This window comes from Macaca thibetana, chromosome 7 (assembly GCF_024542745.1).
Source record: "Macaca thibetana thibetana isolate TM-01 chromosome 7, ASM2454274v1, whole genome shotgun sequence".
Taxonomy (NCBI): Eukaryota; Metazoa; Chordata; class Mammalia; order Primates; family Cercopithecidae; genus Macaca; species Macaca thibetana.
The window spans coordinates 49,326,370-49,587,067 of NC_065584.1; the positions used below are offsets into that span (position 1 = coordinate 49,326,370).

The following is a 260,698-nucleotide window of genomic DNA, read 5'->3' on the forward strand; positions in this document are numbered from 1 at the left end:
AAATGGAATTTCAAGTCCGAGCGCGGTAGCTCACGCCTGTAATCCCAGTACTTTGGGAGGCCAAGGCGGGCGGATCACCTGAGGTCAGGGGTTCGAGATCAGCCTGGCCAGCATGGTGAAACTCCGTTTCTAATGAAAATACAAAAAATTAACTGGGCATGGTGGCGCGCGCCTGTAGTCCCAGCTACTCAGGAGGCTGAGGCAGGAGAATTGCTTGAACCCGGCAGGTGGAGGTTGCAGTGAGCCGAGATCGCGCCATTGCGCTCCAGCCTGAGTGAGAGAGCAAGGCTGTCTCAAAAAAAAAAAAAAAAAAAAAAAAAAAAAACTGTAAGGGCTCAGTGTTAAAGAACCTTTTAATTATTTGTACCTTGCTGAGTTTCTCTAATTAATGAGGGGTTTTTTTTTTTGAGACAAAGTCTTGCTCTGTCGCACAGGCTGGATTGCAGTGGCGCGATCTTGGCCCACTGCAACCTCCGCCTCTCAGGTTCAAGAGATTCTTCTGCCTCAGACCTCCTGAGTAGCTGGGATTACAGGCGCCCGCCACCATGCCCAGCTAATTTTTTTTGTATTTTTATTAGAGACGGGGTTTCACCATGGTGGCCAGGCTGGTCTCAAACTCTTGACTTGGTGATCCACCAGCCTCGGCCTCCCAAAGTGCTGGTAATTACAGACGTGAGCCACCGCGCCCAGCCATTACTTTTTATTTTAGTTACATTTTCCCTTCTTAATTGGGCTCATAGCTGGTACCTGTTTGTTCACAATTTATTGCATATTATGAGTGTACTGAAAGAACTACAATGTCACAGCTGCCAGAGACCTTGGAGATAGTTTAACTCTTACTTTCTAGGTGATACTTATTTGAAAGAAACAGTGACCTAAGATCTGAGTGTAGGCATTCTGAATTATTAAAATGACAACTTAATTTGGATCTTACAGCTCTTTGTCATGACTCTTTAGTTCCTCTTCCCCCAACCCCTGCGCCCCCACCCCCCCCCCCACCCCCCGCCCAGAGACTGGGTCTTGCTCTGTCATGATCATAGCTCACTGCAGCCTTGAACTCCTGAGCTCAGGCAATCCTCCTGTCTCAGCCTCCTGAGTACCTAGGACTACAAGCACTTGCTACCACACTGGCTAATTTTTTACTTTTTGGTAGAGACTAGGTCTTGCCTTATTGCCCAGGCTTATTTTCTTTCCTTTGTGTGTTTGTTTTTTTTGTTGTTTTTTTTAAGATGGATCTTTGTTGCAAAGGCTGGAGGGCGGTGGCACAATCTCAGCTCACTGCAACCTCTGCCTCCCGGGTTCAAGCGATTCTTCTGCCTCAGCCTCCCAAATAGCTGGGATTACAGGCACCCGCCACTCCGCCCAGCTAATTTTTGTGTTTTTATTAAGATGGGGTTTCACCATGTTGGCCAGGCTCGTCTGGAACTCCTGACCGCATGTGATCTGCCTACCTCGGCCTCCCAAGGTGCTGGGATTACATGCATGAACCATCATGCCTGGCTTTATTTTCTTACCCTAAATCAGCCCTCTCAACCCCTTTTCTTTATGACTGATACTTTTCAAAAGACCAGTCAGGTTGTCTTACAAATTGTTCCATGTTGTAGATTTTCCTAATTATTCCCTCATGATTAGAGCGTATCAAACTTTTGGCCAGAATACCACATAGGTGATGCTATCTTACTGCATCTCACCAGGAAACACCTAATGTTGGCACCCATGTTTGTGATGCTAGGTTTTATGACTTAGCTTATACTTTTTTTCTTTGAGACAGGGTCTCTTGATCTGTCACCCAGGCAAGAGAGCAGTGGCTTGATCATGGCTCACTGCAGCCTCGAGCTCCTGGGCTCAAGTGATCCTCTTGCCTCAGCCTCCTGAGTAGCTGGGACTACAGGCACACACCACCATGCTGGCTCATTTTTGTATTTTTGGTAGAGATAGGGTTTTGCCATGTTGCCCAGGCTGGTGTAGAACTTATGGGCTCAAGCTGTCCACCCAACTCAGCCTCCCAAAATGCTGGGATTGAGCCACTGCACCTGGTCAGTCACTTAGCTTATAACATATATTTGGCTATTTGGAAAATATTTTTAGATAGATGATATATGCCATAATAGCTTATAAGACATTTCATAGGTCTTAAATAGGTCATTTTATAGGTGCAATGGGGAAAATACTGGATTTTGAAGTCCAAACACCTTAGTTAGGCTGCAGCTGCCCAGTTACTATCTGTATAAGTGACCTCATGTAAGTTTCTTAAGATTTCTGAACCATCCCTCCCAGAATTAGTAGGAAAATCATAAGGGAAGTGTAATGTATACTTATACCTGGACAAATAAGGATAGCATGACATTAAGTATTTTTTTTAATAGTAACACATATGCCAAAGAATTGTAACCTCAGACTAGAGGAAACTAATTTCACTTACTAAAAAGGAAGAAACTTAAAAAAAAAAAGATTAGCCAATAGAAGTTTACATTTCATTGAAAAGACTATTAGAACTTGAAGGAGCCGGGCGCGGTGGCTCATGCCTGTAATCCCAGTTCTCAGGGAGGCAGAGGCGGGAGGATAGCTTGAGCCCAGGAGTTCGAGACCTGCCTGGGTAATATAGCGAGACCCGTTCTCCACAAAAAGGAAAAAAAAAAAAAAAAGGACAAAAAAAAAAAGAACTTGAAGGGGACTTAGTAATCATATTACCTCATTTTTCAGGTAAGAATCAGGCCTTACTGGAGACATTCAAGCAAAGGTTGGACAACTACTTTTCCAGAACAGAAACGAAACTCATGCATCAGAAAAGGTTTGAGCTTGATGACTGAAAAGATCTCCCATTATTCTTAAGTTCTCTGGTTCTATGATATATTTTGTTTGTCACAAGAATAACAGCATCACTGTAGTCATTCCCGAGATCTAAGCCAGTGATTCTTGAATTCGCTTCTTTCTTCTCTCCTCCAGGTTTCAGGGATATAATCAGAAGGTAACCCCTGATGGGTCTTTGCTGCTATAACAGCAAACATTTGCTGTAATATCTGGAAACTAGGATCAAATAAAAGGACAACCACATTACTGCTATCTGTTCTTACCATCAGGTGGTTTATGTGGCTGGTGGAATTTGTCAGTCTAAGCTTACTATTAAATAACTGCAAAGTGAATAGTGAAAGATTTAGAAGACCTCAAATTAGCAAGTAACTCTGAAAATCATTTATTTACTCAGTCATCTCCAGTATTTTCTCTGAACCAGTTGCCTACAATTATGTATACCATGATCTTTTTTTTTTTTTTTTTTTTGAGACAGAGTCTCGCTCTGTCACCCAGGCTGGAGTGCAATGGCACAATCTTGGCTCACTGCAGCCTCTGCCTCCCAGGTTCAAGCAATTCTGCCTCAGCCTCCCGAGTAGCTGGGACTACAGGCGCCCACCACTATGCCCAGCTAACTTTTGTATTTTTAGTAGAGACGGGGTTTCACCATGTTGACCAGGCTGGTCTCGAACTCCTGACCTCAAATGATCCACCCGCCTCAGCCTCCCAATGTGCTGGGATTACAGGTGTGAGCCACTGTGCCTGGCCTATACCGTAATCTTGATAGATACTGGTGACTACAGAGGATAGCTTTAGCGATTTAAGCAGACATAAGAAAACTGCTGATTATTAGCTCTTGAGTTCAACTGTAGGTCTGGAAAAAACAAAACAACAACAATAACAAAAATGAAATTGGTCTGGGCGCGGTGGCTCATGCCTGTAATCCCAGCACTTTGGGAGGCTGAGGTGGGCGGATGACCTAAGGTCGAGAGTTCAAGACCAACCTGGCCAACATGGTGAAACCCTGTCTCTACTAAACAAAAATTAGCCAGGTGTGGTAGTGCATGCCTGTAATCCCAGCTACTCAGGAGGCAGAAGATATAGTGAGCTGAGATTGCGCCACTGCACTCCAGCCTGGGTCACAGAGTGAGACTCTTGTCTCAAAAATAAATAAATAAATAAATAAATCTCAAAAATAAATAAAATACACAATTGAGTGATTCTAAAGAAAATAAATCATAATGTTAACATAGTGGTCTGTGAACGGTAGAACTATTTATCTTTTGTTTTTCAAATTCTCAATAAATATATTACTTTTATAGTATGATAAACTTTATTTCACTGAAAAGAGGAAACATACACTGTTTAAGTAATATATATTAATACATTATCTAATGAATAAAGAAGATCCATACCAAAAGCACTTGGGCATTCCTCATACATGTCTTTTCAGATTTTTTAGTAACAACCATCATTTGTCACCATGAGGTGTATAATAAGGACAAGATGTGTGTAGAGGCAACACAGGGTTCCAGTCTGAAACTTAGAGAACATTTAAAGATTTCACACTTTCGGCCAGGCATGGTGGCTCATGCCTGTAATCCCAGCACTTTGGGAAGCCAAGGCAGGAGGATCACCTGAGGTCGGGAGTTCGAGACAAGCCTGATCAACATGGAGAAACCCCCGTCTCTACTAAAAATACAAAATTAGCCAGGTGTGGTGGTGCATGCCTGTGATCCCAACTGCTTGGGAGGCTGAGGCAGGAGAATCGCTTGAACCTGGGAGGTGGAGGTTGCAGTGAGCTGAGATTGTGCCATTGCACTCCAGCCTGAGCAACAAGAGTGAAAACTCCATCTCAAAAAAAAAAAAAAAAAAAAAAAAAAAAAAAAAAATTCATACTTTGTCTCTCTGACCTCTGGTTGATAACCCAAAGAAATACAAGGATGGAATTTTTTTAAAAAAGAACAACAAATTTTGGCATTCCAGGAAGGAAATCAAATCTGTGTTCTTTTTTTGATGTGAACTATAGAAGGGAAAGGGAAGGGAAGGGAAAGGGAAAGGGAAGGGAAGGGAAAGGGAAGGGAAGGGAAGGGAAAAGGGAAGGGAAAGGGAAAGGGAAGGAAAGGGAAAGGGAAGGGAAGGGAAAGGGAAGGGAAGGGAAAGGGAAAGGGAAGGAAAGGGAAAGGGAAGGGAAGGGAAAGGAAGGGAAGGGAAAGGGAAAGGGAAAGGGAAGGGAAGGGAAGGGAAAGGGAAGGGAAGGGGAAGGGAAGGGAAAGGGAAAGGGAAAAGGGAAGGGAAGGGAAAAGGGAAAGGGAAAGGGAAGGGGGAAGGGAAGGGAAAGGGAAAGGGAAGGGAAAGGGAAAGGGAAGGAAAGGGAAAGGGAAGGGAAGGGAAAGGGAAGGGAAGGGAAAGGGAAGGAAAGGGAAGGGAAGGGAAAGGGAAGGGAAGGGAAAGGAAAAGGGAAGGAAAGGGAAAGGGAAGGAAAAGGAAGAAGGGTCTTAAATCAGTAATCCAAGCTCCTCCTACCTCAAGCACCTAAAAAAGAAGAGCAAAATGAAACCAATGAAGGAAATAAAGAGCAAAAATCAATTTAAATGAAAAGAGAAAAAAAGAGCTGGTTCTTTGAAAAGATTAATAAAACTGACAAACTTACTAGCAAGAGAGAAGTTACAAATTACACTATCAGGAATGAAATGGTGTACATTATTACAGGTTTTACAGATATCAAAAGGATACAGGAATATTACAAACAACCCCTCCTGGGTTCAAGCAATTCTGCTTTCGCCTCCTGAGTAGCTGGGATTACAGGCACACGCCACCACGCCCAGCTAATTTTTTTGAATTTTTAGTAGAGATGGGGTTTCACCGTGTTGGCCAGGCTGGTCTTGAACTCCTGACCTCAGATTATCCACCCACCTCAGCCTCCCAAAGTGCTGGGATTACAGGCGTGAGCCACAGCACCCGGCGGGATTGAAGAATTCTATTTTCTGGCTTCCAATTCTCTGATTCCTCTGTCCCCTCCATTCTCCTATTGATTTTATTCATTTAGTTTATTTTGGTTATTGTATTTTTCACTTCTTAAACTTTCCATTTGGGTCTTGATATTTCTATTTCTTTGCTGAGACCTTCTATTTTTTCATTTGTTTCAAGCGTGTTCATAATTGCTCACTGAAGTATTGACAAGGTCCTGTTTAAAAATCTTTGTCAGATAATCCTAACACATGTTCCTCAATGTTGAGCATCTGCGGATTGTCTTTTTTTAATTCAGTTTGAGATCTTCCTAGTTCTTGGTATGATGAGTGATTTTTTAATATATTGCAGCCTGGACATCTTGCATATCATGTTATGAGGCTCTAGATTTTATTTAATCCTTTTATCTGGCTCCTTTTGACAATGCTCTATGAGGGGAAGTGGTGGGAGGTACCACTTCATTACTGCCAGATGGAAGTAGAAATTCATATTCCTCACTCTGACACTTGAGGGGAGGGGCAGGGAGTTTCTTGTTACTGCTGGGTAGAGTGGGCATTCTGGCTCCTCACCAGGCTTCCATTTTCATTACTCTCCCCATGTGGCCTCCACTGACATTAGTAGGGCATGTGGCCTAATTGTCATGAGGCAGTAATGCAAGTCCTGAATGTCAAGTAGGCCTCCTTTGATACCACTCCAGAGTAGATGGAGATGGGCACCTCATTACTGCCAACTTGGGCGGAAACCAGGCTCCCTGTGTGGTTTCCACTGACACTCACTGGGGAGTGGGGAGGCTTTTCAGTGCGTATGAAGGAAATCACATTTTTTTAAATGTCAGTAGTTATCGTGATTTTTTTTTTTTTTTTGAGACAGAGTCTCACTATGTGGCGCAGGCTGGAGTGCAGTGCTGCAATCTCAGCTCACTGCAACCTCCACCCAAGGGCTCAAGCAGTTCTCCTGCCTCAGCCTCCTGAGTAGCTGGGATTACAGGCATGAGCCACCACGCCCGGCTAATTTTTGTATTTTTAGTAGAGATGGGGTTTCACTATGCTGTCTAGGCTTGTCTCCAACTCTTGACCTCAGGTGATCCACCTGCCCCAGCCTCCCAAAGTGCTGGGATTACAAGCGTGAGCCTAGTTACTGTGATTTTATAGGACAAGGAAAAAAAAGGAGGGAAGAATAAATGCAAAAAGGAGGCTAGTATAGGTATGATTGAGACTGGTGGAATGGAATTACTGTTGATTGTATGTGTTAATCAAAAGCTGAATGTTAATTTTTTTCATGATGGTGGCATACACTTTGTCCTAAACTTGAATTTACTACTAGTTTCAACAAAGCTTCATAAAAATTTTATGTGTTTCACAGACTTTAATAATTGATAAGCTAATAAAGATTTGCACATCCAGTTTATCATTTTTGTCTTGGTTATCAGAAAACTCTGAACTAAATAAAATGTGTAGCATTTATGTTAGTCTATAGTGTACATGATTCGTGTTTTCCTTTTACATGCTGTTTAATTTCTATTTTAAACAGCTTTATTTTATACAAATCTTTTTTTTTTTTTTTTTTTTTTAAGACGGAGTCTAGTTCTGTTGCCCAGGCTGGAGTGCAGTGGTGCGGTCTCAGCTCACTGCAAGCTCTGCCTCCCGGGTTCATGCCATTCTCCTGCCTCAGCCTCCCAAGTAGCTGGGACTACAGGCGCCCGCCACCACTCCCAGCTAATTTTTTGTATTTTTAGTAAAGATGGGGTTTCACTGTGTTAGCCAGGATGGTCTCAATCTCCTGACCTTGATCTGCCTGCCTCAGCCTCCCAAAGTGCTGGGATTATAGGCGTGAGCCACCACGTCCAGCCTGTACAAATCTTTTATATGAAACGCTCAACCTTTTTAGAACTAGCCAGGATATAGTAAATAAATAATGTGATACACATTCTTACATCTAGATTAACTGAACCTAAGTCCTACATTTAGGATATGTGAAAATCTCAGTAATTCAGAAAGGCTTTTTTACTTACTTGTCTTCTCTTCCCTGTTGCCGCTAGGTTAGATTATAATTAGAAGTTTCTGATTAGTCTCTGTGATTGCCCTTTCTGAACTATAGAATGTGTAGTAGAATGTATAATTCCTATAACTTTCTTTTAAAACTCTGAATATCTTTCATGAGGGTTGTCTATTTCTAAGCAAATGGTATTTGTTAACTGGTGTTTGTTAACTATTAATAGAACGTTTGTATTTATATTGTAAAAGGATCATTAGTAGTAAGGGTCAGAGTTAAATTAGCAACTAATTTTAAGTGTATTTGGAGTGGCTCAGATATGTGAATCCACTTTTTCAACTATAGATTTTATTAAACCTAAATATAGGCCAAGTATTTGTGATGAAAATTTAGCATTCAAATTGAGATGTGGTATAAGTGTAAAATGCTCACCAAAATCAAAGACTTACTGCAAGGAAAGGAATGTAAAATGTCTTATTAATACTTTTTATGTTGATTGCATGTTGAAATGTGAAAATTTTTGATATTTTTGATATATTCGATTAAGTATGATAGTAAAAATTTAAAATAAGCAAATTGGTGACTAGTGGAATAGTTAAGTAATTTTATGAAAACAGCAAAAATCTCGATTTGCTTTATTTTTCTTCATTATTATTATTATTATTATTACTTTTTGAGATGGAGTCCTACTTTGTCACCCAGGCTCTATTGCAGTGGCATGATCTCGGCTCACTGTAACCTCAACATTCTGAGTTCAAGTGATTCTCCTGCCTCAGCTTCCTGAGTAGCTGGGACCACAGGCATATGCCATCACGTCTGGCCAATTTTTGTATTTTTAGTAGAGCTAGGGTTTCACTGTGTTGGCCAGGCTGGTTTTGAACTCCTGATCTCAAGTGATCCACTCGCCTCGGCCTCCCAAAGTGCTGGGATTACAGGCGTGAGCCACCACTCCCAGCTTTTTTTATTGTTTTTTTTAAGCCCAAACCTCACCATCTTGGTTTCCTTTATAATCCTCCTAGGAATGGGGCTTTAAACAAGTAGCTTAGCAAGGTAGCAGAGCAAACTATCTTAAAATTGGAGATTTCGAGAGACAGGGCCTTTGAGTCCCAAACTAGCATTAGAAAATATAATTCTCTGGCCGGGCGCAGTGGCTCACGCCTGTAATCCCAGCACTTTGGGAAGCCGAGGCGGGCGGATCACGAGGTTAAGAGATCGAGACCATCCTGGCCAACATGGGTGAAACCCCATCTCTACTAAAAATACAAAAATTAGCTGGGTGTGGTGGTGTGCACCTGTAGTCCCAGCTACTTGGGAGGCTGAGGCAGGAGAATTGCTTGAACCCGGAGGTGGAGGTTGCAGTGAGCCGAGATCATGCCACTGTGCTCCAGCCTGGTGACAGAGTGAGACTCTGTCTCAAAAAAAAAAAATCTAATTCTCAACTGTAAGGTTCTATGGTCATTAATGATCTGAGAAATTGGGGGTGCCATACAGTTACATACACAGATTTATAAAATATGAGCAGTGATTCCCTAACTTCAGTTAGACTAAAAACATCTGTTTATAGATTGACAAACTTTTTTTTGAATTTTTAAATTAGGTGACTAATAAAGGTACCAGAAGAATATGGCTGCACAAATACCAGAATCTGATCAGATAAAACAGGTAAGGTATTCTTAATAAGGGGAAAATATTTTGCAAAAAAATGTAAGATGCTATTAATGCCACTGTGTCAGGTTGGGTGCAGTGGCTCACATCTGTAATCCCAGCACGTTGGGAGGCCCCAATGGGTGGATCACTTGAAGTCAGGCAAGACCAGCCTGGCCAACGTGGTGTAACTCCCGTCTCCTAAAAATACAAAAATTAGCTGGGCGTGCTGGCGCACACCTCTAGTCGCAGCATACTTGGGAGGCTGAGGCACGGGAATTGCTTGACCCAGGAGGCAGACGCTGCAGTGAGCCGAGATTGCGCCATTGCACTCCAGCCTGGGCAACAGAGCAAGACTCCATCTCAAAAAAACAAAAACAAAAACATGTCAGTCAGTGATTTCACAAAACAATTGTTTCTATTTCATTTCCAGAATGGATATTAAATGTTATAAAGTGTGTGTATTTTTCTTCTTCTTTTCTTTCTTTTTTTTTTTTTTTTTTTTTTTTTGAGACAGTCTTGCTCTGTTGGCCAGGCTGGAGTGCAGTGGCACAATCTTGGCTCGTGGCAACCTCCATCTCCTGAGCCCAAGCAATTCTCCTGCCTTAGCCTCCCGAGTAGCTGGGATTACAGGCATATGCCACCACGCCCAGCTAATTTTTGTATTTTTATTAGAGACGGGGTTTCACCATGTTGGCCAGGCTGGTCTCAAACTCCTGACCTCAGGTAATCCGCCCACCTCAGCCTCCCAAAGTGCTGAGATTACAGGCATGAGCCACCGCGCCCAGGCAAGCATATGTATTTTTCATTTGACTGATAATCAAGAAAAAATTAAATATTCAACTAGAAAATAAAACTGTTCTGTAGATCATATTGTACCCATTTAAGTAGCATAACTATGATTTCAAGTGTTATAGTATATTTTGTCTAAATATAAAATACTAGTAATTGAAGCTTCAAAGCCTCTTTGTTTTAAAAACCAAATAGTAAAGAACATTCTGGTTTGTTTGTAGTTTAAGGAATTTCTGGGGACCTACAATAAACTTACAGAGACCTGCTTTTTGGACTGTGTTAAAGACTTCACAACAAGAGAAGTAAAACCTGAAGAGGTATGAAAAGTGTTACTCACTGAAATTCTCCAGGCCTGTCATAAACACTCTAAGTAGCATTTCACTTGTTCCTACTTATTACAGGAATTTAGACTACCTTTTATGTTCCATTGCTTAGAAGAACTGAAGCAGCCACTGAACCACGGCATTGAGTTTAACAGTGCCAAATTTAATATGATAGTTACATTGTACCAAGTCAGACCATTTTAGAGAAGATGGCTGCAGCTGTTACTGTTTCACAACAAAGATTCTTACTAATTAGCTTTCAGTCAAGATGGCCTACCTAGAGAAACTTGGCACAGCCTTTCTGTATGGCCCTGGGAATTCTGGTTGGCTTTGGAAAAAGCAAAGCTTGACTTTCATGGCTCATATTGAAAACCTAATCCTATTAGAAGTCTTAACTTTTTTTTTCTAAGACAGGGTCTTGCTCTGTCACCCAGGCTGGAGTGCAATGGCATAATCATAGCTCCCTGTAACTTTGAACTCCCAGCACTTTGGGAGGCCAAGGCAGGTGGATCACTTGAACCCAGGAGTTCGAAACCAGCCTCAGCAACATGGTGAAACGCTGTCTTTACAAAAAATACAAAAAAAAAAAAAAAATTAGCTGGACATGTTGGCACATGCCTGTGGTCCCAGCTACTCGGGAGCTGAGGTGAGAGGGTCACCTGAGCCTGGGAGGCAGAGGCTGCAGTGAGCTGTGATTGCACCACTGCACTCTAGCCTGGGCGACAGAGCAAGACCCTGTCAACAAAAACAAAAACAAAACAACCAGTCCTCGTCTCTACTAAAAAATAAAATGAAATACTAGCCAGGCATGGTGGTGTGTGCCTGTGGTCTCAGCTACTCCAGGGACTAAGGTAGGAGGATAACTTAAGCCCAGGAGGTTGAGGCCGCAGTAAGCCACAGCACTCCACCCTGGGCAACAGAGAGAGAACCTGTCTCAAAAAAATAAATAGGCCAGGCACAGTGGCTCATGCCTGTAATCCCAGCACTTTGGGAGGCCGAGGTGGGCGGATCACGAGGTCAAGAGATCGAGACCATCCTGGCTAACACAGTGAAACCCCGTCCCTACTAAAAATACAAAAAATTAGCCAGGCATGGTGGCAGGCACCTGTAGTCCCAGCTACTCGGGAGGCTGAAGCAGGAGAATGGTCTGAACCCAGGATGCAGAGCTTGCAGTGAGCCGAGATCACGCTGCTGCACTCCAGCCTGGGTGACAGAGCGAGACTCCATCTCAAAAAATAAATTAATTAAATAAATAAAAAGTAAAAGGTTGAGAATTAAGAATGTTGTTTCTCATTAAAAAGGAACAAACTTACTACTGGGTCTACATTTTAACAATCGAAACAAGAGGATAGGAATGTGGGCTTTCACTTAATACACTTGCAGAAAATCTAGTCCAGAAGCTTCTTGAAAGCAGAGATTTACCATTGCTCTTAGTGACTACAAACTGGCAGGCATTCGGTATATATTAATGCTTGTAAGTGGATGAAAGTATCAATTAAAAGCTATGGTCAGTTGCTGCCAATTAATACTATTTAATTCTCAGATATAGAAAAGCAAACTACACACTGTTCTTTTGGAATACATGCATTTTTAAAAATTCATATTTTTGTGTTGCCTCTTGGATCTTCCCTTTTCATTCCTAGACCACCTGTTCAGAACATTGCTTACAGAAATATTTAAAAATGACACAAAGAATATCCATGAGATTTCAGGAATATCATATTCAGCAGAATGAAGCCCTGGCAGCCAAAGCAGGACTCCTTGGCCAACCACGATAGAGAAGTCCTGATGGATGAACTTTTGATGAAAGATTGCCAACAGCTGCTTTATTGGAAATGAGGACTCATCTGATAGAATCCCCTGAAAGCAGTAGCCACAATGTTAAACCATCTGTCATGACTTTGGCAAATGGAAACCACTGGAGAAACAAAATTGCTATTTACCAGGAATAATCAAACTAGAAGGTCTTATTGTTCAATGAAATAATAAGATGCAACATTTGTTGAGGCCTTATGATTCAGCAACTTGGTCACTTGATTAGAAAAATAAACCATTGTTTCTTCAATTGTGACTGTTAATTTTAAAGCAACTTATGTGTTCAATCATGTATGAGATAGACAAATTTTTATTACTAAAAGTAAAATAAATGGAAATATCACTGAGCAGTTGTTTATACTGTATGGTACCATAGTATTCTCACTGGACTGTGGATACGTTGAAATGTTTTTCAATCAGGATCATCCTCCAAGCATTCCTGTTCATTCACGTCTGCCTCAAATTGCTGGTGAATACATAAAACAGTTACTTGCTAATCATTTCAATGCACGGTCCTTTTCTTGCCTCCCTTGTGTCAGGGTGGGCATTATTCCTTTTTTTTTTTTTTTTGAGATGGAGTTTTGCTTTCGTCACCCAGGATGGAGTGCAATGGTGCGATCTTGGCTTACTGCAACCTCCACCTCCCAGGTTCAAGCAATTCTCCTGCCTCAGCCTCCCAAGTAACTGGGATTACAGGTGTGTGCCACCATGCCTGGCTAATTTTTGTATTTTTAGTAGAGATGGGGTTTCACCATGTTGGTCAGGCTGGTGTCAAACTCCTGACCTCCAGTGATCCGCCCACCTCAGCCTCCCAAAGTGCTAGGATTACAGGCATGAGCCACTGTGCCCGGCCACATATTCTTATCTTACCTACATTTTCATATATCTTCAGGAAACCATCCCATCTGCCCTAGTTTGGGAATGTTTAAGAGTTGAATGTTACACTGTAATGGAGTTCATGTTTGTGTTTTTTTCAAAAGCTGACAGTTAAATATGATAGATTCCAAGGCTTGCCAATGATAAAAAGTGAACCAAAGTAATGTCTTATGGCTAATGAATCCTGAAATGAATCCAAGCATTTGCAGGAAATCCTAGTTGATGCATATGTATACCAAGTAGTTTAGTAAAATGCAAGTGGACTAAAACTTACTAATCAACTGGCTTATGAATGGATTTCATTCGATACCATTTTAAACCTATATTTAAGAGAATGCTAATTAGCCTGTATGTTTAAATTTACCAAAGCGATTTTTATGTTTTGTATGTTAATGGAAGTAGAAGTATTGTTCTGCTTTAAAACTGAAGTGTTGAAATACAGATAATACTCAAGTAATATACAATTTATTATAATCAAAGGAACCTGAAAGAAGAGGCTTGCTTCATGTTAAAGCAGCCAAAAAGTCAGAGATTTCACTTATTTAAGATTCTGGGCAATTCACACACATACTTTGATATTTCTGTGTAGTCAAGCATAACATAGCTATTTACTGTGTACATTTCACAAAGATAATTAAATATGTGCTCACCTGGCAAATAAGGGGAATTTTGTGCAACAGCATCTCAAATACCTTGGGAGGGAGTGTGTGTTTGAAAACCTTCAGAAGTTCCTGTGGTTGCCCACACACTAAAAGGGCATTGCTGAGGTGTCGAACCCCCATTCTATGCTCTCCTGAAACAGAATGACAAGTTTTGAGCAAAATTTTAAAGTTCTTTAAAACAGACATTCTACAAATCCAAGAAAGCAACAAGCATTAAAAATTAAAAGCATATCCAACTAAAGACTACTTAGACAAGTCTTGTGAAGAGTACAGTACAAATATGAGGGAAGACGTTGAGTTTCTTAGTGGTGAAGCTGCAATATTAATAATTTTGAGCCAAATTACAGCAAGTATACTCTTACTGTTTAGAAGTGTACTTTTGCATTGGAAATGCTCGTGTTCTATAATTTGGGTATGGAGGGAAGAGGATACTGAGGTTTTTTGTAAGCAGTTGCCTGCTTTTATTAATATCTGAAGGTTATCTTTACGTGTGTGATTGATAAAATAGGATAGATTAAACATGTTCCAGCTAAATAGAACTTAAAAAAAAAAAAGATTTCACTATCAAAGAGTTGAAACAAGATTTAGCGTAACATGAATTACATACCCCAAGGAAAAAAATGAGAGATTTATGAACTCTGATTTTTTTTTTTTTTTTTTGAGACTGAGTCTGGCTCTGTTGCCCAGGCTGGAGTGCAGTGGCCGGATCTCAGCTCACTGCAAGCTCCGCCTCCCAGGTTTACGCCATTCTCCTGCCTCAGCCTCCGGAGTAGCTGGGACCACAGGCGCCCGCCACCTCGCCCGGCTAGTTTTTTGTATTTTTTAGTAGAGACGGGGTTTCACCGTGTTAGCCAGGATGGTCTCGATCTCCTGACCTTGTGATCGGCCCGTCTCAGCCTCCCAAAGTGCTGGGATTACAGGCTTGAGCCACCGCGCCCGGCTATGAACTCTGATTTTTAAGCACAGTTTTAAAATGAGTTTTAGGATAACTGGCTTTGAAGTAACAAAGAATGAAAATATGTGAAGAGTGAAAATCATAGCATTTCTGTTTAAGTTAGAACATGGAATGACTTTAGTCTCCCTTGTTTTACTTTAAGGAAACTGAGGCAAAGATCAGTGAAATGATGTATAGTTTCAATGCTGATTAATGTCAGCATTAGGAATATAATCTAATTTTTTGACCCTTGAGACTAGAGTACTGCCTCTCTTCAGGTATTCGGTAATCACAGGAGTTGAAATCTTGACATACTTAATATAACTAGGTAGAAAATAAAATATGGCCCTAAAAGTAAGTATAATAATAGATTTTTATTAGCTGAAACTAGTTTTCCATTTATTGGTTGAAATACATGGTCATATGAAGAGAAGAGTGCATGACAGAAAAAAATGCTTTCCAAAGATTCATATTAAGCTTAAACTAAAAAATAGGGATATGTCCTGACTTAAATACATTAATTTTACATTTTCAACATAAGATATAATAGTGCCTGTTCTCAAGATTGGTGGTGCTAACAATACAAAACAATCAATTTGGTCAAATAATTTAACCAACCAATAAATTAAATCATACCAGCTCCTCAGAAATTTCAATCAAAATTATTGGCCCTATGGTCTCATACAGACATAGCCACCATTGAGATGGCTACAGAACTATATTTTACCTGACAGCAAAATGATGAAAATTGTGGGTGATGGCAAATAAGAGTGGAGAAAGTTAAGAAGACTGCAGAAAACTGGGTGAAAAATTGCCACATTGGATAGAATACTGTACTGGTTGGTTCTCAATGTTTTAGAAACCTAGGGAGATTTTTTTAAAATGTTGACATCTGGGTTCCAGCCCCATAGATTCTGATTTAATTGGTTTGGGGTTTGATGAAGAATTAAAGAATAAGCAGCCAAGACCGAGAACTGCAGTGTATGTAAAATATGGAAGTATAAAACTTCTGTAAAGAGCTATTAGGGGGCTGGGCGCGACGGCTCACGCCTGTAATCCCAACACTTTGGGAGGCTGAGGAGGGCGGATCACTTGCCGCCAGTTCGAGACCGGCCTGGCCAACATGGCAAAACCCAGTCTCTACCAAAAATGGAAAAATTAGCCAGGCATGGTGGCACACACTTATATAATCCCAGCTACTTGGGAGGCTGAGACATGAGAATTGCTTGAACCCAGAAGGCTGAGCCAAGATCACACCACTGCACTCCAGCTTGGGTGACAGAGTGAGACACTGTCCCCCCAAAATAAAAAAGCTATTAAATAGCAGTTAAAAATTTAAAAACCCAAGTTTGCAACATGTGTTCAGATCACTTCTAAATCTAATTGAACACTACATCATAGCTCTTAAGCATAAAGTGAATAGGAATAAAATGTGATAAAATATGTTATCTTTTTTCTTTTGACTTGTAATTCAGAACTTTCTTTCCCACAATTTGAGGGCCCTTGTTTACAAAAAAGAATATAAAATTATGAGTACAAAATTACTAGGGGTGGCTGGGCACGGTGGCTCATGCTTGTAATCCCAGCACTTTGGGAGGCCAAGGCAGTTAGATCACTTGAGGTCAGGAGTTTGAGACCAGCCTGACCCACATGGTGAAACCCTGTGTCTACTAAGAATACAAAATTAGCTGGGTGTGGTGGTGCATTCCTGTAATCCCAGCGACTTGGGAGGCTGAGGCAGGAGAATCGCTTGAACCTGAAAGGCAGAGGTTGCAATGGGCTGAGATTGCGCCATTGCATTCCAGCTTGGGCAACAAGAGTGAAACTCCATCTCAAAAGAAAAAAAAAAAATTGCTAGGGGGCCTTAGAGGCCTATGCATATAAAGGTCTTTAGACATAAGCTTCACTGGTTTATGTAAAGTCACTTCTGTTTATATCATTTAAGTCAGTTCTAACTGTACATTTTGTCATCAATATTTAGCAGGTATTTTTAGTCCATTTCAAAAATTACTCCATCTAAAAGCAAAAATCATTAATATTTAGCAGGTATTTTTAATCTATTTTAAAAATTACTCCATCTGAAAGCAAAGATCAATACTAAATAAAATACTAAAATACAAATTATAGTGATTAATGTGCAATGATTTTGAATGCCTGCAACTTTTTCATTTCTCAAAACCTTTATAATGGTTTTAAGACACTGAATAAAAATCTTGGCTATTGCTGTGAGTTGCCTAGGATTTTGACTTCCTCTTTGTTTTTATAAATCCTGGAGGAGGCTGCTTACAGATTGAAAAACAAAACCTTTTGGAAAAAAAAAAAAAAACAGAGGCAAAAACAGGTACAGGCACTGTGATATGCAAGGGAGTTTGCAACACTTAAAAAATATATATACATTGTACTGATGGGTTTTGTAATGCTGATTTATCCAGCAACATCAGTTACTTCTTAAATTAAGAAGCCTCAAGACAAATTTTCCTTTCCAGGGTTTAACACCAGAATAAGGACATTATGATTATAGTATTTATACAATAATAATATTATCTACCATCATTTTGCCTAACAATATTATGAAGTTTTCTCAAATCCATCTGGAATTAGGTAGGAATAAATTATAACTCAAAATATGACCATTAAGTGTAAGACAGCCCCGACAGGGATCACTCCATTAAACACAGTAAAAGAATGGACATTCATAGGGAATTTATTTATCAACAAAGTAAATAAGTATTAAGAATATTCTAAGAAAGCAGGAACATTTTTATAAAGCAGTTAGAATTTTTAAAAGTTGTTTTGTTTGTTTTCTTGAGACAGAGTCTCTGTCTCCCAGGCTGGAGTATAGTGGCAAGATGATGGCTCACTGCAACCTCAAACTCCTGGGCTCAAGTGATCCTCTCACCTCAGCCTCCTGAGTAGCTGGGACTACAGGCACATGCCATGGTACCCAACCAATTTTTGAAGTTTTTTGTAGAGACAGGGTCTTGCTTTGTTGCCCAGGCTGTTCTCAAACTGTTGGCCTTAAGCAATCCTCTTGCCTTGGCCTCCCAAAGTGTTGGGATTACCGGTATGAGCCACCACACCTGGCAAAAAGTTTTTATTCTTAACATTTAGTCACTTGGAAAACTCACTGACTTAGAATTTTATATAACCATAAATGAGGTATTTTTGTATTTGGCTTTGCTACTCTGTTTGCCCACTTCCAAGTCTGCAACTTGAACACTAAACTCTAACATAATGCAAGAGTACAGTGTGATGAAGTGAACATGCTGGGATAGTTTTTCTTTAGTGAGGGAAGTTGGCTAACACATCCAGCTAGTTATTGGACATACAAATACTAATCAATAAATATTTCTTAAGAATAAACTGTCATAAGTAACTCACAAAAGAACATTTACATTCTTACCTCTAGATAACCAAAGTTCTCCCATCCGTACCTCTTGCAAGAAAAGTTCTTGCAATTTTTTATTCTTCGCTGGATCCCACAACTAAAATATTCATAAAATATTTAACAATGAGTAATGAATGAAAGGTATATGGTTACTGATCAAATTATTTTTTATTTAGAAAGGACATCTTGGGCTGGATGCGGTGGCTCACGCCTATAATCCCAGCACTATGGGAGGCCAAGGCGGGCGGATCACCTGGGGTCGGGAGTTCGAGAACAGCCTGACCAACATGGAGAAACCCCGTCTCTACTGAAAATACAAAATTAGCAGTCGTAGTGGCGCAGGCAGGAGAATCGCTTGAACCTGGGAGGCGGAGGTTGCAATTGGCTGAGATCACACCGTTGCACTCTAGCCTGGACAACAAGAGTGAAACTCTGTCACAAAAAAAAAGGAAGAAAAAAAAAATGACATCTTGAACCTAGTCTCTAAATCTAAAGTTATGACAAATGTAGTTGTTCTTTATAATATTTAAACCAATTTTCTAAAATGGGATTATTTTAAGTGATTTAAAAAAACATGACATATTTGTTAAGTTGAGATGCTTATAATAAGTAACTCTCATCCCATATTTTACCCACCCACATATAGCAGAAATCCTACTGTAATTAATATAACAAAGGTAGTTTTGTATGTTGCAAAACTATTTTCTTGCCCGGGATATTAACAGTGCCTGTTGATTTGGTTGCAATGATTTCTCTGGCTTACAAGGTCATTTTGGTCTTTTTAGTAGTGAAACCTGTTCATGCAACAGTAATTCTCTATTAGGGGAAACAAGAAACTATGCTAAGCCTTCTGTACTCACACCCTCAAAAGGAAAGGGACAAAGGACCTGGTGGGGGGTTGGCAGGGGAGTGAGTGTTCAGAAGGATGCTTTGGTTTACTGCGGTTGGTTCATGAAGGCTACCATGGCCACAAGATGGCATCATCATTGGTACTACATCTAGGGCTAGTCTTTCAAGGTACACTGAGCAAACCCTAGCCCAAAATATCAACTCCACTGCCATTTACTTCAGCTCCAGTGTTTCAAATCTGTAAGGTTTTTGTTTTTGTTTTCCCCCAAGAATTTTCTTTTTAAAATGCAATGTGCCTGGAAAGGGGTCACCTTTTTTTTTTTTGAGACAGAGTCTTACTCTCTTGCCCAGGCTGGAGTGTAGTGGCGCAATCTCGGCTCACCGCAAGCTCCGCCTCCCGGGGTCAGGCCATTCTCCTCCCACAGCCTCCCAAGTAGCTGGGACTATAGGCACCCACCACCACGCCCAGCTAATTTTTGTATTTTTAGTAGAGACAGGGTTTCACCTTGTTAGCCAGGATGGTCTTGATCTCCTGACCTTGTAATCTGCCCGCCTCAACCTCCCAAAGTCCTGGGATTACAGGCATGAGCCACCGCGCCCAGCCAGGGGTCATCTTTTAAGCTTGTATCATCAAATATACTAATAATCAGTAACATCAGAGGTTTTACTCAATAGATGTTTAGTGAGGACTGGCAAGGGCAGGACACTCCAGGAAAAGCTGGAAGGAATTGGAGACCAAGAACCCTGTGCCCATCCCCAAGGACTCACAGTCTAATAAAGGGAAAGGGATCATGTAGGTACAACAAGAAGTCCAATGTCCTCTGGGGCTCAAAGTACAGAGACATTACATCTAGTTGGAGAATTGTCAAAGGCTTCTCAGAAAAGATAGTGTTTGAGATGTGGAGAGGTTCAGTGAAAGTTTGATGAGGAAAGTATAAGCAACGCAAAATTGCAGGGAACATACCAAGTGAACTTAATTAGCTGGATTATGGTAGGGTAAATGTTTGTTTGCTGGAGTACAGTGGCACAATCTCGGCTCACTACCACCTCTGCCTCCCGGGTTCAAGTGATTCTCCTGCCTCAGCCTCCTGAGTAGTTGGGATTATAGGTACACACCACCACGCCCAGCTAATTTTTGTATTTTTAGTAGAGATGGGGTTTTACCATGTTGGCAGGCTGGTCTCGAACTCCTGACCTCGTGATCCACCCGCCTTGGCCTCTCAAACTGCTGGAATTACCTGCGTGAGCCACTGTGCTGGCCATGATAGGGTAAATGTAGCAACAGTATAACCATTATTGAAGGCCAGCTATAAACTAGGAACTTTACATATATTATTTCCAATCCCTAGGAAAATAAGGCAGTCAATTGGAATAGGCACCCATCGAAGGCATAGCACCAAGCTGAGGCTGGTTTTGTTTTTTGTTTTTGTTGTTTTTGAGATGGAGTTTCACTCTGTTGCCCAGGCTGGAGTACAGTGGCATGATCCTGGCTCACTGCAACTTTTGGCTTACTGCAACCTCTGCCTCCCAGGTTCAGGCGATTCCCTTGTCTCAGCCTCCCGGGTAGCTGGGACTATAGGCATGTGCCACCATGCCCGACTAATTTTGTATTTTTAGTAGAGATGGGGTTTCACCATGTTGGCCAGACTGGTCTTGAACTTCTGACCTCAGGTGATCAGACCACCTCGGCCTTGCAAAGTGCTGGGATTACAGGTGTGAGCCACTGCGCCCAGCAAAGCTGGTCTTTAATCTGCGGAGTAGGGAGCTACTGCAAGGAATTACATATTCAGAGCTGCCATTTAGAAGAAATTTACTCTAACAGCATAAGAATAGAGGCAGGGCGACAAGTTAGGAAACTATTCAATAACCTGGGTAAAAGGTAATAAAAGCCTTTAGTCGCAGGGAAGCAATAGAAATAGACAAGTGGGATGGATATATATATATATATATATATATATATATATATATATATATGAAATAGAGCATTTGAAAATAAGAATTGGTCATTGTTTATGATGGATGAAGCTGACAGTTAAACAAGATGAATCAGGGTCATAGCAGGGAGGCTAGTGACACCAGGAGCATCATAAGGAAACAGGAGTAGGTGCAGTGGCAAGGGGGGAGATGAACTTACTTCTGGACACACTAAGGTGAGGTGCCAATAGAACGTCCAGATGACAGAGTCTGGTAGACAGATGAAACTTGGGACACCAGGTCTAGAGTAGCACATTTGAAATCACTTTTGGAGAAGGCAAGGATCTTCTAGGGAGAGGGGGAAGGGTACAGAACCCAAGGCCCATGTTTCACAAAGCATCACCTGAAGGAGCTGTTAAAACTGCAGTTTCTTGGGCTCCACCCAGACCTACTGAATCAATCTCTGGGAGTAGGGCCCAGGAATTTGCATTTTTAAACAAGCTCTTCAGGTGATTCTTATGGATCCTAAAGTCTGACAGTCACTGTGCCAGTAAGAATTCCCCGGGCTACTGGATCAGAATTGCTGGGATCAGGGTCAAATAATCCATATTTTAACAAATGCTCCAGGTAAATCTAATGCAGCAATGGACCATACTTTGGGAAAGTCCTGGGAAGAAGAGGAAGAAAGACCCTAGAAAAGGTGAGAAGAGACGACTTTCTCTGCTTTGGTTTATTCATCTGTAAAATGAGAATAGAGGCCAGGCACAGTGGCTCCCTCCTGTAATCCCAACACTTCAGGATGCCAAGGTGGGCAGACTGCCTGAGCTCAGGAGTTCAAGACCGGCTTGGGCAATGTTGCAAAACCCGTCACTGTACAAGTACAAAAACTAGCTGGACATGGTGTGCACCTGTAGTCCCAGCTATTTAGGAGACTGAGGTAGGAGAATCACCTAAACCCAAAAGGGTTGAGGCTGCAGTGAGCTGTGATCATGCCACTGTACTCCAGCCTGGGCAACAGAGTGAGACTCCGTGTCAAAAAAAAAAAAAAATTAGAATAGAGTTGTGACAATTACATGAAAGAACATTTGAAAAATCCTGCTTGTGCTGCTTCCTCACTTGAAATAATTTATTTCCTATATGGGAAATAATATAATATTAACAATTTATTATTAATAATTATTGATTTATATCAATAAATTATAGTATGACTTAGTTATGGCTTAATATGAATATAATTAAATTATATTATAATTAAAATATGATATTAATATAAATCATTCATTATTTCCCATATGAACTGTCATTAACTGATTTTCCTGTCTTCAACTTCCTTTCTCCACACTAGAACCAGAATTGTCTTATTTAAAAAATAAAACCAAAATAATTGTGTCTTTTCTCTGAAATAAAGTCACCATCATTAGTTATCCACCACAACAGAAAAATGTCCTGACTTTTCAGTTTGGCAGGCAAAGTCCTCCACAATAAGACACTAAACTGACCCTCAGCTATCTCTCTGGCCATAACACTCCTTGAATACTACAATTTCATGTTCTTTGCCTCTGCACAAGGTATTTCCCTCTGCCTACAATGAATAACAATATTCAACAAACATTTGCTGGGCACCTACCGCACTAGACTCTGTTCTAGGCACTGGAAACAATAGAGAGTAAAAACAAAGTCTGCCCTCACAGAGTTTAGTGTAATAAACAGAAAGCATTAATTAAATAATTACATAAATGTGCAAGTGAAACCATGGACAATGAAGAGGGACATGCAGCTGTAACAGGCTCTGTCCCAATCAAGTCAGGGAAGGCATCTCCACTCCCATGTCCAGCTCTTTGGACACTCCCTACCCAGCTAACTATGTCAAATGGGCTTTTATTCTCTACTGTGATTCCATTTTGAAACCCCAGAAGTATCTTTGACTCTGCCTCTCCATCACCCTTTACTCAGTCGGCATGAACTGTATTCTTCCCAGTTACCACTAACACCACCATAGTTTAGGATTTTTATTACCTCTCATCTAAATCGCTGCAATAGCTTGTTTTCTCTTCTTGTCCATTAAGTACACTCCTGCCTGATCAATCTAAGAATGGTTATCTTCTGCCTTTCTTTCCTTCTTTTTAAAAAATTCCTGCTTAGAAATCTTCAGTAATTCCTCCATTGAATCTCAATTCCTTAACCTGGCCTTCAAAGCAAGCCTTCCTTAATTCAATCCCTACTTTCGCTTTCCAACCTTACCACCCACTATTCCTCAGTATGACTCCTTTGCCAAACTGGTTTACTGAATGTGCTTGGCAGATGCTCCACTTTGCATCTTTATGCACATGCTGTTCCCTCCATCCTGTGTCCTCTCCCCTGAAACCAAGCTACAAATTCATCATCCTTCCAGGCTCAGTTCAATGTCACTTCCGCTACAAAGTCTTCTCCGGAAAAACTGCATGTTTCAAAAATGGCTACCGCAATATTCCCGGTCACACAAGTGCTTTCAGAACCTTGCCATCCCTGTTGAGAGGCAGAATCTATTTCTTCTCCCTTTAAATTGAGGAGGCTTCAATGTTGCCAGAAGTGGTACCATCTGCTCTCCCACATGAGCACATGTTCTAGTTCACATGCATGTGCGTGCTCTCTATACACACACACAGACATATATGTGTTTGCTTGCCCCTTGGGACACAGCCCACCACACAAATGAATCTCAGATCACACAGACACGTGTAGGTGCTCTGGCTAACAATCTCAGCGAAGTAAACATCCAGAATCCACTGCGGATTGCTTGTGGCCAGGAGTTCGAGATCAGCCTGGGCAACACAGGAACACCCTTGTGTCTTTTTTTATAGGTAGTGTCTTGCTCTGTCGCCCAGGCTGCAACTGTCGCCTCCTGGACTCAAGCAATTCTCCTGCCTCAGTCTCCCGAGTAGGTGAGATACAGGCACACACCACCACTCCCGGTTAATTTTTGTATTTTTAGTAGAGACAGGCTTTCACCATGTTGGCCAGGCTGGTCTCGCACTCCTGACCTCATGTGATATGCCCGCCTCGCCTCCCAAAGTGCTGGGACTACAGGCGTGCACCACCGCGCCCGGCCCGTCTCTTAAAAACAAAAAAGGGACTAATCAAATTCTGCCGCAGACTTAGAAAACATGAAGATGCCTTCTGCTTCCGAGCTACAAGAAAGGCCCTGCGGGAGAACAATCTAGAAGTTACTGCCAGGTGACCGTGGCCAGTCTGGGTTTCTAAGTGTCCTGCGCGGCTCTGAAAGGGCAAAAGCCTCCTCTTCCTTCTTCCAATTAAAAGAAGTGCCTGTTGTACAATGTTTTGCTGTACAGCTGCCCTTTTACAACTCCAACTTCTCCCTCCTTCCTTCCCTCCCTTTTGTGAGAGGAGAGTGACTGAGCCTGAGGCGGTGCTTGGGGCGCGAGAGCAGGCCTGTTCCCTGGCGCGGGCGGCGGGCGGCGGGCGGCGGGCGGCGGAGGGAACTACTTGCTGCCGAGCCCGCCAGGAGCCAAGAAACCCGCCAGGAGCCTAGAAACCCAGCGAGCCCGGACCTGCGTCTACTGAGCTACCTGCGTGGATCGAAAGCACTGCACCTGCGTGCCCCGCTCCTCAGGCTTTTGAGGCTCGGCTCTTCTTTCTGCGAACACAACACAGCACGTGCTGGCTGGGAGGCGTGGGCCCAGTGGTCCTGCCCGCCCGGGAGCCGCGGGCCCCTCGGCAGAAGCTGCGGCACTCAACGGCCCGGCCTCTCACAGGGGGGCCCTCCCGGCCGGCAGCCCGCCCGCGCTGCCCGACCCGGCCGCGCCTCCGCCTCGGTCCCACTCACTATCCCGCAGGCGGCGCTTGAACGCGGGGTCCCCGCGCCGCTTCCGGTCGAGGTAAACACAGTAGCCTAGGAAGGCGAAGGCGCCACAGACCGCCGCGGCCGCCAAGAGGCCGAGGAGGGAGCGGACGGAGGGCATCCGGCCGCGGGCGTCCCACAAGCGGAGCGTTGGGCGCGGGCCGGCCGGCAGGGGGCGTCGGCGCGGCGGCCCATCCGGCCTCGCGGCCTCCTGCGCACTCAGCGGCGCGTTGACGCCTCGCACCCAGGCTTGTGGACTGGTGAGGAAGCCGAGCGTTCGGGAGGATGTGTGCGGGAGCCTGCGCAGCCACCGAGTAGCAGAGCTCTGTTCCAACCTACGTCTGTCGCACTCCAAATTCTGAACCCTTTCTCCAAACATGCCTCTGCCCCTGTGTCTACAACACCGATTTGGGCAAAGCACAGTATGCCGCGAATCTGCTTTACTGGGAGCCGGTGGTCGTTTAGGCCTCTGTTCCCTCACCTGCAAAATTAAGTTGACTCCAAGGTCAACTTTGGTCACCTCCTAGTTCACATTGTTTAATACCAGCCCGTACTCCCCAACCTATGTTTAGTTTTATAAGAAACTGAAGGCCGGGCGCGGTGGCTCACGCCTGTAAACCCAGCACTTTGGGAGGCTGAGGTGGGCGGATGACGAGGTCAGGAGGTCACGAGGTTGACCATCGTGGCTAACGCGCGGTGAAACCCCGTCTCCACTAAAAATACGAAAAACTAGCCGGGCGTGGTGGTGGGCACCTGCAGTCCCAGCTACTCGGGAGGCTGAGGCAGGAGAATCGCGTGAACCCGGGAGGCAGAGCTTGTAGTGAGCAGAGATCCCACCAGTGCACTCCAGCCTGGGCGACACAGCGAGACTCCATCTCAAAAAAAAAAAGAAAGAAAAGAAGAGAGAAAAGAAAAGAAAGACTGAAGACAGTAACACTGTCTTCCAAAGTGGCTGTAGCATTTTTGCATTCCTACCAGCAATGAGAGTTCCCGTTGCTCCACATCTTCCCCAGCATTTGGTATTGTCAGTGTTTTAGTTTTTTGCATTCTAATAGGTGTGTAGTAGTATCTCAGGGTTTTCATTTGCAGTTCTCAAATGACATATACATATGATATTGAACATTGTTTCCTATGCTTTTTTGCCATTTGTATATCTTCTTGGGTGAGATGCCTGTTGAGATCTTTTGCCAATTTTTAAATCAGGTTTGTTTTCTTAGTGTTGTGTTTTAAGCTTTGTATATTTTGGATAACAATCCTTTATCAGGTATGTCTTTTACGAATATTTCTTCCCAGTTTGTGGTTTGTCTTCTCATTCTCTTGATGAACATCTTTTTTTAATGTGCATAATTGCCATCCATATATCTTCTTAGTTGAAGTATATGTTCACATCCTTGGTCTATTTTTTAGAAATTGCATTTTTTCCCTGTTTTGATAGTTCTTTATATATTCTGAAGTCCTTATGTGATGTGTAATATGCAAATAGTTTCTCCCAGTCTGTTTCTTGTGTTTTTATTGTTTTATTTTTTTTATTTTTTTATTTTTTTTTTTTTGAGACGGAGTCTTGCTCTGTCGCCCAGGCCGGAGTGCAGTGGCCGGATCTCAGCTCACTGCAAGCTCCGCCTCCCGGGTTTACGCCATTCTCCTGCCTCAGCCTCTCGAGTAGCTGGGACTACAGGCGCCCGCCACCTCGCCCGGCTAGTTTTTTGTATTTTTAGTAGAGACGGGGTTTCACCATGTTAGCCAGGATGGTCTCGATCTCCTGACCTTGTGATCCGCCCGTCTCGGCCTCCCAAAGTGCTGGGATTACAGGCTTGAGCCACCGCGCCCGGCCGTGTTTTTATTGTTTTAACAGTGTCTTTTAAAGTACCAAAGTTTTACATTTTGGTAAAGTCCAGTTTATCAATTTGTTACTTTATGCTTTTGATGTTGTATCCAGTAATCTTTGCCTAACCCAGTTAGGCAAAAGGTCACAAATATTTTCTCCTATTTTCTTTTAGACACGTTATAGTTTTAGGTTTTCTGATCCATGTTGTGATCTATTTAAGTTTGTGATCCACTTTGTTTTCATATATCTTGCAAGGTAGGGATCCAAATTAATTTTTTTGCATATGAATGTCCAACTGTTTCCCCTCCCTCCCTCAATTTTTTTTGCATATGTATGTACAACTGTTTCCCTCCCTCCCTCCCTCCCTCCTTCCCTCCCTCCTTCCCTCTCTCCCTTCCTTCCTTCCTTCCCTCCCTCCCTCCCTCCCTCCTTCCTTTCTTCCCTCCCTCCCTCCCTCCCTCTTTCTCTCTTTTTCTTTTTGAGGCGGAGTCTCGCTCTGTTGCACATGCTGGAGTGCAATGGCCTGATCTCAGCTTGCTGCAACCTCAGCCTCCCAGGTTCAAGCGATTCTCCTGCCTCAGCCTCCTGAGTAGCTGGGGTAACAGGTGCCCACTACAATGCCCGGCTAATATTTGTGTTTTTTTTAGTAGAGACAGGGTTTCACCATGTCGGCCAGGCTGGTTTCTAACTCCTGACCTCAAGTGATCCACCTGCCTTGGGCTCCCAAAGTGTTAGGATTACAGGCGTGAGCCACTGCGCCCGCCCTGTACCATTTCCTTAAAAGGCTGACTTATCTTTACCATATTGCCTGGGCACCTTTGTCAAAAATCACTTATCCATATATATGAGAGCTTATTTTTGGCTATTCGGTTCTATTGCTCTATTTGTCCATCTTATTCCAGTACCACCCTGTTGTTGATTACTATAGCTTGATGATAATTATTGAAATTAGGTAATGCTAGGCTTTCAACTTAGTTCTTATTCAAAGTTCTTTTCGGCTCCTCTAGGTCCTTTGTATTTCCAAAATATAAAAAGAATTTTATAATTAGCTTGTCAATTTCTACAAGATGCCTGCTGGTATTTTTATTGGCATTGCACTGAATTTGAGGAGCAAAGAATCTCAACAATACTAAGTTTTATGATCCATGAACAAGGTATAGTCCCTCATAAAGACTGTCTTTGTCTCAGCAATATCTTGCAGTTTTCAATATAGAGGTCTTTCCCATCCTGTCAGATTTATCCCAATATATTTCATATTTTTATAGTACTGTAAATGGTATTTTAAAATTTCCAATTATTCACTCTTTATTGCTAGTGCATAGAAATCCAATTGATTTCTGTATATTAAACTTGCATCCCACAATCTTGCTAAACTCGCCAGATACCTATATGGTTTCTTTTTCTTACCTGAATGCTCTGGCTAGAACTCCTAGTACAATGTTGAATGGAAGTGGTGAGAGGCCAGGCGTAGTGGCTCATGCCTGTCATCTCAGCACTTTGGGAGGTCAAGATGGGAGGATTACTTGGGCATAGGAGTTCAAACCCAGCCTGGGCAACATAGTGGGACCCTATAACTATAAAAACTACAAAAATTAGCCAGGCATGGTGGCGCGGGCCTGTACTCACAGGTACTTGGGAGGCTGAGGCGGGTGGATGGCATCAGCTCAGGAGATGGAGGCTGCAGTGAGCTGTGATCCAACAGCTGCACTACAGCCTGGGTAACAGAGTCAGACCCTGTCTCAGGGAAAGAAAAAAAGCAAAAAAAAAAAAAAAAGGCAGCAGCCAGTTAGAGTAGGTATCTGTCTCATTCCTAATCTTGAGGAAGGCCTGCATGGTGGCTCATGCCTGTAATCCCAACTCTTTGGGAGGCCAAGACAGGCAGATCACTTGACGTTAGGAGTTCGAGACCAGTCTGACCAACATGGTGAAGCCCCGTCTCTTCTAAAAAAAAAAATACAAAAATTAGCCGTAGTGCTAAAAAATAGGGCGTAGTGGCAGGTACCTGTAATCCCAGCTACTTGGGAGGCCAAGGCAGGAGAATCACTTGAACCAGGGAGGCAGAGGTTGCAGTAAGCCAAGATTGTACCACTGCCCTCCAGCCTGGGCAGCAGAGTGAGACTCCATCTCAATCAATCAATCAATAACTTGAGGAAAAACATTCAGTCTTTCATCATTAAATATGATGTTAACTATAGGTTTTTCATAGGTGTCCTTTATCAGTTGAAGAAGTTCCATTCTATGCTTGCTTACTTTGTTGAGAGTATTTATTGAGAACAGATAGATTTTGTCAAATGTTTTTTCTGCCTCATAAGGTTTTTCTTTTTTAACTTATTAATATGGTAAATTACATTGATTTTTATTTTGTTTTTGAGACAGGGTCTCACTCTGTTGCCCTGGTTGGAATGCAGTGGCATGACCATAGCTCACTGCAGCCTTGAACTCCTGAGCTCAAGCAATCCTCCCACCTCAGGCTCCCAGGTAGCTGGGACCACAGACATGCACCACCACACCTGGCTAATTAAAAAATTTTTTTGTAGAGACTCATTCTCATTATGCTGCCCAGGCTGGCCCTGAACTCCTGGGCTCAAGTGATCCTCCTTCCTCAGCCTCCCAGAATGCTGGAATGCCGGGCGTGAACCACTATGCCTCACTGATTTTTAAAAAATATTAAACCAATCCTGTATTCCTGGAATAAATCCCACTTGGCCCATGTTGTATTATCCTTTTAATATGTTGTTGACTTTTATTTACTGAAATTTTGTTTAAAATGTTTGCATGTATTTTCGTGAAAGATATTGGTCTTTAGTTTTCTTCTCTTGAAATGCCTTTGTCTGGTTTTAGTGTCATAGTAATGCTGGTCTTGTAGAGTGACTTAGAAGCAATCTTCTTCAGTTTGAATCACATTATGCCTTCATTAAGTGTTTGGTAGACTTCACTACTGAAGCCAGCTGGATCTGGAGTTATTTTGTGGGAAGTTTTTATTAACATCAATTCCATTTCTTTATAGATATAGGGCCATTCAGGTTATCAACTCCTCAAGTGAGCTTTGGTAATCTGTGTCTTTCAAGGAATTTTTCTATTTCAGCTAAGTTGGCAAATATATTGGCATAAAGATGTTCATGACATGATATTCCCCCTTTTTTTTTTAGACAGAGTCTCACTCTGTTGCCCAGGCTGGAGTGCAGTGGGGCCATCTCAGCTTATTGCAACCTCCACCTCTTGGGTTCAAGTGATTCTTGTGCCTCAGCCTCCCAAGTAGCTGGGACTACAGGCACATGCCACCATGCACAGCTAATTTTTGTAATTTTAGTAGAGATGGGGTTTTGCCAGGTTGGCCAGGCTGGTCTCAAACTCTGCTCACCTCAGGTGATCTGCCTGCCTCAGCCTCCCAAAGTGGTGGGATTACAGGCATGAGCCATCACGCCTGGCCGCCCTATCTTTATAATAGCTATAGATACAGTATGTAGTGATCACGACCCTCATTCCTGATACTGGTAGTTTATGTCTTCTTCTTTATTTCCTTTTTAAATTTTTTTTTTTTTTTTTTTTTTTTTTTTTTTTTTTTTTTTTTGAGACGGAGTCTCGCTGTGTCTCCCAGGCTGGAGTGCAGTGGCCTGATCTCGGCTCACTGCAAGCTCCGCCTCCCGGGTTCACGCCATTCTCCCGCCTCAGCCTCCCAAGTAGCTGAGACTACAGGCGCCCGCCACCACGCCCGGCTAGTTTTTTGTATTTTTAGTAGAGACGGGGTTTCACCATGTTAGCCAGGATAGTCTGGATCTCCTGACCTCGTGATCCACCCGCCTCGGCCTCCCAAAGTGCTGGGATTACAGGCTTGAGCCACCGCGCCCGGCCTCTTCTTTATTTCCTGATCAGCCTGGATATAGGTTTATCAATTTTATTGATCTCCTCAAAGAACTATGGTTTATTTTTGAAGTCTATTGTTACTGTTACATTGAGTCCATTGTGCTAAAATGCTACTATGCCAGAGCAGTGTATGTATATAGAAAGCACTCTATCAGTATTCATTGAAGGAGCCAGTGAATGAAAAAAAAGGAACCACCGATTTCTCCATGTAAAGTCCTTTCTAGGATTGTCTTAGACAACAGCAATTAGTCTTTAGACATGAGACCAATCGGTTTTGAAATCAGCAATTTCCTTATCTCTTATTTATGTCTTTATTACTAGTAAGATAGAGCTCAGTAGAACCTTCAGAGGCCAAGTGAAATGAAAGGTTTGAGGAAGTGCCCCAAGAGAAGACTAAAAGGAGATGAAACTTGCTACGGGCAATGAGGGAGGGAGGGAACCTTGAGAAGAAAACAGATGGGGAGGCTGGAGACACAGTGGATCAGAGAAAGCGTAATAAAACTATGGGATATTAAAGGTATATGAAAGAGTTTAATAACAAATGAAGGTCATACCCAAGAGTGATGACTACCTCAGTCATTACAGTAAAAATTTCAACTTAATAGCATTGGTGTTTCAAAAAGTTACGTGAGAAGTGCTCAGATATTAAAGGAGAAGGGGTACATAAATTGACTTAGGTAAATTGTTAAAAGTAGGATTTCCATTTATATTTAACACTGAAAAGAAATATACTGGGCCTATCTACTTCCTGACCGATTTTCTTTTTTTTTTTTTTTTTTTTTTTTTTTGAGACGGAATCTCGCTCTGTCACCCAGGCTAGAGTCCAGTGGCCGGATCTCAGCTCACTGCAAGCTCCGCCTCCCGGGTTTATACCATTCTCCTGCCTCAGCCTCCTGAGTAGCTGGGACTACAGGCGCCCGCCACTTCGCCCGGCTAGTTTTTTGTATTTTTTAGTAGAGAGGGGGTTTCACCGTGTTAGCCAGGATGGTCTCCATCTCCTGACCTTGTGATTCGCCCGTCTCGGCCTCCCAAAGTGCTGGGATTACAGGCTTGAGCCACCGCGCCTGGCCAAAGGGAAGATTTTAAGATTTCTAGTGAAATGAAGGAAGTGCAAAAGGGCCCTGACATACCTAGGTGGCGAAAAGTGGAAATCTCTCATTGTATTCACCAGGCTAAAAAATCACCAACTTGATTAAACTTGAGTTCTAGTCTCAGTACCAGCCAACCACAGTGGCCTTAGGTTTGCATGTCTCCTATGCTGTTTGTATTTTGGAAGGTTTTTTTCCTTTAATGTTCAAACTGCACACATTTAGAAGTATATACTTTTTTGCCCCCTATCTTCAGGTATTTCTTTATAGAAGTACATACTTTTATTAATTTTCCTATATGTATTCACCTGTGAAACCACATGAATCACCCCCAAGGTTTCCTCAGGCCCCTTTGTAATCTTTCCCTTTCATTCCACCTCCTCCACATACCCCACTCCAAGTTTCCAGGGAACCACTGATTTATTTTTTTACTATACATTAGTTTGTATTTTCTATTTTTGTATACATGGAATCAGAGTGTATACTTTTTGTCTGACTTCTTTCACTCAACATAAGTATTTTGAGATTCATCTATTTTGTTGCTTATGTTATCAATTTGTTCCTTTTGTTGGTGAGTTGTATTCCATTGTATGGCTATGCAACAATTTACTTATCCATTCACTTGTTGATGGAAATTTGGGTTGTTTCAAATTTTTGCCGTGATTTATAAAGCTGCTATATGTAGACATATGCTTTCATTTCTTGGGTAAGTACCCAGAAGTGGAATGACTGGGTCACATGTTTAACTTTTTAAGAAATTGTCAAAAATTTTCCAAAGCGTTAACTCTTCCCTGAATTGAATCAAAAGGAAAACAACACAACATTTTCCAAAGTAGTTGTACAATTTTGCATTCTCACCAGCAGGCTATGACAGTTCTAGTTCCTCCACATCATCCTCAACCCTTGGTATGGGCAAAGAGAACCTTTGGGATCTGGGATTCTTCTTATTGGAATTTATAAATACAGTCATTTATAACTTAACTATTTATACATGGACAAATCACTTTACCGCTGTGTCAGTTTTTTTATGTAAAGTGAAAGGTTTAGATTCTAAAATTGTGTTTTTATTGTTTTCATTTCAGTGACATTTAAGAAGTTTCAAATCTATTTTTGAGTGGATAATACCTTCTTTTGGTTCAAAACATAAAGGACACAAATGACTACAGTGAAAATTCTCCCACCTCTGTTCCCCAGTTACAGTTTCCCCTTCCCAAAGGCAACCAGTGTTATCAGTTACCTTTCTACAGATACGGTATGCTTTCTCATTCTTTTTTCAGATACATAGCAATCTGTTTTATCAGTGTGCCACAATTTATTTAGGTATCCTGTAGAGATGCCATTTTGGTTAATTCTAATTTTTATGACAAACAGTCCTGCCACTAATAGCCTTGAACATATATTATTATACACATGGCTGAGAATACCTATAGGATAAATTCCTGGAGGTGGAATTCCTGGATCAGATATATGTGCATTCTTAATCTCAGTAAATACTGCCAGAATATCCCCCACAAAGGTATTCTAAATTTACACTCACATCAGTACTCAAAAAGTTTCAGAAAATACCATTAGAAGTTTGCATACTTTTTGACTTGGTAGTAATTCCACTCTTACGGATTTATTCTACAGAATGCTGAAGAATGGAAGGTTCAAAGAAACACCTAAAAGTTGGTAACCTAGAATTGATTTTCAGGGAAATGCAAATCAAAACACAATATGATACCACCTCACTCCTGCAAGAATGGTCATAATCAAAAAATTAAAAAAATTAATAGATGTTGGCAAGGATGTGGTGAACAGGGAACACTTTTACACAGCTGATGGGAATGTAAACTAGTACAACCACCATGGAAAACAGTGTGGAGATTCCTTAAAGAACTAAAAGTAGAACTACCATTTGATCCAGTAATCCCAGTACTGGGTATCTACTCAGAGTAAAAGAAGTCATTATATGAAAGATACTTGTACACGCATGTTTATAGCAGCACAATGCACAATTGCAAAAAATATGGAACCAGCCCAAATGTCTATCAGTCAACTAGTGGATAAAGAAACTGTAGTACATACATACTATGGAATACTACTCAGCCATAAAAATGAATGAAATAATGGCATTCGCAGCAACCTGGACGGAATTGGAGACCATTCTTTTTTTTTTTTTTTTCCTTTTTGGAGACACAGTCTTGCTCTATTGCCCACGTTTGAGTGTGGTGGTGTGATCTTGGCTTGGTGGAACCTCCGCCTTCCAGGTTCAAGTGATTCTCTCACCTGGGCCTCCCAGGTAGCTGGGATTATAGGTATGCATCGCCAAACCTGGCTAATTTTTATTTTAGTATAGACAGGGTTTCACCATGTTGGCCAGGCTGGTCTCGAACTCCTGACCTCAGGTGATCCACCTGCCTCGGCCTCCCAAAGTGCTGGGATTACAGGCGTACACCACTGCAGCAGTCCTGGAGACTTATTCTAAGTGAAGTAATTCAGGAATGGAAAACCAAACATTGTATGTTCTCACTCGTAAGGGGGAGCTAAGCTATGAGGATGCAAAGGCGTAAGAATGATACATTGGACTTTGGGGACTTGGGGGAAGGGGTGGGAGGGGGATGAAGGAAAAAAGACTATACAATGGGTACAGTGTACACTGCTCAGGTGATGAGTGCACCAGAATCTCAGAAATCACCACCAAAGAACTTATTCATGTAACCAACCACCACCTGTTCCCCAAAAACTTATTGGATAAAAAGAAATCCGTGATGGGCTGCCCATGCACATTCATTCCTGGAAACCAAGAGAAAACCTGAGCAATTTGTTACCCTCCAACTGGGACCAAAAAAGTTCTTTAAGGATAATAAATGTATGTTTTGTGTTACAGCAGAAGGGCAACTAGTATAGGGTTTACAAATAAAATACAGGATACCCAGTTAAGTCTGAGGTTTTTGTGTTTGTTTTTTGAGACGGAGTCTTGCTCTCTTGCCAGGCTGGGGTGCAGTGGCACGATCTCAGCTCACTGCAACCTCCTAGTTAAAGCGATTCTCCTGCCTCAGCCTCTCAAGTAGCTGGGATTATAGACACGTGCCACCATACCCAACTAATTTTTGTATTTTTAGTAGAGATGGAGTTTCACCATGTTGGCCAGGATGGTCTCAATCTCCTGACCTTGTGATCTGCCCACCTCGGCCTCCCAAAGTGCTGGGATTACCAGCGTGAGCTACTGTGCCCGGCCTTTTGTTTTTTGGAGATGGAGTCTTGCTCTATTGCCCAGGCTGGAATGCAGTGGCACTATCTTGGCTCACTGCAATCTCCGCATCCCAGGTTCACGTGATTCTCCTGCCTTAGCCTCCCAAGTAACTGGGAATACAGGCATGCACCACCACATTCCACTAATTTTTGTATTTTTTGTAGAGATGAGGTTTTGCCGTGTTGGCCAGGCTGGTCTTGAACTGCTAACCTTAGGTGATCCACCCACCTCAGCCTCCCAAAGTGTTGGGATTACAGGCATGAGCCACCATGCACAGCCTAAGTGTGTTTTAATAAATAACCATTTTTACATGGGACATCTTTATATGAGGAAAGTATCTGTTTTCTGAAATTCACATTTAACTGGGTATCCTGTATTTTTATTTGCTCACTCTGGCAACCCTAAAATGATGGGATTCTTGAATCAGATTGTCTTGCTTAATGTAATTTAGCCTCGAGAAGAAATCCAATTACTTGTACAGAGTAATCATTTATTGTATCTATGTGGAAGTTCCTTAAGCTTTTTACAAAAGAACTTTTCAACATGAATTCTGCATGACACAGATTACAAAATGAAGATAGCTTCATAATTATGTTAAGTACAAATACCAAAATTATAAGCACTGCCCTTGTTCTGTTTGAAGAGATACATAATGGAGCTATATGAATAAAAGAAGTTTTTTGTGCTTGTCAACATGGAAAACATTTGATTTTATAATAAAATTTAAAGAACTAAAAAAATTTCTACTCTTAAGCATGTATTTGTTACAAATTCCTCATTAGGGCGAACTCCATTCTAAGAGTCAACCAACCTTCACTAATGATGGATGTCATCACTTATTGTACTCTTCCTTTTTTTTTTTTTTTTTGAGACGGAGTCTTGCTCTGTCACCCTGGCTGGAGTGCAGTGGCCGGATCTCAGCTCACTGCAAGCTCCTCCTCTCGGGTTCACGCCATTCTCCTGCCTCAGCCTCCCGAGTAGCTGGGACTACAGACACCCGCCACTTCGCCCGGCTAGTTTTTTGTATTTTTTTAGTAGAGACGGGGTTTCACCGTGTTAGCCAGGATGGTCTCGATCTCCTGACCTCGTGATCCGCCCGTCTCGGCCTCCCAAAGTGCTGGGATTACAGGCTTGAGCCACCGCGCCCGGCCGTACTCTTCCTTTAATGTGATAAAAATCTGTGTGTAACCACATGAAAGTAATGGGAAAAGGAGGAACAAGGAGAGAAGGAAAAAAAAGCTCATCAATTTAGGAATATTTTCAGATCAGACTGTTAAACAAATCTACTTTAACACTTTTGAAATGATTTTTTTAAATTACTTTGTGAAAAGAACATTGGCTGGCACGATGGCTCACGCCTATAATCCCAGCACTTTGGAAGGCCGAGGCAGGTGGACCGCTTGAGCCCAGGAATTCGAAGACTAGCCTGGGGAACATGGCGAAACCCCGTCTCTACTAAAAATATAAAAAAATTAACCAGGCAAAGTGGTGAACGCATGTAGTTCCAGCTGAGGTGGGAGAATCACCTGAGCCAGGGAAATAGAGGCTGCAATGAGCCATGATCACACCCCTTCACTCCAGGCTGGGTGACAGTAGTCAAACGTAAGACCCTGTCTCAAACAAAAAAATTACCCTAAACACCTCTTTTAAAATGTCTGGCTTTAGGCAGGGCGTGGTGGCTCACACCTGTAATCCCAGCACTTTGGGTGGCCAAGGCGGGTGGATCATTTGAGGTCAAGAGTTTGAAACCAGCCTGGCCAACGTGGTGAAACCCTGTCTCTACTAAAAAACAAACGTCTGGCTTTAAGAACTCAATCATCTAGTAGGGTAGAAACACACATGCACAAGTAAACATCAGGTAAATTGTCACGTAAAATAACACAGACTGAAGAGGGCACTATTCTGGTGGTAGTGAGAAGTCAGCAAAAGCTTCATGGAAAAGTGGCTCTTGAGACAGCTCCGGACAAGCAGGGCTGAGAGTGGTAGGGAACTGCTCAAACCTTGACCACCTGTCCCTTTGCTCCTGTTCCCCTACCACTCTCAGTCCTACTTGACTGGGATCCTGTATCAGGTCTACTCTTGCCTTGGCTCATTACCTGGACCATTTCTACCAATCTCTCCTCCCCCATGTCCTTGGAACACTATACTCTCCATAGCTCTCCTTCTACTTCCCCAGCCAATTCATAATCTTCACTGGAGTTCAGTAATACTGTTGCTTTCTCTGCAAAGCCTTCCCATACCACCCCTGCCTTCAAACTAGTGGGCTCTGTATCATTATCTCACGGCACACCATAACTTCATATGCTTATTATACCTGCACTTACAATTACATGAGTTTGGATAAGCAGAGACTGTAATAAAAAAAATAATAATTACATGAGTTAACTGTTTACATCTATCATATTATTATACCACGATTATACATTCCATGAAGAGAAGGACTTTATTCTGTCTTGTTCACCGTTGTGGCTCCTGGGCCTTAAGCTTATGCCTGGCACATAGAAGATAATAAATCATCAATGAATGAATTCTGTTAATAGGTTTTATATACGGTTGAATATAGCTTTGAATGCTTTCACAATCTTGATAGCTATGTTAAATTACAGGGCTTAAGGCCGGGTGCGGTGGCTCACTTTGGGAGGCTGAGGCGGGCGGATCACGAGGTCAGGAGATTGAGAACATCCTGGCTAACACGGTGAAACCCCATCTCTACTAAAAGTACAAAAAATTAGCCAGGCGTGGTGGTAGGTGCCTGTAGTCCCAGCTACTTGGGAGGCTGAGGCAGGAAAATGGCATGAACCCGGGAGGCGGAGCTTGCAGTGAGTGGAAATCGCACCACTGCACTCCAGCCTGGGCAACAGAGCAAGACTCTGTCTCAAAAAAAAAAAAAAAATTACAGGGCTTATAAGAAAAGAAAGGTATATAAGCAAATTAACTGGGCAATCCACATAGATTTTCATAACTTAAAGCAATTTCATAGAAGGCATAGTATGTAGTAGTCTTTTAATATGCTAAGTGCAACCATCTTTCTTACTGAAAGAGAAGAAAACTAGAAATTTAACACAAAATAACAAACAATAAAAGCACACAATGGCCAGCTGGGCACAATGACTCACGCCTATAATCCTTGCACTTTGGGAGGCCGAGGCAGAAGGATCGCTTAAGCCCAGGAGTTCAACACCAGCCTGGGCAACATAGCAAGACCCTGTCTCTACAAAACATTTAAAAATTAGCCAGGTGTCATGGTGCATGCCTGCAGTCCCAGCTACTCAGGAGGCTGAGGTGGGAGGATCGCTTCAGCCCAGGAGGTCAAGGCTGAAGTGAGCCGTGTTCACACCACTGCACTCCAACCTAGGTGACAGAGCAAGACCCTGTTTCAAAAATTGAAATAAATAAAAGCATGCAATGCAATATTAAAACAGAAAGCTCCATCATCTTTTAAATAACAATTTTATAGATGGCAACTTCCATTATATTAGAGTGTCTTTATAATTTTACTTTTTTTTTTTTAGACAAAGTCTTGCTTTGTCATCAGGTTGGAGTGCAGTGGCACGATCTGGGCTCACTGCAACCTTCATCTCCCGGATTCAAGTGATTCTTCTGCCTCAGCCTCCTGGGTAGCTGGGATTACAAGCGCATGCCACCACGCCCAGCTAATTTTTGTATTTTTAGCAGAGTCGGGGTTTAACCATGTTGATCAGGATGGTCTCGATCTCTTGACCTTGTGATCCACCTGCCTCGGCCTCCCAAGGTGCTGGGATTACAGGTGTGAGCCACCGCGCCCGGCCTATATTTTTTACCTTCTTAGTCACATGTAAGAGGTATCTATTCAAAGTTTACCTAAACTCAAAATATGCTCAATATTTGAAATGTCATACTTAGTCAATATTCACTTAATTTCATAATCCTTTCCAGCTTCCAGATAAAAGGATTTTAACAGTGTGTATCTATTCAATGAATACACAGTTTTGTTCTCTGTAGCAACATCCCAATACTTCATGACCAAATTTGTATCAATTAGAAGGGACAGTACTCAAGCTGATAACTTATTTATCTCACATTTATTGAATTGCTACAGAAGGAAATCATTAAAATATTTAATGTATAAATCTAAGGTTGCCTCCTAGGTCCAGCTGGATTTAAATGACACTTTTTTTTTTTCATTTTTATAATTAGTAGAAATATTTTATTGTAAAGGCTGAAGAATATACTAAAATGCTTGGTTTTGTGACATCTGATTTTCCAACTGTAAGTTATTAGCACTTAGGAAAAAAGCAATCACTTAAAATAAAACTAAAAGTATAAAGCCTATGTTTAAAACATGGCCTTTATTAATACTGCCCACTGAGCTCCATTTTTATTTTACATTGAAATACTTCTGCTTTGCAAAGAAAAGACAGAAAAGTGCATTTTACAAGAGTACTTTTTTTGTTTTTAATTCTCTGAGAAAATGGAATCTGAATCACAAGTTCACAATGTGGTAAAATGAAATTAAGAAACAATGATTTCAGTAATGCTATGCCATCACTAGTGTTTAGCTCTGACTTCTTCTTGTAAATCAGATCCTGATATACAGTCTAGAGCATCTAGGTTATTATTCTACAGCATATTAAACACAGAAAAGGAGGTTTTAAAAAAAAACCCCTTTCAATGTACAAACATGAATTTAAAAATTGCTTTTAAAAAATCACCTTTTTACATAATGTATATGCAAAACTGCTTTAAATACATGATTTTGGAAGAATTATTTACAAAACGTATCAGTCTGTGGAACAATTCACAGACAAAGCATACATAGTTGCTTTACTTAGTTGTTGCATCTCAACTTTGGGAGATATAAATTCATTCGGCAGTATAGCAAACATAAAAACTGTGACAAAGTATCTTAAGGGCAACCAAAAATTTGATCCTCAAAACAGTTTAAATACTAGGACTGCCAAAGTTTCTAAACAAGGACATACTTTAATGATCCAGATGCCCATTTATAGTTCTATACTGTTTGACAGACTGAGACAGACTCCCTTTAACACAGGCAAGGCTGCAGGATGCAACCTCCTGTAAAAAGGACAGCTGAGAGCTATTGTCATCCAAAGAGTGAATTAACCTAGAATTTTCTTTTTTTCAATTTTATTAATATTTTAAAAAATACATAAAAATACAACATCCAATGTCTGAATAAATATATTTAACAAGTTGCAAGATAATACCTTATTTTACACAAAATTTTCAGCTTTAGAAATCTTGTTAAATAACTTCATTGTTGTTATATATTTCATTTTTGTCTTTTTGTAACAAAATAAAAACTCTGAAATTACATAGAAAAAAGACAAAATATTTTTGTCAAGGGATAAGATAGTCCACTGAAAACTTATTCACAATTCCACTGTAAACATTAATAAACATTAAAATATTTGCATAATTGTGTGCTCAAAAATCCTATAAAAAGTGGAAGACTTATTACAACTGTAGTTTTCAGTCAACTACACTTCCTTTCACAATTTATTTTGTCCCATTTACACCTTTAATCCTGGGCACACTGCTGAACATATACTTTGGCAGTTCTAAATAGCAAGTGCTTCCACAAAAATAAAAAAAACAACAATAATGAAAAAAACACAACATAAACCCCCTACTCACCAAGTGTTCAAATACATCTTAGTGAAAGTGCAGCAGTAACTATTCAGCTGGGTAATATTTTGATGTTTATCATGTGCACTTGCTTGTCTATGATTTCTATAACACCTGAAAGCTTTATTATACAAATTCAAATTTGCTAAGTGCCCTTTGTTCTATATCACAACAAATGAAAAAAAAAGTAAAGAGGAAAAATTATGACAAATATGGCAGGCTGCTTAACCTTCACTTATTAATCAGCTTATTTTTTGCAACAAGAAAAAAGAAGAGAGAGGGGAATAGATACAATCCGGCCTGGAAAAGTATACAGGATATACTTAGCAATGTCAAACCAGTTGAGTGCTTTCTGTGGTTGTAATTCAGGGTCTGGGGATTTATGTCCATGGCAGCAAACTGCTGGGAAGGTAGAGAAAATGTTTATCACCTGCATTCTACAGCAAGTACATTTTGTGGGGGAGATGATGATGAGGGACTCATTCCAGTGTCTGATGAAGCAGATGACATGGAGGCTCCCGCATGAGACACTGTGGAATCAAAACAACTATGTTAGATCCAAAAACTGTTACACAAAGATACCTAGCTAACAGCAAATTAGAAATAAAATTCTTCTTAACATTATTCACCTTAATCACAGGCCTCTTATATGTCACATGAAGGAGTAACAAATTGTCAGCAAAAATTTTGTTTGGCTCAATTAAGTAGAGTTAGTCTTTGGTCAGTTAAGTACTACTCAACACTTTAAAAGACATCATAAAATATAAGGATTAAAGAGACAAAAACTCTTAAACCTCTAGTTGGGGGATCCCCTGAAGGAACTTAGCTCAATCAGAAACAAGGTCAACCTGAGATAAACACAGAACCATAGGGAATTTCTGCTTTATCTATGGGTCATAGGACCATAAAAGAATTAACTTAACTCAGAGGATTTCCTCTGACAGGTATCAGAATCATGGAGATCAGGACGGAAGTAATGTGTGATAAGCAAAAAGTCCTCAAATGGTTTTAATGTAATTTTCTCCAGGAGGACATAACACAGATTAGGGATCAGTACTTTGAGCATTAGATGTTTTGCCACTTTTTAAGTTCTTTGCTTTTATCTTCTCTTTCCTTGCAAAACTCTTGTCTTCTGCCAATCTTTCCCTGATTGTTCCTATTTTATTTGAAGTTTTAATTTTTGTTTATTTAAGTGTCATTACAACTTCTGGGGCTCAAGCGACACTCCCGCATCAGCCTTCCAAGTAGCTGAGACTATGGGTGCACGCCACTGCAACAGCTAAATTTTTAATTTTTTGTAGAGACGGGATTTTGCTATGTTGCCCAGGCTGGTCTCCAATTCCTGGGCTCAAGCCATCCTCCTGCTCCAGCCTTCTAAGTGCTGGAATTATAAGCGTGAGCCCCATGCCCAGGCAACAAATTCTTATATATATGCCAGAAATCACTCAAATCTCAGTTTAATAACTCATTATGAAAACCTAAGCAAATAAAAATGGGGAAAAGACTATAATAAGCTGGGCATGTTGGCTCATGCCTATAATCTCAGTACTTTAGGAGGCCAAAGCAAGAGGACTGCTTTAGAACAGGGGTTCGAGACCAGCCTGAACCACATAGTGAGAATGTGTCTCTACAAAAAAAACTAAAAAGTTAGCTGGGTGTGGTGGCAGGCAACAGTGGTCCAGGCACCTGTGATACCAGTAACTTGGGAGGCTGAGGTGGTAGGGTCGCTTGAGCCCAGGAGTCTGATGCTGCAGTAAGCAGTGATCATGCCACTGCACTCCAGTCTGGGTGACAGACTGTCCCCCTGCCCCCCAAAAAAAGATGGTAATAAAAAAATATTTTTGGCCGGGCGCTGTGGCTCACGCCTGTAATCCCAACACTTTGGGAGGTCGAGGTGGGTGGATTACTAGGGGTCAGGAGTTGGAGACCAGCCTGGTCAACATGGTGAAACCCCATCTCTACTAAAAATACAAAAATTAGCCAGGCATGGTAGCAGGCACCTGTAATCCCAGCTACTCAGGAGGCTGAGGCAGGAGAATGGCTTGAACCCAGGAGGTGGAGGTTGCAGTGAGCCAAGATCGTGCCATTGCACTCCAGCCTGGGCGACAAGAGTGAAACTCTGTCTCAAAAAAAAAAAAAAAAAAATTCTAATTGTCTGAAATGTATGTCACCTTTAGGAAACTGACCCCAGAGCAGTGGTGGGTTCTCTGAAGAAATTTTAATTTGCTAATTTGTTCTTTTCTTCTTTTGATATTCAAAAGTTCTGTAAATACATCTTGGTATTTACAGCTTTTAAAAGAAAAGGATGAACATGAGAGTCTGATCTCTTTCCATTTGCTCCACCCTGTTCCTATTTGTAGGAATTAAAAACTGCTGGACTTGGAGCACAATGGTCAAGACCACACATGACAGGTCACTCTACCACAAAGTCATCCTCTAAATCTCTACTAGAGGCAGAAAACTTCTCTCAACATGATGAACTCTATCAGGTAATTTACCTTTTATTTGTTTTTTAAGAGATATCCCTTCTGGAGCTTTCCCCTCCTGTTCCATCCTACTCCTGGAATAGTTGCTTTCTAGGTCTGCTATGCAGTGGTCATCCTACAGCTTCCATTCACCATCACCTTCAGATATTCCTTCTCTATTTTCCTACGTAGGATTCCTTGTTTGCCAGATCCCATGTCTTCTTAGCTTGGCTTCTAGTGTCTAGTACTACCACTGAGAAATCAGACTTAAGACTCTTGATGCTGTTCTGAGATCCATTTCTTTTTATATATGTATCTTTATATGGTAAATTTTTTGAATCTACTTTTTGGTTTTTTTTGAGGCAGAGTCTCACTCTGTCACCCAGGCTGGAGTGCACTGGCGCGATCTCGGCGCTCACAGCAGCCTCTGCTTCCGGGTTCAAGTGATTCTCAAACCTCAGCCTCCTGAGTGGCTGGGATTACAGGCATCTGCCACCACGCCCGGCTGACTTTGGTAGTTTTAGTAGAGATGGGGTTTTGTCATGTTGGCCAGGTTCGTCTTAAACTCCCGGCCTCCAGTGATCTACCTGCCTCTGCCTCCCAAAATGCTGGGATTACAGGCATGAGCCACCATGCCAGGCCTAGAATCTACTCTTTATCCACAGGATTCTGAAATTTCATATGCTTTGGTGATTTTCACCCCCATTATTTATAGAGGGCACAGTGAGTCCTTTCAGTTTTCTAACTCACATCCTTCAGTTCTAGAATTTTAAAACTATTTCTCTGATGACAACTTCCTCTTGTTTATTCAACTCTCCTTCTAGAAATCCTATGATTCAGAAGTTGGAGCTCCTCACCAATTTCCATATTTCTATTATTTCTTCTCTCCTATTGTCTTTTTGACCCTCTAGTGGAATTTCTTCGGCTTTACTGCCTTATTAATTTTTCTAAATTCCTGCTATCATATTTTAAAGATATCCTTCTTGTTCTCTCAATTTTTAAAATAGTTACTATGCTTTTGTTTCAAGGTAGCAGTATCTTTCCCTTTACCTCTGGATACAAATCGAACATCCCTAATCCCAAAATCCAAAATCTGAAACTTTTGAGCATCAATGTGATGCCACCAGTGGAAAATTCCACACATAAGCACTTACCACAAACTTTGTTTCATGCACAAAATTATTTAAAGTATTATATAAAATTACCTTCAGGCTATGTGTATCAAGTGTCTATGAAACATAAATGAATTTTGTGTTTAGACCTGGGTCCCATTACCAAGATATTTCATTATGTACAAATATTCCAAAATCTGAAAAAATAAAAAACCCAAACACTTCTAGACCCAAGCATTTCAAATAAAGGATACTCAACTTGGATTAACTATTAAGAATAGTTGTGTGTGTGTTTTTTTTAAATATGGTATATTATCTGTTTTTTTCCAGTTCCTTTTTTTTAACTTTGGCTTCTGCCTTTATGTAGGGGTTTTCCTCAAATGTCTGGTCATGTGGCTTCCATATTTAACATTAAAAAGCTGACTGAAAGCTGTGTATGAGCATCAGGGCTTTTAAATATGGACAGTACACATGTAGTGATTGGCAAGGATCTTGATTTTTGTTTCAGGAATATCCAAATAGTAGGTAATTTTTCTTGGGCTGGTCATTTTCTTTAGAAGAATCTTCCAGTCTCCTCCCAGGAATAAGCATAAGCTTGGCTGCCAGCTTTCAGGAAGCCAAGAGGACTAGGCCTCTTCTAACGAAGAGGCACAGCAATCTAACTATTCAGTATGCAAACTTTCACTCCATCCACTATTTTGGCTTAGCACTTAATCGTTACCCTCAGCTGTGGCTGGTGCCCCCAAGTCTACAAGCCTACTGATTTCCTCATTCTCTGTTAAGTTAATCTATTTTCTGCTTGAGTTGGGGGTGAGGTAGACTTGCTTCACTGATGGGAAGAGGAGATCCAATTTCTCCTTTCATTTTCAACCAATCCCATTTCTCAGCATTGTCCCATATCCCTTCTGAGGGCTTTTCTGGGGTTACATGGTATGAATTGTCTTCCTTCTTGTTGTTTTGTCTCACTATGAGGACAAGCAAGCTTAGTTTCAGCAGTATCTCATCTGCTAGGAGAGTTACAGTAGTCCATCAGTTATGCAGCTTCCAAAAGATATACTGTTGACATTGTCTTGTCTGCTGTGGTCATTCTCTCGTCCTTTTGAGTTTAGGGCTCTTAATTTCCTTTACTGTTATTTTAACAGGGCTTGGGGATGGATTGTATATGGATATGTTCATGTTTAACTAGAAGTTAATCCTATAACCCCCGAAGGGCTAGCTCAGACACTACTCCCTCTCTGTGATTGCTCCAAAGTAACCTCTCCTTCCACTAACTCCTATACTTGCTAATATCATTCTTAGGGCACACATTGTTCCACTAGATGTTAAGATCTCTGAGATGAAAATCTGTGTCTAACTCATTTCTGCACTTCCACCACCTGGCAGTGCCTGGCGCACAGCACATGCTCATTAAAGTTGCTGGGTGGCACTATCTTATCTTTTAGTTGTTTAGGGAATGATTTCTAATCCCAACAAGATAATTTCCTTGAGAATAAGCCTTATGATTCATTCATTTTGGTGAACCCCATAATAAATACAGTGCCTATTAATAGGTGCCAATAAATGTTTGAGCAAAGAGTGAATTTCAGAAGGAGTATGCTCTACCTGAGAATCCATCACATTTAGTACAACCACACATTTTGAAAGACAGTTCATACTCCCTTTTAAGGGTGTCATTCTGATTAACTCAGTTGCTGACCTACTCCTTTCAACAAAAGAAAACACTAGGAATTTAAAAACAGCAATTAATGAATGTGTGCTATATTCAATGAGTATCAAATTTAAATCTTCTAAAATGATAGGATATAGTTTTGAAATATAAGAGGAGAAAAATTATAATAAAATTACCTTCCCTGTCTTTCTTTTTTAATCTTTTTCTCCTCCTGTCTATGGTTGCAACTTCAGACTTCAAAGACATATAGTATTTTCTGATTTCCTGTAGTTTTTCTTGGAGAAATGAGATTCTCTCCGTACTGTTCATATTATCTAATTCATCTAAAAGGGGGGGAAAAAGTTAATTTGCATTTTAAAATAATTCTTTGAGAAAAATGATGGCAGTTCTATCAAACAGAATCTAACTCATAAATCAACAAAAGCTTTAGTTTATTAAAACCTAGTACAGTAAGCTAAATAAGATTGTAAACAGGGAAGATGTGAATTAAATTCATGATTAAGAATTATTTTTAGATCCCAAATGTTCTATACTAAACATTTATTACTTAAATGATCAGAAAAACATAAGAAAACATCAACACAAACCAACCCTGACCTATCTATAATTATAGTTATCAGAATAGTTTCCCTATATTGGCATTTTCTTCACTACTACTAGTTATACAGTAGTTAGTGCTACAAAGGGCACTTCAGTTTCACTGATTTATATAAATCATACATGTCTTCTTAATGGAGACCTTCCTGTAAGTCAATATTTATCAAGTTAATTTTATGAAAAGACACAGATTTATACTTAAGACAACATGTAGTGATTATTGCTAAGGCAATATTTGGAATATCTAAATAGTTAATCATTATTCCTTATTAACATTAATCCAAGTTGATATTTTAAGATATATTCCACTTTACGGTATTCATTTATCAAGTTTTCAATAAGCTTCTTACTGAGTTGAAAGCTCCATTTATATGTCCTAGGGGATGAATTTGGATGTTTTTCTCTGTGTTTATCTTTCTCTCCATCTTTGATGTGTGGGGATATTCTTGCAGGAGATCGTGCAAGTTTCTGTGGCTTAGATACATTAAGATGCTTTACTGGGGTACATTTACTTGAATTGTCTAGGACAGGAAGATCTTCACTATCACTGCTTTGTCCTATAAATAATGAAAAAGGTTAACTCAGATTATAAATGATAAAATTCTTAAATATCAAAATGCAACAGACCTAACAATTACATTTCTTGGTATCCTACCTACAGAAATATGTGCACAAATGCACAAAGTTTATAACAGTATAAAAAAACAAAACCTAAATGCTCACCAACAGAGAAATGGTTAAAAATGATAAACTTTTTAATACTTTCCTAAAGTTGTTAAAAAGAATGAGCTAGAGTTCATAAGAATAAAAATGGCAAAATATCTAGTATAATACTGTTAAATGAAAATGCAAAGTTATAAAACAATATAGTATTGCTCCATTTATGTTTAAAACAAGCCAACAAACTGCTAAAAATACTAACACTATAAGACTAAAGCTAGCATTGAATAACACCAACCTGTTCCATTCTTTTCATTTTTGGCTGCAGCATTTGTTCGCTTTGGGGTACGCTTTTGCTTTTTTGCCATTAATCCACTATTGCCATCACTTGGTCTTTTCTGACCTGAAATAAGGTGAAAAAGGGAACGTGAAAAAAAAAAAAAAAACCCAAGAGGAAGTATATTTATTCAACAGACTACACTGACATTTCTTTTTTTAAGAAGAGAGAAAAGAAAAAGAAACTACTTTACAGATCAACAGTACCTAAAACTCAACAGTTTTAATTTTTGGTTTTCATATAAACACTACCTTTTCCCTAGAAAGTCCTTACCCTTCTCTCTGCTCTCTCTCTCTTGTACAATTATACTACAGGTACCAGAGGCAACATTAGTTTCAAATCCATTTGCCGATTCCCTCTCACAGAGACCTTCTTGAGATTCTTCAGCAATACTATCAACTTCAATCGTTATATCACTCTCACTTTTTACGCTTCGAGACTCATCTTGACTAAGAGTAAGTGGTGAAGCTACTGAAAAGTTATGTTGGACTACAGGAGGTAGGGCAGGTGGAATAGAAACAAGAGAATTAGACTCAGAGCTTTCAACTGCTACATCCTCAATGCTGGTCTTATCCTTTTCATCCAAATCATCCAAATCTACTTCATGGCAAACCAAGGTTTCAGGCCCAATCAGAGGCATTGCATCCTCATCTTCTTTTAGTGGAATATTTACAGTTTCTTCAGCTGGACTATCAAATCTTTCATTAGTCAGTTGTTGGATGCATTGGTTTGACTCTGCTATCAATGATGGCATTCCTTCATTTTCTCTTTCAAAGTGCTGTTCAAAATTTAACTTTTTCATTCCCTCAGATCCAATACAATCACTGGTCCTTTCTTGAGATACAGTAGTTGTCATTTCCATTCCATTCTCAATTCTTATTTTTTTCTCTGGTGATGATTGTCCTAGTATTTTCCGTTTCAACTTCTTTTCTTTCACACATTGGTCAATTTCATCTTCTGTAGCAGAAGAGAAGTTTTTATTGTCTAATGAAGACAATTCAAGACTACGAGCCTCTATATGAGGTTCACTTCCTGCTTCATTCTGGCCAAATGATGAAATCTTTATAATTTCTAAAGAAAGATCTTTTGTCTTGCTTCTTCTTCCCTTTCCTTTTGGAGATTTTTCGGCTTCTTTCTTAACTTCTTCTGCTTGTTCCATTTTGTTTCCAAAAATCTGTACTATTTGTTCATTCTCTCCAACTTCTAACTTCAGGGTTTCTAAAGGCTGCAGCTGAGTCCTATCATTTTCTTTTAATACGTGTGCAGAAATCTTTGGATTTTCTTCATCTAGCTTATCATCATTCAAATTTTCATTTTTTTCTAGTTCATCTTTAAGAGAAAGTTCTTCATTTATTAGATTCTTTTCTAAAGCATCTTCTGTTTCACTATCAGATGAACAAGAGTCTGTAAGAGGAAATATTATTATATTATGCAGGTTTTTATATTACCAATGTAATTTTATAATAAAAATCTTACCAAAAATAACAATAAAAATATTAATCATGTACCTCTGAATACCTCCCTGTAGAAAGTTCTGATATAAAACAAATCATAACATTTGTGCCAAGAATTTGAGGGGGAGGGGAAACTACATTAAGCGCCAAGTAAAAATATATTATATTGCGTATTACTAACTCAAATCTACATGAAAAGCTATTTTGCAATATTCCCCAGTATCATATTTAGGTACAAGAGTCCTTAAAAAAACATCAAAGGATCAGTACCTAGACATCCTAGACATGAAGTTAATTTGTTAAGTGGTTTGAGATAGTATCTAGGAGGGACATGTGATGGGCATTTTGTATCCTAAGAAAGGAATATGACATTCTACTTAAAATAATTGTGGAAAGAAAAGTTTTTTTTCTTTCCTTTCCTTTCCTTTTCTTTCTTTTTTCTTTTTAAGACACAGTCTCACTCGGTCGCCCAGGCTGGAGTGCAGTGGCGTGATCTTGGCTCACTGCAAGCTCTGCCTCCCAGGTTCAAGCCATTCTCCTGCCTCAGCCTCCTGAGGAGCTGGGATAGGCGCGGGCCACCACGCCCGGCTAATTTTTGTATTTTTAGTAGAGACGGGGTTTTGTCATGTTGGCCAGGCTGGTCTCAAACTCCTGACCTCAAGTGATCCGCCTGTGTCAGCCTCCCAAAGTGCTGGGATTACAGGCATGAGCCATGGCGCCCAGCAAGAAAAGTTTTTAAAATGGGCAACTGGACTCAAAACTTTAAATATTCTTAACAAACAAGAAAGTACAGGAAACAAAAATTATTCCCTGTAAGTAAGGGAACTTGTAAAATAATAAAGTAGGGTTCTAAGACTGTATAGGATCTAAAAAATATAAAAATCTTGTCCACATGGTGCTCATATCCTCAAGAAGTTCAAAACTGCAAAAATGAATTTTTAAGTGAAAAGGTGTATACAATTTTATTTTGTGGTTTTATCATAAACAGAATGTAGAATTCATTTTCATGTTTTAAAAAATCCCTTTCAGTGGTAGTTTAATAAGGCTGGTATGTAGTTTTGTAGACTGGACACTAAACACAGTTATGCCGTCTAGGTACCTTTCACTTTGTGGACATCTTTCGTTTGTCAGCAGATGGCAGTAAAGAGGAAGGATGTCCTTTTATAATTTGCACACAAGCACCACAGGTACTAATAGCAAACATGTAGTTCAGTATAGCTTTTTTCTTGAAAGAAGAGAAATTTTTATGTAAGACAACCATTTAAAATTTCTTTTTTCGGGTCTGGGCACAGTGGCTCATGCCTGTAATTCCAGCACTTTAGGAGGCTGAGGCGGGTAGATCACTTGAAGTCAAGAGTGCGAGACCAGCCTGGTTAACATAGTAAAACCCTGTTGCTACTAAAAATACAAAAATCAGCCAGGTATGGTGGTGCACACCTGTGGTCCCAGCTACTTGGGAGGCTGAGGCGGGAAAACTGCTTGAACCCAGGAGGTGGAGGTTGCAGGGAGCTGAGATTGCGCCACTACACTCCAGCCTGGGTGACAGAGTGAGGCAGGGTCTCGCTCTGCTACCCAGGGTGGAGTGCAATGCTATGATTACACTTGCTGTAGCCTTGACCTCCCAGAGTCAAGCAATCCTCCCACCTCAGCCTTCTGAGTAGCTGGGACCACAGGTGCACACCACCACGCCGGGCTAAATTTTTAAATTTTTTTCGTAAAGATGGAGTCTCACTATATTGTCCTGGCTGGTCTGGAACTCCTGGGCTCAAGTGATCCTTCTGCCTCAGCCTCCCAAGGTGCTGGATTACAGGCATGAACCACTGCGCTCAGCCTATAATTTCTTAATTACATTTAAAAGTATACAGAGGTAGAAAAGTGGGGAAAATGAGTACAAGCAGAATAAAATATGTTCACCTATACTCATTATAAAACATGCCTGTACCACAATAGTCTGTGTTCTCTTAGAACCACATGGTTTCAGCTTTGCTGAAAGATCCCAGGTGAACAGCACTGAATTTATAGGAGACACTGGTACAGGCTTTGAGGGAAACTGTAGCACACATTAGGATGCATGGATTGTCAATTCACCTTCTATTAAAATATATTATTTTTAAGATATTTATGAGAAAAAGTATTCCTAAATGAAAACATCACTAAATTTCAAATAAAAATGATACAGCAAAATATTTTCTTCAAATCAAATTTTATAGTTTCAATCATATAAGATTAAAAACCTAGGTGATTTACAGGTTGAACACCCCTAGTCCAAAAACCTGAAATCCAAAATGCTCCAAATTCCAAACTTTTTGGGCACCAACATGATGCCCCAAGTAGAAAATCCCACACCTGACCTCATGGGACAGATTGCATCCAAACACAGGTGCACAACTGTCTTCGGCAGCCCCAGGCTAGTGTACAGGTAACCTTTTAATGAAAACACAGCATCGTAGGTGGAGATTGAAAGCCTGCTGTTTGTTGTCATTGTTGTTTAGCAGCCAATACAGATATTCTGATGATGCTACCTCGCTGCTTAGTTTCCTCACACACACTATTTTTCCACTGTATTAATTGTAAGTCATATATTTTACTGTTATGTAATTATGTGTAAGAAAATTACTTATCAGTAGGTGGCATATAAATTCAGAGTCAAGAATAACAGTGATGCCAAACAATCACAGACTGTTCACATGAGTGGCTGAGACAGTTATACCTTTGATTTCTGATGGTTCAAAGTACACAATCTTTATTTCATGAACAAAACTATTAAAAATATGGTATAAAATTACTTTCAGGCTATGTGTATAAGGTGTGTATGAAGCACTAATTTTCATGTTTAGACTTGGGTCCTATCCCCAGGATAGCTCATTATGTATATGCAATATTCAAAAATAATAAAAAAAAAAAATCCAAAAATCCAAAACACTTCTAGTCCCAAGCATTTTGGGCAAGGGATACTCAACCTGTACTGTGAATATTTCACACAATGGAAGTTTTATTATTTATGTTATTTTTTTTTTAAAGTCAGCCATCCTCAAAATCGAGCACCTTCCATTCCATTTGACAGAGGTGAGCTGTCTGGTATATTGCTGCGAGCACTTCTGGTACCTGATTTTCCTTCACTGTTTGCTGTCTTAGATAAGCCATACGGCATGTTTGATGAAAGGGTTGATTTTAAAGGAGGTCGTCCCCGTTTTGACTTCTGCCTCTCCTCATCTCTCTTTTCGTCCTTTTCACTATCTTCTTTATTCTGGGCAACAACAACAAAATGTATGAGAAGGGCCAATGCTTTATGAAAAATGAACATTCTACTTATCCAAAGAAAACTACATCTCAAAAAAGGTTTGATATTTTATATGTCACTTCCTAGTCTGTGCTTATAGAAGGATCAAGAGTTTTCTGGCTGGTCTGAGAGGTTATCGGCACTTATTAACATTAGTGTCACTGAAATTGGTATATAATCCTCCACTTCTGAATTTCTAACGTATTTTGTATTTACATAAATACAATATTGTACAATTTGTAATACTGGAATTATATTGTGATGGTCAGCATTAGAAGGCTATACAACCATTCAGCACTCCCCACTGTTCCCTACTATCCCCTGCAGAAAGGAAAGATACCTATCATCCAGTAGACAAAACCATGGGCAAATCTCTACAGCAAAGCTTGACAACTGAGGGTGTGGGTGAGGGTACAACTGGCCAGTATATATGTGTTTTAAAATTTTAGTATTGGCTTCTAGCATTTAAAAGTCAAATTTCACATTTTAAGAAATATAGTGGTCTTGAAAAATCCTAAAATCTGGCAACCCTGGGTCTGCATTCCCACAGCAGAGTGGTTAGTTCCATTCTGTCTAAATGAGGAATGTGTCCTCTCATTTGTCACGGTTAGTCCTACTTTATCCTTCTCCTATAAAGCCTCTACGGGAATATGAGTTTGAAAGTCATGTCCTAAGGGTTGCTGGTTTTCACCTTTGCCGAAACAATGTGGTAATGTGTTACTTTTAAGCTCCTGGGTTATGAAGAAAAAATCACAATTAACTTTCATGAATCAAGATTTTTTTTTTTTTTTTTTGAGACAGAGTCTTGCTCTGTTGCCCAGGCTGGAGTGCAGTGGCGCGATATCGGCTCACTGCAAGCTCCGCCTCCCAGGTTCACACCATTCTCCTGCCTCAGCCTTCTGAGTAGCTGGGACTACAGGTGCCTACCACCACGCCTGGCTAATTTTTTGTATTTTTAGTAGAGACGGAGTTTCACTGTGTTAGCCAGGATGGTCTTGATCTCCTGACCTCGTGATCTGCCCGCCTCAGCCTCCCAAAGTGCTGGGATTACAGGCGTGAGCCACCACACCCGGCCAAGATGATTATTACAATAAGAAGATTTATTAGACAAACACAATATCGTATATGCATATTACTAAGCAAAAGAAGCCAATCTAAAAAGGCTACATGGTGTATGATTCCAATTATATGATATTCTCGAAATGGAAAAAACGATGGAGAGAGTAAAATGTCAGTAGTTGTCAGGGGTTGGGGTGGGGGTAAGAATAAACAGAACATAAAGGACTTTTAGGGCAGTAAAGTTACTCTATACGATACTATAGTGGTGGATCCATGTCATTATATATTTGTCAAAATCCATAGAATACACACCACCAACAGTGAACCCTAATGTAAACGATGTACTCTGGGTGACAATAATGTGTCAATGTAGGCACATCAGTTGTAACAAATACCCCACTCTGGTGGGGGATGTTGACAATTTGGGAAGACTATGCATGTATGGGGCAGAGACTATGCATGTATATGGAAGGTCTATATACCTTGTTCTCAATCTTGGTATAAACCTAAAACTAAGAAGTCTTAAAAAACACACAATACAATTTGAATAATTCCTATACATATTATAAGGGACATAAATCTACAAACATACTTTCGCTTTTTTCTTCTGTTTTTTCTTTGGTCCACCTTTGTCCAAAGGCCAGATTATCCTGTCAGCCTTCACCCACTCATCATACCTTAAAAAAAAAAAAAAAAAAAAAGAATATGTACAAACTTTATAAATTATAACCTTTTTGAAATGTATTCACCAAACAAAAACAACAGTGAGACAGACTAAATAGTTTGTTCTTAGTGTTGGCAAGAATATGAAGGGCACAGGGGCTGGTTTGCTGGTAACATGTGCCAGTAACTGTACTAGGTATTTTGCATAACCACTAGGGAAAGGCAAGAGGATTTAAGAGTTAACAGGTTTAGAAGGAGGTCTTGGAAAGCAAACTCTAGATTCAAGACAATCTGAACTGCTTTGTTTTCTACAGCTTTTACAGACCTGAGCTTATAATCAGATTCTGCACTAGAATTCGCTCTATTGAATGAATAATAGAAAGCTAGTCAGATAAATTCAGATTTGCAAGGTGATCAGTTTCAGGTTATTTTATCAAGTCCATTTCAACTTCCTTTTCTTCCTCAACACTCTCTCTAGTCTCTAGTAAAAATATAAAAAATTAGTCTCTAGTCTAGTATTTCCAATAAAATTTTCTTCTGAACTACATTGCCTTTAGGACTCTGAAATTTTTTAGAGATATCTGTATTTCACCTCCTTTATCTAAGTTTATTCTGTTTAGCTCAAGTTGAAAACTCATTTCCCCTAAACTTTTACTTAAAATTTTTATTTTTAAATTTATTTTTAATTTAATTTTCTGGGGGACAGTTTCAATATTGTTGCCCAGACTGGCATGCAATGGTGCCATCTTGGCTCACTGCAACCTCTGCCTCCTGGGTTCAAGTGATTCTTATGCCTCAGCCTCCCGAGTATCTGGGATTACAGGTGCCCACCACACCCAGCTAATTTTTTATTTTTCGTAGAGACGGGGTTTCGCCATGTTGACCAGGCTGGTCTTGAACTCCTGACCTCAGGTGATCTGCTCACCTTGGCCTCCCAAAGGGCTGGCATTACAGGGGTGAGCCACTGGATCCAGCAATTTTTTTGAAAGAGGGTCTCACTCTGTTGCCAGGATGGAGTGCAGAGGCATGATCCCCTGGGCTCAGATGATCCTCCCACCTCAGCCTCCTGAGTAGCCGAGACCATGGGTGTACACCATTGCATCAAGCTAATTTTTGTATTTTTTTATAGAGACGGGGGTTTTGCCATGTTGCCCAGGCTGGTCTTGAATTTCAGAGCTCAAGTGATCTGCCCACCTCAGCCTCCCAAAGTGCTAGGATTATAGGTATGAGCCACTGCACCTGGCCTTCTCAAATGATTACTATCACTGCTGAATGTCTATAGTCCAAGTGACTAATCAGGGGCAAATAAGAAATTAAGTTTTCTGGAACTAAATAACAGTTTTTACATTATATAAATATACAAGTATTTATAGAATTAAGTCAAAATCTAAAAATATGTGCACTTAATTGAAGAAACTACAGGCAGTCCTTGCTTTAGACCAGGAGTGTCCAATCTTTTGGCTTCTCTGGGTCACACTGGAAGAAGAATTGTCTTGGGCCACACATAAAATAACACAACGATAGCTGATGAGAAAAAAAAAAAAAGAAAAAGAAAAAGGAAAAAGAAAAAAAACCCACACAAACAAAAAAACTCTCATGTTTTAAGAAAGTTTATGAATTTATGTTGAGCCACATTCAAGGCCATCCCGGGCTGCATATGGCCTGTGGGCCACGGGTTGGACAAACTTGCTTTAGACTGTAGCGTGTTAATAGAAACTCATGTATCTGGAAACGATATTCTTGCTTTGTAAACCAGTTACCATGGAGATGTACAAAGTAAGGACATGGTTCCTGTATGCATGTATTTCAGCTGACATGGTACCATGACTACCTATACAGATGCTCCTTTACTTATGATGCCATTATGTCCTGATAAACTCATCACAAACTGAAAATATCGTAAGTCGAAAAATGCGTTTAATACATCTAGCCTACTGAACATCACAGCTTAGCTTAGCCTACCTTAAACATGCTCAGAACACTTATATTAGCCTACAGTTGAGCAAAATCATCTAACACGAAGTCTATTCTGTAATAAAGTCTAAAATATCTCATGTAATTTATTGAATACGCTGTACAATATTGGTTGATTAGTCTCATGGTTTCTTCGCTGCTTGATGTGGCTTGCCACCACTGCACAGTCTGATGAGAGAGTATCATACTGCATATCACTAGATCAGTAAAAAAAAAAATCAAAATTCAGGCCGGGTACAGTGGCTCACGCCTGTAATCCCAGCACTTTGGGAGGCCGACGCGGGCGGATCACAAGGTCAAGAGACCGAGACCATCCTGGCCAACATGGCGAAACCCCATCTCTACTAAAAATACAAAAATTAGCTGCGCGTGGTGGCATGCATCTGTAATCCCAGCTACTTGGGAGGCTGGGGATGCTGAGGCAGGAGAATCGCTTGAACCCAGGAGGCGGAGGTTGCAGTGAGCCCAGATCGCACCACTGCACTCCAGCCTGGTGAAAAAGCAAGACTCCGTCTTAAAAAAAAAAAAAAAAAAAAAATCAAACTTCTAAGTATGGCTTCTACTGAATGCATATAGCTTTTGAACCATTTTAAATAAAAAAAAATTGAAGTTGAACCACTGTAAGTTAGGAACTACCTGTACTATGATTTGAAAACGATCTCTCACCTCATTAACCCAGTATCTAGTTTCTAAAATGGGACTGGCTATGAGCATTGTACTAGGCCTTTAAATATCTGTACTTTGTTAACTTATATGGAAATGTTTATTCATCTGAACATACACTGAGGGCCTACTAGTATGCACTGTATCAGGAAGTACGTAGAGAATAAACATGGCCCCTGTTCTCAAGCAACCCATAGTCTGTTATAAAAGACAGACATAGGGTAAAATGAAGTATAGTCTGGTAAGTGCAATAAGAGAGTTATGTATCTGATCCAGGGCTAACAAAGGGATAACTCTATCCAATTCCACAATTCCAAAGGAGGTATCAGACAACCAAGAAGTGCAAGCCTGATTTTTAGTGTACTTGGTCCTGGCGACACTGGACAAAGCAGTATACCATGTAGGTACTTCTAGCACTAATACTACTAACCAAAGACAGTCCCAGGATTTCTCAGTGAGAGACCAGGACTCTTCTCACACTTCTTACACTTGCAGATACTCCCTTTCAGGAATCTGGCTAAATTCTTTAGGAACCATGGTGGCTTCATCTCAACGAACAGGCCAGAATTATACCAGCTTTTAGGAGTAGACAAGAACAATGAAAAAACATGAACCAGGAGAGTACCAGTTAAGTAACGAATTAGGGAGATGACCAATCCAAAACCTGAGTGTATAATAAAATGACTGCTGAGAAGAGTCATAAAGTAAAACATTAAAGAGATGAGAAAGAAAGATGATACGGGAAATTCTAGAAAGCAGAACACAGACATATACAGATGTGAAACAGGAGTGGAGAGTTGTGAACTAAATAAGAATCTGAAGAAGAAAGAAGGCTATCATGTGATGCAACTGGAAATATAATGACTGAAAGTTGGTAAGATATAGTCCTTTTCCCCTGAATTCAGCAATACATTGTAAAGAAAACAAAACAGTTAACATTCATGGAGCACTAAGTGCCAGGCATGATTCTAAGCATTTACATCTTAATACAAATATTATCACTACAGTAGTCCCTGCTTAGCCACAGCATAGTTCAGTTACCCATGATCCAAAAATATTAAGATATTTTGAGAGAGAAAGACTACATTCATATAATTTTTATTACAATATATTGTTATAATTGCTGTATTTTATTATTGTTAATCTCTTACTGTGCTTAATTTATAAATTAAACTTTATTGTAGGTACATATGTATAGGAAAAATGATAGGATATATAGGATTCAGTACTATCTGAGGTTTCAGCATTCACTGGGGGTCTTGGAACACATCTCCAGCAGATGAGAGGGAACTACTGCATTATACAACACCTCTACAAAATAGGAACCGTATTTTTCCCAGTTTAGAGATGAGGGATTTGAGTCATAACAGAGCACACATCTAGTGTATAGAGAAACCCAGGAGCAGTCTGGCTCCAAATAAATACAGGGCAACTAGAGATATTAAACATGCCAGATTTTGTAAAAGACAACAAGAAAGGCAGCCCCCGACATTTAGGAATTTTCCTGGCACTATCCGTTGGGCCTTGGTGTTGCTTGGAGCTAGTCTGGCACGCATAGCTAGGCCACACTGTCCTGCTGTTGAAATATGAACAATTTCAAAGAGCATCAACATCAGACAAGTCCATTCTGTGATCATGATGTATCAAAACAAAAACAAGACCACTTCTTAATCGTGTCTGAGCACAGAAAAAACAGGAACATTGTCCAAGTCACAAAAACGACCAAACAGCTTTTTTTTCTTGACTAATGTGAGTGATTGCTGTTTCTTTACCAGTTATAGTGTTACCTTGGTCTGTCTCTCCTTCTAGATAAGATGTATTAAGAAAACCAATTATAATTACCCCAGCTTCCTGACAGGATCCAATATGGAGCAAAATCCCTTTTTTTTTTTTTCTTTTTTTTTTTTAATAAGAGACAGGGTTTTGCTCCATCGTCCAGGCTGGAGTGCAGTGGCATGATCATAGCTCATTGCAGTCTCCAACTCCTGGGCTCCAGTGATCCTCTCACCTCAGCCTTCTGGGTAGCTGGGACTACAGGTACGTGCCACAATGCCAGGCTAATTTTTAATTTTAATTTTTTGTAGAGATGAGGGTCTAACTATGTTGCCAGGTCTGGTCTCGAACTCCTGGCCTCAAGCAGTCCTTCCGCCTCCACCTCCCAAAGTGCTGGTATTACAGGCACGAGCCACCATGCTCTGCCTTTCTTAAACCCTCCCCAAAATAATCTAATGGAATATCAAATCTAAGTTCTAACGTTCTGTTTTATTAATTAGTCGACTTAGAATTATTACAGTGCTTGACACAGGCTTGATTTCTGATTAATGAAACAAACAAACACTGCACAGTTGGAAGCTGGGGGCCTGGCTCCCTGCTCACATTCAGTAATATGTCTCCACAGAATTATGAATTGTTTTCCAAAGGTGGTGCCTTGAGCCTCTGTTGATTCATTTAACACCTTATTACTAAGGTGCCCTATGGTTTCCTTTGCTGTGTGTTCTCCCTCACTATAAATGAGTAATAAATGTAACTTGTTCTAACTACAGGTGTGATCCTGGTAGTCTCCGGCTAGAAGCATTGACACTGCCAGTATAACAGCAGGAATGTCAAAGTCTTGGAAAATTCAGAATCAAGGTGTGCTTTGTAAATATATACCATCATTTGCTTTCACTCTTCACAACATTAAGTTGATGTTCTATTTAACCACTGAAAAAATTTCAATAGTAAGAAAATACTTTCTTGCTTACCTGACATTCCATCCATAGTAATGTACCAAATATAAAACTTCTCCATCATCAATTTCAGTGCTTTTAATACTGGCTTCATAAATTTTCTGAGTCTTCCCTCGTCCGTATTTTACTTTCACTTTGGTTCCTGTTAGGCAGGGTTCCATGTCTTCCTCATCTTCCTCTCCCTCAGAGTCACATTTGCTTTCAGTTTCTTCCCTGCATAAGTTATAATATTGATAATGCTACTAATAACTTAATGGAGAACAAAATATGCTAAAAGAATTCAACAGGTAGATTATTCACAACCTAAATATTACCTTAGTAACATATCAGTGGAGGAGGAGAAGAAGGAGGAGAAGGAGAAGATTTCTGTGGCCTACTTACTAAGGAATTTATTATGTGAAGGTGCACTGTACTCAAAGTAAACCCATACTTTTTAAAAGCCAATCAAGTCACAGCTAATGATGATCTGTAATCAAACAAATCACTTCTGACAAAACAAAATAAGAAAAATACGCTCTGAAAAAATTCTTTAGAATTCGTATTTAAGTGCCAGCTAACGATGATCTGTAATCAAACAAATCACTTTTGACAAAACAAAATAAGAAAAATATGCTCTGAAAAAATTCTTCAGAATTCATATTTAAGTGCCACCTTATATGTAAAAAAAGATCTAAGGATATTTTGTAACTTCCTGCAACTGAATTTTCTTAAATCTGCTTTACTACCGCAATTAGAATAGTTCTTGGCAAGACTAGTTTTTTTAGTGGGTAAAATAATAAGCAAGGGCTATCTACCTTAGTAACCATGTAAACTAATTTATATTTTAAAGGTTTCCCAACCCTAACAAAGAAAAGAAATTTGAGTATTAGGTCACTTGCTGACACTGTAGGATAGCACCACAAGAACAAAGCTTTACATTTGTGTTGAATTCTATTTGTTTACTCATATTCCATCAGCTTTTCTTTGTATTGATAATCAGGTATAAAGATTAAAACAGGACGGTCTAAAAATACTTTTAATATTTTTATAACAAAACATTGTGTATCAATGCTGTAAAGACTCACAAGAGAACTGCATCAAAGATCATTCTAGTGTCACAAGCATTAAAAGCTCAACAAGTAGTATTGTTCTCTGTAATAAATATAGGGCATTATTTTGGTGACCCCTGGGGGTCCTGACATGAAGCTTTGACAGCCCATTTGCAGTGGGAATGTTTTCTCTTGGAGGACACCTTCCAATAATAGACTGATGAGGTAAATTCAAAACATTATGAGAAAAACTACTTAAAGATAATATTGTTCTTCATATTCAAGTCTGTGAAGTTTTCTCTAAAATAAACCTCCATTTACATAGCAGTTATAGTCTTTTTAAATCACATTTTTACATAGATGTATTATATGTTTTATATACATATTTCAATATACATATTTTGATGTTTTTCACACAAAGCTTCAAAGCTTTTCACAAAGCTTCAAACTATAATTAGGCTTTCCTTTTTTTTTGAGACAGAGTCTCACTCTGTTACCTAGGCTGGATGGAGTGCAACGATACAATCTTGGTTCACTGCAAGCTCCGCCTCCCGGGTTCACGCCATTCTCCTGCCTCAGCCTCCCGAATAGCTGGGAATACAGGTGCCCACCACCGCGCCTGGCTAATTTTTGTATTTTTAGTAGAGATGGGGTTTCACCGTGTTAGCCAGGATGGTCTTGATCTCCTGACCTCATGATCCGCCTGCCTCGGCCTCCCAAAATGCTGGGATTACAGGTGTGAGACACTGCGCCCGGCCAATCAGGCTCTACTTTTTAAGTGCTTCACCTTTGCTTAAATTTTTTTGTCCAAATATTTAAAATTCTATACTCATAGCATTATACTCAACTCCAATTATTTCCTCCTACTTTTCCTAATCCTAATTATATTTCATTACAGAACCTTTTCTTACTCACTAACCTAGTTCATACGTAATTGTGATAGCTCCTGTGCCTATTTGTATTAAATCAAATTACCTCTCCCATTCACTAATCATCCTATTTTTCCAAATATTTATTATCTCAATGGCAGGTCAGTTTTCCCAAATTTGGCTTAACAACTCAAATTTCTAGAAAAATTAACATCACATAATAATAGAAAAATAACTATAGAAGACAGCTGGTATTACAAGTAAGTGTGTTATGTTGTTGCTCAGTTAAAATTCATTTTTAGTAGTGTCCTAAAATTAGTAAATCCATTTCTCAACGCTTACAGAAACAGCTAATACCTTGGTGAGAGACTACCTTGATCTTGCTGGACTGCCTAATCTCTGACTATTTTTAAGTCAGTTCAGTCCATACTTGTCTAATACATAGAAAAAAAGAATACAGGTTTTACTCAACAGTAAACAGGATGGACATTAAAAAATCTAAAATTTATTGTTGTGATGTGGGGCAAGAATGTATTTTCCAAACTAGAATCAGGGGTGCATGCCACTTAATCTAATACAATAACTTGAAAAAGAAAAATGTCTTAAAGCTAACACACAGAAACATCTGCTAGTACTGTGCACCCATGTGTTTGTTAGCTTTCCCACATTGTACCTTTTTTAAAATGGAATTTTTGCTGTCGCTGTTTCCTCTTGTCCACTTCCTCCATTTTTCTCCAGCTCCCTTCCCTGCTGTCAACTGCAGGACCTTTCTTTTGACTGGGTGGCGCAGCCTTCTTTGAGGCCACTGTTTAGGGCACAAGTGCTATTAAAATGGTGCGACCAGTATATTCTCCGATTCCGAAAGGCAATACACATCATCTTCACAATGTGTCTCACCTTCATTAGACAAGAGGAACGGAAGTCCCAATAAGAAAACATTCCCTTAAACCTGAATCTCTAAGCAGGAACAAAGCGCTGTTGTACCCCAGACAGGTGCTTCTGGAGAACAAACATAAGATAATGTACCTCTCTTGGCTTTTCTCTTCCTCTTCATCTGAATCTTTGTCAGAATCCTCCTGTTTTTTAATTTTCTTCTCTTTTTGCTTTGGTGTATTTTTTCTCCCCAGTAGTAGCTCATTTTCTTTTTTCTCTGCAGTTTCATAGTCATCATCTGCATCCTTATTTTCTGTATCATTGTCTTTTAATTTGTCTTCTGTTTTCTCTTCTTCAATTTCCTTTTTAATAGAATTTACATCTCGAGCAATTCTCCTTCGTCCCTAGTAGAGGTGATAAAAGCTTTAAAATAGCTATCACTATAAAGGGGAAAAAAGCAGGAAAAAACATCTTTTCCTTTAACCTTCACAGCAATGACTCTGGCTTGAAACACGGCCCTGAAAACCAACTCAAAGGTACATTTCTCTTCCTTTTGAAAGTAAAAGAATAACTAATATAAATTACTTAATTATGTCCAGGTCTACTTTGGCTACATACTACTTAAGAAATATCTGTCAGAATCTGTTTGAGTGAAAAAAGGAAACAACAACAAAAAAGAAATAAAAGTTGTCTCCTTTGTTTACTACGTCATTTTATCTCACTTTTATTCTCAACTATAATAAAAATTTAAAATAAATTATCTAATGTTAATGATAAAACGTAACAATAATAAAGCAAATCCCCTGAATTTTGCTTCTTTAAAAGCTCTGTGGTCTCTAATTCTACAGCTTAGTAAGACAAAATTTACATTGTCACTGTATTTGTGGATGACTACATTTTAAAAGAACTGAATTGCATAAATGGCAAAAAAAGTGAGGAGACTTCTTTGAATGAGTATCTGGAGAGTTCGCTGGGCCAACAGCAATATGTTTTACCCCCACTAGCTTCTATCTAGCCCACTGAATGCTGAAGTGACCATGACTGGTGAGCAATTTCACTATCTCCTAGGTTCTGTTTCAAGACAACTTTTATACACTGGCAGAATTCTCCTCTTCTTGGAATAAAGCAGATAAACAGCCGGCAACTTAGGGAGCATTAGGATACAATTAATATCTCAGTAAGCAAATGTTTTCCCTAGTTGCTGGCTATGTGCTATTTACACTTCAAAGGCAGGAAAAGAAGAAATTTTTTTCTATCATAAAGCACTAGCATGCAAGTTCCAAGATGGCACTTCCATCTCCTCAGATCTACACAGTGGCTGGCACATAGCAGGTGTTTTTGTTTTTGTTTTTGTTTTGAGACAGAAGCTCACTGTGTCACCAGGCTGGAGTGCAGTGGTGTGATCTCAGCTCACTGCAACCTCTACCTCCCAGGTTCAAGCGATTCTCCAGCCTCAGCCTCATGAGTAGCTGGGACTACAGGCGCACGCCACCACGCCCAGCTAATTTTTGTATTTTTAGTAGAGATGGGGTTTCACCATGTGGCCAGGATGGTCTTGATCTCCTGACCTCGTGATCCGCCCGCCTCGGCCTCCCAAAGTGCTGGGATTACAGGCGTGAGCCACCGCGCCCGGCCTAGCAGGTGCTTTTAAAATATCTGTAGGTAAATGAATGAAAACAACTGCTATAAAACTTGGGTCTGTATGCCTTTTTCCCAGAAGTACCATTTTTATTTATTTATTCAATTTTTTGAGATGGAGTCTCGCTCTATCACCTAGGCTAGAGTGCAGTGGTGCGATCTTGGCTCGCTACAACCTCTGCCTCCTGGTTTCAAGTGATCCTCCTGCCTCAGCCTCCTGAGTAGCTGGGACTACAGGTGAGAAATGCCATTTTTAGAAGCCTGGCTTATATATGTGGATAAGTGATAAGGATATTTTTACAAGCAAATGTATTACAGCACTTTTTAAAATAGTAAAAAATTGGGAGAAAATTTAGGAGAATGTAAATTTATGGTTCATCTATACTAGACAGCACATTGCAGATATTTTATGTAGGACGAGGAAGGTTTTTAGGTAATGACAAGAAAGTATGTCCACAATACATACAATAAAATATTATTCACCTTTAAAAAGGAAGGAAATTCTGACACGTGCTACAACATAATGTCTTGCAGATATTATGCTGAGTGAATAAGCCAGTACAAAAAAACAAACACTGTATGATTTCACTTATATAAAGATACCTAGAATATCAAATTCATAGGTACAGAAAGTAAAATTGTGGTTGCTAGGGGTTGGGGGAAGAATGAGGAGTTACTGTTTAATGGGTACAGAATTTCAGTTTTGCAAGGTAAAAATGTTCTGGAACTGGATGGTGGTGACACTTATGCAACAGTGAGAATGTACTTAATGCCAATGAAATGTACACTTGAAAAGAGTTAAGGTGGCAAATTTTATGTTATATGTACTTACCACAATTTTAAAAAAAATTAATAAAAGAAAAGAAAACCAATTTGGAAACTTCATGATATTCACTAAAAGATTCCATTTACTACATGAAAGAATGAACAGTTTTAACAACTGGTTTCTGGACTATAAGACAAAGAAATTTCACATTCTTTTTCATTAAATATGATTCCACCAAAAAATAAGACATATTATACAAATTAAACTTCTTTGACGGTGCGGTAAATTCCTTTCTCTTTCTAAAACTTGATAAATCCTACTATGTAAACATTACTGGACACTGATCCAAATGCTAGATGACAATTCCTAAACAGACTTTATATATTAAAGGAAAGAAGGAGCAGAGTTGGAAGATACAACCAGCGTACATGTACACATCACTAGAGCCACACAGTGTGCTATAAAGTTACAGAGAAAGACAAGATACCATCTAGTTCAGGGCACAGGCACTATAAAGAGGTGATTCGTTTATTCAACATCTATTTAATAAGCCTTTATTACGTGCCAGGCACTATTCTAAATGCCTGGGATCTGTCAATAAACGAAATAAACACTAATCCCTGACCTCGTGGAGTGTAATTCTTGTGTAGAGTGGCGCAAAATAGATAATCACAATAAACAAAATAAGTAAATTACAAATAGGAGCAACATTACAGGGACTGAGAGTTCTAAAGAGAGGAGGCAGGTTACAATTTCAGATAAGGTGACCGAGATAGCCTTCAATGAGGTGATACTTTAGCAAAAGACTTGGAAAAGGAATATCTAAGATTCATTCCAGATGAGAATGACTTGATCGAACATAAACAGAAAACAGAAGGAAGAGTTTTCAGGTAGAGAAAATAATATACAATATATTTAGAAAAAAGTAGTTAGCTAAGCAGCATTAAATACTGGAAAATAAGCTAGGTTCACTGTAGTACTTTTGTGTATATATGAAAATGGCTATAATAAAAAATTTTAAGTAATACTTAAACCAGATAAAACTAGTATTAACTCACCCTCGGAGATTTTAATTCTATCTCTTCTCTTTCACTTTCACTGTTTGAATCAATATTTTCCTCAGGTTCACTCTTCACTTCTGTTAAAGGCATTTCTTGATCTAATTTGAGAGCCTCTTCCATTGATTCTTCTAAGTCTTTTTTTTCCTCTTTTACTTTTGGTTCATGGTGATGAATAGTTCTGAACTGAATATTTGCCGAACGGCAGTACTCCTCAAAACCATACAGATACCTAAACAAACAATATTTCATTTAAGAAATCTTACAGTCTTTGCATTTAACTTGAATTCACATGTTATTAAACACATTTTTAAAAAGTAAAGCCCAGTAATTTAAAAAAAATTTTGTGTTGTTATTTTCTGTGTTACTATTTTCTTGGTGTTTTAGATAGAATTATAAACAGAAAAACTGATCATAAAATGCTGTCCTGAGGCGTCTCAGCTTGTGATAACTAAACATAACTATCGTAAGTTTTGATATGAAGGCTGTTCACCCCAAAAGATGTAGCTCTATAATATGTATCATAATCGCAGACACTGTCTGCATCTTGCTTTTGGAAAGGAAATCAGGACAACATAAGAAATGGAGTAAATAAGATTTGATGCAATGAAATAACTTTCAATCACAAGTATCTGTCAACCTAAACCTTTTTATACACTTTCTCTAACTTTAATGTTCCTAGATTGATGTATTCTTGTTAACAAAGTAAATGGAAAATATTTCCTATAAATATATATTCTTTGATGAATAAACTATACTACTTACTTTCTATAAGCAGTTTTTACATTGTAGGAAGCAGCTGAATTCAAAATAGGAATGCCAAGGTCCATATAAATTTGCTTCCATACAGCACCACTATCAATCTGGAAAATTAAGTTTTTATGTTAACATTTGCAAAGGGAATTAATCTTTTTTTTTTTTTTTTTTTTGAGACAGGGTCTCACTCTGTTGTCCAGGCTGGAGTGCAGTGGCGCAATCAGGGCTCACTGCAGCCTCGACTTCCTGGGCTCAAGTGATCCTCCCACCTCAGCTTCCCGAGTAGTTGGGACCACAGGCATGCGACACCACACCTGGCTAATTTTTGTTGAGATAGGGTTTCGCCATGTTGCCCAGGCTGGTCTCGAACTCCTGAGCTCAAGCAATCCACCCCGCCTCAGCCTCCCAAAATGCTGGGATTACAGGTGTGAGCCACCATGCCTGGCCAGGAAATAATCTTTACCCTAATATTCTATGTTCATTAAGGAAATGTATTTATTATCCAATGTGCATATAATGCAATATAAGATAATTTACCTTTTTATGACACCAATACATGTTTCAAATAGCAATGTTATACTTACATTGTCACATCCACCCTGATGATAAACCAGTCTGAAGAGTTTGAAGAGATTGAGATCTTTATAGCCCAAAACAGGTGGTTTGTTGATTGGAGTACCTTTTCAATGTAAGTAAGTAGAAATAAAATGTTTATTCAAATGAGAAATACTAATTTGAAAACAAAGCTGTCAACTTCTAATTTCCCAAATTTCATTAATTAGAGGCACATATTTAAAGAGCCTTAAACAATGTAAGACAACATAAGATATGCTCTCCATTATTTATATAGCCTTTGTGGGGAACTTCAGATTTTAGGTGTTATACTTCTAAAACTAATAAAGCCACCTCTTTAACTGTGAATGAATTGAGTAAAACTAAACACTACATGGTGTGGCCAACAATGTTGCTGGTTCAAGAAGCTTGGGCGTAGGGCTGGGTGCAGCGGCTCACACCTGTAACCCCAGCACTTTGGGAGCCTAAGGCAGGAAGATCACTTGGGCTCAGGAGTTTGAGACCAGCCTGGGCAACATGGCAATATCCTGTCTCTACAAAAATTAAAAGGAAAACATTAGCTGAGTGTGGTGGTGTGCACCTGTGTTCCCAGGTACTCGGGAGCCTGAAGTGGGAGGATTGCTTGAGTCCAGGAAGTGGAGGCTGGAGGGAGCCATATTCATGCCACTGCACTCCAGCTTGAGTGACAGAGCAAGACTCTGTCTCAAAAAAAAAAAAGTTTAGGCATAAACAAACACAATAGAAAAGATAAGATTTACACCCTGGTTCCATTTTCACTGCTTTGACACAAATGTTAAGACTGTTAGCAGTAATCTGAAGGATGATTTCTGAAGGCCACACAGAATGTTTAGGACCAATTTATCTTAAGATTTTCCAGGACTAACAAATGCCAAGGAGTAGGATGGTTTATAATTGTTCTATTATTCTACCTATATTAGAAATCTCATCCTTTTCAGATAACTATTGGTCTCCTATTATGTTTAATTTGCTGAGAACAAGGATCAGGCTAGTTTATCTAGTTTATTTACCACAAATACAGCATTAGCAATTAGTGGATATGCAGATTAACATTATAACTGGTCACTTTCTATTTCTAAAATATCAGAATATTCTTTAGTTTATAAGTGACAGGGAAAACTAAATTGTATTAAAATACTTTCTCACTTGTTTCTATGTAAAATAGGTATTAACAGTTTAATTCCAAATATTTTACTACTGTCAGGTGTAACTGATTCTAGGATTTATTTAAAATCCAAAACTAGACAGGCATGGTGGTTCACAGCTGTAATCTCAGCACTTTGGGAGGCAGAAGTAAGAGAATCACTTGAGGCCAGGAGTTTGAGACCAGCCTGGGCAATATGGCCAAACCTGTCTCTACAAAAAATAGAAAAATAAAAAATTAGCTGAGTATGGTGGCACATGCCTGTAGTCCCAGCTACTCGAGAGGCTGAGGCAGGAGGATCACTTGAGCCCAGGAGGTCAAGGCTGCAGTAAGCCAGGAGCAAATCACTGCACTCCAGCCTGGGCATCAAAGCAAGAACCTGTCTCAAAATAAATAAATAAATAATAAAATCCAAAACTGTTTATCTGCAATACTAACAAAAACAATGCATATACCTAGAATGTAAACATGTAAAATAAATGACTACTTTAAAATAATGAGCATGAAAATACCTCTGTCTTCCATAAACTTATAAAGCTGCTGGAGGAAGTTGTCCCTCTCTTCAGGATCAAGTTCTTCCTCAGGCTGTAAAGATAAAATATATAAATGTATGGCGCAGTGAACTGGAAAAGATACATGTCTTCTTTTACTTTTGTGAACCCAATGTAAAGTCATCAAATTTTAATAAAGCTGAAAAATCTGAATTTTCTCAATATCCTACAATGCCAGATTTTAAGTCATATTTAAGAAGATATAAAATGTCTACCCTTCACTCCATTTACCAGTCTAACTCTACCTTTGAGTATCACTGTAAGGACTAAGATTAGCCAAGAGGAAAACATTCAGGAATAAAATGGGAGTGTTATGTTTTCACCTCACCTGTTATTTTTTTTTAAGCCCATTAAAAATACTATGTGGCCCACGCAAATATACTGGCAGATGAGCACAATCATGACACATGTTCATTATATCATATATTTATATCTAAAAGTAACTTTCATATAAATATGATAGGTTTTGTTATTGTCAGATGAATATAAACCAGGGATTGCAAAGTCACAGTGGCAAAGGATTTTTGTTTAGATGGCACAATGTTTTAAAGAAATCTGAATACATTTAAGTGAGTCATATACATTCTATTTTACCCCAGACCTCATCACCCCCTCATCTCACAATAACCTGGTTTTCTCTTTTGCCTTTCTAGTATGGCCCCTTTGGTTGACTTTGCAACACCTAAAAATAAGATAACGAAATAATTCCAGAAGTAATTCTTAGGGAAGGAAACAAGATACATAATTACTGATTTAGCTCCTTTAAAAATTCTTAAAGTTTAGCAATACTACAGAGAAACAAAACACTGATATGTTTCCTCCATATAAATGATCATAACTCAGAGTATTACTCTCCTCTGTTCTAAAAGAGCTCAGAATCTTTTTTTTTTTTTTTTTTTTTTTTTAGATGGAGTTTTGCTCTTGCTGCCTAGGCTGGAGTGCAATGGGACAACCTCAGCTCACTGAAGCCTCTGCCTCCTGGGTTCAAGCAATTCTGCTGACTCAGCCTCCTGAGTAGCTGGGACTACAGCAGTGTGCCACTACACCTGGCTAGTTTTTTTGTATTTTTAATAGAGATGGGTCTCACCATTTTGGCCAAGCTAGTCTCGAACTCCTGACCTCAGGTGATCCGCCCACCCCAGTCTCACAAAGTGCTGGGATTACAGGCGTGAGCCACAGCACCCGGCCTGGATTTTTGTCTTTACAAAGCCATATTCAAAACAAAGGCAATGCTCAAGCAATAAATGTTGAGTCTTTGGTGTCCAGAGGGCAAGAGGCACTTTAAAATTGTGTTATCTAATAGCTGATAATATAGCCAGGATCAATAAGTATGTAGTTGATTAAAATATATAATAAAAAACCATGAGACAATCAAGAGAAAGGGAGTGAGATCTTTTATTACATTCTTTTTTCTTTTAGTACATTCATTCATAATGATTTATAACACTAAAATACTTCTACCAAATATGAATAAATTTAAATCTAAGTTCTAACATGTGTCCAAAATCAGCAGTTTACAAAGTTAATAATCACTATAAAGTAGTTAGTAGGGGTGATTACTTAAAGCTCAAATTAAGAGATGGCAGTTTTTTCCCCATGTTAATTTAAAAATATTGCTTTTACAAAGTTAACTGCCAATGAATTAACTCAAGAAAAAAAGTAATTCAATAGCCCAAGAACCACTTCACGCATTAATTTAAGAACTTCTAGTATGGGGAAAAAAAAATCAAAACCAAAAACCACTTATGCCAGACTGGCTCTATGCTTTGCCTGTGCCCTGTAATCATAATATTCTCTTTTTCAGACGAAAACTTCATTCCAGTATATTTTTTTTAAAGACAATCTTGCTGTCACCCAGGCTGGAGTGCAATGGCACAATCTCAGCTCACTGCAACCCTCTGCCTCCCGAGTTCAAGTGATTCTCCTTCCTCAGGCTCCTGAGTAGCTGGGATTACAGGCATGCACCACCACACCTGGCTAATTTTTGTATTTTTAGTAGAGACTGGGTTTCGCCACACTGGCCAGGCTGGTGTCAAACCCTTGACCTCAGGTGATCCACCCACCTTGGCCTCCCAAAGTGCTGGGATTACAGATGTGAGCCACTACACCCAGCCTCATTCCAGTATTTATGATGCTACAGAATTCAGGGATCCCTTCTGTATCCAATATATGTAAAAGCAATTCTTTAAAAAGGCAGTAATTTAAAATCAAAGTTGCTCCCCAATACAAGTAAACAAAATCAACTCATCAACTGAAAAATTAGGTTGTACCCAACATTTGATAAATTTTTAATGTTAAGAATACATTTTTATAGATAAAATTTGATTTATGTGTATTTTATTTAAAAGTTAGTGGGTAACCAAGAGTGCTTTAGGTTTCATGAGAAACTATGGCCAAAAAATTGTAGTTTTGGTACAGTTAAACAAGACATAAATGAATAAAGAATTCTACTTACAGACATATGCCTTGAGGGGAAATTTATTTTCTACCAAGAATAAATAAAAGATGATGCTATAAACAAAGTTTTAAACTTATCTGATGTTTCTGTGAAACTTAAAATTGCTTCTCTTACAATAAGCCACTCCTCATAATTATTCTTGAAAATAGCCTTGCTGCTAGTCACCTTGCAGTAAAACTGCATACGCTAGAAAACGCTTCCAATGAGAAGAATGTGCCTTTATGACTTTGTATGGGGCTCTTAATTGCTATCACGGTTTGCTTTCTCTATCCATGGCATTTTCATAGCAATTTCTCTCCTGGTCAAGGCCTGGGACTCCATCTTTCAAGGGTTTTGGAGTGCGAGAGGGTTATAAGAATGGGAGGTAGAGGTCCACTAGACCATGCTGAGGAGACTTCTTCCCTTCATTTAGTCATTTACATTTATACATAAGAATAACTATGTACCCAGTAAAATGCCAGAGATCCAAGAGTCACATTCATGATCATAATTTCAAGAAATTTCCAATTTATTTAGTATTAGTATATACTGCCTAGTATTATAAGTAGTTGTATATCTATCTACACTACTAGGATTGTGAATTTTCTGACTTTAGGCACATGTCTTCAGATTAAGCTCAAACATCTACTGATGGTTACCATGAATCAGAGATTGTTCAAAAGCACTGTGGATTAAAATGAGAACACATGGTTCCTTTCTATTTTTGCTGCTCTGAGTTTGGCAGGAGGTGTAGAAAGGTAAAAGAAGCCAATATAACACGATGTGATAAGTGTTGTAAAATACATAAAAGAATACAGGAGGAGCAAGTGAGGAAATGAATGGTTCTCCTTGAGATGAACTGGCAGTGGTAGTATTAGGCAGCTTCAAAATATAAATAGTAGACAGCCCTGGTGCTAGAGCAAACAGCATAAGCATGCGACTGACAAAGGCAGGCTGGGATTAGGACTCTATAATAGTATGCTAAAGAATCAAAACTTGATACTGTGGTTAGATGTGAAATTTGAGACAGGGAAAGATAATTAGATCAGATTTGTATATTTAAAATTTCTCAGCCAAGAATGAGTTTGATGGATTGGAAGGGAAAAGGAAGCCATTATAACAGTCCACAAGGAAGAGAATGCATGCCCGAATTAGTCTTGCCAGCTGGGATGGAAAGTTCACCTCTTCGCATGAAAGGAAGAGGAAGAGAGAGAGAGAGAGAGAGACAGACAGACAGACAGACTGATGGAGGGATGGGGAGAGGGAGAGAGAAGGGAAGAGGGAAGAAGAGAGAACCACTGTGCCTGGCTTACTCATAACTTTACCACTAATGACTGGCATTTAGTTTAGACACTCATGTGAATGAAAATGGTATCTGTGCAAATGAATTGTGTAGAGTTTTCTTGTTTCACATTCATTGAGTATGAGAGCTAAGATTTATGATAATATAAATGCAAGAGTCAGGGAAAGAGAGGAAATAAGAATAGTTGAGGATGTTCTAAGACACAGTTGGGGCGGGCGTGGTGGCTCACGCCTGTAATCCCAGCACTTTAGAAGGCCAAGGCAGGCAGATTACGAGACCAGCCTGGCAAACATGGTGAAGTCCCGTCTCTACTAAAAATACAAAATTAGGCCAGGTGCAATAGCTCATGCCTGTAATCCCAGCACTGTGGGAGGCCGAGATGGGCAGATTGCCTGAGCTCAGGAGTTCAAGACCAGCCTGGGCAATACGGTAAAACCCCGTCTCTACTAAAATACAAAAAATTAGCCGGGTGTGACAGCATGCACCTGTAATCCCAGCTACTCAGGAGGCTGAGACAGGAGAATCACTTGAACCAAGGAGGCGGAGGTTGTAGTGAGCCGAGATTGTGCCACTGCACTCCAGCCTGGGCGACAGAGCAAGACTCCGTCTCAAAAAAAAAAAACAAAAAACAAAACAAAATTAGCTGGGCATGCTGGCGTGCAGCACCCGTAATCCCAGCTAAGACTGCGCCACTGCACTCCAGCCTGGGCAAAATGAGCGAGACTCCGTCTCAAAAAAAAAAGAAGAAAAAAAAAAATGACACAGGTGGTTATGGCCCATGACTTGCTGGCATTCACCTTGTCCCTTGTCCAAATATATTAATCAGAAAATGAATGATTATGCATTGGAAATGGCACAAATTCTAGTAAACAGACTTCTTACCATTTTAGTGGGATGGGAAACTGATATGGTTTGGCTCTGTGTCCCCATCCAAATCTCATGTTGAATTGCAATCCCAAATACTGGGGGAGGGAACTGGTGGGAGGTGATTGGATCATGGGGGCAGATTTCTCCCTTGCTGTTCTCATGATGGTGCGGTCTCATGAGATCTGGTTGTTTGAAAGTGTAGAGCACTTCCCCCTTTGCGCTCTCTCGCGCTCGCTCTCTCTCTCTCTCTCTCTCTCCTGTTGCCACATGAAGATGTGCTTGCTTCCCCTTCACCTTTTCTCCTCATTATAAATTTCCTGAGGCCTCCCCAGCCGTGCCTCCTGTACGGCCTGTGGAACTGTGAGTCAATTAAACCTCTTTCTTTATAAAATACCCAGTCTAATGTAGTTCTTTATGACAACGTGAGAACAGAGTAATACAGAGACAAATGCAATTCGAAAAATAAGAACATATCTTATTTTTGTAGGAGCTATTAACTTTCTTAGCTAGAAAGTCTACTTTCCAATACACATTAGGAAGGTGGACAGTGTCCAAATTGTCAAAATATGTCAGTAAAAGATGATGAACTTTACCCAAAGCTCCTCAGACCCATGTAACCTGTACACAGTTCTAACTGGTGGCTTGGGATAGTTTCCTAGCGTATAACATATTGGAGCCACAAAAATTGACATTTTTAAAGTGAGGAAAGGTATAACTAAACTTGATCTTTGTGGTTTCCCTGTACTGTGTTTTGTATGTAACAGTACATATTATTGATGGGTATTCTCAGGTTTCAAGAACCCCTATGGGAATCCCTTAGAATTTTTGGTCAGGCGCAGTGGCTCCTGCCTGTAATCCCAGCACTTTGGGAGGGCCAGGCAGGAGGATCACTTGACCCTAGGGGTTTCAGACCAGGCTGGGCAACAGAGCAAAACCTTGTCTCTATAAAAAAAAAAATAATAATAATAAATTAGCTGGGTATGGTGGTGCGTGCCTTTAATCCTAGCCCCGCTACTCAGGAGGTTAAGGTGGGAGGATGGCATATGCCTGGGAGGTTGAGGCTGCAGTGAGCTATCATCACCACTTACTCCAGATGTCTTCCCTCTGGTGTTTTCCCTTTGAATTCATTATCCATAAACATCTTTATAAAACATAGGTGGTTCCTGCTGGTAACCCTTTATTGGCTTTCAGCACCTTCAGGACAAGGTCTGGGTTTTTCATCACAGGCCTTTAGAAGTCTGCCCCATCATGATTTGACCCGTGCCCACCTCTTTGTTCCTACAAATACCTGTTGAATTTTTAAAATCTCAGCTGTTGTCACTTATTTTCTGAGTTTTTAAAACTTTCATTTTATCTTTCCTATTATACTTAATACTAACAAAGGGAATGGGCAACACAAAGGCAATATTCAATGTAATATCAACAGCAGCTTCTGAACAATATCTAAGTGGCAGCAGGGGAGATGTAAGAAGTCCCATATCGTGGAAGGGAGAATAAAGAAGTGTAAGTGGAACAAAATACAAACAAGGAGCACTGAAAATCAAGAACTTTTACTACAAGTGACAGAAAACTATCCCAAGATGACTTAAGCAAAAAATAATTTATTTTATAAACTCACAAAATTATGCAAGAAATTGAGATTGCCTACAGAGTACACAGCCTGAGAAAACAGATACTATAAAGGGAAGTTAGATATCTTATCCCTTAGTTCCCCCCGCCAAGGTGAACTTTCTAGAACCTTATAACAAATTTCCCACCACCTTGTTTCAAAGAGTAATTTGCTACAACAATTACATAACCCATATTCATTCATTTAATGAAGGTTTAATATCAGCTAAGCAAGCTCTGTGTTGATAGCTGTTAGCTACACATACTGGTAGGAAAAGGAAAAAACAAAAACCCTGAAATCCCCTGCTTTCACAGATCTTACAATCTAGAGGAGGAGAGAACATTTTCTTAAAAGCCTGTAAAAAATTCTGAAACCTCTCTAAACCTTGGTTTTCTTAATTTTTTATATATATATATATACACACACACAAAGATATATATATACACACACACAAATATATATATAAAGAGAAGGTTCTAGGAGATTTATTGTAAGGTTCTAGAAAGTTCACTTTGGGGCTGGGCGCAGTGGCTCACGCCTATAATCCCAGCACTTTGGGAGGCCAAGGTGGGCAGATCGCTTGAGGCCAGGAGTTCGAGACCAGCCTGGCCAACATGGTGAAACCTTTTCCCTACTAAAAGTACAAAAATTAGCTGGGCATGGTGGCGCATGCCTGTAATTCCAGCTACTGGGAAGGGTGAGGCATGAAAACCATCTGAACTTGGGAGGCGGAGATTGCAGTGAGTGCAAATCATACTCCAGTCTGAGTGACGGAGTGAAACTGTCTCAAAAAAAAAAAAGAAAAAGGAAAAAAAGAAAAAGAAAGTCCACTTTGGGAGGAACTATGGGATAAGGTATCTAACTCCCCTTCATAATCTCTCTTTTCTCAGGCAATGCACTCTGAGGCGATTCCATATGCATATATTTATTTATATACATATTTACATAGACTGTTGCAAGGACTAACCAAACAGTCTTACTTTAAAAACCACCAAGTCTCCATAAATAAACTGAGAACATTATTTAGCGTGGTCATCTTTACTTGTTTGTATCTCCTACAAAAGGTAAACATTTTAATAGTGGTATTATGAAAGGTACATCTTGATGTATGTTCCGGTACAACAGATATATTTTGTTGTCACAACACCTTAGTGAAACAGCAAATAAAGACGAATTTAAAAAGAAAGCTTAAAATTTTAAACTTTCAGTTAAACTTCAGGTTTAACTTTAGGTTTAACTTAAAGTGAAAAGCAAACAAAACAAATAGTCTGGTAACTCAGGTGAGCCATAGGTCAAAATGACTACGTAGGTTATCAATAAGACTCACCCCAAGTGGAATTCTGAAGAACTGTCCAGAAAGTTATCATATGTAAAAACTAACAATTGACAATATATAGATTAGAAGAAAGAAAACTGGGAAAAAATTCACAATCTTTACAGACTTACGTCACTTAGTGTAAGGGCTAAGAGCCAAGACAGTATGTGATTTACAAGAATGCAATAATTAAATCTTGAGTAAATATTAAATAATGTACATTATACTGCGTTTAGAAAAAGGTGGTATTATGCAATATGCTTTAGAAACATTTTAATCCAAAAGAATAAAAACCACAACCTCTTTTGTTCCCTAAAATTATTTTATTACTAAAAGAATCACATATATATATCTTCAGTTAGAACAAAAAAAAAAAACTACTGTAGATCCAGTACAGAGAATAGACTGGAGGAGGGCAAGCATGGATGTTGAAAGAACAATTAAATTGTTATTGTTATTGCATTAGTCTAGGGGTAAAAGAGAACAGTAGCTTGGAGTAAGATTGGCAGAAAGAAGAAAAGAAACCAAAGGAAGTGGGCAAATTTGAGAGCTATTCGAGTGGGTAGAAGAGAATGGACTGGGTATCTGATTGGACAGGGGGTTAAGAATAATCAAGGTGACTTCTGTGTATCTGGCTTGGACAGCTGAGCGGATGCTGCTTCTATTAAAATGAATTAAGGACAGCCAGGGAAAGGACAGGTTTAGGGGAAAAAGATGATGAATGCAGTCTTGCACATACTGAGTCTGAATATGTACAAGTTAAGATGAAATCCTCGGCCGGGCGCAGTGGCTCATGCCTGTAATCCCAGCACTTTGGGAGGCCGAGATGGGCGGATCACCTGAGGTCGGGAGTTCGAGACCAGCCTGACTAACATGGAGAAACCCTATCTCTACTAGCAATACAAAATTAGCCAGGCATAGAGGTGCATTTCATAATCTCAGCTACTCAGGAGGCTGAGGAAGGAGAATTGCTTGAATCCAGGAGGCAGAAGTTGCAGTGAGCTGAGATCATGCCATTGCACTCCAGCCTAGCTAACAAGAGCAAAACTCTGTCTCCAAAAAAAAAAAAAAAAAAAAAAAAGATGAAATCTTCATTGGCAGTTTGTTATAAATGTCTTGAGCTAAGAGGAGACATCTCTGATGTACATATAGATATCGAGTCATTATATCATTTTAGATAGGAAGTAGGCCAAAAAACTGTGATGTCATGGATACCAAGCATTCTAAGAAGTTAGGTATGTCAGAGGTACTGACTACTACTCAGTAGTCAAGTAAGATCAAGATAAAAATGTGTTTGGTTTAGTACAAAACTTTGTTGGAGTCACTGCTAACCTTAGTAAAGTTGTTTTAGTTGTGGGAAAGCAAGATACACTATAGTGAATTAAGAGTAAAGGAGAGGTTATGAACAGTGTATGTAACTCTAAGTGATCTGGCCATGAGTGGATGAAGAAGAAATGTAGTTACCTGGAGAGGAAAGCACAGAGGTTGTCTGAAGACTTGTCGAGGAAATATGGAGGGGTTGTCAGAAGGCTGGGAGAGATGTAAGCATGTTTTAAAAAGCTGATGAGAAGGATACAACTGAAAGGAGTAAGTTAAAGATGCAAGAAAGAAAAGAGAGAGTCAATAGTCTCTCTTTTCCTGAAAGGAGGAAGGGAATGAGATCCAGAGCATAACCTGAGAGACTCATCTTATAGAGGAAGACAAAACACTATCAATTGTGCCTCAAGCGAAAGAGAGCAGGCAAACAGGTTTACAGCATGCTCACATCTGAAGCTCCCAATTTCTTTATAAAATTGTGTGGAGTGGATATAGGATTATCGGTTTAATGGAGGAAATAATGATTTGCTTACAGAAATTGGGAATTGACCAATAGCGCTGAAGGCCCAGTGAAATTTGGTAATCATAAAATTTAGAGTGGTACTATTCTTCCCTATTGTACACCTACAGAATATTTCAGGGCTCACATAAGAGATGATATATTCATAGTAAGGCACTTATAATTTCAGAGAACAGTTTTAACAACAGCTGCCTAAAATAAATGATTACATGATTCTTGTATTTTATCAGTTAACTGAGCCTAGTAATTTTTCCCCATTTGAAAAGGTACACATTTTAATCATCAAGATGTCATTTAAATGCTATCAAATCCAAGATTTTTAGTACAAGTCAACTATCTCATATGACCACAACTAAAAAATGAATTGATATAAAAGTGTTTTTTTAAATACATAAAAACATAGCTGTATGTAGCTATATTTGTGTGTACAAATGTGGAATCCTTATTAATCTGATTAGATGATCCTAATTGGGCTAGACTCTTTCTTATACTATTACCATGAAGCAAGACTCTGCTAAATACATAGGGGCATTTTTGTTTGTTTAATGGGCTAAACTTTAAGATTTTAGCAAGTCAGTTGTTATATGATTGCAAGCTAAAGTCTCAATTATTCATGGAAGGTTGGCTTTTTAGGATCTGCTTAGAAATACAAAATGTTCACATTACATTTAAAATATTCTTTAAATTCTACCAATTTAGCATGGTTTTCTTAAGTTATCAAGGATTTACTGTAAGTTTATACCTAAAGTAATCTTGAACGACCACCAACAAATGCCTTTACCATCTACAAAAAGGCATAAATATGCACAAATAACACGATTTAAACATCAAAAATAATATTTATGTTTCCATGAATAAACAAACGCAAGTACTTATGATTTTTTACAATAGTGGAATATAATCTTAGGCATTAATATGTCAGTGGTCCCTAAACAATTCCCAATATTAGAGAAATGGCAGTAGTTATTTAAAAATTCACTGAATTCAAATTTTCATTACTAAATAGGAAATTTTTAAAAGTGCCCAACCTATAAGCCTACTTATTATAAGCCAAAATGATTTAAAAAGCTAAGACTGGTCACATTCCCCTTAATGCTCAGTTTCCTAAACAACAATCCATTTTTTTTTTACCCTTAGAAAACTCTCCTATATTTATCCAAAGTAAATATAAATCAGGAATAAATGAATAATTGAGACGATTACTTATGTTTACATGAACTTTTTGATCAATTTTAAAGGTGAAAAATCCAGTAATATCTTTTCTAATACAAAATTTTCTTAACAAAAACATTTAAGTAATAACCATAAAAATATCCCCCAGGGAATTTTTCAATATAATTATTGAGTTCAAGTTTAAAGTAATCAATATACATAAAACCTACTTTCTGTCAGATCCTCAATCTTTTCCCACATAGTAACAGCATGAGATCTATATCTTGTACTCAAATCCTGAACTACCAATATTTAGGAAATCAAATTAATATTAAGGGGAAAAGGTGCTCTTTCTGTAACGTCATAGAATCTCAAATCTCATTAAGGCTACTTAGGATACCCAAAGCATCAAATATAAAAACAATGTTCACTGCCCATTAACACTGCAGAAGTATCTAACACTTGTATGATTCTACTGCATAAAATTTGCTTGCTATACTAAAAACACCAAATGACAGACTAGAGTATTGTTACAGTGGTTTAGAGAATCTTACAAAAGATCTTTTTGATTATTGTAATGCAACATTGAATCTTCATGAAAAGCATAGCATCATTACATTTTGGGAAGACTCTGATCTGTAACGTAATACAACAGCGTGGCCTCACCTACATGGTAAAGGCCCATAATGACTAAGCCAGGTAGGCCATGGCTTATCAGATTTTTATTCATTTTATACCATAGTCATTCCCCTCCTCTTTATTGTATACAGTGCTTTTCAGTTTATCAGTATATTACACTTTTAAAAAATAACTGTTCAAGACAAGCTACAATGATTCAGCAACTAAATCTTAAACCCAGGAGCAAGAAATGCAGCTGATATTTTTCTAAAGCAACAAAATTTCACTCAAGAAAATCTTCCTGTATAGTCAAAGAATTAGTTCAATAATTCAATAAAACATATGCTATGAAATTGACCATCTGAAAAATAAATAATCATATGAATCAGTACCTAAATTCTGTAATTTTGCTGTTATTTTTCAGTAGATGAAAAGCATCCTGATCCACTTAATTTTAACAGGCTCATAATTTACATGACACATTTTAAGAAGATACTATCCTTATAAGCTTTCTTACCTTTAAAAATTTATTTACTATTACCTGCAAACAATAGGTAACAGAGCTTTGCCTCTGCTCTTCGTTCTTTTATACTAATGTATACTCACAGCTTGAATAAAACATTACAATATTTATGAAATGAATCATTGTAATAAGACCACTACTTACAATTTACTATTTTATAGTCTCCCTCTGCAACTTTCTACAAAGCTCTTTTTACCCTCTTTGTTTAAAATTTCAGGGTTTTTAGAGGGTGGGGGGGGGGTAGGGAAAATGCATTCTGGAAGGGACAGCAATTAAAAGTATTAGCAAAAATAAAGAGGCTAATCTTTCTTCAATATTGGACAGTATAAGATCCTAACTAATGTTAATTTAAAAAACAAAAGCTAAATCACAGATTTGCAACAGTTCACACCCTGAAAATGTGGCCTAATTACCCTGAAAATATATAATCTATAAATAAATACAGATAAAATACAAAATTCACATTTAATATTCTGACTTTAAATCCTGAATTTTGCCAAACTATCTCATTATCATTTTCATTTCAAAATCTATCTTGTTTCAGAAAAATAGCCTTCATCCATTGATATTCTAAAAATAGACTCCTACTGTCTTTTTTACAAGAAAGAATATTTCTTGGTTCTGAGTCCTTCCATATCAGCTACATCATCAATACCTAAAATTCTTATTTAATCCCGTCTTTGGCAATCAAAATGGTAACTAAACATACAAAAAAAAATCTTACCTATATGCTGCATTTTCTTTCAAATGCAAAGTGGTTAGATTCCCCTTCTACTTAATCAGTACAGGGTCTGGACATTTTTCAGTCTGACTTGCAAATATTTGCTTTCCCTCTTAGGGCATAGCATCCGCAGGGTTATACAGCACTACTTACATTCTCTTCCACATAAAAATCAGACATTACATGAAAGGAAAAGAAAGACAGCCCATTTCAAAGCATCTGGCAAACCTCCATTGGCAACCTGCCAAGCCTCTGCTAAACCTTCCTGTCTTTCCGAGCATGCTCACTTAAAACCAACAGCATGTTACTATGGCAACTCTGTAGGCAGCCTGTAAGTATGAACCGCCATTCTGATTTCAGAGTGTAAAAAAACCAAATACTGCAGGGGAAGTAAAAGGAAAGAAATAGCGTATGCCCTTCATCACATACGAGTATACTCATTTCATTTCATAAATTCGTATTTGTGTATTTAAAACAGAAGCATCCCACATTTTTCCAGGCAAATATTTTTCATGCTCAAATAGGTCCCCCTTTTCAGTAAATTCATTGTCTTTGTCTTGCCCCTAAGCCCTTTTACCCCATAACAACCAAAAATACACTAGACAGTTTACCCCATTTGATACAACACTGCAGAATAGACAAAAGTATTCATATAAGCAATCATACAGTATTCCATGGATGATTTCCTACAATTATACGCACATTATAAATGACATGGCAATATTACTAAGAAAACCATTAGCACTTAGAACACACAATCTAAATCTTTTCTATGATTTACCAAATTGCCAAATGAAATTGTCTTTGGGGTTTGGATAGGATTTTTTTTTTTCCCTTATTATCCTTGAAATATTGTGAAATGTCTGAAAGAGGTTTTAAAGTTGAGACAGGCCAGACCTGGGTGCAAATCCCTATCCTTCCCATTTTAGTTGTGCCACCTTGGGAAAGTTACTTAACTTTTTTGAACCTCCCTTTCCTTACCTTTAAAGTAGGATAACAACAGTTACTTTATACGGTGGTAGTTTAAATGAGTTAACACATATAAAATACCTAAAACTTTTTTTTTTTCCCTCCTGGGTTGTTTTGGAAAACACCCCGAAAAAACCAGTGTGCACTTGTTGATTAACTAACCTGAAAAGTATTTTCTTGTAACCTCTTACTAAAAATTAGTTCTGATTTACACACTATGCTATGAGCCAAAAACCTTCCTCAACACCCAAATCAAGCAATGCTAGAAATGGAAACAAATAATAGAGAATCTAAACAGAGGGAAAAATATATGAAGGTATTATCTTCACTAGAGAATATTAAGATGTTTTTATTTGTTACAAACATGAAATTACACCTACCACCTCTTCTTCTGTCTTTTTGACCTCCTTTTCCTTTTCTTCATCATTTTCTTCAGCTGGGCCATCTTCATCATCACTACTGGATGACTCAAGGATTTCACTTATATCCATTTTCCAATTATCAGGAACAACTCTGGTTTTTAAGAAGATGCTTGCTTTCTGAAGCCCTAAGAGTGAAAATGTACTTCAGCAGTTGCTTGGAATTAGCAGCATAGAACAAAAGAAAAGGCATGGCATTCAGAATCAGAAGATCTGAATTCAAATTCAGCTGTCATTTATAAAATGATACAGTAAGCTTGAACATATTTCATAAGTTACAATGTTATATAAAATTTGTTATTACTTTACAGAATACTGTGAGACATCTTAATGGTAAAATATGAAAAATTAAACTTATCTAATAATCACACATCAAATATATCTAGACATTAAAAAAAAAATCAAGTAAGATTGGTTATCAACTCTAAACACTTAAAATGGTGGCACCAGAGAGTATCAGTCTTGCTTTATTTGCTATTTTCCATATAGAGCCACAACATAAAATAACAGGGTAATTCATCCTTATTTTACCTGGTTTACTGGAGAGCTCAGATTCCGGTAGATTGAGAATGTCTACTTGCTTAATGTCCTTTCTTGCTATAGAGTAACTAATTATCAAGAAGAAGGGGAGGAAAATAACTTATTCAATACAAATTATTACTTAAATAGTACATGTTGACATATAGAAAAATAAAAACCTGAAAATCAAAATATTGCCTATAAAATGTTTTTAACTTACTCCTTAATAAAAGGTAAGAAGAGGTAATACAGGCAAAGCTAGTTATCTTAATTCTGAAGTTTTATATATCAAAGTACATTGAGGGCCTCACATTCACAATATTTCAATCTATACATTCCTCCTACAGATAGTACAGGGTAATTTATATCAGCATGATGTTTTCAACACTTGTAGACAACAATGTCTACTTTAATATTTGTGAAATTTATTTTTCATTTTAGTAAAAAAGCACATTTACTAGATAGTAATATTGAAATATTTTTACCACTATAAGATATATTATAGTATTAAATTTTTCACAGAGAACTAGAACTCAGAAAAACTTTTTTAATTTCACTTTTTGATCACAAAGCAGAGATGAGGTTAGGAAAAAGTTTTTATAAGTCTGGATTTCATTTTTTTTGAGACAGAGTCTCACTCTGTCGCCAGGCTGGAGTGCAGTGGTGCGATCTCAGTTCACTGCAACCTCTGCCTCCCAGGTTCAAGTGATTCCCTTGCCTCAGCCTCCCAAGTAGCTAGGACTACAGGCATGCACCACCATACCCGGCTAATTTTTGATATTTTAGTAGAGACGGGGTTTCACCATGTTGGCCAGGATGGTCTCGATCTCCTGAGCTCATGATCTGCCCGCCTTGGCTGGGCATCAGCAACCGCGCCAGGCCCAAAAGTCTGGATTTTAATCATGAAAAAAGTCAAAATAATTGCCCTTGTAATGTAGATTAAAAAAATAAGCTTCAGGCCGGGCAAAGTGGCTCACGCTTGTAATCCCAGCACTATGGGAGGCCGAGACAGGCAGATCACAAGGTCAGGAGATCGAGACCATCCTGGTTAACAGGGTGAAACCCCATCTCTACTGAAAATACAAAAAATTAGCCAGGCGTGGTGGCGGGCGACTGTAGTCCCAGCAACTCCGGAGACAGAGGCATGAGAATGGCATGAAACCAGGAGGTGGAGCTTGCAGTGAGCCAAGATCGCGCCACTGCACTCCAGCCTGGGCAACAGAGCAAGACTCTGTCTCAAAAAAAAATAAAAAAAATAAAAAATAAAAATAAGCTTCGGAGTCAATAATAAATGTCACATACTACACATGATGAAAATATAGAATTTTACAATTAAGGAAAAAAATACCATGCTTTGCTAAAAAAAAACTTAATATTGTTCTCACATAATGTTGTTCACAGATTTTATACAAAATGTGTTAGTGAAAAATACCCTACATTACAAAAAGTCAAAATGTATTAGGTAACAACTTCTCAGTTCATGAATGATTAGACTATTAAAAATAAAGTTTTGGTGGGGGAGCGCTCTATCATTGTAATTCCATATTTTTTCCTCCCATGTAACATCATTAAATAATTCATTACTCACAATTTAGAATCAATAAATGATCGAACTAAACACTGATCCTTTTTCACTGTGATGTCATCATTACAGCTGGGAGATATTACCTGAAATATAAAATAAGAACAGATTGATTCCTATTTCCTGTGCTCAGAAAAAGCATATTTTTCAAAAGAACAATTCTGGATCCCCTAACTTCTCAGATAGATCATCTTTTACAAAAAACAGCTTCATTATAAATAGCCCCTATTATTAAGGAATTACATACAAAAAAAGATACCCTTATATATTTTGTTTAGCATATTGGTTGTCTAGATATTTATTTTATCCATAGTCATTAGATTATAAAATGAATAATTAATGAAATACAGGGCCAGGTCTAGTGACTGATGCATGTAATCCCAGCACTTTGGGAGGTCAAGGTGGACAGATAGCTTGAGCTCAGGAGTTCAAGACCAGCCTGGGTGGCATAGTGAGACACTGTCTCTAACAAAATACCAAAAATTAGCCTGGTGTGGTGGTGTGTGCCTATAGTCCCAGCTACTCAAAAAGCTGGGATGGTAACATCAGTTCATCCCAGGAGATGGAGGCTGCAGTAAGCCAAGATCACGACACTGCACTCCAGCCTGGGCGACGGAGTGAGACCCCATTTCAAAAAGAAAAGAAATATAAATTAAAATGTGACCAGCACTTTAAAAATATCAGGATTTATTCTAAGCTAAATTATTGTCAAAAACTAAATTGTATAATCTGTGATGAAAATTTGGCATATAGTTTTTTAAAATATACTTGAATAAGAATTTTTTGAAATCTGGTCATAAAAAAAAAATCTGTGTTACCTTTTTTAACCAAGATATGTACAATCGTTAGTAATTAAAACAAGTTAAAACATGAACAAAGAACTTTTTAATTTCTTAACTTCTGAAAATAGTATCTTAGCAGTATCATTGGTAAATAATCTCTGTATCCTTTATAGAACTTCATATTTTTAAAAAATTGCTTAAATGTATCTGTTCATGCTCTCCCTAACACTAGCCTCTCTCTGCTACATTCCAGCACCATTCACAGACCTTTGTGCACTGATGGAAATGTTCTGTATCTGTACTGCCCTATACAGTTGCAGTGAGTCACATGGTGCTAAACACTTGAAATGTGGCTGGTGCAACTGAGAGACTGAGTTTTTAATTCTATTTTATTTTAATTAAGTTACATTTAAACTTAAATGGCCACACATGGTTCATGGTTATCATACTGAACAGTGTATATCCAGATAATTGAATATTCTTGGCAGTCACATCAGCTGTCTTAACACCAGATGGAAGTATTTTTTGTTTGTTTGCTAGGTGCTGGTAATTATTAGACTAATAATATAGCCGTGCCAACCCTCAAGGAGCTAACAGTGTACTGGAGGGGCAAACATAAAAAGATACACAAAAAGAACACAATGGAGGATAAGTACAGTGATACCACTAGCACATAATAATATGAAAACATTGAGGAGGGAGATTTTGCCTAACCTGGGCAAGGAAAAGGTGTGGCAGGAAAAGCTTAAAGTAAATTTTAAAGGATGAATAGGCATAATCCAATGTCTAATTACCTCACCTATGAACTATTTAATGGCCTTCAAATAGATTCCTGCCACCTCCAGTCTTTCTAGTAACATGTCATTCTTCATTCACATTCCTAAACATGTAGCTCAAATAACATCACTCTTCTGGAAAATTCTCTGCAGAATTATGCCCAAATTCTTTAGGCAAACTTTTAAAGACCCTTCCGCCCTAGAATCAAATTATGTTCACAGGTATATTTTCTATTATTCTCCGACTCACATTTAATATTTAGCCAAAATGGATTCCCAGAGCAAACAGTTCCGTGAACAAACCCATTCCTTTTTTTTTGAGATGGAGTCTTGCTCTGTTGCCCAGGCTGGAGTGCAGTGGCACGATCTCGGCTCACTGCAAGCTCCGTCTTCCGGGTTCACATCATTCTCCTGCCTTGGCCTCCTGAGTAGCTGGGACTACAGGCGCCCGCCACCATGCCCGGCTAATTTTTTGTGTTTTTAGTAGAGACAGGGTTTCACCGTGTTAGCCAGAATGGTCTCGATCTCCTGACCTTGTGATCTGCCCACCTTGGCCTCCCAAAGTGCTGGGATTACAGGCATGCTATTTTTTTTAACCTATTTTTTTGTTTCCTCTAGTGAAGCTTTGCCTACTATCTTTAAATCCTTCAAAGCTCAGCTCAAAAGCACCTGCTTTGTGAAGGCTTTCTGTATTTTCCTCAAATAAATGTAATCTCTCAGGCCAGGGAGTCCTAATATTGAACATATACTATTTTATATTACTGTTACTTGGATTATTCTGTACATTATACATAAAATCACCAAATGTAAGAATAGTGTCCTACTCATTTTTTATTTGCAATATCCCCTGGTAAATGATAAATCTGAATAAATAAAAGAATTTATTAAAAAAAAAAAAAAACTCTTGGCAAACCTAAAATCTGAATATTCTGCATCCAAATTCCAAATTACTTATTTTTCTATACAACTGAAAGGTTCAAGGGACTTTCAGACTTTCCTCATATAAATTAAATCTATTATCTATGAACTGAGTAATATATTTACACGCACACAGAAAGCTAAAAATATACTTTCAGCTCTTTACAGGATTATAATCTAATTTGAGATACATTTTGTGCCACAATTATTATTAGAGATAAGTGATACCAAAATTCAAAGGTGCATACTTATGTTAAGAGTATTTAGGGCCAGGCGCAGTGGCTCACACCTGTTGATTCCAGCACCTCGGAAGGCCAAGGTCATCGTTTGAGCCCAGGAGTTCGAGACCAGCCTGGACAACATGGTGAAACCACGTCTCCACAAAAAAATACAAAAATTAGCCAGGTGTGCTGACGTACACCTGTGGTCCCAAGCTACTCAGCAGGCTGAGGTGGGAGGATCACCTGAGCCCAGGGAGGTGAAGGCTGCAGTGAGCTGTGATCACATCACTGCACTCCAGTCTGGGCGACAAAGACCCTCTCTCAAAAACAAAACAAAAGAAGAGTATTTAAGAGAGACCCTGCAAAGAAGGTAGGACTTGAGTTGAACTTTAAGAGATATTTAAGAGGGGATGAGGAAGTGGAGGAAGAAGTAAAGGAGTAGGAAGAGAAGAAAAGACATTAATTTCCAATTATTTTTTACTCCTCTCTGAAATAATTCTCTTGTGTATCTCTTCTTCTTACTCCTTCTCTGTGTAAGCAAAAATTAGCTTTCTCTACCAACCCACCTAAAAGTTGTCATTTCCAAAATCTTCCTTCAAATGTAGGTGAATCCCTCCTTTCATCCTTTCTTACTCCACTCTGTACCAAATTTTTTTTATTTACTATACAATCTTTAATAACTATGTAATCTCTTACATGTCTACAGTAAGCTTCTTGAAGGCAATACATTTAAGCCTCTTCTAAAGAACTTTGAACAAAGCTGAACTCACTGTAGATCCTCAGTAAATGCTAATTAATTTAAGGCAGGGATAAAGGCTTAGAGGAGTGATGTATCCTACATATGGGGCAGTTAAACAACTTGAGTATAGTTTACACTAAAAATAGGAAATAAACTGAGAGCCAGGGATGGCCTCAAACATCCATTTAAAAAAATGCAAAACTGATCAATTAGGCAGACTCACTGAAGGTTTTCTATTTCTGAGAATGGGACGATCATGACTAAATTTATATTGTAAAAAGATTTCTCAGCCAGGCATACTGGCTCATACCTGTAATCCCAGCCCCTTGGGAGGCCAAAGTGAGAAGACTGCTTGAGCCCAGGAGTTTGAGACTGGCCTGGGAAACATCGGGAGGCTACATCTCTACAAAAAATAAAAAATAGCCAGGTGTGGAGGCGCATGCCTGTAGTTGTAGCTGCTTGGGAGGCTGAAACAGGAGGAATGCCTGAGCCCAAGAGGCTGAAGCTGCAGTGAGCTGTGCTCACATCACTGCACTCCAGCATTGGCAGCAGAGTGAGACCCTGTCTCAACAGAAAGAAAAAAATATTTCTCTATAAAAGTTAGTGCTGGAAAATTAGTCTGAATTAATAGAAAAGAAAGAATTCAAGAATCAAGTTAAGGGAACCCATGGTAATGGGAATAGAGTAAAAAGCCATTGGACATATTATGAGGGAAGAAATACAAAAGAGCTCAATAAAAGGCTATATAGAATTAAAAAAAGAATAACCAAAGAAGACAGTGAAGTATTCTGGACCTGACTATGATTATTCAATTAAAAAAATCTCCAATAAAGTCCAAATTTGTTTAATATTTTCAAAATATTTTAAATGCTTTTTAAAAATCCATTTTAAACAAATATTTAGATGGCTGATTAACTTTGCAAAGAAAGTTTACCTACCAAAGCAGGGTACCATTCAGTCCTCTCAGTTGCAGACACCACACTTACAACTTTTCCTAGTAATTCATCATTGAGACGGCGCTTGTCTTCATCTTCCTCTTCACTACTTTCTTCTTCCTTTTCATCTTCGGTACTAAAAGTTAGAATAACTTGATCATTATCCTAACACAAATAATTATTTGATACAGAGTACTGTGAATTTAATATAGTCAATTCAATTCCTAATGGATTACCCTGAATTAGTAGCCTCTTCATTCTTATTATAATTGAAGACATGGGTCCTTCCTTAGCCTCACAGAAGTATGTAGTCCTGAGCTGTCTATGGTAACTCTGAGTCCACTTCACTAGATCAGTGAGTGCTTAGGCTTAGGCTCTCATGCCAACACCAGCTGGGACAGAAAAACCTAATTACAACACCATTAAATACTTATTATGCCAAATACTTTTTTTTTTTTAAGATTGCCTTTCTATTTTTATGCCAGGTAACATAACTTTAATTTTCTAACTGGCTACGAAAATATCTGGCTATGAAAACACCCATAAGGGTTTACTTAAGGTAACTTATCTGGGTAACTAAAGTTTACCCTTAAGTGTCAACAAATTTTAAGCATACATATTTATATATATGTGTGTATATATATGTGTATATATATGTACATACGTGTGTGTGTGTGTATATTTGGAAATGGAGTCTCGCTTTGTCACCCAGGCTGGAGTGCAGTGTGACTATCTCAGCTTACTGCAACCTCTGCCTCCCGGGGTTCAAGCGATTCTCCTGCCTCAGCCTCCCGAGTAGCTAGGATTATAGGCATGTGCCACCACACCTAGCTAATTTTTGTATTTTTAGAAGAGACAGGGTTTCACCATGTTGGCCAGGCTGGTCTTGAACTCCTGACCTCATGATCCACCCACCTCGGCCTCTCAAAGTGCTGGAACTACAGGTGTGAGGCACCGTGCCCAGCCAAGCCTACACTTTTAAAATAAAAATAACTATGTATTCCCCATTTGAGCTCCTAATGAATGTATATTGAATTTGACATCTTCTTGAAGACATCCCGCAATATATTGATAATGTTGGAGTTTACTAAAGTACACAGAGCTATTAACTCTTATTAATTCTTAAATGGCTCAAAACCACTTAGTTCATTATATTTTTATGGTTTTAGTCCTTCTTTTCTTCTCATAGACTTCTCAGCTGTGAGACTCACAGTTTTCTTTATTGACTGCATCTGCTAATTTTTCCTATATTTCCTTTTGACACATCTTCCAATCGGCTGCACTCTGAGAAACCTGATAACTCAACTTGTTAAAATTATAAAATAAGTATAAGGGAGTTTTCAGTAGAAGTCTATGGAGGTAGTTCATAAATAAAATACTGGGTATTGAATTATTAAATATATATCAGGTCCTGAGTACTTATTACACACTGATAAATTTATATACATTATCGGCTGGGCGCAGTGGTTCATGCCTGTAATCCCAGCACTTTGGGAGGCCAAAGCAGGTGGATCCCTTGGTCAGGAGTTGGAGACCAGCCTGGCGAATATGATAAAACCCCATCTCTACTAAAATACAAAAATTAGCCAGGTGTGGTATCACACACCTGTAGTCCTGGCTACTCGGGAGGCTGAGGCACGAGAATCACTTGAACCTGGGAGGCAGAGGTTGCAATGAGCTGAGATCACATCACTACGCTCCAGTCTGGGTGACAAAGTGAGACTCTGGCTCAAAAAAACAAAAAACAAAAACAACAACAACAAAAAAGAAAATTGTACACATTATCTAATACAAAAACCAGCAAGCCATTACCATTCCCATTTTCCTCAGCTATAAATTGAGAATATCTTGCAGGTTTTGTGAAGATTTGAGTTATTATACATAAATGCAGTTAACTATAAAGATGTTAAGTAATTTTCCCGAAGTGATATATCTAGTATATGGCTGAGTTGGGATTTCCATTTAGGGTCCTCAGAGGTCTTTTACTACTTTCTGGTTTGCAGCTTAGGTGTTATTTGACTTTGCCTTTAAAAATACTCATTATATACTCCCCAGGAGCAGTGAGTACATATCTAATACTGGGATCTTGGTTTCTAAATCTTATTTCCCACTAAAATAAATGAGGGACCCTTGTAGAAATGGCCAATTCCAGGGTTGGCGCAGGAAAAAATTAACATGAGCCTAGGATACCTTGTCATGCCAGAAGGTGAAAAAGTGCTCAAGAAATGGTGAGGCCTTATCAAAAGAACACAGAAGCCATCCTGGAAAGGCTCCCTTGGCTAAATCTGGAACAACCTGAATTATAACCCATTAAGTAAAATTAGAATCCATAGCATTAGGAAAAGAATTTCATTATAGCTAAATGGTAACTAAAAAATGTAGCAAGAACGAAAAATTAGAAAAATCAGCATTTTGCTATCATAATAGTACTAACTGATTCAGGCAAGAATTATTAGTAGATAAAACTTGAAAATGGAAGTTTGACAGAGAATAGAATATTTAAGTAGTCTCAAAGTATCTCCACGTAGATTTACAAATTACAAAGGGGAAAAATGGTAACTATAGTAATTCTGAAGTTGAGAAATTTGGCAGACACCACACTAACCAGGTGATCAAAGGTAGTGTCACCAGGTATGGGACAAACTGATAATACTTCTTGCTGGGCTTTCCTTCAGGACACAACATCACTTATGGAGTATAATGTATAACCTGAATCTAACAATGAGAAAACAATCTGACAAACGTATATAAGGGAAAAGATTACAAGACTATTGTCATGTATTCTTCAAAAATGTCAATGTCATGGGGAAAACAAAGGCTGCACAATTTTTTCAGATTAAAGGAGACTCAAGAACCATATAAACTAAATGCAATGCATGATCTTGAATTGGATCCTGGAATCAGGGGAACTGGGGGATGCTATAAAGGCTTTTATTGGAATAACTGGCAAAGTTTGAAATATTAACCATATGATAGTAGTCCATCAATGTTAAATTTTCTAAATTTGGTATTCATACTTTGGTTACGTAAAAGCATCTCCTTGTTCTTAAATATTTAATGATAAAGGATCATGATGCTTGCCACTTCCTCTCAAATAGTTCAGCAAAATAAAATTATTATTACAAAATATAAAAATAATTAGTATAGGCTGGGAGTGGCCCAACACTTTGGGAGGCCGCGACGGGTGGATCACGAGGTCAAGAGATCAAAATCATCCTGGCCAACAGGTAAAACCCTGGCTCTACTAAAAATACAAAAATTAGCTAGGCGTGGTGGCACGCACCTGTAGTTCCAGCTACTCGGAAGGTTGAGGCAGGAGAATCACTTGAACCCGGGAGGCAGAGGCTGCAATAAGCTGAGATTGCGCCACTGCACTCCAGCCTGGCGACAGAGTGAGACTCCATCTCAAAAAAAAAAAAAGAAAAGAAAAAAATTTGTATATATAGAGAGAAGGAATCATAAAGCAAATGTGTGAAAAATGTTAAGAACTAGTAAATCTAGATAAAGCGTACATAGACATTAGGCCAGGCGCAGTGGCTCACACCTATAATCCCAGCCAGCACTTTGGGAGGCCAAGGAGGGCGAATCACTTGAGGTCAGGAGTTTGAAACCCATTTGGCCGACATAGTGAAATCCCGTCTCTACTGAAAATACAAAAACTAGCCAGGCGTGGTGGCGCATCTGTAATCCCAACTACTCAGGAGACTGAGGCAGGAGAATCACTTGAACCTGGGAGGCAAAGGCTGCAGTGAGCCAAGATCGTGCCACTGCACTCCAGCCTTGGTGGCACAGTGAAACTCCGTCTCACAAAAAAAAAAAAAAAAAAAAAAAAAAAAAAAAAAAACGGAAAAAAAAAAGTATATAGACATTCACACAGACATTCATGTATTATTCTTGCAATCTTTAAGTTTGAAATGTTTTTCAAGTAAAAGATAAAAAACATATACTCACTTAAAATAGAAAAATCATCATATCAGTTAAAAATTTTGGGCCGGGTGCAGTGGCTCAGGCTGGGCGTGGTGGCTCATGCCTGTAATCCCAGCACTTTGGGAGGCTGAAGCAGGTGGATGACGAGGTCAGGAGTTCGAGACCAGCCTGGCCAGTACGGTGAAACCCTGTCTCTACTAAAAATACAAAAAAAAAAAAAAAAAAAAAAGTGGCTGGGTGTGGTGGCATGTGCCTGTAGTCCCAGCTGCTCAGGAGGCTGAGGCAGGAGACTTGCTTGAACTCGGGAGGCAGAGGTTGCAGTTAGCCAAGGCCGCAGTGAGCCGAGATTGCACCACCGCACTCCAGCCTGGGCGACAGAGCGAGACTCCATCTCAAAAAACAAAATCCAAAACAAAACAAAAAAAACTTTGGCAAAGTAACTTAAAAATAATCTTTTTAAAATAAGAGTTGTTATCATTCCTGGCAAATAATGGGAATAATCAAGAACAAGGTCCACTCAGCATAAAATGTCTAACATAAGGATACAATATGCTATGGAAAGCTTACCCAAATGAATTTAGCCATCCTAAGAAAATCACTTGTTTAATGTTCTAATTATTGTAATTAAAATGATACCATATACGAAAAAACTCACACAGGAAGAGAAGACCTCCTTCCCCTGTTTGTCTTCTTTGCAATTACTGGAGTTCCAAAATGCTCTGGATTTGTTAATGGAAGCTGGTCAAGTGTCTGTATAAGAAACAGATTAATTAAATCACGTTTTCTCTCTAGATCAGTACCTGTAGTTCAATCCAAATAGTCCATCCATGTCACCCTACCTCACTCTCTGCAAAATGTCTCTCTCCTTTCAGACAAAGCGAGGTACGTCTCAATGTTCGCTCGTCACCATCATCAAACACTATAATAAGCACAAGGTATCAGAGAATTTATGCACACTAATGAAATAAAAACTTAAAAGCACAGAATGCTATTATTGCTATTAATTAGAGCTTAATATTTGTAAGAACCATTATTTTAGTCATTTTTCAAAACCTTTACAATGAGCATACCATGCCATATTTTTCATTCTATAGATAACAAAAACACAGGTTAAATGGCTGCCCACAACTGCTTAAGTATCTCCATCGGCTTTTTTGATAGAACTATCACTACAGAACCACCTTCTTAACTCATTAGCAACCTAGTCAAAGCATAAATATTAAATTAACTGCAATTCTAGGAGAATGAACAAAAACCTGATTTTTAAAAAAGTATGGATTTTTCCACAAAAGTTTAATATTAGAGTACCCCTAACTTCCAGAAACTGACTCCTGGTATTGCTACTGAATTATTTTACTGCTTCTATTTATTTGCATGATAACCTACTACACATGTACTGGCTGCCAAATTCTAAAGTCATAAGATACAAGTTCTTTCTTTTGTTAGAAAAGGATATAAGTAGTTTGTTTAAAAAAATAAAAAAAAAAAAGACAGGATTTTGCTATTTTACCCAGGTTGGTCTCAAACTCCTGGCCTCAATGATCCTCCCGCCTAGGCCTCCGAAAGTGCTCATTCTACAGGCATCAGCCACTGTACCCAGCTGAGTAGTTTAGCAATAAAGGTTGAAATAAGGAAACAGAAAGATAAAGTTTTTAGTGCAGGCATGGTGGCTCACCATGGGACCTGTGGTCCCAGCTACTGGAGAGGACATGGTGGAACTATTGCTTGAGCAGGGAGAAACCAAGGCTCAACCACGGTTAGTGAGCCATGATTATGCCACTGGGTGACAGCAAAACCAGATTCTGTCTCAAAAAAAATAAAAACATACAAATATAAAAGGTTTTTTTAAAAAGAAACTTTAGACCAGGTGCGGTGGCTCACGCCTGTAATCCCAGCACTTTGGGAGGCTGAGGTGGGCAGATCACTAGGTCAGGACATGGAGACCATCCTGGCTAAGACGGTGAAACCCCGTCTCTACTAAAAATACAAAAAATTAGCCTGGTGTGGTGGCGGGCGCCTGTAGGCCCAGCTACTCGGGAGGCTGAGGCAGGAGAATGGCGTGAACTCAGGAGGCAGAGCTTGCAATGAGCCGAGATTGCGCCACTGCACTCCAGCCTGGACGACAGAGCAAGACTCTGTCGAAAGAAAGAAAGACAGAAAGACAGAAAGACAAGACAGACAGACAGAAAGAAAGACAGAAAGAAAGAAAGAAAGACAGAAAGACAGAAAGAAAGAAAGAAAGAAACTTAAAAAAAAAAATCATAATTACATAGAAGCTTTCTCAAATATTTTACTTTTACTACCTTTTTTTTTTTTTGAGCCAGAGTCTCACTGTGTCGCCCAGGCGGGAGTGCAACGATGTGATCTCAGCTCACTGCAAGCTCCGCCTTCCGAGCTCACGCCATTCTCCTGCCTCAGACTCCTGAGTAGCTGGGACTACAGGCGCCAGGCACCACGCCCGGCTAACATTTTTGTATTTTTAGTAGAGACCGGGTTTCACCGTGTTGGCCAGGATGGTCTTGATCTCCCGATCTTGTGATCCACCCGCCTCAGCCTCCCAAAGTGCTGGGATTAGAGGCATGAGCCACCGCGCCAGGCCTTTACTACATATTTTAAAAAACCACACTACTTGGCCGGGCATGGTGCCTCACGCCTGTAATCTCAGCACTTTAGGAGGCGGAGGCGGGCGGACCCCCTGAGGTTGGGAGTTGGAGACCTGCCTGACCAACATGGAGAAACCCTGTCTCTATTAAAAATTCAAAATTTGCCGGGTGTAGTGGCACGCGTCTGTAATCTCAGCTACTCCGGAGGCTGAGGCAGGAGAATCGCTTGAACCCGGCAGGCAGGGGTTGCGGTGAGCCTAGATCGCACCATTGCACTCCAGCCTGGAGAACAAGAGCAAAACTTCGTCTAAAAAACAAACACAAAACAATCGTACTACTTGACTATGTTTAAATATTTCAAGGAAATGGGATAAGGAATTTTATAATTTATCCCTAATAGTCTCCTAATCACTAACAATATATTATTTTGATAATTGTATAGGTTTAACTTTTGTGACTGTATTCTGATTTTAGCATCCAACATTTATAAAGTTAAGAATATGCTCTCAGAAGGTAACTCATTGCCCCAGGTTATGAAGAAATAAGATATAATCTTTACTTCAAATACTTAACATCCATATTCATTCAAGAAGAAAGCATATATATGTACCCAAAAACAATTATTAAGATTTAGTACTAAATTTCGCAATTCTAGATACTTTTCCATTCTAACAAAATAAGTTAGTGCTAATAAAAAGAAATTCTACATTACATTCATTTGGTATCTTAGAATCTTTTCATTGGTTACCTATGAAATTATAATCCTGAATTACTTTCTTAAAAGGTTGTTTTATTAGCAAACACTTTGCCTTCAAATCCTACAATTACCTTTAATGAATACGTTTTTTAAAAGAAAATTATATAAAAGCTTTCAACATGTTAAATATTTATCTACTTCAATCAGTTCTCCCTCTTAGACTACAGATACCTACACTTAGATTCTCTTACATGCAGGAGACAATGTGAAAAAAATTAAAAACTCCTGAAGCACATACTCAAAGAACCACGATTCTAAAAAAGCAGCTGTGCTATACACAATGATCCAGAAATTAATGACTAGCTGCAGGCACAATGACAAGTTAAAACACAACATCCTCCAATGATTACATCACTGATCTGCACTTGAGTAATAGGGTGCCAAATATTTGATATAAAAATTATGATTCATATAGTGTCAAGTCTAACAAATTAACCACTGTTCTCTTAAAATTTTTAAATCATGAAATTATCACAAACCCAACTTAATTCTTGTTAGTATTAGTATTTGTAAGTATAAGATTTCAAAAAGAATAAAACCTGAAAGATTTTCAACTTTTCTAATGCCTATAATACCAAAGATGAAGATACCAGACCCACACACATTTCAATGGAGGTATGAAGAAGGAAAATGTGAATGTAAGACCAACACTCCAAATTTATATAACAAAATATTTTCCATAGCGTTTTATCATTAATCAATGGCAGCCCTAAACCAAAATGTTCTGATGAAAAATTTGAACAATTTCAGCATTTCAAACAAAATTTTTCAGCAATTTCTGTATTTCAACAATTTAAAAATTTCAGTAATCACTTTGAAATAAAATCAGATTTTTGGAAGGAAAAATTCATTTCACTTAAATACACCTTATCATGGATAGAAATATTTTTTTAAAAAAATTAAAAAAGGGATTTCTCAAGAGGGGATTATGATACAAACAACTATTTTACAGTTTTACATAGGAACCCTCCCAACTTTAAGTGAACAAAAAGAAATAGTGTAAGATTTATTTATTTATTTAGAGACAGAGTCTCACTCTGTTGCCCAGGCTGGAGTGTAGTGGCGTGATCTTGGCTCACCGTAACCTCCACCTCCCAGGTTCAAGTGATTCTCGTGCCTCAGCCTCCCAAGTAGCTTGGATTACAGGTGCACATCACCAGGCCCGGCTAACTTCTGGATTTTTAGTAAAGACAGGGTTTCACCATGTTGACCGAGGTCTTGAACTCCTGGCCTCAAGTGTTCCGCCCACCTTGGCCTTCCAAAGTGCTGGGATTACAGGTATGAGCCACTGCACCCAGACTAAGATTTTTTTAATTCACAAAATTATACAAATATATGTTTTTGAGTACTTTATAAATTTGTTAAATAATGTAATTTTTCAAGATTTTCTGAAACACAAACAGAAAACTCAACAATAGGGGGGTGTGATGGCTCACACTTGTAATTCTGGTGCTTTGGGAGGTCAAGGCAGGAGAATCCCTTGAGTCCAGGAGTTGGAGACCAGCCTGGCTAACACAGTGAGACTCCGTCTTTACAAAAAAAAAAATTAAAAATTAGCTGGGTGTGGTGGCATGTGTGTGCAGTTCTAACTACTCGAGTGGCTGAGATCACTTGATTCCAAGAGTTCAGGAATGCAGGGAGCTATGATTGCCACTGCAGTCCAGCCTGGGCAACAAAGGGAGACCCTGTTTCTATATTCCTATATTTTTTATAAAACAAACATTATGAACTTATTAATCATGACATCCCTGATTATCAAAACCATGAAGAAGCTCTATCTAAAATAAACTTCCTCTCTTAACTTGCATGTTAGAATTATCATCTAAAAGAACACAACATTTGTAGGCACTGAAGAGTATCATTTTTCTAAGAGTGAAATAATTAATGTTGTATATAGCAAGTCTAGCTTATTTTTAGTTGTCTTCTACAGCATGCTAAGATGAAAAAAAGTCAGACTACAAGGATTTAATAATTCTATGAAATGTCTTATATTTGCCAAAAATGGCTTTTGAATAGATTGTTCATTGAGTCTAGCAGAACACACATATAACCAAAAGTGGTATCTCTGTTATTATGTTAGGTATTTTGACAGTTAATTTTAGATGTGAACTTGACTGAATTAAGAATACCTAGATAAGTGGTAAAGCAATTACTTCTGGGTGTGCCAGAGGAAACTGGCACGTGTGTCAGTGAACCAAGTGGGAAGATTCACTCTCGATGTGGGCAAGTACCATCCAACTGGCCGGGGGCCCAGACAGAACAAAAAATGAGAGAAAGGGATTTCCTCTCTCCTGGAGCTGGGATACTCTTCTCCTCCTGCCCTTGGACATCAGAACTCCAAGCTCTTTGGCTTTGGGACTCTGCACCTTACACCAGCAGTTCCTCAGATTCTCAAGGCTTTGGCCTGGGATTGAGAATTATATCCTCAGCTTCCCTGGTTCTAAGGCTTTCTGATTTGGATGGAGCCTAGCTATTGGCATCTCAGTTCTCCAGCTTACAGACAGCCTGTCATGGTCATTCTCAGCCTTCATAATATCATGAGCAAATTTCTCTAACACTGGGGTATGCGACCCCCAGGCCACAAACCCATACCAGACCATGGCCTGTTGGTAACCGGACCGCACAGCAGGTGAGTGGTACGCAAGCAAGCATTACCACCTGAGCTCCACCTCCTGTCAGATCAGCAGCAGCATTAGAATCTCATAGGAATGCAAACCCTTGTGAACTGCACCAACAAGGGATCTACCAATAGGTTGTGCATTCCTTATGAGACGCTAATGCCTGATGATCTAAAGTGGAAGAGTTTCATCCTGAAACCATCCCCCAGCACTCCCATCCATGGAAAAACTGTCTTTCACGAAACCGGTCCCTGGTGCTAAAAAGGTTGGGACTTCTAAGAAATCCCCTCTCATATCAATCTATCTATCAATCATCTATCTATATCTTACTGGCTCTCTAGAGAATCCTAATAGGGATTAAAATATTAAAATCTATTAAGAGGAAAATGACAAAGCTGAGAATTTCACGGTAACACCAACCATACTAAACACAATAGACAAAATAATGCCAATGCAAACACACACACAAATCCTAACCCTAATCAGCTAGAATTCAAATGAAAGGATCTGATCAACTACTAAATACAAAAGACTCATTTCCCTGTTATCACAGCACTGATACTGAAAGATAGTAAAATAATAACAGTAAATTAATTTTATCTAAAATATAATTGGCTATCACTTATTAAGCTTTTACCATGTCCTAATCCTCACAACAGCCTCTGCAAAGTAGGAACCACTATCCTCCTTTTATAGATAAAGAAACTGAGAATCAGAAAGTTAACTGATGAGCTACATTTTAGTTAAGGGGGTATCAAAAGACATAATAGGCATGAAACAGAAGTATAAAATGAAGTCAGAGAAGGAAGTAATGAATTCTGTCTTTGGAAAATTAAGTATCATTATTGTTATATCAGGGTACAGCAGTTATGATTAACAAAATTATAGAATTCTTCACATAATGGAGTAAATTACTTGAACCCTAGAGGTGGAGGTTGCAGTGAGCCAAGATCATGCCACTGCACTCCAGCCTGGGGGACAGAGCAAGACTCTCATCTAAAAATAAATAAATAAATAAAAATAATGGGCAAAGGACCTGAATAGACATTTCTCAAAAGCAGATATACCAATGGCCCAGAGGTATGTGAAGAAGTGTTCAACATCAGTAATAATCATCAGGGAAATGCAAATACAAACTACAAAGAGATTTCACCTCACACCTGCTAGAATGGCTATTATCAAGAAGATAAAAGGTTACAGGCAATGGCAAGGATATGGAGAAAAGGGAATCCTTGCCCACCATTGGTGGGAAAGTAAATTAGTATAGCCATCATGGAAAATAGCATAGAAGTTCCTCAAAAAACTAAAAATAGAACTACCAAATGATCCAGCAATTCCACTCCTGGGTATATAACCAAAGAATGAAACTAGTATGTCAGAGATGTATCTGTACTCCCATGTTTATTGCAGCACTATTCACAATAGCCAAGATATTGGATCAATTTAAGTCTCTATGAGCAGATGAATGTATAAAGAAAATGTGATATAACATATATACATAATGAAATACTATTCAGCTTTTAAAAAGAAGGAAATCGTGACATTTGTAACAACATGGTTGAACCTGGGGGACATTATGCCAAGTGAAATAAGCCAGGCACAGGAGGACAAATACCATATGATCTCACTTAAAAAGTCAAACTCTTATTAGAGAGTAGAATGTTGGTTATCAGGGGTGGGGGCAGCTTGGTTGGGGAGGTGGGGGTGAGGGATTGGGTAAACGTTGGTTAAATGATACAAAATTTCAGTTAGAAGGAATAAGTTCAAGAGCTCCATTGTACAACATGGTGGTTTTAGCCAATAACAATGTATTGCATACTTGAAAATTGCTAAGAGAGTATATTTTGAGTGTTCTTACCATGCACAAAAAATAAGCCTGTGAAGTGATCCACCTGTTAGCTTGCTTAGCCATTCCACAATGTATACATATTTCAAAACATGTTGCATAATATAAATACATATTATTAATATTAAATAATTTTTTTTTGAGATGGAGTCTTGCTCTGTCACCCAGGCTGGAGAGCAGTGGTGCCATCTCGGCTCACTGCAAGCTCCACCTCCCAGGTTCAAATGGTTCTCCTGCCTCAGTCTCCCAAGTAGCTGGGATTACAGGCATGAGCCACCATGCCCAGCTAATTCTAGTAGAGATGGAGTTTCACCATGTTGGCCATGCTGGTCTCAAACTCCTGACCTCAAGTGATCCACCTGTCTCGGCCTCCCAAAGTGCTGAGATTACAGGCGTTCAGTGAGCCACCACACCCAGCCCTTCGCCAATTTTCTAAATCGGGTTGTTTTCTTGCTATTGAGCTGTTTAAGTTCCTTATAAATTTTGGATATGAACCCCTTATCAAATACATAGTTTGCAAGTATTTTTTCAAATTCCGAAGGTTGTCTCTTCACTCTCATTGTTTCTTTTGCTGCGTAGAAGCTATTTAGTTTGATGTAATCCCAGTTGTCTAATTTTGCTTTTGGGGTCATTAAAAAAAAAAAAAAAAAAGTCAATGCCCAGGCCAATGTCATAAAAAATTTTCCTCTACGTTTTCCTCTAGTGGTTTGACAATTTCAGGTCTTAAGTCTTTGATACACTTAGAGTTAGTTTTTGTATATGGGGTAAGATGAGGGTCTACTTCCATTCTTCTATATGTAGATATCCAATTTTCCCAACACTATTTATGAAGACACTGTCCTTTCCCCAGTATGTGCTCCCAGCACCCTAGTCAAAGATCAAATGACCATAAATAGGTGGATTTATTTCTGGGGTATCTATTCTGTTCCACTGGTCTATGTGTCTGTTTTTATGCCAGTATCATGATGTTTTGATTACTATAGCTTTGTAGTATATTTTGAAATTAGGTGGTATGTCTCCAGTTTTGTTCTTCTTGATCAAGATTGCTTTAGCTTCAATAGTTCTGTTATTCATAGAATCATCTGTGATAACTACAGAAGTCCCTCAGCAGCTAAGGTAAAAAAAAAAAAAAAAAAAAACTCCACGAATCTGTAAATTTAAGAAATTAACACTCAAATACATAATTACATTAAGAAAATATCATGAGAGAACTAAGTCTTAGGGAAGGCCATTTAAAAAAGGAGTTAAAGCTTATCATAGGACTAAACACATTGTTCTTGCTTACTACTTTCTTTTTTTTTTTTTTTTTTTTTTTTTTTGATACGGAGTCTCGTTCTGTCGCCCAGGCTGGAGTGCAGTGGCGCCATCTCAGCTCACTGCAAGCTCCGCCTCCCGGGTTTATGCCATTCTCCTGCCTCAGCCTCCCGAGTAGCTGGGACTACAGGCACCCGCCACCACACCCGGCTATTTTTTTGAATTTTTTTAGTAGAGACGGGGTTTCACCGTGTTAGCCGGATGGTCTCGATCTCCTGACCTCGTGATCTGCCCGTCTCGGCCTCCCAAAGTGCTGGGATTACATGCTTGAGCCACCGCGCCTAGCCACTACTTTATTTCTTAACGAATAATCTAGTCAGAATAGCCACCTGGGTTTGAAAACATTTTGTGGTTGATTTTGATTATAACATTTGTCATAAGCAAGTCTGACTACATTAAAAACCTTATAAACCTGCAGGACATTATACAAAATTTAATTAATTCACCAGTTGATTCTAAACCTCCTCTACTCAATATTAACTAGAACTTACACAAAATCTGATACAACCAATGTTCAAAACAATAACTACAAAGTACAAAATAATCTGAATCTTAAGCATTTCTTGTTACAAAAACATATTAATATAGATGATAGATTTTAGTGCTAAACTTGATAAATGATGTGTGTGTGTACATTTTCAAAGTTAATTACTAGAATTACTGAAATTTTTATCCTTTACCTTTTCCTTGTTTTTCAAGTATATGTTTTCATATTACAAAAAGGCAAAATATAGAGTACCTTCAAAATGTTTTACTGACAGTTGTATTCACCAGGAGTTAGTGGCAACATTTAACTGGACATATTAATTCCTCTTTTCTTTTTTTTTGAGACGGAGTCTCGCTCTGTCACCCAGGCTGGAGTGCAGTGGCCGGATCTCAGCTCACTGCAAGCTCCGCCTCCCGGGTTTACGCCATTCTCCTGCCTCAGCCTCCCGAGTAGCTGGGACTACAGGCGCCCACCACGTCACCCGGCTAGTTTTTTGTATTTTTTAGTAGAGACGGGGTTTCACCGTGTTAGCCAGGATGGTCTCGATTTCCTGACTTCGTGATCCACCCGTCTCAGCCTCCCAAAGTGCTGGGATTATAGGCTTAAGCCACCGTGCCCGGCCTCCTTTTTTCTTTAAACATAACTAGAGATTTGGGCTCTAACCAGCCCAAATCTCTCATAGAGCCCATTCATCTGCTCATATCTTGGCTCAATTTGACACCTTTTGAATGACTGAACAGGTAACACACTTCCATATATTACAGATTCCTTATCTTTAATGGCAAGGATAAGAACTATCAATGAATAAACTATGGTAGGAATGGTAAGAAGAGGAAATATTTCTATTGCTCAAAAACAAAAACAAAAAATCCCTTTGAGTTGGTGCTGTTTACTGTTCAACATTAAAGGGGAAGCCGGGAGCAGTGGCTCACACCTGTAATCCCAACACTTTGGGAGGCTAAGGCGGTAAGATTGCTTGAGCCCAGGAATTCGGGGCTGCGGGGAGCTATGATAGTGCTACTGAACAAAAGCAACAGAGCAACACCTGCCTCTAAAACAAACAAACAAAAACAACCAACCAACCAAAGAAATAAACCATCAGAGGGTAAGATATTACCAGATATTTTAAAAACTGAGTCATACTATATCCATAATCTCTTTCAAAATTGGTTAATCAAGTTTAACAGAAGGGAAATTGATACCCATATTATGTAAGAAGCAGTTGCTATCGCTGACTCTAATGATAACTTTAGATCACTAATGATCATAACTCCTATTTGATCCAAACCAGCAATGTGGTATCCTCTTGTTTTATTTTTAATAATCTGACATAATTTCTGGTATCTCATGAAACCAAAAAGGTAATGGAGGTCATAAACACTTTGAATAATTTTCTGATTATACCCACATAATACTTTGCTAGGAACTAGAAATCAAGAAAAATTCCAGAAAAGAGCAATTAAACCCAATAGGTAGTGGATACTCACTGAAAGAAAAATACAGGATGTTCATGAGCCAAGAGGTTTACATTTCATTTTACTGTTTTTTTAAATCAACTGATAACTTAGGTCATTATACTCTGATCATTCTTTATGTGATCCACTTCCTTCAATATCTAAATGTTCTTCATAGCAGTGCTATCTTGAGTTTTCTCAATGGAACAGTACCTTTCAAAATCTTTTTATGAATTTCCTTCATGCATGTAACTGCAAAAATCTTTAATATTTTGAATTTGTCTCCCAAATAAATCTGTTTTTCCCTGTTTTTATAAGTGTGAACTACCTGCATCAGAATCACTGACATGCTTACTAAAACATTCTTGTATTGCCAACCCCAGGCCTACTATTTAGAGAGGCTTGGCGTCCTCAAATCCTCATTTTTCTAAGCAAGCACCAAGTGATTCTTATGTACACTAATGCTTGATACCTCAATTATATGCAATTAAGATTCTAAAGCTCTTTGAGAACAAGAATTATACAATTTCTTCTGTAATTATCCAACACAGAAAATCACCATAGAGAATGCTTAGTAGTGACTAGTTTTTAGAAACACTAAAATGCTACTCATGTAGAGGACAAAGATTGCTATTCATAATTGAATAACTACTCTGGGATAAAGAAACCCAAAATGAGAAAACTTGAAAAGTAACCCTTCTGTAGAGCATATGCATTTTATCAGTAAAGCTTCATAAGTAACGTGACTACAACCTTTATAGTGAGTACAATATAATATGCAATATTAGTATTCGAATATCCATCATATATTTTCCAGTGATTCTACACACACCTGTAATTTTTATCAGGTCTTAGTTTAATACAGCAAAGGTATATTTACTTAATCTCTAAGAGTTAACATTAAGTTTAGTTTTTATTTGTTTTGAGATAGTTTTGCTCTTGTTGCCCAGGCTGGAGTACAATGGGATGATCTAGGCTTACTGCAACCTCTGCCTCCCAGATTCAAGCGATTCTCCCGCCTCAGCCTCATGAGTAGCTGGGATTACAGACGCCTGCCACCACACCCAGCTAATTTTTGTATTTTTAGTAGAGACAAGGTTTCGCCATGTTGGCCAGGCTGGTCTCGAACTTTTGACCTCAAGTGATCCACCCACCTCGCCCTCACAAAGTGCTGGGATTACAGGTGTGAGCCACCACATTCGGCCACTTAGTTTTTAAATATTTAACAAATATCAATAGCCACAACTAAGCTTCCTAAAAATATGTAGTTCAGAATAGCACCACTGTGAACCAACACTAAATTCTAGCAAGTACAGGAAGAATAAAAGAGGTTCGAAAAAAGTAGTTACTCATAGCAAACTGGTACTACTAATAGAAGGCACAGGGTAAGACGGAGACATTTTTAACCAAAGCATAGTTCTTCACAACAATGAGCATCAACTGGAATGATTTTTACCCAAAGCAACAAATCAAGTAAACTAAAAGTAAACCTAAATGGTCATTTCTTTTATTTCTACAAGAAAACCACAAAATAATTATACCTCTTAAACGAAGAAATAAGTATAAAAACCAACAATGCTATAGATTGGATGTTATCCACAGGACTGTGTAGTTTGAAAGTACGGAGAGGAGATTTGAAAATGTTACCTAATGCTATTCTCATCAACATAATGACAGCAACTATTTAAGTACTACTTTTAGGTTTTAACTTACACGTATTATGACACTTGTTGCTTCTTACTATTAATACAATAAAGTTATCTAAAGCCAGTATAAGATTATGAATGGAATGTTAAGAATGCATTCATATTAGGAACATCTATATCTTTCTTGAAAGCTGCTTTTTGTTTTTTTTTTGAGAACGAGTCTCACTCTGTCACCCACGCTGGAGTGCAGTCGCACTATCTGGGCTGACTGCAACCTCTGCCTCCTAGGCTCAAGCGATTCTCATGCCTCGGCCTCCTGAGTAGCTGGGATTACAGGAATGCGCCATTACCACCCGGCTAATTTGTGTATTTTTAGTAGAGACGGGGTTTCACCATGTTGGCCAGGCTGGTCTTGAACTTCTGACCTCAAGTGATCCACCTGCCTCAGCCTTCCAAAGTGCTAGGATTACAGGCATGAGCCACCGTATCCGACCTTGAAAGCTGTTAATATGAGCACCCACACTGTGTCAAAAATCAAAAACTAAGTTATAATCACCTATTCTTGAATCTACTGTGGTCAGGATTTTTTAAATCTGTAAATTGTCTGGCAACATCTACATTACCCTTATATAAAATATGTAGCAATACAATAAACATCACAACTATGGAATTTTAATTGTAATTATAGAAAAAGTGATCACAATAATGTGATCTAACCTTCTTGAAGAGAAACATTAAAATAACCTAAAATAGAAGTACATTCTTGGATGAAATAGACACAAGTGGCCAAGCTACTGTAAGAGATAATTATTTTTGTTACCTACAGGACATTCTTAGAATTTTAGCCAGCTATATCCAGTAAACTGATAGGAAATAATACATATTTCTCCACCAACACAATGATTTGGTCTATCCACAAAACACAGATACATGCAAAGTCCAAATCAAATCTATGTGTTAAATTACTTAATTACTTACCCACGGTATACCAACTAGCATCTGTCAACTTGCTGATAATAGCTTCCTGAAAAGATCCATCAGATGTCCTTGTTTCAACAATAGCTCCAACCTAAAACGTGAAATCCAAATTTCCTTACCAAATTTAAACAAATAAACCAAATCACTTCCACCAACTCTATTATCTAGGTAAGAAAAATAAATACCATCCTTATGATAATTCTATCTTACACTGTCTTAGATCTTTATCATTCATAGTACTTATCTATGTATTATGCAATTTGAGCCCCAAAACACTTTGACAAAATTTAGGTAGCTATCATTACCCCTACTTTACACATGGAAAATTGCAGTTCAGAAAGAGAAAATAATTTGCAGAGTCCAGCATGACAGCCCAGTCTCTTAAATCTTACTTTAGAGCTCTTCCACTATATCACACTGACTTCAAGAAAATTAAATAGAAGAACTGTAAAATTATAAGACCACCAAAATAGCATCAATTTTCTTTCACAGAAATATGAATACTGGATTCAGCATTTGTATTTAAGGAACCTTTTAGATAAAGGTTCACCTGGAGAGATAGGGATGGACCAGTTGACCTTCTTTCAGTTTCCAGACCTTTGTATATCAGATATTAACCAAAATGGTACTCTGATATAACAGATTTATTACATAAACAAATGGCCAGAAATGGCTGGAAAACATAATCTAGGTATTCATTAAATTGAATTAGAAGTGAATATAGCTTGCTTGGTAAATTAGAACAACCGAAGATTGACGGTTATGATACTCAACTTAGAAGGCTAAACATCACCTCAGATACAGCAACAATTTGAAAAACAAAGCCAGGTATCCAGTTCAAGAATTCAAAACAGAAAGGTAGGTGAAAAACTTAACATGTTTATATATATTAAATTACCCTTCTAAAAGATGTTTAGTGTTCTAAAACTTAGAATACAGCCATTGCAATATCATAATTTATACTAATTATATTTAAACCCTTCATATGTATTGTTTTCTGATTAACATTCTCATAAATGTTAAGTCTATGTAGAAATGTAAATTCAGTAAATACGGTATAAATCTATGATTATTTTAGATTTTAAACTGTACAACATACATACTCTTAAAGGACCCTTTACTTGGTCATCTTGTACCAATTGCGTGGTATTGTCCTGTTTCAGGAGTACCTGAAAAACATTTTGCACGATAATTTGCATATTACTTTTAAAACAAATACATTTACAGTAACACTGTAACAATAATGTCTTTATGCTTTCTTAGCATGCTGTGGTGACCTCTGCTATAATACTTACTACATTCTCTTATTAACTGTGAGCTCCTTGAGGGCTGAGTCCTCCCTTCATTGCTATATCCCCAACAGTTAGCAAGTGTCAATGCATATTACCAGCACTCAATAACTGTTTACTGAATGAACTATATAATAATCTGTAGTGATTACTGTAAAAAAAAAACTGCCTTTATTGCTTTTTATCAACAAGTCATAAAAGGTTCTGTCACCAAGTACACAAAGAAAAAAAAAACAGTATCAAACTGTATTGCCTATATGAAAGGTAAACAAATTAAAACCACAACTCTGATCCTTTATAAAGTGAAGCTAAACAATAATCATAATATGCAATGATACAAACAAGTGCTCCCTTCTACTACACATCTAAATACACAGAGTAACCATCCATAATAGATGGCTGGTTACTATGGTCCAAATAAGATGGTCCAAATAAATTCAGAATCTAGGTAATGCATGATAAGACCTCCTAAAACAATCGTTGTATTAATTTTAAGTAAATAAGAATACAAATACACACACAATACTAATACCAAATTTGAATTGTTAAAGAATCCCAAATAAATATAGAGTAATCAAATCCTATATAGCTGACATGATAAAAACACTACATGAAACAAAAAGAAATGAATGTCAATTGACATCCTATCCTAATAATACTTGAAGGTTCATCAAGAAAATTGATACATAAGTTTTATAATAATCATAGATACATCTATTTACCCTACAAATCACACTCCTCTAGTCAATGTTTCTCAAACTTTTTTTTTTCCCCCCAGACAGGGTCTCAACCTCCACTTCCCCAGCTCAAGCAATTCTCATGCCTCAGCCTCCCACGTAGCTGGGATTACAGGCATGTACCACCATGTCTGGCTAATTTTTTGCATTTTTACTAGAGATGGGGTTTCAACATTTTGGCCAGGTGGGTCTCAAACTTCTGGCCTCAAGTGATCTGCCCACTCTGACTTCCCAAAGTGCTGGGATTACAAGCATGACCCACCGTGCCCAGCCTGATTCTTAAACTTTTAACATGCATCAGAAATATTTAAAGGGCTTATTAAAATACAATTACTGGATCTTACCCCCAGAGTTTCTGATGAAGTAGATCTGGGGTGGGGAAAATTTGCATTTGGAACAAGTTCCCAAGTAAGGCTGATGCTACTGGTCTGGGGCCACACTTTAGGAATCACTGCTCTAGTTCATTGATTCATTCAACAAATTTTGAGTGTCCACTATGTATCAGGCATTACTCTATGTGTTGGGCATAGAACAAGTCAGACGTTTCCTCCTTTTATGGTGCTTAATTCTGGTAGGAAAACATCAGATATATAAGTGAATAAAGCAAACTGCAATATAGCATGATCCAATACCAATGACAATAATTTTACGACTGGCACAGTAAAAAAAAATCTGGAAGACCACATCAAATCTCTTTGGAGTCATATCAAAAAGCACTTTCACAGTGTTCCACACCACTATAGGATGAGTAGTTAACAATGCTATATTACATGGTTTCAAATGGCTAAGAGGAGGATACTGAATATTCCCAACACAAATAAATGAAAAATGTTTCAGATGATGGATATGCAAATTATTTTGATTTAATCACCATATATTATATGTATCAAAACATGACTATGTAGCCAATGAATATGTGAAATTATTAATCAACTTCAATAAAATTTTTTAAGACTTCATGAACTATATTATATGCCTCTATAATGTTAAAAATGTTTATAATAAGCATAGATTACTTTTGTATTTCATATAAAGTAATAAAGACTATTAAAAATATATTCATATAAGAAAATGACTGGCAGGAATCACCAAAAAAAGTTATTTCTGAGTAAAAGCATCTTTAAAAAAAATTTTTTTTTTGAGACAGGGTCTTGCCCTGTCATCTGGCCTGCAGTGCAGTGGCACAATCACAGTTCACTACAGTCTTGACCTTCCAGGCTCAAGCAATTCTCTCACCTCTGCCTCCAGAGTAGCTGGGACCACAGGTGCCTGTCACCACACTTGGCTAATTTTTTAATTTTTTTTTTCTGGACAGATCAGGTCTCACTATGTTGTCCAGGCTGGTCTTGAATTCCTTGGCTCAAGCAATCCCCCCACTCAGGCTCCCCAAGTGCTGGGACTGCAGGTGTGAGCCACCTTGCACAGTCAAAAATATATATATATATTTTTAGTCAACCTCTCTCTGTCACCCAGGCTGGAGTGCAGTGGTGCGATTTTGGCTCACTGCAACCTCCACCTCCTGGGTTCAAGCGATTCTCCTGCCTCAGCCTCCCGAGTAGCTGGGACTACAGATGTGCACGCCAGGTTAATTTTTTTATATTTTGGAGATGGAGTCTCGCTCTGTTGCCCAGGCTGGAATGCAATGGCATAACCTTGGTTCACTGCAACCTCCGCCTCCCGGGTTCAAGCAATTCTCCTGTCTCAGCCTCCTGAGTAGCTGGGATTACAGGTGCCCGCCACCACACCCAGCTAATTTTTGTATTTTTCGTAGAGACGGGATTTCACCATGTTGGTCAGGCTGGTCTCAAACTCCTGACCTCAGGTGATCCACCCACCTCAGTGTCCCAAAGTGCTGGGATTACAGGCATAAAGCCACTATGCCCAGCCCCAAAATAAACTTTTTTAATGCTTTTTTACACTGTCTTGAAAACATAATTCCTGTTGTTATTTATATTGTCTTAAACACTGAAATTGTCTCTACCTGAACATTAAATGAGGGGAGAAAATAGATTACAGTCCAAGTATGCCACCACAAATAGTTAAGATCCAAATGACAGGAAATATCATGAGCATGGTATTTTGGTGGTAGCATTTTGGAATAATTTCTCCTTCTGAGTTCTTTATTTCTTGAATTTTGATGTGCTTTTTTCCTGTAAGTATAGTATATAAAGGGCATATAATGACTCAATAAAATGCTGATTTGCAGTCTCTCTCTCCTCAAATTTCTTCAATCTACAGCTAATAAAACTATTGCATAAAAACAAATATTACCTTAACTTTCACCAGCCTTTTCACAGTCTTAATTTTTGCCTCACAGAAGGCACCCCGGTACTTGGCACTGACATCAGTTCCCACTGTCAGGTAGGCAGGCTCATCCGCCGCCTGGTGAAAGGAACATAAACTGTGAATGTCATTACTATGCCTCCCTGCTCTAACTTCAAGTCTCATTAAAAGGTTGTGTTTGAAGCATGAAAAATAACAAAATGATTTGCTTATTAATATCATTGAAAATTTGAAAAATACCCGAAAGCAAACACTTGATGAGCAACCTTTCATTTTATAGACTGATGTCCTGATACGATAAAATGTTTTAAAGTTGTAATTCAAAATTATCAGTGAGTAAATATAATGTTTTTTTTCCAGATACAAAATTTTTCAAAAATTCTATTTATATAAGCAGAAAAATAAAAAAATCAGAAAAAATATTTCATATTACACATATCATAAAACTAAGTTATTCATTTATAGCTTCCTGAAATTTTGCAAATTAATTAAAATATTGCTACTAACATTAACACTAACAATATATAATTGTTTATTGACAAAGGTACATAAAGGTAACATCTTTTCATAAGGAGAGTATCAATTTGGAAAATTCATTTGCTAAAAGCTGCATTTGAAAGGTTTTAAGTCTGAATTCAGCTGATGAATGCAGATATGAACCGATGGTTCAAGACCTGTAGACATACCTAGTTTACCACACTGATCTTCTTAGTATAAAAAGCAAGCGTTACTAAGAAACAGCTACTTTCAGCAAATGGACATGACCAGAATGATACATAGAATGATGCAAGAAATTTCACTCTACCATTCATTTTAATCTTTACAGTAACAGGATGATTGCTATCTCAATCTGTCATTTTACCTTTTTTTTTTCAGAAGTTAAAGTGTATCCATACAAGTTCAACTTAACATTGTTAAGTGCAAAGTTAACAGTGTACACTTTGGAGATACGTTTTTAAGTAGAAAATGATTTTTTGTTTTCTAATAAGTTTTCCCAAGTAATATTAAAGAAGGTTAAATATGTCATTTACTTGGAGAAAATAGAAAACCATGAGAAAGTTTGGGAAAATGCTATATTGCAGAGCTTAATATACTGAAACAGTAAATAAGACAGGAATTGGCTACCTTTTAAGAACGTTTACAAAAAATACAAATTGAATAGGAATGCTTTTGGCAAATAAAAATCTGACCTGAAACATTCAATGGCCACAGCATTCAAGAATGCTATATGAGATCCTTTCCCTTTAACCATCCACATATTGATATTTGCAGTCATCCTCAGTAGAATATGTATCTTTTTAGAATAAGTATATGTTTTAAAATATTTACTGGAAAGATTTAACTAAAACTATTATTATAGTTCAACTTCAAATATTTTAGCCACATAAGTTCACTTTACATACAGAAGAAATGACACCTTCTTTACTTAATTACTTAATCCACGTACTCTTTCTTTTACAAAATCGCATTGGCACTGAGGAAGAAAAAAATTTTCGAAAAATCCCCCAAAGAACCAAAGCAGGACAAAAGCTTTACTTCTGCAAAGGTTGCTGCCAACACAGGAAGTGTTTAAAAATACTATCCGAATGGACAACAATTGAAAGGCTGCACCAGCCTTTCCAAAGTACTGCCACAGAGAGGGCCCAAACTCCGCATTTAGACACACAGATCATTTCTCACCCATTCAACACATCCTCCTATGCCGAAACTGCTGATCAGTAGGAACATCAATTTTGAGGAGCAAAACAAATGACATTCCACGGCACTAGCCTTACGACTGGCAGTGTCCAAGGCGCGAGGATCGGGGCAGCGTTGACTCCACTTACCTTCATTTTTGTTGGTGATCTGTGGGGTTCCAGCTCAGCGAGCTATCGTCGCAGTCGCTAGAACTACGGGGAGGGGGAAAGAGGCACAGACAGAATCAGTCAACTGCGGGGAGCGACCAAGGGAAAGAAAGTAAACAAACGCCAGCGGGGAGGGGCAGAATCCTCACCAGCCAAGAGACAAGACCCCTTCTGAGGGCAGCCAGGATGCAGGAGCGGAGGGGGCAACGAGAACCCCACGCGCGCCAAAGGGCAGCCCGTTCCGCCCCGGAGCTTGCCAGCGGCCCACCGCGCCCCCGCCTCGCTGGCCACTTTGACCCGGAATGCTGAACTCAGAGCCCCAGGACAGATAGCTCCGGAAAAGGGCAGGGCGCCGTTCGGGCTTCCCCAGGTCCCCCGCGGAGGCGACCGCCGAGCCTCCGCTCCGCTGTCCCCTGGATACCCCGACTTCGGCCCGCGCCCCGCCTCCGCTGCTCGGCCCCCTCGGCCCGCCCCGGGCCCGCGGTGGCGGCAGCGGAGTGTCACGGCGCCATTGCTCTCCTTCCTTTGCTCTGCACCATGTCAGGAAGGAGAAGCGCTCCTTCACCCAAAGGGGCAGGGGCCGCGGCCTTCAGCCGGGAGCCGCCAGAGCCCCGGGAGACCCGCGCGGGGGAGGGGGCGGGGGACTGAGGGGAGGAGGAGGGGAGGTGGCCCGGACAGGGTGTGGGAGGGGAGGGGAGCCGCACCGCAGCAGCCGCTGCCTCCTCCCAGCGCCCGCCTCAACTTTTTGTACAGCCCAGAGAGGTATCAGCTCGCAGCCCCTCGAGTCCTGCCACGGACTCCGCAGAGGTGGACGCGCCGCGGAGTTGGGGAACGGCTCCCCCAAGCAGCCCGCTCCTCACGGCGCGGAAGCAAACTTAGCGGCGCGGCCAGCCCCACAGCCATTTTCCCGGGAACCCGGGGAAGCGGACGAGGCGGCTGCAGCTGCGGCGGCGGTTCCTGCAGTTGCTGCCGCTGCTCCATGGCTGGCCCCTTCTCTTGCGCTCGCCGCGCCACTTGCCTAGCATCCCTCTCCCCACCTCCGAAGCTTCCAACTGCACCGGGACCCCGGGCAGCAGCAGCTGCTGCCACTGCCGCTTCATCCATTCAGTATCCCCCGATTCCCCTCTCCCCGCCTACCAACTGCGGGTGAAGTGCGCACTGTCAGCTCCAGAGTCCTCCTCCCCTCTGACCTCCGTGGGCCCCCGTCCGGGCAGCACCACTCCCAACCGCGGCTGCAGTTCCTGCGCCCGGTTCCCCACTCGCCCCGATTTACTGCCACAATCCACCGAATAACAAGCTGTTGAGCAGACTCGCTTCTACACGAACTCCTATTGGCTGTTCATGACGCCGAAGAGCTTCGGATAGGACCTCGCTACCTGCCGTCCTCATTGGATGTAGCTCTGAAACTTCATGGATTGGTGCGAAAAACAGCAGGTAGGACATCTTCCACTTATGATTGGCTTTTTCCGAAGACCAACGTTATTGGAGAGTTGGTTATTGAGTAAGCAAGTCTTGAGAAATGATTGGTAGAGACGACTCCGGATGTGCTTGACTGGGCACTGATTGGTGAATTGAGGGGTCAGGAAGAGCAGTTCGGCACGAGGATTGGCGGCGGAGTGTCCCATGGAAACGGAACCCAGAATTGCAGCCAGGGGCTTGCACGGGGGCGGGGCAGGGTCTTTCCAAGGCGCCTGCGCTAAACCAGGTTCTCGGCGCCATTTTGTCTCGGCAGCGGTCGCCGTAGCTCCATCGCATTTTATGTTTCTGGCAAGAAGGGAACGGAGTTTTCATCCGGTAGATTGGTTTTTGTGCGTCCGTCCTCCACCGTTTCCTCCAGGACAGCACCTAGTCTTGGCCGGAGGAGTCTCAGAGCTGTCAGAAAGGTCAGTTGGAGGCTATGGTTGTCCGATTGACTGGGGGGGATGGCGCAGCCCTAGCGGCACCGGCACCGGAAGTGAAGGGGCCGCAGGAAGCCATGGTAAAAGTTCTCCCTGCGGCGGGGTGGGGAGAAGGGGCGGGATGAATGGGGGCGAGGCTTCCTCTCCCGCCGAGAGAAAGAGGTGGAGGAGAGGCAAACGTCTTTCTTGGCGGTGCTTTTTCGGGCTTTCGAGAATGTGAGAGATTTTCTGAATTCTGCCTCTGTCTGAGCAGTCTTTTCTGTCTTTGGAAGTGCATTTTGGATACTTGCCATATTCTCCACCTGATTGGCACAAACTATGGGAGTCTCCTTAGTTAAGACAGGTCAGAAGTGATTCTTAGAAACATTCTGCATGGGTAGAGGTTTCCGCGTGCTCCTCACGCGAAAAAGCTATGAGGAAACTGGAGAAAGCGCTGGCTTTTTGGATGCTGAGGAATTTACTTGCCAGCACAGACGGTGCTTCTGTGACCTTAGACAAGCGTCTGTGTCACTCTGCGCGAGGCTTATGCTGCTTTTTGAAAGGAAAGATTGGTTGTGCAGGGACTGAAAACATCTTAAAAGGACGTCCCCGATAAGATAGACGTTGGTCTTGTTCTGTTACCATTTTGTATTCTGTTAAACGAAACATATTTTTAAATAGTGGAATTGGAGTATAAATTGGCTAGTTGTTTTATAGAATGGAGTAATTTTTTAAATGTGACATAGCGTCCGTAATCCACGTGGACTAAGATTTCTCAGTAAGAAAACAACTAAGCAGAATCAGTTTTTTATTCGTAACAGTGATTTTGCTCAAAAGTATTCATAAAAAAGTGAAAGGCATGTTGGCATTTCTAGTGAGTGACCTAGTCATACTGGATAGATCCCAATAGTTACCCTCAGTACCTCTGTTTTAAACCCTGCCGCTGTATTGGTGGGGCCCAAGACTAGAAAATGATTGTGTGACTTAACAGTGACTGGGTTTTTTGGCAGTCGTGCTGAAAAAAAACAGAACATCTCGGTGATTACTGAGGTGAGTCATAATGTCTAAAAATCCTTAGAATTGCGGGAGGACCACCTGGAAAAACTTTATGTGGATTAGTAAAGGAATACTAGAATGGAAAAAAGGGTAGTTGAAAGATGTTTTGTTAGGTCAGATTCAAATGAGTCTGTAATTAGCTTCCTGGTGTAATATTTTAGAATGAAATCGCAAAATTAGGACATCTTTATGGACTTGTTTACCCATTTTCGTGGTTCTTATTTCTGGACTTTGAAGTACCTAATGTTTTTATCATAAAACATTATGCGTATTTTTGAGATTTCCCCCCGCCCCCGCCTATTTAAAAATTTCTTATATAGAAAAGATCTTGTAAATAGGAGTGTTTAGGAGTGAAGCAGGTTTTTTGGTTTTGTTTTGTTTTGTTTTTGAGACAGAGTCTCTCTGTCATCCAGGCTGGAGTGCAGTGGCGCAATCTCGTAGGAGTGAAGTTTTTTAAAAGAGCTTATAAAACAATGTATTACTGAACTTTTTAGAGGGTAAGAATCTATAATTCCACTATCAAAGTCTAAACTGTTATTATGGAATCCAAATAATGCATGGACATTTGGAAATTACTAAAAAGCCCAAAGAAGAATACAAAAATCTTTTCCTTCCACCAAAAGGTAGTTACAGTTTTTACTATAGTTAAATATTATACAAAAGGATTTGTCTTTTTTGTGTTGTTTTACAAAATAGTCTAGTTTTGTTCATGTTCTTACCATTATTTTTCTTTATCGAAAACATTGGGAACATTGGAAATATTTTATCGTAAAGCATCTTTTATGTCTTCGTAGTGTGTTGTGGGATAAATATACCGTAATTTATGTAACCTGTTTACCTGTATATAATGGCAGAAATATGTCAGCGAATATCCTTGTACATGTTTTGCAAAATATTGTCTTAGAAAGTCATTGCAAAAGTAATCGTGGTTTTTGCATTATTGGAGTTTGCCATTTGATGTTGGACTACATTGTTAAATAAATGTGGTTATGTTATATATCATTTTAATGGGCATTTCTTGCTTTGTTTTTTTGGTAATGACTTACTACTTGCTGTTCATTTTATTTTATTTTATTTTATTTTAGGGACAGTTGCGCTCTGTCACCAGGCTGGAGTCAGTGGCGCAGTCTCGGCTCACTGCAACCTCCTTCTCCCGGGTTCAAGCGATTCTCCTGCCTCAGCCTCCTGAGTAGTTGAGACTGCAGGCACGTGCCCCCACACCGGCTGATTTTTTGTATTTTTAGTAGAGAAGGGGCTTCACCATGTTAGCCACGATAGTGTCGATCTCTTGACCTCATGGTCTGCCCGCCTCAGCCTCCTAGAGTGCTGGGATTACAGGTGTGAGCCACGTGCCCAGCCTTCATGTTTATTTTAGATTATGAAAATGATGTTAGACAAAAAAAAAATTGGAGCAGTTTTCTTATTTGAGTTAAAAATGGGTTGTAAAACAACAAGAAACACCGTATCAGCAATGCATGTGGCTCAGGAACTGTTAACGTACAGTGCAGTGGTGGTTCAAGGTTGGTTGGTTGGTTGGTTTGTTTTGAGATGGAGTCTTGCTCTTTCAGGCTGGAGTGCAGTGGCATGATCTTGGCTCGCTGCAACCTCCACCTCCTGGGTTCAAGCCGTTCTCCTGCCTCAGGCTCCCTAGTCGCTGGGATTACAAGTCCGCACCACCATGCCCAGCTAATTTTTGTGTTTTTAGTAGAGACGGGGTTTCACCATCTTGGCCAGGCTGGTCTCGAACCCCTGACCTCGTGATCCACCTGCCTTGGCCTTCCAAAGTGCTGAGATTACAGGCTTGAGCCACTGTGCCCGGCCGGTTCAAGAAAGTTTGCAAAGGGGAGGAGAGTCTTGAAAATTAGGAGCATAGTGACTGGTCGCCAGAAGTTAATAACTACCAGTTGAGAGCAATCAGCGAAGCTGATCCTCTTACAACTACTTGAGATGTTGCCATAAATAACTCAATGTGGACCATTCTACAGTCCTTCGGCATTTAAAGTAAATTGAAAAGTGAAAAAGCTCGATAAGTGGGTGCCTCATGAACTGACTGAAAAAAAAAATCATTGTTTTGAAGTGTCGTTTTCCCTTATGTTACACAACAACAAACCATTTCTTGGTCGGATGTTGATGTGCGAGAAAAAATGGATTTTATATGACAACCGGTGATGGCCAGCTCAGTGGATGGACTGAGAAGATGCTCCAAAGCCAGTCTTGCACCAAAAAAAGGTCATGGTCACTGTTCTGTGGTCTGCTGCTGGTCTGATCCACTATAGCATTCTGAATCCCGGGGAAACCATTACATCTGAGAAGTATGCTCAGCAAATCGATGAGATGCACCAAAAACTGCAATGCTTGCAGTCAGCATTGGTCAACAGAAAGAGGCCCACTTCTTCACAATGCCCTTCCGCATATTGCACAACCAGTGCTTCAAAAGTTGAACAAATCGGACTGTGACATTTTGCCTCATCCACCATATTCACCTGACCTCTCTCCAACTACCACTTCTTCAAGCATTGCCACACCTTTTTGCAGGGAAAACACTTCCACACTAGCAGGATGCAGAAAATGCTTTCCAAGAGTTCGTCAAATCCTAAAGCATGGAATTCTACACTACAGGAATAAACAAACTTAAAAGTGTGTTGGTTATAATGGTTTCTATTTTGATTAATAAAGATGTGTTTGAGCCTATTTATAATGATTTAAAATTCACAGTCCGAAACCGCAATTATTTTTGCCTGAACGTAAATGCTGAATTTTAGATGCTGAAATTTCTGGGCATCTAAATCTTCTTTCACATCCGTGATTATTTTTGGAATAAACTCCCAGAGGTGGAAATACGAGGCTGAAGGCCTGGTGTGGTGGCTGAAGCCTGTAATCCCAGCACTTTGGGAGACTGAGGTGGGCAGATGGCTTGAGCCCAGGAGTTTGGGACAACATGGTGAAACCTCATCTCTACAGGCAGTGCAAGAAACCAGCCAGCATGGTGGCATGCACCTGTGTTCACCGTTAACCGAGAGGCTGAGGTGGGATGATCACCTGAGTCCAAGAAATCAAGGCTCCAGTGAACCATGATTGTGCCACTGAACTCCAGCCTGGGCGACGGTGAGACTTCGTCTCAAATATATATGTGTGTATATATGTGTGTGTTTGTATGTATGTATGTATTACATGTATATTTATATGAAGGGGTTATGTATTTAAGGCTAGGGATGCTTGTATAGTCCATCAGAAAGCTTTTCTTCTTACTGCACTTACATTTATTGTCCTTTTTGTTCCTGCCTCCCCTCCCTTTCCTCAAAATTTCTGGTTTTTCTTTAGCTTTATTTCTGAACATTTTATCTTTGTTCAAGTAGAAATAATTGGCTGGACGTGGTGGCTCATGCCTGTAATCCCAACATTTTGGGAGGCCGAGGCAGGCAGATCACCTGAGGTCAAGAGTTCAAGACCAGCCTGACCAACATGGAGAAACCCCGTCTCTACTAAAAATACAAAGTTAGCTGGACGTGGTGGTGCATGCCTGTAATCCCAGCTAATTGGGAGGCTGAGGCAGGAGAATCCCTTGAACCTGGGAGATGGAGGTTGCGGTTAGCTGAGATCGTGGTATTGTACTCCAGCCTGGGCAACAAGAGCAAAACTCGGTCTCAAAAAATAATAATAATCACAGTCCTTAAGTGACACATATCATAAAATATATGAGAATTTTTCTTGGACCCTAGGAGTGATTTTTTTTTTTTACTTTAATTTTTTTTTCACTTTAGGTGAGCATTTGTACAGTGAAGCATTTTGTTACACAGAAGTGATGTTTAGGAATACTAACAAATTATTTCCATGGTCTAGTTAGTTGAGTTTAACTACTTTCTGTTTCCCTGTAGTCTTCTCTAAAGTTTCCCCTTCTTGTGTGTATTCTTTCTCTCAGTGCTTTTGTAGCCAATAGGACCCTCTGTACTTGTGCCTCACCACACTTACTTTGCATTTGTTTGACTTTTCCCAAATTTGAAACTCTGTTTCCAGAAAGCAGCAACTGTTTTATTTAATCACTGTTATGTTCCCCCACCTAATAGGTGCTCTGTTATAGATATTTCTTCTAAATCTGTATGCACATTTGTATGCAAAATGTGAAATAAGCCAACTTAACATCTTTTGTTTTCTTGGGATTTTTTCTTCTACTTCTTTTTGTTTGGTTTTGTTTTGTTTTTGAGACAGGATCTTATTCTGTCACCCAGGCTGGAATGCAATGGCACGATCATAGCTCATTACAGCCTCAAACTCATAGGTTCAAGGGATCCTCCTAGTTTGGCCTCCTGAGTAGCTGGAACTACAGGTGTGTGCCATCAGGCCCGGCTAAATTTTTTGTTTTTTCGGTAGAGATGGGGTTTTGTTAGTTGCCCAGACTTGTTTTTTCACCATAACAATAATTCTTTCTTGAAAATTAATGTATCATAGATGCTGTCTTAACCTTTAAATTTTAAAATATTCCAAATACTTAGCTTTAATACCAAATTGATTTGTAATTGTTAATAAAATGTAGACTTAGAGGACCATTAAGAATGTATCATGCTCGCTTTGGCAGTTCATCTCCTAAAATTGGAATCATACAGAGATTAGCATGGTCTCAGTGCAAGGATGACATAAGAAGCATTCCATCTAAAAATAAAAAAAGCGAAGAATGTATCAGAGTATTAGTTTCTTCAGACTTCTTTTTATTCTCCAATCCCTTTTTAAGTATTTTATAATATTTTAATGGTAACTATGGACGAATATTAGTAATTAGGAGACAATGTCTTGGGTATAAATGAATGAAATTATGATGTAATTGTATTTTTGTAACCTATTAGTTAAATGAGCCTAAACTAATAGGAGTCATAATTATCAACTTTTTAATGTTCGTGCGACATAAAGCTATATTTATATTTAAGAGTTTGAAGAGAATACATAATTAGCTTCCCAGTGTGGTATTTTAGACCGAAATCTCAAAGTTAGCACATCCTTATGGATTTGTCTGCCCATTCGTGTGGTTTCCAGTTTTAAGTTCTTGATAATTTTATCACAGAACCCCATGAACATGTGTGTAATTTTTTTTTTTAACCAATCTTACCAAGGAGAGTGTTTAGGAGGGAAGCAAATTTGTGTGTGTGGTTTTTTTTAATCAACACTCGGTATTCTGAATGTCCGAGATATAACATACTCAAAATTTTAAAAAAGTCTTTTGTTTTTTAGAATAAGGCTGATTTTATGGGAAAATTAAGCAAGGTGTTCCTTGAAAAACCTGAATCTGCGATCTGTTTATGGTAAGTAATTTTACTTAGCTCCTCTTAGGTAATCAAGACCGGTCGTGTTGCTCGTGTGTGTGTGTGCGTGCGTATCTGTGTATCTTTTGAAAATGATAGCCGGGCACGGTGGGTAATGCCTGTAATCCCAGCACTTTGGGAGGCAGAGGCGGGCAGATCACCGAAGATCAGGAATTTGAGACCACCCTGACCAACAAGGTGAAACCCCATCTATACTAAAAGTACAAAATCAGCTGGGCGTGGTAGCACATACCTGTAAACCCCAGCTACCCGGGAGGCTGAGGCAGGAGAATCACTTGAACTCGGGAGGTGGAGGTTGCAATGAGCTTAGATCGCGCCACTGTACTCCATCCTGGGCAACAAGAGTGAGACTCTGTCTCAAAAGAAAAAAGCGTAGAATTTGTTCAACTGTGCAGTTGTTTCTGTACATATATTGAGAAGTGGAAATGATTGCTGTGTTGAACGTAGCAGCTTTCCTAAAGATTTAGTTATTTTATGGAAAGTTACGTAATTTACTTCTTTGTAACCAAAGCAGAATTTGCGATTTTTATTTTTTTTTTGCCCTGTTCAATTTTTTTTTATTTTTTGAGACAGGGTCTCACTGTGTTGCCCAGGCTCGAGTGCAGTGGCATGATCTTGGCTCACCACAACCTCCGCCTCCTGGGTTCAAGCGATTCTCCTGCCTCAGCCTCCTGGATAGCTGGTACTACAGGTGCACACCACCATTGCCAGCTAATTTTTGTACTTCTGATAGAGACTGGTTTCACCACATTGGCTAGGCTGCTCTCGAACTCCTGACCTTGTGATTCACCCACCTCGCCTCCCAAAGTGCTGGGATTACAGGGGTGAGCCACCACGCCCGGCACCCTGTTAGATTTATCTGCTGATTTTATGGCCACATGGAGTCATAGATAATGGTTCATATAATTCAAACTGGAATGACAGCGTATTTTAGGATTCGGATTCAAGCAGATATGCGTTAGATAATGGCTTTCCTAAAAGGATCTGTGCTCCAGGGGCTTAAGATCAATAAAAGGGAGAATGTAATTACACATGTGGAAAGTTAATCTAAGTAGTTATTTCAAAAGATGTAAGCAATCTATATAACCTTATGTATAGATTTAAATGGCACTTGATAATAGATTTGTCAAAGTTCTGTATACAGTCAGATCCAGTGGTTCTTTTAAAACAGACAAATTGCTTTAGAAAGCAGAGCAGAAAGAAATTTATAATGGTTATTAAAGGCTTTTCAAGGGTAGTAAGATATAATATGTAAAATTAGAAATAAAGAAGACATTCTATTTGGATGAAAGGTTGTGAGCAAGAATATAAGGAAATCTGTATTTGGGACAGAGGGTAAACCAGCTCAGAAAGTATGACTGGGTGAAGATTATGTAGGGAAAATTGTATGTGGCCAGCCTACCCATGTTTCTAGGGTTAGCTGCACATCAGAATCCAATGGGGTATTACAAGGTTCTAGAGGGTCTTGGAAGATTGGGTGTAAGCAGAAATTGACTATTATTTTTGTTTTGTCTTATTTCAAATTTTACAAATTATAATGGAACTAAACAAAATAAAATGCAGCCAGGCGTGGTGGCTCACACCTGTAATCCCAGCACTTTGGAAGGCCAAGGTGGGCAGATTGCTTGAGGCCAGGAGTTCAAGACTAGCCTGGCCAACATGGTGAAACCTCATTTCTACTAAAACTACAAAATTCAGCCTGGTGTGGTGGCACGTGACTGTAATCCTAGCTACTCGGGCGGCTGAGGCAGGAGAACCTGGGAGGTGGAAGTTGCAGTGAGCCGAGATTGCACCACTACACTCCAGCCTGTGCAACAGAGTGAGACTGTCTCAAAAGAAAAAAGAAATCACTTTTAATGCCACTCTAAGAGATTTTTAAAATATCCTTCCTGCTTGTCTATATGTATTTTCTTTAGTCTTAGTTTTTAGTTTTCTTTGTTCCTTTAACGTTATAACAAGCATTCAGTGTAATGGACAGCCTCTATAATGACTTTAATGTCTGAAAATATTCCATCAAGCTTTTTTATCCTTTTCATTTTTCTATTGCATGACTATGTAGGTTTTATAGTCCTTCAGTGTTGTGCTTCAGTTACCTTCTTCATGCATAGAGTATTTTCTCTTTTGGACTGTTCTTTTAGTACATTTAAAAAGTCATTGTATGGGCCGGGCGCGGTGGCTCAAGCCTGTAATCCCAGCACTTTGGGAGGCCGAGACAGGCGGATCACGAGGTCAGGAGATCGAGACCATCCTGGCTAACACAGTGAAACCCCGTCTCTACTAAAATACAAAAAAAATTAGCCGGGTGAAGTGGCGGGCGCCTGTACTCCCAGCTACTCGGGAGGCTGAGGCAGGAGAATGGCGTGAACACGGGAGGCGGGGCTTGCAGTGAGCTGAGATCCAGCCACTGCACTCCAGCCTGGGCAACAGAACCAGACTCTGTCTCAAAAAAAAAAAAAAAAAAAAAAAAAAAAAGTCATTGTATGAACATTTTTATGACTCTTGAAACATTGCTGTGTTGTTCAAGCTGGTTATAATAATTTACACTATCACCCTCCCTGTGAGTTTAGCTAGTGACATTGAGTAATCTGTAATTGCCATTTTTACTAATTTAATATGTGCAAAATATATTGAGCTCTTTTTTTCTTTGTAGGGTTTTTGTTGTGAATTAGTGAAATGGGACCTTGTTCTGTGATTTTACTTACTGATTCTTTTACAGGTTGTCTATTCACAGTTCTAATTATGTATTAGAATCTAGATATTTTATTTCTTAATTGTTTGAGTTTATTATATAATAGTGGTAACTTGCACATATTTTTCCATGCAGATTTCCCTTTTAATTTTAGTTACTTTTGCTGAGAGTTTTTGAATAGACACAGAAAGGCATGGCATAAACAAAATACAGTGTTGGAAAATTATTTAGAAACACTGCCCAATGTAACTGAAGAAATGACACAGGAATTGGAAGTGGGGAGACAAGATACTGTTGAAGTGGTATCAGCATGAGATCACACTAGAGTAGGGTCTGGAGAGAGAAAGGAATAGGTGAGCAAGGAATTGTTTTTGGGGAAGGAAAACTTGACAGCGTTTGATCTTTGATTATAGAGGTAAAGAAGAAAGAAAACACAACACACTCAAGATTTAAGAAAGAGGGAACAGGCAGTACCATTCACTGATTTGGCAAGTCAAGAAAAGCCGCTGGTTGGTGAAGAAGATGAAATCTGTTTTAAACATGCTAGTTAGAGCTTGAAATGTCGGTAAGCATTTATTCTTCGTTTTATCAAAATCTTTATGGGTTCCTCAATTGGGACAACGCATTAAACTGGACCTTACATTGTTTCTACATGGTGACTTTTAATTCCATTCTATTAGACTTAAGTGTAACTGATACTGCAGTTCAACTTGAATTAAGAAAAAATAGGCCGGGCGCGGTGGCTCAAGCCTGTAATCCCAGCACTTTGGGAGGCCCAGGCGGGCAGATCACGAGGTCAGGAGATCGAGACCATCCTGGCTAACACGGGGAAACCCCGTCTCTACTAAAAAATACAAAAAACCTAGCTGGGCGAGGTGGCGGGCACCTGTAGTCCCAGCTACTTGGGAGGCTGAGGCAGGAGAATGGCGTAAACCCAGGAGGCAGAGCTTGCAGTGAGCTGAGATCCGGCCACTGCACTCCAGCCTGGGCGACAGAGTGAGACTCTGTCTCAAAAAAAAAAAAAAAAAAAAATAAGTTCAGGAAAACCAGATGATTCTCAGATTAAGGAGAGATTTTTCATTATTGAAAAAATACAGTTTTGTGAGAACATACATTTTTTTGCACCAAAATAAATTCATACTAACTTGTTATAACATGTCTGAACAGGATCTAGTTTGAGGCACTAAGAAGTTTAGGACATCAGTTTGCAAAGATCCCCTATCAGGGCAGAATCAATTCTGCTAAAATTGTAGCAAGGACAAACATCAAATTGATGGTGAAAGTTGTGATGTGGAAGAATGCCGAAATCATTGATATTTTACAAGTACTTTATGGGGACAATGCCTCCAAAGAAATCAGTAGCAGTTTACAAATGCATAACTAGTTTAAGACGAAGCAAAGTTTTAGATGAAGCCTACAGCAGCAGACCAATCACATCAGTTTGCAAGGGAAAAGTTAATCTTGTTTATGCTAACATCTCAATTGCTTTAGCTTACACAATTTTGATGGAAAAATTAAATTTGAGCAAAACTTTCCACTCAGTGGATGCCACAACTGTACGCCCAGATCTGCTGAAGAGCAAAGCTTTCAGTGGAAATTTAAACAATTGTGAATAAGACCCTAAAGGATTTCTTTGAAGAATTGTAACAAGAAATAGAACACGGCTTTACCATTACACCTCTGAAGACAAAGCACAGTCAAAGCAATGGCCACCAAGAGGTGGAAGTGGTCCAGTCAGAGCAAAAGCAGGCTGGTCAAGAGCAAGGGTCAAGGCAAAACAGGTTTTTGGAATGCTCAAATCATTTTGCTTGTTGACTTTCTGGAGGGCCAAAGAACAACAATATCTGCTTATGAGAGTGTTTTGTTGAAAAAATTAGCCAAAGCTTTAGCAGGAAAACACCTGAGAGAGCTTCACCAAAGTGTACTCTACCCCAACAATGCAGCCAAGGCCCTTTGTCAAACTAGGGCAGTTTTGCAAGAATTTTGATGGGAAATCGTGAGACATCTACGTTGCAGTTCTGATTTGGCTCCCTCTGACTTCTTTGATTCCTAATCTTAACAGTTTTTTTTTAAGGACACCCGTTTTTCTTCAGTTAGTGTAAAAAAGACTGCATTGACATAGCTAAATTCCCAGGACCCTCAGTTCTTTAGGAATGGACTGAATGACTGTTATTATTGCTTATAAAAGTGTCTTGATTTGATGGAGCTTATGTTGAGAAGTAAACTTCATGTTTTTTATCATTCTGTTTTTCCACAAATTTTTTGAAGTCCCTTCATATATGTATGTTTTAAAAGGGCTCAAATATATAGAGTGAAATATGTTTTCCCCTCTTCCTGAGTGGACTAATTTTTGTGTATTCTGTTTTAGTTTATTTTTAAAATAATACCTAGAGGGAACAGATATGTTTATGGAACATGAATGTTTAGCCAAGATTCCTTATCTGAAATCCAGGTAAAGGTGTTAAGTGTCTTGTTTTTAGAAATCACTTTTGTTTCAACAAAATGTTCAGTATAAGAAATTACTTTTAATAATTACATGAAAACATGCAGTAGGTGGACTTTTGAGCTAACTCTGGAGAAAGAGCTGGATTTCACCAGTTAGCCTCCTGTGGATCTGCCACCACCATCACCCTCCCACCCCACCTCCACTGCCTTTTTTCCCAAGACTTTTTAAAAAATGTTTTATTGGCCGGGCACGGCACTTTGGGAGGCTGAGGCGGGCGGATCACGTGAGGTTGGGAGTTTGAGACCAGCCTGACCAACATGGAGAAACCCCATCTCTACTAAAAATACAAAATTAGCCTGGCGTGTTGGTGCATACCTGTATGTAATCCCAGTTACTCTGGAGGCTGAGGCAGGAGAACTGCTTGAATCTGGGAGGCAGAGGTTGTGGTGAGCCGAGATCGTGCCATTGTACTCCAGCCTGGCCAACAAGAGCAAAACTCCATCTTAAAAAAAAAAAAAAAAAAAAAAAAATGGCCGGACGTGATGTCTCACACCTGTAATCCCAGCACTTTGGGAGGCCGAGGTAGGCGGATCACCTGAGGTCAGGAGTTCAAGACCAGCCTGGCCAACATGGTGAAACCGCATCTCTACTAAAAGTACAAAACTTAGCAGGGTGTGGTGGTGGGCGGCTGTAATCCCAGCTACTTGGAAGGCTGAGGCAGCAGAATTGCTTGAACCCAGGAGGCGGAAGTTGTAGTGAGCCGAGATGGCAGCACTACATTCCAGCCTGGGCAATGGAGCAAGACTCTGTCTCAAAAAAAAAAAAAAAAGGTTTTATTTGCTGCTCTCTTTCCTGATTTTGTTTTAGGAAAAAGTCAGTCTTTTACATTATCAATTACATACCAATCACAATATTAAATACATATATATATTTTTTGATTCCACTTTTTAGTCTGCTTTTATAAAACTTTTTTGGAGCTTTCCTTTTGGGATAGTATGTGAGCTTATGAAATTTGAGCTACTTTTTTATATTTATCAAGACAATCTTTGATTTGATTTAAATAGGTACTTAAAATTTTTTCGCCGGGCGCGGTGGCTCACGCCTGTAATCCCAGCACTTTGGGAGGCCGAGGCGGGCGGATCACAAGGTCAGGAGATCGAAACCACGGTGAAACCCCGTCTCTACTAAAAATACAAAAAATTAGCCGGGCGCGGTTGTGGGCGCCTGTAGTCCCAGCTACTCGGGAGGCTGAGGCAGGAGAATGGCGTGAACCCGGGAGGCGGAGCTTGCAGTGAGCCGAGATCGCGCCACTGCACTCCAGCCTGGGCGACAGAGCCAGACTCCGTCTCAAAAAAAAAAAAAAAAAAAAAAAATTTTTTCCATTGTAGTGCTAGCTTTGAGTTACAAAGATACCTGTTTTCAGATTCAGGAACAAATTAGTATATTTAGAAACCTAACATTTGTGCATCAGTTTACAACATTCTGACTTTTTAATGAATGTGTGGTTATGTGTATGTTTTTATTGCTTCACTTTTTATCTCTTGCCTTTGACACCTTTTATTCTAATAAAAAATGTATTTGCTTAGAAGCATTCAGAATGTCAGCAAAACAGCTGCAACTCTTTTTTTTTTTTTTTTTTTTTTTTTTTTTGCAATTGCAGAGTGGTATTCAGTTAACAGAACAACAATTATTTTGTATAAGCCACATCAGAGACAACTGAAGATGAAAAAACTACCATCCCCGTGTATAACTAATTTGTGCTGTGCACCAACAAGAACCTGCTTTAAATGTCCATGCCAATTTACAACCCCCATACTGTACTAGGCAAGTTTAGTGGCTACTGAAAATATCACCAGGACAGGGCTATGTAAAGACACATTTGGTAGTGTGTTAACTATACAAAAAATTAAAAATTTTACACAGCCTTACATTTCAGAGTTTTTCTTTGAAAGGAGTGAGTTGTGTATGGGGAGGTAAATGCTTTATAGACAAAAAAAAAGGCCGGGCGCGGTGGCTCAAGCCTGTAATCCCAGCACTTTGGGAGGCCGAGGCGGGTGGATCACAAGGTCAGGAGATCGAGACTATCCTGGCTAACATGGTGAAACCCCGTCTCTACTAAAAATACAAAAAACTAGCCGGGCGTGGTGGCAGGCGCCTGTAGTCTCAGCTACTTGGGAGGCTGAGGTGGGAGAAAGGCGTGAACCCGGGAGGCGGAGCTTGCAGTGAGCCGAGATCACGCCACTGCACTCCAGCCTGGGAGACACAGCGAGACTCTGTCTCAAAAAAAAAAAAAAAAAAAAAAAAAACTGCACTAAAACCAGCGTATTCATCATCATCCTCTTCATCTTCCTCCTCCTCATTTTGCTCTTCATTTTCCTCATCTTTCTCTTCTTTTTCTTGCTTTTTTCAGCCTTGGCATCTCCCTTTTTCTCTGCATCAGGTTTTCCTTTAGGTTAATATGCAGCAATATCCTTTCTGTATTTTTCCTTCAGCTTTGCAACCTTCTTTTCATAAGGCCGTTTTGTCATCTGCAGCAGTGTTAGTCCACATAACTCCCAGTTTCTTCGCAACATCACCAATGGACAGGCCAGGATGTTCTCCTTTGATTTTTGAGCGATACTCAGAACAGAACAGGAAAAAGGCTGAAGGGAGGGGGAGGCCTTTTGGGTGCATTGGGATCCGTGAACTTCTTTTTTGTCTCCTGTTTAGGGGGAATATAGGTTTTCATTTCCCTTTCATAACGGACCTTGTCTGCCTTTGTCATATTTTCAAATTTTCTTTTCTCTTTAGCAGACATGGTCTTCCACCTCCCAGAGCGCTTGTTAGAAAACTCTTTGAGAAGTTTACTGAAGCATTTGGGTGGTGCTTCTTATGCTCCTCCCGACAAGTTTGCACGAAAAATGCATATGACAACATTTTGTCTCTCGTCGTCTTAGGATATCCTTTATCCATGTTTAGTTGTTTTTCCTCAGCGAGGCACAGAGTCACCCATTGCCTGTTTGGCTCTCACCTGACACCTTTTATTTTTTTAAGGATTCTTAAGTCATTTAGGTTACTTGGTAGGATTTAGGTTTTTCCTGTGCCCCCATAAGAATGATAACTTTAAAAATTATGCCAGGATAGCAAAGAAGATAATTCTAGCTTTAGAATGTGTAGGTATGGCCAGGATTTTTGTGAGGAGGGGTGATTTAGAGCAAATTTCTTATTCTCCTTGCCTCATCTGTAACATGGGGATAATAATAGATCTGACCTGACAAGGTTGGAATTAGTATTACACGGTAAACACATGTAAAGTGCTTAGAGTGGTGCCAAATATTTAGGAAGTACCTCATGGATATGAGGTGGTGATGGTAGCGTATGTAATACTCTTACATGCATATCATTCCAAGAGAGTTTTAAATGTATACATTTATTGCATTGATATACAGAAATTAAGGATCTAGACTCTCGTTGATTCTGAGACCCTCCTAAAGATCATATCCACCTCTCTCCAACCTTATTTTTCACTACTTCCCTTCAAGCATCATATGCAGCAGTCGCATTCAACTACCATGGTTCTCTTGTACAAGCCATGTTTTCTCATTTACTTTGGTTCATGTTGTTCTCACCAATTTGAATGTTATCCCATCTCCATGTGTTCAAATGCTATCTTTTAAGTGAAGTTTTCTGATAGTTCCATAGGTAGAACTATGGTAATCATGTAGGTAATCATCATGTGAAGTTCATATGTTTCCTGTTACATGATGATTTACCACTTTCTGTATTGCACTTCAGCCTTTTGTTAACGTCTCTTTTACTGTGTTATGTAATCTTTACAGGCAGAAAACTGTACCTTTTTCTTCTTTGTAGGTTTAGAACCTAACATAGGCCTTGGGATTTAGTAGGCATTCATTTGTGTAATGAAAATTTATAAAAGGTATCAAAAGCTAAAAGGTCATATTTAATGGACAAATGCATGCCAGTAAAAATGTGTTTTGTCAGTGTTTCTACGTTCAGGAATGTCCTGGCCAGTCACTCAAAATGAAATCTTTTTTAAAAAAAAGATTGTATCTGTAAATAACCACCAGAGAATTGTTTTTCTGCTTCTTGTTACCTCATTTTTCACAGATCTTCCTAATAATTATCAGTGGTACAAATCTGGGAAAAGTTCATCCAGGGCTGAGGATTCGTCATGTGCCAGTAGTGGGATAGATAAGCCACGTGGTTCAATAAATTGTTGAACCCATAATCTCACCCTCCAAATACTTTTTTTTTTTTTAATCACAATACCATAATGCCTTTAGGTGTGAATCTAGGTATAGCCTGAGAATAGGAACTGGATGAGATATTTCATGAGGACACTTGATCCTTGCTGTGATATTGCTAAGGGTGTGGCATCATGATTTGGAAGAAATGAGAATGGCAGGAATTGGGGAGATAAGTTAAAATATCAGGCTCGTAGTAGGCATTCATAGAGTTAAAGCAGTAGTTGTGTGCGCTTAGCTCCAAAATTCTCAGAATTTTTACAGTAATTCAACAGGACATTGGATTGAATAAGCACTCTAATACTGAAACACTGGATTTGAAAACCGGATGTTATGTGTTCTAATCATAAGCCTTTTACTCTTTAGCTGTGACCTGGGATACATCACTGCTTTTGCTTTTAGAGAGTGAGGGTCATTGGGCTGGGTATTTACAGCTCTTAGTATTTTAGGGTTGCAATCTAGTACCGTATTTTTAAAACAAGAATTCTGAGCTTCTAATATCTACCTGTTCCCTGCAAGGTTAACTTTTTTAATAAACCCTGAGAATCAGAAGTCTTAGACATTTACTTGATAATTTTAGCATTTGAGGAATTGGCTAACGTTCCTAGAATCAAATTCCGACAGAAACTTTAATGGCCCCTCTGTCTCACTGTTTTATTTAACAAGAGTTCTGATTGCTTTCATTGGTTGGTTAAAACAGATTATTTCAAGTAATAGCCACACTGATTAAGTTCATTATGGTGACATTTCATTAATGTCATTATAGTGACATTTCAGTTTTATATATGTGTCTATGCTGCCCACACACAAAAGTACTACAGTGTGATTCAGTATTTTCTTCTGTAGTTCATTTGTATAAAAAATTAGATGTGGGACCGGGCGTGGTGGCTCATGCCTGTAATCCCAGTACTTTGGGAGGCTGAGGCGTGCAGATCACGAGGTCAGGAGATTGAGACCATCCTGGTCAACACGGTGAAACCCCGTATCTTTACTAAAAAATACAAAAAATTAGCCAGGCATGGTGGCGGGTGCCTGTAGTCCCAGCTACTTGGGAGGCTGAGGCAGGAGAATGGCGTGAACCCAGGAGGCAGAGCTTGCGGTGAGCCAAGATCGTGCCACTGCACTCCACCCTGGGTGACAGAGTGAGACTCCGTCTCAAAAAAAAAAAAAAAAAAATATGTGATGCTGAGCTCAGTGGCTCACGCCTGTAATCCCAGCATTTGGGGAGGCCAAGATGGGTGGATCACAAGGTCAGAAGTTAGAGACCAGCCTGGCCAATATGGTGAAACCCCGTCCCTACTAAAAATACAAAAATTAGCCGGGTGTGGTGGCGCACATCTGTAGTCCCAGCCACTTGGGAAGCTGAGGCAGAAGAATCGCTTGAACCCAGGATGTGGAGGTTGCAGTGAGCCAAGATCACACCACTGCACTCCAGCCTGGGTACAGAGCAAGACGCCATCTCCAAAAAAAAAAATCTGATGTGATCCACAGAAGTGGTTTCATGACTTACTGTGGGTCTCAACCTGCTTTGGACGGGATGAGGAATCAACTAGATAAAGTTTTAAATTTGTTTGGTACTTTAACACTTTAACATTTGCTAGGCACTTAGATATACTACTACACTTATGTATGATAGCTTAAAAGTTAGATACAAATTAATCATTATCTGAAAAATTCCTAACAGCAGTGGGTTGAGTGGGAAAAAAGGCATGGAGGATGAATTCATGGTTTTTTTTTGTTTTTTTTGTTTTCCTTTTTGTTGGCTTTTGTTAAGTTTAATATATTATTGAGTCTGCCAGTTCAAACAGCCCACTTAGGGATCTTAAGGATTTGTATTTATTTACATTTAGGGTTACCTCAAATCCTGTGGCAAGCAAAAAAATAAAAATAAATCCCCAATTATTTCCCTCAAATCAAACCAGAATTGTTACTGTTTCTCAAAAAAATCTTAGTTCCTTAGTCTATATATGCATTCATAAAGCTCCTTCCAGTGTTTGTATAATTTTGGTGGCCTAGATCTTGGTCAGATGGGACAGGGAGGGGGATTTTTGTATGAAGGAATATAACAAAAAAAAAAAAGGCACCAATTTCTTGTTTCTTATTCCTCTGTGTATCATGTGATACTGCTTTTAAGGCCTTAGAATTGCCAAGGTCTTGGTAACCCAAGGCAAACTTGCTGTTTTCCTCTCAAATTTGAAGAACTAGTTCTGCATTTTGTTAATCATGAAGAACTAGTCTGTTACCAGCAAATACTTAAGCCACAAAACTTGCTTCTCTCTGCTGCTGTGTACTTCCTGTTTTGTCAGATTTCCATTTAGGGAAAAGAATGGATTTTATGCTAGCCTAGCTTCTTCTGAAATTCAGCTTGGAAGCTGTCCAGATATCTGGGTCGGGTGGTGGGGGAGAATGGCATGTCTTGTCTACATATGATGTCATTTGTCAGAAAGATTCATTTGGCTGCTTATCATGAAAGAGGGTTGCCAGGAAGGAAGAGAAACTTTTTGCTGTCAGAACTGTTTAGTGTATGACTTGCCTACTTTGTGGCTTGCCTTTAGGCTTTCCATGTCAAATGTGTTTGAGGTTATGAATGAATTATTATATTGCCTATGAAGGAAGGATCTATGTTCATTTCTAGTAGACTTTTATTCCAGAAATATGTAAGAACTGCATTTAGCCACATTTGCTTCACTTACAGAAGAGACAGGTCAAAGGTTAGGTGGTAATTAGAACTGGGCTACATTGTAAATGTTGAATATCTTTTGGGGGAAAGTTACAGTAAAACCATTTTAAGAATCTTTTGCAGCTAAAATAGTAAATATAACATCTAATTATAAATGATGAATTTTCTGTCAGTTTTTATCCTATGAAATGAAATTCCAATTAGTTGTTAATAGAATGTGTAAATAGCATGTGCTTTCAGTGTAATCCTGAATCCTATTAATATTGCTGGTAACGAAATACTGTTTTGCAATGGTGGAACCAAAGCTCTTCTATAAAATTCTCTTTGACCAAATTGTCCTGGTCTGCATTAAGTCAGAGCTAATTTTCTCTTTTTTGACTTGTCGGTAAAATATGAAAGATGCTTTTCAATCCCTGACCATTAGTGAACAGTTACAGAATTTCTTCCTTATTGGTACCCTGGCTCTTTGTTCACTCACATGTTGGAAATGTTCTCCTAACATCTGTACCTTGTCTTTTTTGTGAGCTGATGTTGAATTGTAAAATATTTGGAACCATCCCTGTAAATTTTCTGCCAGGTTCTTCCCTCCCCTTCTCCCCAACCCCCCGCTCTTTTTTTCATCTAGGGGTATGTATGCTGCTATTTCCGAGACATACAGTTCTTACACAATCATGAAAAAAACTTTTCCTAAATAGCCATCATCCCCCACTGCTTCATCCCCCATTTTGCTTTCTAAGTGTCATCTCTTTTTTTTTTTTTTTTTTTTTTTTTGAGATGGAGTCTTGCTCTGTTGCCCAGGCTGGAATGCAGTGGCGCAATCTCGGCTCACTGCAACCTCTGCCTCCCAGGTTCAAGTGATTCTCCTGCCTCAGCCTCCCGAGTAGTTGGGATTTCAGGTGCCTGCCACCATGCCTGGGTAATTTTTGTATTTTTAGTAGAGATGGAATTTCAACGTTGGCCAGGCTGGTCTCGAACTCCTCACCTCAGGTGACCAACCCACCTTGGTCTTCCAAAGTGCTGGGATTACAGGCGTGAGCCATTGCACCCAGCCCTAAGTGTCATCTCTTTAAAAGTAACCTTTTCTGTTACCCTGTTCTCCTTTTAGTAACCTGTTTCCAAATCAGTGATTCTCAAATTTTAGAGTGTTAATAAGAATTACATCAGGTACTTATTCAAAGTACATATTCCTGGGTCCCTCTTCATACCTAGTGAATTCAAATCTGTAGCATTCTGACTTAGGTGATCTTTGAACCACACTTTGAGAAAGTTGTCTGTTGCATGCATTCCCACTATCATGTAAATTCTGTCCTTCATATTTTTACATAGTCTACTTTGTTTTAATTACTGGCATCTCAGAAGTATTTTGCTCCTAATTATTGATATGCTTTGTTTTTCTCCTGAATTCACTCATTGGAGGGGTCTTCCACTAGGTGTCCAGGAAATGTTATTCCCTTCCATATTTGTCAGAATTTATGTCCTCTCCTTCCCAAAGCACATGTTTGTAGTTCAGTTATAGACATACAAGTATATGTGTATACACATCTTTTTTATTTTTTTTGAGACAGGATCTCACTGTGTCACCCAGGCTGGAGTGCAGTGGCACCACCTTGGCTCACTGCAAGTTCTGCCTCCCGAGTTCAAACAATTCGGCTGCTTCAGCCTCCCAAGTAGCTGGGACTACAGGCACAGGCCACCATGCCTGGCTAATTTGTGTATTTTTAGCAGAGAAGGGGTTTCACTGTGTTGGCCAGTCTGGTCTCAAACTGCTGAAGGCAAGTGATCCTTCGGCCTCCCAAAGTGTTAGGATTACAGGCGGGAGTCACTGTGCCCGGCCTGTATACACGTTTAATAGACCTTGCCAGTGATTTTTAGTATCTGCTTTTCTCACTAGGGAAAGAACTATATCTTAACTTCTTAAATTTTAATCTTCCTTGGTGATGTGATACATTGTAGGCATCCAAATGTTTGCTTGAATTTTTACTGCTATCACTTGGCTGCTGCTGACACTCAAACCAGTCAAACCTACTAAATATCATATATTACTATCTTTATGTCTGTAATTTTCCTTACCATTTCCTTTTCTCTAAATTAACAGAATTTTTTTGGTGCTATCTTAAGAATAATTCCCTTATATTAATCTTGAATCCCATTGGCTTTTCCTGAAAAAAAAAATTAACTCCCATTTCCACATGGATCTTACAGCCTTTGGCTTTTCCTGAAAAATATTAACTCCCATTTCCACATGGATCTTACAGTTCAACTCTTTATTTACAAGAATTTTTCTCAAAACTTTGTGATTCCATGTAGTAGAAATCAAATATAAGTCCAAATGATATACTTCAAAGACAAACCCAAGATACATGAGTAAGGAATCCTGCTCATCAGCTATCTTTATATGTTAACCACATTATACTAGTATTTATTTCAAAGAGATGTATGGACTGGAAGGATACACTTTAATAGAGTACCCCTTGAAGGGGTTGAGTGGTCAAAGAAGGAATATTACTTTTATTTGTAATGTTTTAATATTTATATGAGGGACACTAAATATATAGGTACACATGAACATACCACATAACTTAAGTACATACATTGCAAAAACAATGGAGGCTGGCAGTGACTCACACCTGTAATTGCAACACTTTGGGAGGCCAGGGTGGGAGGATCACTTGTCAGGAGCTTGAGATCAGCCTGGACAATATAGGGAGAGCCTGTTTCTTCAGAAATTTAAAAAATTAGCCAGGCATGGTGGTACATGCCTGTGATTCCTGCTACTCGGGAGGCTGAGGTGAGAGGATAGCTTAAGCATGGAAGGTTGAGACTGCAGTGAGCTTTGATCCTGCCATTGTACTCCAGCCTGGCAACAGAGTGAGACCCTGTATCCAAAAAAAAGAGAGAAACCGTGGAAGCAAGCAAAAAAAAAGAAAATCCTAAAATAGTTACTCCGGTTTGTGGGAATATGGATGACTTTCTTCTTTGCCCTTTTTGTTATTTTATTTTTTGTTGTTGTTGTTCAGATGGAGTCTTACTCTGTTGCCCAGGCTGGAGTTCAGTGGCACGATCTTGCCTCTCTGCAACCTCCACCTCTTGGATTCAAGCAGTTCTCCTGTCTCAGTAGAGACGGGGTTTCACCTTGTTGGTCATGCTGGTCTCTACCTCTTGACCTTGTAATCTACCTGCCTCAGCCTCCCAAAGTGCTGGCATGACAGGCTTGAGCCACCACACCTGGCCTTGTTATCTTTTTTTTTTTTTACTTTATAGAGGCAAGGTCTTGCTATGGTGTCCAGGCTGGAGTGTAGTGGCTATTCACAGGCACTTACACAGCACACTGCAGCACTGCTCAAGCAATCCTCCCACCTCAGCGTCATGAGTAGCTGGGACCACAGTTGGACACCATCACACGGGTCTTTTGGGTTTTTTTTTCTTTACTTTTTTTTTTGTTGGTGATGTTTTAGTTTAAGCAGCAACATGTGAAAAGGTATCTTTTTAAAATTCACCTTAATTCAAAGGAGGGTAAGATATAATTTAGTGGTTTTATAAGGAAACAACTTCTCAGAATATTTTGTAAACTAAAGGGCAAGAATTGCGTTTTCTATTTCCTGTGTCCTTTAACAGTTCTAATAAGCAATTAATGTTTATTATGATTGAGGTATGCCAGGTGCAGTGGTTCATGCCTATAATCCCAGCACTTTGGGAGGCCAAGGTGGGTGGATCACCTGAGGTCAGGAGTTTGAAACCAGCCTGTCCCAACATGGTGAAACCCCGTCTCTACTAAAAATACAAAATTAGTCAAGTGTGGCGGTGCGTGCCTGCAATCCCAGCTGCTTTGGAGGCTGAGGCAGGAGATTGCTTGAACCCGGGAGGTAGAGGTTGCAGTGAACTGAGATCGCGCCATTGCACTCCAGCCTGGGCAATAACAGTGAAACTCGGTCTCAAAAAAAAAAAAACCGGCACAGTGGCTCACACCTGTAATCCCAGCACTTTGGGAGGTTGAGGCGGGCAGATCACAAGGTCAGAGTTTGAGACTAGCCTAGCTAACATGATGAAACCCCATCTCTTGTAAAAATTCAAAAATTAGCACCTGTAATCCCAGCTACTCGGGAGACTGAGGCAGGAGAATCGCTTGAACCCAGGAGGCCGAAGTTGCAGTGAGCCAAGATTGTGCCACTGCACTCCAGCCTGGGCAACAAGAGCGAATTCTGTCTTGGGGGAAAAAATACTGAGGTCTGTTTTTTGGATTAAAATGGAATGCTTTCCTCAAGACTGTAAAATTAGGTATTGTTACAAGTTTAAAGAATAGGTTTAGCCAATGTGATTATTGCAGTGTAATAAAAAGGATCCCAGGTGGCACACATGCTAGTGTGGTGTGCAGATGCTCAACTGAAGTGAAGGATAATGTGCGTTTCAACATTTTCTATATACTAGGCAGTTTTTCTTAAGTCTTGGTTTATTGTGATATAGTACAGTGAAATTTACTCTGTGTACGTATGATTCCATTAATATTAACAAATTTAAACAGTCTTATAGCTAAATACAATCAAGATAGAGAACATTTCCATCACTACAGGAAGTTGTTTTGTGCTAATTTAACAACTTCTACCCATGCTCATCCCCCCACTCCCACCCTGAGAACCACTGCTCTGTTTTTCTGATCATATAGTTTGACCTTTTCAAAAATGTCATACAATTGGAATCATATAGTGTGTGTGAATCACGTAGCCAAAGTTTTCATTTCACTTAGGTAAACACCTAGGAATAGGAGTGCTGGGTTATATGCTAAGTGTTAAACTTCCTAAGAAGCTGCCAAACTGTTTTCCAGAGCATCTGTACCATTTTCCTGTCCCACCAGCAATAAGGCATTCATTAGTCTACATACTCACCAATGCTAGTGTAGTCAGAAGGTATAGTTTTAATTGTTCACATTCTAACAGATGTAGAGTGGTATCTTGTCATGATTTTAATTTGCATTTTCCTAATGAGTATCTTTTCTCATGTATTTGTCATTCATGTATCTTCTTTAGTAAATTGTCTTACTGTTTTGCCCATTTTTAAAAGTTGAGTTTTCATATTGTTCAATTTTGAGAGTTCTTCGTATATTCTGGACACAAGTCCTTTGTCAGACATGTGATTTGCAAATATTTTCCCCCAGAGTTTTTCCGGTCTTGTCAGTCCCTTAATAGTGTTTTTAGGAAGGAGAGCAGCTGCTTTTAATTTTGATGAAGTTTGTCAATTGTTTTTCTTTTATGGATCGTGCTTTTGGTGTAGTATCTGAGAACTCTTTCTTAAACCAGTCACGTCTTCTGTTTTCTTTGAAGCGTTATAGGTTGAGGTACATTTTGGTCTATGATCACTTTTGAGCTACTTTTTATATATAGATAAGATATGGTTTGAAGTTGTGTTTGGGATTTTTTTTCTTCCTGCATATGAATGTTCAGTTGTTCCAGCACCGTTTGTTGAAAAAACACTATCCTTTCTCTATTAATTTACCGTTTTACTTTTGTCAGTTGATTGTATTTGTCGGTCTATTTTTAAACTCCATTCTATGTCTACATCATGAACTTTATAGTGAGTCTTGAAATTAGGTAGTGTGGGTCTTCTCTCTTGTTCTTTTCAAAATTGTTTTGGCTCTTCTAATTCCTTTACTTTTCCCACACAAATTTTAGAAACAGCTTATTGATTTCTGCCACTTTCCCCCAAAAAGCCTCTTGGGAATTTGACTAAGTTTACATCTAATCTAATAAATGATTTTGGAGAGAAGTGATATCTTAGCAATACAGTCTTTTCTGATGACACTTTCTGTTTTAGTTCTTTTTCTCATTTAATAATTTTCCAACATTAAAATCTTGGACAAATTTAGATTTATATCTGAATAATTCCAGTTTTGTTGCCATTTCAAATGGTACATAATCCTTATAGATGAGAAAATTAAGTAACTTCCCCAAGTCACACAATTATTAAATGACAAAGCCAGATTGAAATCTATGAGCTTATAAACTAATGTCTTGTTTTGAACTACAGTACTAGTTTTCTTAAATTGTTGTAAACTGGGGTAGAGAGGAAGCCCTAACGTCTTTTAAGAAAAATCCTGCTACTGTAATTCACAAAAGAATTGGTCCTTCCCACATTTATGTATTTTCAATGTTTTAGTTTTCCAGATCTGTTCAGATGATAAACCATGCTTTTTTTCTTCTTCTTGGAGACAGAATCTTGCTCTGTCACCTAAGCTGGAGTGTAGTGGTGTCATAGCTCACTACAGCCCTGAACTCCTGGGCTCAAGTGACCCTCCCGCCTCAGCCTCTTAAGTAGCTGGGACTACAGGCGCATGTCCACACCTGACTGACTTTTTTATTTTTTGTAGAGAAGGTCTCTCACTATGTTGCTTAGGCTGATCTTGAACTCCTGGGTTCAAGCGATCTTCCTGCTTCAGCTTCCCAATCTCACCTGTGTTGAGATTACAGGTGTGAGCCACCACACCCAGCCTCCATGCTCATCTTAATCTACAAGCCTTAGGTTGACACATTTCTGAATCAGTGTTTTTTAAACAGTATACCTTATCCAGCAATTAATCAGTATGATTTCAGTATGTGTACCTTTAGCATGTGAATAGTTTTTGTGCTCACCAGTTGAAATACAAGGACAGGATTTTTTTTTTTTTTTTTAAACAACTCTCAGTCTTGTGGCGGGGGTAGTGGTATATACTTTATTATAGTTAAGCCATAATAGATACCTGTGGTCAGTGGTAACAAAAAAAAAAAAAAAGCTATATTGGTTGGGGTTACAATAGCTGCATTTCATGTTTTGAAGTTCCTTTGATAGCTGGATATTTTTACAAAATGAGAATATTTGTAATCTCAATTTGCTGCTTCTCCTATGAAATGAAGAATATTCTAATGCTGAAATCTGTTAAACATTGATAACCTACAAGTTGATTTTCTTATTTTTTAGGTCTCTTTATGAATAAAGAAATAAAAGCAAATAGAATCTTATCAGATAAGTGCTTTTATAAGTCTAAATATATTTTATTCTTTGGAATCTCTAAAGCAAAACTTTTAAACTTTTTTTTTTTTTTTTTTTTTTTTTTAGGTACCAGCATCAAGATGATTTATGGTAATAAGGTGCTCAGTCTTTGCTTAAAATAAATTTTACATTTATCAAAGTAAAATGTACCAGCTTTTTATTTATTAATCCTGTTTAGTGTGTATGAAAATCACTTGGTGACTGGGCATGGTGGCTCATGCCTGTAATCCCAGCACTTTGGGAGGCTGAGGTGGACAGATAACAAGGTCAGGAATTTGAGACCAGCCTGGCTAATACAGTGAAACCCCATTAGCTGGGCGTGGTGGCAGGTGCCTGTAGTCCCAGCGACTTGGGAGGCTGAGGCAAGAGAATCTCTTCAACCCGTGAGGCAGAGGTTGCAGTGAGTTGAGATCACGTCACTGTACTTCAGCCTGAGTGACAGAGCGAGACGCCATCTCAGAAAAAGAAAATCACATCACTTGATTTTCTTTCTTTCCTAAGAGTTGAAGAGCTAGGTATGTCTGCTTACATTATGGCATCTATAGATGTCAACCCCCCCATTGGTTCTTTAAAACCAGTGTCTTTTAAAGAGGGTTTTAACTATGCTGGTGTGAATTTTAAGGATAGATTGAAAGAATAAAGATTCATGTGCCATTCATACTTTGGAACTTTGGGAAAGTATAGGAATGACCATAGATTGGCTTAGGGATAGTCAGTTTATCCGTCTGTAAATGGATCCAATTTAGTGTTGTTCCTGTATTTTTCTAAAACCGACCCTTGTGTCATTCACAATTAAATAGGAGTTGTGGCCAGGCCCGGTGGCTCACGCCTGTTATTTCAGCATTTTAGGAGGCTGAGGTGGGCAGACTGCTCAAGTCCAGGAGTTCAAGACCAGCCTGGGCAACATAGTGAGATGCCATCTCCACAAAAAATTTTTAAGTTAGCCAAGCATGATAATGCTTGCCTGTGGTCTGTGGTTCCAGCTACTCGGGAGGCTGAGGTGGGAGGATTGCTTGAGCCATATGCTCTAATATATTTTAAAATACGTATTTTTAAATATATTTTGAGTGTAATATATAGCAGATAATGTTACATAAAAGAAGCCATGATAATGACATATGACATTACTGGTTTTGAGTTGTTTGTGTAGTAGTTAGCTATTAATATTCAGGTATAATGATTTGCTATTTAAACTACACAAATGCTCAAAGTCCAGTGATACCCTGCACGCAAATTTCACTGGCTAGATTACCTTCTTAGGAAAGCATAACACTTGAATGGAGTGACACTGGCATGAGTCCACTAGAGGGTGTGTATACGTGGCCTGAGTTCAAATTGTTTGTTCCTGCTGTGAGTACTGATTTTCAGCTTCAAGTTATTCTTCTTGGCCACAGTGCTGTTTATTCCACTTAGTAACAGTTCTGTTTACAGAGCACTTTCACATAAATTGATTTTTAACATTAAAGCTGTCTGATGGTATTTTTTTTTTTTTTTTTTTGAGACGGAGTCTTGCTCTGTCGCCCAGGCTGGAGTGCACTGGCCGGATCTCGGCTCACTGCAAGCTCCGCCTCCTGGGTTCACACCATTCTCCTGCCTCAGCCTCCCGAGTAGCTGGGACTACAGGCGCCCGACACCTCGCCCGGCTAGTTTTTTTGTATTTTTTAGTAGAGACGGGGTTTCACCGTGTTAGCCAGAATGGTCTCGATCTCCTGACCTCGTGATCCGCCCGTCTCGGCCTCCCAAAGTGCTGGGATTACAGGCTTGAGCCACCGCGCCCGGCCGGTATTTTTGTTTTAATCTTTGGAGATCAAGAAATTTTTTTAGTGACAGAATAGGGACTTTATTGATCCTTAAATCCACCCCTCACCACAATGAAGGAAAAAAGCAAAAACATTCTTGGCTCATGCATTGAACTATCTTTCTTGAGAAGGGTCAGTTTTTGAAAAATGATCCAAAACTGAAACATCTTTCATCTTTATCACACCTAAAGATTAAAACCAGTTATTTCACTAAATATGAAAGTGGTAAACCGTATCAATTATTTGTCCACTAAGTTGGTAAGCCCAGGAGAATATGATCTGTAAATTCTAGTTGAGTGATGAAGATGGGGCTTTGAATTAATCTACAGTCTTGGAATTAATTCTGCAGCGTTTTAACCAAAGAATTTTTCAGTAGTCATAAATCTATATTTTAAAATTGAGTAAATGTCCCCATTTACCTCCACCAATTTTGTAAAGCAGATATTAACCAAACTTCAATAGTTATAAGACAAAAATTTAATGAAAATTGGACAGTATGTATAATCCAGGGCTAAATAGTTACATTGGACTGGAGTAGAAATTTAAAATACAATAGATGCTGGAGTAAATGTTACATATTATCATCATCTGATTCATCTTCTTCCTTCAGAGATTCCTGTTAAGAGAAAATAGGTGTTTAAAAATGATTTTTAAAATTGTTATATCCCATACCTGTGGGCAAGTTAAGCTACAACCACTTGAGTTAAGTGGTTAAATTCCTTTACTTGTAACTGAATGAACAGTTCTAGAATAAGATACCCACGCAACACCGGGCGCGGTGGCTCAAGCCTGTAATCCCAGCACTTGGGGAGGCGGAGATGGGCGGATCTTGAGGTCAGGAGATCGAGACCATCCTGGCTAACAGTGAAACCCCGTCTCTACTAAAAAAAAAAAATACAAAAAAACTAGCCGGGCGAGGTGGCGGACGCCTGTAGTCCCAGCTACTCGGGAGGCTGAGGCAGGAGAATGGTGTAAACCCGGGACGCGGAGCTTGCAGTGAGCTGAGATCCGGCCACTGCACTCCAGCCTGGGTGACAGAGTGAGACTCCGTCTCAAAAAATAAAAAAAGACTAAAGGTGATTTTTGAGACTCTATCTCAAAAAAAAAAAGATACCTGCACAAAGATAATTAAGCAAATGTTGCTCTAACATGCAATGACTGTATCTTTGATAGAATGTATACTTAAGAGGCCAGGTGCAGTGGCTCAAGCCTGTAATCCCAGCACTTTTGGGGCCGAAGTAGGCAGATCACCTGAGGTCAAGTTTGAAACTAGCCTGGTGAAAACCCGTCTCTGTATTATTGGTGAAACCAAAAATGCAAAAATTAGCCAGGTGTGGCGGCGTGCTCCTGTAATCCCAGCTACTGGGGAGGCTGAGGCAGGATTGCTTGAACCCTGGAGGCAGAGGTTGCAGAGCAGAGATGGTGCCACTGCACTCCAGCCTGGGTGACAGAGCAAGACTCTGTCTCAAAAAAAAAAAAAAAAAAAAAAAAAAAAAAAGAACATATACTTAAAAGTCCTAAAAAAACTCTGCACTCAAACCCCCCACAATTTTTTTGGAACCAAGGCAACTGTACCCACTAGAGATAACCTAGAAAATTTCTATTCTTAGTTCAACTGAACTATTAGTGATATTTAATAGAAGCCACCCAAGTTGATTTATATTATTCAACACAATTTTGGTTAGAGGAGTTTTTTTGTTTTGTTTTGTTTTGAAATTAGGGATGGGGTCTTGCTGTGTTGCTCAGGCTGGTCTTGAACTCCTGGGCTAAGTGATTCCCCGCACTGTACCTGGCCAAGAGAAGTTTTTGTGCTGTGGCTTACCTTAGCATATTTTTCTGCTTCTTCCCTTATATCTTTTGGAACAATTTCATGTCTTCCATTAGTTACTGTAAATTAAGCCACATATGTAAATGAATTTTAAATTGAGTACTGTATTGTAACTTGCAGTATACCACAGGATCTACCCAATCCACAGATCTGCCTCACCTAGGGTTGCAAAGTTGTACTATGAGTAATACTCAAATATTTTAGTGTGCTGCTTCCACATGAGATTATATGTGCCTACACATTAAGTTCTTATGGAAATGAAAGTAAATTATGCTATGATTTATAAATCCTGAGCATTAATTTATAGCATAGTATCTTTAAAACCATGAAATGGATGTTTCAAAAAATAACCTGTTCACAGCTTAAGTCAATTATTAAGCAGAACTTTCCCTTCATTTAGACAACCTAGTAAATTTGTTTTAGCTTTCATTATTTTACAAAGGACTCTCAGTTGTAAATTAGCTGTGGTACAGATAATTCCTAAGGCAAATAAATGTACAAAAATAACTTACATTCACCAACCCAGCTGAGTTCTAGTTCAAAAGCTTTATCCTTAACTTCATCATGTACTATGTAAATTCTAGAACAGAAAAGGGAAAGGTAAGATTTTGGTAACCTCCAAACATTGTAGTAGTTCACAGACCCATAGTCAGTACAAATTAGAATGTCCGTCCATAATAAAATTATAAAATTACACAGACACATTCTACATAGCATTTAACATTAGAGAAGACAAATTACACAGGGACTGAAATGAAACATTTGCTCTCCCAACAAATAATCAATATATCTAATCAACCCAAGTTCAGTTTATTTTTGCCCATTGCTTTAGAGATATAACTTGGGTGGGTGCAGTGAGTGGCTCACACCTATAATCCCAACACTTTGGGAGACCAAGGCTGATGGATCACTTGAGGTCAGGAATTTGAGACTAGCCTGGCCAACATGGTGAAACCCTGTCTCTACTAAAAATACAAGAATTAGCTGGGTGTGGTGGTGGGTGCCTGTAATCCTAGCTACTCAGGAGGCTAAGGCAAGAGAATTACTTGAACCCAGGAGGCAGCGGTTGCAGTGAGCCAAGATCACACTACTGCACTCCAGCCTCGGCTACGGAGAGAGACTCCGTCTCAAAAAACAAAAGATATAACTATAAAAAATACCTCAAAGAAAATGGATTCACTAGGAAGAAGTGTCATTAACTGTGCCCTTTTAGGAAATTTATTTTTTGTCCCATTAATTTTAATATTTTTAAAGCCAACTAATTGGCTGGGAACAGTGGCTCGTGCCTGTAATCCTAGCACTTTGGGAGGCAGAGGTGGGCGGATCATGAGGTCAGGAGATTGAGACTCTGTTTCAAATAAATAAGTAAAACCAACTAATTTATGTGTTTGCAATTATTATGGTCTCTTCAACCTACAGCTTCTTGGCAGTAGTCTTTTTAAAGCTCCTTGTCCATTTTATAATGGCTTATATGCCACAAAACCTGGCCTTCACATTGTAGTACTTTACAAATTACAGCAAAGAAGGAGGCACTGCCATGCAACATATTAAAGTAACATAAAAAGTATCAAGAGGCCAGGTGCGGTGGCTCACATCTATAATCCCAGCACTTTGGGAAGCCAAGGCGGGTGGATCACAAGGTCAGGAGTTCAAGACCAGCCTGGCCAAGATGGTAAAGCCCGTCTCTACTAAAAATACAAAAATTAGCCAGGCGTGGTGGTGGGTGCCTGTAATCCCAGCTACTTCAGAGGCAGATGCAGGAGAATTGCTTGAACATGGAAGGTGGAGCTTGCAGTGCGCCAAGATTGTGCCACTGCCCTCCAGACTGGGCGACAGAGCAAGGCTCCATCTCAAAAAAAAAAAAAAAATCAAGAAATTAAGTACAGTAGCAGAGTATAGCTTTTATCTAATACTTTCCACTGAGTTACACACCTTACTTTTTGGAGGGTCTTCTAAAACCTTGCTATAATATGAGAGGATCTCAATTTTTTAGAACTAAGTAAAAGATAACATGCTGCTCCATTTTCTTAAATGAAGAAGGGATGGCTTTCCTAACATGGAACACTTAATAGATGACTACCATTATACCTAAATATAAAAGATGGCAAGAACTGACTTCCAGAAGCACTTCAAAGGATTGGTTCAGTGAAGGAAACAGAGTATATCATGATAAAATACTACACAATTCAAGGAAGATAAATGACTTCCTTTCTTAGCAGTTCTGCTGTATGTTGGTTCCTAATGTTGCCATTAGAATGGCTTCTGCCTGCTTCACAACTGAAACTGGAAGGGCGGAAGGGAGGAGGAAGCAGGAGGGGTAAAGGCAGTAGCAGTAATGATGGACCAGTTTATAAGAGACTGAGTGTCATGTAAATGGTATGTTTATTATACAATAGAGCCCATTGGAATTTTTTTTCTTCCTTGTATTGTTAGATGTAAAACCTGAGACACTACCGTACAGAGAGCTGATTGACTAGACCTTGTTCATGTAGTTCTAATGTGGAATAGTTAGAGGTGTTATGAATTATCTGAATATAACTTTTGAATCTAAAAAGCTGGCTATACAACGTGTTTTGTTGCCATCTTTGTAATACCAAATGTCTACACTCTTTTATCTAGAAGAAGAAAAATTTTTGAAACATCACTACCCAGGTTAATTGACTTTTTTATTGCTTACTGTCTAAATACCTGTTACATATTAATAGTATTCTAGTTTACATACCTGTCATCAACTATTCAGGGTTTCTTAAGCTAGTTTTTGAAATGTTTTGTAATACTGCTCTTACCTTGTTATAGGAACTTTTATAATAAACCTGAAAAAGTGAAACACATCTTTCCCAAATAAACAGATTATGTAAATGAGCCAGCTTCATGGATCATGTATGGAAATTAGTTGTAAACCTGTAAAGTTTGTAAGCATTCTTAGAGGCAATCTAAGATTATTATTATTAGTACTTAAGAGATTTGAGAAGTTGGGAGCTAACAAATTAAGGCCCTAATGGTACATTATATGTCCTTAACCTGTAACAGGAGTTTGTCAAAAGCTATTTTTCCCATCCTATTCATTACTACTAAAAAATGTGGCTTGAAAACATTTTCCTCCTTCATGAGGCTTCTTAGAATGTTAAATTTACCTTCTAAAACACACTAAGTTATTTTACAGGAAAACAGCCTCTTAGGATTAATGTAATATATATATGCAAAGGTCAAGTGAAATATTTTTGTGGATGGTAAGAAAAATTTCAACTTACATTTTTGCAACTTCTTTAACAATATCACGGCAGGTCATTTCTTTCATCTACAGAAAATAAAATGTATATTCATCAGAAGAACATTTTCCACTTGTGTAATTATTTTCAGTTTTATACTCAGATATAAAACCAAGGAAAATAACCTGAAGTCTGAAAAAGACCAGAATCGAAGTTTCCTGATTCATATTTTAATGTTTTGAAATTTATACGCCAGGCCAGGCGCAGTGGCTCACACCTGTAATCCCAGCACTTTGGGAGGCCAAGGCAGCCGGATTGCCTGAGGTCAGAAGTTCAAGACCAGCCTGACCAACATGGTGAAACCCTGCCTCTACTAAAAATACAAAATAGCCAGGCATGGAAGTGGTGCGCCCCTGTAATCCCAGCTACTCAGGAGGCTGAGACATAAGAATCTCTTGAACCCAGGAGGCAGAAGTTGTAGCGAGCCGAGATTACGCCACTGTACTCTGGGCGACAGAGAGACTCCGTCTCAAAAAAAAAAAAAAAGAAAAAAAAGTTTATACACCAAAAAAGATATTCCGAGATATCCTATAGTTACCACTAACTTTGTGATAAAATTATAAAAATCCACAGCCACCTATAAATCTGAAGTCTGACCTGAAGTTTGAACGACTGGAGAAGACATCTGATTCTCTTTATAGCCAATTTAGGCTAATAAAATGCAAACAAATCATTAATGTCTACTATATGCAAGATACAGAAAGATGAAGGAAGGAGTAACAAATCATCCTTTGTGGAACTATTCAAAGCAAAAATGCAAAATACCAGGGAAAGCTTTGAAGAACCAAGATTTGAGCAGGTTCTTAGAATATAGATTGGATTGGATTGGATTTCAAGAGAGATGAACATATAAAGCAGAAGTGGGAAGCCAAAAGCTTTTTTCCAAATTAGAATTAAGCATTCTTTCATTGAACACTTGGAAATCAAGGTAGAAAAGTACCCCTAGGGCCTAGTTGAGGAGTCTGTATGTCGTTAGGTTTTGATAGTAACCAGTGCAAGATTTTATTATCAGACACAGGTTTCTGAATAGACAGGCATTTCTGAACAGACATGACAGGATCAAAACCATGTTTGCGCAAACTGCCCTTCATCTATTGTGGATACATTGGGGGATGATGGAATATAGTGAAAGATAACAGGTGCTCATACAGCAGTCTAGACTTTAGGTGATTCAACTACTATATATTTAAGCTAGATTATCTTTTTTTCTTTTTCAATTTTGAAATCTGGATGCTCAAGCTATGCCTGCACAACCACATGAGGAAGAAGGAACAATGACAACAACAAAACACTAAATTTAAATTTAAGAATACTAATCTTAGGAAATAGATAAACCATTATTTGGGTACAACTAAAGGCAAGTGGCATAGACTCTTAAAGAAATATTTTGGGGAAGAAAAAGACTAAAAGAGATCTAAGGAAGAAAATGTGAACCTCGACAGTTTGAAACAGTTAAAAAGGCAGTGTAGAAATTGCTCAGGCAGTTTGATTATGGACTATTAGATGATACTTGGGTTTGATAATGGTGTAAGGAGAATAAAGTATTTAGGGATGCAATATGCCTGCAGCTTTTTTCAAATAGTTTATAGGGGAGGGGGATGTGTAAGTGGTTAACTGAAGTCTAACTAGATGAGTTTGTTGTAAGCTTATGATGTTTACAGTTCTTCATGTTAAATTGAGGGTGATCACAGGAAGGGAAAGAATACTGATCTTTAAATTTTTGCCCTTATTGGTTAAGTTCTGTATTTAGTGAATTAACTGCATCCTACAAAGTCAAACTTGAAAAGCACATTTTAAATGGCAAATATATTTTTACATATGTTTGTAAAGTTTTTATTTTTTGGTAAACCATCAGAAGAGAACAATGATACAGAGCAGGGGTCAGCAGATGGATTCTGTAAAGCATCAACTTGTGAATATTTTCAGGTTTATTAGCTGTATGGCTCTGGTTTCTGTTCCCTGTTCCAAATGTTATAGTCTACTATTGTATTTTCTATAAGTAGCCACGGACTGAATGTAGCTGTGTTCTAATAAAACTTACACAAAAGCAGGCAGTGGGCCATAATTTGTAACACCTGATTCACAGCATAATTTTGTCACAAACTGTAAGTGTTCCTCAATTAAAGTGACTTTTTTTCCTTGATTTTTGTCTGGGACTTACTGTTTTTCCCATTCCTTACTAGGATTTAACTACAGAAAGACAGTAATTGCTCTAAATATTCTAATTTCCTTTATTTTTTTGAGATAAGGTGTCGCTCTGTCGCCATGGCTGGAGTGCAGTGACGTGATCACAGCTCGCTGTAGCCCCCAACTCCTGGGGCTCAAACAGTCCTCCTGCTTCAGCCTCCCAAGTAGCTAGGACTACAGGTACATACCACCTCACCTTGCCAACATTCTGTTTTAGGAGATAGGGTCTCACTCTTTTGCCTAGCCTGGTCTTGGAACTCCTGGGCTCAAGCAATCCTCCCAACTTGGCCTACCAAACTGGTAGGGTATTACAGGGGTAATCCCCCTCAACTAGTATAAATATTCTAATTTTCAAATTTCCATATAATAGTATGGAGAGATGAAAACAATAGGAAAAGAGTAGAAGATAGGAACCTAGCATCAGACTAGTAAGTGTGCAATGGAAAAGAACGTAGGTCTAAGACTCATAAGGTCTGGATACTGTTCAGAACCAGCTGATTCTGTGGTCCTATGCAGTGTGTTTAATCTGCAGTTGAGCTTGGGCTAAATGACCTCTAAGATCCTTTTGTCAACTTTACTAAAATACGAAACAAATTAGGCTTTATAGATGGTTCTAGAACTCAGCATTGTATAAATGCCAAGCGCGAATAAATATTTTCTAGAAGCTGGTCTTAAATAAGTTGAATGAGTAGTTGAGAAAGATTCTAGTACAGCATTAACATTTAAATGTATGTGAAATTTTATCTCACTTCAGTTTACCAAAACACTGATAAATTGTACGTCTGCTTTTTAGGCAAGTTTCTGACAGGTCATCAATAATACTGAAACAGTATCCATGAAGTCTTTAAGTTGATCAATGTATGGCTAAAAGGAAAACCAAGCTTTTAAGAAAACTTTTTCACACTAATAGCTATATGTTGTGAAAAAATAAGTGGGTAGTTGTAAGAGTATAGGCTAAAATTTATGCCTTATGTGGCTAGAAGCAAAGTTAAGAGAACCAGTGGAGCACAGCCAGACATAAAAGCTGTGTTCCAAAGAAAGAAAGAATATAGGAAAAATACAACTTTTTATTAACTCAAAATTTTAAAATTTTCAAACTAGAGCTCACATAGATTCATAAATAGGTTTCAAGGATTTTGTGAAATCTCATCAAAAGCTGCGTTTTTCTAGATTGAGGCTTTATAGCAGTTATTAAAAATCATAAAGGGATGTATAACACAACTCTGTAGATATGTTATCAGCTTTCACATTCAGTGACTTAGCAGCCTCATAAAGCTCTACTCTAAACATCAAACCACACCATATCCTTAAACCAAGCTTCTCCAGCCACAGGGCGCAGAGCCAAACACAAATTCAAACTTTAACACGTTACGAGATTTTTTTTTTTAAGCTCATCAGCTAGCATCACTGTTGGTGTATTTTATGTGTGGCCCAGGGAAGCCAAATGATTGGACATCCCTGCCTTAGACTGAAATGTCTGTGGTGATAAAATTTCACTGCATTAGGATGACAATGTAGTAAAAATTCAAGCATTAATTATTACCTGAAGCTTCTCTATTTCCGTCTTTGCAGCTTGCCTGGCTTTGCCAATGGCACAGCCCCAATAACCCTATTTAGAAAAAATATATATATAATCACTGAATTAGTATGCTATCATATATAATTAATGACTACTAATGTTTCTATTTATAACCTAGTGAAAGGATGTTAAATGACTTTTAAAAGCAAGTATGGAAAAGTATAGTCAAACACATTCTGATGAATGCCAAAGGGCTCAAAAATATTAAAATACCAAACAATTCTAAAACTACCTCTATTTTTAATAGAGGTATATCCAAAAATATTTAAATTGCGTAATCATATACACTTTGAGACATTTTGGGGAACATGAATGGGAAAGATTTTAGCACTATGAAAATGAAAAATGAAATTATATATTCCTGAGACACAGAAATAAAGTTAATTCCTATGAGTTCAGTATTCTAAACCCCAATGTTTTTATTTTGTAAATTTTTTTAAAGAAAAGGATGCACAGCCAGGCGCAGTGGCTCATGCCTGTAATCCCAGCACTATGGAAGGCTGAGGTAGGCGGATCACCTCAGGTTGGAGACCAGCCTGGCCAACATAGTGAAACCCCATCTCTACTAAAAATACAAAAAAATTAGCTGGCTGTGGTGGCAGGTGCCTGAAATCCCAGCACTATGGAAGGCCGAGGTAGGCGGATCACCTCAGGTCAGGAGTTGGAGACCAGCCTGGCCAACATACTGAAACCCCGTCTCTACTAAAAATACAAAAAAATTAGCTGGCTGTGGTGGCAGGTGCCTGTAATCCCAGCTACTAGGGAGGCTGAGGCAGGAGAATCACTTGAATCTGGGAGCCAGAGGTTGCAGTGAGCAGACACCACGCCACTGCACTCCAGCCTGGGCAACAGAGTGAGACTCCATCTCAAGAAAACAGTTAAGAAGCGGTAATAATAGGCTGGGTGCGGTGGCTCACACTTGTAATCCCAGCACTTTGGGGAGCCGAGGCATGTGGATCACTTGAGGCCAGGAGTTCCAGACCAGCCTGGGCAACATGGTGAAACTCTGTCTCTACTTTTAAAAATACAAAAACTAGCCAGGTGTGGTGATACAGGCCTGTAATCCCAGCTACTTGAGAGAAGCTGAGGCACGAGAATCCCTTAAATCCGGGAGGCAGAGGTTACAGTGAGCCAAGATTATACACTGCAGTCCAGCCTGGGTGACAGAGCAAGACTATCTCCAAAAAATAATAATAATAATAATAATTTAGGGAAAGCTCTTAGAAATCACATTTAAACCTTCTCTTTAAAAGGGAAGGTAGGGCAAGGTGGCTAACGCCTGTGATGCCAGCACTTTGGGAGGCCAAGGTGGGCGAATTACTTGAGATCCAGAGTTCAAGACCAGCCTGGCTAACGTGGTGAAACGTCGTCTCTACTAAAAATACAAAAATTAGCCGGGTGTGGTGGTGCATGCTTCTAATCCCAGCCTACTCAGGAGGCTGAGGCAGAATTGCTTTAACTGGGGAGGCAGAGGTTTGGCGCCACTGCACTCCAGTCTGGGCGACAGAGCGCGACGTTGTCTCAAACAAAATTAGGTCCAGTGCGGTGGCTCACGCCTGTAATCCTAGCACTTTGGGAGACTGGAGTGGGCAGACCACTTGAGGTCAAGAGTTGGAGACCAGCTGACCAACATGGCAAAACCCCATCTCTACTAAAAATACAAAAATTAGCCAGGCATGGTGGCGTATGCCTGTAATCCCAGCTAATTGGGAGGCTGAGACAGGAGAATCGCTTGAACCTAGGAGGCAAAGGAGGTTGCACTGAACCAAGATCGAGCCACTGCACTCCAGCCTGGGAGACAGAGACTCCATCTTAAAAATAAATAAAATAAAATAAAAGGGATGACATGGCTGGACATGGACGCTCATGCCTGTAATCCCACCACTTTGGGAGTCCAAGGCAGGAGGATTGCTTAAGGCCAGGAGTTTGAGACCAGCCCTGGGAACGTGGAAAGACCTTGTCTCTACAGACACCAAAAAAATACAAAAATTAGCCAGGCATGGTGGCATGGGCCTGTAGTCCCAGTTACTTGGGAGGCTTAGGTAGGAGGATTGCCTGAGCCCCGAAGTTAAGAGGCTGAAGTGAGCTATGATTGTGTCACTGCACTCCAGCCTGGGCAAGAGTGAGGAAAAAAAAAAAAGAAATTAAATACAGTTTTAAGACAGTGTTTATAGTAAAAAAGGAAAATCACATATTCAAAATACTATATGCACTGTATAGCTTCTATAAATAACGTACTGAAAACAACAAATCTTTCCTCTGCCTCGTATCGGTTATTAATGATAAACAAGAAAACATGGTTGGGCACGGTGGCTCACACCTGTAATACTCCCACTTTGGGAGACCCAGGTGGATAGATCTCTTGAGGCCTGGAGTTCAACACCAGTCTGGCCAAAGTGGCAAAGGCCTGTCTCTACTAAAAATACAAAAAAATTAGCCAGGTGGTGCACACCTGTAATCCCAGCTACCCGGGAGGCTGAGGCAAAAGAATCATTTGAACCTGGGAGGCAGAGGTTGCAGTGAGCCGCTGTGCTCACGCAACTGTTGTTAGATCAACATCAGATCCAACGTGAGCCATTGGATCACACCAGTGTGCTCCGGCCTGGGTCACAGAGTGAGATCCTGTTCCACCAAAAAGGAAAAAAAAAAATGCTGTTGGACAAGAGGTTGTTGTAAAAAAAAAAAAAAAAAAAAAATTCCTTGAATGAGTTTTTTTAAAATTTCATATAATCTTATAATGAGACTTAAATGCTAATGAAATACCATTAAACTAAAATAGAATTTCAAATGATTCAAAAGTACTCACGTATGAAACACCTGATGGGTCAATCATGTAGAGTTGCGCACCGTCATTCACACTGTAAGACCCTAACATGAAACTGCATAAAAGTATACAAACAGCTTAAACCACAGCAATAACATAAAAGTATTTTTGAAAAAATGATTAAAATGCAATTATATTTTGTTTCTGAGATAAATTACTAATATACATATAACTCATAGTACTTTCATACAGTGGTTTCAAATAATTAAAACTAGTACATACTTGAGATTATTCAAAATTCATGTAGCTTTTGTTTGTTTAATATTAATCTTTCTGATTAAGGTCTCCTAGAAAGTCTAGCAGTACAGGGAAAGGAGTAATGATAAGATAGATGAAAATCAAAACTAACGAGAGGGCCCAAAAAATAAGGCATAAACACAAAAAGGTCAAGGGAACAAAATTTCTGGCAGAGAGTATACTGAATCCATGTGAAATCCTTTCTACCCTTCATTCTATTTCCCAATATCCTGCCAGTCATTTCTCTGCAATAATCAGAATTGGTTCAGTGTATTTTTCTATGCTCAACAAATTAGGCTATTAGCTGATTGTATGAAATACTGATTTTCTGAAATTGCAACATACAGTGGGCACTGTTTCCATGAGTTCTGCATCTATGGATTCAACAAACCACAGATAGAAAACTTTCAAAAAACATTGCTTCTGTACTGAACAACTGTGATTTTCTTGTCATTATTCCCTAAACGATATAGTATAACAGCTATTTACACTGTATTAGGTATTGCAAGTAATTAGAGATGACTTAACATATACAGGAGGATATGCACAGGTTATATGCAAATACTTAACCATTTTATATGAGGGACTTCAGCAACCTTGGATTCTGGTATTCATGGGAGGTCCTAAAACCAATCCCCCACAAAAACCAAGGGACGACTATATTTGCCTTAGAGTAGAAATCCCCCACAAAAACCAAGGGACGACTATATTTGCCTTAGAGTAGAAAAGAAACCAGCATCATCTTACACATCATCTCATATTCAATTCCCATCCCTACCGTCATTTCCATCCATCTTCTACCCTGATATGAGACTTATCCTTCAGAATATATAGCTCATTGTCACTATTTTAAAGCCTTTCAACATTTTCTTTGCTGAAAATCAGCATGGAACACAGACTTTTACATGACTGGACCCCTTCCTACATCTTCAATATCATCTCTAAACCTCATACTCTACACACCAAGCATACTTAACTATCTCTGGCCCAAATATTTTCATACCAGTTCCTGTGCTTGCAACTACCAAGTCTCCTTACAGCTCACACTCTTTTCCTTGCCTCCTGTCCAGAAACATTCTGTTCCCTAATTGTTGTCCCTTTACCATATCACCTCTAAGATTTTATCAGTGTGACTTCACACCTGTGTCTCCACATCTATGACTAACTTAGTGCCCAATAGATGTTTACTGAAAAAGTTCTCTCTGGCCCGGCGCGGTGGCTCAGGCCTGTTACCCCAACACTTTGGGAGGTCAAGGTAGGCGGATCATTTGAGGTCAGGAGTTCAAGACCAGTCTGGCCAACATGGCAAAACCCCATCTCTACTAAAAATAAAAAAATTAGCCAGGCGTGGTGGAAGGCGCTTGTAATCCCTGCTACTCAGGAGGCTGAGGCAGGAGAATGGCTTGAACCCGGGAAGCAGAGGTTGCAGTGACCCGAGATCGTGCCACTGCACTCCAGCCTGGGCGACGAGTGAGACTCCATCTCAAAAAAAAACAAAAAAAAGTTATGGGAAAAAAAAAGTTATCTCTACTATTTTTACTTCCTTGAAAAGAGTAGAGAAGTTTGATGAACTCAGAGCTCAGTTGAAAGGTATTCTACATAGTCTGAAAGCAAAGTGTTTCATAATGTAATTTAAGTGAGAGGCTTAAGAATGACTAATGTCAGCCTGGGCAGCATGGTGAGACCCCGTCTCTACCAAAAAAAAAAAAAAAAAAAAAATTAGCCAGGCATCGTAGCCCATGCCTGTGGTCCCAGCTACTCGGGATGCTGAGGTAGGAGCATCGCTTGAACCAGGAGGTGAAAGCTGCGGTCAGCCATGATGGCACCACTGCACTCCAGCTCAGGTGACAGAGCAATTGTCTCAAAAAGTAAAACAAAACATAAAACACTAATGTAACATTACCAATAGAATAAAACTCACGTTTTCTTTAATATCTGTCTTAGTAATTAAATATGACTGATGATAAACAACTCAAAGGTAGGACTACAGCTGAGCACTGAGATGTTAGTATATGCACTATTTTGACCAAACATGTTTGACTTTTTTTTTTTAAAGTCATAAGCCAAACATGTCTTTTCATTTTAGAAAAATCTAGTCATAAGTCTTCTCTGTGAAGCCAAATTTGAATATTTATACCTATTGCAGGTCTTTATGCAGCTGAATCCCCACTTCACCCCAAAATAAAGTATCAGCACTTCACTTTAACAGAAAGAAAAACTGTGCTTAATGGGAATTGTGAGATGTAATTTTGTATGGACTAATTACTGACTGCCAAAAATAATCTCCATTTAATAGCATATTACCTACAGGCTTAAAGTATATCAGATGGAAATTAATGAGAAAACTGAAGTATAATTGGCTGCTTAATGTTAACACAGCATATATTTAAAATTACCTAAGAATATCAGGGACTAATACCAGAGAGTTTATTATAATAAGATTAAAGTCATTGTTATCAGTTCCTTGTTTTATAATCACTTCAGATCTATATAGTCCTTTTCACTATTCAAACTTTTCTTTTTTTTTTTTTTGTAGAGGCAGAGTCTCTATTGCCCCGGCTAGAGTACAGTGGTATGATCACAACTCACTCACTCCACCATTGAACTCCTGGGCTCAAATGATCCTCCCAAGCAGCTCCTAAGTAGCTATGACTACAGGCATGTGATACGGCACCTGGCTAAATTTTAAATTTTTTTGTAGAGATAGGTTCTCTCTACGTTGGCCAGGCTGGTCTCATACTCCTGGGCGCGAGGGATCCTCCCACCTCAGCCTCCCAAAGTACTGGGATTACAGGCGTAAGCCATGGCACCCAGCCTCAAGTAGTTTCTATGTACACTGTTTTATTTAATAATTGCCCTAATACTTCTCGATAAGAGTTCCTATTTTTAAGTATGTAAAAGGCTAAGATTCTGGGGAACATAATAATTATCTATAGTACAGATCTGCCTTTTGAATAATTCACAAAATTTCATACCTGCAGCCAAAAGGTCTAACAGCACTGTAGAGTGTATATGCATGCACATACATGGCCACTCTGTCTGCGAGATGCTATGAAGGGAAGCAGAAGAGCTTATTAATAAACTTCTATTACTGTCCAAAAGGTTTCTCAACATGTTATCAACTTACTTTTAGTGGAATGTTGTAGCCAAAGTTAGATCTAAAGTTGGAAGCTTCTTCTCTTGCTATGTCTGCTAAAGAACGAGCATCTGCCAACAAACCTGCTACTGCCTGAAAAAAAAGCACCAATTTACTAGAGAAACACATTCCTATCACAAATCAAAGTCTGCAATTATTAAAGATTCACTAAATTTTTTTAACAAGTATTACCATTCAAAATAAACTTTTTTGGTTTAAAGGCTCTCTACAAGGCATTTTGATGCTTGAGTATGAAATTATAATTTAGAAATTTACTAAGTATAACTTCATTGCTTTGTCCAATGCTCATATTCAGGACTATTTCCTTTTTTTTTTTTTTTTCTGTGACAGAGTCTCGCTCTGTTGCCTGGGCTGGAGTGCAGTGGCCTGATCTCCACTCACTGCAAGCTCCGCCTCCTTAGTTCGCGCCATTCTCCTGCCTCAGCTTCCCGAGTAGCTGGGACTACAGGTGCCCGCCACCACGCCGGCTAATTTTTTTATATTTTTAATAGAGACAAGGTTTCACCATGTTAGCCAGGATGGTCTCGATCTCCTGACCTGGTGATCCACCCACCTCGGCCTCCCAAAGTGCTTGGATTACAGGCGTGAGCCACCATGCCTAGCCAATATTCAGGACTACTTCTATCATAAATCCTCTTCCCCTGATTTACTACCTCATTATAAAGAAAAAAAACCATGGGTCTTGGTCACATTTCATCTTTTTTTTTTTTTTTTTTGAGACAGAGTCTCACTGTGTCACCTAGGCTGGAGCGCAATGGCGCCATCTGGGCTGACTGCAACCTTTGCCTCCCAGGTTCAAGGGATTCTCCTGCCTCAGCTTCCCCAGCAGCTGGAATTGGCTAATTTTTGTATTTTTAGTAGAGACAGAGTTTGGTTTTGCCATGTTAGCCAGGCTGGTCTTGAACTGCTGACTTCAGGTGATCAGCTTGCCTCAGCCTCCCAAAATGTTGTGATTACAGGTGTGAGCCACTGTGCCTGCCCCAATTTTGATCTTTTCTCTAAAGTTATTACAGGTTGAGGATATCTAATCCAAAAATCTGAAATTTAAAACATTTCAGAATCTGAAACAAACAAACAAACAAAAAACAGAACTGCAGTTACTACGTATGTGCCGAGAAGCCCTCAGGCACTGCAGTGAAATCACATGTTAGTGTGGCATATTTTTCTTTTTTCTTTTTTTTTGAGACAGAGTTTTGCTCTTGTTGCCCAGGCTGGAGTGCAGTGGCGCAATCTCAGCTCACCGCAACCTCGGTCTCCTGGGTTGAAGCTATTCTCCTGCCTCAGCCTCCCGAGTATCTGGGACTACAGGTGCGTGCCACCATAGCCCGGCAAATTTTTGTATTTGTAATAGAGACGGGGTTTCTCCATGTTAGTCAGGCTAGTCTTGAATTTCCGACCTCAGGTGATCCGCCTTGCCTTGGCCTCCTAAAGTGCTGGGATTACAGGTGTGAGCCACTGCGCCCAGCCTAGTGTGGCATATTTTAAGTTTGGAGAAAAATGTCCAAGTAGTTCAGTTTGAACATTAGATCATTTTACTACATTCCTTTCAATGCCTTCACATCTTTCAGAAGCTAGTCTGTCAGTGGTTGCTATGAAAAAAAGTAAGTAATGTGCAAAAATCAGTGTGAAACAGGAAATTACAGGGGCTGTATCCCAAGTTGGGAAGTTGTGCAGTGTACATACTAGAAATTTTGGTTGCTTAAAATGAAATAAAACTTTAATTTTTAAATAAAAATATTTTTCACTATATGTGTATTTTTTTAAAAAATGGCTACTAAGTTTTTAGGATGTAAACACTAAGTTCTTTGGACCTAAATACTTAAAAACGAAACCATTAGGTATTTTTAACCTAGAGAAGCCATGAGAAAAACTACTGGGACACTTACGGTACCATAAACCAACCAAATTTGAAACCCTCTAGCCTAGGACAGTTACAGAATTTAAAAGTGGTATCAAAATCTTTAAAAGCCTTTTTTTCCTATGCTACCCAGTAATAGTAATAATAATTACTAAGAGATACTGAGCACTCATTACATGTTAAACATTTTACATAATAATTTTTAACCTCACAACAACTGTATGTGCCAAGTACTATTATCACCCTTGTTTTGCAGACAAGAAAATGGGTGTTTAGAAGAACTTCTCCAAGGTAACCCATGCCAGTAAATTATACCACTTAAAGAATCTTCTATTGCTTTAGAGAAAGCTTACTATAAAGTCACATAATTCTCAAATCACTTGAAGATGACAACTGTGGAAGGAGGGAGGATATTAAGCCTTAATTTTCTCCAACCCTCCTCAATGTCTAATGTTGGCCGGACACACTGGCTCATGCCTGTAATCTCAGCAACTCAGGAAGCTAAGGCAGGAGGATTGCTTGAGCCCAGGAGTTCAAGACCAGCCTGAGCAACACAGCAAGATCATATCTCTTAAAACAAACAAAAAGTTATCCAGGTGTGGTAGCACACTTGTAGTCACAGCTACTTGGGAGGCTGAGGCAGGAGAATCACTTGAGCCCAGGAGCACAAGGCTGCGGTGAGCTATGATCATGTCACTGCACTCAAGCCTGGGCAACAGAGCAAGGCCTGCGTGTGTGTGTGTATATATTTATGCATAATTTTTTTCAAAACATAAACTTTTTCTATTACATAAAAATATACAAGATCACCTCCTACTAGCTAGGTTACAATCTAGCACATTTCATCAAAACATATCAGTTTCACTGGCAATAATAAATCTGTTCAGCATGATTCTTAGCAAACTAACAGAAGAACAGAAAACCAAAAACCACATGTTCTCTCTTATAAGTGGAAGCTAAATGATGAGAATTCATAGATACAAAGACAGGAACAACAGACATTGGCGCCTACTTGAGGGTGCAGGGTGGGAGGAGGAAGAGGATCAGAAAAAATAAGTACTGGGTCCTAGGCTTAGTACCCGGATAACGAAAAAAATATGTACAACAACACAAAAAATCAAAAGAAAACGTATATATACACAATGGAATACTGTTCATCCTTTAAAAAGAATAAAATGCTAGGCTGGGTGCGGTGGCTCATGCCTATAATCCCAGCACTTTGGGAGGCAGAGGCGGGTAGATCACTTGAGGTCAGGAGTCCGAGACCAGCCTGACCAATATGGTGAAACCCCATCTCTACTGAAAATACAAAAATTAGCTAGGTGTGGCAGCGTATGTCTGTAATCCCAGCTACTGGCGAGGCTGAGGCAGGAGAATTGCTTGAATCCAGGAGGCGGAGGTTGCACTGGGCTGAGATTGCACCATTGCACTCCTTCCTGGACGACAGAGACTCCACCTCAAAAAATAAATTAAAATATGGCCGGGCGCAGTGGTTCAAGCCTGTAATCCTAGCACTTTGGGAGGCCAAGACGGGCGGATCACAAGGTCAGGAGATCGAGACCATCCTGGCTAACATGGTGAAACCCCGTCTCTACTAAAAAATACAAGAAACTACCCGTCAAGGTGGCGGGCGCCTGTAGTCCCAGCTACTCGGGAGGCTGAGGCAGGAGAATGGCATAAATCCGGGAGGCGGACCTTGCAGTGAGCTGAGATCCGGCCACTGCAGTCCAGCCTGGGCGACAGAGCGAGACTCCATCTCAAATAAATAAATAAATAAATAAATAAATAAATAAATAAAAAATCCTGTCATTTGCAGCAAAATAAAATCTGTTCAGGAGAAAAATATTGAGATAAAATAATCTTTGAAGAAGAAAAATTAGCTTTATGGTTTACTGGTTATACTTTACCAGTACCTTTTGTGTTTGTGTGTAACATTAAATCTCACTTAGATATAAGAAAGCTATCAGCTGAACGATGTGGGTCATATAAGGTGTCTTTTCATTTAGAAGGGGCTCTGGAGTAACACGCAGACCCACGTTTGAATCCCAGCTTTTCTTTACTAACTGTGCATCTAGTTTTTCACCTGTGAAAATGGCATGAGGCCGGGCGCAGTGGCTCACGCCTGTAATCCAGCACTTTGGGTGGCTGAGGCAGGCGGATGATCACTTGAGGTCAGGAGTTCAAGACCAGCCTGGCCAACATGGTGAAACCCCATCTCTACTAAAAACATAAAAATTAGCTGGGCATGGTAGCAGGCACCCATAGTCCCAGCTACTTGGGAGGCTGAGGTAGGAAAATTGCTTGAACCCAGGATGCAGAGAGTGCAGTGAGCTGAGATGACAACCACGGCAATCCAGCCTGGGTGACAGAGCGAGACTCTGTCTCAAGCCAAAAAGAAAAGAAACAAAATGACATTGATATAACCTTCACTGGATTGTCAAAATTAAACAAGGTAATTTATATAAAGAGCTCCCAGCATAGAACCTAATATACAAATATTCTCCTTTCTTCCTTTCCTTTTCAGGTGGCCGGATTAGAATCATTTCATTCTTTTTTTTTTTTTTTTCCCGGTATTGGTTCTTACAAGCCAAGTCTGCCATCTATGTAGGGTAACTGTGGTATATACCAGTAGTGTATTTATGGCTCGGCTTGCAATTTAGTCCCTCACAACTTAGATACCAACTGCATGAATAACTTATTTCAGTGATGCCCTATGAAACTATTATGGATGTGTTCACTTTTCCTTTTCATTAAACATCCTTTCCTGATGTTCCACCTTATATAAAGGTGTTTGCTATCTGATGGCATCTTTACTGTGACAGTGATCCCCACAAGAGATACAGAAAGCTAAAGATTCTTCACCTCTCAAGCATATGCCTTCATCAGTGATGTGTGTTGCCAAGATCTCATTTCTACACATACTCCCCACCCCTCTCCCTCTCCTGCTCTTCTTTCAGCAACTTGGATTTTCCCCCATCACTAATAAGGTTATGAGAATACTGCCTTTCTACTTGACAGTGAACTGGACCAATGCAGTAACTCGCTCTGATTACTTTTGTGACTGCACAGTGATCTATTCCAATCAGTTACTTCAAATGAAATTGGAAAAGACAAAAAGGAACATTTTAAAACATTACCTTACCATTCCAACATGCCGATCAACATTAAAAAGTCGTTTGTTGGAACCTTCTTCATAAAGTTTAGAAAGGACTAATTTTTCTACCCCAAAGACAACACCATCTTTGCATCTGATTCCAATAGCTGTACTGAAACAAGGAGAAGAAAATCAGTTTTTTAACTGAAAATAAACTTCATAAACTTACAAAAAAACAAAATAAGTAACATTTAAAGGCATGCCAAATACCTTAAAACATTTGAAAACCAGGAAGAGAAAACACACTAAAGTGTAATAAATACATTAAATCCATATAAATATCATGTGACCCTCCCTCCAGAATCTAGTACATCATTTGACTAAAAATATATTAATATATAAGTATAAAAATGCTAATGAAACACAATATGGTGCAGTGTCTGACTTATGATAATTATGTTATAAACAAATGACATAAATTCATGTCCACTAAAAATGGTACATAACAGACATATAAAAGACAGGTTAGATACAAACTTAAAAGTTAACAGTGACTGTTCTGGGTAGAAGGATTATGATTTATTCTTCCTTTTGCTCATCTCTTTCTTCCAATTTTCCCATAATAAACATATTGCTTCTAATAAGTATATAAGAGAATAAAATATATGTTCTGCTACAACTGTTTAAAATAAAAAGATCTTAAAATAACCTCTTAAAGCCAGGCATGGTGTAATCTCGGCACTTTGGGATGCCGAGGCAGGAGGATCTCGTAAGCCCAGGAGTCCAAGACCAGCGTGGGAAACGTGGCGAAACCTGGCTTAGCCAGGCATGGTGGTACACGCCTGTAGTCCCAGCTTCCTGGGAGGCTGAGGTGAGAGATTGCTTGAGCCCAGTTAGGTGGAGGCTGCAGTGAGCCAAGATTGCACCACTGCACACCAGTCTGTGCAACAGGGTGAGACCCTGTCTCACACACACACACACACACAAAACCTCTTAAGTAAAATGTGGAGAAATTACATGTTGCCATTTCAAGATGAAAATGTGTTACACTTTACTGTTCTGTTCCTTTTTGATAAAGGTAGTTCTGATTGGAAACAATAGAGACAAAATAAGCAATGCTTGATTGTACAGTTTTCTGGTAAAATTATCTCAACTTTCTCTTCTTTTTTTTATTTTAAAGAAATGGAGTCTTGCCATACTGCCCAGGCTTGACTTGAAGTCTGGAGCTCAAGTGATCCTCTCACCTTAGTCTCAGTAGCTGGGACTACCAGCACAACTTCTCTATTTCGGGTAACAGCATCACCAAACTCTACATCCTCCAGGTTGAGCTTCTATTTACTATTAATTTTTTTTCTTCAAAATTTCCTTCATGTCCACTTCTTTACAATAATTATACCAGCATTGGGATCCTTATAATTTCAGGCCTACATTACTACAGCATCTTTTCTACTTCTCTAATCCATTTTATCTAAGACCAGCCTAATTGCTAGCTTTGTTTCATTTTGCCAGTCATAATCTAAAAAGGGATCCACAACCTAAAAAGCAGGGGAATTGTGTCATTCACAGGTCTCTTAAAATCTGATGAAACTATGGCATTTCTTCCCAGAAAAATGAACAGATGCACACAACAAATTTTCTAAGAATTTCTGACACTCCTTCCCCAACACTTTAGGTGTCTTCCATAGCTCCCCTTGCAAGTTTAAACTCCTAAGAGTCTGACAGAGCCCCCTGAGCATATTCAATTTCCTGTTATAAATTCTGTACTCTAGTGAAGTTACCTCACTGTCAACCTTCAAACACCTCATGTTCATTTTTTATTCCATGTCTTTGAGGTTATCCTGGATGCTAGAATACATTTCCTCTTCACCACTGCTAATTTAAATGAATTTCCCCAAAAGGTTTGCAAACTTACTTGAACTCAAGCTCTACAGGTCAGAATGTAACCTCAGGACTTTGGAAGGCCCAAGTGAGAGGATTGCCTGAGGCCAAGAGTTCAAGACCCATCTGGCCAACATTTTGAAACCCTGTCACTTTTTTTTTTTGGAGATGGAGTCTCGCTCTGTCTCCCCAGCTGGAGTGCAGTGGCGCGATGTTGGCTCACTGCAACCTCCACCTCCCGGGTTCAAGTGATTCTCCTGTCTCAACCTCTCAAGTAGCTGGGATTACAGGAGCACACCGCCACACCCAGCTAATTTTTTGTATTTTCAGTAGAAACGGGGTTTCACCGTGTTGCCCAGGCTGGTCTCGAACTCCTGAGCTCAGGCAATCCACCTGCCTCAGCCTCCCAAAGTGCTAGGATTACAGGCGTGGCTCACGCTCAGCAGGAAGCCTGTCTTAATTATCTCAACTCAACATCTTCCTCAATGTTTAAAACATTCTTGAAAATCTGGAAATCTCTGAGATCCGCTCAGGCAGTCTTCAAGGTCAATAATTTTCAAAAGAATTCAAAGACTTCGGCTGGGTGCAGTGGCTCACACCTATAATACCAGCACTTTGGGAGGCCTAGGCAGGCGGATCACTTGAGCTCAGGAGTTTGAGACCAGCCTGGGCCACACAGTGAAACCCTGTCTCTACAAAAAATTAGCCAGGCATGGTGGCACATGCTTGCAGTCCTAACTACCTTGCAGGGCTGAGGCAGGAGAATAGCTCGAGACCAGAAGGTCGAGTCTGCAGTGAGCTGTAATCACACCACTGCACTGCAGCCTGGGTGACAAAGCAAGATCCTATGTTCTGCCCCTAAAAAAAGTTTTTTTTAAAAAAAAGGAATAACAGGCCAGGCACAGTGACTCACACCTGTAATCCCATCACTTTGGGAGGCCAAGGCAGGAGGATTACTTGAGCCCAAAAGTTCAAGACCAGCTGAGGCAACACAGTGAGACCATGTCTCTTTTTTAAAATGAATAATTTTTTTTTTAATAAGAAACTATCATTTGTTCAGTTTTGGTGTATCAAAGACAGGTTACATAGATCGTTAAAAAGAAGAACTTTTAGGCTGGGCACGGTGGCTCATGCCTATAATCCCAGCACTTCAGGAGGCCGAGGCAGGTGGGTCACCTGAGGTTGGGAGTTCGAGACCAGCCTGACCAACATGGAGAAACCCTGTCTCTACTAAAAATACAAAATTAGCTGGGTGTGGCGGTGCATGCCTGTAATCCCAGCTACTCGGGAGGCTGAAGCAGGAGAACTGCTTGAACCCAGGAGGCGGAGGTTGCAGTGAGCCAAGATCGCGCCGTTACACTCCAGCCTGGGCAACAAGAGCGAAACTATGTCTCATTATAAAAAGAAAAAGAAGAAAAAGCACTTTCCTCACTTTTTCTCTTTCTGAGACAGTCTCTGTTGCTTAGGCTAGAGTGCAGTGGTGCAATCTCGCCTCATTGCAACATCCACCTGCCAGGTTCAAGCAATTCTCCTGCCTCAGCCTCCCAAGTAGCTGAAACTACAGGCGTGTGCCATCACGCCTGGCTAATTTTTGTATTTTTTTATTTTTTAGTAGAGACAGGGTTTTACCATGTTGGCCAGGCTGGTCTTGAACTCCTGACCTCAGGTGATCTGCCCCGCTCAGCCTCCCAAAGTGCTGGGATTACAGAAGTGAGCCACCACGCCTGGCTGCGTTTTTTCTTCATTCAGGAAAAAAACACATTCGTTTTTAAGGTTTCAACTTTTAAAAATATTTCATCTTTGCATAAATCTGACTTTTTAAAAATCATATTTAGGCTGGTCGTGGTGGCTCACACCTGTAATCCCAGCTCTTTGTAATCATCAGAAATATAGGACTGGGGCTACTCTTTGGGAGTGCAAGGCAAGTGGATCACTTGAGACCAGGAGTTTGAGACCAGCCTGGCCAACGTGGCGAAACCCCGTCTCTACTAAAAATGCAAAAATTATCTGGGAATGGTGGCACATGCCTGTAATCCCAGCTACTGGGGAGGCTGAGGCAAGAGAATCACTTGAACTCAGGAGGCAGAGGTTGCAGTGAGCCAAGATCATACCACTGCACTCTAGCCTAGGTGACAGAGTGAGACTCAAGTCTCAAAAGAGAAACAGACATAGAAAAAATCTTTGCTGAATCGAACATGTGACTAATTGCAAAAGACATTTAAAACACAAGATGTATGAGACATAAAAAATAACAAGGTCACAAATCTAATGGCCAAGGAAGCCTATGATACAAATCAAGAATTTGAAAATGGAAAACAAAAAGATGATAATGAATGTGATTTTATATACTCTGCAACATGGATAATCTAAGTGGATAATCCTGGAATCAACGAGAAATACAGGACTGGGGTTCATGGAAAACATCTGGCCTAGAAAGAGATCTAGAAATGAAGAGAGATTTGGGGACATATACTAATTTGTACCAAAGTAACATAACAAAGCCTAATCACCAAAATATAAAATAAAAGGAGACATGTAATACCTGGTTAAATTTTCTTACCTACTATTCTCCACAGCCTTCATAGCATATTCAACTTGAAAAACTCTTCCGTCAGGAGAGAATGTAGAGGCTGACAGGTCATACTTAAGGAGAAAAGGCAACAGTAAGCTTGTATCTTTGGCAGTAATGACCATACAGTTTCTTCCCCTCTAAATGGCTTAAGCATCAGGAACATGTTACATCCCAACAAAGACCTTGCTTTCAAGAGAGGAAAGGGAAATTTGTCAGAGCAGCAACAGTAGCTAAGGTAAAGCTATATACCTTAGATTTCAGCTATTGAAGAGTAATGGATACAAGTCCCAGGTGAAGTCAGAACACTTTTCACACAGACTACAAAACTCATTTTTGAAAAAGATTAATATGGGGCAGTAGAACCACCACTGGAGTTCGAACATTTAAATTTGTAACCATAACTCTGCAATTAACAAACTAAAAGACTTCAAACAAATCATTTGGCATTCACCAAGCACTTAATGAGTATCTATTATGTTAGTCCACTACATGGAATACAAAGGTGATCACTCATTCATTAAGTCCTTCAATTTCAAATCAGACATGAATCTAGGTGCTAGAGATACAGCAGTAAATCAGAAAAGGCACTAAGATGAAAATAAAAGAGTAAAGCAATGGAAGGAACTACTACAGACTACATCATCAGGGAAGGCCTTCTGGGGCAGTAATATTTAGGCTGAGTCAAACCTAAATGACAAGAAGCTAGCCATTTAAGATATGAAGGAAAAGCCTTCTTGGCATTTGGCACAAAGATCTTAGGGTAGAAATAAGGCTAGCACAGTCAAGAAACAGAAGTAAGGTCACTGTGTCCCGAGCACTGTAAGCAGCAGAAAGAAGAGTAGACTGTGTTAGTGAGGTAGCTGTGGGTCAAATTATGTTGGGTCTTCCAGGCTGCAATAAGGACTTTGTATTTTATTCTAAATGCAACGAGGAATTTAAGCAGGGGGAGTGGTATGATCTACATTTTAAAAAACATCATTCTGGCTTTATGTGGAAAATGAATTCTAGAGAGAACAACAGAAGCAAAGATAAGGTGTTCCAAAGATAGTGGTACTAGCTTAGACAAGAGAAGAGGTAGAAGGGAATACTTTTTCAGAGTATAGTAAAAAAATAAAAATAATAAAAATAAACTTGCGAGGCCGGGCATGATGGCTCATTCCTGTAATCCCAGCACTTTGGCAGGTCGAGGCAAGCTGATCACGAGGTCAAAAGATCGAGCCCATCCTGGCAAACATGGTGAAACCTCGTCTCTACTAAAAATACAAAAATTAGCTGGGCGTGGTGGTGTGCACCTGTAGTCCCAGCTACTCGGAAGGCTGAGACAGGAGAATTGCTTGAACTGGGAAGCGGAGGTTGCAGTGAGCCAAGATCGTGCCACTGCACTCCAGCCTGGCGACAGAGCAAGACTCCATCTCAAAAAATAAAAAAAAAAACTTGCTAAAGCGTTGGTTCTGGAAGTAAAAAAAGGAATTAAAGATGAATCACAGATGTTTTCATATGACCATTCACTGAGCTTAAGACTGTAGTAGATGCAAAATGGCAAGGTAAGGAGAAAACCCAGAGCTCTACTTTGACATGCAGTACAAAATAAACAATCAAGTGGACAGACGTGTCAAGCAGACAAACAGTTATTCATATCTGGAGTTCTTGGGAGAAATGAACACAGAAGATAAGCCTTCAACAGTGGTACTTTCTGAGTCTGTTTCCTGATCTGTTAAACCCAGATCATTAACCCTACCATTGTTACTAAAATATCCCACATGGTTATATTATCAAGTATTCTTTAAAAGGTTTGTAGAATGAAATACTATTAATTGAAGGTAATAATATAATTGCAAAGTCAGTTTGCTACAAGATTTATTATTGAGCATTTACTTATCTAAGAAAAGTATGGCAGAACTTTAGCATTCATAACCGAATGGATTAAACCATTCCAGACATAAATTGCCTATTATCAAATTTAGAACACCAGTACTTGAACTTAAGGCTGAGCATGAGAATCTTGTTAAGTAGAAATTGAGGAACTGAGAAACTCATTATTCAGTAACTCTAGTGCAAATAACCAATAAATCTTGTAGAAACTGTATTTTCTATATAGAGAAGTACATAAAAGGAGTAAACTGCACATATACATACGTTTAACAAAGGAAAACCAAACAAGTTAACAAGTCCCACTGCAAAATCCTCAACAGTCTATCAAAAGTCTGAAGCTGTTAAGTTCCTAAGTAACCACTTAAACGTTTACGGGATAAATGCCTACAAGTGCTGTTAGGTACTTTGTATAGGAAAAACAAGGACAAAGGAAAAACTGAAGGATTCATCAGATTTAGTTATTCAGATCATTTTTATTAGTTCTGTTCCGACAGGGTTTCCAGTGACTCTTAAACTGAGCGGTCGATGATCTGCACACTTAAAGACAGAGAAGGCCCGTGAATCAGCAGCAACCTGGGAACTGCAAACGCAGTCCACAGAAAGCACGATCTCCAGACCGTGGAATCCCAAATCTCACTGCCTCGGTGGTTCTCAAGAGAACACACTATTTCAAGCCCCACGAGTTTCCACTTTCGGTTTCCCTAAGTGGCTGAAGAAAGTGACTCAGCAATCCAAAGCTGCTCCAAACCTCACCGCGGCGACGCCAAGCCGGCTACACCTGGGCTGAAAAGCTTCAGGAGTCATGGTCACCTGAGACGCAGGCCTAGCATATAGGGGATAAAGACGACCGGTCTCCAAACAGCTGCAAGTGGCCCACCCAGCCGAAGGCGGTCTTAGAGCACCCCAGGTCCGCGAAACCCTTGTGGTCTGTCCCAGTTCCCTTCAACCCCAAGCCTTAGGTTAAACTATCACACCCAGAGACAGCAAACTCACCCCGGTGCCGATGGAGCTCATCGTGCTAAACCCAACGGGACGCGTAAGGATTCCAGGCCTAGAGCGCTTCCCCTACACCACAGGATGCCGCAAACTAGTAACAGACCCGCTCATTGGCTGCATCGCCAACCAATAACCTTTTTCTCTGTGGCTCGTTCCGCGGCTCCGGCCCCCAGGACCAGGAGTATTGTGGGAAAGAAGCGGGACGCTAGAGGCTGGCGGCGCGCATGTTCAGAAGCAATAGAGGCGGGGTTGGGGAAAGCAAAGGCTCCGCCTTTAGTTCACGTACTTTGAGTTTTTGGCGTCGTTTTATCTGAGAAGCTGCTCTATTCCTTTCCTAGGAATTATTATTTATCTTTTTATATTATTATTCCCTCCTCGTCACTGTATTCTGTCTTTAAGCAAAAGGGAGAGATGCTCGTATACTCACAAAGAATAGAAAAAGCAGTAGGGGCGAAGTAACCTGTCTTCCTCCGCGTCCCCATCCTGACCTAGAATCTTGATGGCATCCACCTCACCTTCTTATGCCAGGCTCTCGGGAAGTTTCGCTTCAAGGGTATCGTCTTTGAATTCAGCTTGGAATTTTACACAAGTATTAGTACTCTTTCTATGAGTATAACGCTTTTTGGTAGAGTTAAAGATATGTCTGATTAAAGATATTTATTGAGCGCTAATGTATTCCACGTGTTCAAGAAAAAGCTGTAAACAGAACATACCACCGTTTCTAATGGAATTTACATTCAGTAGGAAGAAATAGATAACGATAAATAAGCAAAATAGTAAGAAGGAAGAGTGCTTTAATAGAGAATGGAGGTACTAACTTTAGGCAGTGTGCTCAGGGAATGACTTTCTAAGTGAGTGATATTTAAAATAGGATAACAAAAGAGTGGTTGAGGGAACAGTAAAAAACTTGGCTTGCGCTAGGAACTGTCACGTCAGAGTGACCCCTCATTAAGTGGGGAAGAGTGACAGGAAGAGAACAAGTGCACATGACAGCAAATCTTGAAGTGGTTTGAATTTTAATCCGATTGTAAATAGGGCATCAGCCTTTTTTTACTCCTAAATATTAATACGTCAGTGTGTATTTCCCCCCCAACACAGGAACATTATTTTACATAGACACAGTATTATTGTGAAAATTAGAAAACTAGCAATACTGTGATCTATCAACTTTCTTTTTTTGGGGGGGTAATTTTCCCTATAAAGTCCTTCATAGCTAAAGAAAATCCAAGATCACACCTTGCATTCAGTTGTCTGCTTTAGTCTGGAAAATAGCTGCTTAGTATTTCTTCAGGTTTTTTTGTTTGTTTTTGAGACGGAGTTTCGCTCTGTCGCCCAGGCTGGAGTGCAGTGGCGCGATCTCCCGCTCACTGCAAGCTCTGCCTCCCGGGTTCACGCCATTCTCCTCCCTCGGCTTCCCGAGTAGCTGGGACTACAGGCGCCCGCCACCACGCCCAGTTAATTTTTTGTATTTTTTAGTAGAGACGGGGTTTCATCGTGTTAGCCAGGATGGTCTCGATCTGCTGACCTTGTGACCCGCCCGCCTCGGCCTCCCAAAGTGCTGGGATTACAGGCGTGAGCCACTGCGCCCAGCAGTATTTCTTCAGTTATCATGACATGAAGATTTTCGAAGAATACAAACCATTTATTTTGTAGAATATTCCTTAATTTAGGTTTGATTTTTTTGTTGTTATTTGATTCAAGTGATGCATTTGTGGCAGGAATACTACAGAAATGACCTTGTATTCATTCATGTCAGAGCATTGTATTAGGGACATGATGTTAGTTGTTTTATTGCTGATAATGTTAACTTTGATCACTGGCTGAAGATTTATCCCTGATAATGTTTCTACTTTTACCTTTGTAATTAGTATCTTGTGAGGAAATACTTTGAGAATATGTACACGTCCTGTTTACGCCTCAACATTTCACTCATTAATTCTAATATCTGATGATTCTTGTTTGAATTTATTATTACAATGGTTGCCAAATGGTGATTTTCTAATTCCGTCATTCCTTTCACATTTATTACTGGTTTTCTACTGTGAGGTTATCAGGAGTTTTTAAAGCAGGAGAATTATATGATTTGATTTAAATCATTAAATGAGCTCTTATTTCTGTGTGAAGAATGATAGCTAAGGGAAAGAAGAGAAACAGGGATACTAGTTGGAAAGTTATTGCACTTTTGTGAGCTAGCAGTAATGGAGAGTGATTTGGACTAAAGTGGTGGCAGTGGAGGTGGAAATGTGTGGATGGATTTCAGATGTGTAGGGTGCTATGGTTTGAATGTCCTCTTCAAAACACGTGTCGAAATTTAATTGTAATGTAATGGTATTGCCATGTGGGGCCTGTAAGAGGTGATTAGATCATGAGGGCACTGTGGATGAATGTCATTTCTAGAATGGGTTAGTTATCTTGGGAGTGGGTTCCTAATACAAGGATGAATTTCACTGGATTTCAGCTCTCTGTCTCACATATTCGCTTGCTCTTCTGATCCTCTGTCGTGGGATAATACAGCACAAGGCCCTTGCCAGATATCAGTGCCATACTCTTGAACTTCTAAAACCGTGAGCCAAATAAACTTTTCTTGTTTGTTATTACCTAGTCTGTGGTATTCTGTTATAGCAGCAGAATATGGGCTAAGACATAGGGTTTGCAGAATTGGATATAGAAAGTAAGGGGAAAAAAGGAATTTCAATTGCTTTTTCCTGCGAATGAAGCATTACAATTGATGTTTTTATTTTTGAACAAATTGATAGATAAAAGGACTTGAATTACTTGGAAGACTGGCCACTTAATTTACCTAACACTCGTTAAAACATTCCAGTTGTAATTCTTTTTTTTTTTTTTTTTTTTTTTTGAGACTGAATCTTGCTCTGTCACCCAGGCTGGAGTGCAGTGGCATGATCTCTGCTCACTGCAACCTCTGACCCCCCGGGATTCAAGCGATTCTTCTGCTTCAACAGCCCGCGTAGATGGGATTACAGATGTGCACCACCATGCCCCGCTAATTTTTGTATTTTTAGTAGAGACTGGGTTTCACCATGTTGGCCAGACTGAGCGCACACTCCTGACCTCAGGTGATTCGCCCTCCTTGGCCTTCCAAAATTCTGGGATTACAAGCCTGAGCCACTGCACCTGGCCTCTAATTGCAATTCTTTCCTGGGGAGTTCCGATTTAGACCACAATAGTTCAAGAAAGGGGTGAAGAAAGCTAAAGGTTAATAGTTGCAGAAGGGTTGGCCTTGGAGGTAAACCATAAGTACTCAAAACTTGTTTAGGTATCCAGTTAATCTTTTAATTAACATCATTACCTGTGTGTGATAAACACTATTTGAGCACCTAGTGCACTCAATATTTATTAATAATTAAGAATTTGGGGGCTCTTTCGGCCGGGCGCGGTGGCTCATGCCTGTAATCCCAGCACTTTGGGAGGCCAAGGCAGGCGGGTCACCTGATGTCAGGAGTACGAGACCAGCCTGACCAACATGGTGAAACGCTGTCTCTACTGAAAATACAAAAATTAGCTGGGCGTGGTAGTGCATGCCTGTAGTCCCAGCTACTCCGCAGGCTGAGGCTGAGGCAGAAGAATTGCTTGAACCCGGGAGGCGGAGGTTGCCGTGAGCTGAGATCGCGCCTAGCCAGATTCCTTCTCAAAAAAAGAAAAAAGAAAAAAAGGCCAGGCGTAGTGGCCCATGTCTGTAATCCCAGCCTATTGGGAGGCCTAGGCGGGTGGATCGCCTGAGATCAGGAGTTCAAGACCAGCCTGGCCAACACGGTGAATCCCGGTCCCTACAAAAATTAGCCGGGCATGACGGCGGGTTCCTGTAATCCCAGTTACTTGGGAGGCTGAGGCAGGATAATCGCTTGAACCTGGGAGGCGGAGGTTGTAGTGAGCCGAGATCAAACCACTGCACTCCAGCCTGGGCGACAGAGCAAGGCAACTCTAAATGTATACTATTTTATGACGTATCTTATTATTTTTAAATTGAATACCTCAGGAAATGTGATGCCCAATGTATCTAGCTTCCAAATACTGTGCTTTGGGGATACTATCGTAAGAATTATTTGTTATTTTCAGGTTTACAAATTGGTCTTTAACTTGCACTGCTAAGCAGTAGTATCAACACCACACCCCTCTCCATTATCACAGAAATTAGAAGAAATTTTTTTTTTTGAGATGGAGTCCCGCACTGTCGCCTCAGCCTCCCGAGTAGCTGGGATTACAGGTGTCGGCCACCACTCCCGGCTAATTTTTTGTATTTTTAGTAGAGACAGGAGCGGGGGCTAGGCTGGTCTTGAACTCCTGACCTCGTGATCTGCCTGCCTCCGCCTCCCAAAGTGCTGGGATTATAGGCGTCCCGCGCCCGGCCAGAATTTCTTATCTAGAAAGGTTCACCATCATTTCAGAATATATATATTTCCATATGACATTATTCCAGTATCTCCTATGGTAATTTGATTAAAATCAGGTTTCTGACCCTTTGCCTCTTAGAGTTCACATTCTTTACCATTAGATTTAGAGACTGTAATTCTTTCCTCCCAGCTTCTGTCATTTGAGGAGAATAATAGCACCCTCCAAACGTCCTGTCGCTCATTGCCAGACAATTACTCGAAAGAGAATTTATGTTAATTGACTCGAAGCCTCCTTTTCTGAATTTAACTCTCCTTCATCAGACCATACTAAAGAAAATAGCTAATCCCCGCGGCTGTTCAGGGAAACTAACCTCTCAGAGATTGGACTTTGTTTCTTAAATGCGGAGCCCAAACATGTAGGAATCCGGTATGCCATTTGATGGAAGTTGGATGGCCTTGATATGTATTTATGTAAACAAAACATACTGGTTGGTAAATATTTTTAAACACTTTGTTTAAAAGATTCAATGACTCTGTAATGATAAAGACTCGCATGTTTTCAATGATCTTTGGATACATATACAAACATTCTTAAATCTAAGTACAATTAAATATTTAGAACACTCTTAAAAAATAATTCTGAAGTGCCGATCTAACAGTACGTTACACATTTGTTTACAAAAGAAACTACGGGGAGGAGCAAACCATGTAGTTAAAATACTCCTCAAGAGGTAGAAATGTAAAGCACTGTGACAGGCGCCCGGCTAGCTCAGTCGGTAGAGCATGGGACTCTTAATCCCAGGGTCGTGGGTTCGAGCCCCACGTTGGGCGCGGCTTTAAATTTTTCTTCTGAAACTTAAATGGTTTCTCTAAAGCACCTGAACTACAGAGTTCTTAAGCCCAATTAGTTTAAACACTTTCAGTATTAACCAGATTCTCCAGTAAAAAGTTCTCCTTTTGTAAACGAAACAGGTCACAAACTGTGCTTGTGCAATTGAAATCACATGTCCCCTCCCCGTGTTCTCTTTAAAACACACAGGAAACCAAATGCCCACTGTTGAAGACTAGTTTTTTGTGTTACTATGCATACTTGCATAGTTGGTAGTAGAGGGCAGTTTTAATTGTTATCTTAACAAACTTATGAGCGCCACATTTTGGCTGCTTTTCTAAAATTTAAGAGACCGGATGTAAAAACATTTGGAGGCACCTGAGGACTCGGAAGAAAAAGAACCAATTTATCCTTCTCTGTTTCTCTCTCTCTGTGTCCTTCTTTTTCCTCCACTCAATATGGAGTCTATCCCTGAAGAAATATATAGTGAAAAATAGTTCTTTTTGTAGTGAGATTTATACCACCAGTGCATACATCAAGTTTTCTTCCATTCTTCTTGGGGATGGATACTAGGAAATTAAGATTCTAGTAAAGGCTCTTTGAAGACGTACAAAACAACTGAGATGTGAAAATTTGGATAGGCAATTGGATATGCGAGGGAGGAAAGGTTTCCGCCTTCTCCCCTTTGCACTGAGAACTGTGAAGTCATCAGAACGTCCTCGCCCACTCGAACCACCACAGCCAGACACATTCCAGGATCTCACCCACCAGAACACGGAGGTGAACGGTTTATGCTCCTTCATACCTGAAGCCAATCCTACCTAAAGCACTGGATCCTGTACCCTCCACGTGTCATCCCCCAGCTCGCCACTAAAGGATCAATTTTTCTCCTTTCTTGATTTTTCCGTTCAACACACAAACATGCTGTTATTTATCTTAAAAACTTCGACCTAGTTTCCTCACAGGCTGCCATTCTATTTCTCTGTTCCCCTTTGTAGCAAAAGCCCATCCCCTTTTGCCTAAGCTCAAGTTTCCCCTCCCTCCCACCTCTTAACCCTGACAATGCCCTTCAGCCATAGACCAAAAAATAAACTAAAATAAAACAGAAAACCCCCACACCTGTTGTCAAATACGTTTAATTTATTACTCATGGCAATAAGGGAGAAGTGTGGGGTAATTCAGTAAGATGGTGATTATAGGATCTTGGCTTTTGTTGGGTAATTTGGGGGAGGGTCTAAGTAAGTAGGGGCTTGTTCTGAATTGTGTGCTCTCAGAAAACCAGGGCAATTCTAGGATCTGAAATCTAAAAGGATGGCAGACTAAAGGAGGGATAAAGGTGAAACAAAGTAACAGTCACTCCTTTAGCAAGAGGGATGTTTGGTGTTTTGAGTTGCACAGTGACCAACTTGTCTGAAGGGTATGTTATGTGAAAAACAGAAGAAAAGCATAGTTTGCTGAAAGCATCATATCAATCTGTAATAGCATTGAGGCTTACCTGTGTTAAGATTAGTTCCCAGATGTCAGGCACTACTTCTTGCTCTTCTCAACCCACTCTAGTCATGACTTCCTGCCCCTCCCGCCACACCCCACTAGTCTACTAAACTGTACATGAAAAGGTCATCATTCATCTCCACAAAATCAAATTAACTGCAAGGCCTAATTTACTTGGACTATCAGAAATCTATTACAAATTTGATCACTCCATGCTGGATCCACATCTCCCCTTTGGCTTCCAGGACACTAATGCTCTTGTTTTCTCCCCTATCTCACCAGCTACTTCCTTTCTCTCCTGTCTCTTCACTTGGGAGTGCTCAGGGATGGGTGAGTCCTTGTTCCTCTTCTCTATCCACACTCATGCACTTGGTGATCTTACAGTTTTAAATACCAGACACTTGCTGATGATTCACAACTTTTTTTTTTTTTTGAGACGGAGTCTCACTCTGTCGCCCAGGCTGGAGTGCAGTGGAGTGCAGTGGCATGATCTCGGCTCACTGCAACTGCCGCCTCCCGGGTTCAAGCAATTCTCCTGTCTCAACCACCCGAATAGCTGGGACTACAGGCATCCCCCACCACACCTGGCTAATTTTTGTATTTTTAGTAGAGATAGGATTTCACCATATTGGTCAGACTGGTCTCAAACTCCTGACCTTGGGTAATCTGCCCGCCTCAGCCTCCCAAAGTGCTGGGATTACAGGCATGAGCCACCGTGCCCGGCTGATTCAAAACTTTTAAGAGAGCCCAGATCTCTCCCTTAAATGTCAAACGTCTATATCCATTTGGATGTGTGGTAGATAACTCATACTAAACGTGTACAAAAACTCTTGATCTTTGCCCCAAAACTTGTTTCTCATGTAATTTTTCTTTTTTTCCCCACTAACGGCAACACCATCCTTCTAGATGCATGAACAATACTGGAAACATTATTGATTCCTCTCTCTCCAACCCCATTGTGAAAGTGTCTTTCAATATTCCCCTGCCATACTGACTGTGAGCTTGGCCACGTGACTAACTTTGGCTAATAGGACAACAGAAAGCATGATGCAAACAGTGTCTTGAGGAGAACTCACACAATGGGGTTTGGATCCAAGCTGCCAAGTAATAAATCAGTATCCTGAGACCACCATGCTGAGGGAGCCTAAGCCAGCCACGTGGAGAGAAGCATGTGGAAGACAGAGAAGGCATGGAGTGAGCACTGACACTGAGACTTGTAAACAAGGCTGTCCTAGACCTTCCACCCCAGCACACCAATTAAATACAGCCAGGTGTCTATCTCCAGCTCATACTACATGGAACAGAACTGCTCACCTGAGTCTTGCCTGAATTCTGACCCACCCCACCATAAGCAAATAGGATTCATATTGTTTTAAGCCATTAACTTTTAGAAGTTTGTCACATAGCAATAGGTAACTGAAACATCCACGTAAGATCTATCAGGAAATCCTGTTGGTCTACCTTCCATGTATCCAGAATCCAGTAGTTCTCATCTTTACAGCTAGCACCCTGGCTTAGAAAACATCATCTCACTGAGATTACTGCAATGGTTTCTTAACTGATTTTCCTGCTTCAATTTGTCTCTTTAAACTCTATTCTTGACACAACATCCAGAATAATCCGGTTTAAACAAGCCAGATCTTGTCAATTTTCCACTCAAAACACTCCAAGGATATGCTGTTTGACTCAGTAAGATGTATCCTTATAAGATATACCCCCACTCCCCCATCTACTATTGCTTCTCTTCTTGCTCACTCTACACGAGCCAAATTGGCCTCCTTATCAATCCTGGAATATGTTAGGCATGCCTTTCCTTAGGTTTTTTTGTTTGTTTTTTGAGACAAGGTCTCACTCTGTCACCCAGGCTGGGGTGCAGCGGTGTGATCTTGGCTCACTGCAGCCTCCACCTCCCGGGTTCAAGCAATCCTCCTGCCTCAGCCTCAGGAGTAGTGGGATTACAGGCATGCATGACCATACCTGGCTAATTTTTGTATTTGTGGTAGACATGGGGTTTCACCATGTTGGCCAGGCTGGTCTCGAACTCCTGACCTCAAGTGATCCACCCGCCTCAGCCTCCCAAAATGCTGGGATTACAGGGATGGGCCACCACAACTGGCTTCCTCTTCTTACAAAGACACCAGTCTTACTGGATCAGGGCATCACCCTAATGATCACGTCTTAATTTGACTACATCTGCAACTCTTTCCAAATAAGGTCACGTTCACAAGGTACAGGGGTTGGGACTTCAACCTATCTTTTTGAGGGGCATAATTCAAACCATAACAGAAGGCTACATTCCTTAACTTCAGCCACTAGTTGTCTGCTACTTTATAGCCAGTTTTAAAGCTCTATTTCAGTCACAGGTCCTGTTTTTGATATTATTCAATGATGAAAACTTCTCATAAATAATCTAAATTCAACAAAAGATGAAGTCAATATAAATGTAAAGTTCATGTTTACTGAAAAAAGAGATAATGTTAATAAAATAGTAAATCCATCCAATTGGCAATTAATAGTATATCTATTCCTGGCAATCCTCCTGGGAGGGTTCAAAGTTAAGAAATAGACAAGCCTCGTTCTAATGGAGCTTATATTCCAGAAAAGAAGATAAAACCTCTGTTGAAACGATGACAAGGTAAAAGTTAGAAGTGCCCCAATTATGGGTACTGTGCTTAGGGAAAGAGTGCTATGGAACAGTGGTAGGACTAGAGGAGACAGGTATCCCAAAAGAATGAAGCCAGCAAAATTTCAACAAGAGGTAGTTCATTAAAAACAAATGAAAAAATAAAATAAAAAGTTAAATGATTGAGTACATATTTCAAAGAACCTCTGCCCTGAGAAGATATAAAGCACAAACACAAAGATTAATGGCATTGTGAATACATTTTTACAAAGCAGTTGTAACCTTATATAAAAATGAAGTATCTTTTTTCTTAGAAATGTAGAATTGCTCATTAAAAAAATGGTGAAGTTAAAAAGTGAACATTTCCACACTTTGCTTAACAAATGCTTGACCATGTTACCAAACGTTCTCAGTCCAAAGATCAAATATATTTCTGGAAAAACAACATTATTATAATATGGACACCCAAGCACCAAAATAAATAATTTTTTTAAATGGACCCATGTTAGTATTTGAAATAACTAGTAATTGTTAACACTATTTATGATTTAAATGGAGTAATTGCTGGAAATAAAATTAATGAGCCCAGAACAGGTTATGTGAACTGTGGAGAAATACTCTTCTTTTTGAAAAACAAGCCACATAGGCTGGGTACGCTGGCTCACGCCTGTAATCCCAGCACTTTGGGAGGCGGAGGTGGGTGGATCACGAGGTCAGGATATCGAGACCATCCTGGCTAACACGGTGAAACTCTGTCTCTACTAAATACACAAAAAATTAGCTGGGCATGGTGGCGGGCGCCTGTAATCTGGTGCCTGTAATCCAGATACTCAGAAGGCTGAGGCAGGAGAATGGCATGAACCTGGGAGGTGGAGCTTGCAGTGAGCAGAGCGCCACTGCACTCTAGCCTGGGCAACAGAGGGAGACTCTGTCTCAAAAAAAAAAAAAAAAAAAGCCACATAACAAACTTCCAAAATCAAACTGCTTTACTATACTTTATTGATATTAACACAACAGATTTCAGTAAGCACCAGCTACCATGTTACCAGTACACAAGAGAAACAAAGTCAAAAGAATTATATATTAATGCAAAGAGTAAACACAGAATGCTTTCACTTCCACTATACTCCTCTGTAACAAAACATCCTACATACTTTGTACAATTTGCTTATAATTGGTTAAATATTTAATATGAAGCAAGGTTGATTTTTTAATCAAACTTCTATTTCTCAGTGGAAAACGCTCTCTTCATCAGAGGTGGTTGAGTTTTCCCAACATCAAACATCATTTCCAAAGGTGGGTTATTGAGAGAACACCAATCAGGTATACGGCCCGTCTGATTATAATATTCCTTTGAAACAGAACGGCTCCCAAGTATATCTTGTAATGCTCCAAAAATAGCCCCTGTGTGACAAAAATATTTTTTATAGCTAAGATGAAAACTTTTACTAGAAAACTTTATGTACATATACATCTACTTCACTATATGACAAAAGTGGATTGGTAAAATTCAGCAATGCATTGCCACAATCTTCAAAGTAATTCCAGTCAAGCTATTCTTTATTTTATATTTTGAATAACAGAGTAAGCCATAACTCCGTGTTAAAGTAATTGAAATGGCCTTTAGCAGGTTAAGAGTGAACATGATAACAAGTATTATTGCATTTAAAAGCAAGTTAGATAGAGTGAAGTGGAAGGTATTTTCAACTTTGTGTAAATACAATCAACAAGATTCTGAGTTTTCCCTCTCACAACTAAGGTTACATATCAATAAATAAAATGGTACTGCAAAACCCAATAAACATCATCATAATGTCCTAACATTCTATACTGAAGACCTTATTAAGACCCACAAGGCAGTCTTTTAAAAACAATTCCATTACTAAATCAATTTGTCCTAGATCAAAACTACATTTATACCAAATCCTATTTTACAAGAAATTATATAACATTCATTTTAAAATGTCACACTACTTTGTTTTTCTCTCTGAATGTACAATCCTGATACCTTCTAGCTCTGCATCATAAAACATATATCAGAACGTATATAAATGTACATATTCATTATTGTTTTTCCCTTCAAAGTAGTTACAGCTGACCTTTGAACAATGCAGGGATTAGGGGTGTGCACCCACAAGCACCTGAAAAAATCCATGTATAATTTTTGCCTCCCCCAAAACTTAACTACCAATAGTCTACTGTTGACTGAGAAGTCTTACCAATAACATGAATAGTCAATTAACACATAAACAGACCAGTATCTACATATGTATTTTTTATACATTCATGACATATCTTTTTCTTAATTTTTTTGATATTTCTAGGCTACGTGGTTTGTCTGTTTTTTCCAATTGCTGCAAATCTTCAAAAATTTTTCCAACATTATTTCCTAAAAACAGCATATCAATGGACCCACATAATTCGAACCCATGTTGTTCAAGGGTCAACTGTACTTATTAGGTTATTTCCTTATTTCGGTGAAACCATCATTACTTAAAACATTTAATGAACTCAGCCACAAATACAGTTATAAAATAAAGAGACCAATTTTCATATGTGGCTCACTAAATTTGCAAGACATTAAAATAAACATTTTAAGAAATGGTAAGCCGGGCACAGTGGCTCACACATGTAATCCCAGCACTTTGGGAGGCCGAGGCAGGTGGATCACCTGAGGTCACGAGTTTGAGACCAGCCTGACCAACATGGAGAAACCCTGTCTCTACTAAAGATACAAAAAAATTAGCCGGGCGTAGTGGCGGGTGCCTATAATCCCAGCTACTAGGGAGGTGGAGGCAGGAGGATCGCTTGAGGCTGGGAGGCGGACGTTGCAGTGAGCTGAGATCGCATTATTGCACTCCAGCCGGATGCGCAACAAGGATGAAACTCTGTCTCAAAAAAAAAAAAAAAAAAAAAAAAAAAAAGGTAGCATCCATCACTGGAATAAATTCATAGCTTTCACTATTTTGAGGGATGACTTTAACTAAATGAGGAAGTTAATATCACAGTGCAAATGCCAAGAGAATTAGATATAAAATTCTGACAATTAATATAATTTAAGAAAAAGTCAGCTGGGCGTGGTGGCTCATGCCTATAATCCCAGCACTTTGGGAGGCCGAGGTGGGTGGATCACGAGGTCAAGAGATCAAGACCCTCCTGGCCAACATGGTGAAACCCCATCTCTACCAAAAATACAAAAAGTAGCTGGGCATGGTGGTGCGCGCCTGTAGTCCTAGACACGCGGGAGGCTGAGGCAGGAGAATTGCTTGAACCTGGGAGGCAGAGCTTGCAGTGAGCCCAGATCGCACCACTGCACTCCAACCTGGTGACAGAGTGAGACTCCATCTCAAAAAAAAAAAAAAAAAAAAAAAAAAGAAAAAGTCAATGTTAGTTGTATTTATCAAGTGGGCAATTCTGAACCCTGAATGATTTATTCTAATATATCCATTAATAGTGTCATTCAGAGACCAAATACTATATAATCACTATATTTTAAAAGTGAAATTCTTACCTCCCAACCAGGCCACACAATTAGCTTTTGCAGGTGGAGTATGAATTCGAAATGTCTTAGTGCCAAGGGCTTTTTTATATTTTGGTTTTTCTACCAAATACCTTATTTCTGCAAGCAATCTGTGGAGAAATCCTGGCAACATAGAAGTGCCCCCTATGACTACCAAATTCTCTGCTAGTTGCTTCCTGGTGTCTATTGGACACTGTTATTAAAAAGAAAGAAAAAAAGAAGGACTTATTCTGAACTGTACAAATAATGCTTGACTGAACTTAAGAAAATATACATATTATATATACTATGATTATACATATTATTATTATAATACTACAGATTAAACAGGTGATCATTTGTATCACAAAAAGGGCCACGGCAAGGTTTCTTTCATGTAGCAAAGCAAGTATAACCACCATAAAAATACTGCCAAATATATACACAAACTTAAAAGATTTTAAAATATTTTAAAGTCTAATAGCATAGCATTTTACATTCCATAGGGTATACGGCAGTAATATGTGAGTGTTCTCACTGTCAGGGTAGCAATGATTAAGTAGGGCAAAGAGCATGAGAAGAAATAACTTCTCTTTTTTGGGGTAAGGGAAGTATGTGGAAATTTCGTTTTTCCAAGGTGTATTCAAGTGCCAGTTGTTAAGTGGGAAGATAATACTCCTAGAAAAATTATGGTTCTACATCAGTTCTCTTTAAGAGTTAGCAATGATAAGGTCCTTCAATGAATGGAGCCCTAGAGGCAAACATATCTTCCAAGGCAATGGTATTTCATGCGAAGCCCTATAATTACATAGTCATTAAAAAAAAGAGACATATTATTACCATATGTCCTGTGGAATTTAAAATTGAATACTATACAACCCTGAATTGGAAGGAACCATAAACCACACTAGGTACTAAATAAAAATCTGGTCCTGACTCTTAAAAGAATGCACGTCACTGGGCACGGTGGCTCATGCCTGTAATCCAAGCCCTTTGGGAGGCTGAGACAGGTGGATCACCTGAGGTCAGGAGTTCAAGACCAGCCTGACCAAAATGGAGAAACTCCATCTCTACCCAAAAACACTAAATTAGCCAGCATGGTGGCACATGCCTGTAATCCCAGCTACTTGGGAGGCTGAGGCAAGAGAATCGCTTGAACCCAGGAGGTGGAGGTTGCAGTGAGCCGAGATCACACCATTGTACTCCAGCTTGGGCAACAAGAGCAAAACTCTGTCAAAAAAAAAAAAAAGGCAGGTACAGTGGCTCACGCCTGTAATCCCAGCACTTTGGGAGGCAGAGGTGGGTGGATCACAAGGTCAGGAGTTCGAGACCAGCCTGGCCAACATGGTGAAACCCTGTATCTACTAAAAATGCAAAAATTAGCCAGGCATGGTGGTGGGCGCCTGTAATCCCAGTTACTTGGGAGGCTGAGGCAGAAGAATCACTTGAACCCAGGAGGCGGAAGTTGCAGTGGGCCAAGATCACGCCACTGCACTCCAGCCTGGGTGACAGAGCGAGACTATCTCTAAATAAATAAATAAATAAATAAATAAGCACATGTCCATGGCACTCATTATCCTGGGGTTTGGAATGCTGTAGATGCCATTTCTCAGTGCCAAAGTAAAACTCATGAACTATAACATTTTAAAATAAAAGTTTAAAAAGTTTTAAAAGAGGACCGTATTCTGTAAAAATTAATAAAATTCAATAAGCAGATTAGTTGTTGACACATATTAAAAATAATATGTGACAAGGATTGCTAGTTGCCTAAAATAACATTTAAAATTTTTATTTAAAGGACTGTGATAATAAAGGGAATTTTTTTGACAAGATAAAATACCTGTATAAGGGAATCCAATATTAAAGTGGCAACTGATTTCTCTTCATTATCTTGTTCAAAAAGAATTTCCACAACTGAATCTCTAATGGGATTTGAAAAAGAGAGCTTTCTGTTGGTGTCACATATTATTACACAGAATATACCATGATTTCCATTTACATAGTATTTTTAAGTACCAATACTACATTAACAAAGAATAATTATTAAAATACAAGTTGTTCTCATTTGTAAATGGAAAGGATAACAATGCCTGCCTCAGGGGTTGAGGTGAAGATGCAATAAGTTAATAGAACAGGGTCTGCCTAAATTATTAGCTGTTACTATTATTATGTATACATTTACATTTATTTTGTGTCCAATTATAACTCCCCAAACCTAAGAAAAGAAAAGAAATAGTATTCTATAATAATAAGATTCAACAAGCAGATTAGCTGGTGATACAAGAGATTTATAAGCAACCACCCCCCCCCCAATTTCTTTTTTAAAATAATACAAGGATCACCAGTTGCTTAGTAAAATATCCATTTTCCAATTTATTCTCAAATTAAAATAACTATTACTTTTTGGTAGCATGAGGAAGATCTTTGTGGTGATGAAAGAGTTCTATATGTTTAAAAAAATTATATATATTATATTTAAGGTATACAACATATTTTGATATATATATACACACACACACAGAGTGAAGTAATTACTACATTCAAGCAAACTAACCTATCCATCACCTTCCATAAGTAGTAAGAGCACCCAAAATCTATTCTTAGCAAAATTTCAGTATAGAATACAGTGTTACTAACTAAAGTCCTCATGCTGTACATTAGATCTCTAGGCTTATTCATCACTCACAACTACAAGTTTGTGTCCTTTGACCCTCTCCTCATTTCCTTCCCCTCTCAACTCCTAACAACTCTCTGTTTCTAGATGTTTCACTTTTTTTTAGATTCCACATATACAAGTGAGATCAAGCAGTAATTTTCTTTCTGTCTGGCAATAGTTCTGTATCTCCATTGTTGTAGTGACTGTAGAAATCTACATATGATAAAATAACACAGAACTAACATATACTTTATGCCAATGCCAATTTACTAGTTTTGATATCATATTATAGTTATATAAGATGTTTAACCATTGGGAGAAACTGAAAGGGTATATGGAACCTCTCTGTATTATCTTTTACTACTGCCTGTTAATCTGTAGGATTTGAAAATAAGATAAAACTCAATTTTTAAGCTGGATATATTGTGCCTCCAACCCATCCCACTAGTTAAAACACTGTATTTACCAGCCTCTGGCCAGATGCAATGGCTCATGCCTATAATCCCAGCATTTCAGGAGGCTGAGGCAGTGCAGGGGAATGGCTTGAGGCCAGGAGTTCAAGACCAGCCTGAGAACTGGTCTCAGCATAGTGAGACCTCATCTCTTAAAAAAAAAAACAGTCTTTCTTGCAACTAGATGTAGTTAAATACCAGACAAGGAGATGGAGGCAGAAGTAATATGTCAGACTTTTTTTTTCCCTTTTGAGACAAAGAGTCTTGCTCTGTGCAATGGTGTGATCTCGCATCAGCCTCCCAGATTCAAGTGATTCTCATGTCTCAGCCTCCCAAGTAGCTGGGATTACAGGTCTGTGCCACCACGCCCAGCTAATTTTTTGTATATTTTCAGTAGAGGTGGGGTTTCACCATGTTGGCCAGGTTGGTCTCGAACTCCTGGCCTCAAGCGACCTGCCTGCCTCAGCCTCCCCAAAGTGTTGGGATTATCGGCATGAGCCACCGCACCCAGCCTATGTTGGACTTTTAATTAAGAGTTAAGCACTTTCTTCTTTCCCTTCTTAGGACTACTTGCTTGAAACAAAAACATGGTAGCTACAACTCCAGCAGCCATCCTGGACCTCAAGGACAAGGGCTACATCCTGAAGATGATAGATGGAAAGATGTTTGGGTCTCTGAGACGATAATATCATCCCTGGATGATCTACCTCTGAACTTCTTTTCTTTTAATTTCACATTTTTTGAGATAGGGTCTTGCCCTGTTGCCCAAGCTGGAGTGTAATGGCACAATCTCGGCTCACCACAACCTCTGCATCCCAGGCTCAAGCAATCCAACAGCACTGGCATCCCAAGGTGCTGGGATTACAGGTGTGAGCCACTGTGCTCAGCCTTGAACTTCTTTTAAATGAGAGATAAACTTCTAACTTGTTGAAGACACTATTTTCAGGTTTGTATAACTGTGGCCAAACCAAATCCTAACCAATACAATACAAAATTAACTATGCACATACAGGTATAAACTCTATTTTTTATAAAATCGGGATATTATGCATAACTATTTTAAAGCGTTTAAAAATTCTTTTCAAAACAAAATCCTCTTCATGAGACTCAATCTACTAGCTAATTCTTTCCACTTCACCACTAAAGTATACTAACTGAGGCCTACAGTATGCTGAACGGGCATAGCTGGTCAGGCCCTTGCCACTATGCCTGCAGACTTCTTCCACCAGTTAAGCTGCATGCTTACAAAGATCCACTCTTCTATTTCCAAATCTTTTCTCAGCTGATTTGATATTAAAATTATATAACTTAACAATTATTACTTAACCAATGAAATATTAAGGTAGAAAACAAGTTGTTCTTTCCATGAATGTGAAAGCTTTGGAACGACAAGTTAGTTTTTAAAAATATTTATAACATAGGTGAGACAACTGTAAAAGTCTAGAAGAAAATAACTAGATGGATTCTGTAAATAGTAGAGATGGGGTTTCACCATGTTGGCCAGGCTGGTGTCAAACTCCTGACTTTAAGTGATCCGCCCGCCTTGGCCTACCAAAATGCTGGAATTACAGGCATGAGCCACCACGCCCAGCCAACTAGATGGATTCTGTACCAAGACTGATTCCTAGTAACTTTAAGCTCTTACTGTACTTATAAAAAGAACAAAAAAGCAGGAAATCATAAATTATGATTTACTGGTTATTATAATTTTAAGTCAGAACTCTATAAGTAGACTTAGCCTCAAAGAATAGGTCTTGGAAAAACATAAATACACACAAAATTTAAGTTAAAATAAAATGTTTAGTATATGATTTTTTATAATGGTCCTTTACTTTAAATAACCCTTCTTTTGCTTTACCAACCAACTACTGGTCAGTATTGTGTCTAATTAGAAGGTTTCAATGGAACTATACCTTTTGGCAGAAACAACATGTTAGGCTGGGCACAGTGGCTCACACCTGTAATCCCAGCATTTTAGGAGGCCAAGGCAGGCGGATCACCTGAGGTCAGGAGTTCGAGACCAGCTTGACTAACATGGAGAAACCTCGTCTCTACTAAAAATACAAAAATTAGCTGGGTGTGGTATGCATGCCTGTAATCCCAGCTACTCAGGAGGCTGAGGCAGAAGAATTGCTTGAACCCGGGAGGCAGAGGTTGTGGTGAGCTAAGATTGCACCATTGCACTCCAGCCTGGGCAACAAGAGTGAAACTCCACCTCAAAATAAAACAAAAAAAACCCCCCACACACACACACACACACAACAAAACACAAAAAACACGTTAGTAAACATAAATTAATTGAGTTTGGAATGTGAGACATACTGGCTTCCTTCATTTGCAATGCATTTTCCTATTTTTTTGGAACCAACAATTCCATGTTGATTGAATTTCCTTTTTTTCTTTAAGAAAATAGAGATGGGGAGCTGGGGGCGGTGGCTCATGCCTGTAATCCCAACACTTTGGGAGGGCAAGGCGGGAGGACTGCTTGAGTGAAGTTCGAAACCAACTGGGCAACAGAGTGAGACTCCATCTCTACAAAAAAAATTTTTTTTTTTGAGACGGAGTCTCGCTCTGTTGCCGAGTCTGGAGTGCAGTGGCTGGATCCTGGGGTCTTACTCTGTTGCCCAGGCTGAAGTACAGTGGTACAATCACAGATCACTGTAACCTCAAACTCCTGGGCTCAAGTGATCCTCCCACCTCAGCTTCCTAAAGAGCTAGGACTATAGGTGTGTACCACCATGCCTGGCTAATTAAAAAACATTTCTTTTTTTTTTTTTGTAGAGACAGGGTCTCAAACTATGCTGCCCAGGCTGGTCTTGAATTTTTGGGCTCAAGATATTCTCCCACCTCCGCCTCCCAAAGTGCTGAGGTTACAAGTGTGAACTACCAGCCAGGCACGGTGGCTCACGCCTATAATCCCAGCACTTTGGGAGGCGGAGGCGGGTGGATCACCTGAGGTCAGGAGTTTGAGACCAGCCCGGCCAACACGGTGAAACTCATCTCTGCTAAAAATACAAAAATTAGCCGGTTATGGTGGTGGGTGCCTATAAGCCTACATACTCGGGAAGTTGAGGCAGGAGAATCACTTGCACCCAGAAGGAGGCTGAAGTGAGCCGAGATCGTGCCATTGCACTCCAGCCTGGGCGAAAAGAGCAAAAACTCTGTCTCAAGGAAAAAAAAAAAAAAAAACCAAGTGTGAACTACCATGCCTGGTCTCTGTATTTCTTTAAATAGTTATCTTCTTCTTTAGACTGAGATCCAATAACAATCAGGAGAAAATTTTAAAAAGTAATTTAATAAACATAACTTAAGAGATTAAAATGATATAAAAATAGCTAGCAAAAAGTACTACATTCTTACTCTTTTGCTACCCTGTCCTACCGTCTTTAACTTCCATGTATTTATGTTCATTCTTTTAATACTTCAAGCTCTACATTAACTCAAAGCCTAATAAGATGTTCAATATGTTACATAATAATAATTTTCTGTGAATCTTCTGACCTTATATTTTACAAGGAAACTTTTACAATATAAATTTTATAAAGTTGCGTTATAAACAAATGTTATATTGTTACTAATATGATTATGTAAGTCCTTAACAACAACTTATATTGGATCATCAGACAGAATAGTCAAATCAATAAATGGCGAATTACTAAGTCCTAAAGACTGAGTATATTTGGAAAAATGCATTCTTTCTAACAAAAAGTTTTAAAGCAGGAGTCAGCAAATACGGCCTGAGAATGAAATCCAGCCACCACCTGTTTTTGCAAATAAAGTTTTACTGGAACACAGTCATGCTCACTCATTTAAATATTATCTATGGCTAATTTTGTGTTCCAACTATAGAGCTGAGTAGTTGCAACAGAGATCATATTGGCCCATAAAGCTTGAGTTATTTATTTTATTTTATTTTTTTTTTGAGATGGAGTTTCGTTCTTGTTGCCCAGGCTGGAGTGCAATGGTGCGATCTTGGCTCACCGCAACCCCTGCCTCCCGAGTTCAAGCAATTCTCCTGCCTCAGACTCCTGAGTAGCTGGGATTACAGGCATGTGCTACCATGGCCAGCTAATTTTGTATTTTCAGTAGAGACTAGGTTTCTTCTTGTTGGTCGGGTTGGTCTCAAACTCCCGACCTCAGGTGATCCGCCCACCTTAGCCTCCCAAAGTTCTGGGATTCCAGGCATGAGCCACTGTGCCCAGCCAAGCCTGAGCTATTTACTATCTGGTCCTTTACTGAAATATTTTGCTAACCCCTATTTTAAAGTGTCATACTTCCTGCCCCACTTCAAAGAATGGCTAGTTTCATGAATTGAACTAATTCTCAATTACCTTCATAAATAGGAGATAATATATTTTTTTTAATTTTTAAAAATTTAAAAAGCTGAATAGGCGGGGCACGGTGGCTCATGCCTGTAATCCCAGCACTGTTGGAGGCCAAGGTAGGCGGATCACCTGAGGTCAGGAGTTTGAGACCAACCTGGCCAACATGGTGAAACCCTGTGTATATTAAAAAATACAAAAATTAGCCAGGCGTGGTGGCAGGCACCTGTAATTCCAGCTAGTTGGGAGGCTGAGGCAGAATCGCTTGGACCCAGGAGATGAAAGTTACAGTGAGCCAAGATAGTGCCACTGCACTCCAGCCTGGACAACAGAGCAAGGTCTTGTCTCAAAAGAAAAAAAAAGCTGAATAAAATAAATCATGAATAATGAGGCTTAACAATAAACACTTAACTGTTAAAATGGCAATAGTGAAATAAAGGCTCATACAAATATTTTTAAAAGCCAAAAGTTTATTTTCATTTACTACTTTGCTCATTAAAATTAAGATCTAACCTGATTGATCCAAGGATGTGTAAAATCTTCTCTCCATCTAACGGATAGTCAACATTTGGGGGTGGGGAGGGACGCTGAAATATAAATATCATAAACGTAAGTCCACACATGTTGTAACCTTTGCAAAAAGATGCTTTTTATTTTTTTTAAACTTACCTCGTTATTCCCATCAATATTAAATTTTGCTGCTTGGATTTTTAGTCCTCGCTTCAGATCACTTACAAAGCAAGTACGCACTTAAAGGAAGAAAAGGAGACCTTGTTATGGCTAGTTGATTACAACTGAACAGAGTGAACCTACACCCCAGTTAAAACAATTCTATTCAAGTGAACATGCTAATCATCTATTCCTTTGGATTTTATAAACCCTATTTCCATCTTTAGTTAGCTAACAGTAATTTGTTCATTAAAAAACCTGTTTTGGCTGGGTGCAGTGGCTCACACCTGTAATCCCAGCACTTTGGGAGGCCGAGGCAGGCGGATTACCTGAGGTCAGGAATTCGAGACCAGCTTGCCCAACAGGGCGAAACCCCATCTCTACTAAAAATGCAAAAAATTAGCCGGGTGTGGTGGTGGGTGCCTGTAATCCCAGCTGCTTGAGAGGCGGAGGCAGGAGAATTGCTTGAACCGGGAGGCAGAGGTTGCAGTGAGCTGAGATCGTGCCACTGCACTCCAGCCTGGGCAACAAAAGTGAAACTCTGTCTCAAAGAAAAAAACCAAAATAGAACAAAACAAAACAAAAAAACAACCTTTTTCATTGACTAAGGTGTCATAAGACATGTTGTACATTCATCTTGTATAAAACCTCATTTTAAAAAAATCATCTTTAAAGAAACTGTTGTTTGACATCTCTTATATAAGGAGAACCACAACAAAAGTTAATTTTACCATCATAAAAAAGTAGCTATTCTAACTGAATAGTATATTTCTTTAAACCAGATTTTCTTTCTCCCTCTCTCTGATTCTTTTTAAGGGATCTTGTTGTGAAAAGATGTTACCAAAAAGAAATTGGGAAAAAAAAGAAATAAAATTAATAAATATCTTGATTAGTCAGAACACAATGCCAATTTTTTTTTTTTTGACAGAGTCTCACTCTATTGCACAGACTGGAGTGCAGTGGCGCGATCTCGGCACACTGCAACCTCCACCGCCCGGATTCATGCGATTCTCATACCTCAGGCACCCAAGTAGCTGGGATTACAGGTGCACGCCACCATGCCCACCTAATTTTTGTATTTTTAGTAGAGACAGCATTTCGCCATGTTGGTCAGGTTGGTCTCGAACTCCTGACCTCAAGTGATCCACCTGCCTTGGCCTCCAAAAGTGATGGGATTACAGGCACGGGCCACTGTGCCTGGCTGGTACAATGCCAATTTTTGCTCTTAGTTGCAATGTAACACTCCTTAGTTTTGGGCTTTTTGTAATGATTGTTCCTCGTTAGCACACCCCAACACTACCGCTTTCTTTCTACTATATCACTTCACTTTTTGCATGTCGAAAACTTTTTCTTTTAAAAATTCTATTGCAAAGTATTTTTTATAATGAGCTGCTTAAAATTATTTCAAGGTAGTTAGGGAATACTTTTTTTAAAGTAGAGATAAAATTGATGTTAAATGCAAGAAATTCGACAACTTGGTTGTATTACTCGTAAAGCATGTTAGCCATATATATTATGAAAAGAATTATGCATAATATATATGATATAATGCATATTGATATGATATATTATACACAATTCTTTTCATAATACATTATGTAGTGAATTTCATTCACTAATTCAAACCACATGTGTTGAGAATCCACAATATGCTACTATGCTAGATAGTGAGCCAGGCGCTAAAGCTACTTGTATGTTTTATATTTTATTCAAGTTCTCGTGACTATCTAAGCAAAGTAAATACCTAGCCTTGAGATCTTTTATTTGTTTTTGAGATGGAGTCAAGATTCCCTTGCCCAGGTTGGAGTGTAGTGGTGCAATCTTAGCTCACTGCAACCTCTGCCTCTGGGATTCAAGTGATCCTCCCACCCCAGCCTCCCAAGTAGCTGAGACTACAAGTGGGTACCACCATGCCTGGCTAATTTTTTGTAGTTTTACTTTTATTTTTTTGAGATAGAGTTTCACTCTGTCATCCACACTGGAGTCCAATGGCATGATCTCGGCTCACTGCAACCTCTGCCTCGCAATTCAAGATCACACAATACAATGAATATGTGTATGCTGCAAGTTAGTTTTTGTTTTTGTTTTCTTTTGAGACAGTCTTGCTCTGTCACCCAGGCTGGAATGCAGTGGTCTGAACTTAGCTTACTGCAGCCTCCACCAGGAGATCCCAGGTTCAAGTGATCCTCCACCTCAGCCCCTCTAAATAGTTGGGACTAGAGGTCTGTACCACCACACCTGGCTAATTTTTGTATTTTTTGTAGAGACAGAGTTTCATCACGTTGTCCAGGCTGGTCTTGAACTCCTGGGCTTAAGTGATTCACCTGCCTTGGCCTCCCAAAGTGCTGGGATTACAGGGGCCAGCCACTACACCCAGCCTGCATATTTGTTTTTAACAGAAAGGGTTTCTACTGTACATACCTTCAGCAACATGCTTTCTTCCTTTACATTATGGACCTTCTTCCAAACCAATACTCTAGCTCTTCTTTTAACAGCTACATGACATTCCTTATAATGAAGTTACCAAACTTCATGCAATAACCCTTTTTAGATGGGATGCACACTTTGAATTTTAATAAATATGCCAGATTGCTTTCCAAAAAGGTTAGTTTGCAATCCTTACTACTAATAATAAACATTCATTTTCCTACCATCTCACTAATACCAGATGTCTTTCAAATTTTTGCCAATCTGATGTCTCCCTGACTAATGGTAGAGTTAAACATCTTTTCACAGGTTGGAGGCCATATGAAAAGAAAACACTCCACATCGTCAACAATTGTTATATCATGGAGGATAGAAATGGAAGAGAGGAAAGGAAACCATTTTACCTGAGATATTTCTGTATTATTTGAACTACTGTAATAAGCAGTACAAATGATTAATATTTTATAACAAATTGAAAAGAATTTAGGTAATTAAAACACATAAAAGATATTAAGTAATATAATGGAAAGCAAGATATATTTTGTAGCTGTAGCTCTAACCCTACCTACTTGTGTGACACTGAACAAATAACTTAACATTTCAGAGCCCCAACTGTATTAGATTATCTCCGGCTCTCATTTAACTCTGAAATCCATTACTGTCTAGCTATTAAGCATCCTAAATTATTAACATTAATGACATGCCAAGTATTGAAGAAGATTATATTTTAAATGTATTTTATTTCAGTGAACAAAAATACCAGAAAACCCAATTTGAACATTATCATAGAAATTCACTCTAGCAAAGTAGAAGCAATCTCACTTAGGTGAATCCAATGTACCGTGTAGTACTTTGGTCACAATTTCAGAATGTTTTAGAAAAATGTATGAAGAAAACTAGAGTAAAAAACATTATACTAATCAAACCAGTAGCTTTCTTAAGCAATTTAACTGTTCTTTCACACTGCAAAATACTAGGTTCCCTGGTAACCCTGTATACTCTATACAATTGAGAAGCTGCTTCAGTAACACATCATCACTATGCCACAGCTTCCCGAAGTGTGAAAAAAAATTGGAATTTGTACTTAAAGAGTATCCCATAGTCTATATATTAAATACTTTTAGGACATTATATTATGAATATATTTTCTATCTGTCTAACTGTTTAGAAGCATATGCCCTACAAACTAACACTTAAGGATGAAAGGGACAAAAATGAGAACTTACTTTACCTTTAATGTCCTCTAAGACACCTTCTGGAACTGAACCTAAAAAAAATATTTCATTTAGAATTATAAAACCTTAGTAATAATTAAAAACAGTCTATTAAATTGCCTTCACATTTCTATTTTTCAGTTTAGAAAAAATTTTAAAAATACAACTACTATAATTTTCTCAAAAAGTCTAACAGAAAAATTTAATTTTGTTTTAGGGAAGAAATACCATCATTCAAAGGCAAGACAAACCATGGAAATCGAAGCAAAAAATTGAAGTTTCAAGTTTATCTTTCCAGTGATAATAAATAGTTGTCAGTAACATGCTAACATATTTTTTAAAAGTACCACACACATGGCGGGCGCCTGTAGTCCCAGCTACTCGGGAGGCTGAGGCAGGAGAATGGCGTGAACCCAGCAGGCAGAGCTTGCAGTGAGCCGAGATCACGCCACTGCACCCCAGCCTGGGCAAAGAGCAAGACTATTTTTTTAAAAAAAAAAGTACCACACACAGTCTTTTAATCTTTTCCTTCAAGGTAAAGGTGACATTTTAAAAATGAGTGAGAAAGTACCTATTCATTCTTTTTTGAATTAGGTTCTATATACTAAATGAAAGAGGCTCATTCAAAGTTCACCTAAGGATACCAAGTATATCTATCTACATGCAATACAGGGAGCCTTTGGAAAGTGAATATTTGGATATGTTACCATTGTTATAAAATTTTGTTGCCAAAAATCTGTCTCAGAAACAAAATTTTCTAACCTAAAGTCTTCGAAACTAAGAATTTTTAACCTTGGGGCCAGGCGCGGTGGCTTACACCTGTAATCCCAGCACTTTGGGAGGCCAAGGTGGGTGGATCACCTGAGGTCGGGAGTTCAAGATCAGCCTGACCAACATGCAGAAACCTCGTCTCTACAAAAAAATACAAAAAGCTGGGTGTGGTGGTGCTTGCCTGTAATCCCAGCTACTCAGGAGGATGAGGCAGGAGAACTGCTTGAACTCGGGAGGAGTGTGGGGTAAGCTGAGATCATGCCATTGCACTCCAGCCTGGGCAAAAAGAGCAAAACTTCGACTCAAAAAAAAAAAAAAAAAAAGAATTTTTAACCCATTGTGAAAAAATATGTAAAAATAGCCGGGCGCGGTGGCTCAAGCCTGTAATCCCAGCACTTTGGGAGGCCGAGACGGGCGGATCACGAGGTCAGGAGATCGAGACCATCCTGGATAACACGGTGAAACCCCGTCTCTACTAAAAAAATACAAAAAACTAGCCGAGCGCGGTGGCGGGTGCCTGTAGTCCCAGCTACTCGGGAGGCTGAGGCAGGAGAATGGCGTGAACCCGGGAGCGGAGCTTGCAGTGAGCTGAGATCCGGCCACTGCACTCCAACCTGGGCGGCAGAGCGAGACTCCGTCTCAAAAAAAAAAAAAAAAAAAAAAAAAAAAAAAAAAAAAAATTAAAAATATTTTCATTGATTTATAAGAATAAATTATTGATATCAGAGAAGATAGACATCTACAGCTGAAAATAAATCATTATTTAATAAGCATAATTATGGCCTTCTTCCACCTGGATCTACATTTGTTGTCAGCTATAACTTTCAGTTCTGAGAGCCATTAAAATTAAGTATTAAAATCAGGTAAACTTAGAAACCACACCATTAAAATGTTAAGCCATAATTTAAAAAAAAAAAAAAGCACATTTAATGTTTAGTTATATGGCAAAATATTTTTACCTTTAGTAAGTATAACTTTAGAATTATTTGTTATTTTACCTTTATTATCTCATCCTTTCCAAAGGCTTACTTTTGTGTTTCATAATATAGTAACAATAGTACATACATGGTTTATAAATAAACAGACATACTCTAGATAATATGTTCAAAGTTTTATTTTACCTGTGGGGCCAGTACATGATAAAAAATTTTTGAAGATTTCCTATCTTTGAGTGTTAAAATTTATCAAGAGGATAAAGATATGCCAGAAGATTTAATCCTGGTTATAAATAGATGAGAGAAATGTAACTTGACTGTAAGAACCTGCAATTTAAAAATAAGTGCTAAAACCTAGAGCATTCCACAACTTCAATGCTCTCTCTTGGAACATGTATATAAATTTTAACATGTGTCAAAGAAATCTGGTAATATGAGAAACTATTTTCTTTAGGCAAATGTAAGGCAGGCCTGGAAATAAAGAGTTTAATTTAGCTAAGAGTAGATGCTGCTTTGGTAAGGAGCTCCTTAATCATAAGGAGCAAATAATCATAAGGGGCAAATAATCATAACTATTTAAATTTTGCAAGTAAAGAATAGAAACAAGAGGCATTCCCTGGCTCTAGCTCTAAAAAATCACTTACATTTCAGTTAGGAAAATAAGAAACATAACATGTTGGTATATAATTCAAACTGTACATTTTTCCAATCAGTGTACTTAGTTTAGCCTTTTTGAGTTACTATGATATATTCAATTTTAAACTAAGTTCTAAACAGTAAATGAAAGAGGCTCATTCAAAATTCACTTAAGGATACTCAAGCATATCTCAGACTTACATGTAATCTTTGCTAAGAACCTGGAAAAGAGACATTTTAAATTCATTTGCATTTTCTTTTTTATTTTTTTTTTTGAGATGGAGTCTCCCTCTGTCACCCAGGCTGGAGTGCAATGGCTCGATCTCGGCTCACTGCAACCTCCACCTCCCAGGTTCAAGCGATTCTCCTGCCTCAGCCTCCGAGTAGTTGGGATTAGAGGCCCGTGCCACCATGCCAATTGTTTTTTTTTCTTTTTTAATGTAGAGACAGGGTTTCACCATGTTGGTCAGGGTGGTCTCGAACTCTTGACCTCAAGTGACCCACTCACCTTGGCCTGCCAAAGTGTTGGGATTACAGGCGTGAGCCACCGTCCCCAGCCGTATTTGCAGTGGGTGCTTTGGCAAATATTTATATGATTTGATTCCACAATTTTGTAGGACTGCATGGCTATCACAGACTCAGATTGTGAGCAGTATTAAAGGGAAAGGTTAGAATCAGTACAAGGTGGACTAGATAAAGAATATCCAAGAATGTATCATTTATAATTTTATGGAAATATTACTGGGTTTAAAGACCTTTACAAAGAACATCTTGCGATGCTATACTGAATTTATTATCTTTGAAGACCTTTTATAAATTACCTGTCACCAAAATATACTAAGACATCACAAAGTTATCTGGAATTTGAAAGCTATAATTGGATCTACAGAATGAAAAATGCTATTAACTTAACTATCAATAAGGAACAACAGGAAAACATAGGTATGCCTAAGTGTCCCGAAAATCTGGCTTTCCAACATATATTCAATGCCCCAGCACTACACTAGGTGCTACAGATTGAAAAATAAACAAGACAGGGATCCTCAAAGTCTCCTGGGGGAAACAAGCAAGTTAACAGGCAAATGAGAATGTGTCATATGTGCTATAATAAATTACTGCTGAGGGCTTAACAGAGAGGAGCAATTTATTCTGCTTAGGGAAGATGAGGAAGGTTTCACCATTAAGGTGACATTCCAGCTGAGTCATGCAGAGGGATCAAAAACCCAACTAGGCAAAGAAAAACATCCCAGGGAAAGAAAAAGAATACATGAAAGCACAGGGTTGTGCTAGGACTCACAGTGCCTCGACAACTGTAAGAAATTTACTGAAGATTTAATAAAGAACAAAGGATAAAGTTTAGTGATCTAAGGGTAAGAGGTAGAACAAACTCAGATTTTGAAGAAACATTTATATCCAATAGATAATTTGGATTTTAACTTGTAGGAGCTTACAAAAATTCTCAAGCAGAACAGCAATGTAGTTATATTTATTTTGTGAAAAACTGGCAGGGCATGGTGGTTCAGGCCGTAATCCTAGCATTTTGTGGGGCGGGGGCTGGTGGATTGAGCTCAGGAGTTTGAGACCAGCCTGGACGACATGGTGAAACCCCATTTCTACAAAATGTACCCCCCAAAAATTAGCTGGGAGTGGTGACTCGCGCCTGTAGTCCCAGCTACTCAGGAGGCTGAGATTGAAGAATGGCTTGAGCCCAGGAGGTGGAGACTGCAGTGAGCCAAGATCATGCCACTGCCCTCCAGTCTGGGCAACAGAGTGAGATCCTGTCGCAAAAGCATAAAAATATTTTGTGGATGATTGTATATTTAGAAAACCCCATTGTCTCAGCCCAAAATCTCCTTAAGCTCATAAGCAACTTCAGCAAAGTCTCAGGATACAAAATTAATGTGCAAAAATCACAAGCATTCTTATACACCAGTAACAGACAAACACAGAGCCAAATCATGAATGAACTTCCCTTCACAATTGCTTCAAAGAGAATAGAATACCTAGGAATCCAAGGGATGTAAAGGACCTCTTCAAGGAGAACTACAAACCACTGCTCACTGAAATAAAAGAGGACACAAACAAATGGAAGAACATACCATGCTCATGGATAGGAAGAATCAATATCGTGAAAATGGCCATAATGCCCAAGGTTATTTATAGATTCAATGCCATCCCCATCAAGCTACCAATGAGTTGCTTCACAGAATTGGAAAAAACTGCTTTAAAGTTCATATGGAACCAAAAAAGACCCCGTATTGCCAAGACAATCCTAAGTCAAAAGAACAAAGCTGGAGGCATCACGCTACCTGACTTCAAACTATACTACAAGGCTACAGTAACCAAAACAGCATGGTACTGGTACCAAAACAGAGATATAGACCAATGGAACAGAACAGAGTCCTCAGAAATAATACCACACATCTACAGCCATCTGATCTTTGACAAACCTGAGAGAAACAAGAAATGGGGAAAGGATTCCCTATTTAATAAGTGGTGCTGGGAAAATTGGCTAGCCATAAGTAGAAAGCTGAAACTGGATCCTTTCCTTACTCCTTATACGAAAATTAATTCAAGATGGATTAGAGACTTAAATGTTAGACCTAATACCATAAAAACCCTAGAAGAAAACCTAGGTAGTACCATTCAGGACATAGGCATGGGCAAAGACTTCATGTCTAAAACACCAAAAGCAACGGCGGCAAAAGCCAAAATTGACAAATGGGATCTCATTAAACTAAAGAGCTTCTGCACAGCAAAAGAAACTACCATCAGAGTGAACAGGCAACCTACAGAATGGGAGAAAATTTTTGCAATCTACTCATCTGACAAAGGGCTAATATCCAGAACCTACAAAGAACTCAAACAAATTTACAAGAAAAAAACAAACAACCCCATCAAAAAGTGGGCAAAGGATATGAACAGACATTTCTCAAAAGAAGACATTCATACAGCCAACAGACACAAAAAAAATGCTCATCATCACTGGCCATCAGAGAAATGCAAATCAAAACCACAATGAGATACCACCTCACACCAGTTAGAATGGCAATCATTAAAAAGTCAGGAAACAACAGGTGCTGGAGAGGATGTGGAGAAATAGGAACACTTTTACACTGTTGGTGGGATTGTAAACTAGTTCAACCATTATGGAAAACAGTATGGCGATTCCTCAAGGATCTAGAACTAGATGTACCATATGACCCAGCCATCCCATTACTGGATATATACCCAAAGGATTATATAAATCATGCTGCTATAAAGACACATGGACACGTATGTTTATTGCAGCACTATTCACAATAGCAAAGACTTGGAATCAACCCAAATGTCCATCAGTGGCAGACTGGATTAAGAAAATGTGGCACATATACACCATGGAATACTATGCAGCCATAAAAAATGATGAGTTTGTGTCCTTTGTAGGGACATGGATGCAGCTGGAAACCATCATTCTTAGCAAACTATCACAAGAACAGAAAACCAAACACCGCATGTTCTCACTTATAGGTGGGAACTGAACAATGAGATCACTTGGACTTGGGAAGGGGAACATCACACACCGGGGCCTATCATGGGGAGGGGGGAGGGGGGAGGGATTGCATTGGGAGTTATACCTGATGTAAATGACGAGTTGATGGGTGCTGACGAGTTGATGGGTGCAGCACACCAACATGGCACAAGTATACATATGTAACAAACCTGCACGTTATGCTCATGTACCCTGGAACTTAAAAAAAAAAAAAAAAAAAAATTGTGTGGAAAGTTATTCCTGGCAACAGTGTGAAATAGACTGAATCCATCCAGAGAGTAGGCTTCTGTAATAATCTAAGCAAGAAATGAGGGCCTAGATTAAAACAATGTCTTTGCTCTCAGGTGTTCAATGGTGTGGAAGGTCAAAAAAAAAGAAAAATGAGATCTGAGATTTCTGAAGAACTGAAAGGCTATAATAACTTAAAGTTTTGTAAAATGGGAGACAAGGAAGATGTTATTATCTTTATCTAATAATTGAAATGAATTTGAGGAAAGACATAATGTGTTCACTTTTGGAAATCTTAAGTTTGAAGTGCCTAGAGACATACACAGTCTCTAATAATCAGTTGGAAATATGAATATCAAGTTCAGAAGAAGGATCAGGCCCAGTGACACATTTGAGAATCAACAGCATGCAGATGTAGAAGTTGTGGGAGTAGGTAAGATCACATTTAAAAAGCCAGCAGAGAAAAAGAAGGAACAAACACTAGATCCCTAGTGGAATACCAGCAGAGAAAGCAAGAGCAGAGGAAGCCAGAGGAATATTTGGGGAAGTAATAGACAACTACTAAAAAAAAAGAATCCTGAAAGCCAAGGAGAAGAAAGCATTTAAGAGTACATGATGATCCACAGTGTCAAAAGTTCTGGACAGGATGACTAAAATCAAACTATTGAATTTGGTGATTAAAAGTTCAATGAGCTTATAGTTGAAGCAGTGCCATCAGAGAGGCATGGGGAGAAAAGAGAATAATCATGCAATGGAGCAAAGACTAAAATATAAGTTGAAGAAATAGAGTGTAAATCACTCCTAAACCAATTAAAATGAATTTACCCATCACTGAGGGAAGGCTCTGTTCTTTAGCAGCACTTGTGTCAACAGTACATTGTTCCAATAGTTGAGTTTCCAACTCTCTGAAATTAAAAAAAAAAATGTTACTGGAATTAAAATATTGAAACTGATATCCTTTTCTTATTTCATACTTTTAACTACATAATAAATTATTATGCTTTTTTTTTTTTTTTTTGAGACAGAGTCTCACTCTGTCACCCAGGCTGGAGTTAAGTGGCGCAATCCTGGTTCACTGCAACCTCCACCTCCTGGGTTCAAGTGATTCTCCTGCCTCAGCTTCCCGAGTAGCTGGGATTACAGGTACCCGCCACCATGCCCAGCTAATTTTTGTATTTTTAGTAGAGATAGGGTTTTGCCACGTTGGCCAGGCTGGTCTCAAACTCCTGACCTCAGGTGATCCACCTGCCTCAGCCTCCCAGAGTGCTGGGATAATACAGGCGTGAGCCACCACACCCAGCCCAATTATTATGATTTAAATAAGAATGATCTTCTTGCTAGGCACGGTGGCTCACGCCTGTAATCCCAGCACTCTGGGAGGCCGAGGCGGGTGGATCACCTGAGATCAGGAGTTTGAGAACAGCCTGGCCAACATGGTGAAACCCTATCTCTACTAAAAATACAAAAATTAGCCAGGTGTGGTGGCGCGCGCCTGTAATCCCAGCTACTTGGGAGGCTGAGGCAGGAGAATCGCTTGAACCCAGGCAGCAGAGGTTGCAGTGAGCTGAGATCACGCCTCTGCACTCCAGCCTGGGTGACACAGCGAGACTCCATCTCAATAATAGTAATAATAATAAAGGTCTTCCCCAAGACATAAGTTTACCTATGTAATAAACCTGCACATGTACCTCTAAACTTAATAAAAGTTAAAAAAAAATAAAAAATAAAAAAATATACACAATGGAGTACTATTCAGCTATAAAAAGGAATGAGATCCAGTCATCTGCAACAACACTGATGGAACTGTAGATCATTATGTTAAGTGAAATAAGCCATGCACAGAAAGACCAATATTTTATGTTCTCACTTATTTGTGGGATCTAAACAGCAAAACAATGGAACTCATGGATATAGAGAGTAGAAGGATGGCTACCAGAGGCCAGGGAGGATAGTGGAGGGATAAATGGGAGGTGAGGTTAATTAATGGGTACAAAAAAATAGAAACAATAAGACCTACTATTTGATAGCACGACAGGGTGACTATAGACAATAACTTAACTGTACATTTTAAAATCATGCAAAGAATGTAATTAGATTGTAACTCAAAGGATAAATGCTTGACGGGATGGATACCCCATTCTCCATGATGTGCTTATTTCCCATTGCATGCCTATATCAAAACATCCCATGTACCTCATAAATATATACACCTACTATGTACCCACAAAAATTAAAAATTAAAAAAACTGGTTTATTCTTTAAAAATCAATATACTTGAAGCTAATAGAGGGTGGAATAAATAAAATTCACTGTCCATTTATCATAAGCCCTCTATTGATCACTGATCAACAAACAGATTAGCAACTGTTTTTGTGACACAGGTGAAATGAATATGTTAAATTCCAAGAAACTTACTTGTGAAGAGCTTTTCCTCCTAGGGGTAGTGCTCCCCAACAATTTAGAACTGGGATTCCTTCATATATCTATAGGGTAGTCAAGGATACTACTATTTTAGGAGATAAAATGTGGTTTCCTTGATATTTTCCTCACCTTCTGCAGTATTGTTCTAAATATGCTTTAGTGACAAATTTTTATTTCTTATTTTTAACATAGTTATGGAAAAATCAAAGAGTAAGTTTTTTTTCATATTCTTCATCAAAGAAAACAGAATAAAAATACGCATATGCACATGACCACGCACAATTCATTAGCTACGGCTGGGGCATCTGATAAAAGTAGCCACTAGGCCTATGTAGCTACTTAATATGTGAAATATGGCTAGTCTGAATTGAGATGTGCTCTAAGACTAAACTACATACCAAATTTAGAAGGTTTTAATACCAAAATACCCCACTAAAATACCTCATTATAATTTTTGTATTGATGGAATACTGGAGTATTTTGAATATATTGGGTTAAATAAAATATACTATTAATTTCATGTTTTCTTGTGCCTTTTAAAATGTGGCTCTTAGAAAATTCTATTTACTTTTTTTTGAGACAGGGTCTCGCTCTGTAGCCCAGGCTGGAGTACAGTGGTGCGATCTCGGCTCAGTACAACCTCCACCTCCCAGGTTCAAGAGATTCTTGTGCCTCAGTCTTCCAAGTAGTTGGGATTACAGGCATGTGCCACCACAGCCGGCTAATTTTTGTATTTTTCGTAGAGATGGGGTTTTGACCAGTTGGCCAGGCTGGTCTCAAACTCTTGGCCTCAGGTGATCTGCCCACTTCAGCCTCCCAAGGTGCTAGTATTACATGTGTGAGCCATGGCGCCCAGCCTAGAACACTCTAAATTACATACATGGCTCACATTATATTTCTACAGGACAGAGCCGAGGGAAGTAAACAATATTTACTGTGTGTTTGCTAAGTATATTGGTAAGAGCATCAGCTTTGGAAACAGACATGGGTTTATATCCTGGCTACATGTTCATAAAAAGAGGAGTCAACTACCCATCCCAACTCTCAATATTATCATTTATATAATGAGAATACTACTTATGTTGCACGGTTAAGAATTAAACACAAAATACTTTATACTAAAAAACACTACTGCTTGATTAAATTCCTTAGAAGTTAATGATTCTTAATTTCCTTCCATGAATATTTTTTCTAATAAATATACATGTAGATCTCAAAATTGCAAGAGTCTTACATTCATGCACATCAACATCCTTTACAATAAAGCAATGTCCACTAGGACAATTCTAAGAGATGCTTATCTATACTCCGCTTAAATATTTATAATGGAAAGAAATGTACTAGTTTATATGGTCAGTAATTCCATTCTGGGATAGCCTGAATTATTAGTAAGTTCCGACCTATGGTCAATGACATAAAAACCACAGCACGTACTAAGAAAATTACTTGTGCCAAATCCTATGTATACTAAACACTTTATATATATTACGTCACTTAACTAACACAACTCTTCTATGAGATGGAAATATTATAATCCCCAATTTACGGATAAAGAAACTGAGGCCCAAAGAGATTAAGCTACCTGACCAAGTAGTAAGAAGCAACTGGAGATTTGCACTTATTGTGTATTTGATTCTAAAACCCAAGCTTGTAAACACTAAGGCACACTGCCTTCATGATAGCGAACGGAGATTTAAAAAAAAAAAAAGAAAAGAAAAGAAAAATACATTTTTCTTTTTTGTTTTTTTTTTCAGGCGGAGTCTCGCTCTGTCGCCCAGGATGGAGTGCAGTAGCAATCTCGGCTCACTGCAAGCTCCACCTCCCGGGTTCATGTCATTCTCCTGCCTCAGCCTCCGGAGTAGCTGGGACTACAGGCGCCAGTGAGCTCTTCAGCTACTGAAATCTTTCTGGATTGAATGTTCTCATTTCAGTTTCTCGAATTACCCTTTGTATGATTTTTTTCTTAAAACTTGACTATCCTAGTCAACTTGACACATCCTGATTTTTCTTTTAAAAACTGAACGTAATATTCATGAGATATACTCCTGGAGTATATCCTGGGACCAAATGATAGTAACTTCTACAAAAAGTAAATTTAAGTCTTACAATCCTGTGAACTTTTTCCACATTGAAATTCATATTTGTACATAGTAACCCAAAATAGTTCAGTACAATACATATCATTTGTAATTAGCCTAATTATTTTAGTTAAAGTAGAGTAAGAACTCCAAAGTTGGCTGGATGACAAAAAAGATATGGGTAACACCAGGCTTTCCCTATATCCACAATCTAGGACCATGGCAGAATTAATTCCAAGCGTCAGAAGAGCCATCAGATGACTTGGAGCAAGCAAGACAGATGGAACCTAGAAAATAATGAAATCAAAACAACAAAATCAGAATGAGTGTCATTATTTGAAGGTATTTGCCTTATATTCAAATATATTGAAAAAATTCACAGGAACATTATATTAACTTATATGGTGATACCTACTCCACCATCTTATGAGAGTAATTAAGAACTAGTTTGTTGATTTATATAAATTCACTCAATAACCAAAATACACTGTAATAAAAACAGCTCAACTGTTTAATTCCAAAATGACAATTAAGAGGCATTTTTCTTTATTCTTGTCCTCTTTTGGAAGGGAAAATTGAAAGGGATAAAAGAAGAGGTCTAGAGGTCGGGCGCAGAGGCTCATGCCTGTAATTTCAGCACTTTGGGAGGCTGAGGCGGGTGGATCACCTGAGGTCAGGAGTTTGAAACCAGCCTGACCAATATGGTGAAATCTCGTCTCTACTAAAAATACAAAAATGAGCTGGGTGTCATGGCATCTGCCTGTAATCTCAGCTACTAGGGAGACTGAGGCAGGAGAATTGCTTGAACCCAGGAGGCGGAGGTTGCAGTGAGCTGAGATCACACCATTGCACTTCAGCCTGGGCAATAAAGCAAGACTCTGTCTCAAAAAAAAACAAAAAAAAAAAGAGAGAGAGAGAGAGAAAGAAGAGTTCTAGAAACATAAATTTAGAGGAAGATGCTAAATTAAAAAAATAGAGAGATGCCCTTACCATTAAGATGAAAATAGAGAAAAAAATTCTTTATTGTCTTTATTTGCAAAGTTTGTAATATAAACTACATATTTTTACTTTTTCTTTTTTATTTAAATTTTTATTTTTTTCTTAGAGACAAAGTCTTGCTCCATTGCCCAGGCTGAGTGCAGTGGTGCAATCACAGCTCACTGCAGCCTCGAACTCCTGGGCTCGAGCAATCCTCCCACCTTTGTCTCCTGAGTAGCTGGGACTATAGATGCATGCCACCACGTCTGGCTAATTGAACTATAATTGGCAGTTAAAGTTAAACCAAAGAACAAAATATACAAATAGTTGGCTCTGTGCGACATTTTTTTCGGTAAGAATTTGCCAGATCTGGTCACATCCCATATACTAGATATTCAATCAAAATATGAGAGTCCATCATAATTGAATGGCAGACAAAATAATGGCTATATTTCCCTTATCTAAATAGATAAAGCAGGTATTCCAGTGATATAGAAGATAAGGATATTAACACAAACTCTATAAATACAGAGAATATTCCACTTTATTCAGATAACAGCTGACACAACTTCTTGTTTTGCTTTATGTTCTCCCTACTGCAAATGAAATTCCTGGACTCATGACATCAGTAAGTACTGGAGGCTATGCAACCTGATTCCCTGTACCTGCTTTACAAAAATACTACTTAGAAATATTAAGTGCCTTTACCTCATAAAGACATTGTGATTTTTGGTATTAGGTACGTTTTGAATTCAGTAGAATGTATGAAAATACATTTATATGTGCTTAATTTCTTATATACTTAACACATATAATCTTTCATTTTCCCTTGCTGATAAAACCTAAATTTCAAGGCAGAGATTAAAAAAAATTTGAATAATTAAGATCCTGGTCTATGAAATATACTAATCTTAAAACATATTCTTGGTCATAAAATAATCTCGACTCCTATAAAATCAAAGCTACAGGTAATACTACTAATATCATGAGGTAAGTCTCATCCCTGGCATTACCGACTTACTCAAAAGGAGACACTGAATATTCCATTTCAAAGGAATTTGAAGCCTAAAATGACAAAATTCAGAACAGTATAACTAAACAATGGAAGCTAGAAAGATCTGGAAGAAACACATCACAAAGTCCACAGCACAGAATATACCTTTTAATTCTGAAAAAAAGTCCCCAAATAGAAAAACCTATATTAAAATAAATAACAAACAGTAATAAAAAGAAATCTCCAATTATGTAAGTGTTGGATGAAATGCTAAAGCATGAAATAACCACACAAAGGAAGAAAATAAATGGCCAATTTGAAGAATCTTCTGTCATCTGGTTCCCCAACTACACTGTGTGACATATAAAATAAAAGAGACAAAATATGAGGGCTTTTATTAGTTTAAGTTTTGAGTACCTACCAACAAAAAAAAAGGGAAGAAAGATTCCCTAAAAACTAGTAAGACTTTTACTGCTTCTCTTTTTATTTCAAAAGCAATTTACTTATTTGACATAAAGACAGGTACCTCAAAATATTTGAAAAGAACACGAGTGAGTGTCTCTCTGAAGTGAGAAGGACATAATACCGACTCGATAATCACAACTCGGCGGTCTCTGGGATTCACCAATAGATGCCTGAAAAGTGACAGTTTTGGCTTTAAAAATAAGTAAAAGTTTTTATTCATTTTGGTAAGTCATACAATTTGTTAAGAAGAGTGAAACTGTACTACCTTAGCTTAAGATACTTTATCACAAAAAGACATCTTCATTTTATGACCCCAGAAAGATAACATTTCTGACCTCTTACTACGTACCGTGCAATGTACTAGGAACTTCATTAACTTATCTCAGAAACCTAAAATTATAGCCTACTATGATTACTAACTTGAGCCATTACATAGATTTTTTTTTTTTTTTTTTTTTTTTTTTTTGAGACAGGATCTGGCTCTGTTGCCCAAGTTGGAGTGAAGAGGTGCAATGTCACCTCACTGCAACCTCGGCCTCCTGGGTTCAAGCCATCCCCTGATCTCAGTCTCCCAAGTAGCTGGTACTATAGATGTGAGCCACAGCACCTGGTGATATTTTCTTTATTTTAGGTTACAGTAGTATATGCTCACAAAGCTCCAAATACTATGACATGTGAAACCTGCATAATACAAGAACCTTATATTCCTACTACCCAGAACTACCACTGATAGACGTTTATATATTTTTTTCATTCTTATGAATGTATGGGGGTATGTTTTAACAGAAATACTCATTCTATAGATGTGGTTCTTTAACTTGCTTATTTCACTTATCAATATATCCCACACACCACACACAGGAAGTAGTACCTTCCTGTTCTACTACATACAGATGCAGAACTCTTTTTTAATAGCTGCATGGTATTTCACTGAATGAATGTAGAATAATTCAATTATCAGTTCACTTCATTAATGAACATTTCATTTTTAATATTTCCTTAAGTCTGCCAGTTTTCCAGTCTTCAAATATATTTTTGAAAAGTTTGAAAATAAGCATGCAAAAATGGCAATAGAAGTCAATTTTTTTTGGGAGGGTGCCTCAGATGTAATACAACCAATTATCACTATGGCATTAGGAAAATCTATCTAATCATAAAAGTTAGAAAACAAAATGTCTCTTACCTGAAATATAGTATGTGGATGAATTCCTTTAGGTAGGAATATAATTCTTCTGTATTGATATTATACTGAACAACTCTGACAGGCTGTAAAAAATTAAAATGATTTATTAATTTATATTAATAAAATCATCTCAAATTAAGATTAAAATGTAATTATTTACTAATGAGTTTTCTGGGAATAAATTAAAAGCAATTTGTATTGAGATTACAAAAATTAAATACGCAATAATCTCTTAAATTAGGAATCCTTAAGAACTGGAATGTCTAAGATGGCAGAATGTTGTAGTCTGTGGTAATGGAAGTGTGTGTTCATAGGAAGTAAAGAGTTTTGCTCACATGCTATCACTCAGATAACATCTGAGTTATCATTTTGGCTTGACTGATAAAACTCAGCATTGAGGTCAGGTGTGGTAGCTCATGCCTGTAATCCCAGCACTTTGAGGGGCTGAGGTGGGTGAATCACTTGAGGTCAGGAGTTCGAGACCAAGTTGGCCAACATGGTGAAACACTGTCTCTACTTAAAATAAAAAAATTAGCCAGGCATGGTAGCGCATGCCTGTAGTCCCAGCTACTCCGGAGACTGAGGCAGGAGAATCACTTGAAAACCCTGGAGGAGGCTGCCGTGAGCTGAGATGGCTCCACTGCACTCCAGCCTGGGCAACAGAACCAGATTCCGTCTCAAAAAACAAACAAACAAAATTCCCAGCACTTTGGAAGGCCGAGGCGGGTGGATCACCTGAAGCTAGGAGTTCAAGACCAGCCTGGCCAACATGGTGAAACCCTGTCTCTACTAAAAATACAAAAATTAGCCAGGCATGGTGGCATGCGCCTGTAGTCCCAGCTACTCCAGAAGCTGACGTGGGAGAATCGCTTGAACCCGGGAGGTAGAGGTTGCAGGGAGGCAGAGGCTGCAGTGAGCCAAGACCGTGCCACTGCACTCAAGCCTGGGTGACAGAGTGAGACTCTGTCTAAAAAAGAAAAAAAAAAAAAAATCAGCATCGCCACACTTAATTACTTGTAAAATGTCCCCCTTTCTGCTAGACTATAAGCTCCATGCACAAGAACTATTTCTGGCTTGCTTACAGCTCCACTCCAGGTACATAGTAGGTTGTTCATAAATATGTGTGATAAAAATGACAACAAACACCATTAACACAAAAGCAGCCTACACACGTATTACCAAGTCATGAGTGCTAAGTCAATGCTAATATATAACAATGGCTTCACTTATTATGATCCTCAGAAAGCTCTAAGTACTCTGATGCATCATTGGCAGACCTCTCTTCATTTACTCTTTCAAAAGAAGGACCATCAGCCTAACTTCTTGATTTTATGTGGCTTAAAGATTCCAAACCATATACAGTCAAATATAAATAATTTTTTATTTATCTGTCTTTTTAAATGAAGATAAAAGCTTGGCCGGGTGTGGAAGCTCACGCTTGTAATCCCAGCATTTTGGGAGGTCAAGGCGGGAGGATCACCTGAGGTCAGGAGTTCGAGACCAGGCTGGCCAACATGACGAAATCCCGTCTCCACTAATAATACAAAAAAAAAATTGGCTGGCTGGGCATGGTGGCACATGCCTGTAATCCCAGCTACTTGGGAGGCTGAGACAGGAGAATTGCTTGAACCCGGGAGGAGGTGGTCTGTGAGTGAACACAGATCACGACACTGCACTCCGGCCTGGGTGATGGAGCGAGACTCCATCTCAAATAAAAAATATATATATATATGTGTGTGTGTGTGTATATATACATATATGTGTGTATATATACATACATATATATATATATATATAAAAAAGCTCAAAGCACTAAGAAAAGTGGCAACAAGAATGTACAGGGTCTAATCCAGTCAGAAATCTATCTGGTAACACAGTAATGCCAATTGTGCAGTGCAGCGGTGTGATCTCAGCTCACTGCAACATCCACCTCCCAGGTTCAAGCGATTCTCCTGCCTCAGCCTCCCAAGTAGCTGGGATTACAGGTGCCTGCCACTACACCTGGCTAATTTTTGTATTTTTAGTAGAGATGGGGTTTCACCATGTTAGCCAGGCTAGGCTCAAACTCCTGGCCTCAAGTGATCTGGCTACCTCCACCTTCCAAAGTGCGGGAATTACAGGCGTGAGCCACCATACCCGGCTTCCAACACATTTTCGAACATCAAACCACCAATATCTACCGTATTTCTGGCTCGTCCAAGGATTTGCAGAAAATTTTTAAATCGATGAAATGATTCCCTAATCAAGTATAATTAAAAAGATTTCTGGGCCAAGTGCGGTGGCTCACACCTGTAATCCCAGCACTTTGGGAGGCTGAGGCGGGCGGATCACGAAGTCGGGATATTGAGACCATCCTGGCTAACACGCTGAAACCCCATCTCTACTAAAAAATACAAAATTTTAGCCGGGCATGGCGGCGGGAGACTGTAGTCCCAGCTACTCGGGAGGCTGAGGCAGGAGAATGGTATGAACCCGGGAGGCAGAGCTTGCAGTGAACCGAGATTGCACTACTGCACTCCAGCCTGGGCAAAGAGCGAGACTCCATCTCAAAAAAAAAAAATTTCTGATGTATGTCAATGCCAAATATAAACTGCTGATATAAACTGCTGGTCTTGTCTATTCTGCTATAACTTGTGTTTGTTTTTTTGTTTGTTTTTTTGTTTTTGAGACGGAGTTTCGCTCTTGTTGCCCAGGCTAGAGTGCAATGGCCGATCTTGGTTCACCGCAACCTCCACCTCCCAGGTTCAAGCGATTCTCCTGCCTCAGCCTCCCAAGTAGCTGGGATTACAGGCATGTGCCACCACGCCCGGCTAATTTTGTATTTTTAGCAGAGACAGGGTTTCTCCATGTTGGTCAGGCTGGTCTCGAACTCCCGACCTCAGGTGATCCACCCGCCTTGGCCTCCCAAAGTGCTGGGATTACAGGCATGAGCCACTGCATCTGGTCAACATGTGTTTTTATAAAACCAAATATGCTTATATGTGATTGCTAAAAAACGAAATAATGTCAGAATAATGTTATAGTTGTATTAGTTAATATTAGACAAGCTAAAATTAGAATTATAACCTTCATCAAGAAAAAGAAAGTTATCAACTCAGTTATCACATAGGTAGATAATGCTTCCAGATCTATTTATAAAAGAAGCTTAAATAACTCCCTACACCAGCAATTCTTGCCTCAAAGTGGATCCATGACTCTATTGGGTTGCATTTTCTCCTAGTCGCTACTTAATAACAGTCCCACTGGCTCAGAGCTTGCTATCATCTGCACTGAATCAGAACCCACTGGCTAACATTTTCAATCCATGACTTCATTTTATTTTCATTTGTTTATCTTTGAGACAGGGTTCTCACTCTGCCGCCCATGGTGGAGGGCGGTGGTGCAATCTTGACTCACTACAGCCTCAACCTCCTGGGCTCAAGTGATCCTCCCACGTCAGCCTCCCGAGTAGCTGGGGACTACAGGTGCACACCACCTCCAAAATTGTATTTTATTTTATTTTATTTTTTTGAGATGGAGTCTCGCTCTGTCACCCAGGCTGGAGTGCAGTGGCACAATCTCGGCTCACTGCAAGCTCTGCCTCCCAGGTTCACACCATTCTCCTGCCTCAGCCTCCTGAGTAGCTGGGATTACAGGCACCTGCCACCACGCCTGGCTATTTTTGGGCTTTTTTTTTTTTTTTTTAGTAGAGATGGGGTTTCACCGTGTTAGCCAGGATGGTCTCCATCTCCTGACCTCGTGATTGCCCACCTCGGCCTCCCAAAGTGCTGGGATTACAGGCGTGAGCCACTATGCCCGGGCCATGATTTTATTTTTAATATTCCCTAAGATAGCCTCCAGCCACACTCACCTGCCTGCCAATCCTATTCAAATTTTGTGGAGGCATCAATTATTGTTTTTGCTAGTACTCTGATTACAAAGTTACACAGGTTTTGTATGGTCTACCTCAATCTTATTTTTCCCATAAGCCTGTTTTGTTTTGCTTTTTAAAAATGTACCATTTTGCAGAAAAAAGTTATTTTCTGGAATGCATATATAATGTTACCATGGTAACAGCTACGTCTCATTTTTTAACAAGTGAATTTTATAGCATGCAAAATCATTCCTTCTACTGGTTGTAATTTCTAATCTGCCATGAGATTAAATCTGTACTTAAATCTGTAATTTCTAGCTCTGGCAAGAAACTTTTTAAAAGTCTATTTTCAAAATTCTTTGGGTTTTGAAACTATAAATAAGGGAATACATATCTGATATGTTCTAAATAAGAATAAAATAATTCAGTGGTTATAAGACTTATAAAAGTATTTTACAGAGATTAAAATTTTTCTCTTGATATATGATTCCATTTAAATAAAATGTACACAAAACACAAATCTATAGAAACAGAAGGTACACCCTAATGGGCTGAGGACAGCAATGAGGATTTAATTGTTAATGGGTATTAGAGATTTTACTGGGGTGATGAAAATATTCTAAAAGTGGACTGTGGTGGTAGTTGTACAACATGATATACTTATGGTGTGCAAAATTAGACCTTGATAAAGTTGATTTAAAAAGAAAAACTTTTCCTTAGAAATATAGCCATAAATTATATATTTAGTACTGTTTTTGTTCGTTTGTTTGTTTGAGATGGAATTTCGCTCTTGTCCCCCAGGCTGGAGTGCAATGGTGCGATCTCGGCTCACTGCAACTTCCACCTCCCGGGTTCAAGCGATTCTCCTGCCTCAGCCTCCCGAGTAGCTGGGATTACAGGCATGTGCCACCACGCCCGGCTAATTCTGTATTTTTAGTTGAGACAGGGTTTCACCATCTTGGCCAGGCTGGTCTCAAACTCCTGACCTCAGGTGATCCACCTGCCTCGGCCTCCCAAAGTGCTGGGATTACAGGCATGAGCCACTACGCCTGGCCTTTGGTACTGTTTTAATCAATCTTACTTGAAGTCATATTTTAAAATATTTTATAGTACCGTGTTTATTTTGCTAATTTGTTTTTTTTTTAAATACCTTAGGCATCCCAGCTCTTTTTATCACACTAGGAATTATACATCTTGGACCAGTTTCTCCAGCAAATCCACACCTGCAAATAAATGGAAAATTGAAACAACTTATAGTATTCTTTTAAATATTTGTCACAGAAACCAATTTTCCCTGTATTCATTTCAAAACAATGGCCACAATAGCATTTGAAAATACCTCTGATGTATTTAAAGGGATTAAAAAAAATCACTCCACAAAATTAATAAGTTAATACTATTTATTAATGCTTGTGTATTAACAGAAAAAAATTCTATCAAATTAGTGATACTTAAAAAAACCAATGTAATATTTTAGGGCAGCATTTACTCTTTTTTTTTTTTGCGATGGAGTCTGGCTCTGTCACACAGGCTGGAGTGCAATGGCAAAGATCTAGGCTCACTGCAAGCTCCGCCTCCCGGGTTCACGCCATTCTCCTGCCTCAGCCTCCCGAGTAGCTGGGACTACAGGCACCCACCACCACGTCCGGCTAATTTTTTTTTTTGTATTTTTAGTAGAGAAGAGGTTTCACCGTGTTAGCCAGGATGGTCTCGATCTCCTGACCTCGTGATCTGCCTGCCTCGGCCTCCCAAAGTGCTGGGATTACAGGCGTGAGCCACTGTGCCTGGCCAACTTTTTTCCTAGTTGTTAATTTTAGCAGGATTTTAGGCAAGACATATCTACAACTCTGAATCTGTACTACATTATATGACTTCATTCATATAATTCATCTCTATCACTCATAATTCCATCATTCTAATATTGTTAGCTCCCATATTGGTGTATTCACTTTCAGTCTTCTTATGATTATGCATACATATTTGACATAGTTATAATCACACTTCATACATAATTAATTCATATGGTAAGCTTCTGCCCATATTAACGTAATCTTCATTGCTATCATTTTCACTTTTTTTTTTTGGGGGGGGGCAAGGTCTCGCTCTGTTGCCCAGGCTGGAGTGCAGTGGCACAAACTCAGCTCACTGCAGCCTCCGCCTCCCAGGCTCAAGCGATCCTTCCCCCTTGGCCTTCCAAAGTGCTAGGATTTCAGGCACAACACTATGGCCGGTTAAACCTTGCATTTTTTGTAGAGCTGGGTTTCCTCATGTTGCCCAGGCTGGTCTCGAACTCCTGGGCTCAAGTGATTGGCCCGCCTCAGCTTTCCAAAGTGCTGGGATTACAGTATCATTTTTAAAACTGCGTATTTCATTATTTTAAAAACGATGCTCTTGAGTATTTAGCTATTTCCAGTTTTGTTTCATGTTAGTGAAACAAAATTTTGCTAAAAACGTTGCTAAAAATGATCATCATACTAGTTTAGTCTTAACACCCTGTCTTCTTGTCCTGTCTAGTTTTTGGTACTGCTCTCCTCGTATTCCCAAATAATTATCTCCATCTCCTCCTATTCCCATCTCCATGTTTACTTGCATCAGTGCTCCTCAAACATCTCAGAATGCAAGCCATTAGACTTCAATTTCTTTTTTTTACTTCATATATTTATCTTATCATCCTCCTGCTGTATTATTCAAATATAGCTTTTTGCTTATTTCTTCCAAGTACGGCCAAAATAATTATCTTTGAATAGAAGCCTCAAATTATTTTGCTTTCAAAATAATTTTTATAAGAAAATATACATAAGGAAGGGTCTTGCATAAAACAATAAGAGAATGTCATTAACCAAGGACTATGTTTAATCCAATTCTGGAGTTCCTGAGGTCCAATTTTTAAATAGGCTCTTTTAAACACTTAGTGAATAAACAGTTATTAAATACCTACTATACGTCAGGAAGTGCCTAGAGATACAAAAAGATTTTTCAAATGTTTCATTTTCATAAACACATATATCATGTAATTGCCTGTTACTTCCCTCTCTGTTGAGCCCATCACAAAGACTCTTAATCTGGAGTCCCAGGACCACAATGACTGTCTGCCAATTCCCTGAAACTGTGTGTAAATATCTTAGGGTTTGTGCATTTGTGGTTTTCATCCAGCCATTAAAGAGAACTATGCCATCCGAAGGGTCGAGAAACTCCTCTCTAGTGTTTACACGCTGGTTTGTTTAAAACATGTCAAATCTAACCTTAGAGTTTAGGGGAGCCAACAAAAGATTTCCAGAGTGTTATCTGTAGGGTTTCACCTCTTAATGTGCCCAGTCTCCCTAATTCTTGAGGAGCGATAGCCCTGTCTTAAACATCTTTGCATTTTCAGCACCAAAATAAGCTCCGTTCAATATTTTATGATGAAATTCGTCATAGAACATTTACATTCCGTTGGCTGCCTTCCTCATCTGATGAGCCCAGGGTAAGCGGGGCCTAGGTCACGGTTGTCACCCCCTACACAGATGATTCCAAAGGGTTTGTTGGGTTTGGGGTGATGACAAGGGGCGGCGACGAGGGCAATTCAATCGAAGCTTCCTGGGCCTCTCTGGGAGTCAGACCCCGATCCTCGAATTCGCATTGCCCATGGAGGAAATAATAAGGGTTGTTATTTACAAGGGCGCTGGTTGAAGAAAAGGGAAGGCCCGGAGCTGCCCAGCAAGTCGGCGATGAGGACCCAGGCAGTGCCTGGGGCTCGGCCACCCGCCCTCCCCTCGGGTCGAACACAGCTGGCGTCACGGCCACTCACTTGGTAAAGGCCTCTCCCAGGTCGATCACGACCGCCGTCTTCTCTCCGCCGCTCCCTAGGCCCTCGTAGAGCGGCATGGTAGGAAGGAAGACTGAAAGAAGAGGGTCGCAGGTTCCGCCGCAAACAAGCTTCGGCGCTCGGGGGGCGGGGCCGGGGCTCCGGCGCTCGGGCGTCGGCGACGGCGGGGGCCACGAGCGGCGGCGGTGCGCCGGACCCGGGCTGTCCCAGGCTGTGCCTCACCCCGCGTTGGACCAAAACTCGCAGGTGCGGCCGTCTCCAGGACTAGGGGAAAAGAGGCGCTGGCAGGCGCGAATCCGAGTGCGGGTGTGCGGAGGCCGCGGCGATCAGGCGCGCCGGGCGCCCCGAGGGGGCGGAGCCAGCCTCCCGGTCATTCCCGCCCACCACGCCCCAAAGCCGCACCCACGCGCGGCTGTGAAGAGGTTCGGTCTCAGCTCACTGTGAAAAGGTCCCTGAGGACCTGGCGGTGCAGGGGTCCCCGAGAGACGACGCAAACCCGAAGCTCTGATTCACGCTCTTGGGGGCAAAAGATGCTGAGCCCCTATTCTGTGCTAGGCATTTTGCCTAATATTTAATCTTCTCAAGAAATACCAAGAATATGTGTTTTCTTATCCGTGGGAACCGACGCTCAGAGAGATTAACTTTCCCGGCGTCCCACGGCAGAGCCAGGAGCAAACCCGCAGACTTCCTAATTGCAAAGCCTATGCTACTGATGTTTTAGAGAATAAGACGTACAGACCATGCTTTAGTTAGTAGTCTTTCTGAAAGTTTTTATTTTACTCCAGAATTAAGCTAAAGTAGCATCGTGAATCTTGAATCTATCTATGGAGGAGCGGTCGGGATGGTTTAGTAGAAGGAGCATTGAAGCAAAGGCCTCTATTAGGTTGGTGCAAAAGTAATTGCTATTTTTGTCGTTACTTTTAACGTTTACATTACTGTTTACATCTTTGTCAGTTCACAGCTTTCTGTGAAAATATTTTTTTCTGCAAATATTAGCTCTAACTGTATCTATGCATAGGAGTGGAAAAGACTGTCAAAGGAGAGGCTCTACAATAAGAAAAGAGGTTCAAGGTAAATCGGTGAGGAATAGCAACATTTAGCTGATGTACTGGGTTGAACGTCCCTCCAAAATTCTTGTCCACTGGGAACCTCAGAATGTGACCCTATTTGGAAATAGATTATTGGCAGATGCAATCAAGTTAAGATGAGGTTATACTGTATTAAGATGGTCCCAACTATCCGAGCGCAGTGGCTCACACCTGTAGTCCCAGCACTAAAGCGGGAGGATACTTAAGCCCAAGAAGTCTAAGGCTGTAGTGAGTCAGGATTGTGCCGCTGCACTCCAGCCTGGGCAACAACAGAGTGAGAGCTTGTCTCTCTCAAAAAAAAAAAAAAAAAAAAAAAAAAAAAAAAAAAAAAAAAAAAGGCCCTACTCCAATGGTTGGTAACAAGAGTTAGTGGGGTAGTTGGGGATAAGCTATTTCCATAACGAAAACTAATGCCGTAACAATGCAGAAATTTGGAATGCGATATTAGTAAAATTCATGTTTAAGTCCAAATTACTGATCAGTGATCCTCCTTGAAAGCAAATTGCTGGAGTTAGGAGGATGAAGTTCGAGTTATGATGGGGAAGAAAACTGTAAGAAACGTGGGAAAAGATTAAATTTTTTGCTTAATAGGGTCAGAGTATTTGAATAGGACCCCTCACTTGGGTTCAGATTCTGTTTCTGCCACTTTCTGTCAAGTCCCTAATACCTCTGATCATCCACTTCCTTATCGGTAAACTGTTCTGCTGCTTCACAAGGTATTTGTAAGGATCAATTTGGAATTATGTTTCTGAAACTATTGAAATGATGAAGTGTTGTTATTACCCATTCTATGTTTTCCATGACAGCTCACCAGCTGTATTTGTTTCCTAGGGACTGCTGTAACAAAGTACCACAAATGGTGGTTTGAGGCAACAAAAATTTATTCTTTCACACTTCTGGAGGTGAGAAGTCAGAAATCAAGGTGTCAGCAAGAGCAAGGTCATGCCCTCTTTGAAGGCTCTTGAGGAGGATCCTTTCTTGTCTTTTTTTTTCCTTTTTTTTTTTGAGCTGGAGTCTCAGTCTGTTGCCCAGGTTCGATCTCAGCTCACTGCAGCGTCTGTCCCCCGGGTTCAAGTGATTCTCCTGCCTCAGCCTCTCGAGCAGCTGGGATTACAGGCGCCTGTCACCACACCCGGCTATTTTTATTTTTATTAATTTTTTTTTATTTTTAGTAAAGATGGGGTTTCACCATGTTGGCCAGGCTGGTCTCAAACTCATAACCTCAGGTGATCCGCCTGCCTTGGCTTCTCAAAGTGCTGGGATTACACCGCGCCCAGCCCAGCGTTTTTTTGTTTTTTTTTTTTTTTTGAGGCACAGTTTCGCTCTTGTGGCTCAGGCTGGAGTGCAATGGCGTGATCTCAGCTCACCACAACCTCAGCCTCCTGGGTTCAAGCGAGTCTCCTGCCTCAACCTCCCTAGTAGCTGGGATTGCAGGCATGTACCACCACGCCTCGGCCTCCCAAAGTGCTGGGATTATAGGTGTGAGCCACTGCACCCGGCCTTTTTTTTTTTTTTTTTTTTTTTTTTTTTTTTTTTTTTTAACAGAATCTCTCTCTGTCATCCAGGCTGGCATGCAGTGGTGCAACCTTGGCTCACTGCACTCCAGACTGGGCTCAAGCTATTCTCCTGCCTCACCTTCCCAAGTAGCTGGGACTGCAGGCGTGTGCCACCTTGCCTGGCTAGTTTTTGTATTTTTTGTAGAGAGAGGTTTCACCATGTTGCCCAGGCTGGTTTTGAACTACTGAGCTCCGGTGATCCGCCAGCCTCAGCCTCCCAAAGTGCTGGGATAACAGGCGTGAGCCACCGTGCCCGACCTTCTTTCTTGCCTTTTCCTAGCTTCTGGTGGTTGCTGGCAATCCTTGATGTTCCTTTGTTTCTAGATACACAACTCCAATCTCTGCCTCTGTCATCACTTGGCCTTCTTCCCTGTGCCTCTGCAGTTTTCACATTATGTACTCCTCCCTGTGTCTTCACATGAGTTTCCTTCTGTGTTTGTCTCTGTGTCGATTTCCCTCCTTTTTTCTTGTTTTTCTTTTTTTTTTTGTTCTGTATTCTGCTGAACAAATTTCTCTCTTCTTGTTTATTTTTATTTTATTATTATTTTTTGAGATGGAGTTTCACTCTTGTCGCCCAGGCTGGAGTGCAGTGGCACGATCTCAGCTCACTGCAACCTCCGCCACCTGGGTTCAAGCGATTCTCCTGCCTCAGCCTCCCAAGTAGATAGTGCCTGGAATTACAGGCACCTGCCACCATGCCTGGCTAATTTTTTGTATTTTTACTAGAGACGGGGTTTTGCCATGTTGGGCAGGCTGGTCTAAACTCCTGACTTCAAGTGATCCACCCGCTTCAGCCTCCCGAAGTGCTGGCATTACAGGTATGAGCCTCTGCGCCCGGCCTCCCTCTTCTAAGGATATCAGTTACTGGCTTAGGGTCCATCTTAACCCAGTATGACTTCATCTTAACTTGATTACATCTGCAAAGGATCTAATTCCAAATATAGTCACATTCTAAGATTACTGGTGCACAAAAATTTTGGGGAGGACACTATTCAACCCAATACACAAGCTAAATGTTGGTGTTCTCCATGGTTCTGCTCTTGAACCTCTTTTCTTATTGTACACCCTCTCCTTTGCCAATCTCTTCCACTCCCATAGACACAGCTAGAGATAGTATTTGTTGAGTTCTATTTGCTAGCTCTCCTTGCTATACATAATCCCATTTATTCCTCACAACAACTTTATGAGTTAAGTGTTACTGTTACTGGGAAGGGGTCTCAATCCAGACCCCAAGAGGGTTCTTACACCTCGCACAAGAAATAATTCAGGGCAAGTCCATAGAGTAAAATGAAAACAAATACATTAAGAAAGTAAAGGAATAAAAGAATGGCTACTCATAGGCAGAGCAGCCGCGTGGGCTGCTTAACTGCTTATACTTATCGTTACTTCTTGATGATATACTAAACAAGGGGTGGATTATTCATGGATTTCAGGGAAAGGGTTGGACAATTCCTGGAACTGAGGGTTCCTCCCCCTTTTAGACTATATAGGGTAACTTCCCGATGTTGCCATGGCATTTGTAACTGTTGTGGCACTGGTGGGAATGTCTTTTCATGTGCCTTGACATTATATTCTTCATGTTTCTTTTGTTTGGGATTAAGTGAACTTGGACCTATGGTTTTATAGTTTTCATCAAATCTGGAATATTTTGACCTTTGTTTCTTCAAGTAATTTTTCTATATTGACTCTTCTCCTTTGGGTAGTCCAAGTACATATGTTATTAGGTGGTTTAAAGCTTTCTCATAGCTCACTGATTCTTTCTTCTTTTTCCTTTTTCTCACTTACATTTTTTTCTCTGTGTTTCTTTTTGTATAGTTTCTACTGTTTTGTCTTCATGTCTATTAATCTTCTCTTTTGCAGCATTTAATCTGCTATTAATCCCATCCAATGTATTTTTCACCTCAAAATTGTATTTTTAACTTCTAGAAGTTCAATTTAGGTCTTTTTCTTTGTATCTTTTTATTTATTTATTTTTTTCCAGACAGTTTTGCTCTGTCACCCAGGCTGGAGTATAGTGGTGTGATCTCCCCATTGCAACTTCTGCCTCCTGAGTCAAGTGATCCTTCCACCTCAGCCACCCAAGTAGCTGGGACTACAGGCACATACCACCATGCCCAGCTCTTTTTTTTTTTTTTTTTTTTTTTTTTTGTGGAGAGACAGGATTTTGCCATGTTACCCAGGCTGCTCTTGAGCTTCTGGGCTCAAGCAATCCACCCATCTCAGCCTCCCAAATTGCCGGGATTACAGGTGTAATCTGCGCCCAGACATTCTTTGTATCTTCTATGTCTCTCCTTAAACATGCTTGTGTTTTTCTCTACCTTCTTGAATGTATGGACTATAAATATAATTATTTTAATGTTCTTGTCTACTAATTTTTTTTTTTTTTTTTTTTTTTTTTTGAGATGGAGTCTTTCTCTGTCTTCTAGGCTGGAGTGCAGTGGTACAATCTTGGCTTACTTCAACCTCCACCTGCCTGGTTCGAGCAATTCTCCAGCCTCAGCCTCCTGAGTATCTGGGATTACAGACGTGAACCACTATGGCTGGCTAATTTTTTTGTATTTTTAGTGTAGACAGGGTTCACCATTTTAGCCAGGCTGGTCTCAAACTCCTGACCTCAGGTGATCCACTCACCTCGGCCTCCCAAAGTGCTGGGATTACAGGTGTGAGCCACTGCACCCGGCTTGTCTGCGAGTTCTACCACCTGTGCCCTTTCTGGTTCTATTTCTATGTTTTCCCCTTGCTATGAGACATATTTTCCTTCTTTTCTGCATGACTGTTAAGTTTTGATTAGATGCCAGACAGTGTCAGTTTTACATTGTCAAGATGCTGATTTTTTTTTTTTTTTATTTCTTAGAATATTCTCAAGCTTTGTTCTGGAATGCAGTCAAGTTACTCAAAAATAGTTTTATCCTTTTGGGGTTTGCTTTCGTAGATGCGACCAGAACAGCCTTTAGGCCAGAGCTAATTTTTCTCAACTAGTGAAATAAGACCCCTCTTTTAGTATCCTACCTAATGCCCGAGGTATTACAGGGTTTTCAACTGTGGTTGTTGGGAACACAAACACTTCCAAGCTGTATGTTAACTTCAGGGAATTAATCTGCCTTCGCTTTTTTGGCGGTTTTTTTTCCCCCAGCCTTGAGTAGTTTCCTTACATGCATGTAGCTAAAAATTCAAGGAGAACCCTGTGCAGATTGCCAAAGCTTTCTCTCTTTTTGTGCAGCTCTTTCCTCCTTCTACAGCTTTCTCCCATTGGTACTGTCCTCTGCGAATCCTACTGCTTTAGCCTGCCTGAATTTATGACTTTGTCCCTAGTGGGAGCAGTGTGGGTTCCCTCTCCCTGTGCTTCATCCTGGAACCTCCAGACAACAGGCTGAAGCAATCACAGGGGTTACCTTGCTTGTTTCCTTTCTGTCAGGGATCACTGTCTTGCACTGCCTATTGCTTCCTATCTGTAAAACATTGTTTCATATAGATTATGTCCTGTTTTCTAGTTGTTTTAGGTAGGAGTCCCTGTTACTCTATCATGTCTTACAGGAGAAGTCCCTCCAGAAACTGATTTTAAAACCAGCATTTTGTATAAATAGTTGTGTCAGTTATCTATTGCTGCCTAACAAATTTTCCCAAAATTTAGTGGCTTAAAACAACCACCACTTATTTGCTCATGATTTTGTGTTGATAATTTGGCTGGGCCAAAACAGGTAGTTCTTACATTCCACATGGTGTCAGCTAGGCTCACTCATGTGTTTGCAGTCAGTTAACAGGTCAGCTGGGGACTGGCTGGTCCAAGAAGGCCTTAGTCACACGTCTGGCAGATGGTGGTGGCTTTCAGTGGAGCCCCTCTCTCTCTGTGACCTCCTACCCTCTTGAACATGAAACCAGTTTTATTTAATTGATAACAGAAGCATATCAACACCCTGAAAGCTGAAGTTGCTAGGTTGCTTAAGGCCTACCTTTGGAAGTCACACATCACTTCTGTCTCAGGCTATTAGTTAAAGGAAGTCACAAGCCCAGCTTAGGTTCTGGGGTGGGGAAATAGACTCCATTTAATTGTTGGAAAGGGGAGTGAATTCACACAGTGAAGAAGCACAAACACAAATAATTATAATTCTTTGTAGTAGATTGTCATAGTAACTAGTTAACAAAACATGTATTTAATGGCATCGTTTGTTTTGAAACTATCTTCTGGATTAGAGGACAGTCTGTTATAAGGAAATAACTAGTTTATTTTGGCTTAAAAACCTTATTGTTGGGAGGATAACCCTTTAGACCTTTGCCATGAGCTATGAGGTGTCAGGATGTGGACTAGAGAAACTATTGGGCTATAAGTGTCTAGGAGATCAATGTTAATACCCTCCGTAGAGAAAAGAAAGAGGAAAGGGAAGAGAAAAAAGGAGAAGATAGAAAAAAATAGTAGTAGTTCACAAAGTATAGGAAAAAGAATTATCTTCTTCCATCTGTGAGGCAAAAAGGACTCTTTCCATTGCATGGAACAGAAACCTAACTCAAAACTGGCTTGCTTAACTGAAAATCCTGAAATAGAATGGGGCATCAGGCATGGCTGGATCCTGTGCTAACATTGCAATCAGAATAGTTGCATCTTTCTGTTTTCCTCTAGGTTGGCTTCATTCTCAGGCAGGCTTTCTCCTTGTGAGGACAATGTGGCTCCCAGAAATTACAGATATATACCGACCAGTATAGCCATACCCAAGAGAGAAAGCTTCTCTTTTGAAAATTCCAGCACTTCTGGTGCTGACTGGCCCTGCCTCAGTCCATGTTCATACTTGAACCATGAGCAGGAAAATGAGATACTCTTATTAGCCAGGTCTTCTGCCCATTGCTGAGGTGGGCTCTGCCCTGTGAGAACTAAAGGACAAAAAGTGGGGGAAATGTGGTTTCTCAGCAGAAAACCAGGGTATTTTTCTTAGAAGCAATGGGAATAGATGATGGACAGGCTGAAACAATGGAAGCCCTAAGCTGCCTCTGTCCTTTTCTCTCATAGACAGCCTATTTTACTCCATTCCCACTGTACTGCCTAACCTAAATGAAGATAATAATGAGTCCTTGGAGCCCATGTTGATAAACTGCTCATTCTTAGTCACCAAAGCCCTCCTAAGAGCTAATGATCACTGCCTCCAAGAATACTCAGCTTCTTTAACTCAGAAACTGATGTTAGGTCCAGAGCGGCTGGGAAGGTGACCTAATCTTAGCTTTCTGAATGTGCTATAAAATCCCTCTAATGTTTGGTTGATGAAGAAGAGTTTTCATCAGCATCAGTGACTCAAGTAGTTGCATTTATAGTTAGAAGTTTATTTTATAACCAGGGTCACCTAGATCCCTCTCCTTCCATCTTTTCCTGTCCTAATGAGTTGCAAAATCCTGTAGATTCCAACTCTCTGCAAACAGAAATGTGTCACCAGCTGTTTAATTGGTCTCTGGCCTCTCCACAGTCCACTGTCTATACTGCAGGCAGAGTGAGCACTCTAAAATGCGAACATAGTCATGACACTCTTCACTTAAAATATTTCAATGACACTCTGCAGTTCTCAGATAAGGCAGCTGCTGTATCAGCCAACCAGTAGTTTCCCAAATGTATCCTGCTACTTCACACCTCCCATATTGTGCCTAGAGTGTCTTCTTTATCTAACTGCTTTCCTTCTTGTCTTTCCAAATTCTGTGAAAGTATCACCTCCTTTGAAAAGCCTTCTCTGACCTCTGGTCTGTTTTAATCTATTTTAGCTCTTCATCTGGCCTTTCACGGCACCCTATGCGTATTATAGCACATTTAAACACAAGATCCAGGAAGGCAGGGATCTTTTTCTGCTTAGTTTGCTGTTGTATCCCCAGTGCCCAACACAGCACCTGCACATGGTAGGTTCTGGATAAATATTTGATAAATGACTAGCACCTATTACTGTAAAGTAGTCCTTTATTTACTGTGTCTTCACTGAGATTAGGAACTTTATAGGCCAACACCTAGAGAGGACTGAGTATGGACTAGGCACTTAGTAGTTTTTTTGAATAGATAACAGTAGCATGAAAATGTGATCAGCTGAACGGTTCTCAGCTCACCTTGAAGTCAATTTGCAAGGGATAGTAGGAAACTTTTTCAGAGTCTGAGCATGCAGCTATCCATCTATGTGACTGACCACAATAGTGGTTTTGAAGCTAACCTCTTAAAGAAAATTTCATGCCACATTTCATGAATGCTTATAACATATTGTAATAAAACTTCAAATAATGAGCTAGAGCCCACAACCAGTTGAAATTATGGTAGTGTGTCCTCTTCTAAGAAAGAGAAGTAATTCACCAGAGAAAAGTACCCGGAACTATGTTAAGGTCAGGACACAGTCAGGCTGATTTATTAGACTCTTCATTTCTGTAGAACCAGACAATGAAAATGTATTGCCAACTACAAGGTATGACAAAATCCTGAAACATCAATCACAGAATCAGTTACCCACACATATTTATACTTGTAAAGAGAGAGAAAATTGGCTAAAATATTTAATAAAGCTTTTTATAAACCATTCATGGAGCATAAAAGTATTTATTTGCTGACCTAGCATTCTATTTCACTAACATTCTACTATAAATGATTTTCATGCTGTGCCGCCAATGGACGGACAAAATACCTCAGGCCAGCATCAGATGTGGAATTGACCCTAATGATTTAATTTTTTTATATTGTTGCTAAGATGAGAGAATGAGGCTTTTTTGTTTTTTCTAATCATTTTCTTCTGTTAGTCTCAACCAGATAAGTTTCATATTTTACAAATAAAAATGGTTAGGTTGATCTGATTTTTAAAAAATGATTCGAAGTAGAATGATTTGAGAATGTCAGTTACAGTTCTGTTACTCTAAGGTCTTGTTTACATTCAAGGCAATGATGGAAAGAACATTATTCCTTAGATATTTGACCCATGCATAGTAACATTATGGTCTTGTTGAGGCATCAGTAGGACATATTGTTAAAGAAAAATCTATTGATAGGGAACTTTTAATAAATTACACTTTTTTTGAGATGGAGTCTGGCTATATTGCTCAGGTTGGAGTGCAGGTACGATCTCGGCTCACTGCAACCTCTGCCTCCTGGGTTCAAGTGATTCTCCTGCCTCAGCCTCCCAAGTAGCTGAGATTACAGGCGTGTGCCACCATGCTCAGCTAATTTTTGTATTTTTATTTTTGAGACAGAGTCTCACTCTCTTGCTCAGGCTGGAGTGTAGTGGTGTGATCTTGCCTCACTGCAAGCTCCGCCTCCCGGGTTCACGCCATTCTCCTGCCTCAACCTCCCGAGTAGCTAGGACTACAGGTGCCCACCACCATGCCTGGCTAATTTTTTGTATTTTTAGTAGAGATGGGGTTTCACCATGTTAGCCAGGATGGCCTCGATCTCCCAAAGTGCTGGGATTACAGGTGTGAGCCACCGCGTCCAGCCAATTTTTGTATTTTTAGTAGAGATGGGGTTTCACCATGTTGGACAGGCTGGTCTGGAACTCCTGACCTCAAGTGATCCGCCCGCCTCCGCCTCCTAAAGTGCTGGGATTACAGGCATGAGCCACCGCTCTTGGCCAAATTATACATATTTATTATAGAAAATTCCTATTTTGTTAACAAAGCAACAATTTCTTTCTTTCTTTTTCTTTCTTTCTTTCTTTCTTTCTTTCTTTCTTTCTTTCTTTCTTTCTTTCTTTCTTTCTTTCTTTCTTTCTTTCTTTCTTTCTTTTTCTTTATTTCTTTCTTTCTTTCCCTCCCTCCCTCCTCTCCCTCCCTCCTCTCCCTCCCTCCTCTCCCTCCCTCCTCTCTCTCTCTCTCTCTCTCTCTCTCTCTCTCTCTCTCTGAGACAGAGCCTCGCTCTGTTGCCCAGGCTGGAGTACAGTCTTGGCTCACTGCAACCTCTGCTTCCCGGATTCAAGAGCTTCTCATGCCTCAGCGACCTGAGTAGCTGGGATTACAGGTGTGTGTCACTGTTCCCAGCTAATTTTTGTATTTTTAGTAGAGAAACGGTTTTGTCCTGTTGGCCAGGCTGGTCTCAAACTCCTGGCCTCAAGTAGTCTGCCTGCCTCAGGCTCCAAAAGTGCTAGGATTACTGGTGCAAGCCACCATGCCCAGCCAGCAATGATTTCTTGTCTATTATGTGCAGGCAGAGTGCTAAGTCTGGTATCTCAGTTAATCCTTGCAAATCTTTATTAATCAACATATGAAAAATATCTCCTGCTCATAGAGGTTAAGTAACTTGTATGAGGTCATATTGCTAGTATGTGACAAAATTTGGACTTGCTCTTCCTATCACCCCACATTGCCTTTAGAAAAAAAAAATGACAGCTAAATTATACATGTGTTCATCAGGCACTCCTAAAGGGAAAAAAAAAATCTGGAGCCAAACCATTTAAATAAATGTGACAAGATATATCTAAAATTAAACAGTGCATTGAAGGGTGTGATTTGTTCTGCTACAGAAAACGTATTCCCAGACAGTCTAGATTATGTCTCTGATCAATATGCTCAGTGAGGGAAGGATATTCCATTTTCTGAAAACGATCCCACACATTTCAGCTGCAAATAGTTAATTAGTCATTTCATAGCCAGAAAGAAGGGAGTAATCCTTTAGTGTCCATATGGCATACGTTTTCCAAGCTTATTTTTACATTCCCTTCAGTTCTGTCAATCCCAGCCTGAAAAGATTACTTAGATGATTTAGAGGTAAAGAAATGTCATCCTGTACACTCTATCAGGACATGCATTGAGCCCCTCTTCTCAAAGGCCTTATCAGACAGAGGTTGTTTTACCAATGGGGCTTATTTCTCCAAGAAATAAATTCAAGTAACAGAAGCACTGACTGGAAATTTTGTACTAAGGAAACACTGTTAAAATATTTTAGATGTGATAATGGCATTATGGTTATATTATTAGGAAAGAACTCTCTTTTAGAGTTGCATGATGAAATATTTATGGGAAAATGATATCATGCCTGAGATTTACTTCAAAATAATGTGGAGAGAGAGGTTAGTGAGTTTGTAGATGGGGCAGATGGGCCATAGGCTGATGGCTGTTGGCCTGGGTGATAGCTATTTGGGGGTTTATTACACTAGTATATATATGTTTGTGTATTTAAAAAATGTTAAAAAATGCACTCACATCTGGAAATATACAAATAAAAAAGAATATAACAAAAGAAAAAGTTAAAGCTTTTTTTAAAAAAAGAAAGAAAAAAGCATAATAAAAAAATCTAAAAGTTAAGATTAAAAACCAGAAAATATGCAACTAACAAGGCTGACTCACATGTTGGGATGTACATTCACTGTGTAATAATCCTCACCTTCAAGTACACTATTTAGGGTAGAAGAACAGTACTCAAAGTATGTTTTGAGAGGATTGTTTGTTGCCCATAGGCATCAGTGTGTATCAGCCAATATTTATATCAGGACAACATTTTCATTACTATTTTGGTGTAAGAAATTTTGATGTGATTTTTCTCATTGGGGTCGTCCAAGAAGAGCATACCTAAAAGAGCTCCATTTTCCCCATTATTTTCTGGGAGGTTTTGTTGTGATCATCGTTGTCATTGTTGTTCCTATTTTGTGGTACTGTTTTCTGTAGTGGCAACAATTGGGATTTTGTGAGGTATATATCCCATGGCATGTGGGGTTCTGCCACAGTCGTCTGTCATTTGGAAATATTTGAGAGGCACTGTTCTAATGATTGAGTCTAATCATAACGTCTATATTCTCACTAGTCATTAAAGATTGGTAAAGCCTAGTCACACGTCCTTACAGAAAATAATATGCCATATTGTCTAACGTTGTCAGCAGGCATCACGAGAGGGAAAGAGAAAACTGTCAGTCTATGCCCTGTAATTCAGGGACAAGGGTGAAGGCAAAAGCAGAGTAGCATATGTTCAACTGAAAAGTGGATAAAGAAAGTGTAGTACAGCCATACAATGGAATATTATTCAGCAATTCAGCAACAAAAAGGAATGAACTGCTGAAATACCCTACAACATTGGATGAACGTCAAAATCATTATGTTAAATGAAAGACTCCAGATACAGAAGATAATATATGATTCAATTTATGGGAGCTGTCCACAAAAGGCAAATCTATACAGATAAAAAGTAGAGTTTCCTAGGGCCAGGAACGAGAATGGGCATTAATTCTAAATGGACATTAGGGATCTTAGTGGGGTGATAGGCATGTTCTAAAGCTGGATTATGGTGATGGTTGCACAACTCTGTACATTTACTAAAAATCATTGAATTGTATGTTTAAAGTCAGTGAATTTTATTATATTTAAATTATATGTCAACAAAGTTTTTTATAAAAATCAAATCAGCTCTAAAGTATTATTTTTCACTTTTCTGTTGATATTTTTGAGTGTATGAGATGTGGCAGTGATCAAAGCTAGTGGAGTGGTATAGCCCAGAAAGAAGGTTTGCTTGTCACATCTTACAATGTTCCAAAGGCCTGACTTGGAATTTCAGTACCAAGAAGCTTTGTATAAAAAATTGTTGGCGTGGACTGGGCATGATGGCTCATGCCTGTAATCCCAGCAATTTGGGAGGCTGAGGCAGGTGGATGGCCTGAGGTCAGGAGTTCAAGACCAGACTGGCCAACGTGGTGAAACCCCGTCTCTACTAAAAATGCAAAAATTAGCCAGGTGTGGTGGCAGGTGCCTGTAATCCCAGCTACTTGGGAGGCTGAGGCAGGAGAATCGCTTGAACCTGGAAGATGGAGGTTGCAGTGAGACGAGATTGCGCCATTGCACTCCAGCCTAGGCGACAAGAGCGAGATTTCGTCTCAAAAAAAAAAAAAAAAAAAAAAAAAATTGTTGGTGTAGGGTGCATGTCTTTTAGAAGTGTTTGAAAGGCCTTCTCGTTATCCTAGGGGAAAGGCTTCTCTTCTTCAATTCAGAGTCAATCCCTGCACTCGGGCTCTGGGCCTCATCCCTCACACCTTCTCACTGGCCATGCTTCCTCAGTTGTACCTGCCTCCTTCTGTTTCTCATCAGCATCTTTTTAAAAAAGAAAATCCTCCCTTAACCTTATCTTCCCCTCTAGATACCACCCTATCTCTTTTCTATTTGATCTTTGTGAAAGAGTTGTCTACATTCATTGCCTCATCTTTCTTTCTTCCCATCATTCCTTAACCTATTGCACTGTGGATTTTGCCACCTGACCAATATTGCTCTTGCAAACCACATCAGTTTCTTCTTTGTTTGCTGAATCCAATGTACATAGGTCAGTGTTTAGCCTACTTGATTTCTCTGTAAATTTTCAAACTGTTGACTGCTCTCTCCTTGAAACTTTCTCTTCCCTTAGCTTCTACAATACTACTCTTTTTTGGTTTATCGCATATATTATAGATATTTCTTTGGAGTTGTCTATTATTCTATCTCTTAATATGTTAATATACTGTTCTCTACCATTTTGTCTTGGGATCACTTCTTTTCTCACCTCCACACTTGCTACCTCAGTTAACTTATTCTCTTTCATGGCTTCATTTACCATCATATACTCATGCCCAACCCCACTCTCACACAGGCTGTAACTTCAGCTCAGATATGTTGCTTGAGCTTAAAACTTTATTATCCAACAAAACACAGACAAATTCTTTGCAGACATTCCACAACCACCTTAAACTCAACATGTCTAAAACTTAACTACTAATAATCCTTTGAAAAGTGTCCCCATAGCCTACATTTTTTTTTTTAATCACTATGAAAGATCTTTCAGGAGCCCAGTCTGGAAACCAGAAATAGTTTTCTCAACTCCTCCTTTCCTTTTACTTCCTATTTTCCATCAATCATGAAGTCCTGTGATTTTTCCTTCTAGTATATCTTGGGTCTATTATATTTTGTCTTAGTCTGTTCATGCTGCTGTACAAAATACCATAAACTAGGTATCTTATGCAAAACAGAAACTTATTTCTCATAGTTCTGGAGGCTTGGAAGTCCAAGATCAAGGTGTCTAGTGAAGGCCCACTCCCTAGTTCACTGAATTGTGCCTTCTCACTGCAACTTCACATGGTGGAAGGGGCAAGGCAGCTCTCTGGGGCTTTTTTTTTTTCTTTCTCAAAATTGGGGAACTAATCCTATTCATGAGAACTCTGCCTTCATGACCTAATCACCTCCCAAAAGGTACCACCTTTTAATACCATCACCTTGGGGGTTTGGATTTCAATGTATGAATTTCAGGGGACATAAACATTCAGATCATAGCCCTTTCTCTCCATCCTTACTACTACTACATTAGTTCAGGCCTTCATCATCTTTCTTTCCCACTGTTTCTTTAATTTTACTTGTATATGAACACAGCATGGTAGCCATACAAAGATTTTAGGTTCTTTGCACTGTCATTTGAGTCTTTATGATCAGTAAATCTGTGAGAGGGAGGTTTGGTGAATATTGTCTTTTTCCAGAGTTCAGGGGTCAGATAGCCTGTAGGATTTGGAGAGGGCATCAAAGATGACTTTATCAAAGTTATCCAAGTAGCAGTGCAGTTCCTGGCAGAAGTATAGCAGTTACTGATGTCAGTAATCAGCAGAAGTCTCTTAGGCACAAGAACAGAGAGATAGTATCACTTCATTTAGGGGCAAGAGTAAGATGCATCCCTAATGAGACCCAGCACCCTGTCACCTTAAAAGAGAGTATCACCTGTCAAGCATGAAGTGCTTGTTAATATTGTTCTCCCAGCAGCTTCATCTCACAGGAATTAAGCTATTTTGGTCAAGATGATGGCACCATTGACTTCCATGAAGCAGCTATAGACTGCCACATCTGGCTGGGTGCAGTGGCTCACGCCTATAATCCCAGCACTTTGGGAGGCGGAGGTGGGCAATCACGAGGTCAGTAGATGGAGACCATCCTGGCTAACACAGTGAAACCCCGTCTCTACTAATAATACAAAAAATCAGCCAGGCGTGGTGGCGGGTGCCTGTAGTCCCAGCTACTCGGGTGGCTGAGGCAGGAGAATGGCATGAACCCAGGAGGCAGAGCTTACAGTGAGCAGAGATAGCACTACTGCACTCCAGCCTGGGTGACAGAGCAAGACTGTGTCTCTAAATAAATAAATAAATAAAATAGACTGCCACATCAACCCGATGGCCACAAATGCCTTCAGCCTGGGTCATGTACTGCCCCAGTTTGTTTAAGGATGAACAAGATCTTCAGGGCCTTGAGTGATTGCCCTAGAAGAGGGGGAAGAAAAACCCCTCAGACTCCTCTATAAGCAGAAAGAGATCTCCTCCAAGGAAGTAATTTCCATGGCCTTGGCCAGGTGGCCCAGCTTGTATACCAAGGACCACTCTTTGTCCTAGGCCTTGCTACCAAGGCCCTAGCGATCACTGACAAAGGATTCTATAAACTCCCTCAGTCCCTGACTCCATTGACTTTCCCAGGGCATCAGAGTTTAGTCAAAGAACCAGCTTCTTCATCTGCTATTTGGTATGTCCTCTACAAAGCAAAAGCCCTCACCATCTCCTTCCTGTGTTACTGCAACTACTTCCTCACTAATTTTCCTGCCTTTAAGTATCATACTATCCCTTCATATTTCTCACCTAGTTTTATTTCTTCACACTGCTGCCCAAGATATCTTTCTAAATCCCAACCCTCATCATGTCATCTTTCTGCTTAAAACCCATAATCATCAGGACAAATTCCAAATGAATTGCAGATTTCTCAGTATGACAAACAAAGTCCCTCATGACCTGACCCCTGCTCGTCTCTCCCTGGCCTTACCATTCCCCTCTTAGAAGTCTGCTAATACAGTACTGAACTATGAGTATTTCCCAAAATGTGTGTGTTTTTTCAGTTCACCCCTATGACTTAGCACACTGCTCCCTCTCCCTATCTGGAACGCCTTCATCCTTCAGGACCCAGTTCAGACATTCCCTTTGTTAGGAAGTCTTCCCTGGCCCTCCAATTTTTACTAGTGCTTCTCCTTTGGGTTCCCTTCACTTTCTGAACAAACCTTTTATTACTTTGTTTTGTAATTTTCCCCTTTTTTTATCCACCCTTCATCTTCAGAATATTTGAGTCTGAGGATGGTATTTTAACCTCTTGTTCTCAGAGCTGAACATACGAAGTATTCAATAAATTTTTAAAAAATGGATCAATGATGCACAGAACAATGAATAAATTAAGCATATAATGAATGAGTAAAACAGAGCCTGTAATTTTCCCCCTTGTTTATAATTTCCCCCCTTGTTTATAAAGAAGACCAGCCAACTAACCTTCAGAGTAGAGATCCGAACTTGTTGCCCTAAATTACCACTGCACAGTAAACTGCCTACAAAGGTCATTACATTGAGGTCTATCCTAGTAAACTGTGAGAGAGTAATTCCCTTGATCCTTTCTTTGTTCTGATTTTTAACATGACTTTTGTCAGCTGGTTTATAAAAAACAATTAGCATGGCCGGGCACATGCAGTGACTCATGTCTGTAATCCCAGCACCTTGGGAAGCTGAAACACGAGGAGTGATTGAGGCCAAGAGTTCCAGACCAGTCTGGGCAACATAGTGAGACCCTGTCTCTACAAAAACAAAGTAATTAGCATCTAGTTTCAAACCTCCTGGAGAGAGGTCAGGAGTTCAAGACCAGCCTGGCCAACACAGTGAAACTCCATCTCTACTAAAAATACAAAGATTAGCCGGGCATGGTGGTGGGCACCTGTAATCCCAGCTACTTGGGAGGCTGAGGCAGGAGAATCGCTTGAACCTGGGAGGCGGAGGTTGCAGTGAGCTGAGACCGCGCCATTGCACTCCAGCCTGGGTGACAGAGCAAGACTCCATCTCAAAAAAAAAAAAAAGAACACCTTTTTTTGTAGAGATGGAGTCTCACTATATTTTGCCCAGGGTGGTCTCGAGCACCTTACGTGATCCTCTTGACTCAGCCACCCAAAGTGCTAGGATTACTGATGTGAGCACCGTGTCTGTCCTACAATGAACATTCTTAAAAAAAAAAAAACATATATATACACACACATACACACACATATACACACACACACACACATAATGTATACATACATATGTAGTCTTTGTGTACTTGTATGTACAAGCATATCTATAAGACACATTATAGTATGTATATATGCTATAGTATGTATATACAAATATATCTATAAGATAAATTTCTAAAAGTAGAATTGCTGAGTAAAGGAGATATATATATATATATACACACACACACATATACACACACATTTATATATTTTTGTGTATATATATTAAATGCAGCCCTAAAGTTGTACCAGTTTACACTCCCACCAATAATAAATAAGAATGCCCATTCGCCTAACTTTCTCTAACCCAGGGTAACTTCACTCTTTTAAATCTTTACTCATTTGATAGATGGGAAATGATATCACATTATTATCTTAATATAACTTTCTGTAACGATGACTGGGATTGAATATATTTTTATGTGGTTGTTTTATATTGCCCACTTATGTTCTTTGCCCATTTTTCTATTGAATTAAAGTGTCTTCTTTTTAGTGGCAACACCAGAATTTCTAAATAGAAAGAGCTGAAGATAAGCAACCTTGTTGGAAAGGATAAGGCTAAGGACCTTGCCTTAAAATTGTGATTGTGCCATAGTTTACTTAAGATTGAGAAAAGGTCCATTGTTTGTTGTTCTTATCAAAGTATGGATAACAGATAATGGAAATGGCCTCCTCATCCCCTCGTCCCACTTTGATTTTATGACTAATTTTATTTGATTTACAAGAGCCCTTTATTTATGAAATAAATCAGCTGCTTTGTGTCATGTTTGTTACAAATATTTTTCCTGCTTCTTCTTTCAACTCTATTTAAAGGAACTCTTACCCTTCAGAATTTTAATTTTTTTTTTCTTAAATGAGATGGGGTCTGCTCTATTGCCCCAGGCTGGAGTGTAGTGACTATTCACGGGTGTAATCCCACTACTGATGAGCATGGGCATTTTGATCTCTTCTGTTTTTGACCTGGTTCACCCCTCCTTAGGCAACTTGGTGGGTCCCCACTCCCGGGAGGTGGCCATAGTGATGCCACACTCAGTGTGGACACCCCATTGGCATAGCGCACTACAGCCCAGAACTCCTGGTTTCAAGAGATCCTCCTACCTTAGCCTCCCGAGTGGCCGGGACTATAAGCTCATGCCACCATACCCAGCTAGAATTTCAATTTTGTATGAACTAATTGGTTATTCTTTGTATGGCTTCTGAAATAACTGTCATATTTAGAAAACACTTCTATAATGCAAGGCTATAAAACTACTTATTCATTATGTCCGGTACGTTCATGGTGTCATCTATTTATGTTTAAATTTCTGACTCACCTTGGCGATATTTTTAGCAAGAAAGAATACAGAAACCTAGTTTTAAAAAAAATGGTAACTTAGTTGTGGGATGTAGTTACAATTTTAAAAAATGTTACTCTAAAATTCTATCAAGATCTTTTTTTTTTTTTTTTTTTTTTTTTTTTTTTTTTTTTTTTGAGATGGAGTCTCGCTCTGTCGCCCAGGCTGGAGTGCAGTGGCGCGATCTCGGCTCACTGCAAGCTCCGCCTCCCGGGTTCACGCCATTCTCCTGCCTCAGCCTCCCGAGTAGCTGGGACTACAGGCGCCCACAACCGCGCCCGGCTAATTTTTTGTATTTTTAGTAGAGACGGGGTTTCACCGTGGTCTCGATCTCCTGACCTTGTGATCCGCCCGCCTCGGCCTCCCAAAGCGCTGGGATTACAGGCGTGAGCCACCGCGCCCGGCTCAAGATCTAATTATAGGCCAGGAGCTGTGGCTCACGTCTGTAATCCCAGCACTTTGGGAGGCGGAGGCGGGTAGATCATTTGAGGTCAGGAGTTCCAGACTAGCCTGGCCAACATGGTGAAACCCCCGTCTCTACTAAGAATACAAAAATTAGCCGGGCGGTAGTGGCAGCTGTCTGTAATCCCAGCTACTTAGGAGGCTGAGGCAGGAGAATCACTTAATCCTGGGAGGCAGAGATTGTGGTGAGCGGAGATTGCCCCACTGGATTCTAGCCTTGGCGATAGAGAGAGACCCTGTCTCAAAAAAATTAAAAAAAAAAGTAATTAGAGAAAAATAAACAAATGAACCTCTTTGTTGTCATTACTCAGAATTTGTTTCTGTTGCTTCAAAATATTTCAATGAAGATATTCTTTTTCAATATTTATTCTGGTTCACAAATTAAATACTGTTAAAATAAAGTGACATCGGGGAGAACAAAATACAAAATGGCTACATACATGCAGTGTAGTTCGATATGAATTTGAATGTATTGCCACCAATACAAGACAACTTGAAAGCAAGTGCAATAGACCGAATGTTTACGTTCCCTCCAAAATTCATGTGTTGAAATCTAACCCCCAAGGTGATGGTATTAGGAAGTGGGGCCTTTGGGAGGTGATTGGTATTACTGCTTGTATGTAAGGGGCCCGAGAGAGCTAGCTCACCCCTTCTGTCATGTGAGGACACAGTGAAAAGATGGCCATCTATAAAGCGGACCCTCACCAGACAGTGAATCTGTTGATGTCTTGATCTTGGATTTCTCAGTCTCCACAACTGTGAGAAATACATTTTTTTTTTTTTTTTTAGTATTTTACACGGGATTTAATTCAGAAAATTGGTCACATGTTTGTTGGAAGTCTTTAAAACATTTTAAAATGTATTTTTTATTTTTACAAATTTATAGAGTACATGTGAAAGTTTGTTACATATATATAACCTGTTGTTTATAAGTCACTATGGTATTTTGTCATGGCAGGCATAATGGACCAACACCGTAAGGTTCTACTACTTTTTGTGTGTCATTCAGCAAACTTGCCCCAAAGAATCTATTATCTAACTGATAGAATGATATGGTATATTTAGGTGATCTCTTATTGCCTTTTTTTTTTTGAGACAGAGTCTCACTCTGTTGTCCGGGCTGGAGTGCAATGGTGTAGTTTTGGCTCACTGCAACCTCTGCCTCCTGGGTTCAAGCTATTCTCCTGCCTCAGCCTCCTGAGTAGCTGGGATTACAGGCATGTGCCACCACATCCGGGTAATTCTTGTATTTTTAGTAGAGATGGGGTTTCACTAAGTTGGCCAGGCTTGTCTTGACCTCCTGACCTCATGATGGGCCGGCCTTGGCCTCCCAAAGTGCTGGGATTACAGGCATGAGCCATCACACCCAGCCTGCCCTCTTTTAAAAAATCAATAAAATAGTTATAGTTGTTAAAGTATAAGGTTCTTAAAAGCAGGGTAATTTTTTTTAAATGATGGGGTCTTGCTATGTTGCCCAGGCTGGCCTTGAACTCCTCGACTCAAGCAATCCTCCAGCTTCAGCCTCCTGAGTAGCTGCGACTGCAGGTGTGCACCACTGCATCCGGCTTGGGGATGTGTTTTATTCAACATAATAGTGGCACTAAATACTTTTTAAATAAATTTAAGCTGTAGCATATATATCTTAAAAGATATATTTGTGATCATTAAAATTTGGAATTTGGAATTTTAAAAAATTGAAGTAATTTCAATCTGTGATTAAGATTTCTTCTATAGTTTTTTCTCCTTTTATTAAAGAAAAAAAAAACCTAGGTCATATTTATGTTCAGAGTTTATATAATAAGCCTATTTTAGTTCAAAAATATATAGAGTCAAAAGATAAGATTATACTTAGATACAAAAGGACCCAGCCAGAATAATGTTTCTCATTTATTGAATGGATCACAAGTAAGATAGATTAGTCAAGCCAGGAACTAACAGACAAGGCTCTGCTTCTGCACCTGCATCCTTGAGGCAGAGGGACAAGGACAATGGTGTACAGAGGTGGTAGGAATGAGTTGGGAGACAACGGTATAAAACAGTATAAAAGGGATGAGCCCTGGCCACCTGAAGCTTCCGAGCTTGGCATTAGATCTTTCTCATCGGTTGATGCCTGACTTCACCTGAGTCTTCTGGCCCTCTCCCAAACTGGAAAGATGGCATGAATCCATGGCCTTTGTTTAGGATTCTTTATTAGTATCACTTCTGTTTTAAGTGAACCCTAGGGAAAGGGTTCATGTCAACTCTAGGGAAAGCATGACTTGGTGGTCTTCTATTCTGGGGCCAGGGCCAGGGTCAGGAGATTGAGTACTGGTTGATTGGTGTCATTTTAATATTTCTCTTTACATTCACATGCAGAATAAATGGTACTTTCTCTCTCTCTCTCTCTCTCTGTCTCTCTCTCTCTCCCCCCGCCCCTTTCTTTTAAGTGCATGATTTCAATGAAAACTTAATTCAGTATGTCATGGTGATGGTCTAGGGAAACTACAACAGGCTGTAATTTTTTTATGTCAGCCCACAGACATCATCCTGAACAAAAACAACCTTAGCTTCAGCAAAGTGTAGGCAGTAATTAAGATGAAGATGTGGGCTTTTTGCTCAAATTAAGAGAGTTTCTTTGATTTGCCTTACTAATGAAGCACTGTGTGGTAACATTTTCAAGCTCTCGGTTTCTGAAAAAACCTTCTCAGGAACATAAAAAATCATTCTCAAAAAATGGCAACCATTATTTCTATAATGGCATATATTTGTTGATCTTTGTGTATGTTTATAAAATGTGTATTTTTTTACTTTACACATATCTTTTCTTACCACTCCATCCCTATTAAAACTCAATAGAAAGGAGTTTTTAAAATATCAATGATCACTTTCAGGTTTTTTCTTTTTAAAGTCTTTTCTAGTTTTATTTTTACAAAATTACAAAATTAATATGTGCTCTAGATAAAATATTCAGACAATACAGAAACATATAAAGTAAAATTTTAAATCCTCCTATCTCTCCCAGTTCTATTCCTTAGAAGTAGTCATCGGGAAACAGTTTGGTGTGCTTTCAGACAGTTTTCTATGGGCATAAAAACATTTTAAATTAAAAACATTAACTCTTTTCCAGAACTTTATGAGAGAAGAAACAGTGCTACTTCTCTCTCTCTTTTTTTTTTTTTTTTCAGATGGAGTTTTGCTCTTGTTACCCAGGCTGGAGTGCAATGGCACAATCTCGGCACATTGCAACCTCCGCCTCCTGTGTTTAAGTGATTCTCCTGCCTCAGCCTCCCAAGTACCTGGGATTACAGGCAAGCACCACCATGCCCAGCTAACTTTGTATTTTTAGTACAGACAGAGTTTCTCCATGTTGGTCAGGCTGGTCTTGAACCCCCGAACTCAGGTGATCCATCCACCTTTGCCTCCCAAGTGTACTTTTTATTTTTGGTAATTTTTACTTTGAATTAATTCCAGACTTTTAAGAAAGTTGCAAGAATAGTACAAAAACTATACCCTTCGCTCAGATTCTCCAACTGTTAACATTTTACCACAGTTATTTTATGATTATCTCTGTTTTTATATATATGTACTATTTTTTCTGAACCATTAAAAAGTTAGTTGTGTTTATGACACCCATTTACACTTCAGCTTATATTTCCTAAGGAGGACATCCTCTGTCATAACCTTAGTATAAGTATCAAAATCAGGGAATTAACACTGATATAGGGCCAGGTGTGGTGAGGTAAATCCCAGCAATTTTGGTGGTCGAGGTAGGCAGATCACTTGAGGTCAGGAGTTCAAAACCAGCCTACCTAATATGGTGAAACCCTGCCTCTACTAAAAATATAGAAATTAGCTGGGTGTGGTGGCACACGCCTGTAATCCCAGCTACTTGGGAGGCTGAGACATGAGAATCGCTTGAACCTGGTGGGTGGAGTTTGCAGTGAGTTGAGATTGCACTACTGCACTCCAGTATGGACAACAGAGGGAGACTCCATCTCAAAACAAAACAAAACAAAACAGAGAAATACATCAATACAGTACTATTATCTGCTCCACAGATTTTATTCTATTTTTAAAAGTGTCCCAACAGCATAACTTTTTAATTGTATCATCATTTATTGAAAAGAATGTGTCAACTGATATGTGCCCTAACCTTTTTTTTTTTTTTTTTTTTTTTTTTAACAAGTGTTCAAAGGAATAGGCCGGTTTACTAACCACAGACAATTTAGGCATTTCCACCTCCCTGTTATCTCCATGTTTCTCCCCACCTCCCATCCTCTATCTCACATACCGACATATACGGATACACACAGGCACACAGATACACTGATACAGACAGACACACACCAGACAAACACACATCCCTCAGTAGCCCTCTTTAGAATTTCTTGAACATGCCTTGTCTCACCTTTTATTCACATCCTCTTCCCAAAATGCCCTTCCTCTTATTTTCCTTTTTTGACTGGCAAAATCTCACTCCACTATCAAAGCCTCCTATTTGACACATCTTCTAACTCAACCTCCCGCATGGGCACTTAGTTGTGCTTCCTTTGTGTTTTCTTGGCTTTCTCTACGAGGCTGCTTTATAACATTTCCTATTTTACCATCACTAGTTAGATTTCTATCCAATACTTATATTATTAAAAACTTATGGAAAGCAGAGACTTTCCAGGATCTAGCCCAGGACTCAGAATGGAATGAATCATCAATAAATGCTGGTTTAATACTGAGTGGTCTATAAGTCTTATCTTCTCATGAGTAAATGGCAGCAAAATGAATAAAATACTGGTTGCCTTCTTGTAAGTTACATTTCTTTCTTTATTTTTCTTTTTTTAATGTAAAATGTGTTATACTGAAGCAATGGAAGAAAAACTCTATAGCTTAATAACCTACCTGAACCGAACATGACCAACACTGATGAAAGAAACAAGACTTAAGTAAATGAAAAGACAGTCCGTGTTCATGGACTGGAAGACATAATATTGTTACAATGGCAATACTACCTAAAGCTATCTACAGATTCAGCACAATCCCTATCAAAATTCCAACATCTTTTTTTCACAGAAATGGAAAAGATGATCCTCAATGTCGTATGGAATTGCAAGGGTCCCTGAATAGCCAAAACAATCCTGAACACAAAGAATAAAGTTGGATTATTCACACTTCCTGATATCAAAAGTTACTACAAAGCTACAGAAATAAAACTAAACTGTGGTATTAGCATAAGGATAGACACACAGACCAATGGGACAGAATTGAGAGTCCATAAATAAACCCATACATCTATGGCCAATTGGGTTTTAAAAATTGTAATAACATGAACACAAAGAGTGGAATAATAGACATTAGAGACTTGGAAAGGTGGGAGGGTGGGAAAGGGTAAGAGATGAGGATTATCTAGTAGGTCCAATATACACTATTCTGGTGATGGTTATGCTAAAAGCCTAGACTTCACTACTGCGCACTATCTCCATGTAAAAACACTGCACTTGTACCTACCCCCAAATGTATTTTTAAAAATTTTAAAAATTAAATTAAATTAACAGAAACAACTGTGGTAACATATACATAACATAAAATTTACCATGTTTTTTTTTCGAGATGGAGTCTCACTCTGTCACCCAGGCTGGAGTGCAGTGGCGTGATCTTGGCTTACTGCAACCTCTGCCTCCCAGGTTCAAGTGATTCTCCTGCCTCAGCCTCCTGAGTAGCTGGGACTACAGGCGCATGCCACCATGCCTGGCTAATTTTTTTTTTTTGTATTCGGGGTTTCACCATATTGGCCAGGCTAGTCTCAAACTCCTGACATCATGATCTACCCGCCTTGGCCTCCCAAAGTGTTGGGATTACAGGCATGAGCCACTGCACCCAGCCAAAATTTACCATCTTTTGAAGTGTACAGTACAGTGACATTACATACAGTTGCATTCTTCACCATCCATCTCCAGAACTTTTTTCATTTTGCAAATCTGAAAATCTGTACCTATTAAATAATAATATGGCCAATTGATTTTTGATAATGGTAACAAATCCACTCTATGGAAAAAGATAGCATCTTCAACAAATGGTTCTGAGTTTCCACATTCAAAACAATGAGTTTGGATCTCTATCTCTCATACCATATAGAAAATTAACTCCAAATCCATCAACAACTTAACCATAAGTACTAAAATTGTAAAGCTCTTAGAAGAAAACATGGGGCTAAATTTTTATGACTTTTGATTTGGCAATGTATTCTTTTTTTGAAATGGAGTTTCACTCTTGTTGCCCAGGCTGGAGTGCAGTGGCACAACCTCAGCTCACTGCAACCTCTGCCTATCAGGTTCAAGCAATTCTCCTACCTCAGCCTCCCGAATAGCTGGGATTACAGGTACCCACCACCATGCCTGGCTAATTTTGGTATTTTTAGTAGGGACAGGGTTTCACCATGTTGGCCAGGCTGGTCTCGAACTCCTGATCTCAGGTGATCCACCCATCTCGGCCTCCCAAAGTGCTGGGATTACAGGCGTGAGCCACCGCACTTGGCCTGGATTCTTAATATGAGTTTAAAAGCATAAGCAACAAAAGAGTAAGTATGTAAATTGGACTTCATCAAAATTAAATTTTTTGTGCATCAAAGAACATTGTCAAGAAAGTGAAAAAACAACTTATAGAATAGGAAAAATACTTGCAAATTGTACATATGAAAAGGGTTTAATATCCAAAGTATATAAAAAAAACTTCTACAATTCAACAACAAAAAGACAAATAATTTTAAAACAAAATGGTTGTAAACAAACAACAAAAAGATAAACCATTTTTGTCCATCTTACAGTGGACAAAAGGCTTGAATAAACATTTCTCCAAAGAAGATAAACAAATGGCCAATAAGCACATGAAAAGATGTCAACATCATTAGTCAATGGAGACATACAAATTAAAACTACAAGTTATCACTTCACACCTACTATGATGACTTATCAAAAAATGGAAAATAACAAGTGTTGTTGAGGATTTGGGGAAATTGAAATCTTTATATGTTAGCAATAGGAATGTGAAACAGTGCACCTGGTGTGGAAAACAGTCTGGCAGTTCCTCAACAAGTGAGACACAGAATTACCATATAAGCACACCTGGGTATATACTCAAAATAATGGAAAAGAGTTACTCAAAAATATACTTGTACACCAATGTTCAGAGCAGCATTCTTCACAATAGCCAAAAGGTGGAAACAATCCAAGGATCTATCAACAGAAGAATGGATAAACAAAATGTGGCATATACATACAACAGAATACTATTCCGCCATAAAAAGGAATGAAGTTCTAATACACGCTACAACATGGATCAACCTTGAAAAATATGCTATGTGAAACAAGCTAGACACAAAAGGACAAATATTGTATGATTCCACTTATACGAAATATCATGCATAGGCAAATTTATAGAGGCAGAAAGTAGATTAGAGGTTGCCGGGGGCTGGAGGTATGGGAGAATGTGGAATTATTGCTTAAAGGATATAGACTTTCTGTTATGAGTGATGAAAAAGAAAATACACAGTGGTGATAATTGTATAACATAATTAATGCCTCTGAATTTTACACTTAAGACTGATGAAAGTGGCATATTTTATATTGTATATGTTTTACCTCCCCACTTCCTCCTCAGAACCTACCTGAGCCTACCACAGAGTCTGAGACCCATATGGTTATTAGAGACTAGTTACTTTTCAGAGAGTGAAGGGAGAGACTGCCAATTAACACAGGTGCCAATACATAAAATCAGAGTCAAGGTGAGCAAGAGTATCCTTTTAAAGTTTAGAATCTTACACTCTGTCTTTCCAAATCTAGTTTATATCAAGACTCACCCAATCTAACTGCTTTGTCCCCATCCATAAAGATTCTGATTTGTTAAGTTTGAGGTGGGCTGGAACACTTATTTTTAACACGTTCCCCAGGTGAGTGTGAAGCCAAAGGACAGAAGTATTCTTAAAGGTATTTGTTAATATACTCTGAAAACAGAGAGGAGAATGTCTTCTGGTGTCTGGAGGGCCCCTGACTGTAAGATTCTGTGGAATATTTGCCCTTTCAATGCCAAGCTTAGATTCCCGCTTCTGGCTCCCAGCTGAGGGCTCTGGGCTGCCATCTGCATGCTTAGCCCTGCCCCAAGCTTGGGGACCAATCAGAGGGTCGGTCTTCTGCTGACTCAGCATCAGGTTGCAGTGACTCAGCACCATGTGGCAGCTGTTCCTCCTGATCTGATCTTGTCACCGGCTCTGACCTTGCTCTCATTTTCTATCCCAGTTATGATAATTGGGTCTTTGTTTTGTCGCCAAACCCCGTCCTTTTCTTGCCAGTTTTCTCAGGGGAGTCTGTCCCGAATCTTGGTCTTGGGAGGAAGGTTTTCCTGCCTTGGCTCAGTATTTTTTGTTGAAAGTACTCACCTTCAAGATTTTGTAAGATCCACTGTAGTCCTGAATTCCTTCCCATTCCCATACCCTCCCCCGTTATACATAATTCCCGTTTAAATTCCCTTTCTTCTCTACTTAATCTCCAGGGGTTTGGCGCCTTCCCTGGGACTCCACTTCTGACTCCATTTACCTTCCCACTAACACTCCACCCTGCCAGTCTGTCCCAGTAAGCTGCAGAGTAGCTGTGGAGGCACCTGACCCCAGTCTAATACTTCACAATCTACTTTCTCTTGGATTCCCTGGTCGTGGGCTCTGCCTAGATGCCTGTTGGAAGATCCCATTACCCCCACTGTTTCCTGCTGCGCACTGTGGGGAAGACACAAAGAATGAATAGTTATGGGTGTCCTCGATGTTTTGGGTGCTATGGTAGGTGCTTCGCAAATGTTGTTTAATGTAGTAGATTATTTATTTATTTTCTTTTTGACAGAGTCTTGCTCTTGTCTCCCAGGCTGGAGTGCAATGGCATGACCTTGGCTCACTGCAACCTCCGCCTCCTGGGTTCAAGTGATTCTCCTGCCTTAGCCTCCCAAGTACCTGGGATTACAGGTGCCTGCCACCATGCCCAGCTAAGTTTTGTATTTTTGGTAGAGACAAGGTTTTGCCATGTTGGCCAGGCTGGTCTCGAACTCCTGACCTTGTGATCTGACTGCCTTGGCCTCCCAAAGTGCTGGGGTTATAGGCGTGAGCCACCGCACCCGGCATAGATTATTTTTAACCTTTTATTTTGGAATAATGATATGACACACAGAGGTAACTTGTCCAAGGTAAATGCAGCTGGTAAACTGCAAGACTAGAGTGTTTATTGAACTGGCTCTGAAGTTTCTGTTTTTTGGCTTTAGCAAGCAGGTGTGGACTATCCTGTGGTGGTGGTGGAGGTGGGGGTGGTGCGACAGGTTCCAGTCTCTGCCCTGTGCTTCTTCCATTCACTCTCCCATGCCAGGCAGTGCTGGAGGACACCAGGCACTTCTACTGCTTTGGTTGAGTATTTGCAATGTGTACCAGGGCTGCTGTGAAGTATATTTTCCCACGCACTTTTTGTTCTCATTTATTGTTAATTCCTTCCGTGGAGGAAAAGTTTAAAATATGTCTTTTAGGTTGCATATTCACAGCAACTAACCCCCTAATAGCACTTTAAAATAATGAGGTATCTAAAAAGATGGGAGAGTATATAGTGATTAACTATGATATATAACTTTGGACCAATAATATTTTCTACACCTTTAGCAAATCAGGCCTGCTTTGATCTCACTGTCAATAGAAACCTACTTCTCACCCACTCGATATAAATATAGAGCAAGAAAGGAGCTCCTAGAGTTGAGTTCCTCAGCTGTTCTATGTTTTGTAGATTAAAATAGGGAGACGATCAAAGTATGATTTCATGAATCACATGATTTATTGCCATAGAAAGATATATTTTTTCTTTTTCATAACGCTGAAAGAGAGGGAGAATAGCAAGAACAAATCTCACAGGGAATATATTAATACTCAATAGACGGATTGCATTAGCCACAGAATCAGTGAGTTCCAATTTCATTTAGAGTCCATTATTAAAGTCTAGTTACTCAGTTAGGATGGAAGCAGGCCTCTGTGGATGAAGAGTCCAATCACAGTTTGAGGCATACAATGGAACACTATTCAGTCATAAAAAGGAATGAAGTTCTAATACATGCTATAACATGGGTAAACTTTGAAAAACATTATGTGAAATAAGCTAGACACTATGTGAAATAAGCTAGACACAAAAGGGCAAAATCTTTCTCGTAGAAAGCTACAAGAAGTTCTTGGCAAAGATGGTTTGACCAACACAGCAGAGATCCTCAAAGACATGTATGATGGGCAAGGTCCCTCCAGGCTAGCAAGTGGTGCTGGTGTTGGCTGGAGATGCTTTGGAGAATAGCTTGAAAACTGACAGAGAGTAGCCCTGCCACAGCCTAAGCTCTCAATCTGTCTGTCAAAATCTTGGGTTTGTATATGTTTTGGAGTCCAGTAGTTGGAGGTCAATAACTCATATATACGGTCTGATAAAGTATGACATAGCATTCTCATGGGAAAGGGGATTAGACTCTATGTTACTCCCACAGCAAAACATGTAACTCCTACAACAACCTATGTAAGTATTTGGAATCATTGCAAAGCTCCATAACATCCTATTTAGTTGGGGTACTATCCCAGAGGGCAACTGGCTTGTTGCTAAAATGCCCATAGTATAGCTGAAATTTTGAATTTTTCTCTAGGGTAGGAGAATCCATAGGATTCTAATGATCCTGTTGACTTTTCATACTTGTCTGGCCCTACACAAATTTTTCCTGGATTGCTTTATGGGGAGGGCAAAATGGGATTTCCATCCCAGCAGAATTTAAAGAACAATCATGTGTGTAACTATTGCAAGGAAGCAAATTTCAGCCCCACATATAATTTAATCAATTTGTATTATTAAAATAAAAATTACTTGAATCACCCAAGAACTAAATTTTGGAATAATTTTTAAATTCTTTTTATCTCCCAAGTTCAGTCATTCACCATATTCAACTGTCTCTCTCCTCTCCCACTCACTTGCTCAAAAATTTTCCTAGGTCTTCCTCTTCTTGCCTTATAATTAAGGCCAAATGCCTTGGCTTAACATTCAAGGCAGCCACAATGTGGTCTCCACTTAACCTCTCCTGTCTTATTTCCCATAGCTCCCTTATACAAATTATGCTACCATAACATGCATGCCCCTACTCCTGTGCCTAGTTCATTCCATTCCTCCAACCTGAATACCCTACCCTTGTAAGTTTGAGTCCAACTTTTCCCTTCATGCTAGCTCAAGCCCCACTTTCTCTGTGAAAACTGTCCTGATTGCTTTAGCACACAGTTTTCTCTGCTTTCTCTCCTGCTCTTTTCTTGCCATAATTGATGCATGCGCCCTACTTAGCACAGTGATCCTGACACCTTGTAAGTGTTCAGCAGAGTGGGTAAGAAGATCAACTCTGGAGCCAGACTGCTCAAGTTGGTATTCCAGCTCTGTTGCTTGCTTGCTGTGTGCCATTAGACAACTTAGTTAACTTCTGTGAACCTCAATTTCCTCATCTATGAAATAGGAATAGTAATTACACCTTGCAGAGTTGTTGTTATATATATATATATATATAAAATCTATAAATATATTAAATGTAATACATATTATATATGTGTATGTACATACACACTGTATAGATGCATATACTTTGTATGTGTATATGTTTGTACACGTGAAGTTATTTATCCTTTTACACAGATGTTCTATGTTCTTCACCTAATGTTTGCTATTTGACAGTAGGTATTGGTTACTTATACAACTCATCCCAACCAACTCAGAAAAAGTTCAGGTTAAGGTACAAGGATAATTATGGAGGAATACATCACTGAGAAACATACCATCTTGCAAATGTAAGTTATGGGATGGCACAGATGAAGAAAAGTCCAGAAGGACAGAAAAGTCCAGAAGGCCAGCTCTGGACTGGAGGTGGAGAATGGGTGGAGGGGGTCAGCAATCCTCCTGGAGAAAAGGAATTTTCAAACTCTTCGATAGGAAAGATGAGAGGATTTGGCCAACTGATTTGGGCCCCATTTCATTTCCCTTTGGAAAGGGAGTGCCTGCTGCCGGCTTGGTGGGGGTGGGAGGTGATTCTAGACTGCTGGGGAAACTAGTGCAGAGCTCAGTGCATAGGAAGCAGGGCTGACTGGCTGCTCGTGATCGGCTTAAGGCTCAAAGAAGCAAAGAAGAGACTACATTTTCCCTTTGGGTTGCCCAGTCCTGCTCACCCGTCTTGGAAAGGAGACAAAATTTCCATCTGGTGCTGCAGACTGTGAACCCGAGTGGTGTACTCTTTGGGCAGAATCACTGAGGGTGCTGTGCTGTGCAGGTGGTGGGTGGTGGTGTTAGCGGTGCTAGTGGTGTGTGTGTGTGTGTGTGTGAGAGAGAGAGAGAGAGAGAGAGATGGTATTGATGGGGGCATTATATGACAAGCTGTGGGTATGTAGGGGGCATTTAGGCTGGGGGATGGTACAAGCTGAGAGGAATGTAGGCCAGAGGCATCCATGCTGGAGTGGGTGATACAGACTGGGAAATGACTCAAGCTACGGAGATATATCCTGGGGGAATTCAGGCTGGAGTGATACAGGCTGTGGGATATAGATTGAGGGGATACGGACTGGGGTGCACGGGCTGCGGAAGGTGTTGTATTAAGTTTCTGTGTTATATAACAAATTTTTATACACTTAGTGTCTTAAAACACACCGTTTATTAGTTCACAGTGCTGTAGGCCAGAAGTCCAGACACGGTGTGGCTGAGTTCTCCACTCAGTGTATCCCAAGGGGAGAATGAAAGTGTCGCTGGGCTGTGCTCCTTTCCAGGGCTCAGGAACCTCTTAAACTCACAAGGTTGTTGGAAGAATTCAACTCCTGTGGCTGTAGGAGTGAAGCATCTTGCTGGCTTTTGGCCACGGCATTCGGAACCACTAGAGGGCGCCCGCAGTTCCTTGTCATGTGGTTCTCTTCCCAGGTCCTCTCACGCTTTGAATCTCTGACTTCTCTGTTTATAACCTCTACATCCAGATTGAAAGGGTCCATTGATTATGTCAGCCCTACTAGATAATCTCCCTATTTTTATTTTTGAGACAGGATCTTGCTCTGTAGCCCAGGCTGGAGTGCAATGGTGTGATTGGGGCTCACTGCATCCTGGAACTCCTGGGCTCAGGTGACCCTCCCACCTCCGCTTCCCTAGTAGCTGGGACTACAGGCGCGCACCACGAGGCTTAGCCCTCTCCGTATCTTAAAATCAACTGATTTGGGACCTTAATTACATCTGCAACTTCACAGCTGCACTAGATTCATGTTTGACTAAATTACTGGGAAAGGAGTCATGTTTGACCAAATTACTGACTCATGTTTGACTGAATGGGAAAAGAGTAATTACTGAATTACTCTGATGTGAATTATGCATACCAGAGGCTAGGACTCTTTGGGACCATCTTAGAATTCTGCCTTTCAAGAGGAGATACAGGCTGGGGGATTCGGGAGTGATACAGGATACCGTCTTGTGGGGGAATAGCTTGGGGAGGATACAGGAAGGTGGATAAAAGCTGAGATGGATACAGGTTAGGAAGTGGTACAAATTAAGAGAGGATACAGGCTGGGGCGTGATGCAGACTGAAGGGAGGATAACAGTCAGGGGTACAGACTAAGGGAGGATACAGGCCAGGCAGAATACAGACTGTGGGAAGGTCTGAGGGACTGAGGGGCGATACACACTAAAAACAATACAAGCTGGAGTGGGATGCTGGAGGAGGCACCGTGGGCAGCTGGGTGCCTGACACGTGGCTAGTTGACTCTGAGTGCTAAGACAGAACAGGTGTGATGGGGGCATTCCACCCAGCCTCGGTAATCAGGGAGAGTTTCCTGAACAGGATGGCTAAGGTGAGTTTGTAACCATGTGTAAGTATCCTTAGCCAGACAAGGAAGATACAAATGTTCAATTCAGGTGAGGGAACATGAGCCCAGCCCAGGCACAGAGGTGTCAATGTAGATTACGATGCTTAGTTGGGAAGCTAAATCTTTGTCACCAAGGCTGGAGTGCAGTGGCATGATCTCAGCTCACTACAACCTCCGCCTCCTGGGTTCAAGCGACTCTCCCGCCTCAGCCTCTTGAGTAGCTGGGACAACAGGCATGCACCACTATGTCTGGCTAATTTTTGTAGTTTTTAGGAGAGACGGGGTTTCGCCATGTTGGCCAGGCTGGTCTCCAACTCCTGACCTCAGGTGATCCACCTGCCTTGTTCTCCAAAGCGCTGGGATTACAGTGTGAGCCACTGTGCCTGGCCAGGAAGCTAAATCTTTGGTTAAACTCTTAAATGTGTTTCTCTCCCCTTGAAACATAAAAGTGCCACTGAATAGAAGAGGAAGAGTCCTGGGTTACGCATCCAGAGATTTGGGTTCCTGTGTATGCTTTGCCCTGATATTGGGCAATCTCTTGTAGGTTTAGTGTCTCATTTGATAAATAAGGAAATTGGAGCAGATGAGAAGCACATCTCCATAATTATTATGTTTTGAGATCCTTAAATGAGATAAATCTATTAAATATCTGTAATAGGTCAGACACTATTATAATTCCAACTTATTTTCAGCTATGTAAGTCATGTAATTGGTTCTAGTTAACTGCAGTTTCATAAAATGCTAGATCATTTAAATAATAGTATAATTTCAGTAAATTTAAAAACATTTTCTGCCTATGTAAGAATGTTTCTGCTTGGGGAAAAATTTAGTGTTAATGGGAACCTGGTGGATGGACATAGTGCAAATTACTTAAATTTTACAGTTTTATTGATGAAACTTGGTGAAATTCCAAGAAAATGCCACAGAATTATGCCAAAATTACCATTCTAAAATCTATTCCCAGAAAATTGTTCTTTCCACAATAACCTGAAGTTTAAATATAGGGATACCAATAGGTCCATTTTTATTCCCAGAAAGTTCCTCGAGAAAGAAAAAAATCCATTAGCCATCAACTCAGGAAATACCTGCTTCTACAGCTGAAAATCAATACTTCATTACCTGGGTCTGCACTTTGATTCACATAATAGTATTCATTGAATATGTAATGGGTGTTAAAGACACTGTGTTTAGTCCATTACACCTTATTGCATTTAATTCTCCCAATAATCCTAGGATATCAAAACTATTATTATCCTATTTTGAAGCTAAATTCATGCTCCTGGTTCCTCTGCAATACTTTTGCTTAGATTGTTTGAACACTTGTTTGCTCTCTTATCCCAGAAAAGGCCAAGAACCTCCAGGTGGCCTCTACAGCAGTTCAAGTCATGTTCTTAAGAAATGGCTCAAATGCATAGCCAGATTCTACTACTAAGGAGAGCTGCAATGTAAAAAAGGTGCCACCTGTGGATTTTCTGGTCTGAAAATATGCTCCTTTTGGGAGACTGATTTTCCTATGCTTCCCCTCTAAATATATAACTGTTTTGCTTCAACCAGGGAAGCTATTGAAAATACTCAGCATGGCAAAAGCACTAGCCAATCAGAAGAGACCTCCAACTGTGCCAGGCTGTATTAGTCTGTTAGGGGTACCTAACAAAGTACCATGAACCAAGAGCCTTAAACAACGGAAATTAATATTCTCATAGTTGCGGAGTCTAGAAGCCCAAGATCAAGGTGTCAATGGGGTTGGTTTCATCTGAGGCCTCTCTTCGTGGCTTGTAGATGGCTACTTTCTGTGATTTCACATGATCTTCCATGTGTGTCTGTGTCCTTTTTATAAGGACACAAGGCATACGGGATTGAATTTTTAATTAATTACCTCTTTAAAAACCCTCTTGGCTGGGCTCAGTGGCTTACGCCTGCGATTCCAGCACTTTGGGAGGCCAGGGTGGGAGGATCACTTGAGCTCAGAAGTTCGAGACCAGCCTAGGCAACATAGCGAGACTTTGTCTCTGCCAAAAAAAAAAACAACAAATTAGCCAGGCATGGTGGCCCATGCCTGTAGTCCCAGGTACTCAGGAGGCTAGGCAGGGGAATCCCTTGAGCCCAGGAATTTTCCTTGAGCCCAGGAATTTGAGGTTACAGTGAGCTATGATGGCACCACTGCACTCTAGTCTGGGCAACAGAGCAAGACCCTGTCTCTAAAAATAAAAATAAAAATTTAGAAAAGACTCTCTTTCCAAATACAGTCACATTCTGAGGTACTGGGAGTTAGGGCTTCAACGTGTGAATTTTGGGGGAATACAACTCAGTCCATAACACAGGTGTTACTCCCATTTACTTCAGGATGGTGGGGAGGAGGCGGAGGAGTTGAGGCTGGGAAAGGGATGACATTGGGCAGGCTTGGAGCAACAACCTGGGATAATGGATAATTTCTTCCATATATTTATCATCTGCTTTAGATGTCCTTGATGTCTGCCACACTTCTTATTCTCAGGTAGAAGGAGAGGGAGAGGAAGTAAGATCAATTGCTTATGTTTGTGCCTTGGGCAAAAGAACGGGCCTGTAAAACTGCTTATGAATGAATAATGCATTGCACCACGTGAAATTTTGTTATAGTCCTCAAGGCTGCCTCAAACACAGCAGCATACTGGAATTAAAGGCTATGAAATTGAAAAGGATTGCGCCAAAGTGCTCAGGCTCATGTCTTTGAAACAAGGAACAATGTATACACTGGAGAAGACATTAAGTTTTAAAAGCAGCAGTATGAAATCTAGAAAGTAGAAGTATGAGACGAGAAAAACAAAGAAATAGAATTTAAAGGAGAAATGGAGAGTAACAAGGGAAAAAAATCTTTTTTTTTTTTTTTTTTTTTTTTGATGAACCAAGCAGAATATGATCTGACTCTGACTGAGAAGTGCCCATCAATGTAAGATTGATTGCTAGGAACAATGTCATAAAATGAACATTAGCTGGTAATGGCAAGTGCCTTAAAACGCCTTTTGCAAAGAGAGAAACAGAAGGAAAACAAAACATATCACTATGCCTGAATACCACTTATAGAAGGCTCCTAAAAGCAAAAAGAGAAGAGAAAAGAAAGAACATCACATGACCCTCCATTTATCTTTACCGGGAATCTTTTGGAGAAAAATTCATTTATTCTTTTGTGGTGATGCCTCACACTTTAGACCAGTCCAAAAGTAAATAATTTTCTCTGTATGAGACATGCTTTCAATCACCCTGATTCTGAAGGAAGTTTTTCCACCCCTTTGGCTATTTTTGTAAACAAGTTATGGAGGAATTGCTTTGGACTGATTCTGCAAAGTGAATCTTTTATGCCTACTTTATATTGCAGGTCTTGAGAAAAAAAAATAAAACAAAACATATTTCTGTAGCTACTTCAAAGGACTTAGGCCTCCATGAAATCTAGTTCTGGATTCATCTTGAAGCAGGTTTCTGTTTTTGTTTTTAATCTTACACTCAGGGTATTTCTTGTTCGTGCACAACTTCTCTTTGTTTTTTGTTTCTTTGTTTTGTTTTGTGTTTTGAAACAAGGTCTCACTCTGTTGCCCAGGCTGAAGTGCAGTGGCATGATCACGACTGACTGCAGCCTCAGTCTCCCAGGCTGTCTCTACAACAAATCAAAGAATTAGCCAGGCGTGGTGGCTAGGCCATGTTGCTTAGGCTGGGTTCAAACTCATGGGCTCAGGTGATCCACCCACTTTGGCCTTTCAAAGTGCTGGGATTACAGGTGTGAGCCACCACGTCAGGCCTGCAACTCTTCTTTAAATTAATGTGAACTTCACCAATAAAAAGGATCACAGACTTGTGGTTAGAAAGGGACTTGAAACATCAGTTGGCTCAGTTCTCTGGTTTCAGACAGGACACATGCACACATGGACTAATCCTTTCTTAAAGGATGTAAAAAAATAATTAAATCCTAAGTCTCAGAGGCACTTACGCTGGAATGTATCTTCCCAATTTGAATGAGATTGATGTATTTCATTCTGAAGCTAGCCAAATTTCCTTTGCATGTGAGTAGTATTCATTTTCATGCTTCATAATTATAAAATGTTGAGCATTGTAGTGTTACATATTTATTTTGGCATAAGCTATGGCCATGATTGGTCAACAAATACTTTTTGAACAGCTGCTATGTCAAGGCACTTCTGTAGGTGTTGTGGGAGATGTGAGATTATTTAAAACACACTGTCTTAATTCAAAGAGCTTATAGTTTTCTTGGGGGAAAGACAGTTACACACATATGCACTAACTATATTAAGAATAGCTCTGCTTTGTGGTAGTATCATGGAAAAAGATGATGAAAATCCATACTCCCTTTAGATCACGAAAGAAACCTATAAAGAAATTTTACATTGTGTGTTATTGGTAATGTTTTTAAGTATATACCTTTTCCTCTCAACTAAATTTAAGATTCCCAGGGAGTGTTGAGTTCAATTATTGATCTTTGCGTACTCCACATACCTCCCACAAAACAAAAACATTTGTCGATGATTGATTAACCACAGAGCTAAGCTCAATGCCAAAATACACACATAACCCACATTGCATGATGCAGTGCCCATGGCTTAATGACTGTGAAACATGAACTCATCTAGGGCTGTTTGGCCAGAAAAACTAACCAAAATTTATAGGAATAAAAAATTTAGCAGAAGGTTGAGTGTTACACTGAAGGAAAGTCCTTTTTTGTTTGTTTGTTTGTTTGTTTTTTGCACTGACATCCATACCATATTTAAACCTTGGTCAACCAGTATTCAAATTGTTGGTATTATTCTGATTATGAGCTACATTATAATGGAGAAAATCTCCATTGATAGTATCCTGTCCTTTGCTTTTGCTGTCAGTGTGCTCTTTGAATGTACTCTTGTGTGTCCTGAACTTGATGTTAATAACTGAATCACATTCTTTAGAAGTGGCATAAACAACATCTGTTAGAAGGTAGATAATAAACAATAATACAGTTCTTCTCAGTAAATATATTTGGTAGCTTTTCCACATCTACAACTATCCCCATAATGTCCTTATTGAGTGAACTAATGGTGTTTCATCAGAAACCCACAACCCAGTCAGACTTAAATTCATCCTTGTTTTAGAAGCCTACACAAAAGAGAATATATAATCTCTTTTGCTAATCTATTCCAGTGTCTAAGAACTTTCTGTGACAACAGTGCTACTTTGAGCCTGAACTTTGCTTCTCCTGGTAAATCCATTTTCTTTAATTCTACCCTTAATAGAGACAGAGAAGAGTAAATAATCTTTCTTTGCAACATAGGCAGTGATTATGTATACCATTATGTCAGGAATAAATATCTCAAACCCATGGTTTAAGATAAGGAGCCTCTGAGAGTCATTGATTTATTTATCATTGAACATTAAAAAATACAAAGATGGAGATAAGACTATTTTGTCTGACAAAGTAAAAGGCAATTCATATCTTGAGTTATGGATGCCATTTTGAATACACAATAGTTACTTCTGATGGCCAATTCATTTAGAATTAAAGGATATATTCCACAGAAGACATTAGACCTTTGATGTTCGAATCTCTTGAAAGGGATTTTTATAGACTGTCTCACAAGGGCATATTCATGGCTGTAAAGTAAAGGACAAGATTTATTTTTTGTAAATGTTTTCAGCCTCTTTATCTAAAAAAGCTTTTTTAAAATGACTGTATTCTTTTTGTAATTTTGTTTCTTTCTGTGCCTGCTTAGTGGTCCGTTCCTCTCCTATCTTGCTTTTTCAAGGCAACAGACAAAATTCCATTTCTTAGAACTGAATAGAAAGTTCAGGGCCTAAATAAATCCAACACTTAATAAGAGAATATTGAAAAGCATAGATTTTAAAGAAGCAAATGTAAGGCATGCAATATTCTGCTTCTATAATTGTAATAACTTTCTTGGGGAGAGCAGAGAAGCAAGAAGATTTACCTGAGTGTTAGGTAATAAAGATAGGTAAATGTAGTGGACTTCTATATTAGCAGTTAAAAGCAACTATAGGCCAGGCGCAGTGGCTCACGCCTATAATCCCAGCACTTTGGGAGGCCAAGGTGCGTGGATCACTTGGGGTCAGGAGTTTGAGACCAGCCTGGCCAAGTGAAACCCCGTCTCTACTGTAAATACAAAAATTAGCTTGGTGTGGTGGTGCACACCTGTAATCCCAGCTACTCGGAGGCTGAGGCAGGAGAATGGCTTGAACCTGGGAGGTGGAGGTTGCAGTGAGCCAAGGTAGTGCCACTGCACTCTAGCCTGGGCGACAGAGGGAGACTCTGTTAAAAAAAAAAAAAAACAAAAACAAAACAAAAAAGCAACTACAATGTATAAAAGTCTGTTCCAAAGCCTTGTTTAAGGAAAATTGTTTTATTATGGGATTTATTCCTCCCACTTGTCTTCACAAAAAACTGCATACCAATGACATAATTTAGTAGGAGGTAAAAATCTAAGCCCACTGGCACTGCAGTAGTTCAAGACTGGTCATGCCAAGTGTTCTGAGAGTTTTGGATGCAATGAAAACATCTATCAGAATTAATGAAGCTGATTCTGTCTAACATGATTACCATTATCTACATCATCATCACCACAAAAATAAAATATTTATTGAATACCAAGAGGGAGTAGAGTATACTTAGCAATATTATTTTACACTAAAGTCCACCCCTGGGAATTAGAATTTCAACTTAAAAAATTAAAAGCAATCAGTCAGGCGTGATAGTGTGTGTCTGTAGTCCCAGCTGCTCCGCAGGCTGAGGCACAAGAATCGCTTGAATCCGGGAGGTAGTTGCAGTGAGCTGAGATCGGGCCACTGCACTTCAGCCTGGGCAACAGAGCGAGACTCTGTCTCAAAACTAACAACAAACAGAAAAAATTAAAAGCAACAAGAAAGTCCCCAATGGAGAATTAGAGTTAGGGAGCAGTTGGGCAGAGAACAGTGGGGGATGCTGAAAAGCTCATGTTCATAAACTTTTAGGAAGGCCAAAAGGAAAAGACCATTTATTGCAGGGAGAACTTAAATATCCAACTTGCAAATGACTCCTATTTTACATGGCAGCTCCTGTTCCTCGTCTTCCATGGCGGGACCTCTTTGTTGTGTATCTGGGGGCCAATAAGAACTACAAAATCCAAGGAAGGAATTTTATAAAAAGGGAGGAAAAATCACTGAAAAACAGGAATTGTTTTTGAGGAGATCTCAGGTAAACTCAACCTTCCAAGAAGTTTTTTCTCATGTGGCTCTTCCATTTCATTTTATTCGATGGCCTCAAATCCTTGTGGTTGGTACAATTTCAAATAAAAACAAGACAAAACAAACTGCAACAAAAAAAAAAAACGCCCTCAGCAAACAGTGATGCAGAGTCTGGGGAGGACCTGCCACCTGGTCTTTAAGTATCCTTCTGAAGTGGCACTTACCTTGATAAAGTCAGCTCTGCTCAAGGCCTTGTTCTTAACTTTGCAAGACCAGAAACCCAATTTTTGTGGGCATGAATATATGTGTTAGGAACAGACTCAAACAATTCAGCTCACATAATACAGAATAACAATTTTATAGAGGTCAGGCAGACAGAAATATTCGTTTTAGCAGAGCCCCATGTGCCATATACATGGGACTTGGTACGTGGGAATCAAACTAACGACAGTTAATGATCATATTGAGAAGCATTTCTTCCCAACTGAGTGACAGCCTCACCAAGGACATCATAATGCTCACATCTGCATTGCCAAAGCTCTTCCCTCTGTATGGTATTTGAATGGATATTGTTCACTTCTGGCTCTTGGGGGTTGGTTATCCTGTTCTTTGCTACACTTGACCAGTTTCTCTCCGACACAAAGACTTTTTAGTAACCAGGACCAACTAATTGCCTAAAACTGAGAGGGCTACCAGATAAAATGCAGGATGCCCAGTTAAACTGGAATTTCAGATAAATCACGAATCATGTTTCAGTACTGTCTGTCCCATTCTTTCAATATTTGGGACATACTTTTGCTAAAACTTGTTTGTGGTTTATCTGAAATTCAAATTTAACTGGGAATCTCCTATTTTTATTTGCTAAATCTGGCAACTTTAAAATTGCCTTCCTAAGTTTCCTTGCCTATTACCTTGATTGGAGTTGTTTTTTTTTGTTTTTTTTGAGATGGAGTTTCGCTCTTGTTGCCCAGGCTGGAGTGCAAAGGCATGATCTCAGCTCAACCGCAACCTGCCTCCCAGGTTCAAGTGATTCTCCTGCTTCAGCCCCCCGAGTAGCTGGGATTACAGGCATGCGCCACCATACCCGGCTAATTTTGTGTTTTTAGTAGAGACAGGGTTTCTCCATGTTGATCAGGCTGGTCTCAAACTCCTGACCTCAGGTGATCTGCCCACCTCAGCCTCCCAAAATGCTGAGATTACAGGCGTGAGCCACCACGCCCGGCCTGATTGGAGTTTTTATTATTCCCAAGCTTTAAACCTCCCCCCACTGCCTGCCCCCCCACCGCCCCACAGTTTCTTGCTCTACCTGTAAAAGGTTAATAACATTCATTGTATGTGGATTTAGTTATTTGACTTGCAGAGTACAACTTTCCTTAACGTACAATTTGTGTGTGTGTGTGTGTTGAGGGAAGAGAAGAGTAAATCTTATGACCACCGCCATGTATCAATAGCAGTGGTTGAGATAAATTGTATAAAGCAGAGTTGTTGAAAGCAGTACAAACCATTTTTGGAAGGATAAAGGACTAGTATAAATGATTTCCAATAAGATCACTTTACTTTTAATGCACACCTGAAATAATTTATATTGAGGAAATGGGAGACAGGAATTTTACTATGAGAGAAGGGTAATTTTGAAGAATGGAAAATTTTGAGTCTAACTCAGGTCTGGAAGTAGAATTCTATACTTGGAACTTAGATTATCATGTGGCTACGAGTCTCTAAGAAAAGTAGGATGTTAGAAAGGGATACTGAAAAGGAGGCAGGAAGATGTCAAAGAAACTTTGAATGTCTCAAATTTGTGTGTAAATGTGAGAAGAACTGGAATTCCTTCCTCTTGCTGTCTCTCCTCTTCTGCCTGGCCATCTGCTCAGAACACCCAGAATTCAGGTTTGTTTTTTTTTTTTTTTTTTTTTTTAGTACTATTATTTACCTGTATTTGGGTTGAGTAGACTTAATATTGTGGGCTAGCTGGTAGCCCCGCCATACTATATAACATTGTTTTTACAAGAAGATGTGGTCTGAGTTTCAAACAAGTGACTTAAAAATAAAATGCTGAAATACGACGTGGTCAGGCTGGGTGTGGCTCATCTACATGGCGGGTACAGAATCCAGATAGAAGACCTGGTCACAGTGCAATGTATTGCACTGAATATATACAAAAAGCAGATCTCAGGCCAGGTGTGGTTGCTCACGCCTATAATCCCAGCATTTTGGGAGGTCAAGGCAGGCAGATAACTTGAGTGCAGGAGTTCAATATCAGCCTGAACAACATGGCAAAACCTCGTCTCTACAAAAAATTAAAAAAAAAAATAGCTTGGTGTGGTGGTATACGCCTGTACTCCCAGCTACTCGGGAGGCTGAGGTGGGAGGATTGCTTAAGCCTGGGGAGGTTGAGGCTGCAATAAGCAGTGATTGGGCCACTCAATTCCAGCTTGGGTGACAGAGCATGACCCTGTCTAAAAACAAACAAACCAACCAACCTCATAGATTCAACTCAATCCAATCACATTCTGGAAGTACTCATGTATCCATAACAATGTTTCAGTCAACCACAAACTGCATATAAAATGATGGTCCCATAAGATTATGATGGAGCCGGAAAGTTTCTATCACTTAGTGACATGGTAGCCATTGGAATATCCTAGTGCAATGCAACATAATGCATTACTCTCCTTTGTGTGGTGATGCTGGTGTAAACAAACCTACCACACTGCCGGCCATATAAAATTATAGCACATACAATAATGTACAGTATATACTTGATAATAACAAATGTCTATGTTACTCTGGCTTATATATTTACTGTACTATACTTTTATCATTAGAGTGTACTACTTCTACTTGTAAATAAAGATGTTAACTGTAAAACAGCATCAGGCAGGTCCTTCAGGAGGTATTGCAGAAGAAGGCCTTGTTATCATAGGAGATGACTGTTCTATGTGTGTTATGGTCCTCAAAGTTTCTTTGACATCTTCCTGCCTCCTTTTCAGTATCCCTTTCTAACATCCTCCTACTCTTCTTAGAGACTCAGTAGCCACATGATAATCTAAGTTCCAAGTATAGAATTCTACTTCCAGACCTGAGTTAGTCATGGTGCTGAAGCAGGACAAGATGTGGAGGTGATAATGATCCTGACTCTTTACGGGCTCAGACTAAGGTGTGTGTTTCTGTTTTGGTTTTTAACCAAAAAGTTTAAAAAGTTAATTTTTTTTTTTTTTTTTGAGATGGAGTCTCGCCTTGTTGCCTAGGCTGGAGTGCAGTGGTACGATCTTGACTCACTGCAACCTCTGCCTCGCAGGTTCAAGCAATCCTCCTGCCTTAGCCCCACTAATAGCTGGGATTACAAGCACGCACCACCATGTCTGGCTAATTTTTATATTTTTAGTAGAGACAGGGTTTTGCCATACTGGCCAGGTTGGTCTCAAACTCCTGACCTCAGGTGATCCACCCGCCTTGGCCTCCCAAAGTGCTGGTATTACAGGCGTGAGCCACCACGCCCGGCCTTTTAAAATTTTGTTTTTTAAATAGAAAAAGACTTATAGAATAAGAAAATAAAGAAATGAAATATTTTTGAACAGCTGTACAATATGTTTGTGTTTTAAGCTGTGTTATTACAAAACAGTCAAAAGTTACCCAGCCATGGTGGCATGTGCCCATAGTCCCAACTACTGGGGAGGCTGAGGCAGGAGGATTACTTGAACTTAGGAAGTCCAGGCTGCAGTGAACTGTGACTGCACCACTGGACTCCAGTCTGGGTGACAGAGTGAGACCCTATCTCAAAAAAAAAAAAAAAAAAAGAGTCAAAAGTTAAAAAAAATTAAGTTTAAGTTTATAAAGTAAAAATGGTAAGCTAATTTATTATTGAAGAAAAAAATGTTTTTGTCTACAGTACAGCCTAAGTGTACATTGTTTACACTACAGTAGTAGTGTAGTATACAGTTATATCCTACATTAACTACAGTAGTGTACAGTTATGTCAGTAGTGTACAGTTATGTCCGAGGTCTTCACAGTCTCACTCATGAGTTGACTCACCCAGAGCAACTTCCAGTCCTATAAGCTCCATTTATGGTAAGTGCTCTACACAGATGCACCATTTTTTATCTTTTATGCTGTATTTTTACCGTATTGTTTCAATGTTTAGATATAGAAATACCATTGTGTGGCCGGGCGCGGTGGCTCAAGCCTGTAATCCCAGCACTTTGGGAGGCCGAGACGGGCGGATCACGAGGTCAGGAGATCGAGACCATCCTGGCTAACACGGTGAAACCCCGTCTCTAATAAAAAATACAAAAAAAAAACTAGCCGGGCGAGGTGGCGGGTGCCTGTAGTCCCAGCTACTCGGGAGGCTGAGGCAGGAGAATGGCGTGAACCCGGGAGGCGGAGCTTGCAGTGAGCCGAGATCTGGCCATTGCACTCCAGCCTGGGTGACACAGCAAGACTCCGTCTCAAAAAAAAAAAAAAAAAAAAGAAATACCATTGTGTTACAATTACCTACAGTACTGAGTATAGTAACATGCTGTACAGGTTTGTAGCCTAGGAGTAATAGGCTGTACCATATAGCCTTGGTACATAGTAGGCTATGTCATCTAGGTCTGTGTAAGTATACTATTATGCTTGCATAACAACAACATCCCCTAAGGATACATTTCTCAGAATGTATTCCCCTAATTAATCAATACATGATTATACATAGATAATAATTTCTAAAGGGAGGTAGAATGGGTAACAGTGCATACCTGCTGGGCACCGTGGCTCACGTCTGTAATTCAAACACTTTGACAGGCCAAGGCAGGAGGATGGCTTGAGTCCAGGAGTTTGAAACCAGTCAGGGCAAGATAGGGAGACCCCATCTCTACCAATAATAATAATAATAATAATAATAATAATAAATTAGCTAGTCATGGTGCCGCATGCCTG

The 260,698-nt window shown here is 39.6% G+C and overlaps 5 protein-coding genes, 1 long non-coding RNA gene, 1 other non-coding gene and 1 pseudogene across 17 annotated transcripts in view; 3 read left to right on the forward strand and 5 right to left on the reverse strand.

Moving 5' to 3' along the window:
* TIMM9 (translocase of inner mitochondrial membrane 9) overlaps positions 1–12,673 on the forward strand; it is a 29,869-nt gene extending 17,196 nt beyond the window's left edge. For 2 of the 4 annotated variants that reach the window (XM_050799717.1, XM_050799719.1), the window contains exons 2-4: positions 9,350–9,414; positions 10,410–10,505; positions 12,155–12,673. In XM_050799717.1, coding sequence (XP_050655674.1) covers positions 9,376–9,414; positions 10,410–10,505; positions 12,155–12,289 — 270 coding nt within the window. In that variant the 5' untranslated portion in view covers positions 9,350–9,375 and the 3' untranslated portion in view covers positions 12,290–12,673. Of the gene's footprint in view, positions 1–2,703; positions 2,792–8,442; positions 9,415–10,409; positions 10,506–12,154 lie in introns of those variants that run through there. The other 2 variants (XM_050799716.1, XM_050799718.1) reach the window with 2 other exon arrangements.
* On the reverse strand, positions 10,654–24,949 carry TOMM20L (translocase of outer mitochondrial membrane 20 like). Its single transcript, XM_050799715.1, has 5 exons — positions 24,773–24,949; positions 24,540–24,583; positions 18,202–18,283; positions 13,853–13,995; positions 10,654–12,792 (listed from the first exon to the last, which is right to left on the reverse strand). Exons 1-5 carry the CDS (start codon positions 24,906–24,908, stop codon positions 12,739–12,741), a joined length of 459 nt encoding a protein of 152 aa, XP_050655672.1. The 5' UTR covers positions 24,909–24,949; the 3' UTR covers positions 10,654–12,738.
* Positions 24,950–38,291: 13,342 nt separating this feature from the next.
* On the reverse strand, positions 38,292–113,654 carry ARID4A (AT-rich interaction domain 4A). Of its 4 annotated transcripts, none has more exons than XM_050799708.1 (24): positions 113,526–113,654; positions 112,371–112,433; positions 110,533–110,643; positions 107,339–107,404; positions 106,236–106,326; positions 93,372–93,451; positions 93,188–93,282; positions 88,609–88,741; positions 84,241–84,320; positions 82,665–82,741; positions 82,095–82,261; positions 68,325–68,397; positions 66,662–66,756; positions 66,087–66,184; positions 65,322–65,553; positions 62,013–62,263; positions 59,105–59,302; positions 53,653–53,737; positions 51,827–51,968; positions 47,541–48,671; positions 47,229–47,333; positions 46,621–46,827; positions 45,850–45,996; positions 38,292–40,957 (listed from the first exon to the last, which is right to left on the reverse strand). In XM_050799708.1, exons 2-24 carry the CDS (start codon positions 112,374–112,376, stop codon positions 40,854–40,856), a joined length of 3,774 nt encoding a protein of 1,257 aa, XP_050655665.1. In that variant the 5' UTR covers positions 112,377–112,433; positions 113,526–113,654; the 3' UTR covers positions 38,292–40,853. The 4 variants fall into 4 exon arrangements, with proteins under 4 accessions (XP_050655665.1, XP_050655663.1, XP_050655664.1 ...); XM_050799706.1 differs by having other exon boundaries at positions 51,767–51,968; XM_050799707.1 differs by lacking the exon at positions 113,526–113,654 and adding an exon at positions 112,538–112,893 and having other exon boundaries at positions 51,767–51,968.
* A 417-nt stretch (positions 113,655–114,071) lies between these two features.
* Positions 114,072–141,170, forward strand: LOC126959927 (uncharacterized). Of its 3 annotated transcripts, none has more exons than XR_007727674.1 (5): positions 114,072–114,271; positions 116,407–117,958; positions 118,283–118,426; positions 120,542–120,612; positions 139,638–141,170. It is a non-coding gene; the product is annotated as an uncharacterized LOC126959927 (long non-coding RNA). The 3 variants fall into 3 exon arrangements; XR_007727675.1 differs by having other exon boundaries at positions 114,073–114,271; positions 116,407–116,585; XR_007727673.1 differs by lacking the exons at positions 116,407–117,958; positions 118,283–118,426 and having other exon boundaries at positions 114,078–114,271.
* A 797-nt stretch (positions 141,171–141,967) lies between these two features.
* PSMA3 (proteasome 20S subunit alpha 3) lies at positions 141,968–169,063 on the reverse strand. Of its 3 annotated transcripts, XM_050799713.1 has the most exons (11): positions 168,857–169,032; positions 165,980–166,062; positions 161,590–161,713; positions 156,560–156,661; positions 156,408–156,481; positions 153,178–153,250; positions 150,336–150,401; positions 146,588–146,634; positions 143,849–143,916; positions 143,331–143,395; positions 141,968–142,124 (listed from the first exon to the last, which is right to left on the reverse strand). In XM_050799713.1, the coding sequence occupies exons 1-11, from the start codon at positions 168,875–168,877 to the stop codon at positions 142,080–142,082; spliced, it is 768 nt and encodes a 255-aa protein (XP_050655670.1). In that variant the 5' UTR covers positions 168,878–169,032; the 3' UTR covers positions 141,968–142,079. The 3 variants fall into 3 exon arrangements, with proteins under 3 accessions (XP_050655670.1, XP_050655669.1, XP_050655671.1); XM_050799712.1 differs by having other exon boundaries at positions 141,968–143,395; positions 168,857–169,063; XM_050799714.1 differs by lacking the exon at positions 165,980–166,062 and having other exon boundaries at positions 141,968–143,395; positions 161,590–161,708; positions 168,857–169,038.
* Positions 156,680–161,561, reverse strand: LOC126959923 (protein GVQW1-like; annotated as a pseudogene).
* A 4,906-nt stretch (positions 169,064–173,969) lies between the features above and the next one.
* Positions 173,970–174,042, forward strand: TRNAK-CUU (transfer RNA lysine (anticodon CUU)). The gene has a single exon. It is a non-coding gene; the product is annotated as a tRNA-Lys (tRNA).
* A 5,094-nt stretch (positions 174,043–179,136) lies between these two features.
* ACTR10 (actin related protein 10) lies at positions 179,137–215,442 on the reverse strand. Its single transcript, XM_050799711.1, has 13 exons — positions 215,255–215,442; positions 212,618–212,690; positions 207,615–207,697; positions 206,493–206,601; positions 204,170–204,281; positions 201,911–201,974; positions 200,321–200,400; positions 193,411–193,446; positions 189,753–189,832; positions 189,597–189,670; positions 183,494–183,575; positions 181,666–181,867; positions 179,137–179,558 (listed from the first exon to the last, which is right to left on the reverse strand). Exons 1-13 carry the CDS (start codon positions 215,329–215,331, stop codon positions 179,377–179,379), a joined length of 1,254 nt encoding a protein of 417 aa, XP_050655668.1. The 5' UTR covers positions 215,332–215,442; the 3' UTR covers positions 179,137–179,376.
* Positions 215,443–260,698: the final 45,256 nt, after the last annotated feature.

Excerpts from the sequence above, each read along its gene's own strand:
- TOMM20L (XM_050799715.1), bottom strand. The coding sequence starts at position 24,908 with ATGCCCTCCGTCCGCTCCCTCCTCGGCCTCTTGGCGGCCGCGGCGGTC. Across the intron at positions 18,284-24,539 it reads CTGAGGAGCGGGGCACGCAG|TTGTGGGATCCAGCGAAGAA; the intron begins GTGCAGTGCTTT and ends TGAATATTTTAG. Across the intron at positions 13,996-18,201 it reads AGAACTTTGGTTATCTAGAG|GAGAGCATAGAATGGGGGTT; the intron begins GTAAGAATGTAA and ends ATTCTGTTTCAG.
- PSMA3 (XM_050799712.1), bottom strand. The coding sequence starts at position 168,877 with ATGAGCTCCATCGGCACCGGG. Across the intron at positions 166,063-168,856 it reads TGAGCTCCATCGGCACCGGG|TATGACCTGTCAGCCTCTAC; the intron begins GTGAGTTTGCTG and ends TTTCTCCTTAAG. Across the intron at positions 153,251-156,407 it reads GTTAGACCTTTTGGCTGCAG|TTTCATGTTAGGGTCTTACA; the intron begins GTATGAAATTTT and ends ACTTTTATGCAG.
- ARID4A (XM_050799706.1), bottom strand. Across the intron at positions 68,398-82,094 it reads AAAAGACAGAAGAAGAGGTG|CCTGAGGAAGAACTTGATCC; the intron begins GTAGGTGTAATT and ends TTATCTTTACAG. Across the intron at positions 48,672-51,766 it reads TCTGTCAAATGGAATGGAAG|ACTCTTGTTCATCTGATAGT; the intron begins GTGCTCGATTTT and ends TTCCTCTTACAG.
- ACTR10 (XM_050799711.1), bottom strand. The coding sequence starts at position 215,331 with ATGCCGCTCTACGAGGGCCTAGGGAGCGGCGGAGAGAAGACGGCGGTC. Across the intron at positions 204,282-206,492 it reads TTCTTTTCAAATATTTTGAG|GTTCCATCTGTCTTGCTTGC; the intron begins GTACCTGTCTTT and ends ATTATTTTCTAG. Across the intron at positions 181,868-183,493 it reads TATTGGATTCCCTTATACAG|TGTCCAATAGACACCAGGAA; the intron begins GTATTTTATCTT and ends TTTTAATAACAG.